The sequence below is a fragment of the Triplophysa rosa genome, linkage group LG19 (assembly GCF_024868665.1).
Source record: "Triplophysa rosa linkage group LG19, Trosa_1v2, whole genome shotgun sequence".
NCBI classification, from domain to species: Eukaryota; Metazoa; Chordata; class Actinopteri; order Cypriniformes; family Nemacheilidae; genus Triplophysa; species Triplophysa rosa.
Window position 1 is genome coordinate 13,353,832 of NC_079908.1, and position 210,018 is coordinate 13,563,849.

The 210,018-nt window shown below is 38.6% G+C and overlaps 21 protein-coding genes and 1 pseudogene across 34 annotated transcripts; 10 read left to right on the forward strand and 12 right to left on the reverse strand.

Moving 5' to 3' along the window:
• Positions 1 to 14,515: 14,515 nt before the first annotated feature.
• On the reverse strand, positions 14,516 to 15,463 carry LOC130569850 (olfactory receptor 52J3-like). Its single transcript, XM_057359747.1, has one exon. It carries the CDS (start codon positions 15,461 to 15,463, stop codon positions 14,516 to 14,518), a length of 948 nt encoding a protein of 315 aa, XP_057215730.1.
• Positions 15,464 to 16,565: 1,102 nt separating this feature from the next.
• On the reverse strand, positions 16,566 to 17,441 carry LOC130569851 (olfactory receptor 2A12-like; annotated as a pseudogene).
• A 14,437-nt stretch (positions 17,442 to 31,878) lies between these two features.
• LOC130570334 (olfactory receptor 52D1-like) lies at positions 31,879 to 32,845 on the reverse strand. Its single transcript, XM_057360595.1, has one exon. The coding sequence runs from the start codon at positions 32,804 to 32,806 to the stop codon at positions 31,883 to 31,885; it is 924 nt and encodes a 307-aa protein (XP_057216578.1). The 5' UTR covers positions 32,807 to 32,845; the 3' UTR covers positions 31,879 to 31,882.
• A 4,789-nt stretch (positions 32,846 to 37,634) lies between these two features.
• On the forward strand, positions 37,635 to 38,564 carry LOC130570679 (olfactory receptor 49-like). The gene has a single exon (XM_057361060.1). The coding sequence runs from the start codon at positions 37,635 to 37,637 to the stop codon at positions 38,562 to 38,564; it is 930 nt and encodes a 309-aa protein (XP_057217043.1).
• Positions 38,565 to 48,423: 9,859 nt separating this feature from the next.
• On the forward strand, positions 48,424 to 49,371 carry LOC130569852 (olfactory receptor 51I1-like). Its single transcript, XM_057359750.1, has one exon. The coding sequence runs from the start codon at positions 48,424 to 48,426 to the stop codon at positions 49,369 to 49,371; it is 948 nt and encodes a 315-aa protein (XP_057215733.1).
• A 2,257-nt stretch (positions 49,372 to 51,628) lies between these two features.
• On the forward strand, positions 51,629 to 53,541 carry cbr1l (carbonyl reductase 1-like). The gene is made up of 4 exons (XM_057360470.1): positions 51,629 to 52,063; positions 52,177 to 52,357; positions 52,441 to 52,564; positions 52,726 to 53,541. The coding sequence occupies exons 1-4, from the start codon at positions 51,775 to 51,777 to the stop codon at positions 52,963 to 52,965; spliced, it is 834 nt and encodes a 277-aa protein (XP_057216453.1). The 5' UTR covers positions 51,629 to 51,774; the 3' UTR covers positions 52,966 to 53,541.
• A 1,005-nt stretch (positions 53,542 to 54,546) lies between these two features.
• On the reverse strand, positions 54,547 to 60,195 carry tgfb1b (transforming growth factor, beta 1b). Of its 3 annotated transcripts, none has more exons than XM_057360316.1 (8): positions 60,069 to 60,195; positions 58,093 to 58,609; positions 56,755 to 57,024; positions 56,524 to 56,601; positions 56,301 to 56,445; positions 56,049 to 56,199; positions 55,852 to 55,962; positions 54,547 to 55,673 (listed from the first exon to the last, which is right to left on the reverse strand). In XM_057360316.1, the coding sequence occupies exons 2-8, from the start codon at positions 58,433 to 58,435 to the stop codon at positions 55,626 to 55,628; spliced, it is 1,146 nt and encodes a 381-aa protein (XP_057216299.1). In that variant the 5' UTR covers positions 58,436 to 58,609; positions 60,069 to 60,195; the 3' UTR covers positions 54,547 to 55,625. The 3 variants fall into 3 exon arrangements, with proteins under 3 accessions (XP_057216299.1, XP_057216298.1, XP_057216297.1); XM_057360315.1 differs by having other exon boundaries at positions 58,093 to 58,806; XM_057360314.1 differs by lacking the exon at positions 60,069 to 60,195 and having other exon boundaries at positions 58,093 to 58,872.
• A 368-nt stretch (positions 60,196 to 60,563) lies between these two features.
• b9d2 (B9 domain containing 2) lies at positions 60,564 to 62,504 on the reverse strand. The gene is made up of 4 exons (XM_057360805.1): positions 62,421 to 62,504; positions 61,480 to 61,574; positions 61,195 to 61,320; positions 60,564 to 61,104 (listed from the first exon to the last, which is right to left on the reverse strand). Exons 1-4 carry the CDS (start codon positions 62,477 to 62,479, stop codon positions 60,791 to 60,793), a joined length of 594 nt encoding a protein of 197 aa, XP_057216788.1. The 5' UTR covers positions 62,480 to 62,504; the 3' UTR covers positions 60,564 to 60,790.
• Positions 62,505 to 64,345: 1,841 nt separating this feature from the next.
• LOC130569853 (odorant receptor 131-2-like) lies at positions 64,346 to 65,314 on the forward strand. Its single transcript, XM_057359751.1, has one exon. The coding sequence runs from the start codon at positions 64,346 to 64,348 to the stop codon at positions 65,312 to 65,314; it is 969 nt and encodes a 322-aa protein (XP_057215734.1).
• A 5,052-nt stretch (positions 65,315 to 70,366) lies between these two features.
• On the forward strand, positions 70,367 to 71,329 carry LOC130569854 (odorant receptor 131-2-like). The gene has a single exon (XM_057359752.1). It carries the CDS (start codon positions 70,367 to 70,369, stop codon positions 71,327 to 71,329), a length of 963 nt encoding a protein of 320 aa, XP_057215735.1.
• Positions 71,330 to 77,884: 6,555 nt separating this feature from the next.
• Positions 77,885 to 78,844, forward strand: LOC130569855 (odorant receptor 131-2-like). Its single transcript, XM_057359753.1, has one exon. The coding sequence runs from the start codon at positions 77,885 to 77,887 to the stop codon at positions 78,842 to 78,844; it is 960 nt and encodes a 319-aa protein (XP_057215736.1).
• A 2,666-nt stretch (positions 78,845 to 81,510) lies between these two features.
• On the forward strand, positions 81,511 to 82,467 carry LOC130570793 (odorant receptor 131-2-like). Its single transcript, XM_057361275.1, has one exon. It carries the CDS (start codon positions 81,511 to 81,513, stop codon positions 82,465 to 82,467), a length of 957 nt encoding a protein of 318 aa, XP_057217258.1.
• A 3,397-nt stretch (positions 82,468 to 85,864) lies between these two features.
• On the forward strand, positions 85,865 to 89,800 carry diablob (diablo, IAP-binding mitochondrial protein b). The gene is made up of 6 exons (XM_057360569.1): positions 85,865 to 85,934; positions 86,182 to 86,317; positions 86,945 to 87,070; positions 87,163 to 87,273; positions 87,651 to 87,747; positions 89,103 to 89,800. Exons 1-6 carry the CDS (start codon positions 85,894 to 85,896, stop codon positions 89,303 to 89,305), a joined length of 714 nt encoding a protein of 237 aa, XP_057216552.1. The 5' UTR covers positions 85,865 to 85,893; the 3' UTR covers positions 89,306 to 89,800.
• Positions 89,801 to 93,498: 3,698 nt separating this feature from the next.
• On the forward strand, positions 93,499 to 145,448 carry nectin3b (nectin cell adhesion molecule 3b). 2 transcript variants are annotated; one of them, XM_057361186.1, is made up of 8 exons: positions 93,499 to 93,667; positions 115,517 to 115,867; positions 118,883 to 119,182; positions 120,258 to 120,375; positions 121,240 to 121,391; positions 136,717 to 136,861; positions 143,099 to 143,201; positions 144,286 to 145,448. In XM_057361186.1, the coding sequence occupies exons 1-8, from the start codon at positions 93,574 to 93,576 to the stop codon at positions 144,451 to 144,453; spliced, it is 1,431 nt and encodes a 476-aa protein (XP_057217169.1). In that variant the 5' UTR covers positions 93,499 to 93,573; the 3' UTR covers positions 144,454 to 145,448. The 2 variants fall into 2 exon arrangements, with proteins under 2 accessions (XP_057217169.1, XP_057217168.1); XM_057361185.1 differs by lacking the exons at positions 136,717 to 136,861; positions 143,099 to 143,201; positions 144,286 to 145,448 and adding an exon at positions 124,877 to 127,571 and having other exon boundaries at positions 93,501 to 93,667.
• A 9,134-nt stretch (positions 145,449 to 154,582) lies between these two features.
• Positions 154,583 to 158,704, reverse strand: rtn2b (reticulon 2b). The gene is made up of 7 exons (XM_057360799.1): positions 158,593 to 158,704; positions 157,271 to 157,478; positions 156,758 to 156,896; positions 156,223 to 156,292; positions 156,008 to 156,054; positions 155,611 to 155,669; positions 154,583 to 155,395 (listed from the first exon to the last, which is right to left on the reverse strand). Exons 1-7 carry the CDS (start codon positions 158,603 to 158,605, stop codon positions 155,296 to 155,298), a joined length of 636 nt encoding a protein of 211 aa, XP_057216782.1. The 5' UTR covers positions 158,606 to 158,704; the 3' UTR covers positions 154,583 to 155,295.
• A 1,980-nt stretch (positions 158,705 to 160,684) lies between these two features.
• On the forward strand, positions 160,685 to 166,859 carry ppm1nb (protein phosphatase, Mg2+/Mn2+ dependent, 1Nb (putative)). The gene is made up of 6 exons (XM_057361056.1): positions 160,685 to 161,415; positions 162,863 to 163,434; positions 164,948 to 165,065; positions 165,225 to 165,339; positions 165,743 to 165,806; positions 165,982 to 166,859. The coding sequence occupies exons 1-6, from the start codon at positions 161,001 to 161,003 to the stop codon at positions 166,006 to 166,008; spliced, it is 1,311 nt and encodes a 436-aa protein (XP_057217039.1). The 5' UTR covers positions 160,685 to 161,000; the 3' UTR covers positions 166,009 to 166,859.
• Positions 166,860 to 167,016: 157 nt separating this feature from the next.
• kcnk12l (potassium channel, subfamily K, member 12 like) lies at positions 167,017 to 171,902 on the reverse strand. 2 transcript variants are annotated; one of them, XM_057361054.1, is made up of 3 exons: positions 171,768 to 171,902; positions 170,600 to 171,416; positions 167,017 to 170,312 (listed from the first exon to the last, which is right to left on the reverse strand). In XM_057361054.1, exons 2-3 carry the CDS (start codon positions 170,997 to 170,999, stop codon positions 169,303 to 169,305), a joined length of 1,410 nt encoding a protein of 469 aa, XP_057217037.1. In that variant the 5' UTR covers positions 171,000 to 171,416; positions 171,768 to 171,902; the 3' UTR covers positions 167,017 to 169,302. The 2 variants fall into 2 exon arrangements, with proteins under 2 accessions (XP_057217037.1, XP_057217038.1); XM_057361055.1 differs by lacking the exon at positions 171,768 to 171,902 and having other exon boundaries at positions 170,600 to 170,947; positions 171,271 to 171,282.
• A 4,157-nt stretch (positions 171,903 to 176,059) lies between these two features.
• Positions 176,060 to 179,732, reverse strand: qpctlb (glutaminyl-peptide cyclotransferase-like b). Of its 2 annotated transcripts, none has more exons than XM_057361184.1 (8): positions 179,453 to 179,732; positions 178,968 to 179,021; positions 178,490 to 178,636; positions 178,099 to 178,392; positions 177,524 to 177,685; positions 177,320 to 177,419; positions 177,011 to 177,127; positions 176,060 to 176,856 (listed from the first exon to the last, which is right to left on the reverse strand). In XM_057361184.1, the coding sequence occupies exons 1-8, from the start codon at positions 179,558 to 179,560 to the stop codon at positions 176,711 to 176,713; spliced, it is 1,128 nt and encodes a 375-aa protein (XP_057217167.1). In that variant the 5' UTR covers positions 179,561 to 179,732; the 3' UTR covers positions 176,060 to 176,710. The 2 variants fall into 2 exon arrangements, with proteins under 2 accessions (XP_057217167.1, XP_057217166.1); XM_057361183.1 differs by having other exon boundaries at positions 178,968 to 179,196; positions 179,453 to 179,565.
• A 2,447-nt stretch (positions 179,733 to 182,179) lies between these two features.
• Positions 182,180 to 188,722, reverse strand: LOC130570290 (signal-induced proliferation-associated 1-like protein 3). Of its 7 annotated transcripts, XR_008964947.1 has the most exons (14): positions 188,476 to 188,722; positions 188,284 to 188,405; positions 188,081 to 188,190; positions 187,335 to 187,591; positions 186,262 to 186,756; positions 185,947 to 186,109; positions 185,683 to 185,809; positions 185,353 to 185,493; positions 184,892 to 185,012; positions 184,636 to 184,714; positions 184,328 to 184,519; positions 183,571 to 183,707; positions 183,395 to 183,467; positions 182,180 to 183,214 (listed from the first exon to the last, which is right to left on the reverse strand). XR_008964947.1 is itself a non-coding variant. In XM_057360533.1 (12 exons), the coding sequence occupies exons 1-11, from the start codon at positions 188,580 to 188,582 to the stop codon at positions 184,373 to 184,375; spliced, it is 1,851 nt and encodes a 616-aa protein (XP_057216516.1). In that variant the 5' UTR covers positions 188,583 to 188,722; the 3' UTR covers positions 182,180 to 183,707; positions 184,328 to 184,372. The 7 variants fall into 7 exon arrangements, 4 of the variants coding, with proteins under 4 accessions (XP_057216516.1, XP_057216515.1, XP_057216518.1 ...); XR_008964946.1 differs by having other exon boundaries at positions 182,180 to 183,467; XR_008964945.1 differs by having other exon boundaries at positions 183,395 to 183,707.
• Positions 188,723 to 189,993: 1,271 nt separating this feature from the next.
• itpkca (inositol-trisphosphate 3-kinase Ca) lies at positions 189,994 to 196,343 on the reverse strand. The gene is made up of 7 exons (XM_057360299.1): positions 195,650 to 196,343; positions 193,430 to 193,529; positions 192,588 to 192,801; positions 192,081 to 192,285; positions 191,807 to 191,908; positions 191,440 to 191,511; positions 189,994 to 191,330 (listed from the first exon to the last, which is right to left on the reverse strand). Exons 1-7 carry the CDS (start codon positions 196,037 to 196,039, stop codon positions 191,124 to 191,126), a joined length of 1,290 nt encoding a protein of 429 aa, XP_057216282.1. The 5' UTR covers positions 196,040 to 196,343; the 3' UTR covers positions 189,994 to 191,123.
• Positions 196,344 to 196,705: 362 nt separating this feature from the next.
• On the reverse strand, positions 196,706 to 202,155 carry ccdc61 (coiled-coil domain containing 61). Of its 3 annotated transcripts, XM_057361024.1 has the most exons (14): positions 201,774 to 202,155; positions 200,756 to 200,929; positions 200,597 to 200,679; positions 200,255 to 200,415; positions 200,017 to 200,169; positions 199,535 to 199,736; positions 199,360 to 199,442; positions 199,057 to 199,280; positions 198,899 to 198,977; positions 197,844 to 198,050; positions 197,717 to 197,750; positions 197,570 to 197,636; positions 197,353 to 197,467; positions 196,706 to 197,182 (listed from the first exon to the last, which is right to left on the reverse strand). In XM_057361024.1, exons 2-13 carry the CDS (start codon positions 200,901 to 200,903, stop codon positions 197,373 to 197,375), a joined length of 1,536 nt encoding a protein of 511 aa, XP_057217007.1. In that variant the 5' UTR covers positions 200,904 to 200,929; positions 201,774 to 202,155; the 3' UTR covers positions 196,706 to 197,182; positions 197,353 to 197,372. The 3 variants fall into 3 exon arrangements, with proteins under 3 accessions (XP_057217007.1, XP_057217008.1, XP_057217006.1); XM_057361025.1 differs by having other exon boundaries at positions 196,706 to 197,467; positions 201,853 to 202,155; XM_057361023.1 differs by having other exon boundaries at positions 196,706 to 197,467.
• A 119-nt stretch (positions 202,156 to 202,274) lies between these two features.
• On the reverse strand, positions 202,275 to 209,053 carry lifrb (LIF receptor subunit alpha b). The gene is made up of 18 exons (XM_057361022.1): positions 208,903 to 209,053; positions 207,867 to 207,991; positions 207,511 to 207,689; positions 207,268 to 207,418; positions 206,938 to 207,177; positions 206,135 to 206,264; positions 205,926 to 206,044; positions 205,686 to 205,822; positions 205,398 to 205,551; positions 205,226 to 205,287; positions 204,712 to 204,928; positions 204,452 to 204,634; positions 204,256 to 204,357; positions 203,971 to 204,138; positions 203,777 to 203,890; positions 203,466 to 203,559; positions 203,287 to 203,350; positions 202,275 to 202,858 (listed from the first exon to the last, which is right to left on the reverse strand). Exons 2-18 carry the CDS (start codon positions 207,949 to 207,951, stop codon positions 202,463 to 202,465), a joined length of 2,595 nt encoding a protein of 864 aa, XP_057217005.1. The 5' UTR covers positions 207,952 to 207,991; positions 208,903 to 209,053; the 3' UTR covers positions 202,275 to 202,462.
• Positions 209,054 to 210,018: the final 965 nt, after the last annotated feature.

Sequence of the window (210,018 nt, forward strand, 5' to 3'; positions counted from 1 at the left end):
CACACTTGTAAAACGATGATAATTCGCTCTTGTCAACCTTTCCTACAAGTGTTGTCATCTTGCATGTTCACAGTACAATAAAGGCTCTAAAGGCCATTGCTGCTTATAGCTTTTTTGTTGAGGGAAACGTCACTGTGAGCCTCTTGTAATTAATGACCAGCTGATAGTTTGTAAAATTTGTTGTGAGACTTTCTTTTTCTATTAAAATGCAAATGTTGTACCTGTATACGCAGGACCTGAATTTCATCTTTTAAACTGGGGGGAATAACCCCCTTTACAGAACGCCCAGCCCGACCCACGGTGAGTACAATTCAGCCTCCTACGATTCAGCCTCCTACTGCTGTATCTCATCTTTAGCTCACTGATGTTGTGGTAACTTCCTCATCCTCGTCTGTTTCAGCAAAAGCGCTAATTGACTCTGGAGCGGCAGGAAATTTTATTTCACTCGCATTACTCACCACCCTCAGGCTGCCTCGGAGTCGCAATGAACATGTTCTCTGAATCCACAACATACTCGGAAAGCCGTTGGATCGTGGCAGAATCTGCTTTTACTCCCCCACTGTTACAATCCAAGTTGGACCAGCATAAACAAAGGACATCTCGTTCTGGGTTCTGGAGGAATCTACCACAGACATCATCCTGTAATGACCCTGGCACCAACGACACCAACCTAGTATCAACTGGAGAATGGGTGAAGTCCAAGCCTTGGGGTGAGAGCTGTCTCCCGGCATGTTTTCCATCCTCCTGTCAAACGTCTACCACAACCCTTGGATGTGTTTTCCAAGCAACAAAACTTCCTCCTCACCAGCCATGGGACTGCACCATCGAGTTGCTGCCTGGGGCTTCCATACCCAAAGGATGGATATGCCCTATACGGATATACATCCCCTGCCGCATCCAGTTTTTTCTTCGTGGGCAAGATGCCAAATGTCTCAACTCCCGCCAAGCACATTGGGCACTGTTCTTCACCCAGTTCAGTTTTACCATCACCTATCGACTTGGTTCCCAAAATGGCAAAGCAGATGCATTGTCCCGCCAATACAGTGCCAGCCCCGATACTACCACACCATGTCCCATCCTCCCTCCAACCGTCTTTCTCAACCCCATATTACGGACCGTCGATGATGAGATCTCCACCAGCCATCACCCTGCTCTGCCAGGAGGTCCAGAGGGCAAGATTTTTGTTCCAGCAGAGCTCCGCACCGCCGAACCTCCGAACTCAGCTCACTCTGTTCTGTGATCGGGCCACCCAGGCAGCCAGCTGACCCTCTCACTCCTATCCGCTCGCTACTGATGGCCTGGAATGTCTGAGGATATCTCTCAGTTTGTCAAAAGATGAGATCCTACTGTCATGCCCACCAACACAGCTGGCACCGGTTTGACCCCCTTCCAGTGCATACTCGGCTACCAACCCCCTCTGTCCCCCTGGTCAGGGGACCCATCGTCTGTGCCAGCTGTTGACCACTGATTTCGAGAGAGAGGGTCTGGGACTCAGCTCATCACCAACTCCAACAGGCGGTTTGCAGACAAAAAGAACATGATGAAACCCGTCGATTATCCAGTCCACAGTATCAACCTGGTCAGAAGGTCTGGCTTTCCACCCGGGACCTCCGTCTGCGGCAGCCTTGAAGGAAGCTGAGTCGCAAATACATTGGCCCCTTCACCATCCTCAGACAAATCAACCCAGTCAACTACCATCTTCAGTTCCCCTCACACTACCGGTTTTCACCTTCATTCCACGTGTCCCTCCTCAAACCCTTCAGTAATCCTGTTTCTGTTCCTTCTACAGAGCCTGGTGTAGTGGCTGATCCTCCTCCTCTCGACCCCGCCCAGCAGATCTACCGGGTCAAGTCCATCCTCAACTCCAGGCACAGGGCGGCCGCCTTGAATATCTGGTAGACTGCGAGGGTATGGGCCTAAGGAATAGTCTTGGGTCGCTCATGATGACATCTTAGACCCAACACAGACTTTCATGCTGCTCACCCGGATTGCCCAACTCCCCGTGGTTGTCCTCGTCGTCCTGTGAGGTCCGCTGGAGCGGACCATGGAGAGGAGGTACTGTAATGGACTCTGCACCTCAGCAAGGCACACCGTGGGAGAATCAAGACATGAAAGTACGCGTCCTTCAGGTCGATAGCCACGACAGACGTGTCAAAAAAAATACAATCCAAGGTATTACATGATAATCCAACAGGCAACAATACTCGGAAATACAGTGTTAACACTAAACAAGACTTCGCCAAGAATGAATGAAAACAAGGGGTTTAACTAGACCAGGGGTGCCCAATCCTTCTCCTGGAGATCTGTCGGACAGACGTCAGGATGCGCTTCTGCGTCAACATTCTGAAAGGGAGCCTGTGAAGGATCTTATTCAGAGTGCGCAGGTCCAGGATGGGGCGCAGCCCCCAACCTTTCTTGGGGACGATGTAGTAGGGGCTGTAAAACCCCGAAGACATCTCGGCCAGAGGGTGGCGACCTCGGCCCGAAGCACAGGAGCATTCTTGCCTCGCACCGAGGTGAACAGAATTCCATGAAACTTGGGTGGGCGCCTGGTGAACTGGATCGCGTAGGCGAGACGGATCGTCCTTACTAGCCACCGCGACAGGCTGGGGAGCTGTGACCAGGCCCCCAGACACCGCGACAGAGGAACTAGCAGGGATATCTGCAACATCGTCCCCGTGGGGGGAGGTTCTGTGGCTGGCAGAATGGCTGTCTTACAAGGGACAGAGCCCTGGGAAGGCAAGCGGGTTTGCTGACTTACCTGCCTTAAGTCTTGGCATGAGGTGAGGCTGCTGCATGCTGGAAAACCAAGGGAGAAAGGAAGCTCTTTTAGAGACAGAGTGGGCGCCAGGCCCTAAAAAGCCCGGCTTGAAGCGGGATGTGGCAGGGCCGTCCCTGTGCGGCTCGACAGCGGTGTAAACTTACACGCTTTGGGAGGGAGCCTTGGTCGGTCCCTCCAGGTGGCGGCCGTCTCAACGGCGATGGCACGCTCAACCTGGGGTACATCGACGTAGCCCTTAGCCGCTCCGGTGTCGAGGGAAGCCAAGCTCGTTTGCCGTGAACACGCCGAAAGGGAGTATTCCAGGTCTTCGTGAGCTCTTCGTGCACTTCCGGGAAAAAAGGTACCGGGGACTTGCTCCGTATCCAGTTACCGAGAGTTCAGCAGTGAGTGCTGCAGGGAAGGCAGTGCGGTGCACTGCAACCCGAGGCTTGCGGCTGCCCGGACAAGCATGGCTGACATCTCCGCATCAGACTCGTCCTGGGCTCGACCGACCGAAGCCGGGAACTCCAGGGAGACATCAGCGTCTGATGCCAGGAAGTCGCCATCCGATGCTGTGACGGTAACCTCATCCTCTGCACGCTTATGCGTGGACCCGCTATGGGACGGTCTACTGCCGCCCATCGGAGACAGGTTAGGTGACCGTAACGGGCCTGGACTGTCCGTGACATGGGTTAACGTCCATGGGAACCCCCATATCACCGTCACTGCTCGCCGCTGCAGACGGCTTGGCAGCCGCCGCGGAACAGGAAGCAGACGATGTTGTGGCTGTGTCCAAAAAGAACACAGCCAACCGTGACCGCAATACCTTGATAGACCGCAGTGCGGACATGCAGTATCCCCGAACATTACTTCAGCATACTGGTGACCCAGACATGTGATGCAGGTATCGTGCCTGTCAGGCCTGTTGGACGAGGCGGTCACATCCAAGATTACAGCGGTGAGACATGCCTGGCAACAAGTGCCGAAATGCCCAGGGGAAGTCGCACACACCAGGACGAATCCACTGCTCTGTGTCGTAGAATCCAGTAGTAGTCAGGGATAATTCGCTCAGCATTAGCTTCACAGGTTCCGAAGAACAAAAGGTGAATGAATGGGCACGCCATCTTCCTTTTATACCCGTATGTACGGGGCGGAGACTGGCATGCCATGCCATTAGCCAAGTTAATTGGCCTTTTAAAAGTACAATCAGAGATGATAGGTTCTCAAGTTCAAACCCCATTTTGTCGGTTCGACACAACGTCGAGAGACCGACAGAAAGGGAAATACATTCATACATGCATTTTAAAGTTAGACTTTGAATTTTAATGTCAATTCCAGTATTGTATACATTACACAGTATTTAGCTCAATTACATCCAAAGTAACTGTAATTAAGTTACAGAAAAAATAAGATTAATCCCTTACTTTACTTTTTAAGGGAAAAGTAATTAAATTACAGTAACGAATTACTTAGTAACTAGTTACACCAACACTGTTCAGTGGAAATGGGTAAATGTAGAAATTTGTCTTCTCAGTTAAAAAATGCATGAAAGGTCTCAAAACCGCACAACTAATAATATCAAAGTGTAAATATATGTTGTAAATATTTACTTTGTGAATTTAGTTTTTTTTATTTGTCAATTCATTTTTTTCACTTTGAGACAAATTATTTACAGACAGTAAGATGTGACATATTGTTTATTTAAAAATGTAGAGAAAAAAGTTTTGCGAAAGAAATGGCAAAATAAGGGTTATAACTGGAAATCGCTTAGGAGCCCTCAATCACTAAGTCCACCCCTGCAAGGGCCTTTGTCTTTTAAATCAGACCAGTTGAATGTAAGGAGAATTTAGAGCCAATGGTCATTAACAATATGAGTGTGATAATACTCTCGAGACATCAGCTCTGCTTGACCAGTCACAAAAATGAAAAATCAAATGAAAAAAAGATAAAATCAAATGAAAATCAAACTTTTTTAACATTTTAATTTGAATTGTGTCAGTATTATTGTGTGAGCATTAATAAAAAACCTTTGTAAAAATGTGTTTGCAATTTCTTTTTCACATTTGCCTTTTCATTTTCATATTGGCAGTCTTGCCTTGAGATTTTATGGAAAGTGAAATGTCAAATCACCAATTGCATTTTCTTTTTCAATTTGACAGGGACAATACATTGTCAGTGTAAAAATGAAAATAAAATAATTTCATTTTATTTTTCATTTTGCACACATATTGTGTGCGCAGTTGTGTATAATGAAATTGTCAATATGGTTTTCATTTTCATCGTTTAATTTATTTATTTAAATTTGGCAGGATTTACCTTCCATACCAGCGCACCTCTGACTCCGCAGTTTGAAGGACAGATGTACCCTGCGATTGTCCCCGTGTCTCTTGTCTATAACATGCTGCTGATAAAGTGTCAATAAAATCACTGTTCGTCAGCAGATTGTTAACAATCTTCCTAGCCCTCTCAGTCATGACTAATTCTGCCGAAAACTACACAGCTATGTTAAGGGCTGTTGGGGACCTTCTGGCACAGTCTGGCACTATGGACAGCATTTTGTAAAGTAGCTGTTTGTTCCAATAATACATTACTTTTTAATTTAATAGTGCAATATTTGCCCTAATATTGTGCCTACTTTTTCATTAAAGCAAACAAAAACTATGTTAATGTCTGTCTAATGACATGTCATAAACATGTTTATATTGAGATATAATCAATAAATATATATTCAGGATTTACATTTATATATTCAAACTTATAAGTATATATTCAGGATTTACATTTATATATTCAGGATTTACATTTATATATTCAGGATTTACATTTATATATTCAAGCTTATAACTGTATATTCAGACTTATAACTATATATTCGGATTTACATTTATATATTCAGGGTTTACATTTATATACTCAGACTTATAACTATATATTCGGATTTACATTTATTTATTCAGGATTTAGAACTATATATTCAGATTTTATATAATTATTTCCTGTTTGGTATTTCGGTATTGGCAATAACCGTAATATTAAAATACAATAAAAATAAGATTATTGATATAGCGTTCATTCTTCACATATTTTAAAAATCCATTCAAAATGGTTAGAAACTCTGTTTTTGCCTCCCTGCATTTGTATTTTGAATGTGATGCATTGACCAAATAACACAAAACAAAAAAATAAACAATACACAATTAAAGATGCATTTGACTTATACATTTATTTGAAATAAAACTTTCAATAGATATCACAATAATATTGTTACCATAAATTATTTTGGCCATTATAACCATGTAGTGAAAGTCTGATATCGTGACAGGCTTAGGTACATCACTATTCCTAATTAACCATTTCCATTTTTCTTAGAATAATCTTCTACTTGGGGTATTTTAGCTCAGTGGAATAACATGCATTGATTTACAAGTATGCTTTGTTCCCTTTCTGTCGGTCTCTCGACGTTGTGTCGAGCCGACAGATGGGGTTTGTCCCTGAGAACCAATCGCTTCCGACTTCTTAGAAAAGGCCAATGAAATTCGCAAATGAAATTTGCATGCCGGACTCTGCCCCCGGATATCTGGGTATAAAAGGGAGACGGCGTGCCTCATTCATTCACCTTTTGTTCTTCGGAGCCTTCGCTCATGATCAACAGACTTCGCTACAAGATAGCAACTACAAGACTGCCGGATTCTACGACGTGGTGCAGCGGACTGTCCCTTCCTGCGGCGACTTCCCCTGGGCGTCTCGGCGGTTCCAGAAGTCTTCGAGTTTTTTCTCTAAAAGAGCTAATTTCTCCAGTGTGGCATGTCCCGCTGTTCTCCTGGGTGCAATACACTCATCGAGGAGGGGGACGGACACAAGGTCTGCTTCCAGTACGCTGGGGCAGCCCTTGTGGATACGTCCTGCCCGCACTGCGGGCGGTTGACGATTCAGACGTTGCTTCACGGGTGGCTGTGTTCCCACGGGATTCAGCCACCACCTCGTCTGCTTCCCGTTCCGTGACAGCAGTGGCTACGGCCCTGCCGTCCGCTACGGCGAGCAGTGAGGGTGATATGAGGATTACTGTGAGCGCTAATCCGTCAGCCACCGGCTCGCGGACCGTTCGCACCTCGTCATGCTCGTCTGATCGTTCCCCATGAGACGGTCCCACCGTCTTGTTCCTCAACCACATATTCGGAAACGGTGCGTGATAATGAGATGTCCGTTGCAGCATCGGAGGGTGACTTACTGGCATCTGACTCCGACGATTCCTCGGAGCTCCCTCCCTCGGGGGGGGTCGAGCCCAGGAAGAAGCGGACGTCGAAATGTCAGCCATGCTTTCCCGGGCCGGCGGGTTCTCCAAGCCGCACTCACCCCCAGTGCCGTGTCTTTCCGGAAGTGCATGAGGAACTTAGTACGACCTGGAACGCCCCCTTTCGGCGCGTGCACGTCAACTAGTTCCATCGCCCTTTCTTCCCTCGATGGTGGGGCAGCTAGAGGATACGTCGATGTTCCCAGGGGCTCGACCTAGACTCCCGTCCATAGCATGTAGGTTTTTCGGCATCTTAGGTGTTGAGAGCTTACTCTGCTGCGGGTCAAGCTGTCCCCTCTCTCCATGCTTTGGTCATCCTGCAGGTCCATCAGGCCAAGGCGTAGAGAGAGCTCCACGAGGGTAAGACCGACCCAGCACTTATGCAGGAACTCCGCGCCGTCACCGACCTCGCTCTACCGTGAGGTGAGCGCGCGGGCCCTGGGTTGGGCGATGTCCACACTTGTGGTCCAGGAGAGACACCTCTGGCTGAACATGGCACAGATGAGTAATGTTGAGAAAGTCCGCGTCACGGTGAGACCCAATGTCGAGGATAATCAGCAGCCTAAGCACTCTCAATCGATGGTGCGTTGTGCTACATCATCGTCTGGGTATTATCACAGCCACTCTCACCCTCTCTACACGACGATGTTCGGCAACTCAACATTGAGGTGAGACCCAATGTCGAGGATAATCATCAGCCTAAGCACTCTCAATCAATGGTGCGTTGTGCTACATCATCGCCAGGCAGGTAAAACAGCAGAGCCGATCTCCTCTCCGGGGGCCCCCCCACGGCGAGGGATCCGCACTGCCGGCCATCGAACCACCCCCCGGGAGGTCGATGAAGCAGAAAGTACCCCTAGCCTCCCTGTATCTGTCCTTGAGAGCCTGACAAGGCTTCCCAAACCGTCACGGTGACTATGAGATACGATCCGTCTCGGCTACGCGGTCCAACTACCCAGACGCCCGCCCAAGTTTCGGGGCATCCTCTCAAACCTCAGTCAGAGGCAAGGATGCTCCCGTGCTTCGGTCCGAGGTTGCCACCCCTCTGGAGAGGAAGCTATCATGCTCGTCCCTCTAGCCGAGATGTTCAACGGGTTTTACAGCCCGTACTTCATCATCCCAAAAAGGGGGTTGCTAGATCTGCATACCATGAACAGGAACCTACTCAAGCTGCCGTTCAGGATGCTCACGCAGAAGCGCATCCTGGCATCTATCAGATGTCAAGATTGGTTCATGGCAATCGACCTGAAGGACGCTTACTTTCATGTCTCGATTCTCCATCGTCATCGCCCTTTCCTATGGTTCGCTTTCGAGGGTCGGGCATATTAGTACAGAGTCCTCCTTTTCGGTCTGTCCCTGTCCCCACGAGTCTTCACGAAGATCGTGGAAGCCGCCCTCACTCCCTTCAGGGAGAGAGGTGTGCGGGTACTAAACTATCTCGACGACTGGCTCATTTGACACACTCGTGAGATCTGTTATGTACACACAGGGGCCTAGTGCTTTGGCACCTAGATTGGCCACAGGTCAACTGAGAAAAGAGCAAGCTCTTTCTGGTATGGAACTCAACTCTATCTCCATTACAGCGCGACTGTGCTCAGTCAGTGTTGAACTGCCTGGAATATTTCAAGAAGTCAGCGGGCACAAGAGGCTCCTGGGCACATGGCATCCTCGACGGTGGTGATACCCCTCGGGTTGATGCACATGAGACCGCTCCAACACTGGCTACAGAGTTGAGTTCCCTGGAGAGCGTGGCACACTGGCAGCAGGCGGATGGTGATTACGCCTCGCCGACGCACCCTAACCCCTTGGTCTTCAATGACCTTTCTACGGATGGGGGTCCCTCTCGTGCAGGTCACGAGGCACGTCGTGGTGACGACAGATGCCTCCTTGCAGGGTTGGGGTGCCGTGTGCAACAGGCATGCAATGTCGGGGCGATGGATGGGCCCCTGCCTGCGCAGGCATATCAACTGCCTAGAGTTGTTGGATGTGCTACCCGCACTGAAGGGGCTACAACCTCTCGTGCAGGACAAGCACATGCTGGTCCGGTCGGACAGCACAACTGCCGTAGCATATATAAACCGCCAGGGTGGCGTTCGCTCACGGCAGCTAACACGACTCGCCCGACGCCTCCTCCTGTGGAGTCCGCAGGTGAGCAGATCCCTGCGAGCCACACAAATCCCAGGCGACCTGAACCAGACAGCCGATGTGCTCTCTCGTCAGTTGACGCCTCGCGGAGAGTGGCGACTCCACCCCCGCGCAGTCCAGCTCATTGAGTACAGTTCGGGCAGGCTCAGGTAGACCTGTTCGCCTCCCTCGACACCACCCATTGCCCGCTAGGGTACTTCCCGTCCGAGGCCCCCCTCGGCACTGATGCTCTAGCGCACAGCTGGCCGGGGGACAAGCGGAAGTACGCCTTCCACCCAGTGAGCCTCATTGCACAGACCCTGTGCAAGGTCAGGGAAGAGGATCATCAAGTGTACTAGTTGCGCCATACTGGCCCAACTGGACTTGGTTCTCGGAGCTAATGCTCTTGACGACAGCTCCCCCTGGCCGATTCCCCTGACGAAGGACCTGCTTTTCCAGGGGAAGGGCATGTTATGGCATCCCAGGCCAGACCTCTGGAACCTCCATGTCTGGTCCCTGGACGGGACGAGGAGATCCTGACTGGTCTACCCCCTGCAGCGGTTAAGACCATCACTCAGGCTAGGGTCCTGGCCACTAGGCGGCTATACGCCTGTAAGTGGTGCCTCTTCTCATCCTGGTGCTCTTCTCGAAGAGAAGACCCGCGGAGGTGCTCGATCGGGAACGTGCTGTCCTTCTAGAGACTCGAGAGTAATCTCTGCCCTTCCACACTGAACATGTATGTAGCCGCTATTGCCACTCATCACGACCCAGTTGCTGGTAAGTCTCTAGCACAACCTGATCATTTGGTTCCTAAGGGGCGCGGGAAGGCTACCGCCTCCGTACCCTCTTGCGACCTTGATGCGGTCATGGAGCCCCTCGGAGATGCCGCTTTTTCTCACCTCACGATGAAGACGGCACTCCAGGTGGCGCTCAAGAGGGTAGCGGACCTACAAGCAGTCTCCGTGTCCACAGATTGCCTAGAACTCGGGCCCGGTGATTCTCACGCTATCCTGAGACCCCGGCCCAGCTACGTGCCCAAAGTTCCCACCACTCCCCCTAGACACCAGGTGGTGAACTTACAGGCACTCCCCACCGGGGAGGAAGACCCAACCCCATCCGTGTTGTGTCCAGTACGCGCATTGCGCCTCTGCTTGGACCGCACGCAGAGCCGCAGGAGCTCTGAGCAGCTCTTTGTCTGTTTTGGAGATCGGCAGGGACGGCTGTCTCAACAGAGATTGGCGCACTGGATCATGGACGCCGTCACTACGGCGTACCTGTCCTAAGATCGCCTGCGCCCACTGGGTGAGAGCTCTCTCCACACGGAGTATATCCTCCTTGTGGGCACTGGCTCGAGGCGCCTCGAGACATCTGCAGAGCTGCGGGTTGGGCTACACCCATCACCTTCGAGAGGTCCTACAGCCTCCGCGTAAAACCAGTTTCAGCTTGAGTCTTGCAGGGCATCAGGCAAGACCGGCGGCCGGTAGGGTGTACACCTATGACAGTACCTTCCCCCCTTTCTTCTAGGGGGGTCGGCGTACTAAACTAACCTCCCTTCTTCCCCCACTGGGTGAAGAACAGGCACTCCATCCATCACTAAGCAAGCACCTCCTGCGGGCGGGCTGGGCAGCGCAGCCCTGCCCCTTAGGCCAGGTACCAACTGAGTTATCCACAACATAGCTCTAACCGGACCTAGTGCTACCGGATGTAACCTCAGTTCCCTGATGGAGGGAATGAGACGTTGTGTCCTTCTTGCCACAACACGTGCTGCCCACTGCAGCAGTCGTGAGAGGTGACAGAACAAAGGTGAATGAATGAGGCACGCCGTCTTTCTTTTACACCCGGATATCCGGGGGCGGAGTCCGGCATGCAAATTTAATTCGCCAATTTCATTGGCCTTTTCTAAGAAGTCGGAAGCGATTGGTTCTCAGGGACGAACCCCATCTGTCGGCTCGACACAATGTCTCGTTCCCTCCATCAGAGAACTGAGGTTACATCCGTAACCAAGACGTTTTACAATATGGTATCTGCATTATATACTTAAAAGTCCTCAGTTTCAAATTATAGAAGTTTATATTTTGTTCAGACAGAATACAATACACTGCAGCAAACACAGAACAAAATAAAATTCTTTATCATGATTTTTATCATCTTTTAAAGCATGATTTCAAGACTCTTTTGCGAACCTCTGCAAGTTTTAAGCCATAAATTAAAGGATCGAAAATAGGTGGCAATATAATTTGTCATGACTCTGCCTCGTCTTGTCATGGTTTTCTTGGTATTTTGGCAAAGTCATGGCAAAGCCTTAGGTTTTATGTGGAGAGAGAGATTGTTGACCTTTCGGCCTTCCATACTCTCTCTCTCTCCGGTCCGCGTCTCTGTTCCCGCCATCTCATCTCGTTTCCTCGTTAACTTTCCCTGAGTGTTTCATTACCCACACCTGCCCCTTGCTTATCCTTTGTCTGTCTCCCTATATACAGAGGCGGATTAACCATATGGGCAATTGGGCAAGTGCCCAGGGGCACCAAGACTTTAGGGGCACCAAATAAACCCGCAATACAAAATATATATTTTTTATAAATGTACATAAGCACTTGTTTTTTAAGACTTAAGTCACGTATCTGCGCTAAATAGGGGTGGCACCATGTGCGGGAATACCCCCACTTTCAGATAAAAATGGTTCTGTCCTCCGCACTTTTTCGACACACCTCCGCCAAAATTCCCGCCCATGTTATCTGGTTAGTTACATAGATTTGAGTGAATTAACATTCAGCCAATCACAAGTGACTGCTATTAGGCGAGTCGTCTTTCGTGTAGCCTACACTTTAATCTTCAAACAGATGGAAGCGGGAACGATGCAGAGCGCATTGTTGTAGCGGAGACTAAAAATGCGGGGATTAGCACTGATTAATAAAGGTATATATACATGGCATGCGTCAGAAATAAGATGTTATAGTGCCGATAATGTATGCTAATAATAGTACGTGGAGGTAAGGCCACTATTGAAGATCCAAACCTGGGTTTTAAAGTGAAAGTGAAGAACGGTCGGTGTCATCACTATAGCAATCAATTCATATGTGTCCTTTTTAGTGGAGTACACTTTTATCTTAGTACTTATGTGATCGTTTAGTAAGAAGAATATACACATACTGTGCTTAAATAGAGCGTTTGAATAGCTGTATAGCAGTTAAAATAGTAACAATAACGTTTCATGTTATTTTTATGAATAACCTTGTATACATTGTAATCTGGTGAATGCCACTTTGGTGAATTAAAGTCCCAATGTCCTGAAAATCTGTACATTGTTCCATTGTCCCCCTAATGTGAATACATACATGCAAACTATAGTGTGTGTGTGTCCCTGTACCCCCATTTTGTGGCACGCACAACATTTACACCTGTTAAAAAAATGTTAGTGATTTTTTTACTAAAGCAGGTGCCCCTTAACTACAGTAGGCCTAATTGTTAAAAATACTTAATGGAAAAGAGTTGTTTTTGTGTTATATTCTACAAAAGTGTCATGTTAATGTATAATTCTTGTAAAATAGTATATTGTAAATTGCTGAGTTTCATTCTTATAAAATCTTTTAATATATAAATCTTTTAATGAGTGGATTCTTGCGTGTGGGTTGATGGGGGGCACCTCTGGGGCTGTTGCCCAGGGGCACCATGAGGTCTTAATACGCCTCTGCCTATATAATACCCTCATGTGTCATTGTCCTGTGCTCGCTCATTGTATTCAGTCCGTCTGCGTCCAGTGTAACCGTGTTCTTGTGTGTATCCTGTGCTTGCTGGTTTTGCCTGTTCCGATTGTTGCTGTTTCGTGAGTCTAGTAAGTGTCCAGTTTAGTTAACTTTGTCAAGTGTTTGTCAGTCTAGTGTTTAGTTAGTCTTCGTTCTGTGTTTGCATATTATTTTCTTGTTATTGTTCTACACCCCCTCGTGGGTTTTTATTTTGTTTATTTAAAATTAAATCTATGTTAACCCCTTCACCACCACTGCTGCCTGCGCTTGGGTTCTTCCCCCTGAGAATCGTGACAATAATTATTTCCAAAGCCAAAAAATAACGCAGACCCTCTGGGATATTGCTTGAGCCGTATCTGTTGAACAAGGTGTCAAATAGCATTGCAACACTTAAATTTACCAGAGACAACATATGAGGCACACACGTCTGCCAAAACTTCTTTCTGCACTCCAATGAGGCTTTACATGCAATTGCAAGTTTTATATATGAAACCATAATTACAGCAAAAATGCAAAAGTAAAATGAAATGCCTAAAAGTCCATAAATCTTATTGACGACGGTTGATTCACATGAGAGCTTTACCATTGACCAGTTGTCACAATACAGTTTATCAATGTGATATCTACACAAAGCCAACCTATTCGATAACAACAGAGCAATAAGCGTAGTAACAAATGGTACAGTCCAACAGAAGACAAGTAACACGACACATGTAAATCTGTTCAGCTTCGAGTGATAGTTTATAGTGATAGGTTTGCATATTGCCACATTTCTGTCATAAGCCATTACTGCTAATGTACAATATTCACATTTCACTGCACTGTAGATCACAAAAGATTGTAAGGCACACATGTAGGAAGGGATCACATAAGATTCCAGTATTAAATCATGCACAAATTTAGGGTAGAATCATGCAGAGGTGGACGAAGTATACAACTTCCTTACTTGAGTGAAAGTACAGATGCTACTGGTCAAATATTACTCCAGTAAAAGTTGTAAAGACAGATTCTTACTTAAGTAAAAGTACAGAAGTACGTGCTTTTAAAAGTACTCGAGTATTAAAAGTAAATTTACTTTATGTCGGTTGTGCATTGTTTTATTGTCGTATAACTTATGCCTCTGAAGCAACCTACTGAATAGACTGAGTAGCTCACAGTATCAGTTGTTCCCTTATTTAATGCCCTTGTGTCTGACCTGTGCTCGTTCGTTTTGTACCATTTGCTTGTTTCGTTCATTTGCTGATTGCTGCATATGAACAATAATGTACAACATAGCCTATGCATTATAACTCCTTGACACACATATTTCAAACGCATTTTAACATGTACACTGTAACAAGTTTATAATGTAAATCTAAACAAGAAATGTCATCAGTTAGTAAAAAACTGTAATCGTTAGAAAAAATATTTTAGATAGTGTGACCTGCTGTCAAACAAAGAAATGTAACCAGTTTTATGTAATTTTAAATTTTTGACAGTTTGAATATATCAGACCAGAAATATATTTGTGAGAAACACACTCTTTCATGCATATTTTATTGCATATTTATAAAGTCAAATTGACGTACTGTCGATTTCTCAATACATACATATCATGTTTTACAGCTTTTTTGAACTATAAACATTTACTTTTGACATAGGACGTGAGGGAAAAGCTCGTTTGCGCACTGCCTTAATATTTAATCCATAGATTAGAGGATTAACAACAGGAGGAACTATAATCAGTTCTAAAGCCAAAAAATTACGCAGACTCTCTGGAATGTCATTTGCACCATATCTGCTATACATGACATCAAAAAGTAAAGCAAAACTAAAATTTATCAGTGACAGTAAGTGTGGCAAACATGTTTGCCAGAATTTTTTTTTATTTTCTAAAGATGCTTTACAGGCAGTGATGAGTTTAATGTACGACACTATGATAACAACCAAATGAGATACAAATGTGACAATAAGAAAATATCCATAAAGAGTATTGACAAAATTTGAAGCGCACGAAAGTTTTACAACTGACCAGTTGTCACAATACAATTTATCAATGTGATATTTACAAAATGTCCTCAAGTTTGATAGCAGGGCTGCTGGAACTGTGTAGCAGTTAGGTATAATCCAGGACAACAGAATTAATTTCAAACATGTGTTTTTAGTTAATTTGGAATGATAATCCAAAGGTCTGCATATGGCTACATATCTGTCATATGCCATGACTGTTAATATTGTAATCTCAGTAATTAAAGAGCTGTAAATAACAAAGGATTGCAAAGCACACACGTGCGAGGAGATCACATATGAATCCAAGAGCAAATTAGACAAAAATATAGGGTAGAATCCTGATGCTCCATATATCACATTTACACACAGATTACACAAAAACATGAACATGGGTTCATGAAGAGATTTCTCCATGATAATGACAGAAATAAGTCGGATATTAATTGACAATATGAGCAAATAGAGGAAAAGAAAACAAGTAAAATATATATGCCTGTATGATTTTGATTCTCTGGGCACCATAAGAGTCAACATGACAGGATAAGAAGAGTTCTCCATCATTCAAAGTTCAATGGCTCCTGTAAAGAAAGCAGACATTTCATGAAGCTTCAGTTGTCATTGCTTCTAATGGAAAATAAAGTTGTCACAGTCGGAGATGTAAGAGTTACTGTTCGTCACAGTCAGAAAAAGGCAAAAAAATCTAGTCCACAGATCTGGAGCCAGGTGTGTTTGCAGTTAAAGGGACAAGGGTTTGGTTGCTCTTATATGAAGGGTTTTTCATTTGGGAAATTTCCAAGGGATGGCTTATAATATCTTGGGGTTAATTATCCATTTACAAACCAACTCTACCGGAAAAGGCTTTTTATTGACAAATAATAATCCAATATGCTGTAGGCTACTGGACACATTGCTTGGAATACACTCTTAAAAATAAAGGTGCTTCCCAATGCCATAGAAGATTTTTTTTCTGAATGGTTCCATAAAGAACCTTTAACATCTGAATAACCTTTCTATCTCACAAAAGGTTCTTTTGTGGCGAAATTTTTTTTCTGTAGATTATAAAAAAGGTAAGAAAAAGATGGTTCTTTAAAGAACCTTTGACTGAATGGATCTTTGTGGAACCAAAAATGGTTAAAAAGGGCTACAGAAAGGACCCAAAAAATTATTTTAATCCATTCTAGGTGCATATGACTTTCTTTCTTCAGCCGGACACAATTTGGGTAATTCTGAACTACTGTATTCTTTAAACTATCCACCCATAGAAATGCACAAGATAAGTCAGTGCGTTTCTTGTGGGAGGAATACTTGCCTGAGCATTAAACATGTTAAATGGAACAATTGTTGAAGTACATATAAGTATATAGGACAGTGCAATTATCTTAATTCTTTTTTATTCCAATTTTTTCCACATGCATTGGAAACTGTTGCTGTATCACATGGGCCTCAAACAAACAGAGTGATGTTTTGATAGCACTGTCCTACCTTTTGATGAAACAAATAATACACTCATGAATAGACAAAGTGTAAACATCATAACACATATTTTTACTAGTATTCAACATTTGTTTTACCACTGGTCTACAATCTACAATTTACATCTACAATAATTAGTAAACTTAGTGTTACTAAGAATACAATAAATAACAAACAAACCCATTATTCATCCTGACATTTTAATAACATTATTAAAAGGTCTCAAGAGCCTCTTACGAATCTCTTTGAGTTTTAAACCATAAATGAGAGGATTGAAAATAGGTGGCACTATAATTACTTCCAAAGCCAAAAAATTACGCAGACCCTCTGGGATATTATGACAACATATGAGGCACACACGTCTGCCAAAACTTCTTTCTGCACTCCAATGAGGCTTTACATGCAATTGCAAGTTTTATATATGAAACCATAATTACAGCAAAAATGCAAAAGTAAAATGAAATGCCTAAAAGTCCATAAATCTTATTGACGACGGTTGATTCACATGAGAGCTTTACCATTGACCAGTTGTCACAATACAGTTTATCAATGTGATATCTACACAAAGCCAACCTATTCGATAACAACAGAGCAATAAGCGTAGTAACAAATGGTACAGTCCAACAGAAGACAAGTAACACGACACATGTAAATCTGTTCAGCTTCGAGTGATAGTTTATAGTGATAGGTTTGCATATTGCCACATTTCTGTCATAAGCCATCACTGCTAATGTACAATATTCACATTTCACTGCACTGTAGATCACAAAAGATTGTAAGGCACACATGTAGGAAGGGATCACATAAGAGTCCAGTATTAAATCATGCACAAATTTAGGGTAGAATCATGTGGCTCCAAATATCCCATTTATACACAAATTGCACAGAAAAATGTACGTTGGTTCATGAAGACCTCTCTCCAAAACAATAACAAGAGCCAAATGTTCAGCAACAATATCAGACAATAAAATAACAAAAAGAATGAGAAATATACATGCCTGTGTAATTTAGATCCTTCAGGTTGCATCAGAGTATATGTTGCAAAATAGGTTGAATTATCCATTAATTGTACAACAAACTGTAAATTGTTCCTATGCAAAATGAACAACACAAATTCAATTAGATACAATTGTTTAATGTTACAATTAAAAATGACCAAGCTTTAAAATATAATACAAAGAATGGCATACTGTATGTTCTGTACGTTCTGCTATTACCCACTCCTTACCCGAGTCATTGTGCATGTCAACAGTCATGAAACAGAGACTTAAACGTTAACCAAGATGCCTATACATAGTTCTCATAGCTCATAGCAAATTCTCTATGAATCTCTTGCACATAAATCTCAGGGGTTTATTTTAAAGATGTGCTGTTGTGTATTTCTTAAAGAAAACAAGGCCGTTTGTAAATGTGCACTAAACATTCTACAGTCTTTTAACTTAAAATATAATATAATTCAAATGTACAAAGTTAACAAATTGATAATGAAATAGCACTTTTTAGGTTATGTCATTATTTTATTCTTTCAGTTATTGTTCTAGGAATTTGATATTTGGATTTCTAGGTTTGTTTGAAAAAAAAATCTTTCTATGAACTGGGGAAATCCACAATTCTACTTTTTCAGATTTCCCTATACTCTTTGCTTAGCATGCTGCTGCAGTGCTGTATAACAGATTTACCTTGAACTACAGTGAACAATTGTTACAATATACAAAATATTGTAAATGTAGGCCTAAATGATATTCATTTGTCTGTTATGATATACAGTATAAGGAGAAAGTAACTGATTCTTTTAAATGGGCCTTTCACATGGTAGGCCAATGTCAATCCAATGGCAATAACATGATGGCACATGGGCAAGAAGACATTTTTTCTTTTAAATATTGCCAATGAGGAACACTTCGGTATGTTAAGAAAACGCTCAACATAAGCTGTCCTGGTAACATGTTTTAACAAAAAAATGTGACTGATTCACTCTCAGAAAAAATGGTCAAAAATGCTCCCTAAAGTACACATTCACACAAAGAATGTTTAGTTCCTCAGAGGTACATATTGGTACCAAATATATACGTATCTGTAGGGGTACCGTCCCAGTGAGTTTGGGGCCATTTTTGTAGTAAAAAGTACCAAGTACTGTTGTACTTATGTGGCACGTTTATACAGTATATGTCTACATAAGAATAGGTTACATAAAAATGAAACTTGTCATAATTTACCCTCATGCCATTCCAAACCTGTATGACTTACTTGCAAAACACACAAGTAAGAAGATATTTAGAAGAATGTTGTCAACCAAACCAACAAAAGCACTGAGACATTTCCCAAAATACCATATACAGGTTTTAAACAACAGGGTAAATAAATGATTTTATTTTGGGGTGAACTATGAGTTAACTTATGTACCTATACGACACCTTTAATTGTTTATTCTGCATGTATGGGCCTTTATATCATAACATAATTTGTGACGTCAAATGTCATTTAAGTAACTCTGTATAACATCATACAGCATAAAACTGATTCAAATGTACTGTACTGTTAGCTCGTAAACACAAGTATCTGTCTAAATATGATTAGTATTCAAATACTCATTACCAAAAGTTTAATTAACCTGATAAACTTTACTTCTTCATTAACTTCTTGTTTATCTCACTGAGTTAGCCAAGGGACTACAATGAAAATAGCCATATACGAAAATAAAGAGATGGTGCAATAACTTGTACAGGCCCAGAGGTCATTAACCATCAAAAGTGTGGTAATTGCACCCTTGGGACATAATTTGTCCCTTTGACCGGTCTCATGGCTCTTCCCAACAATAACAGTCGGATTACTTTATTTGGTCAATATTGTTTTAATTATTTTAGTAGACTTGATAGTGATCTCAAAGCGAATGGGGGGCATTGCTGTATCGGAAAATAACAGTGTTTGTTTGACTATACATAACAGGAGCTCTAAATCTAAAATTACCAATGTCTACAAAATCATCTTAACAATGAGATGAGATCATATTTACATATATTACTGTATGCTCCATGTAAACATTTTGTATTGACAATAAATAAATAACAGCAAAAACACTATAGAAGACAAAAACATTTGCCAATAATTTTTATCAGGATATTTGTCAAGATGACTCTCTGATTTTAAAATGTTACAGATTACTTGATTGGAAAGCAGGGATTTGCATTATAAACTATTTTTACTTATAAATATCTTCACGTGTCACAAAATTTAACAACAAGAATTATGTGCATAAACCCAATCATGATGCAGGCAAGCAATTAAAGAAAATTATTCAGATGAAGGCCTCTGTTTAACCATTTCAAAATCATCAATTAGTTATAGAAATTTTAACATCCCTTTAAAACATGTTACATTTGGTTGTGACACATAAAATGATCTAAACACAATAGTAATGTCACATATGTATATGTGTGTAGTGTCTATAGGTATTGTCTGCATGTGTGTGTTTATATACAGTAGTTTTGTGCACTGTGTTAAGCTAACTGAGACCAGTTCTGTAGCACTTATGCATTGCTGCCCTATTGTTGCATGCTAGTGTCTGCTAAATGACTAAATGTAAATAAGTAATGTCATAATGCTTGTTTATCCAGCAAACTCTGCCTAAAGCATGGTCATCGGTTGTGCAAATATTGTGCAATACACAATACTTTAAGAGCACATACAACAATTACTGTTTTTTGATGTTAACACATGATTTCAATAACCTTTTACGGACCTCTTTGAGTTTGAAGCCGTAGACTACTGGATTGAAAAGAGGCGGCACGATGAACATCTCCAAGGCCAAAAAGTCCCACAAATTCGGTGAGATATTGCTTGAGCCATATCTACTGTACATGATGTCAAAAAATCAGCAACAGCAAAATTTATCATCGCAATAATATGAGGGACACACCTGAAAGCTGAATAAACATAAACATATATTGATGTATGGTTTGTTAGGATAGGACAATATCTGGCGGAGACACAACGAAAACTCTGGAATCTGAGGGTGCAATAAAATCAAAATATTGAGAAAATTGCCTTTGAAGTTGTTAATCAGAGGGACTGTAGCAGGCCATCCACTCACAAAAATAAAAATTTTATATATTTAGGGTAGGAAATTTACAAAATATCTTCACGGAAAATGATCTTTACTTAATATCCTAATGATTTTTGGCATAAAAGAAAAATCAATCATTTTGACCCATACAATGTAAAATGTTCCCGTGCTAATTAAGACCAGATCCAGGGTCACAAATGTGAAAGCCCTTTAAACAGTCTTTAAAACTATACCATTGGAAAGGAATGTTGAACTGTGATAGAATGTGTTAAGTGGTGTAAACAATATAGCTATTTAGTTTCTATATGAGGTGATGCAAAACAGCCAGCCACAGTACTGTAATTTAATTTACAGGCATTTACTGTAATCGCAGAATACATGAAATGTACTTTTTGATAACAACAGTATAATGCTGTATATTTACAGCAAATTGCTTGATTAGTGATGCTTTGAAAAAACATAACTATTGTTATTCGAACACACACTTCTTATAATTATTCTTGTTCCGCCAAAAGTTTGGCACGCTACTTGTTCCGCAGCTTTTGACGTAGACCCACACTGTTAGACATTTCTGTAATTTTTAGAGTTATTTATTTTATATCACCCAGTATGATACAGCAATTTCTCTATGCAGTAAATAACTGTAATTTCCATTGCATTGTGGGAATTTTGTGTGAGGTCAAACACTAAATACAGTGATTTACTGTATTTTTAAAAATTGATGTATTTTACTGTATTTCCCCTAACGGTCTTTAAACAGAAAGTAATTATTTTGCTCATTTCTGAGGGATAGCATATAGGCTTTTCCCTGCGTTTTGAAAAAGCAACCCCACAGCAGCACAGAGAAGGTTTTTTACCGGGGAAGTATATTTGAGAGACACAGTTCTGGAAAACACCTGACCTGAGCTGAACATGTAACAGTGTGTTTTCGGCGGAGCTGAGAGGGACATTGCCATTTCAGCGAATATTTTATACCTGAGAGAACCGCACGTTTCCGACGGGGCTGAGAGAACTTTCCCGACGGAGCCAAAAGAACCGCGCTTTCCCGACGGAGCTGAGAGAACCGCACATTGATTTTTATTCCCATGAGAGCAAAAAGCAAGGTAAAGTATTATTTCTAAGTTACTTTGTATAAGCATTTTCCGTGAAAGACTGCTAGCAATATGTATTTCTGTAAGGTTTGCAACCACCATACTGCCCGTTTTAAAACTTTTAAAAATTACAGATGTTCATGTGGCATAGAACATTGTTTTCTGCATTGAAGTCTCACATGTTCAGATATCACACACCTGCTCTGTCACAGAAACCAAACACATTTCAGTGTAGTGGTAAGCACAAATGCAGTGTTCAAGGATGTCATTATGTGGCTGATAATGTTCACCCAAAAATGAACCTTCTGTCATCATTTACTCACCCTCTTGTCAATTCAAACCTGCATGACTTTGTTTCTTCCACAGAACACGAAAGAAGATATTTTGAAGACTGTTGGTAACTGGCACCCGTTCATTGCACTGATTTTGTGTTCATACAATAGAAGTAAATGGGTGCCGCTGCTGTTACCAACATTCTTCAGAATATCTTCATTTGTGTTCTGCAGAAGAAAGAAAGTCATGCAGGTCTGAAATGACAAGAGGCTGAGTAATGTATGAAACGTATGGATGCTTATTACTTATTTTCCTATTTTTTCAAGTATTTCCCTATTAATTTAAGATTTTTAGTGAGGATAAATCCAGAGGATGGAACAAAGTGCACCGCAAAGACTGGAGTGAGTCGAAAGACCGGCGAAATTGTGAAGAGAAAAACAACAGCTATTAACACCAGGGTATCATCCTTCCTTACCTCACCGAATTTGAGTGGAAGAACTTGGATTAGGTGAGACACTGCTCAATTCTCAATAGGATATGTACAGTATACAGATAGTTTTCAGTTTACCGGGGATTTATCAGTACAACTAATGCATAGGTTTAGCTAGATCTACCTAATAAACTGGCAATTTAATACATAACATACTGATATACCAACTCTCTCATAAGGCATACAACCTTTTTTTTAAAGTTTCATTTCAGCCAATAACCTCTGTCTAGTCAATTATGATTTTTTTTCTTTTCCTACAGGACCTCATCGAACATGGAAGTTTACTCTGTGAACACAGCAGGCTTGAGCGTGAGATGTGATAGCTAGATATACTCTGAGAACAAGGTAAAGCAACGTGGTCGTATTTGATGTACAGGGTTTGCCTGATAACACAGCATCAGAAAGAGACTTGTAACCTTCTGCAACCCACACCCCTCCTGCGTCCTTCTGCTCACCATCCATCCTTTATCTCCAAAGTCCCTTCCAAGGAAACAGAAATTCATCGCTTAATAAAATGCTTTGTTTTACTTATGTAGATGTTGGCTCTTGATTGCCCTTAAATTGAATTTACACCAACTTACACCAACTGAGTACACCAACTTAGAATTGTCATTAAACAAAATGCCACTTTGATTTTATACCAAAAATACAGTATGTTTACTGTTATTTATATTTATTTTCTTCACATTTGTTGCTGTTAACTGCTGTTGATTAACTGCTGTTTGATGCAGTTAATGGTGAATTCCATTTAAAATCAGTTCTGTATGCAGTCCATAGACAATTCTATACAATCATTTATTTCTTTACATTTCGTATTGTAAGTTAATGGTAAATTCCATTTAAAATCAGTTCTGTACTTTTTCTTTACCTTTGATATGACGGTTTGAATGACAGAAGGGTTCATGCATTGCTGCAAATAACATGAATTGTTTTAAATAGATTTAAGTGCTTTAAGCATTTGTAATGTAACAGCTTTCCTGTGGCTCAGTGGTTAGAGTATAGCACTAGCAATGCCAAGGTCATGGGTTTGCACAGCTGTGCAAAATAATCGCACAGCTGTATCTGTCTTTTGTAAATTTGATCAAACTAAACACTCTTCGAAGATACGACGTATGCAATATTACTGTATAGGCATTCAAGATTAATATGAGATTGGCAGAAACTGAGTGTGTTGCCCTTATGATCTGCATAAAGTACAAAAGTCTGCAGTTACTGACAATCGCATTAAGACTACTCTTTTTAACAAGGAATTATGAAAGCTCACACTTGTCATACAGTACAGTAGAACTGGCTAGCAGAGACATCCCTAACAATATCATTTTGAATGTACATGAAATGAATTAAGAATTCTCATTGTGGAAATGTCTTTTGTGTCTTTAACACCAACATTTTAGCTTTTCTTGTGCTTCCATGGCGCATTCCTTATTTCAATTTTTATAGCACAGCTTTAAATACAATTATCTTACTAACCAACTATCAGATTCACAATATGTGAGTCGATCAGCAAAAATGGCTATAGAATAAAAATAGATATTAAAAAAACTGCAATATAATTTTTTTTTTTTGGTAATTTAGTATAGAATATAAACTACATGTAACCTAAAACGTTACTTTATTAAATGTGACCCTGGACTAACTAGTCTTATGGGTCAATTTGAGGTTTACATCACCTGAAAGCTGAATAAACATAAACATCTATTGATGTATGGTTTGTTAGGAAAGGACAATATCTGGCGGAGATACAACTCAAATCTGAGGGTGCAACAAAATCTAAATATTGAGAAAATTGCCTTTGAAGTTGTTAATCAGAGGGACTGTAGCAGGCCATCTACTCACAAAAATAAAGTTTTTATATATTTAGGGTAGGAAATTTACAAAATATCTTCATGGAAAATGATCTTTACTTAATATCCTAATGATTTTTGGCATAAAAGAAAAATCGATAATTTTACCCATACAATGTAAAATGTTCCCCTGCTAATTAAAACTATACCATTGGAAAGGAATGTTGAACTGTGATAGAATATGTTAAGTGGAGTAGACAATATAGCTATTTCGTTTTTATACATGAGGTGATGCAAAACAGCCAGCCACAGTACTGTAATTTAATTTACAGGCATTTACTGTAATCGCAGAATACAGGAAAAACTGTACATTTTAATAACAACAGTATAATGCTGTATTTTTCACAGCAAATTGCTTAATTTTAATTTACTGTATTTAGAAGAAATACATAAATTACTGTATATCCAGTATGTTTTGCATATTATTACTGTTAGCTAAAATTTAAATTTAATCCATCGGAGTTGTATAATGCATATAACTTAAGCTTTTACTTCATAAAATACATTAAAATAATTGTTTGCAAAATCCTTGTATCTTAAAAAAATGAATAAAATTGATACAACTTTAAAAATACATTACAGACGAATTTTGTACCTTGTTGTACATGAAATATTTTTATTCAGTTACAACTTCATAGCAGCCAACATGGCTTTTTAAACAATGATTGTTTAAGCATTCATGTTTAAACAACATGTTAACCAACATATCCATCATGTAACAACATCGCAAAACAAGGCCCAAGTGAGTCTGTAAAACGGTCCACATCTTGATCCATCAGAGCACAACAAGTAGTTAGAACTATGGAAAAGAATAAAGAGAATAATGATAGATGTTCAATTCAATTTATATTTTATATAATTGTATTTTTACTTCATAATTTTATCTTTACTTTAGAGACAGATGAAGATCACTGATGCAGAGGGACGACATACAGGTGCATCTAAAAAATGTAGAATATGAACAAGTCATTTTTCTTTTGTAATTTAATTCCAAAAAGGAAACTTTCTTACATTCTAGATTCATAAAGCATAAAGTGAAATATTTCAAGAGTTTTGTTTTAATTCTGATGGCTACGACTATCAGCTAAAAAAAATCCAGTTTCTCAAAAAATGTAGATGTCTTAAGGAAATAGGCAACAGCTCTCACATTCCTAAAACCAAGTTCCTTCCGAACCAGAAACAGCGTCAGCAGCGTCTCACCTGGGCTAAAAATTCCAATTTATTTTTTGCTGTAAGTCGTAGCCACCAGAATAAAAACAAAAAAAAACTATTCAAATATTTCACTTTGTGCATAGTGAATGTAGAATATAAGAAAGTTTGCTTTTTGTAACTAAATTACAAAAGAAAAAGAACTTGTTCATGATATTCTAATTTGAAATGCACCTGTATACAGTCAGAGACAGAGAATAATAAAATGATGTAATTCAATGGTGAGATCTGTGTGCGTGTGTGTGCGTGCGTGCGTGCGTGCGTGCGTGCGTGCGTGCGTGCGTGCGTGCGTGTGTGTGTGTACATCGATTACACTGAAAATTCCTCATTGTGCTTATAGAAGAGCGGCAACATGCGGGTTCACTGTAACCTGTTTCTTCTGTATCCTGTCATTTTAGATGACGCTTCTCCTTGTTCCACTCTCTGGATTAATATCAAAGGGTCAGGAAAAACAAAATGTTTAGCCTATATAAAAAATGTATCAACATTAAAAAAACAACCGTCATCTTACTAATACAATGGACTGTAGCTCGTCACATACCGCCTTCGCTCCTGGTGTGGACAAAAACTCTAAATAACATAAAAAGCTTTTGTCCTCAGGTGCTATAGTGATGGAGAATGTTTGAAATCTTACCGCGACCGCGCTGCTGAAACCCCGCGCAAGACTCCTTTGTTCCCCGCGGATGGAGGATGCGTGAATCCGGGGTTATATGAACCGCGAATGTAGATACCTCTATATACCAGTATCATAGATACCAAATATGGAAAAAAAAAACTTAATAAGTCACTTACCACAGATGTGAATCACTCATCTTGCGCACTACCCGAATCTCAACTGTTGAAGATCATCCCGCCATTGTAGATTTAAAATTTACAGCAATATTCTGTACATTTGAGTTAATCCGTCACGTGACCCCAGAATGCATTGCACGTTACAGCAATATTCTGTATTATTTAAAGAACAGGCAGCTTCTGTGAAATAACGCTGTAGTTTTTACAGCAATTTGTTACAGTGCAGCACTGAGATAATACCAGAACTGATATTTTGCCTGAATCAGAATTCAATCGAATATAATTTATTATCTTTATGAGCACTGTCTCTGTGCTGTGATGCTGACGGAAACCAGGCTCATAATTGTCCAGGTAGCGATTTGAGTTTATTTGGTCAGCTGATTGAAGACAACCGTTTCAATGATCTTGCCTATGAACGGAAGATTTGATATTGGTCTGTAGTTAGACAGTAAGGTTTTGTCTAGATTGCTCCTTTTTAGTAGAGGTTTGACAACTGCAGTTTTTAGGGACTCTGGGAAAGTTCCTGAAAGCAGTGAAGTATTTACTATTTTTAGGAGATCTGCTTCCAAACAGTAAAACACTTTTGAAAAAGGATGTGGGAAGTGTGTCAAGGCTGCAAGTTGACGCTTTAAGATGCTGTACCGTTTCCTCCAAGGTTTTGTGATCAATTGTCTGAAATTCAGACAGAGTTACTAATTTCTGACGGTGTTGTACTGAAGTCAGACTGACCTGACTGCCGCATGGAGCTTTGCTGATTTCCATTCTGATATTATTGATCTTCTCAAGGAAAAAAGTTGCAAACTCATTGCATTTTTCATCAGACAGCATTTATGGGAACTTGACTCGGGGGATTTGTAAGTCTCTCTACAGTTGCAAAAAGAGTGCGAGTGATATTTATGTTGCAGTTTATAATGTTAGAGAAAAAGTTCTGTCTAGCTTTGCCCAAGTCAACATTGAAGGCATGCAGACTGTCTTTATAGATGTTATAGTAAACCTCAAGCTTTGTTTTTCGCCACATACGCTCAGCTTTTCTGTATGTTCTTTTCATGCTTTGTACTGCTGGTGTGTTTCTCCAGGGTGCTTTACGCCTGCCAGTTATCGCCTTGACCTTTACTGGAGCACCGGCATCGATAGCATTTTTAACTTTTGCATTAAAGCTATCGAGGAGAACATCCATAGAGTCTGCAGATATATTTGGTGACAAAAACATAACATTCATAAATAGCTCACTGGTGTTCTCATTTATGAATCTCTTTTTGCGCGGGCGATCTTAGGACAGGTACGCCGTAGTGACGGCATCCATGATCCATGTGCGCCAATCTCTGTTTGAGACAGCCCTCCCTGCTGATCTCCAAAACAGACAAAGAGCTGCTCAGAGCTCCTGTGGCTCTGCGTGCGGTACCAAGCAGAGGTGCAATGCGCGTACGGACACAACACGGATGGGGTTGGGTCTTCCTCCCCGGTGGGGAGCGCCTGTAAGTTCACCACCTGGTGTAGGGGGAGTGGTGGGAACTTTGGGCACGTAGCCGGGCCGGGGTCTCAGGATAGCGTGAGAAATCACCGGGCCCGAGTTCTAGGCAATCTGTGGACAGGAGAATGCTTTTAGGTCCGCTACCCTCTTGAGCGCCATCCGAGAGCCGTCTTCATCAGAGGTGAGAAAGAGCGGCATCTCCGAGGGGCTCCAGGACGCATCAAGGTCGCAAGAGGGTACGGAGCGCGGGTGAGGCAGTGCCTTCCCGCACCCCTTAGGAACCAATTGATCAGGTTGTGCTGTCCTAGAGACTTACCAGCAACTGGGTCTGATGAGCGGCAATAGCGGCTACATACACGTTCAGTGTGGAAGGGGAGAGATTACTCTGGAGTCTCTGGAAGGACAGCACGTTTCCAATCGAGCAACTCTGCGGGTCTTCTCTCGAGAAGAGCACCAGGATGAGAAGAGGCACCACTTACAGGCGTATAGCCGCCTAGTGGCCAGGGCCCTAGCCTGAGTGAATGGTCCTTAACCTGCCGCAGGGGGAAGGCCACTCAGAATCTCCTCATCCCGTCCAGGGGCAGATGGAGGTTCCAGAGGTCTGGCCTGGGATGCCATAATCGTGCACTTCCCCTGGGAAAGCAGTCCTTCGATCAGGGGAATCAGCCAGGGGGGAGCTGTCGTCAAGAGCATTAGCTCCGAGAACCAAGTCCAGTTGGGCCAGTATGGCGCAACTAGTACACTTGATGCTCCTCTTCCCTGACCTTGCACAGAGTCTGTGCAATGAGGCTCACTGGGGGGAAGGCGTACTTCCACTTGTCCTCACTGGCCAGCTGTGCGCTAGAGCATCCTTGCCGAGGGGGTCCTCGGACGGGAGCACCCTAGCGGGCAATGGGTGGTGTCCAGGGAGGCGAACAGGACTACCTCGAGCCACGCCCGAACTGGTACGCAATGAGCTGACTGCGCGGGGGTGGAGTCGCCACTCTCCGCGAGGCGTCAAGCTGACAAGAGAGCGCATCGGTGTCTGGTTCAGGTCGCNCCACTGGGTGAGAGCTCTCTCCACACGGAGTACAGCCTCCTCGTGGGCACTGGCTCGAGGCGCCTCTCTGGCAGACATCTGCAGAGCTGCGGGTTGGGCTACACCCATCACCTTCGTGAGGTCCTACAGCCTCCGCATAAAACCGGTATCAGCTCGAGTCTTGCAGGCATCAGGCAAGACTGGCGGCCGGTAGGGTGTACGCCTACGACAGTACCTTCCCTCCTTTCTCCTAAGGGGGTCAGCGTACTAAACTAGCCTCCCTTCTTCCCCCACTGGGTGAAGAACAGGCACTCCATCCATCACTAAGCAAGCACCTCCTGCGGGCGGGCTGGGCAGAGCAGCCCTGCCCCTTAGGCCGGGTACCAACTGAGTTATCCACAACATAGCTCTAACCGGACCTAGTGCTACCAGACGTTGTAACCCCCCAGCAGGTCGGTTCCATCTGATGTATACTCATGATTGGTTCCCACCTTGGTAACCCATGACCTTCCCTAGGTGGACCTCCACCTCGCGATTAACTCCTTCAGTCCGCACATTCTTTCCATGAATTCTCCCCCATCGGTGAGACCATGTTGGTATCTCCACTAAACTCCTCCCTCCGGTAGGAAGTGGTCTCTTGAGGAAGTAGCGCTTACCCAGTGGCCTTACAGTACCAGGCGGCTTCTCGCTGTTAGTGAAACAAGGTCGCCGCCTGTGAGGCCTAAGGCAGGGGCCTTCCCACCTTTCAAGTAAAGCTCTGGGACCCCCTACCTACCTACTGGTAGGTTACAATTTTGCTGTAGCGCTCACAGCTGACACGCCCAGGCTAGTCACCGTCGCTTCACTAGAGTTTGTGACAGGGCACAGTGTTGTGGCGTTTTCTATAGGAACCCCCATCTGTCGGCTCGACACAACGTCGAGAGACCGACAGAAAGGGAACGTCTTGGTTACGGATGTAACCTCAGTTCCCTGATGGAGGGAACGAGACGTTGTATCCTTCTTGCCACAACACGTGCTGCCCACTGCAGCAGTTGTGAGAGGTCTCAGGCTCCTCAGAACTAAGGTGAATGAATGAGCACGCCGTCTCCCTTTTATACCTGGATATCCGGGGGCGGAGTCCGGCATGCAAATTTCATTCGCCAATTTCATTGGCCTTTTCTAAGAAGTAGGAAGCGATTGGTTCTCAGGGACGAACCCCATCTGTCGGCTCGATACAACATCTCGTTCCCTCCATCGGGGAACTGAGGTTACATCCGTAACCAAGACGTTCTCATTTATGAATCTCTTTTTTACAGAGATGGGTCTATCTTCAGTGGCAGGACTGATTGATATATCAAAGAAAATACAGAAATGATCAGACAGCGCCACATCTCTAATAGTAGTGGATAAATCGTTAGACCTTTGCTAATGAGCAGATCCAGAGTGTGTCCAGGATTGTGTGTGGGACCGTGCACATGATGGATCAGATCAAAAGTGTTTAAAACATTTAAGAGTTCATTTGCAGTGTTGTTTTCTGTCTTGTCTACATGAATATTAAAATCTCCAGCAATAACAAAGCAGTCAAATTCTGAGGAAATAGCTGATAGCAGTTCTGAAAAGTCATCAACAAAGACTGGGGAGTATTTGGGAGGTCTGTAAATAATTGTAAACCGAATGCGTGGTCCACCTTTTAAAGCAATAATCAAGTATTCAAAGGCCAGGTAGTCATCAAGTAACACTTGCTTGCGTTGAAAGAGATCTTTAGAGCAGCTATTCCTCCACCTCTCCTAATAGCTCTGCAAACATTTACAAAAGTAAAGTATGGGGGGCAGATTCATTGAGGATTGTAGCACTACAACTATCATCTAACCAAGTTTCATTTAGAAACATGAAGTCCATTGTAACTGGTGATGAGGTCATTAACCAAAAAGGATTTGTGTTTTAGTGAACGGGTGTTCAAAAGGTCTAATTTCATAGTAACCGGTTTTTTGTTTTTTTGTTTTTACCCCTGTCATTCTCAGAGTGACATCTAATAGGCAGTAGATTAGATAGGTTTGCCATACGACTGGAAAGGGCCTTAGTTTTTTGCTTACTTATCAGTACAGATACAGGGAAAACTAAAGGAACTCTGGGTTCCCACTTGTTCTGTAAATATTTGAGATTGTTGCTGTTATCATAGCAGGGACCCAATTCATTTCAGTTACCAGTGCTCTTTGCAGTCTTGTTTAGTCCACCTCCAGCAGATGGGGGTTGGTGTGATTAAACAAGATCACACAAGATTACATTTACCCAGGGTTAAGAATGACAAAAAAAATTAAATTGTGTAAACACTGCACAGAGACAGCATAAATATAGTTATTGTACTGTAAAAACGAACCACAGTGTGTCATTTAGTGTATCGCACAATTTAAAAGGATAGTTCTGTCACGGTTCTGCCTTCTTGTTTTGAACTTCTAGTCGTGTGGCAGGATCGGGACAGAGCCCTTAGGTTTTATGTGAGAAAGCACATGAGATGTGAAAACATAAACAACTCATGGCTTTCTCACATAAAACCTAAGGGCTCTGTCCCGATCCTGCCACACGACTAGAAGTTCAAAACAAGAAGGCAGAACCATGACAGAGATTCGTGACAAGTTCACCCAAAAATAAATATTCTGTCATCATTTACTTACCCTCATATTGTTCCAAACCTTTTAAAATGTCTTTGTTCTGCTAAACACAAAGGCAGATATTTGGAAGAATGTCAGTAACCAAACAGATCACATCCCCCATTGACTCCCACAGTATTTATTTTTCCTATGGCAGTAAATGGGGGATGAGAACCGTCTGGTTATTGAAATTCTTCCAGATATCTTCCTTTGTGTTCATCGGATCTAAGAAATACAGGTTTGGAACAAACTGAGGGTGAGTAAATGATGACAGAATTTTCATTTTTGGGTGAACTATCCCTTTAAGTGATTGTTTGATTTATATGCACAGAAAACGAGATAAAAAAACAAGAACAAAATTAAAAGGAAGGTTTTCCCTGAAGTTTTAAAATGTGTTTTCAGAGAATCAGCTGAGGGCAGGTTCCAAATGTTCACAATACAATTTATTTCAATTGTTTTATGTTGTAAAAACCCAATAAATAGCCTATCTGATGACACATTACTTAAGATTGATTGACAAGCAATTTTGAAGAAATAAACTTGTGACCATAAAATCATTTAAATAAATCTGATATAAACAAAGACTGTTGTATTTTATTTACACAGAATACCACACAGAAAAGACACTATAGCACACATAACTTTAAGACTCTTTTGCGAACCTCTTTGAGTTTTAAACCGTAGATTACAGGATTGAAAAGAGGTGGCACTATAATGATCTCTAAAGCCAAAAAATGACGGAGATCCTCTGGGAAATCACTTGAGCCGTATCTGCTGTACATCACATCAAAAAGGATTGCAACATTGAAATTAACCAATGAAAACAGATGAGGCACACACGTCTGCCAAAACTTCCTTCTGCACTCTAATGATGCTTTACATGCAACCACAAGTTTTATATAGGACACCAAAATTACAACAAAAAGGCCTAAATAAAATATAATTAAAACAAATCCATAAATGTTATTAATAACAGTTGATTCACATGATAGTTTTACTACAGACCAGTTGTCACAATACAATTTATCAATATGATATTTACACAATGCCAACCTGCTTGATAAGGAAACACCAATAAGCGAAGTAACAAATGGCACAGTCCAACAGAAAGCAAGTAATATCAAACAAGAAAATCTGTTCAGCTTTGTTTGATAGTTCAAAGGTTTGCATATGGCCACATGTCTGTCATATGCCATTACTGTTAATGTACAATATTCACACATATCTGAACTGTAAATCACATAAGTTTGTATAACACACATGTAAGGAGGAATCACATATGAATCCAGTATTAAATCATGCAGAAATTTAGGATAGAAACCCATGGCTCTATATATTCCATTTATACATAAATTGCACAGAAAAATGTACATTGGTTCATGAAGAGCTCTCTCCAAAGCAATAACAACACAGAGCCAAATGTTCAGAAACAGTATCATGATATAGAGAGCCAGAAAGCAAGTGAAATATACATGCCTGTATGATTTAGAGTTTTTGGGTTCCATCAGAGTGAATTTTACAGAGCTTATATTATCCATTATGTAATGCATAACAAGTTACATATGTCCTTTTGTAAAATACATGGACATTTGTTTCTTTAATATGATCAGAATACAGTGATTTAAATGAGCAAATATATCCTAAATAAATTGTAAATTCATGACTTTTTCCACAGCTTGGATTTAACAAATTGAACAGAATATAACAAGCATAACTGTAAAACAAGCGGTAATCCCAAACAAGAGCTGCATGAAATGGAGGCTCCAAGGTCATTGACATGCTTATAAATAACTTTTCTATTCCCTCCTAGAAAAGTTTCTGTGCAGCTTTAATTAAACCCCAAGGGTGCTTTTCACTCACTCTCCTTTAATCTACTTATCTGATTCTTTAAAAGAAAAAAGGTTTGCACAGAAAATCAAAGGGGAAATAAAAAGGAATAAAATAAGAAAACATTGTTTTATGATGCTACTATCTTACATGGCAAATGTTTTTATCAGTACAGATTGAAGAAAAGAATGACATCAAAATTTCAGACTTTGATAGAACAAAAGTATGAGCACAAATACAATCAATCATTACTGTTGCAGAGCTGTGAACCTGGATGCACTCATTAATGCAGTGGCGTATGGTTTTTGTCGCAGGCACAATAATCTAAAAATTACACCGTCAGTAATGTGGGACTGAATGTAATTGTGAATGTAATTTGATAGGTAATATAACCATTTATTATCACCTCTAAGCTAAAACTGACACATTCAACCATTCAAACAATCAAAGCATGTACTTATAGCATTTATAAATTAATTTAAATTTAATGTGGATTTATTACAGTAATAAAGTGCCAGTTCACATGAAAAATACAGTAGTATACAGTATTACTTACTAAAGTAAACTGTAGTAAAATTAGATGCTAGTGTTGATGTAGAGGGCGACGAGGTAATAGATTAAATAAATTATAATCATGATGATCTGTCCAATATAAGTGCACAGACAACGTATAAATCGTGTCCTCTATCACTTCAATAGTGTCACAGAATGAGGGGGTGGAGCTTTCGTTCTTAGACGAAGTCGCGCCACCTAGAGTCTTGGAGTGTGATTTGCTATTGTTACACGCGAAAACGTCTTATTCTTAAATAAGGCTGCTTTTCAGGTCTTACATGTGTGAGTTATAATAATACATTAAGGTATGGTACAAAAAGCCATTTAAAACATCAATCTTGTGTAGAATTATTGTATAATGAATGTGTTTCATTGTATTAGCTTATTGTGTTCCTGTTGATGGTGTTAGAAATAATGTTTCAAACTTGAGTGCATTTTGTATGATTGTATTCGTTTTATTGTTTTATGGTTAAAAAAACTGCAGCATTATTTTAAACGAAACATCATTTAAATCAAACATGCATACTGTAAAACAAATTATAAAAATTACAATTTTTAATTTGACCAGTTTGGCTGGCTTAAACACACTGGCCGAGCAAAAAGGACAGTGGCAATTCCTGCAACAGTTGGTACATTGCTGCAACTCAGGTAAAGAATTACCTTGCTGAATCGTTGGATGTCTCTACAAGAGATAAATGCAAAACACAATTATATCAGCAGTGATATGAAATCCGATTAAAAACCTCGACGATAAGTAAAATCAACTCACAAGCAATGCATATAACAAAGGGAAGTGGAATAAACTATTTATGGGTAGTTGATAGACTAAAACGCTAATTTTTAAAATAACTATGAGTACATAAAGATAAATCTGCCATATGCTATTATATACAATAAATAAAGCCATTATTAAAACAATGCAATGTTAACATCTTGTTTTCTAAATTTTGCTTTGTCACACCATAGGACACATGTACGATTAATCCGCCAACTACCCTTATATTTCTTAAAATAAAGGTAATGCCCAAATACATGTGCTCTGAAAAGTAATCGAACCGTCTACAGAAAAAAATGTTCTGTACAATAAAACATGGCAACAACTTTAAGCTTCAGGAAGTTGATACAGTCATGCACAAATTCAATATTTAACAAATAACGTCATATACGATCGTTATTTAATACAAAATTCAAAAGACATTGTACAAAACTCACAGTTTTCTCCGCCATCACTTCCGTTCTGTAGCCGTGGTTCTGAAAATGTTGCTGTGGTTCCGCAGCTGGACATGTCTCTATCACTTTACTTATGCTATGAATTTGTCAATCACATCGATCTGGTCAGCTCAGCTCAGAATGAAAAATAAAAAATGTTTTATATAAAAAAAATACCTGAAACCTTGTAGTTCTGTCTTAATGTCATAATCTTTCACTATACCGGGGGTCGAGAGTTGTCCAATCGTTTCAAGTTAAGTTTGGGTGTGATGACGAAAGCATGTTAAGGGCTAGCCCGGTACTCTTCAGAATGTGACCTGATGCTGCTTGGGCTACACTTTAGAAAGGTGGCAGCAAGCGTAACACTGTTGGGGGTACACTGTGGTAAATGTGCAACATGACAGAAAAAAATCACTTGTTTTCGCAATTTGGTGGTGTATCGCCCTAATGGACCAGCCGCCCTTGCATTCATGCAATGAATGTTTATGCTGTTATGAATCCTGGAAATTCTTTGTCTCTGGTTTGTTCTTGTTCTTGTTCTGTTTGGTTTTGTTTTGCAGGACGGAGTTTGGCTGGTGATGTGATTAGTGAGAGTGGTTCCACCTGTGATGAGGCTGCTGCCAGCGTTCTTTTAAGCAGCCTTCATTCATTGCTCTTGGTTTCCGGCTCTCTCTGGGCCTTTGTTATTTTTCTGTTGATTTTATTTTATTATAGTTTATTTTAGTTTATTCTTATGTTAATAAAATGCATTATTTTTTTAGCGCCATCCGAATTGTGGCTTCCTTCTTTGTCGCGGCTTAGAGATGGCTGTGACACTGCAATGAACTCTACAGGTTCATTTTACTAAATTGTATAGTATAACATTTAATAAATGTATTATAAAATCATTCTAAAATATTAGTTTTGTTTAATTATGTGGAATTGGAAAAATAGACAGATCAGATAAACTGCTGTTTGACACTGTTGTGGAAGGGGATAGCGAGATTACTTCTGTCTTTCATCCAGCTAAAAACACAACTAGCATGTGATTTTGCCCAATCCCACTGATATGCTTAATAATTCACTATGAACTTCTAGCAAATGTACTTCTATCAAAAAAACTTAATGGAATCGTAAAATACCAGTGGTCATAAAATACATGTTTTAAAAGCACTTCAATTAGAGATGTTCATTTTTCAACAACTTTGTTTTCAGCTCCCTGTTGAAAAAACCAGCATTTGCTGGGTTAGGTATGTTTTGATGCTGGTTTGACCATCTTAAACCAGTTATGGACCAGCACATGACCAGCTAAGGACCATCTTAAACCAGCACATGTCCAGCTTAAACCAGCACAAACCAGCATCAAAACATACCAAACCAGCATTATGCTGTTTTTTTCAACAGGGCTAATAAAACAAAACTTGTATTATTGATTAATTTAAAGATTTACTTTTACTAAACATTAAAGTCCTCGTGAACCGGAAGTTGCGATCGTTTTTACTTCCATATTCGGACACATTTTATAATGAAAAGGAATTTCAAAGGAGAAAATTAGTGGGCGTCGCTTGCGTTTTTGCGAATTGATTGGATGTGTAATGAAGGATGGATGATTTAGAATGAAGCTGGCAGCAGACTGACAGTTGAAGGGGAGGAGTTTACGGATGCTCCAGCCAAGCAGTCTAATTTATGTCATTTGAGATGGATAGTCATTTCAGGGCAGAAATGCATTTTCAGATTTTAACTGAAGATTATGAGGGTACATTAATTTTAAAAAGAAAATGGCCCACATTGATAAGCTATTTACTATAAACGCTGTAATATTTCATGAAAAAAATAAGAATTGTCATTTTTTATTTCACTGGGACTTTAAGATGTCAGATGGACTGCATCCAAAATCACCTATTTCCATACTAAATAGTATGCAACAATCAGCAGCTTCCACTGACATTTCTCAGTATGCATTGGATGGACACTAGGCCATGGGAGCTGAGGAAACACCAAATTCCAAATGTAATAGTTAATCAATTAAAAAAACAATGAAAAACTGTGAGTCGTGGTCCTTTAAATTGTAAGTGATAGAGGCAGCAAGAAATGTATTCCTTGTGGTTAAATTGTATTTGTTACACCTGGGTAAGCTATTTTCCCAGTTACTGTTAGTAGATCAGCATAGAGGGTCACCAGACAATAAACACATAGCGGACATTTATACTAGAACATACTCCTTTAAAGTAGATACTTCATTCAGTAGTGTCACATGCAATGTCATATGTGCTGTGACTAGTTTGTTTTTAAAAGGCTATATTATACAACAAGCTTATATTCCAGTTTTTTTTCTGAAAAGAAAGCCAAGTTGTTAAACGTGAGCAGTATAACCACGAGGAATACATTTCTTGCTATATACATGCTGCCCTCACAATTTCTGGTATTTTCTTTATTTGTAAATTATTTGTGTTTGTTTTCTTCCTGTTTTTTATTTGGCTATTTTTATCCAAGCTTCCACATTGAGTGTAATTAGTCCCAAGATATTTTATAATGTCTGTTATTTCATCTATAAAAAGCAATAATAACCAAGCCTCCAGGCTCCACAAAGCCACGCACATGATTTCTGAGTCTGATATTCTGCCGAGTCTGATCTTCTACTTCACTACTTCAAATTTTATGATTTCTTTCCAACATCAACAGACACATCTGGCACTGATACAATGTATTTAACTTTGTGACAAATATTTGGTAACATTGTCTTGGGTGCTGTTTGTCTTGCAATAATATTGTTGTTATATATTATTTAGGTTATGCATATACATTATCTTGATGGAGAACTCTTCTTATCCTGTGATGTTCACTCTTATGGTGCCCAAAGAATCAAAATCATTTCGACATGCGTATTTCACTTGTTTTCTTTTCCTCTATTTGCTAATATTGTCAATTAATTTCCGACTTGTTTCAGTTATTATCATGGTGAAATCTCTTCATGAACCAATGTTTATATTCTTGGTTCATCTGTGTATGAACGGAGTATATGGAGCCTCAGGATTCTACCCTAAAATTTTATCTGATCTAATCTTGGATTCATATGTGATCTCCTCTTACATGTGTGCTCTGCAAACCTTTGTTATCTACAGCTCTTTACTTTGTGAGTTTACAATATTAACAGTCATGTCATATGACAGATATGTAGCCATATGCAGACCTTTGGATTATCATTCCAAATTAACTAAAAGCACTTGTTGCAAATTAATTTTTGTTTCTTGGATCGTACCCAACTGCTGTGTGATTCCAGCAGTCCTGTTATCAAATCTGAGGACATTTTGTAAAAACCACATAGACAAATTATATTGTGACAACTGGTCAATTGTAAAACTGTCTTGTGCATCATCTTTTGTTAATAATTTTTACGGCTATGTTGTTGCTGTCATATTTGTATGCTGTGCAGTTATTATTATACTGTCCTATGTTAAACTCATCGCTGCATGTAAAGCATCTCTAGAAAATAGAAGAAAATTTTGGCAAACATGTTTGCCACATGTACTATCACTGATAAATTTCACCTTTGCTTTGCTTTTTGATGTCATTTATAGCAGATATGGTGCTAATGACATTCCAGAGAGTCTGCGACATTTTTTGGCTTTAGAACTGGTTATAGTTCCACCTATTTGTAATCCTGTAATCTATGGATTAAATATTAAGACAGTGCGCAAAAGAGCTTTTCCCTCATGTACTGCAGCAAATGTACATATTTAAATTTGTTATAGTCCTCTAAAAATTGCTGATAAAGTCTTATTTTTTGTTCAATTTACTCAATATAAATTGAGGAATCTAATTGCCTTTATTTCATTTCAGTCTGCAAATTCATTTTATGTGTTAACCTTAAAATACTAATGAGTTTGGGGTAACTGTAGCGCTTACATTTTTATGGAATTACTGTAAATTAACAGAACTTAATATGTACTTAATATGTTAAATATGTACACAAAAACACACTGTTATGTTAATTAAACTTTTTATATAAAAAATATTTGGTAGCGTTTTTTTGTTACATGTAACCTATAAATTGAATACTATATTATGAACATGTAATCTGAGACTGATCTACTGGTATTAGCACATTTATTGCTCATAAAATAATGCAACACACATCATGACTGCTCCGTAACCTACCACGGCTTAAGCACCACACTTTTATATGATGGTAAACACAAAACATAAAAATATAACAAACTTTTCAAAATATCCAAGATAAATTAGCATTAAAAACGAATAAGCCTTTATACATAACATAACATAAAATAACAGTTAATTTCAAAGTTTACAGCCGTGACCAAAAGTTTTGAGAATGACACAAATATAAATTTTCTATTAAGTCTACTGCTTCAGTGATTTTTATGTTTTTGTCAGATGTTACTATGGTATACTGAAGTATAATTACAAGCATTTCAAAGTGTCAAAGGCTTTTATTGAATTACATTAAGTTTACGCAAAGACTCAATATTTGCAGTGTTGACCCTTCTTTTATAAGACCTCTGCAATTCGCCCGGGCATGCTGTCAATCAACTTCTGGGCCACATCCTCACTGATGGCAGCCCATTCTTGCATAATCAATGCTTGGAGTTTGCCAGAATTTGTAGGTTTTTGTTTGTCCACCCGCCTCTTGAGGATTGACCACAAGTTCTCAATGGGATAAGGTCTGGGGAGTTTCCTGGCCATGGACCCAAAATGTTGATGTTTTGGTCCCCGAGCCACTTAGTTATTACTTTTGCCTCATGCAAGGTGCTCCATTATGCTGGAAAAGGCATTGTTCATCACCAAACTGTTCTTGGATGGTTGGGAGAAGAGGATGTTTTTGTACCATTCTTTGTTCATGGCTGTGTTCTTAGGCAAAATTGTGAGTGAGCCCACTCCCTTGGTTGAGAAACAACCCCACACATGAATGGTCTCAGGATGCTTTATTTTTGGCAATGACACGGGACTGATTGTAGCGCTCACCTTTTCTTCTCCGGACAATCTTTTTTCCGCATGCCCCAAACAATCGGAAAGGGGATTCATCAGAGAAAAAGACTTAACCCCAGTCCTCAGCAGTCCAATCCCTGTACCCCTTGCAGAATATCAGTCTGTCCCTTATGTTTTTCATAGAGAGAAGTGGCTTCTTTGCTGCCCTTCTTGACACCAGGCCATCCTCAAAAAGTATTCGCCTCACTGCATGTGCATGCAGATGCACTCACACCTGCCTGCTGCCATTCCTGAGCAAGCTCTGCACTGGTGGTGCCCCGATCTCGCAGCTGAATCAACTGTAGAAGATGATCCTGGCGCTTGCTGGACTTTCTTGGGCGCCCTGAAGCCTTCTTCACAACAATAGAACCTCTCTCCTTGAAGTTTCTGATGATCCAATAAATGGTTGATGTAGGTGCAATCTTATTAGCAGCAATAGCCTTGCCTGTGAATCCCTTTTTGTGCAGAGCAATGATGACTGCATGTGTTTCTGTTGTGTTTGCTTAGGCGAGTTATATAAACAACAAGTGAAGGTCACACACACGGCTTGAACGGATCACCACAGTTTACTATCTTGTGCCACTCACTCTCACAACGCATGCGCACATCAGATAACCACATAGCCTAGCGGCAGAACACAGGACATACAGGACATAACATTTCCCCCCCTTTTTAGAACTAAACAAACTCTGTGTACAGGAACTATAAGTAGAAAGAGATGGCTAAGCACCTAAGCATGAAAGTCAGTAACAAAGTCCTTCAGATATGCAGGTTGAGCTCTTGCTCGGACCGGCCGACCCTCCGATGGTACCGACTGTGGCACATCCTGGGCATCCTAAATATCAGCAATCAGTGGCCGAAGGGGACCCTACTGCTGGCGGAGATAGTTGTGGGACCTCCCTGACAGGGGAACCTTGAAACGCCAGGCCTGGCCATGGTTGCATTGCCATTGGTAATGGCTGTGGCGGCGGAAGAGCTCCGCTCTGTGTGGCTCCAACACTAGGCTCCCTCGCCGGTGAGCACGTAGATGGGGAGAAAGGGGTTGCCACCTTCCATAGTCTACTAGCATGCCAGCGGGAGCCATTGCTCAACAAGAATGTAGCTGACGCTAATTGACGAACCACCTGGAGGGGTGTGGACTAAAATGATGACATTTTGTTACTACGGCAGGGCCTCCGGACCCGAACCCAGTCCAGAACTGTTATCTTACTCTGCTTGACCTTATGTCTCTTGTCAAAGTTGTCCTTCATTTGTCTCTGGTTTGAAGTTACAGTAGCTTTGGCTGCTGGCCAGGTGCTGCCTGCCTCTGCTGGTAACAGTTCTTGTGGTCTGAGTCTGTTCAATGGCAATTCCATCTCTCGGCCAAGCATGAGCAAAGCAGGAGAAGCCTGGAGAAGCTTAACGGTCATTGAGGTCCCGAGCATTGTCTCCCCAGCAGCCCTGCCTCCCCATGGCGGCCCCTCCGGCATCGGCGCCCTCCCAGTCGACGGCCTGCCAGAGATGTAGACCCCCCGGAGGAAGGCTTATGCCCCGGCAACAGCCCGCTAAAAAGATAACTAAGTGGCCCTGATGGGATGAGTCCAGAGAGAGTAACATCGGGCCCGACCCCCCCCCGGCCATTCTCGGGGTATGGCCTCCACGTCGACACTAGCCCAGGGTGCCTCTCTGGCAGACATCTGTAGTGCTGTGCGGGTTGGGCTACGCCCAATACCTTCATGAGGTTTTTACAATCTCCGTGTGGAACCAGTGTCAGCCCGTGTCTTACGCAGGTGAGGCCGGTGACTGGGTGGGTGTACGCCTGCGAAAGCGCCTTCTCCCCCCTAGGTGAGTCAGTGCGCTATTGAGCCTCAGGGCGTATAGACATTCCATCCATCACTCATCATTGGCAATATTGGTAGCAGACCAGACGGAGCAGTCTGTTATACCGAGTCCAGTAGTGGTAGAGTCACCCCTATTCAGGTGGACCCCTATATTTGGACTATTGCCCCATACATAGTGACTACCTTGCAGGGTCGTCCCGTATGTTGACTTCCTCATTCTCGGTTCCCCTATTGGTGAACCTGTGACCTCCCTCCCGGTGGGTCAACCCACCTGGGTCGTATGCTCCCTACTCAGGCTCGTGCATCATGTAGTTCTTCCCGCTGGTGAGACCATGCTGGTGTCTCCACATGTAACCTATCCTTGCGGTAGGATGTGGTCTCCATAGTACACTCTTTCAGTAGACAGAGCAGTGCTTCCCAGTGTTCCTTTACGGTACCGGGCAGCTATCTCGCTAAAAAAGAGAACAATGCCACTGCCAGTGACGGCCGTCGGTACGAGCCTCTCAAAGTATGCTACTAGTTACCGATCCCACTGGAAGATTACGTCTCGCGGTAGTGCACACTTGTGACTCGCTAGTCCAGTCGTGTCGCTCCACTTGAGCTCATAATACGGCTCAGCGCCGCGGTGTGTCGTATGTGACCCCAGTCTGTCTCTCAACACAACGTCGAGAGACTGGCTGAAAGGGAACGTCTCGGTTACGACTTTGTGTCTTCCTGCCACAATGCTTCGCCGGCCCGCTGCAGTGACTGGGAGATGTCTCTCAGGTTCCTCAGCCCAAAAGATGAATGAACGAATGGGCGCCGCCATCTCCTTTTATACCTATATGCACGGGGCGGAGACTGGCCAAGTTCATTGGCGTTTTTAAATTCCTCTTGGAGATGATAGGTTCTCAAGATCAAACCCCAGTCTGTCTCTCAACACAACGCCATTCATTCTGATTAGCACGACTGCTGGCACTCCTGTACATGACTGCGTGTTCACCTATCACATCCACAATATATTGTAAATTAATAATAAAAATAGTAAAGCGTCTGAAAAATGACAAAGAGCTTCTAGGTGCACTCTTGTTTACTCGGAACTCAGAACAATGATTAATACATGGCTCGTTGGAATGCTTGATTCTGATTGGCCAGTCGCGACATTTACATGTTCGTTTTTCCCAGATAACAACCTCTCAAAACTAATAACACACAGTAACCCGGATGCAGCAAATCATTTTGACAGGTTTTTTTTACAAATTAAATATAAATATGTCTTTTAATAACATATACGACATTATATTTACAAATGATTAAACCAAATTGCATGTTTGTGACATTTTAACGTTGTTTCTTACCTTAAAACCAAAAGTAAGCGGCTTTTCCTCGTGTAAGGTCTGCATTTGGTAAAAATAAGCTAATAAAATATTTCTAATTCACATTTCATGTCCAGTTTTTTTTCTCATGTGGCAAGTAGCCGTGTAATAAGCGGGATAATGTACAAGCAGCCGGCTGTTATCGTGAAATATCAAATATGTTATCGCTTCGTGTTGGGTCCTGATCACACTGTCGGGGCTTATTTCTGCGATAACAACCGGCTGCCTGTACATTATCCCTTACATAACATAGCCGCACCAGTCTGAACTAACTCCAACTCTATCTGCCCGTTTTCTTTCAGGGGCTCTCAAAACTACCGTCAGCTCTCTATAACTAATGTTCGGTGCAGAAAATGTTTTCATTATAAGAGTGTTAAAGAGGACTATAAAGCGATCTCGAATTCCTGTACAGATTACATAACTATTTTTAGGGGGGCTAAACTAGAACTTTAGCATGGCTAAAGCCCACCTAAAAATGGTCTAGTGACGCCAATGCTTAATAACAAAAAAAATGCTTTATGATGTATAGTGATTCGTTAATATGAATTAGTTGCTTTGTAGGGAAAATGTATAACTTCTTTGCCAAAACTAAGTGCCAAATCCAATTGTTTAAACTATGTTGGTTAAAACAGAAAATGTGTTTAGATCAAACGTAATTTAACACTGTCACTGAAAAAGTGTTTATTGAGAGACAGATACTGAATACACAACAGACTATGAGGTTTAGATGTACTGTGCTCGTAGTTATATATGACAATATATTAGTTATATGAAAAATGTATCTTTAGTATTTTCAGCTTTAGTGATAGGCCTACGTAAAACTTTGGCAAGTTTGCGATGCAGTTTGTGAATGTTCATTTGAACAATGGCATGAATAGCCTAGTGCTTGCTGTACAACTATAAAGCTATACAAATTGCCTAAACTGGATAACATGTCCAACACTTGTTTGTCACATAGCATTAGACCAGGGACTAATCTGTCCTGAGAGTAGAACAAAGAGATGGTCAAGTAATCTCTTGGACCCAGAGGTCATTAACTATAATGAGTTTAATAATTGTCCCCCTTGAGTCATAATTTCTTTGTGATCTCAGGTGTGGGAGCCAAGGACAGATCACTGTGATGACCATCGGACCACTGTTTTGTAACTATTGATATGCTCATTCTAGAAGATTTTATTAATAGTGAGTATTGGCTGGGATTCTATTGAAAGACATGCATACTCAAAAACTCAGATTGCAGAGTTTTGTAGAAATATAAAATTGTCTGAGCATGTGCTTTTCCAGAAAAAAATGGGGGTCTGCCAATCAGGTTTTATAACAACACCAGACTTCTATTGTTTGTATACGCAAAGAGTTATACAGTAAATACTTTAAAAACCAAGATGGTTCACGATGCCAAAAAAGAATCAGTTTTGGCTGTATGGTTCCATAAAGAACCTTTCTGCTTCTGTTGTGGTTTTTCTTGCTTTAATTCTGAAGAACGACTCTTGAGTCTGAGTTTTGATACCAATTGTCTCTTCTTCCAGCCTTAAATACTCGTCTTCTCAGGCACATGCCACTATTATTAATTATCATAGGAAGTAGGAAGAAGGGGTATATTCTCTTATACCTAGCCCAATTTGGTCACAAACACATGTCAGAACAGGAGGCCTATTCTATAGCATCCTGTTCGATTTTCAACATTTGATTATAATCATGTGAGCTGCAGACACTCTCCCATCCTCCATACATGCAGGCATAGAAAACTACATTGCATAGAATAATTCAAATACATAATGGTAGAATAAGTTTATACATATAAGGGATTATTTTGGCTATAAAATCTTCAACACTTCACAACAGGGTCTCTGTAGTAGAAAACTTTTTTTTAGATTATAAACAAAATTGTGATTATGTATTTTGTAGCTACACACACACATTTACATATACATCCAAATTAATTTCCCATTTCTTATTATTGGCTTTTACATGTGAGCTAGGCCTAAACTACGGCCTAAACTGAAAATCCATACCAGGCCTGATGGTTTTAATCAGTGGTTTTCATCATGACTAATGCGGCTGTTTGGTTTCACACAGCTCTTTGTGGCAGAAAAAGGTTCTTTAGGTTATAAAAAAGTAAGAAAGAAATAGTTAGATTACACTTTCCTTAAAGCATATACTGTATGTATAATGCATTATAAAAGTAGTTTTAATGTTTAAATTATGCCTTGTAATGCAGCTTATAATGCATTGTAATGTCTCATGAATAATTGTAACTACAGTTGATACATTATAACACTTATCAATTCATTGTTACACTTTGCCTTTTTAATTTGGTTATAATTCTTAACAACAACATTTAATGTATTACAAAACACATTATGAATAATTATAATGTGTCATAATCTGCAATAACCCTTTATAATGCATTATACATAAAGGCTTCAAGTAAAGTGTTGCCAATACTTCTTATAAAAACCTTTTGTGTGAAATTGTGTAAATTACAGAAGTTACAGAACAATTGTAAGTCTGACGAAATGGCTGGCAACAACTGCTCACAAACATCTGTGGTCATGCTTAATCACTATGCCTCTGAGAAAAGGACACATTTACAACTAGATAAACATCTTAATAACAGGTCATTATTTCTTTAAACACACAAATTCCCAGGATGGCAATTTATAGTAACTGCTGATAAGTCTCAAGTACAAGGTCAACAAACTGAGCCCAATAAACAGTGTCAAGAGGACATAATCACACTCAGACCATAATGACCTCCCTGAAGAGACCTGGATACTGTAGCATGTGAACTGTGTGTAACATGATTGTTTTCACCTTTTATACATTAAAAAATAAAAATACAATTGATAATAAAAGCTGTTTGCAAAGGAATTAAGGCTGCTTCACACTTATTTTATTAATTTAATACATTGAAAAAAGATACTTTAAACTTTAAAAATTACTCTAAAGTCTTTGATTCAAACCCAAAATTTAACACTGATACAAAACTCTCAGAAAGGATGTGTTAATTATTAACACATTGTTTTGTGTCATGTTCAACGCATTATGTGTCAATTTGTATTGGTTTTATGTTAAATAACACAAGTTGTGGTACAACTAACATAACATGTGTTGTCTTTAGACACATCCCTGTGTTATTTTTAACACAACCGTTTTTCGAGTGAAATTAAAATAGTAAAAACTGTCATTTTGTTAGGTTTGAGTTCTTCACAAAAAGAAGAATCATTACCGCTTTTATGTTAAACAAATATAATGTAGTATCCTTACTATTTTGAGTAGATTCACCAAATTAATTTATTTGCATTACATTTACTGTACAAATAGTTGCAAATAGTTAATATATGGGTGGTTTTCCATACAGGGTTTAAGACTAGTCCTAGACTAAACTGAAAAACAGATTGCTCTGACACATCTTAAAATATACTGTACATCAGTGTCATTGTTTTGTTTCAAAATGCACACAAGGTTTTTTTTGTAAGGCATGTTTGTAAAAATGTTAAGGCCTGTTGTCTTACTCTAATCCCTGTCCATGAAACCGCCCCATTAAGTATTAAGGGTAGTTAGCTAACACATGCACACAATATTAAATATTGGCAACCAAATGTAATGTTACAGTAGCTGTGTCTAAATTCGCTCCTATATAGTGCACTATATCGGGGGCCCGCCATTTTGTAGTGTTGTTCGAATTCTGAGTGAACAACTCATACCCTACATTCCTTCACTGCTTTTTACCCACAATGCACTCTGATTTTGAGTGTACATCTGATGAGGCCTGCACTCGCTCACTCACTGCATGATACAACGCGAATCAACCGCTTGATTAACATCACCTGGAGGAGAGTAACCAATGCCTTGAATTTACTTTATGCACTTGTGTTTGTTCTTGTAGACAGTTATTTTCTACCTTTTTAAAAATAAACAGATTAAATTAATGTGACAAAAGACCGTGTCTAAACCGCACGCGACACGACAAAAGACCGCATTAGAACCGCATAATAAGAAACGCATTAGAACCCATTATAATTTAAAATTTTGTCCACACTGGATGCGGCGCGGTGCGGTCATGTCGCTTCGCCCGTCGTGTCCGGTGTAGACACAGTGTTAGACAGTAGTCAGCCTTTTGCACAAGTGTTTAATTTAAAATATACTCAGTATATTCTATTAAACGTAATAAATAAACGATATGGTAAGTAAATGTGACAAACAGTTGGTTTTTATTATAAACTAATACGATAAACGTGACAAATAAGGTGAAAATAAACTTAAAATTTTTACAAAACAATCTATAAAGCCACGCAGGTGTAATATAAGCGTTATGACGAATGTCCGCGACAGCATTACAGATTGTCAGATGCAGGGTGTCTGAAATCACTCATTTCCATTCACTTCTTCCCCATATAGTGGACTATTAAGCATTTGCTATATAGGAAATGAGTAAACGAGTGAGCGAATTCAGACGGAGCTATTGTCACGACCCTCGTGACAAAAAAACTGTGGTTAAACTACTACTAAAGCTAAATTGTTTCTTTTCATTTTGTCATAGTGGAAGTTAATTTGCTTTTAGCCAAACTGAACAAATAAAAAAGGGCATGGCAACCTTGCGTTTATGCAATGAAACACATACTTTGGCCTGTTAATCTCCAAAATATGCACTGATGTATAAGGGGATACAGGGATGCCATGAATCATAGTAATTTGCGAGATTTGCAAGGGATTCCCACCAATACACCAAGGCAAAATTCAGATTTAAATCTTTTCATATGTAAAACTATAGGGTCAACTGATAAAACAATACTTAAATGTAATTCACTACGTAATCAAATTAACCGCAGTATTTGCTGGGAAAAGCAACCAATAAAAATAAGAAACTCAATAAACATTACAAAAAGTGTCTGTGGAAGTCAATGTATGGTTTGTTAAATTGCCATATCATTAAGCATATGCCTTACACCATCAGTGCTATTTAAACATGCAGCTAATAAAGCCATTTGTTTGGAAAATGTAGTTCATTTGACTTTTTGAATTTACAAAAGTTCAGTAATCAATTGCTTTTGTTTAGATATAATACGTTAACATAATATGATTCATACTAGATTTATGAATTTACATAAAAATGATCATGTGATTTGAAACCAGTTGACAATTCTCCAGGGTTACACGCAATACTCTATACAGTATAAACAGCATTATAAAACAGTAAATGGTGTACATTTCTTTAACAGTCACAATGTGTCATCTAGCTGTTATTCAGGTGATCTAAAATTTCTGGAACTGCAGGTATCCTCACTTTACACATGAACTACATAACTGTGGGCAAAGTGTAAAAATATAAAATATGAAATGCTATGTTAATATTACATTATATAATATTACTAATATTTGACAAGAAAGTAATGTACTGCTTATGTTTTCAGCGTGTTGTTCGATCATTCAAAGAAGATGAAAAACTCATCGGTTATGTCATCAGTCATCATACTGGAGGCTTTCTACAGTATGGAGGGTCTTCAATACTTGTACTTCACAATATTTTTCATGTTATACATGCTTGTTGTTTTTGCTAACACCGCTGTCATTTTTATTATAATTATTGACAAAGCTCTTCATAAGCCTATGCACATCTTTCTTTGTAATTTAGCAGTGAATGGCATCTATGGCGGCACAGCTTTGCTGCCCTCCTTCCTTAGTACTTTAATATCTCCATATCATGAGGTATCTCTGGCGTGTTGTAAAGCTCAAACATACTTTCTGCACACATATGCTATGATAGAATTTACTATTCTGTCGGTTATGTGCTATGATCGCTATGTGGCCATCTGCTGTCCACTGCAGTATCACAGTATTATGACCAAGACAAAAGTGTATAAACTGGTTGCCCTCTCTTGGACATATCCATTAGTGGCATTTGCTTTGTTCTTTGTTCTGACTTTGCGGTTAAAGTTCTGTAAAAACATAATAGGGAAAGTGTACTGTATCAATTATTCTCTTGTTAAGCTGTCATGTGATGACACGTATGTTGTGAATATTCTGGGATTGCTTTTTGTTGTTGTATATACTTTTCCTCAGCTTGTAATGACTCTTTACTCATATGGACATATTCTTAAAATATGCCTTACTGCCACTAGAAAGTCTAAAATGAAAGCGCTGAAAACATGCACTCCACACTTATTTGCCATTTTGAACTATAGTGTGGGGTGTTTCTTTGAAATTGTACAAAGTCGCTTTGACACAAGTTTTTTGCCCTTTGAAACTCAAATATTTATGTCACTTTATTTCTTTATATTTCCTCCTATTCTGAACCCAATAATTTATGGGCTTAGTGTTCGTGCTTTAAGAGCCAATATTTCTAGACTGATTTGTACGAAAAATAAGTTACTACCCTTAAAGTAGTACCTTTGTAAAACGTAAAAAAAAACTCTCTACGTTGTAGCTACACAAAAGTGTAGAGTGATCATATGTTAATAAGACACTGTATATAAACCATAAAGCAAGATGTTAAAACTCTGAGTGTGCTTGTCAAACTGCAGATTTGAGAATGTTTCTTAAAGATGCTGTCAGGCTTCTAAGCTCTAAGTGGCCTTGAATTGTTTCATGGTGTTCTATAATGCCAGGGCCATTTGTTCTGTCTGTGTCTGGACTGCTTCCATTTTAACCTAAGACCTAAAAGAAATACACAATGCTCTTCATATTTTTTCTGTTTTCTTGTATGTCAGGATTACACCGAGTATTTGTGCCATATATCACAGGCTTCTGAAAAAACAGGCCTAATATTTTCAGCTGGCATAACTGGAACTGCAAATTAATATTGTAGCAACACACTGTTCCTTAAATAAATAAATAAACTAGCCAATATAGCTCCTCTAACCAGTTCTGAGTTGAGGACTGATTTTTACAGCACACATTCTACTTTTAAAATACTGCTCCCTTTACTTACAAATGTAACAAATCATGTTGAGTCGGACTGTAAACTAATGCCAGAATAAAGTCACAAGAATAAAATTTACAAATTAACATGAAACAGAGTCCACACCAGTAGTCTTTAGAATTAAATGCTCCACCACTCTGTCATGTCACTTACAATATCATAACACCGCGACAACCTTAAGTTACTTTAACAGCAGGTGGCACCAAACACAAACAAAAGACAACATAGCCTACAGATACTTAAAGTGATACTTCAAACAAAAATGAAAATTCTGTCATCGTTTACTCACCTTTGAGTCGTTCCAAATGTGCATACATTTATTTGTTCTGATAAACACAGAGAAAGATATTTGGAATAATGCTTATAACCAAACAGATCTCAACACCCATTGACTACCATAGTTCTGTTGAACACAAAAGAAGACATTTTGAAGAATGTAGGACAGCAAACAGTTCTGGGGAACTTTTGACTACCATTGTTTTTTTTCTACTATGTTTTTTACTCATTAAACAAACAATGATGTTCGTTTTAGACGTGTCATTTGACCCCTTTAAAGCAGCGAGGAATGAGAAAATTGCTTAATTTAGCAGATGCTGTACATTGTGGCACACAGCAGTGGTATATAGAAGTGGCGTTCTACCATATTTATTAACATTTGAATGTTTTAACGACATGTAAACTTATGAAAGTATCATTTCAAATACGGTAGAACAGCACTTCTATACACCACTGCTGTGTACCGCAATGTACATCATCTGCTAAATTTAACTTCTTTCTTACCTTCCCATTTGTCTCTGCTTTAAGTCTCCCCAACCGGAAACTGCCGCGGGTTCTTACTGTGAAACGCGGAAGTAACGCGTGCATATAGCCTGATCGGCGCTGGTGGTCCAGTGGACTGTGCGCTGACATGTTGCGCAGCAGCACTTCGGTCGAACTCTTCATACTGTATATAATGCCCCAAAATAGCCTCTGTTATTTTAATAACATGAAATGAATTACCTTCCCTGCGTTCCATTTCCCCTATTTGTACTATGCCCTATTAGCAAATACTTTTTTGTGTTGGAATAGTAGGTATAGGCTACTTTTGAGTGCATAGCAAGAGAGCATGCACACACTGGGACATACTAACGTGTGACGGAAGTGACATTTTTTCAAACATCAAAATACAACTCCTTTTTGCATTTAAACATTTCAATCAAAATAATTTATTATTTGTGGTATATAGTTTAATTTTTCGATTCAGTTATGCATCATGCATTTAATTTATGAATTCTGTGTAGTGCAACTAAACTGCGCCATCTCGCGGTGAGTTATGGGTAGTGTGCATTTATCTAGGCTACACTTTGAATTTTCACCAAAAACAGTAGACCATCCGGGAACTTTATGGATACTCATTTTTGGGACATACAAATGGAATTTTCGAATAGTATTTAGGACGGATAGTATGCGAATTGGGCCTGTTTTTATTCTGTAATGGTTTTATAGGCGTATTATGGGCCTAATTTGTAGTAACTATGTTTTTGGACAAGTTGATTATATTTGTTTTACAAAAGTTTTACTAAAAATACCATAGTTAATCTGTGGTGTGGTGATTCTATACTATTTTGTGATTACTATAATTTTACAAAAAAAATCTTACCAATTTACTATTGTTAAATTTCTTAAAGGTTAAGAGTGTGTTATACAATGATAACATCAAGTAAGCATGACTTTGCACTTTGATTCTTGTTTGCTCTAAGAGGAGGGGCTGCGTCCCGTGAAAAAGCGGAACAATTTCGGAAACTAGAACTTTATCAAAGTTCTTTTTACACCAGATTGCCTATTCTGTGTCCTTGCTCACCTGCAGACATTGGTCAAAACCTCCCAAAATGTCCAAGAAAGTAGCTGTAGTTACAGGAGCAAACAAAGGCGTCGGACTCGCTATTGTGAAAGGGCTGTGCAAGGCGGGTTTCGCGGGAGACATTCTCCTCACCGCACGCAATGAAAAACTGGGACAGGAGGCTGTTTCTGCACTGCATTCGGAAGGGTGCAAAAAAGTCGTTTTCCATCAGCTCGACATCTGTGACCAGGGAAGCTGTTTAAAACTCCGCAAGTTTCTGGAGGAGAACTACGGCGGCCTGGATGTGCTTATTAACAATGCGGGAATCGCGTTCAAACGTTAGTACCAGAAATCTTTTTTCATTAATGACTGTAATACTATATCTTTAATGTTATTTGTTTGTCAACACGCAGAAAAGTAGTGTCAATATATTGTGTAATTGTATTTGCAGAGGCAGCGACAGAGCCATTTGGAGAGCAGGCTGAGGTGACCATGCGTACCAACTTCTGGGGAACCCTGTGGGTGTGCCATGCCCTCCTGCCAATCCTGCGACCCAGTGCTCGGGTGGTCAGTGTGTCTAGTTTTGTCAGCAAGAGATCACTTGATCAGTGCAGTGCTGAATTACAGGCAAAGTATGAATGAGACATTTTTATTGTATGATTATAATAACTAATAGGTCAAATCAGGTGTTTATTTTTGTTTGTGTTTTGGTCAGATTAAGAAGTTCAGATACTTCAGAAGAGGAGCTGTGCCTGTTGATGGGGGAGTTTGTTAGTGCTGCACAGAAAGGGGACCATCAAGCTCAGGGTTGGCCAAACACCGCTTATGGTACCACCAAGGTAACAAACATCCAGTTGTCTCGCATACAAAAGTTTGTAAAATTCTTTAATACTTGGCTCATTGTTTAATAAACAGACACGCAAGGATCAGGTGATGTGTGGAATGTTGTGAATGTGAAAAGCCAAGCTTTCTGGGCAATGTTTTGTCCTGTCATTTGTAGATCGGTGTGACTGTGCTTTCAAGGATCCAGGCACATGTTCTCACTGAGACGAGGCCGGGAGACGGTATTCTCCTGAATGCTTGCTGTCCAGGGTGGGTGCGGACAGACATGGCTGGACCAAAAGCTCCCAAGAGCCCAGAGGAAGGAGCGGAGACTCCTGTCTATCTGGCCATGCTGCCTGTTGGAGCCAAGGAGCCACATGGACAGTTAGTGTGGGACAAGACTGTACAGGAATGGTAGAAAGAAGAGCCACATTATTAGTTCATTCCATCTGAAAAAACATCATGATTTCCATTTTTGTAAATTGTTCTTGTAACTGGTTTAAAAGAACATTTCATATTTTTTTCTTTCATACCTCTGCCATATGAATATACTTGTATCTCTGTGCAGTTTATTATATGCTCATTAGCTGGATGACTTGAATCCTTATGGACTTGATTTAGCTCCCATAATCAAGCTTTTAGGTAATAAAAAGATAATGGCTTGTAAACTTTAGTAGTATATAGCCTTTAGTGGACTCAATAGAACTATTTGCACTTTATCTACATTTAGCAAAGGTTGTGCCATGCTCTATAAGTGCATATTCATAAATTAAACATGTATCATATCATGCCATTTATTTTTGTCACTAAAAAGTTTAAGCCTGATTGCATTGACATTCTGTTTGATCTCTTATCATAGGATACTTGAATATCTTATTTCACTTTTACATTTGACACACACATTGGAATAAATTGACTGGTCACTGATCTGCCCTTCAGAACGACACCCACCTCACCTCACAATAACTGATGAATAAAATGACCTTGATTTTAGACAAGGTTTTGTCTTATGTTGTCATTTTGAGCTCTTATGAAACCAGCTAAAACCATCACATGTTTTTAAATTAAATTAGCTTTTAGGCCTATGTTGTCAACCAACAAGGAGAGTTGTTTCAACACATGGTTGAATTAAATGTGGACAAACCCACAGTCTGGGTTTAAATGAACCATGCTGGGTTTCCTCACCATGGATTAGACAACCCAGCATAGAGTGTGTGCTGTGGTCAAAACATTAAATTTAATGCTGAGCTGACAGTGTGTATCTCTAAAGAACTTATGGTAGGTTTCTATGATTTCCCCTCTTAGCTTAAAACGTAATGTGTGCAAGGCCCATGCAGTCAGTTTTATCAGCATTCAACATAATGCTGAATTGCAGGGAAAGTGTAGTACTCGTAGAACAGCAGTAGAGGGCACCATAGATTTGTGTAAAATATTATGAAGGCATTACAACACAACCCCTACTAACGTAATTATAACATTTTACATAAGGAGCTTCATGTGGGAAAACTATTGGGAAGATCTTTAATAAACGAACAGAAACGAGTCTGTATATTCATCATAGATGTTTTTTTAGAAAAAAGTCGCAAATAAAATTAAAATGGCTTGGGCTACTTGAGGTTCCATTTAACAATACTTTTAGTTCTGCTATACCCAAATTGGTCCACTAGAGGTCAGCATTGGACTAACAATAATATTCCACCAAACAATTACCTCTCTCCTTTCTCATTTGTGTTAGTACCACTATTTTCAGTCTAACCTTTTATTGATGTATACTGTTGCCATATCTAAAGACTGACTTTCATTGATTCTGTTTTATAATCACAGGATTTTATGTATGTGGTCCTACTGTAAATAGGATGGCTTTATATGTAAAGTCAGGGAGTGTTTAGACAAGGTAGACAAATTGTTCATATTTTGTATGTTTTAAATAGTCCAAGTTTCAATTTATGTATGTTTCCACAACTGTATTAGACACATAAGGATAATTATTTTTTAACAAATTAATTGTACAACTATTATATTTTGAGCAAGAGCATACAATTATATGCATTAATCTACATTTACATTTACATTAATCCTTTAGCAGACGCTTTTATCCAAAGCAATTTACAGAGAGTTCAGGGAGCAATAAAGCGATATGTCATAAAGGAGCAATAATACAATAGGTGCTAATACCAAGTTACTAGTTTCAACAAAAGCCAGAACAATACCTTTTTTTCATTTGTCTGTCAAGTATTCACAGAAGAGATGGGTTTTAAGTAGTTTTTTGAATGTTGTGAGAGATGTGGTTGACCTGACTGAGTTAGGAAGAATGTTCCACCAGGAAGGAGTTGTGTAGACAGTGTAGAATCTAGTGTACAAACATGTACTGTATTTAATCCACTTCCTTCATATCAAGCAACAGAAGATAGACAAAACTGGCCTGCAGGAAATTGTTCAGATTTCCTGAACAGCTGTAACAGATCTGGACAGTGGGAGCTTGGAAAACTCAACAATGAAAAACATTCAAGAGTGATCACAGTTGTGCGTGTGCAACTGAATGTATCATGACGGCTGACTTGAAAAAATTTTGGCAATATGTTTACTAAATATGGGGATATATATGATAAAATTATGGCCGTTTACGTTCTTATAGCATGTATTTGGGAACAAGTTTTTGTCTTTTTCACTGCCAACAGCATTACAAAAAAAAAACAGAGGAACAGAACAACTTGTAAAGGCCTATTGTGCATCAGATTACATATATTTATAACAGTTTTCTTAAAGCACAACTGAATGAAATGTATTTCACCAAAAAAAGTCTGTACAATACAAAATGGACAGTAGTGTGGTGAAAAATTCAGTCACAATTTATTTGAGAGTTACTTAATACTTTCAGTTGGCAACCTTTATATTAAACAATAGATGCTGTATTACCACTTGTATGAAAAACGTACATGTGTGATGTCTGTGAACTAAAAATGATCAAACAAATGAATAGGTAACAATACAGTATACAGAATACAGCAGAAAACAGTACAAACTTAGACCTCATCCACGAGATATTCCTCCCATCAGGACCACAGGAAAATCGTGACCTCAGCAGCACTTGCAGGTTTTCACAATCATATTTGACAACTGTTCTACCTGAGGAAAGTTAACATTTTAATTAGACAACGTTGTGGCACGTGTTTTATACATACAAGATTAGATGGCTTATCCTAATATCATACAATATGTAGGCCACTGACAAAAGTTGTTAAATTCCTTGACACTGTGATAAAATAAAATGAGAATAAAAACATGTAAAAAAAATAAAATGTACCTTATGCTGCCTCCCCACATAGTACAGAATGGGCAATGGATCTAGAACTTGCGGTACACAGCAAGGTTGAGCAGAGGCGCCAGGATTATGATGCTTATATAGTGCAAGTACCTGCGGTAGTCAGATAAACAAATATAAGACATATTTTCTAAATGTCCTAATAATGAAGTGTGTAGAGGCATCCATCATTCTGGTACCTGCGAATACTTATTTTCTGAATTCCAGAAGTAAGAGCAAGAGCCAGTGCAATAGTTGGCATAGTAACCCGAGGGCTTGTGTATCCACTTCCAGCCCAGGTCTTTGCGAAAGTCGATATACAGACTTCTCACACAGCAACCGTCAGACTTTCTGCATTGGTGATGAAAATAACACATTTATGACTTATGATCTTGACACATCATACACACATACTGTATAAACATACAAAGAGTTTATTAAAAAAGACATACTCAGTGCAAACTGCATCTGTTTCTGCTTGCCGCTTGCTGCGAGATTTCAAATGACTGTGGCGATCAGCAGGAAGTGACATCACCAAAATGTGGGGCCTTAACTGTTCAGTTAAGAATGCTGTATCAACTCTTTCTTTAGACAAAGCTGCATACAGAAATAACAATATTAACCTATAAAATGCCAACATCATGCAATCTTAATCTTGAATGACTTAATACAGACCCGTTATGGTGAAGTCAAACTTTGCCTCGGGTTCACCACATTCACAGTGTAGCCTCAGCTGAAATCCTTGTCTCTTTTCTAGGATTAAAATTCTATGAAAGTGATTTACAGCTCTTATAGTGATAATGTTTCAGTTTCAAAAATGAATCTCTAAATGTTGTTAGCAATTCACAATGAACAAACTTGATTCCATGTCAAAACTTTTAAAGGTACAGTGGCGTTATTTCTCACCTGACTTCTGCAGCCAGTTCTTCAAGGTCTGCGTCACGTCAAAAGACAGCCGTTTCTTTTCTAGTTCTTTGGTAATGAAGCGTGAATCCAGGTAACGGGTTTTATTTCCAATGACCTGGTGCAGTTCCAGTCTTTGCTCTGAACCAGGAGCTAAATTAACTTGTTTAACAAGCATACGGAGCTCTGCCTGGTGTATGATGCGCTCTGAACCCAATGTGTGATTCATCTCTGTGATGTTGAACCATACGTACTTGGCTACGTTGTTTTCCACTGGTTATGAGACAGACAGCAAACATGTTATATGTTATGAGAAATATGAAACAAGCCGGGACGTGCATGTATTTACATTTTACAAAGACATTAAGCAGTGTAACTAGACTAAAGAGTGTGTTTAAGAATGAGAAGGTCTTTCTATTGTAGCAACACTCGTAAAAATAAGGGTGCCTAAAAGGGTCTTTACAGCAATGCAATAGAAGAACCATTTTTGGTTCCAGAAAGAACCATTCAGTCAAAGGTTCTTTAAAGAACCATCTCTTTTTACCTTTTTATAATCTGAAGTTTTGGTAAAACAGAAAGGTTCTTCAGATGTTAAGGTTCTTCATGGAACCATTTAGACAAAAATGTTTTTTCATGGCAACTTTACTTTTAAGAGTGTAAGGTAATAAAAACATAACGTTTCATTATGTAAGGTCTTTATACACCTCTGAAGACATAGTTATGTAAATTGCATTTCTGTCAAACGATCTGCCAAAAAACCTTAGCTTGTCGGCAACTTCTTTAAACAGTAAGTCTTAAAAGTAGCTTGAGGCTTAACAAGCTGCAGCTGCAACTCCTTCGCCTGATGTGTGGTTTTGTCTTTTGGCAAACAAACAACACATTTAAGAATTTGGGGTGCTTGTACATCAAACTTCATGTCATGGGATGGCAAACATATAAAATGTGGAAATTAATAAGAAGGGATGGGAATCAGGCAGGCATTGAAAACTAACTGTGGTAATTGTCAGTGGTTTTTCATGTTCATTTTAGAAAACCGACACCATACCATCACCACATAAGCCAAACAAGGGCTTTTGCCATAGTCCAAATACGGAAATGAGATTCATTAACAAACTGAGGGAAATTTAGATCGAAAGCTTTACCAAAACGCTCTTCATCCAGTATGAGTCACTCATATACTAAGTGTTCTCTAAGCAGCTTTCCTGTTTGCAGTCAGATAATTTGAACACACCCTCGGGTCTCTGAGGACATCATCAGGCGCAAGGGTTTCAGCTGCTAAACCTAAGCATGCTTCTGTACTTATCACATTACATCTTTTGCTTGAACCAAAGGGCTACTTACTCAGCTCCATTTGAAACTTGTGAACTTCTTTAGCGTAGTATTCCTCCTTCGCTGTTTCCTCTGCAGGTACAAGTTCAGGGTCCACCGTCTTTTCTTCACTTAACTCCACAGTGCTGTTGTACACTGACAAGAGTTCTAGAGGGATGGTTTGAGATTCTTCTTCTTCATCCATTTCTGGTTCTTTGGGTAATCGCAGCTTGCTGAGAATCTGACCACGAATAGCTTCAACACGCTTTCTCTTTATCAATTCCAAGTCTAAAGGACTGCAAGTTGACAAGGCTCGGCCATAGTGCACAAATCCCAGCAGGCATTGCAGTACCAATAATAATATCTCGGCTCTCATAGTCTTTGAATGTGTTAGTGGATGGTTAAAAACTTGAAGACTGTGTGAGCTGTAGGTGTAGTTTTACTTAAGCATTGCAGAAATGTCCCAAACCCAAAGGCCCTTCATCAAAACCAAAACATCACCGAGAGACTGAAGTCCATGTTACTGACCATCCGGCAGGCACCAAAATCTCTGAAAAGCACAAAACTCACCAATAAAGTCAGATGTCCATCAAACTGGTATGAGATGCCATGCTTCAATTACAGGACATAGTTCCCATTCGATATCTTCAGTAATTTCTTGGTGCTTATTCAAATGTTATCAGCGGTTCAAAGTAATATCAGTGATTTTTTTTGTGTTCTTCCTTTGTTCCGTAAACTCGTGGTGTGCTTTCAAATTTAGGAATGACAAAAGAGGAAAAGGAAGTAGCACAGTTTAAGCAAATGATACAGCACTTCCTCTGCAGTTTCCCCTGCAGATTTAACCCTTACGGCAAATAATATGTGAGCCAGTTTTAGGTTAACTAACATCTACATTCACATGTTTGCATACATTTATATGTATTTGTACAAATCTAGTTCATAATAAAAAACGTAATACATTGAATGATGCAGACAATTTACACAAACTTTACAACAAATAAATGCTGCCATTAAAGGTTTCTCAAAGTTTTGGGCTATGTTAACATGGAAATACGAACTTGCACAACACAGAAAGCATATGCTAGTATTTTAACAGCTAATCTGTTAAAATATCTCCTGTAGTTCATGGTGACAAGATGCAAAAGTAATTCCCAATGAAAGTATCCTAAATTGTAACTTCATTACTCTTACAAATGTTTGTTAGCAGAGGCTTTAAAGGGGTCATGTGGCACGAACACGTGTTTCCCTGTGTCTTTGATGTGTTACAAGTTGCCCATGCATGTATTAGACACGTAAAATTGCAAAAGTGAAAGTGTGGAACAAAAGATGCATTCTATCTAAAAGCGAATGCTCACCCAGACCTGCCTGAAACGCCTCGTGTAACCACACCCCCACAAATCTACGTCAGTTCGTGGTATGATTTGACTAAGACCGCCCAAATGTATACGCAAGTAAGGTGGGTGTACCTGTCAGTACAATTGCGTTGGAACCTGATGTTCCAAATATGGTAAGAGGCGTTACATTTCCGTCACATGCTTGGAGTATTCGACCAATCACTACGCACTGGTTAACTGGTCAATCATAGCACACCTCGCTTTTCAGAGCGAAGAGTTTTGTTAAAAACCTGTACGTTTCAGAGAGGCGGGGCAAAGAGGAGATACAAACATGCACAGTATGTGAAAAATACAGTGCTTTTTAACCTTAAATCGTGTATACACATTGCATTACATCTAAAACAATCGATAATATTCGTTTTAGCCGTGTCATATGACTCTTTTAAAAATTTTGCGAACTGCACACTTGTAAACATGAACCTTTACTTAGATAAGCACTTTACCATCCCTGTCTCCCTCTGTGTCTAAACATAGAAACAAACTGTCCTTTCTCAGTTTAGAGGGGAACATCAAAACAACAGGAAGCAAAACAACACTAAAAATACTCTTACGACCTTCTGAAACCATTACTGAAACAAATTATTGTGAAGTTTTTTTTTTAAAGAGTTTTCTTACCTCTTCAGATAAAAGACTGTGCTGAAGCAGCGAAAGCCTTAAGGTTCCTGTTTTCTACGTTCAAAACAGTCTCAATATGATTTAATATATATTTTAAATCTAAAAACTGTAATATTCTCTTTCTATCGCTTACCATAACTCATCACAGCCTGAGTTAACTTGCTCTTTTTGTCTTTCTTTAGCTGTAGCCTACTTATATGGAAACTCACACAGGAAATGACTAAAAATTGACAATGTTAGGTCTTCGGCAGCATCAGGCTGATTCTCATTATCTCCAAAAGACACATCCTATTACAGCATTTCACAAAACTGTGTGTAAAGTACTGATAAAACTGTGGTTTTATAAACTGTACATAAATAGAAATACAGGCTGTACTGTAATCTGGCAGGCTGGTCTTTTAAATGTTCGAGTCTGATAAGGCGTTGGTGTGCTGTATACTTGGCCGTTGCCTGTATGCTAAACAATACAAAATGTATGATTCAGAAATAACCCTCTTTCAAAACTGCCAAATTTAATTGCATCAAAATGCATTTGTATAAAACAAAGTGTATAAAACATGTACGAAAATGAAATAAAAAAGTTTTATATCCAAAACAGATTCATCATATAACATTCTATATACTACACATTTACATTCTGATAATCACAAATACTTATATGTGCTTCTGTTCTATACAACAAAAGATCTGCACAAAAATATCTAACAATCTCCCATCCATCGTCAGGTCTCCACACCATATCTGTCAAAGTGCCTTAGAATGACACCAAGCTCTAGTTCGACTGTGCCCATGGCAACCGTGTGGAGTCTGTATCTGTCTGCTCCACTGTAAATGAGATCTGGAGTACGCAGCTGTGGGCCACCACCGACAAAAATCTGAGCAAGTTGATCCTGCCAGGATCCCAGCGGTCGCCATGTTGCACATTGCAAGCGATGCTGCCCTGGGCTTGATGGTACATGGCAATAACCGTAACCGTACAGCTGGCATCGCCCAAATGAGTCCTGATGCCACACTTGGAGATGAAGCTTTGGCCATCCTAGAGAGAAAGATGACGCCCCATTCATTACTTCAAAATCACATAAATTACTCCAATATCTGCTGCGAAGATTGAATATAAAACAAATACCCTGTAAGCCTTTAGTTGTGTAGTGCAAATCAATAGGATGGCTCCAGTATGCCATGTCTCCAATCTGAGGCATATCCACTTGGGTCTGGCCTTCCTTTAGACCAGACAGAAGCCTCCATGCTCCACCTGATAGCAGTACAGTGAAATACAAGCAATACAGGATTTTAATGAAGTAATCTTGTTTATACAATTAATTGTTGTCCTAGATGTTTCTTTAAAAAAACAAACTTCGACTTGATAGTAAAATATTAGGAAAGTAAGATTACTATTTAAAAAAATAGACACCTGTGTGTATGCCCCACTTGCAAAAGAGGCTGTTCTGTGGGAAACCAGTGGCCCCAATGATCTGGCCAATTATATGCACTTCTGCCATAAGACTCCTGAAAAATATCACATTCATTAGATAGACATTATGTAGTTTGTAATCAAACAGATCTAAGAATAGTGGCATATTGCACTCTTATGAATTAATATTTATTTGCAAGTCGTTTTGGATAAAAGCGTAAAAATTAAATGCAAATGTATACATACATACACATGTATACATGTTCTGTTCTTTTTTATTGTTATGCATCGATAAATAAACTTTAATGTGACTTTGAAGCACAGTCATCTGTGATAATTTCAGCTAAACAAACACTCACGTTTACTTATCTTTACCAAAATTAACCATGGTTGAACACTGTCGTAAAACCATGGTTTTCCCATTAGTAATCGATACACCAAAAAACATTGTTTCTATACTTTTATCGCATAAACATGGTTCATTTTTGTAAGGGTATCTATCTACATGTGGACACTCTATGGACTTATATTACAACCTAACTCACACTCCAACCCTAAACCTAGTAAAACATAATATAATAAACATAATAATAATAAAACGTAATTTACTGTATTATTTTATTGTTTTTTATTTTGATTTGCTTTTACAAATAAAGACGTCATAATAAAGTTATATGCAGATTCACGTTTTACGTGCAATAACAGATTTTGCAACAGATATCCAAACCCAGCCTGCTAAGTTAACTTAAATCAGAACAGAGAGAACAGCTAACGGTAACTAGCGACCTGGCTAGTCACATTCATTCTCTGCTTTCACCAGAGACAAACCAAACACACTAAATAACACCATCGGTTACAGTAAACACGTGTACAATAAAATAATCAATAAATTCAACAATCATTAAAGCTAATGCTATTTCAATAGGAACAAAAATACAAACCTAGCTGACTGAGCGTTTCTGCACCGTTTACAACACCTCTCTGTCGTTAAGACAGTCATTTCCTTAGAAACACGGTTTCCTCGTGCGCAGTGTTCCAAGTGAGTTCCGTTTTAACAAACCCATTTACTGCCATCTAGCGTCGGGTACGTTACACAGCAGGTAATTTATGTTTAATATAACTGTACAGATGACAAAAGAATCAAACAAAACTTAGCAAAACAAATATTATCCTCTCAGTTAGATTTTAGTGTCGGCATTAACCACACTGACTTTTTTAAAAATCGTTATAGTAAAAGTTATGGTTCAGATTTTTCACAATGAAAAAATAAGTTTGCTATTCTTTACTTGTAAAAGAGGGCCTACTCTACAGTCTGACCTATTTGGAGTTGTATGCTTATTTTTATGCGCTAAACTGTAAAATGTTTACAAAAAATCATTAAAATGTTTACATAGCACACTCAATAACAAGAGCAGCCATAAGGAAAATAACAAGATCCAAACATGTTTTTCTCTTCCCTGTGACCCAGGGTACATCTCACCTTGGATAGAGTTTAACAACACAGATGTATCCTTAGAGAACATGGTTGTACAAACAGACAGACAAATAGTAAATATTTGATGAGATTTTTAATGAAAACGCAAGGGATTTTGTGAAGGGAATTCTGATGTAACCCAAGACTGATATGATAATGTATCATTAAATAAACACAGTGTAAAACATATATACGTACATATGTACACATATACTAAGATGTTTTAATATAATAGTGTCAATGATATTATGATATTATGATTGTATGATTGATATGATATACATTGTACATACGTACAATGTATAATGACTACTCATCATGTGGTGTGACCATTAATAGAATATAGAATATTAATAACAGTTATTAATAGAATATTAATAACTGTATTCAATTAAAAAAACATCTATTTAATTTCTGTCACTGAAATTTGAATCATTGATACAGCATGCTTAAGTGAATGGTATTTTTAAAACATTTTCATCAGTTTTGCAATTTTTAGAAAAAGTTAAAAAAGACAACTTTGAAATTATAGAACAAAACATGAGAACATTACTTACCAAAACTCGAAGAAATGCAAATACTTTGTTTCTAAACACTTTAAATACTGAGAACTTGTAAAAAAGGTTAAGCATGTTAAGGAAATGAATACATTTTAGGATAAATAACACCACATGACATGTTTGGCTATGGCCAATTCATCTAGATGAAAAAACAGTAAAATCACTTAATTAATTTTTTATACCATACCATACTTAATGTTTGAATATTTGAATTTGAATACTTGAATATAATACAATTGAATTGCAATATACATTATTATTTTCTGTATTTTAAAATTGTTGAAAATGTTGTTTGATTTGTATTTGTGTTTTGTTTACCCTTTATGTTTAGTCATATGACACACATAATTTTTGATCAAAATGCAACCAACATTTTTGCACGCACGCACACACACACGCACGCACGCACTCACAAACACACATACGCACGCGCACGCACGCATGCACACACACACACACACACACACACACACGCACACACACACACACACACACACACACACACACACTATTCATTCAATTCAGTTTGTCCCTAAACTATGGCTAAGAACACCCACAAATAACTACTGGGATTCAATACGTACTTTGTGACACAACTCTACAACAAGTGGGCAGATATTTAAATTGTGAAGCCTCATCTTCTCTTTCTTCATTTACTCTTTGTGATTTTAACAACACCAGTGGGAGGAACTATTGAGGATATGCAGTTACAAAGACTTTAGATAACAATATTATAGCGGCAACATAGCGTGCACTTACAAATATTATTCTGTGATATTGTTCTAACAGCAAATGTGTTGAAGGTGCTCTCCTTATTTTCACTCCACTGAATATGTCCAGTCTAAATGGCTCCACATCTAACCTCACTCAGAATCAGAATCCACTTGTGGCGGATCGAGATGTGAGAACAGTTTTGTCTGTGACCCCATGTGTCGTTTTCCTCTATGTCAACGGTGTGATGCTATTCACCTTGAAGAAAAAGGCTGTTTTCCAGGATTCATCTCGCTACATTCTGTTCGGTCACATGCTTTGGCTTGACACATTTAATCTGCTCATGAGTGTAGTGCTGTTTGTTATTGCTGTTAGTAGGATTTCTTTATTGAAAGTTGTCTGTGTTATTCTTTTGGTTGCTGCTACAGTTATCTATCAGGTTTCAATTTTAAATCTGGCTTTAATGTCACTGGAGAGGTATGTGGCCATCTGCTTTCCTCTCAGGCATGCAGATATCACCACGTTCAGAAGAACTCACATGGCCATTGGTGTTGTCTGGATGATAAGTTGGATTAAGCCCATGTCTGAGCTGACTATTTTCTATGCCTTTGATTCAACAAACACACAAGTTAATTTGCTCTGTTCGAAAACAACTTTTTTCAGGCTGCCAATATATAAGAAACTTGATGTAGCCTTTGCTTGTATATATTTTGTGTCTGTGTGTTTTATTGTAATATTTACTTATGCATCTATAGCAATTGTGGCTAAATCAGCCTCCGGTGATAAGATTTCAGCCAAAAAAGCTAATAAGACTGTCCTGTTGCATTTAATACAGTTGGGTCTGGGTGCTGCGTCTATTTTAGTCGGAGTCATCCAAGAGGCCGCATTCATTTATACTGACTATTTTACTGCAATGTCGATAATGTATATTTGTTTTGTAGTATTTCAGATTTCCCCCAGATGTCTTAGTCCTCTTATATATGGCCTGAGAGATCAAGCCTTTAGCTGTTTATTTAAATACTACTTCACATTTGGTCTGAAAAGGCAAAACAGTTGTCATACAGAGACACATTTAGTAGCAGGACACTGATAGTTTTTTTACAGTGACTTTACTGAATATGTTTCTTAACATGATTTAGCTGATATATTTCTTTATCTTTCATTTCAGAAATAAAAAATATAATTTGCCATAATAGCAAAGCTTGATCTAAATGATCTGAATATATTAGGTACACAAGGTTGAAACACACCGTCTGACCGAAATTATTATATATGTATATATATTTTCTTTTTTCACTCATAATAGTTATCTAATAATGGAAGCAGATTGTTTTGTATTTGTCAATTTATACGTTTAAATTGAAAAGATGTAACATCTAGATGTAATTTGATGTTACTGAGGTCACTTCTGCCTCACCATATAAACACAATAAGGTGTCTTCAAATAAAATGTATTTATTTAACACTTAATCAAACTTTTCTTTTTGGTTGACATTATAGTAGGTTTGTTGGGGTAGGGGGATTTTAGTAAACTGGGACACTTTTTTTCCATTAATTTCACTGACTAAAGTGTCTCTTTTTACCATACTGTGTCACCCTAGTACTTGTGTTAAAAAAACGATTAAAAGTCTGGCAGCAGAGTTTCCAGACAAATTCCGTAAAATTATGGGAAAAAACTGTTTCACAAAATTACATGAAATAAACTGTAAAAATACGGAGCTAATTTTACATGTAAAATAAAAACACTCTCTTAAATATCAGTACTTTACTTTGTACCTTCAATGAAACTGAAAAATACATTTTGGGGAAATGCAAAGATATTTATTTTTGAAAATGTTCATCTGACAGTGGGATTACAAGATGAGTATGATTCAGAACATGAAAAATAGCTCTGTACATGCAAGGTATTCAGTAATTATACATCTAGACTTTAATTGAGTAACTGGAGCCATATAGATTACTTATGCTGCCTATAGGTGACTTGGATTGTCAGAGTTTTGGTCCCGCTCACTGTCATTATATGCCTTCCAAAAATCCTGAAGTTATCTGAAGAAAGAAAAACATACATCTAAGATGGCACCAGGTTAAAGGTGCAGTTTGTAACAATTTTGCAGTAGAATATCCAAAAACCACTAGGCTAGTGTTATATATTTTGTTCAGCTGAGTACTTACAATTTCTCAAATGTTTCCAACTACTTGAGGTACCAAAGGTACCAAAAGCTGGTTCAATGACCATGGTGGTTCTGTGCTTGATTGGCCAGCAAACCTGCCTGACCTGAACATGGGGTATTGTCAAGAGGAAGTGGAGAGACACCAGACCCAACAATGCAGATCACCTGAAGGCCGCTATCAAAGCAACCTGGGCTTCCATTACACCTGAGCATTGCTACAGGTTGATTGCCTCCATGCCACACCACATTGATGCAGTAATTCATGCAAAAGGTGGCCCAACCAAATATTGAGTGCATAGAAATGAACATACTTTTCAGAAGCCTGACATTTCTGTTTAAAATATCCTTTTTTATTGATCTTATGTAATATTCTAATTTTCTGAGACACTGAATTTTTGGGTTTTCATTATCTGTAAGCCATAATCATCAAAATTTCAAGAAATAAAGGCTTGAAATAATTCACTCTATGTGTAATGAATCTATATAATATATGGGTTTCACTTTCTGAAATAAGTGACAAAAAATAATGACCTATTTCACGATATTCAAATTTTTTGAGATGTGCAGCGCCTGCCATGCTTCCATAGTAATCCGCTGGAGTTGGAAAACTCCCGCTCTGTCAAAGCACTAGTACCGTCACTCACAGCCGTTACGACGCAAGTGGCGCCAAATTTGAATTTGTGGCGTCTGACTGGATGATGGAAGCCATACACACAACTAAAATATATCCCTAGAATGAGAGTTATAAGTTTGATTGCTATTCAGATAAAATTACAATATTGTTGTTTCAATTAAAAATACGTTCGTACAGTACTATACAACTGACGATGTGTAGCATTGATGAGAACCATACAAAGGGCATTATCAGCAAGACCTCACCAAAAGGCATCTTTCACCCAGGATAATGGATGTGATGAAATTGGGATCGGACACAAAACTCAAGGAAAGGTAATTATACTATGTATTTCTATAATCATTTATCCGCCAAACACAGAGGATGCCTACCCAACGAACCCAGTGAAGCCTCAGACCTACTTTCTTCTCGACCTTGCAGGTATGTGCTCTACAACATCAGGAAAATCAGGCCGTTCCTGTCGGAGCATGCCTCTCAGCTGCTTGTCCAAGCTCTGGTCATATCAAGACTGGACTACTGCAATTCTCTACTGGCCGGCCTTCCAACCAATGCAGTCAAGCCCTTGCAAATGATCCAGAATGCAGCTGCACGTCTAGTTTTCAATCAGCCTAAAAGAACCCATGTAAGACCCCTCCTGATTTCACTTCACTGGCTGCCAGTTGCCATCTGCATCAAGTTTAAATCTCTGATACTGGCCTTCAGCACGATAACGGCAAATTCGCCCATTTACCTTAACTCAGTGCTCCAGGTCTACATCCCCTCCCGTCATCTTCGGTCTGAAAATGAGTGACGCCTGGTTGTTCCATCACAGCGAGGCACCAAATCGCTTGTGAAAACCTTTACGTATTCGGTTCCCCTTTGGTGGAATGAACTACCAGCCTCCATCCGAACTGCAGCATCCTTCACAAGTTTCAAAAAACAGCTCAAAACATACCTGTTCCGCATTTATTTGACTAACCAAAAACTCTGTACTCTGTCAAAAAATATATATATATATATTGTTCATTCTCTCCTTTGCTTACTCCAGCTTTAATCCTCCTAATAGCATGGCCTTGTAAACTAACAGTACTGTTTAGGGTGTTGACAAAATGTTTTTATGCTCTCCTACTTGTAAGTCGCTTTGGATAAAAGCGTCTGCCAAATGAATAAATGTAAATAAATGTATTCATATTCTTGACTTCTCCCCTGTCATGCATAAGGCATGTCACAGTCTCGTCTGTCCCCTTGCCTGTTTTCCAGCGTTTCCCCCTTGGACTACATTTCCCATGATCCTCCATGTTTCCTCACCTGTCTCTCATCAGTCATCACCCTCACCTGCCAGCCATAACCCTCCTCATCATGGACATGTATACTGTATATCCACATTCTGTTCTCCCCTTCTTTGTCTAGTCTTAAATGTTACTGTTGTGTTTGGTCGAAGTTTATGCCTGTTTAATGTGTTCGTAAATAAACTAATCTTTTATGTAGACCTTCTTCTGCTCTCATCTGTGGGTTCCCGTGACACCTATTGGGCAATTCAACTGTGCTGAAATAGTGGGATTATAACACCTAGTCCTATTAAGCCAATGGTCACCAACCCTGTTCCTGGAGATCGACCGTCCTGCAGACTGTAGCTCCAACCCTGCTTCAGCACATCTGTCTGTAATTATCAAGCAAACCTGAACACCTTGATTAGATAGTTCAGGTGTGTTTGATTGGGGTTAGAGCTGAAATCTTCAGGACAGTCGATCTCCAGGAGCAGGGTTGGTGACCACTGTATTAAGCGAATCACTGTAATAGGACACTGTGGGTAGGGATGTGCCGAATGAAGCTTCTGAATCAATGAGGCTTTTTCAAAAAAAAAATGTATCGTGCTTCGAAGCTTTTGACACAGTGCTCTACTTCGCCATCTGGTGGTCAATAAAAATTCCTACACCAACTGTGTCACTCAGATATTTTGTTAATTGAAATGTTATTATATGTTTTATTTGTATATTTAATATATAATTTAATAATATATAGAATTAGAACTCAAAGTAACAAAGAAAAATAAGCACATCCAGTTCTTATGTAACATGAATAATAATTTAATATATATGAAGACTTCCAAAATTAGATTTTTTAAATTTCTGTTTTTCAAAATTTTAACAAATTATGTTTTTTATGGTGCATTCCACTTAATATCAATTAAACTGTAGTTGGTTTAAGCCATAATAACTCGAAAAATGTGGCAATCTAACACAAAAAAAAACATGATAAAAAAAAGTTTGGAAGCAAACTCTTCATATATATACAGTATATATTTGATCCCTGCGTGACGTGTCAGTGAGGTAACGAAGCTTCGTTTCCTCAGGTCACGTGACAGACTCATTTCAAGCAATGCTCCGGAACACTGTTTCGAAGCAGTGTGTCGAAAACTCGATACGTGTGTCGACACGGGGTGTCGAGCAACCCATCCCTAACTGTGGGGTGGTACGTACTGCATCAGTGTCACTTCCATGAAGTAATTTTGTCATTCATGAGCATGTGATTGTGGGTGGAATTTTCAAACATTTTATTTTTTAAAGAGTAAATATTACAATATCCTTAAAATTACATTTCATGCAGTGTGTAATGTTGTTGTGTGTGAATGTAAGCAGTCTGCCAAATTGTAAAGCCTAAAGTGAACAAATAACAAAGTTATTGGCTTGGGGAAAAAATGTGTTGACTCTGAATCACGCAAACGAGTCATCTGTCTTCTAATTTCAGTTTCCGTCACTTTGTGTAATGCCCGCCTACGTTCCACTTGCGACACTGCATGTGGTAGACCATTTCTATTCATCTTGCAACTATGCTTGAACCTCTAATAAAATTAGGGTTCATTCGGCATGTACGGACAGTCTGTGAGTTATTATTGAAATACTGTACACACTTCTGTTGCTATTTTTTAGATGTGTTTAATAACATGTGCATGTGTACTGAAGTTCCTCGTTAATGGGGACATATCATAGACTTAAAAAAAATTAAACTTTCACCCTATACCTCTAAAATAACGTTTTCATGGAAAATACATTATTGACTTAATTTATGCATTGATATTGCAATCGAGGATGTCCCCAAAGGGGGGGGGGGGTGTAAACACACACCCACAAACAACCGCTGGGATTCAATACGTACTTTATGACATAACTATACCATGAATTTACTGATATTTAAAATGTGAAGCTCTGGCAGCTCTCTAATCATTTGCTCTCTGTGACTTCAACAACACCAGTGAAGGTAAACCTACTCTGGATTTGTATGTACAAGGATTTTAAATGACCATGCTATAACAGCAAATGTGTCCGGTTTAGTTTCTGATTTCTTTTTGTATTTAAAGATGTCTAATCTAAGTGACTCCAAATATAACCTCACTCAGACATTACTTCTGGCGGATCGAGATGTGAGAACAGTTTTGTCTGTGACCCCATGTGTCGTTTTCCTCTATGTCAACGGGGTGATGCTATTCACCTTACAGAAAAAGGCTGTTTTCCAGGATTCTTCTCGCTACATTCTGTTCGGTCACATGCTTTGGGTGGACACGCTCAATCTGTTCATGAGTGTAGTGCTGTTTGTTATTGCTGTTAGTAGGATTTCTATTATGAAAGTTGTCTGTCTCATTCTTTTGGTTGCTGCTACAGTTATCTATCAGGTTTCAATCTTAAATCTGTCTTTAATGTCACTGGAGAGGTATGTGGCCATCTGCTTTCCTCTCAGGCATGCAGATTTCACCTCGTATAGAATAACTAACATGGCCATTGGTGTTGTCTGGATGATAAGTTGGTTACAGTCCCTCACTGAGATTATTATTTTCTATGCAATTGATACTACGAACACAGCAGTGAATTTGTTCTGCTCAAGAACTACTCTTTTCAGACTGCAGATATATAAGAATCTTGATATATCCCTTACTTGTATATATTTTGTGTCTGTATGTTTTGTTGTAATCTTTACTTATGCATCCATAGCAGCTGTGGCCAAATCAGCCTCTGGTGATAAGATTTCAGCCAGAAAAGCCAATAAGACTGTCCTATTGCATTTAATACAGTTGGGTCTGGGCGCTGCATCTATTTTAGTCGGAGTCATCCAAGAGGCCATTTATATTTATACCAACTATATGACTTCAATTTATGTAATGTATTTTTGTTTTGTGGTGTTTCAGATTTTCCCAAGATGTCTAAGTCCTCTTATATATGGCCTGAGAGATCAGGCTTTTAGCAGTTTGTTTAAATACTACTTCACATTTGGTCTCAAAAAGCAAAACACTTGTCATTCAGAAACACGTTTAGTAGCAACACACTGAAAAAAATTATACTGTCATTACCTTTGAACCTGTTCAAATGTGTCCTTAAATTATTATTTTTACTCTTGATTATAGGTTTTTATATCCGGGCCAATTCTCCATAATGACAAAGACTGTAACATCATAGCTAACCTCTGGCACAACATGCAAACATGTACTGTATTGTCAAATATATTAAACTAATTTTACAGTGCATATCAGTGTAAACCATTGTGTGTGACCACAAATGTGTAGAAAATATAACGTGTTCATTCCCCCCTTTTTCATTCATTATGGTCATGCTAAAAATAAGGTTGTTTTGTTTCTGTCATCTTATACTGTGTGTTTAATGGAAACAATGTGACATCTAGATTATGTATGTTTTAATGTGAGTTACTGGAGTATTTTCTGCCTCACCAGAAATAAAATGTTGTAATTGATTACTCAATCCAAACTTTCTTGCTGAATGATTTTAGATAGGAGGTCAGTTAAAATGTTTTATGTAATTCTTAATTTCTTAGTGACCAATACATTACTTTTCATTTTATATTCTTCCATCTATTATTTTTATGACACCATAAGTACAATTGCTGAAAGGTTATACTTTAAGCGTTTTTTCAGTCTTACATTTGTTGGAAATCTTTAATATCAATCCAATACATTCACAGCAATTAAAACGCAATGCATACAATGTGCAGCACCTTCAGCAACCTGTTACTGCTTCCTTACAATTCACACAATGATCATTGCTTCTCAGTGTTCTGTAACACTACAGTGTAGCAGTTTTTGGTTTTCATTTTAGAAAATAGGACAATATCATCTTAACTAATCTTAGATCCAAATAAATAGTAAAAATGTCTGATCTGTGTGTACTGTTTGTCTACACAGAAAGTGTGTAGACCACCAGTAACCTTGTAGCAAGAAGCTTGTAAAAATGTGGAACACTTTGTTTAAAAAAACTTTTTTATTCCAATGCTTTTAAATTATAGACTAAGTCTCATTTATAATTCTTTATTTTTACACATCACATTTGCCCATCAAAGTTGCACAAATGCAAATATGGTAGATGTTGTTAAACGTGTGGTAGAACATGCATGCACATTACATTTAGGTTAGTCAATTGAGCAAATTGTACATGGTTGCACTACTTATTTGCATTTCTTCAGTTCACAAAATATTGAAGTATAGCCAAACCTGTGGATGCACACACACACTTATATATGTGGACAATCCATAGACGTCTATTGCAGTAAACTTTCTACGTCTTTACAAAAAAAATCACTCTTTTAGTGTTCTTTAATGTTTGATCGTGTTTTTTACAATCCGAATTCCGGAAATGTTGGGATGTTTTTTAAATTTGAATAAAATAAAATCTAAAAGACTTTCAAATCACTTGAGCCAATATTTTATTCACAATTACATAGAGAACATGACAAATGTTTAAACTGAGAAATTTTTTTTAAAAAATGCACAAAATGAGCTCATTTCAAATTTGATGTCTGCTACAGGTCTCAAAAAAGTTGGCACGGGGGCAACAAAGGGCTGAAAAAAGCAAGACATTTTGAAAAGATTCAGCTGGGAGAACATCTAGCAACTAATTAAGAACATGATTAGCTATAAAAGGGATGTCTTAGAGAGGCAGAGTCTCTCAGATGTAAAGATGGGCAGAGGCTCTCCTAAAGAGTGCCTAAAAAGATTGAAAACAACGTTCCTCAACGTCAAATTGCAAAGGCTTTGCAAATCTCATCATCTACAGTGCATAACATCATCAAAAGATTCAGAGAAACTGGATAAATCTCTGTGCGAAAGGGACAAGGCCGAAGACCTTTGTTGGATACCCGTGGTCTTCGGGCCCTCAGACGACACTGCATCACTCATCGGCATGATTCTGTCATTTACATTACTCCCAGGGCCCAGGATTCCTTCCAGAAACCACTGTCGGTAAACACAATCCGCCATGCCATCTGTAGATGCCAACTAAAGCTCTCATGCAAAAAGGAAGCCATATGTGAAAATGGTCCATGAAGCGTTGTCGTGTCCTGTGGGCAAAGGCTCATTTAAAATGTACTGTTTCAAAGTGGAAAAGTTTTCTATGGTCAGACAAGTCCAAATTTTACATTATTGTTGGAAATCACAGACACCATGTCCTCCGGGCTAAAGAGGAGGGAGACCTTCCAGAGTGTTATCAGCATTCAGTTCAAAAGCCAGCATCTCTGATGGTATGGGGGTGCATAAGTGCATATAGTATGGGCAGCTTACATGTTTTGGAACTATGCATGCTGAAAGGTATATAAAGGTTTTAGACAACATCTATTTCAGGGAAGGCCTTGTGTATTTTAGCAGGACAATACAAAACCACATACTGCAGCTAATACAACAGCATGGCTTCGTTGTAGAAGCGTCGGGTGCTGAATTGGCCTCCCTGCAGTCGATAGAGAACATTGGGTGCATCATTAAACAAAAAAAACATCAAAGACGACCACAAACTTCAGCAGCTGGAAACCTACATCAGGCAAGGGACCAAATTCCAACACCAAAACTCCAGAAACTCATAACCTCGATGCCCAGACGTCTTCAAACTGTCTAGAAAAGATGCTAAACCATGGTAAACATGCCCCCGTCCTAACTTTTTTGAGACCTGTAGCAAGCATCAAATTGTAAAGTTTCTCAGTTTAAGTATTTGTAATGTTCTCTAAATGTATTGTGAATAACATATTGGCTCATGTGATTTGAAAGTCTTTTAGTTTTCATTTTATTCAAATTTAAAAAAAACATCCCAACTTTTCTGGAATTCGGGTTGTAGTTAGTTCATTTCACTGTAAATGTAGATAAAATCACCTTTGCGTTGTGACTCAAGAGAGCAGAAAGACTAGTGCTGAACTCTGCTGAATTTATATTTTCCAGGCACTAGTTGCACAACCGTTGTCCATCCTAGGCATTTTCGCTTCCACATTTCAATTTTATTTGTATTTTTGCTTCACAGCTTTAACAGAATCATGCATTTCAAATGTATTATGTGGGACTCATTCAAAAGATGCAATCAATAAAGCAAATTGGTTTGTTTAAATTGGCCTGTTGTTATGTAATGTGTATTTTTTAATGTTGCTGGTTAATTACTAATAGGGTCAACAAAAAAACTAGTATTATAAAATGTATAATGTAAAATAATATTGTAATTCTGAATTTTAAACAAGATACACAATATTTACTCATAACAAAAAGACCAAATTCAAATAAAATGATTCTAGCACATTTTACAAAATATGCAAAAAATCAATAGCACAGGTATTGCAAATAGACAAAATGTTGTAAATGATGGTAAGATACACTGTATAACAAAATAGGTCATTAAGATGGCAAACTATACACAAAGAATAGCACTATTTCAAACTACATCATTGTTTTCCCTTTCTGGATTCACAGAAAACAAAGTGTGTCATTTGTGACCTTAAAGCTCCAGAGTGTCATGACAAACACACACACTGGAACTTAAAGTACGTGATCACATTAAATATTTATGCTCACTTTTCAGGATGTTTGTCTTTAAGACTGTTTGGGAATAGGCATTAGAAAGACTGACAGAAATGTTTTCCAGCAGAGATCTTACTCTAATCCTCAGGGATTGTGCTCTTTCAGAACAAAACACATTTGTTATTGACAGGGTGATGTAAAAGGATATTTCATGGCCAAATTAAAACAAATTCAATAATTGCATTTTCCCAAAACTATAGATATAGATAGCACGCATTTTTGCAATTTCAGTTTCTCACATTACAACAGCTGGCTACATCCCAACGTTCAAACCAGGCATTGCATAAATATCACAGAAGCTTTCAGAGTGTATGGTTTAATGCCTTCATGAAGTGCAATACAGAGGCTTTTAGCAAAGTTTGTAGGTGAACATTTCTTACTCTGCATCCTAAAACATTTCTTACTTATTTGCATAGTGTCCTGTTTGTTTTTTCTTCAAAAGTGGTTATATTTGACATTGTTCTTGTAATCAAAACAGCTGATGGAGTGCAGTGTGGAGTGTGCTCCGACACGTTGCGTAAAGGTGTTGCTTGAAGGTGATCAGAGTTTGAATCCTGGCTTGTGGTCCTTTCCTGGCTCCTGCACCCCACTCTCTCATCCCATCGTTTTCTGTCTCTCTACACTGTTCTGTCTGCCAAAAAAAACTATAGAAAGGCCAAAAAACTATAGAAAGTCCAAAAAAAGAAGTAATGTAGAAGTGATGCCTTTCCTAACTCAACTCCCAAGAATGTCCTAAACACTCACAAAAATGCTGTATAGACCTATGAGACAGTAGCTCTGCAATTTCAGGGTTCACTCTTGAATTATCACTATAGTGTCACTATATCTGCGAGGACATCTACTTCCATTGTTTTATATAAGGCATATCATGTCCTAACTCAACCTATCATGTCCTAAACCTAACCCTCGCAGAAACTTTTTTACATAAAATTAAAGAAGCAAGGTGGAGATTTTACCGGCATTCAACAGTAAGGTTGCAAATTGCAACCAACTGCTCACTCCACCCCTCCCTTTCGAAGCACTTCAGTGGCTGACACAGAACTAAAATGTAATCACGTTTTCCCTTCTTTGCCGAAGGTAGATAATGTATTTACGAAACGCGATCTTTACGGTAATTTGTCCGTTTAGAGCTATTGTAGAAACAACATAGCAAATTCCATGCAAGGGGACCTGCGGTGTATATAGATAGAAATATGTCATTCAAGGTAATATAACATCAAGGTAATAAAAACATAATGCTTTGTTATGTAAGGTCTTTATACACATCTGAAGACATTGTAATTGTCACGGTACTTGTCTGTGTTTTGTTAAGTTTGTCCTCCATTTTATACTTTGTCTGCCTTTTTGTACTGTTTTATATTGCCCCGCCTTGATTGTGTGCACCTGTATCTTGTTTCCCTGATTAGTTTGTCTATTTAAGCCCTAGTGTTTCTCTTGTCCGTTGTCCGGTGTTGTTTTATGGTAATGTGTTCATTGTGCTATGCTTTGTTGTCCGTGGATGTTACTTTTACCTTAAACCTGCTTGCATTTGGATCCTACCTGACTTCCTCATCATTACCTTCCTGTGGTGGTTACAGCTCTGTGGTGTGTGTGGTGTGTGTGGTGTGTGTGGTCTACGCTCTGTTCCTTAGTCTCCCCAGAGGTTGGTGCAGCCCACGAACCTGAGCCAAGTCAAGTCCAAGAGTCTGTTCCTGAGCCAAGTCAAGTTCAAGAGCCCATTCCTGATTCAAGTCCACTCTATGAACTCATTTCTGAACCTGACCCAGGCCCAATCCAGCCGGATCCACCTAAGCCATCATGTGCTCCATCAGCTCGGCCCAGGCCACCATCTGTTCAGCCGGCTCCGCCCTGGACTTTGTCTCCTGCTTTGCCGGATCTGCCTGGACTCTGCCTCCAGCACCGCCATGGCCTCCGCCTTCAGCTCAGCTGACTCCGCTTCCTGCTTTGCCAGATCCGCCTCCTGCATTGCCGCCAGCCCAGAGACCGCTCGCAAGATGGCTACCAGCCCAGAGTCTCCAGTCATCGTGGCTGCCATGCCGTTGATCCGAAGTCGGGTGGTCCCAGAAGCATCTGAGATATTTCCTCTATCTGCTGTGCTTCCTGTGGTGGCTACAGCTCTGTGGTGTGAGTGTCCAAGTCCAAGGGTCCGTTCCTGAACCCGGTCAAGTCCAAGGGTCCGTTCCTGAACCCGGTCAAGTCCAAGGGTCCGTTCCTGAACCCGGTCAAGTCCAAGGGTCCGTTCCTGAACCCGGTCAAGTCCAAGGGTTTTTGAATGGTAATGTGTTCATTGTGCATTGTTCTCTGCTTTGTTGTCCCTGGATGTTACTTTTACATTTAACCTGCTTGCAATTGGATCCTACATGACTTCCTCATCATTACAGTTATGTATATTACATTGCATTTCTGTCAATAGAGCCTCCAAAAAAATGAAACACTGGACCTTTAAAGACTAACATCATCTGCAACATTTATGAGCAGTTTTAACTAGTGAAGGTTTCACTAAACTAGTGTGAAATCTTTGAAGAGTGAGAACATTTTGGACCTCACAAATAAATCTAAACACACACGTACACGCACACACAAACACACTTACTGTATTTAGCATCTTATGTAGACACGTGTTGAAATGAATTTAATGATTAATGATTATTGTAATGACAAATTCATAACAGTGTACATACTGTATTTTTAATAAAAGGGAATTTCTTTCATCAAAATGGCATTTTTAGAAAAAACAACATTTATTTATTTATGAATCAATCCCATTCAGGATTACCCCCCAAAGGGAGGTTGTATCAGATTTCCTTAAACAGTTTTGTCCTCAAAATTTGACTAAGGAAATCCACACCCATGAGTGTAACAGTATTTAAAATGTGATGCTCTGGCAGCTTTCCTGTGATTTGCTCTCTGTGACTTCAACAACACATGTGAGGGAAGAACTCTGAAGACTTTGTAAATGACTACATTATTCTGAGTCAGTGTTATACTGTATAACAGTAAATGTGTTCAGTTTGTTCTTGAATTTGTTTTTTTATGTTTCTGAGGATGTCTAATAATAAAACTAACCTCACTCAGACTTTATTGCTCTTCGACCGAGATGCACCGGTGAAGACTTTTTTGTCCGTGACCCCGTGTGTTATTTTTCTCTATGTCAATGGGGTCATGCTCTTCACCTTGAGGAAAAAGACTGTTTTCCAGGATTCATCTCGCTACATTCTGTTCGGACACATGCTTTGGGTCGATACGCTCAATCTGTTTATGAGTGTACTGCTGTTTGTTTGTGCTGTTAGTAGGATTTTCATTATGAAAAATGTCTGTCTCATACTTCTTATTGTTGCAACAGCTCTCTTTCACGTCTCAACCCTAAATCTGGCTTTAATGTCACTGGAGAGGTATGTGGCCATCTGCTTTCCTCTCAGGCATGCAGATATCACCACGTACAGAAGAACTAACATTGTCATTGGTGTTGTCTGGATGATAGGGTTGATTCAATGCTTATCTGAGATGACTATTTTCTATGCCTTTGATTCTACAAACACAGCAATGAATTTGTTTTGCTCAAGAACGACTCTTTTCAGACTGCCGATATATAAGATACTTGACATAGCTTTTACTTGTATATATTTTCTGTCTGTGTGTTTCATTATAATCTTTACTTATGCTTCTATAGCAGCCGTGGCTAAAACGGCCTCATGTGATAAGATGTCAGCCAAAAAAGCCAATAAGACTGTCCTGTTGCATTTAATACAGCTGGGTCTGGGCGCTGCATCACTGTTAGTTGGCGTTATCCAAGAGGCCATTTATGTTTATCTTGACTATATGACTACGATACACATCATGTATTTTTGCTTTGTAGTCTTTATAATTTTCCCAAAATGTCTTAGTCCTCTCATATATGGCCTGAGAGATCAATCTTTTAGCTGTTTATTCAAATACTACTTTACATTTGGTTTCAAAAAGCAAAACACTTGTCCTACAGAGACACATTTAGTAGCAGGGATTTGAAAATATCAGTTTGTGCTGACTTTGTACTGAAGTTTCCTAAAATGCTTTTGTAAGTCACAATCTTTAGCTTTCTATTTCTTTAATGAAAAAATATAATTTTCTAATTCTAAAATTAATGTGTGACTAGGTAATGCTGGTGTTTAACAAGACTTAAAAATTACTTCTAACAAGCATGTACCATGCTTAGCAAACATATAAATCATCTGTCACCATGTTTCCCAGATTTTCCTAAATTTCCCAGAATCAGAATATTTTAAATATACAGAAATGCATTGGTTTATTTGTAATATATTATTTTTTACATCTAAGTGTGATCACAAACAGTGGAACAATGTTGTGTATGCATTTCACTTTTGCTTTCATTACATCTACCTATTTTGGTCCTGTTACTTTACTGTACTGTACACATTTTCATAGGTAGCCTTCAGGGTTTTTTTGCATTCATGGCATTTGAATGTGCTCTGAAGTTAAATACTAAGGTAACTGATGTCACAAAATGAATTCAGACAGCTTATTAATACCTTGTAAAATGATTTCCCTTATTAGTTCTCCATAAGTTTGCTCAGGACCTTTTCAAGATACACATTGTTTTAATGAGCTATTTGGTCTATACTGTATATATATTTCAGCAACGTTAATAAACTGTCATTGAAGAAGCAACATATATGTTCTGTGAAGAAGCAACCTAATTCTGCTATCAATTAAAATGCATTATCCATCAATGATTAGTTTGCTTTATTGGTAGAAGAGTTTTCACAATAAGATATGTAGCCAAAACATATCTAAAGTGCACGGGCCACATATAATATGTGGCACAGTCTGTAAAAACCCAGCTAAAATCATTTTTTGTGATTTACTGTTTTCTACATAAAATTAGCCTAAATGTGAAGAACACACTGTAAAAATATAACCTTGATATCTTTAATATTGACTGAGTAAAGCCAAAGATTTAAATAATAGTTAAATTAATGGTTGAAATCAAACTTTGATGCCTGTTATCTCAGAATTAGATTTTGAGACTTCAGCCTCATGGTTTTCACAGACTGGGGTAACATATATTTTAATTGATGTTGGCCGTTTAAATCTATCTCATGGGATGACATTGTACACCCATGTTCTAGCAGCTGTGGCTAAAATAGCTTCCTCTAATAAGACGTCTGCCAAAACCACCTGCTATGTTGCATCTAATACAGCTGGGCCTGGAATCTCCATCTGTTTTAGTAGGTGATATCCAAGTGGCCATTTTTGTTAATACTAATATAAGACTTACATGCATGGCCTAAGAGACCAAGCCTTAAGTTGCCTATTTAAATATACGTTACATGTGCTAATGGCAAAATCAAACAATTTTACATTAATAAAACATGTTTTGGAGCAGAGTTATACAAAATACACTGACACAATGACATTATTAAAATGTTTCTTGTAGCAAAAGCATGTTATTTTTGTCTGGCCATAGGTTGCAACCCAGTATCATGGAAAAAGTCCTTTGTGGGGCTAATAGTTATTAGGTATATGATTTGAGCCCTGCATTCATGTTAAGTTAAATGAACAAATTCAGAAACTGCAAGCTGTGTCAACATAAAAAAATGACACTGAAACAATGAAACTGTGAAACAATTTTTTAACAGTGATTCGCTTACTCAACTTCTCATGTTCACATCCTGCTGTCAGGGTAAGATCTAACAAATTGAGAAATTGAACTGAGTGTCATTTTTGACATCTTGATTAAAATATCCTTTGCTGCAAATATATCAAAAATATTTGATCTCCGGTGCATCAAATCAAACATTAAATCTGTCAACAAAAATGGCAAAATTGATTTTAAAGGGATAGTTCACTCAAAAATAAAAACTCAAACAAAACCACTGAGACATTTCCCAAATTACCTTCTTTTGTCCAAAGCGACTTCCAGTGCATTTAGTCTATACAAGTCTTTTAATTTTACCAGTGTGTGTTCACTGGGAAAAAACCCACAACCTTGCGTTGTTTATTTTTTTTTTTTAATTATCAAAAGTACAAAAAATATTACATTCCACATTCAAAATATAGTATCACAAACATCTGGACAACACACAAAAACAGGATTCAAACATACATATATTCCATCGCTAACCATGTATTTTCCTTAAAAGTTCAAATTTAGCTTTCCTGTATCATCACCTTGCGTTGTTAACACAATGCTCTACCAACTGAGCTAGGTAAATTGGTTACACAGGATTATTTGTAACATTGTCAAAAAAAAGATAGTAGCTCACATAATAATCACAATTAGGTTTTTTTGTCTTGAGTGTCATAGTATCACAAAGTTCACATTTTATGAAGCATATATCACAGTTAATGTCAGTGTTTATCCATGTTTTTTTTATTTCCACATGTTGATTTATACATTGATTATACTTTGAAATTCATACATATATTCATACAAACTCAAAACAAACCATGGGGATTCAAACTGGAAATGATGACATCATTACACCCTGACTTAACTGATATTTAAAGTGAGATGCTTTGGCAATGCCTCTCTGATCGTTCTGCGAGGGAAATCCAATCAGATTGAGGAGCACCTGCGAGCACTTTGTTGACTGCAGTATTATTCAGAGTCAGTGTTCTGAAACATCAGCAGTGGTTACTGTCATCTTCAATTTGTTTATGTTTCTAAAATAATGGCTAACCTCAATGATTCTAAATCCAACTTAACTCAGACTTTACTGAAGATCGATCCTAATGCACCATTGAAGGCTATTTTATTTGTGCCCCCGTGCGTTATTTTTCTTTATGTAAACGGGGTCATGCTTTTTACCTTGAGGAAAAAGACTGCTTTTCTGGAATCGTCCCGCTATATTCTGTTCGGTCACATGCTTTGGGTCGATACGCTCAATCTGTTTATGAGTGTAGTGCTGTATATATTCAGTATTTGTAGGATTCCAATTATGAAAAATGTCTGTGTCATTCTTCTTGCTGCTCCGATGGTTCTCTTTCAGGTCTCAACCCTAAATCTGTCTTTAATGTCACTGGAGAGGTATGTGGCCATCTGCTTTCCTCTCAGGCATGCAGATATCACCACATACAGAAGAACTCACATGGCCATTGGTGTTGTCTGGATGATAGGGTTGATTCAAAGCATATCTGAGATTATTATTTTCTATGCCATTGATTCTACAAACACAGCGATGAATCTATTCTGTTCAAGAACGACTGTTTTTAGACTGCAGGTATACAACAAACTTGATATAGCATTCACTTGTATATATTTTGTGTCTGTGTGTTTTGTTATCATTTTTACTTACATATCAATAGCAGTTGTGGCTAAATCAGCCTCCTCTAATAAGATTTCAGCCAAAAAAGCCAAAAAGACTGTCCTGTTACATTTAATACAGCTGGGTCTGGGTTCTGCATCTATTTTTGTCGGAGTCATCCAAGATGTCATTTTTGTTCGTACAGATGTTATGACTTTTTTAAATGTCATGTATTTTTGCTTTATAACGTTTATAATATTCCCCAAATGTTTAAGTCCTCTTATATATGGCCTAAGAGACCAAGCATTTAGTTCCCTATTTAAATACTACTTTACATGTGCTAAAGGCAAAATCAAACCAGTTTTCATAGAAGGACACATTTAGTAATACTCACGATGTGCTTACATTGAACATTAGATAAAAATCTTTGACTGTTTGACTAGTTGCATTATTTTAAACGAAATCAAATGGCATAGCAAAACAAGTAATGTCTTTCACAAACATGTTTTTTTCTGCCCACAGAAATGGGAAACGCGCTTTTTAAATTCTATTAGCTATTATGTTGTAAAAGGTTATGTTTTTGAGCTTCTGGTCACATGTTAGAACTGTTATCAACATCATTCAGTATGTTTTGCCCTTTTTTTTTAAATGTGTTTGTGAAAAGATGTGACAAATTCTCTGAGCCTGATACTGAGGTACCTTATTTGGTTAAGTTAAAAATGGTTAAGTTAAAAATGAAGTGTCATTACTGTTGCATTACTGACAACTTGACCCATCTTTTCATTTGCTGTGAACATGACAAAAGGTGAATTACAAAGAATTTATCCTATTTTTGTTTGCTGGGTTTTTTCTTAATGATTGACAGATTGTTGTGGAGAGGTTTTTCAAAGTTTGACTAGACCTCCAGAATGAGAAAAATATTGTGTATAAAAGTAGCTTGCTCTGGCTATAGCACTCACTTCACACAAATAACAATGTATCTTGAGAAACAATGTTTACCAAACTTTAAAATAACAAAGGCCAAGTTATTGTAGTATTTAATATAGCTAACAATGGAGAGATAGACAAGTTGGTTGCTCAGAATTCAATATTGTTAAAAACAAGATTTGTGGTCATGTAATATTCATATAGGATTTATTTCTGTTAAAGTCTGATAGTATCACAAAAGTTGTCATTGCTCATGCTCATTGCTCACCTATAGGTAAAATGACATTCAACACAACTTCTACTTGTTTTTAAAAATTAAAAATATAAAAAATGAATAAATCAACCAATATGATATATATCTGATTGAGTTCTTTACTAACACAAAAAACTGCAAATACATATACATCTTGAATGTAGAATGAGTAGAATTCACTCATAAGATTTTTAACTTTTTTATTGAAGTTGCAGCAAAAATCAACCCACTTCTTTTGATCCTACAGACACAAGATAAAGACTATTTATTTTACATTTCAGAAAAAATGAAATAAAGCAATGTTAGTTTCATAAACGGAAACAGACGAGAATAAAGTTGAAGTATTTTATTGTTATCTTAGACTTTTGTGAGATGAGTACAAAAATGAAAAATGTAAATTAAGTGACATGTTTAGTTATATTTTATTATTTGTACTTCTTTTCAGTCACAGAGTTATTCAATGTAAGAGTTGTTTGGGAAAGAGAAGATTCTGTAATTTAATGCAGCTTGGAGAACTGCATTTAGGGAAATTTGGGGAAATTGTAATGTTCAATCATTTATTCAATGAAAATAAAAAAAATGTGTATTGAAGAAAAGTTAATATGGTTTTATATACAGTATCGTCAATTATAGTTTGTGGATAGAAATACGGAATCGGCAGGTTTCACTTGTAATAAAATCGGAATCGGCAAAGAAAATTGCAATCGGTGCATCTCTAATTTATTTAGTTATTTATTCCTGTAATCGAATTTGCAAACATGAACTTTGCACCAAATTATTACTGGAAAATAGTAACATTAACATATTAACAGAACTGAAAAACGATATATTGGCCTACAAAACAATTTCTGGTTATCCCAATACTACTTATATAGCTTAACAAAAAACAAAGTGGACAAAATTATTACTGAAGAACAAAGATTTTAAAACTGCTTTTCCATTTTTGTTCAGTGTTATGTTTAGAAAATAATAGAACAAATGAACATTGTTCCCTTTCATTACACTTTTTTAAGTGAATTTATAAACAAAGTCCACACAAATGAGAAACAAAGGAAATAAAGTGCTTAAATAATAAAGTACTTTCAAACTTTGGCTTTTTACTCTCAAAGGCCCACTGCCATACAACGCAGTTCGCAGTGTTTTTATTCACCGCGGTGATAAAACTCCACACGATGTTCCTCTTCTATTCGCTGGCTGCAGCAGCGTCTGCGTGCTTGCGCTTGGCGCCCTATATGGGGAGTCTGTCACGTGATAGCGGACTACAAAACACAGCAGGGCAGGGAGGAGCAACGTGTGCAAAACTAGGTGTGTGGGAAATTGTTTTTCTTCATTATACAATTATTAGCTACATTAGTAAATACATAAAATCAGTAGTAAAAACTAAAAACATTAGTATCGATATTTTTATGTTAGGATCGATCCTTTTCGATACAACCTCAGTATCGGAAGTATCGATACTTCAAGGATTGATCCGCCCACCCCTAATGTACTGTATATTGCAAATAGCACAGGTAGTGCAAATAGCCAAAATGTTGTGAATTATGGGGCCATTATGATGACATACTATACAAAGAATTTCAAACATCATGGTTATCCCTTCTGGTTTCGTCGAAAACAAATTGTGTCTTTTGTGACCTAAAAGCTCCAGAGAGACATGACAGACACGCAACTACAAGTAGCCTACATGATCACATTAAATATTTATGTTCACTTAGATAGATGTTTGTCTTTAAGACTGTTTGGGAATAGGTGTTAGAAAGACTGACAGAGATGTTTTCCAGCAGAGATCTTACTGTAGTCCTCAGGGATTGTGCTCCTTCAGAATAAACACAAACACATTTGTTATTGACAGGCTAATGGGACTTTTTATGGCCAATACCAATGGCTATAATTTCAGAAATTAGGCATCTGGACATGACTTAGGCCCGTAGAGGCTGTACAATATTGTGAGTCACCAGTACTGTGTGGTTCATAAAACCTGACTTCATATTAAACTTCATATTAATACGTTCACTCTTTTTCTCTGAAGGTAAATCATAGTTTGAAAACAAATTAATCATTGCTGTTTATCTTTCCAAAACTGGATGAATTAATTAACACTGGTTGTATTACCCTATAGTAAAAGTAGAAACCATAGTTTTTTGGGCAGAATGATATTTTATAAAATACTATGTAGTTTTCCACAAATATCACGGTAAAAATGAACTGCAAAAATCACCGTTTAACTTGTGCGTACTGTCGCTTAACTATGAAGAACAATGTAGTTAACCTTTTCCTGTAAGGGTGAATATGTTTTAAGTGTGTAAGACCTGTAAAACAGGATCTATGTATAAACTTATCAACACTGTCGTTTGAATTCCTGAAGATGTGTTTTAAGCAGGCATTGTGACATTTATTGCCACAGAGAAAATACAGAAAATAGTGCTAGATGACATAAGTCAGTAAATCAGTGCTGGGGTTAAAATATGTGCGTTTTAAAAAACGAAGGCTTTCGATTCGAAAAAGACGAGATTTCTTTTTTATAAATCAGGTTTATAGTATGCCTAATGTAAACAGCCAGTGTCTGGTTGTAGTTCTTCCATTCTTCCTGCTGGGGGCGTTTTCATGTTTGACAACTTCCTTGACCAAACATGGCGGCGTACAGAAGGAAATTAATAGCTGCTGGACTAAGGTCGTGTACAATGTATCTATACGTCTTGTGTTATTTTTATTTATCCAAGTTAAGCTGTAGTGTGTATCTAATTTCTGTATAATAATCATAAAAGCGATTATTATTTCATTACACGTGTGTGGTAGTATCCCCCGAACCAGTAATTGCTCTTTCATTTCTTTTATGACGTTAACTAAACTAACTAAAACTGTCTTAGCGTGTTCTTTTTTATACTGCCGTTATAACAATTTTTTCATGTCTTGTGTAGTTGTGCGTCTTCGTTCATGAACAGGAGCGTTTGCTGTCAGAGCCGCCGGAGACTCGCTGTGTTTCCCACAGTCTTGAGAAAACACTGGATGACACTGAGTGTCACAGGAGCTCTGTGTGCTGTTCCTTTCACACAGGTCTGAACCATGACATGCCATTTCTGTACTGTTTAGTTGTTATTACCTCCTAAAATTTAAACGTACAGGTACAGACTTTAAAAGCACACATAATAAGTATTCTGTAATATGCATTCATCAATGTTTCTTAACTAAGGGGCCCTTAAAAGTCAGTCAAGTAATTAAAATGTATTTTATTGCTTTTTACAGTTTTCTTTATACAAGAAAAAAAACACACGTCGAACACACAAAAAATAAAGAAAGAAATAACATTAAAAGTACAACGTACTCATGGTTTTATTGCAAGTCTCACAAAAGATGAGCTAGAAATATCTTTAGATACATTTTCATCATTAAATCAACATATTTCTCAGTGTTTGGTTGATTTTATAATGGATACATGTCATTCTGCTTTGTCAAGCTCTAGAATATTATATTGGATAGAAATCGTGGACAGTTAGGGGGCCTAGAAGTCCAAATGTGGACGTAATGAGCAATGGTTGTGTGAAAAAAGAATGCATAAATGTTTATCATATTTCTTCTTTTGTGTTCAAAGGAAACATGTGTGGGTGTTAAATAACATGGCATGGCAGAATTGTTGTTTTTGGCTGAGCTGTTCCTTTAACCCCCATCTTCTCTCTTATTTAGAAACCAGAAAGTCTATCACATGAAGAGCTGGTACGAAGAGCATTATCTCTGGTTACTGACAGCTCTAATACTTTCCTGTCACAAACCACCTTAGCACTGCTCGATTCCCTCACATGTTATGTTAAGGTAAACACAAAAATTGGAACATGCATTGATGTTTTACATGTTAGAAATGTTACCATTACAAAAAACATTAACTATATACTTGTCTTCTCTAGGCAATAAGCAGTCTTGTTACATTACACAAGCAATATGTGGATTCCATCAGCAAACTTAGCCCTGCAGAAGAGGAGGCTATTTGGCAAGTCATTCTTCGGCAACGTCAAGAGGTAACAATTTGCGTCACATGGTGCAAAGTCATTGCTTTTAAATAAGGGTTGGCATTACTTGAAGTAGTTTTATGTTAATATTACATACAACTGATTAGATTAGGTTCAACAAAGCGGTTAGCATCTGAACAAAAGTTGAAATAGTAATACAGTTATTTACACACACAAAAAATATGTTTTGAAAAATGTAAGTTATTGTGAAGAAGTACAATGGCTTGAGGATTGTTACGTTGATCATTGAGTCAAAGGTTCTGAGAGTGTATATATATGTATAATCACATAAATACATCTCTAATAACACGTTATGTCATAAGTATAATGTTACAACTTTTCTTAAAATAGTTTAAAGTTAAGGTTGTTGTTCCATATTTAATTAGATAATTCAGAGGCAGAAAGACTGTCAAAGATTTGAATCCTTCTGGATGACAGCCATAAATCTCTCAGAGGTGGCAGCAGAGGCAGCCTTCAATGCAGGTAAGTTTAACACTCAGTTTTATACAGTCCAAGGCTGTTCGGCCTTAAAGTGATAGTTCACCCAAAAATGAAAATCTGTCATCATGTAGCCTACGCTCTTGCCATTTCAAACCTGTATGACTTTTTTTCTTCTACAGCACACAAAAAAGATTTTTTGAAAAATGTTGTTAACTGGCACCCATTGACGTGCATTGGTTTTGTGTCCATACAACAGAAGTGAATGGGTGCTGCCACAGTTCGGTTTCCAACATTCTTTGAAATTTCTTCTTTTGTGTTCTGTGGAATAAAGTCGTAGAGGTTTGAAATGATAAGACGGTGAGTAAATGATGACAGAATTTTCATTTTTTCTTGAACTATCTCTTTAAGGTTAAAAGTCAGCTTTCTGCAATCATTTAGTGCAGGGGTCTCCAATCCTGCTCCTGGAAAGCTACTGCCCTGCAGACTGCAGCTCAAACCCTGTTTCAACGCATCTGTTTGTAATTATCAAGCAACTGTGAATATAATGGGTGCTTCTGAATATGCCTCCTCGTTTCCTCGCTCCTCCGTCCTCCATCCTATGACCCAGAAACCAATCAAGCTCAGCCAACTTTAAGGACATCTCAATTCTCTAATTGCACCGGGAGGAGTCGAGGAGAGAAGAGACTTTCTGATGAGTCATGAGCGAGGATACACAGGTGTTTCCTTTGCGGAAGTGTTTTATTTGAAAACCTGACGCGCTAATAAATTCTCCTCACCCTGCACATCGTCACATCTTTAGATCATATTCAAACACGCATAAATGTGATAACTAAGCATTATATTGCAAATGTAGACCTATTTCAGACAGTATAGTTAATATTCATATAGTTAATTTATCAATATAGATGGGAATTTATGTATAACATAACGTTGACATACCTTATATACATTTCTGAGCACTTTAAAGCATGTTTTTTACTTTATTTAATGTAATGGGGATTATGAACTCTGCCTAAAGTATGTATTAAACTTTTTTTCTTTTTTTTTCAATGTGCAATGTGTACAGTCATCATTAACTGATGGCGCTTTGAAGTGAAGGGACACTAGAGAGAGCGAGGATTCACGGTCCTCGCGTCTTTTCCTTGCTCCCTTCCCTTGCATCCTGAATGGGTGGAGCTAAGACGCGAGGAAAGGAAACGAGGATGCACAAATAAGAATTGAGAAGCACCCCTTGATTAGCTGCTTCAGCTGTGTTTGATTGGGGTTGGAGCTGAAATCTTCAGGATGGTAGCTTAAGCTCACCAGGAGCAGGGTGGTTCCTACTGCCACCTGGTGGTCAGCCATTGTATTGCATTTTTGAAAGAATTACGTCATAATTTGACTGTTTTTCCCACTAGGAGCCGATCAAGCTTCTGTAACAGTACAGGCTAATCTACAGATTGCACAGTCCCAGGTAAAACATGCTCAAAAGCTGTCAATAGAGGCGGAGAAAGAACTCAACACCTCTAAAGCTGTTGATAGTAAGAGGCTTCAGAATGCCCTAAGCACCAGAACAGAGGAAGATGAGGACATCCCAGATGCATATCTGCGAGAGGATTAATGACATTTAGTCATTTAGCAGACATGACATTAATTAATGACGTCAAGAACATTTTGAGTAATGTGACAATTTCAAAGTCAAAACCAGCTCTGTTTAACCTGAAACATGACTGTGGTCATGTCTTGAGTAATATTCCTGAAAATGTCCAATAGATGTGGCTCAAGACAAATGCTGTGAAATATTGATTCATTTTAATAATGCCAAATTATGAAGGTAAATATGTCATAAATCAATCAGAATTCAAATGAATAAAAATACATAGTATAATTAAAAACATTTACTTCTAGTTTAAAAAATAATTGTTTTGTGTTTTATGCATTACGGTAAGCAAAATATGTATGAATCTCTGCTTTTATTTTTTCAATAAATTTAAGGGTTGGAATTTCTGTTTTTTTTTCTTGATTTACAATTTTTGTTAACAAGCAATAAAGTGTTCTGAAATCTTATTTTATGCAAGTATGTCTGTTTTTGTAATTATGCCTTTATTTGATAAAAATAAACTTACTAAATGCAGAAAAAACTACTATTATATCATGTTTTTTTTAAGAATGTGTATAGTTAATTATAAATTATGCCATGTATTATTATTAATGATGTTAATAATGTTTTCCTATTTCACTCATTAAATCTTTTTTACATGAGTGCAATTATTCAAAGACAATATGAAAGATCAATTTAGGTCATTCACATCTAGCTTGTCCCTTATTTCTTTCCTGTGTTCTGGGCTGAAGGGCCCATAACCAGTCTATCCATCATGTCAATAGAGATGTAATTCTGTCTGTGTGTAGTCCAGAGTGTTCAATCTTTTCACTAGTCACACATTCATTTTGTTTGCCTACATATTAATATAATCATTTTGTATCCTTACATACTGATATAATCATATTATACTCGTGTTTTGTGGTATGCCTGGTATTCGAAGGAATTGTTTTTATCTTGGTTCTTCAGCCAGCAGAGGGTGCTATAGGATAAATTGTTCACAGTCCGTTTTTTTAGTGTGGCATCTTTGGCTTGAAAAGTCCTTTCTACTTTTTATATTATTCATTAAATTTTACAGCGTTCTTTTACACATGATTTGTTTGTTGTTTCATGCGATAGTGTACTGTCTCTGCCTGCCGTCCTATCTGACCAGTGTGATCAAAATTTAGACCTTTCACATCAATCTTCAGAAAAATGTCTTCTCTGCCTTTTACTTTCCATGTCAATTATTTGCTGCAACTGTTCTGCGCGTAAGTGCAGGTTGCTAGCATGTTATATCATAACATTAGGCACATTATTTATTTTCTGAGGAGACCTGTTCTATGTTACATGTCTAGGTAACATTTAAAACTGCAGTTTGAAGAAATTCTGCAGTGTATGTACTTGAATAAACTATAGTGTGCTCTGCAGTGAGGGAGTTAAGTCAGATCGTGTTGGTACAAAAGACAGCACCAAACCTTCTCATTTAAGGGTTCTTGAGGACTCACGCAACATTCCTTGAGCAGGCAACACCCTCAGTGTGCTTCCGAAATTCTGAGAAATTATGAAAATATCCTTTTTTACGGAGGTAAAATACACTCCCCTTCAAGGGGAGCTAATGGTTTTCTGTGTATTTGGTTGAAAATTATGAAAAGATTCAGCAGAGTTTGAAAGGACAGGTTTGAGCAATTACACCTCAAGTGCTCTAAACTATGTCCATTTGTTATGGCTCCAAGACAACCTCTGAAGCAAGATGAAGACTAGATCAACTGGAGTATCACTTCAGTCTGGGATACATTACCATTTGAATGTAACCATGGCATCGCACCATTAAAGATACAAAACCTCTTTGATGGAAGCTTGCCCAGTATCCAACTTCTTTGTTTTTAGATAACAAAGCTTTATCAAATGATAATGTATTTAAATTAAACACAAAAAAATAAAACAGATGTTACTGTTAATTGATGTCAATGCCATTAAAATACAAATAAAAGTATCAAAAGGCTATAACGTGTTTTCTTTAAAGGGACAGTTCACCCAAAAATGAAATTCTGTCATCATTTACTCACCCTCGTTGTTTCAAACCTGTTTACATTTCTTTGTTTGGTTGAACACAAAGATAGATATTTGGAGGAATGTCAGTAACCAAACAGATCTCATCCCCATTTACTGCCATAGTAGGGAAAATAATGGGGACACAAGGGTGATGAGGTCAATGGGGGAAGAGATCTGTTTGGTTACGGACATTCTTCCAAATATCTTCCTTTGTGTTTAGCAGGACAAAGAAATGTTTACAGGTGTGGAACAATCTGATGATGATTAAATGATGACAGAATTTTCATTTTTTGGTAAACTATCCCTTTAAGAGGACCGTACAGTCACAACCTGCCTTTCTCATCTGAAAGTATCTCTATCTGGTATCAAAAGACATCATCCAGGCAGAAAAAAATGCACTTTATTGATCCCGTATCACACATTAAATAGAACTTTGGGATGTACATTAGAATTAAATTCATAGATCATCATAAAACTGTCATTCACTAAGGCCTTCTTACATTTTTTAATCATTTGGAGTACCTCATAAATATATCCATCTCTCTGCCAGGTGAGAATGTGTGCCCATTTTTCTTTTCCACTGTTTTCCTGTCTTTCAATTTAATAAACGGTGAAAGAACAATTAGCCAAAAAGTTTGCTTTCCAATAAAATATAGAATGATTCCAGACCAAACCCATAAGGTAAAATTAGTGGAAAGCATGGAATATAAGTATATGCATACATCTCCGGAGTCTATTTTGTTCCAATAGGCATGCCTCACATTTAAAAACTGAACTTGAGTCTAACTTGTCCGTCTACTAACCAAAAAAGAGAGAATATATTATTATGTTAATGGATTCAGCAAACAACATATAAAGAGTTTTAGGATTTAGCTAAAAAATGAATGCTGGTGGATGAGTCTTTGTGAGCCTATCTTTTTGGGGGCAGACAGACAAAACCTCTGCTGAGTATAGACTTTCATTGGGCTGTTGATGAGGATATGAAAGAAAGAAACAGATTCTCAACATGCAAAGGGGATTTTGGAGAGTCTAGGGAACCTCTGTCTTTGATGTGCTGTTTAAAAAGTTGTTTTCATGCTAGATACTTTTAGTTTGATCAAAGAAAATAGTTATATTAATTTGATAACTTATTATAGCCCCCTTTTTTGATCTAAAGGTGGCGTTCTTTTACAGGTGCTGCCTGAATTATTTCAAGGACAACTAATAAATTCTGTTCACTTTGTGATTTGTTGTTATTTGTTATATACGTTATTTTCTAGCAGAGATGCACAATCACCCTGGAGATAAACTAGCAGTTTCTCAATTCAAAGGCTGTTTCATTTATGAAACACTGGGGGAAGTTCTTCTTTTCCAGCTATCATTCACGTGAAAAATGTTTCCTTGCTTAATTTAGACACAAATGAAACTCAACAAATTGTCGATTTAACAAAAAGGGGGTTGGAGCTCAAAGCCACCCCCTGCATTTGTTGGTCAGTAGGATTAGTTTGTTAATTTCTTTATGCCCCAATTAGAGTCAGGTCAACAGCAATGGGGTGAGGGGTTTCGTGTGGCTTTGGGTCAAGAAAAGCACAGATTGGACGCTATACATTTGTGAGAAGGGGGCTCTGAGTGGATTAGGGTTACAGAGGATTATTAGGAACGCATGGTTAGTGCCCAGTTTTGGCCCTCACAGATGGGATAAGATAACCCCTCAAACAAGAAATACTAGAAAAAGTGGAAGTTAAATCTGTGACACCTCAAGGATTTTGTACTTCTGTTCTGCCCCCCCACCACCCCTTTCGGTTGTCAACACCAAATAATTTGTAGCCAAAGAGTCACTGTCTTCAAAAACAAGAAATTAAAGTGACAGAATGACTCTAACACATTATTTTATTGTTTGAATGAAAGATTTATTATAATTTTACAGTAACAAAAACAATATAAGTAACTATAAAATAGTACATTTAGAACAAAAACTTAGGTAAACAGATCGCTAACATATTTGTGTAATGTTCCCATAGTTCGTTCCTTGTTTTGTGTAATAAATATACAATGAAATGAAAATCAACTTTCTCAATTAACTTGATTGTTAGCCACTCATTCGTCCACCAATGAGCTTTTTTTTTTCAAATAAATGGGAGTATAAAGATTCAGGTGAGATAACACACCCCCGTAACGAAGTGGCAGAGTGGTACGGTCCAGCCTTTTCCCTATGGAGTTGTTGCTGAGGAGGTTTTAGAGTTACGGGGAGAACGAAAGCGAGGACGGGCGGCGATATGGCGCTGAGAATGACTGCCCGATGTCTCAGGAATAACCCGATTCAAGACGGGCTGAACGTTAGGATCCTATTCGTGCTGTGTTTTGTGTCAGGTATGTTTGCTAGGGTTTCATTTGCTGTGTCGTGAGCGCGCAAAGGTTTGATAAAGTTTGGGGGAATCCAGTGTTCCATGTAGTAAAGTATTGAGCGCATGAGCGTGATTCCGTCCAGGCTTATTCAAACGTCACCGTGCGACGTCGTTTGTGCCGCAAAAGTTTATTAAACTTAAATGCACCCATTTAAATGTTAAATGTCTTTGGAAGATTGCAAAGCCGAATCTCATGCTCCTCGTTTTGCAGTACCGTTATTTTCCCACAAACTACGGGGATTGTGGGAATTCTAAGCACAGGAATCTCGCACGAGGACTGAGATTCAGCTGCCATGGAAACATTCGAGAAAACAGAAATGATCACTGACAGTTTTATGTTTTTAATAGTGTTTTCTTGCCCTCAAATCTTTAAATAATAGTCGCATAGCTTTACTAGTAGACCCTTGACATTTGTGCGCTGGTAGTATAGGTATGTAGGTTATTGTTTGCCTATCTTGTAAACCATGCCAAATGTGACACTCTTTGTTCTGGAAAAATACGCAAAGCTGTATTGTGCACAGGAATTTAGATGTTGTATTTAGTCGATTGTGTTTGCGTTTTTTATGATGTAAAGTTGTACGGTATGCTGATGCAGAACTTTGCGCGACCCACTTCAGATGAGCATTTCCCAGTTTTTTTTTTCAAACGTGATCATCAGGATATTCATGTAATCGAAACTGCCCCTCAGTACTCAGTTCTGACATTTGTATTGTTTTACTGTACACCACTCCGTTTGCTCTTGGACATAACTAAATAAATGTCCCCCAGAATGATATGACAATGCTCGTGCATGGTTAACCCCATTTTGTCCATGACAAGCACACCTGTCACGACCGCAGTTGCCTTCTTTTAGCAACGGGCCAGCAAATCTTTCAGCTGTGGTGTGTATCATTTTGCAGCTGTAGGGGACACACGCAGACAGAGGTCAGACCAAAACACAGCAGCCGGCTCCTGCACTGTGGGGCGGTATCCATAGTGACCGGTTTGTCTCGCGCCTGATCGATCCCTGTTCACACGTCTCAAAACATTTTGGGGGGGGCTCTTAAAAGCGCTTTTGCTGTGGCAGACTTTAAAATGTTATAGGTAAACGACTGAAATAAGATGCTTTGAAGCCGTATTTCTTGTTTCAGATGACATGCTGTATGTGCTTTTTTTAAATGCATTGTTAAAGACAATGAAGTTGCCTTTGTGTCTGAGTAGTCGCCACTATTACTCTTACTTTGGAAGCTTCTACTATTTTGTATTAAGATATTTTGATAAAAACGTTCTTCACTACACCGAAGACTACAATAGCAGGCATCTGCCCCATTACCTTGTGTCCATCGGGTCGGCCACTGCATCTCCTGTCCTCAGGTTGTCCAGATGTAAATTGTTGTTAGCTGCACTGCAGTGAGTGATGGCAGCAGGGGAATGAGGAGGAAAGAATAACAGTTAAAATACCACACAGGAGCTGAGGATTAGTCCTGGCATTCCACTCCGGATAACCCACTCGTCCTCCAAGTTTTCCTTCACCTCTCACTACTGCTCTTCACTTCATCCCATTCATGTTGTCTTAATTGCTCTTTCGCTCTGTCTTTGTCACCATGTTCCATTTTTGTCCCAGATTCAAATTGGTTGGTTAATAATTTGCACTTTGAATTTTCTCCCAGGCCATTTTCTTTGTTAAAGGGAGTTTCTGCACAGCAGTGCAGTGTTTGCTTGCTCACCGGGAGACTGCATTTATTTATTTATTCATTTATTTATTAGATATTATTTATTATAATGATCTTGCTTGGTCTATAAACACCATGCACTGTGCTGTGTTTTACCTTTCTGTGTTTTTCTTATTTTCTCCTGTAAAGCTGCTTTGGAACAATGCACATTGTGAAAAGCGCTATATAAATAAAATTGAATTGAAAAAGTTTCTCTGTGTGCGTTGATATCTGAAGTAGGTGATCTCAGAAATCTGTATATTGACATACCGTACATGTGACAATGAAGAGAAATCTCTCTTGCCGTTTGAAAAAAAATGAATATAAAAATGAATAATATTATTAACAGTTTGATTTCAATTTTTTGCTATTACACCAGGACACATTTACAGCTTATTTGTCAACCCATTTTTTTTTAGGGTAAAAATGGCAGCCAATGCCATATGCTATTTTAACAGTTCGGTGTTATCATTTTGACTTTTGTCCATTAAACTTATTTTATCATATTGTTCTATAAAAAACGCAATGTTTACCTGTGCACTGTTGAAAAACAAAATGTTTGAAGAATTTAGGAAAACAAACAGTTGTGGGGCACATTTGACTACCATTTAATTTTCCTACTATGGTAGTCAATGATGTTCCAGAACTGAAAATTGCTAACATTATTCCAAATATCTATCTTTGTGTTCAACAGAACAAATTAATACATGTATGAAATTACATTTTTAGTTTTAGTCTCTCCGCAAATCCAACGTCGACCTGTGCCTTGTTCATAAAGGAATCCGCGGTAATGTTTTACCCAAGTGAGCTGGAACGTCTTTAAAAATAAACTTCAACCATGCATTACTATTGTCGGAATCCTAAGGAAGGTTATGCTATGACTGTTCTTCTACAACCAGGCACTGCACAGTATTTTGCGATCTTTAATGGTATGTTTATTGCTTGCTCGCTCTATCTGGTTCCGCGCAACTTGTGTTACTTCAGTACTATCATGCACGAACCAGTGGGCGAGGCTAGAGAAGTAGTCGTTGATATCTTCCTGTGGTGGCTGTGTTCAACCTATAGATGGGTGCATTCCAGGACCTGACGTTCGCTGGGCCTGGTGTCAATAACAGTTGTAATTTCAGTAACAAGGGCGTTTTCAGTTCTGACACTTAAAGGATGTTTGCTTGAATACGATTCCCTCTTATATAACAAAAGCACGGGTTAATATTGTTGTCTTAATTCATCGCTAATTTAAGACACAATAAGGCTTTAAAAAGTCACAAGCAGGTTTTATAATTGGTGTGTTTTGTCATAGAATAAAACGTGAAAATATTTAGAGGTTTTGTTTACCACAGACCTTATTTCGGGCGATATACCAAAAACCCCATAGACTTTGGAGCGATGTAACCAGAAGTCCTAAAATGCTAACTCGCTTCTGGGTTTTGCATACAAGAATACGTCATCTCTGAGCCTCCCTATTGATGAAATACCAAAAGGTGATGTGGGAATTCACATTAGTGGTGTTAATTCAATCCTTTCAACACTCAATCTTCTGCTTTTCTCTAGAGCTTCACTGCTTTTCTGTACCTAGAGCACTTGTACATTATCAAGACTAAATTGATGAGGCTGGTGCTGCGTTTGCTGCAGTATTATCAGTCTAAACATTATTTTAACATCGCAATACTTTGTAGATGGAACTCAAACCGTTCCTCTTACTAATTTCACACCGCAAGGCCGTTAAGGAAGCATTATAATGTGCATGTAAAAAAAATTAAGCACCATTTGTTCTTTAATCATTTTTTTGTGTAATAACTTAAACCTCTTTATGAGGTGAAAATCACGTGTGTTGTGCATGGTTGTTGGAACAGAGCTTTCTCCACTTAGAGAGGGGTTAAATAATAAATGGTCTTTTTATAGACCTTTCATCTGTGGAGGAGAGTGAGCTCACACTTTCTGCTGGTCATGATGTGACTTTGGGATATGCCACAAGCTGGATTTGAACTTTCATACTCATGGCATCTGCGCTAACCACCGCACCATGGCTCAGACAGCATAGGGTTCATGACTCCTATTTTGAATGACCAACCATAAAGTCAAGGCTTTCTTTTTGGGCAGCTCATGGAATTTGGTAAGATTGCATTTAAATCATCATGTCTTGGCTAAATGGAAGACATTTAAATGGTTATTCTTAATCTTTTCTTTTAGAACATAAGGTGTTTTTGGTCATTTTAGAATGGTGAAAATTCTTCATTTTCCCTGGCTCTTTTGTGTGTATATTTCTGCTTTCTCGCTGGATTCTCATATTATGGCCTCTCCACATGGATGTTCTTCCATCTCGTTTTCTTGTTGTCCTCTTGTTCTGCCCTGCGGGATGGGCCGTAAGACTTTAAGTGTCCGTTTTCAACTCGCTGAACTGTAACATTGTAAAGTAAGACCATGAACACAATGGCCTTCAGTCTGTTATTGTCGTCTTTCAATTGTCAGTGGACGAGTATAGATGAGCATTTAGCTTTAATGGAATTGTTTTCTGAGATTTTGTGTCAAACTGAGGTATTAACACACATCTACAGTAATGTATGTGCTCTCAAGCCTGTGTGTACAAAAACCGAACCATTGCTATAGAGAATTGAGTGTCATTCATTTCTGTCCCTCTGCAAGTTCTTAAAAAATGAGGATTAAACCAAAGCAATAATTGAGAAGCCAGCTTAGAATCTTGCCATCCAGTATGTGTGTGTGTGTGTTGTAGCTGCTGTTGTTAAAGCAAAAAGAAACAGAAGTCTGGAACTCTGTTTAGTTTATTCCTATATTCAATCTCCGAAATGACCTGCCCGGCTCAGCTCTCTAGACCAGCCATGTTTCTCTGACCTCTATATGTGGCAGCTGTCTCTCTGTGGGTGGGGAGAAGGCCTGTGTGTCTTCTCTGATCCAGCGGTTTTGACATTTCCCATCTTTAGTCCCTAACTTCACTCTGTGGCTTGATTACTTTTTACAGCTGTTCTAGACTGCGACATCACTTGATCTTTGCTGTGATGTTGGTTATGACTAATCCCTAAGGTTTTTTTGGGAGGACCATAGTCTTGTGCGTTTAAGCTTGCCTGTTAGTGTTAACCAGTTGAAACCGGGCTTCCTTAAGACCAATGTGGTATTCTGACTACCCACCAACTATGGTGTTGCCTAATTTATAAAATGTATATACTTGTAAAATATGTAGCACATCCCAAATAAATTCTAGGTGTTTTTGTATGCGTGTTAAAGATTAAATTCGTAACTTCTCAGTTCAAAAGAATGACTTTACACACTCCTATTTTTTGTGAAATTGTACCAGACAGCTCAGTTATACTGATTTTCACAATCGAAGCGACAATCCATATGACATTCTTATTTGTAGCTAAAAGCCAACTAAAGCATTTTATTTAAATGTTTTATAAATGTTTTTTCAAAACCAATGTCGATAAAAACGGGTTGCCATGTCTCGGACCCAAACTGTATGTTAAATTTAACATTACCTTTGAAAATATTTGATTGGAAAAACATGACATATGAGACATTTTGTAATGTGATTCATGAATGAGAGAGCAGAAAAAGTCTGACGACAGTCACGATTCAGTTTTCTTGTTTCTTTGCTTAGGCGCTGTTTTGTTACCATGGTGTCTCTCTCTTACAGTTCCCCCACCTTTACTGCACTTTTCTCCTTCATGCTGTATGATTCCATGTCCAATCACTAATGTTATTGCATAGTGTTTTCAGAACGATGTATACTGGCCCAGTTTATGCATATTTGCTGCATTCAGATATTTCACAGATTGTCCTAGGACGTATGAAAGTCCACGGGGTCCCTCAGGGGCTCTGCAGCAGAGTTACAAAAGACTGTTTGTATGTGGCGTGTTGTCAGTTTCGGCCATCTCTTTGTGAGTGCCCACAGCTCTGGAAGGTTTTAATGAGAAGCTTGTTAAGTTTATGTATGTGTGTTTGATTTACGTCGTTTACATTTCCATTTAGTAACTGTGTATTATGTGGCCGCTGAATTTCTATAATGCCCATATTATGTGTGGGTCAGACTTTAGGTTATAATGTAGCCCTAAGGGACCTGGACAGCACTGTAATTGACCCTGGATTAATCTCTATTTTTAACGTAAACCCAGTCAGGGACTCTCACAAAAGCTGAATTTGCTGACATAGTCCTAATTTTGCTGCTGTTAATGCATTGCAGCATTTGATGTTGGATGTAATGCAATAGAAAGCTTTCTACCTTCTAAAATCCTATCCAGTGAAGTGTTTCCTTTTTAACTTCTATTTTTTGCGATGTCCTAACAGCTGTGAATAACCAACAGTGCTTCAATGTCTGCTAATGTCCGATTTGCGACGTAATGACTCATTTGAACCTATTCATTTTGGTGAAACAACTCGTATGTCAAACACTGAACTCACAATACTCACTGTCTGAACCAATCAAATCAGTCACTCAAAACACCTCAGAACACAAGCGTACTTGGACCATTTAAGTATTTAAAGTTTATTAATGACAATGTGTAGTAAAGTACATGTATAATAATTTGGTTCTGAGTTACTTTGAGTTTTGAGCTAGCTAATTTAATCTGATGTGGTAAAAATGAAGACCAGTGGCAAAATTACAGCTTTTTGCAAAGAGGGCAATAAAGGAGGATTGTGAAGAGTGACAGGTTATATTTGTGTCAGATCATTTTATAGCCAATATATAACTTGAATATAAAACTAAATAGTAACTGTATAAAATAACAAATACAAAGTTTCTTTGCATTTATTTTGGATTTATTGGGCTCGCAAGTGTGTTAAAGCGCAAATATGAAGCGGTCTATTGTCAACTATTTTAAAAGACAGACTGACAAATTAACAGAACGATTCATCAACTGAGGTCGTTATGCAAGGTAATTATGATTACTATAAAAAAGGTGCGACCAAAAATGTAAGTTTGTGCGACCATCTGAGAAAGTGTGTCGCACCAGTGGGAAAAATGAGTCTGGAGCCCTGGCATTTGCAAGCATTTTGGTCGCAGTCTAGAGCCCTGAATCTAACATAATCATTGGCAAGGGACCTGTGTTTTCTTTGGGTATAAGTTTGAACTCTTGAGCTGGTGAAAACCAAAGCTTCTGTTTTGTTTCACTAGTTCTCACAATTGAAGGCAGTTTCCCTGCTTATCAGCGCACACCACTGGTTTTCAGCTCGTCGTCACACGTGAAGTGGTCACGCATTCCTCCCAAAAGCATTGTATAATGTTCATCCTGTTCACTTATCAGCATTTGGGTGTGAACCATGTTTGGCAGTCTTAAGTACCCCTCTTAACTGTGCATCTAGCACTGGACTCTACATATACATGTAAAATAGAGATGTGCTTGATGCTTGGGTGTCTCTTGGCTTCTTTTCCCTGTCAACCATTTCAGGGGCAAGAAAACACTGAAGACAATCTACACATTTTTTTGTTATCCTTTGGTTCAACTATGTCAGTTCGTTTATTCTAGCCACCACTTTCGCCTAAAATCCTTCCACTGTCAGTGCACACATGCTCTATCATTCATGGAAATATCCAGATTGTGGCCCAGATCGTGATCTTAGCTCTGCTTGTTTGGACAACTCAAAGCTCCTCAGCTTCTTAGTATGTTGGCTTCTTTCATTACAGCGTTCCTCCGATGGAACCCTTCCTGGTTTTCTCATTTTGTCACTCTGGAATGCACGCGCTCTGAAATGCAGTTCTGACAGCTACGCCAGAAGAGGATCTCTGTAATTGAGTTTCCCCTCTTTCAAACGCACCAGAACGTTATGCAGTGGCTGTAATTATAAAGGATCTGCAGCTTCTCGCTGATGACGTCACCACTTTCCAGCTCTAAATGGCCTCATTCTGGTGTGGGGTATCATTATCTTAAGTTGTAGCGGCCAAACATGCAACCCTGCATGTGACTTCGCATGCTGTTGTCATCATCTCTATCCTTGCATACAGTGGTTGTCATATACTGCACATGGGGATGTTGAAATTCTTGGAGCTTGTGGTTGAATATTCCCATATGTACTTCCATATTTTTCTGATGTTTCAGTTCTGCATATGAAGCCTCCAGGAGTCGACTCTTGAAGTCTTTTGATTTTTGTAAAGAGCTGATGATTGAAAGATTAGCGGTATAAGCTTTTAATTTAAGTACTCCATTTTAAATCCATCACCATGTGCAGAGAATCCGACTGCTGCATCCCATCCAAATGCTTTCAACTCAGCCTTATATTAGTGATGATAAAACGGAGAGCGCGTATGCATGCGTGCATGTGTGTAAAACGCCTGTAGCCGAATAATGTAATTGTGTACTTTAACACTTAAAGGGAGTATGTCACCCTGTGACTAGAGACTAGAGAGCAGATGCATTTTGCCATCTAACAGAGTAAGATTTCTGCTTTTTCATTTCTGCTGTAGCTTTTGCACTGCAAGCTTTCTCTGGAAATATGTCATTGTGATGCTATAAATATAGTTGGCTCTTGTATGATAAATTGCTTGTGATTGTTGTAGCTTTGAATAAAAGCGTCTGCAAAACAAGCAAGAACTGTTTTGTGCACTTAAATGTTTGTTAAATTAGTTCTTTGTGATGTGTAGTCAAAGACACACATTTGTGACTTTTTTTTTTAAAGGGGTCATATGGCTCGACCATGTGTCTTTGGTGTGTTATAAGTTGCCCATGCATGTATTAGACACGTAAACTTGCAAACATTACAGCGTCAGAACAAAAGATGCATTCTATCTAAAAGCGAATGCTCGCCCAGACCTGCCTGAAACTCCTCGTGTAACCACACCCCCACAAATCTACTTCAGTTCGTGGTATGATTTGACTAAGACCGCCCAAATGTATATGCAAGTAAGGTGGGCGTACCTGTCAGTATAATTGCTTTGGAACCTGATGTTCCAAATATGGTAACATTTCCGTCACACGCTTGCAGTATTCGACCAATCACTACGCACTGGTTAACGGAGCACTTTTCAGAGCGGTGAGCTTTGTAAAAAATCTGCGTGTTTCAGAGAGGCGGGGAAAGAGGAGATACAAAAATGCACGGTAGAAAATACAGCTTTTTTGAACCTTAAATCGTGTATACAGTACAAACCATAATATTCGTTTTAGCCATGTCATATGACTCCTTTAAATTAAAACAAACTCATTTGAATAGCTTGAAAACTGCAAGATGTCGGAGACAAGTATGTCTGTCTCTTTCACCATTTTCTCATACAACTTGATAAAGTATGTCTTCCTCTGAGTCATTTGCTTTTCTTTTGGGTGTCTGAAATGTAGTTCAGAGAGATCACGCTTAACATTTTCCAACATCCTCCACATTGGCAAAGTCTTGAAGTCATGCTGAAATTGTTTGCTTGTACCCGCCTTCTCCTTGTTTTCCAATCTGGCCTGATTCGCAGGGATATTTGGGATGATACGCTGGGCAAATTTCCTAGACCGCAAATCTCCCAAACTCCCATAGCTTTAAACCTCTCTGTTTGTTTAGGAGGTCTTATTGGAGCTCCGCTTCACCTACCACAGTGACAAGCTTGCATCTCCCACGCTTGAACATCTCGAATGTACTCTGCTTCCAAACCACTTATTTCTCATTTCTCCTCATTGTCGCAGCACAAGTTGCCGGGCCGTCCTGAAAGCAGACTGTTTTGAAGCACCTGTGTCCCTTTAGAGACCTGCGGTCAGGACGATCGTCGAGACCCATTTCTTTCTGTGTATTCAAATCTGTCCTCACCAGGCTAATGCGTCCCAGAGCTGGACTTTGTATGGAGATTGGATCCAGCCTCTCTCTATCAGATCTGGATAAACGATGCAGAAACAAATGACCTAACTTGCTTGATCTGAATATCACACATCCAGACATATCGTTTGGCTGGCCATTTAGAAACTTCCTTGTTTAGACTATTTTTCTGTTCCAAACCGCTCGAGCTGCATACAAAGGCATGCGTGGTGAAGTATTTTATCATTGGCATCGCAATGTCAAACTCGATTGAAATCATGAGGTTGACTCTCCCATGCCAGCGCTATTTTTGTGGCAGGCCGAGTTGACGCTATATGTACAGCGTCCCACGCCAGTCGATTTTTAAGGTTGCATGACAGGAGTTAGCTGACTTGTGCTATCTATGTAGGCTGTATGTAGCGAGGCGGCTGCTTGGATGGCTATGTTGTGAGGGAAAATACAGGGAATGAGTAAAGAAATTGGCTGGACACAGGAAGCAGCAGGGACTTTCCTGTAAGAAACGTTTTTTTTTTCTCTAATAGAAGCACACATTAAAGTCACGTTTCATTAATCTTCTGTAGCTGTTGCATGTTGAATGGTGTGCAGAGGGCTCAGCTTCACATTTGGATAGTTGATGGTGTGATTAGCAGCATGTTTTTGAAGTGGAAAAGGAAGGAAATCTGTTCACTGTTCAGAGACTTGCTATGTTATCATGTGGAAAAAATGGGGTCTTGAGGTGGGGTTGACCGCACATGGGACGCTCTATAATTTTCCCCAGGGGAAATGATGGGCTTGTTTTATTCCGACAGTCTCGACTATGATGCGTTTTTTTAAGCGCGCGTGCTGTATAAAGTGTTGTACAGTTTCAATTTCAAGATCTTGGTGGAGTAGGAAAATTATCTGATATTGGAAAACTTGATCAAATCTGAAATTTTACAACTAGAGGTTTTTTACTGAAGGTCTTAACCTAGTTGAAGCATTTGAAGCCTCTTTTCTTCCTCTGTGGGCTGTTTCTTTCGTTTCACCCCTGTATATTGCATTCTGGTCTCATTTTTAACCCAGCATGGAATGATATTAACCTCAGAGGGATGGAAAGACAACCAGGGTAAAATGGAAACATTGGTTTGTTTGCTGGGGGATGTAAGATTAGACGTAGGGGATGAGAAGCAGCAAATTTTCCAGCACTGTTTCAATCATTAGAAAACGTTGACCCATGTGACGTTGAATGATTAGAAGCCTGTGGAATAGAGACACTGTGACTCGGCACTAGAATATGACCTAGGTTGCTGCAATAGCCATTGTGTTGCTACGGTTTTTGCAATCTTCACAAAATCACGCATTCAATTTTTACACATGATTATCGTGGTATCACACACGTTCCTGTGACATCACAACATGGATTAATCGGCTGTGTTGCTTAACAAAATGACAACCGAGCATTTGTTTTTGTCATAATGAGCAGTTAATGAAAGCTGTGGCAGAACAAACTTTTTAATTTAAAAAGCTGCAAACCGAATGTGAAAACTATTAGTTCACTTGATTAAAGCCATCGTAATCATGAAATTCCCGGAGACCACATCTCGTGAAAAATGTTTGTAAAAGAGCTGAATGCCTAAAATGCACATTTGTCTTTTGGGATTGAAAGCACGTGCGTGATTTTTCTGGGGGTTCCTCGTGCCTGGCCTGGACTTTTTTTTACTCTGGAGTGAGCGGCCACCTCCCCCTCACACTGGCTGTTCACACTCGTATCGGAGAGATTCTGGCAGGCTCCCGACCCTTTCTGTGGTCTAGACTGGAGCTAGCGTGCAGCTTTCTGAAGGAGCCCCATGAGTCACTCTTCACAAAACCGCCATCTCTGTGTGAGAGCATCAGCTTCACTGCCCTCAAGACACTGCTGCTCGGACCGTATTACAACTGTCACAACATCTCTTCACACTCTTTCTCTCCATCTCTTAACACGTTCCCTTTGGCTTTTACTCTAGCTCCTGCACTAGGATACAATGAGGGGTACCTCTGTATTCTGTCATCAATTCTTTGCTGCTCTTTGCGAAGCCTGTTTGTCTTCTTGAACAATCTGTTGGCCATGGTTTCAGATTTGTAATCTTGTCTTTAAAAGTGAAATGTATAGTTTTTTTGTGCCTCATCTCCTCTTTCACTGTTTAACCAATAGTCCCAACCCCCAAACTCGAGTCAGATGTTTGTGTTGGCCCACTCAAACACGTTTTGAAAGTTCAACCAAGCTGTGATGTTTACACTCTTCAGGAAGTCAACCTACTAATGGCTTGCTTATAGTTAAAGGGGTCATATGCCGCAAATACGTGTTTTTCTGTGTCTTTGGTGTGTTATAAGTTGCCCATGCATGTATTAGACACGTGAAATTGCACAAATTAAAGTGTTGGAACAAAAGATGCATTCTATCTAAAAGCTAATGCTCACCCAGACCTGCCTGAAACGCCTCGTGTAACCACACCCCCACAAATCTACGTCAGTTCGTGGTATGATTTGGCTAAGACCACCCAAATGTATACACAAGTAAGGTGGGCGTACCTGTCAGTACAATTGCTTTGGAACCTGATGTTCCAAATATGGTGAGAGGCGTTACATTTCCGTCACACTTTGCAGTATTCGACCAATCATTACGCACTGTTTAACTGGCCAATCATAGCACACCTCACTTTTCAGAGCGATGAGCTTTGTAAAAAATTTGCGCGTTTCAGAGAGGCGGGTAAAGAGGAGATACAAACATGCACGGTATGTGGAAAATACAGTGTTTTTTTAACCTTAAATCGTGTATACACAATTACATCTAAAACAATTGATAATATTCGTTTTAGTCGTGTCATATGACTCCTTTAAACATGGAAAATATTTAAAGGAAACCTAACAATTTCCCATAATTTATTCTGCCTCATGTCATTCCAAACCTGTATGACTTTCTTTCTGCATAACACAAAATATATTTTTGCAACCAAACAACAATGGCTCCCATTGACTTACAATGTATGGACACAAAACCACAGAGACATTTCTCAAAATATCTTTTTTGTCTCATTGAAGAAAGTCATATACCGGTTTTGATTGACATGAGGGTGAATAAATGATGACTGAAAACACACATCAGCTTTTAAGCTCCCAGCTTTGTTGCATCAAAACCAACATGAATGATAAATCCCACTATGATATGTATGGAGCAATTGGTCCGACTGTTTGTCATTCAGGCAGGTGGGGACTTACTTGAAGTCTCTGGTACATTCCTGCTGCCTGCTCATGCCGTTTGAGATTCAGTGACCGCATTTATGTGAAACCTGAAGCCGCTGAGCCCGCTGCTATGTGCAGTAATGCCGTAACCCTTAACGTCTTTGCCCGTCAGTGTCTTTAATACACATTCACACAACACAATTTTCATTTAACCTTTAACCTCATCATGGAAGTCTGACATTTTCTTTACATGACCTTGAGCCTCTTCAAGCACCCAGGTTTATTTTCAGTCTGCCTCCCACCCTTTCGTGGCTCTGTGCCTGACGTGTTCAGCCTCACAGGCTGCTCCTGTACAGCTCTCGTTTTGATTATCATTTAGTGTCATGCAGTTTTAAGGGTAGAGTCTCGAAAAGGGTGAGTGGTGAGTGCGACAGCATCGTTTCAAAAGCCAAATCAGGAATTTTTTTGTATGATTGTGGATTATCTAAAAGCATTTGAATAACAGGATGGTAATCCGAGGTGATTGTGTTATTGAGATTTGATCCTGTCATTGCTGGGATGGGTGTGGAGATTCTGATTTTGTTTTGCAGCAAAGTAAAACTACTTTAAAGGTTCAATGTGTAATTTTTTTGTAGCATCTATTGATTTAAATGCAAGATCATATAGATAACTATGTCTTTCAGGGCATATATGTCGCACTAGCTACGGAAAAATAGGTCTGTGCTAAGAATAAATTTAATAGTGTAGCACTGTACACGTGCGATACAGTTTTGCACATGCATTAGACGGATCTGCTTGTTTGTGTGAAGTGCAGTGCGTTTGTCATTGTGCTTGTTCGTGTGTGAGATTAACTAATGGCGCACCACTATTTATTTTCATTTATATTTAGTTTTTGCGATTTGAAACTTGTTTTCTGGCTACATTGAGTCCATTTTATCTAGAGCCCTGATCTGCGCGATGTGGGAAAATGTGGAAGGAATCGCGTAAGCGGAATTCTACTATTTAAATATGTCCTCTGCGTGTGTACGAGCGAATGAGTTGCACAGTTTAACATGTTACAAGCGTTTCACTGTTTAAGTGAAGCCACCGTCAACACGCACTGAACCTCAAGCTCCTTCGCGACGACCCATCAAAATAAAAGTTATTACTTGTAATAAACTTGTCATTTAGCTGCCTATTAATGTAATGAATTGCACTTTTTATACTTGTGCTACAACTATTTGGCCTGCAGTGCTACAAAACTTTAAGCCTCTGTAGCCCTGTCTTCAGAGGTGTATAAAGACCTTAAATAATGAAGTTATGTTTTTATTACCTTAGAATGAGCTATTTCTATCTACATACACCGTGGGTCCCCATACATGGAATACGGCATGTTGTTTTTCCACTATCCCTAAATGGGTAACCTGCTCTACAGAGCGAATTTCGTAAATACGTTATCTCCTTCGACAAAAGCGAAAAGTGACGACAAACTTTAGTACTTCAATGCAAAAGTTTACCCAAATAGGTTTTTAGGTAGCTATTCTCCTCAAGCTGTGCTTTGCCATGACTGTAGTCATTTGATAAGAAAACTGACCGTAGCACAGACAGACAGACTGTTTATATATGTCCATTATCTACCTTATTTTTGGCATAAATGTGGGCGCCGCCATCTTTGAGCTGTTTGTGTTTAGACTTCCGGTGAGCCACTATAGCTAATGACAGTCGTATTGCGAGTGAGACAAGTGTGCTGTTTTGACTGCCAAGTTAATATTTATTATGGAACCCAAAGGTACAAGCGTAATGTGTGCAGTTAGAGGTTGCCATAATAGCTGGTACAAACGCAAAAAATGTCTCTAAACATTTGCTTTGACCATAATACACGCACCAGAGCTGAATTTGGATGTCGTGCACCCTATGATCTGTGTCCATTATTCATTAGCCTACTGGATTCCCTTTCTCCTGGACAATTGACCTACTTGACTACAATTACTAATAAACTATTACTAACGTTTATTAATAAACGTTTAAAGGCAGGAGTTTACGGGGAGAGTTAGCACAACTACACTGCGTTCCAAATTATTATGCAAATTGGATTTAAGTGTCGTAAACATTTAATTTTATATTGTTCAATTAAACTTATGGATGGTATTGTGTCTCAGTGCTCTTTGGATCACTGAAATCAATCTCAGACACCTGTGATAAGTAGTTTGCCAGGTGAGCCCAATTAAAGGAAAACTACTTAAGAAGGACGTTCCACATTATTAAGCAGGCCACAGGTTTCAAGCAATATGGGAAAGAAAAAGGATCTGTCTGCTGCCGAAAAGCGTCAAATAGTGCAATGTCTTGGACAAGGTATGAAAACATTAGATATTTCACGAAAACTTAAGCGAGATCATCGTACTGTGAAGAGATTTGTGGCTGATTCAGAGCACAGAAGGGTTCGTGCAGATAAAGGCAGAATGAGGAAGGTTTCTTCCAGACAAATTCATCGGATTAAGAGAGCAGCTGCAAAAATGCCATTGCAAAGCAGCAAACAGGTATTTGAAGCTGCTGGTGCCTCGGGAGTCCCGAAAACCTCAAGGTGTAGGATCCTCCAGATGCTTGCAGTTGTGCATAAACCTACTATTCGGCCACCCCTAACCAATGCTCACAAGCAGAAACGGTTGCAGTGGGCCCACACATACATGAAGACTAATTTTCAAACAGTCTTGTTTACTGATGAGTGCCGTGCAACCCTGGATGGTCCAGATGGATGGAGTAGTGGATGGCCACCATGTCCCAACAAGGCTGCGACGTCAGCAAGGAGGTGGCGGAGTCATGTTTTGGGCTGGAATCATGGGGAGACAGCTGGTGGGCCCCTTTAGGGTCCCTGAAGGTGTGAAAATGAACTCTGCAAGGTATGTAGAGTTTCTGACTGAGCACTTTCTTCCATGGTACAAAAAGAAGAACCATGCCTTCCGTTGCAAAATCATCTTCATGCATGACAATGCACCATCTCATGCTGCAAAGAATACCTCTGTGTCATTGGCTGCTATGGGCATAAAAGGAGAGAAACTCATGGTGTGGCCACCATCCTCCCCTGACCTCAACCCTATTGAGAACCTTTGGAGCATCCTCAAGCGAAAGATCTATGATGGTGGGAGGCAGTTAGCATCAAAACAGCAGCTCTGGGAGGCTATTCTGACATACTGCAAAGAAATTCAATCAGAAACTATCCAAAAACTCACAAGTTCAATGGATGCAAGAATTGTGAAGGTGATATCAAAGAAGGGGTCCTATGTTAACATGTAACTTGCCCTGTTAGGATGAAAACAGACAGTTATTGGTTAGTATGTTTTGAGTTGTTTTAAAAAGTTGTGATGGATTCTGCAGCTCGGTGGAGACCTGCATTCTCCGTTATTAGTTTGACAGAAATTCGTGGTCCGTCATGTACAAATTTCGACGGACTTTCCCACTGTGCATGTAACGTTACTGGTACGTCTGTGCTTGTATGCTTGCGCATCGAAGACCCATCAACTCCGAGAGAAAATGCGAAGTAATTGAATAAATCCTCATAAGATATATCAGGCCACTTCATCCTCTCACTGTGTAATACATCGCGGTGTGAAAAATATTCATCATAGCAGTTTTAAAAGCGTTTTTGAGCGTGCTCCCGCAGCAACATACACTTCCATTGTTTTCCGCCGGCTAATAATATGGAAATCTTAACACAAAACGGAAGTACGTCACGTCGTTTACTTCCGCGTTCAAAAATAAGGTGGATAGTGCCTGTACAGCAGCTCTAAGAATGCAGCTTGTGCATGTTGCATTAGGAGTTGAACGCTGGCACTATTCAGGACACAACATGTGGAATCAAACTTGTGTGTTTGCATTCACATACTTGTGTATTTAAAGGCTAATTCACACTGTTCCGACAAACGCCAAAAAAACACAGACGTTTGTTGGAGTTTGTCAAATCTGTGTGAATTAGCCTTTAGACTTCATGTGAAATTATAAATACTGGTTTATAGGGCCTTGACCCCTGCATTCTGTTCCATTTTGTTTAGCTGTTTTTGAACTTGGTGTACAGGGCTTCATTAACACCAGCTAGTCAATGATTTACTCGAACGACTCAACATATTTTTAAAACGTTTTGCTCAAACTTGCTTCTCTTTGTCTCTCTCTTTCCCTCATGCACTGATATTAAGCTCAGGGAAGGAGATGTGGCAAAGTTAAGACCATCTGCTGAGTCATGGCAGAGGTGATAGCTCCATTTTGACCTGCCACAAGCAATGAATACAAACGGTCTTTGAGTGGGAAAATTGAACCCAGTCACCTCACAGATACACAGCCTCTACGCAGACGCCCTCACATGCACCAGCACACCTTGCAGGTAGCCGGCGCGTGTGAAGAATAGCTGACTCTGGCAGAATGGAGCGCAATCCCTTCTGGGATCTCTGTGTCCTTGCTGTCAGGACAGTTGACTTCCTGTGCCGCTATGACCTTTTGTGCTGTATGGATTTACGTTTACAGTACGTGTGAGAGTGTGGCCGTGATGCAGCCACGGATGTGGAGCATTCACAAGTTTAAAGTGTGTTTCTGTGTGTGTACACAATTGAGAAACTTATTTTTGACCAAGGCTATTTGAGTGTTGCTGAATTCTCAGGAAGAGAAGAAATTAAATTGCTTGAATGCATTTGAGTCATCGCCACACTGGGGAACATTTTGTTGGCGCATGGTTTTGTTAATGTTATTTATCTATTAAGAAAGTGGATATGCATGCCGAAACCAATCTAAAAACGTGTGCATGAATGAAAAATGTTTAGCTAAAATGAACTGTAAAAATATATATATATATAACTTTATATATATATATAACTTTATATATATATATAACTATATATATATATAACTATATACGTGATCTCACCTGGCAACGGTTGTGTAACGTCTTTGTCGCTCTCTGAATGATTCTCTGTCTGTCTGTCCAAAGCCGCGGGAATGTATTTTGAGCAGGGGGGTGCTATAATGCTTTTTGCTAGGGCTGAAGTTATGACTGTGCTTTGGGCGAGCCGCTTAAGTTTAATGTTAATAAATAACGGAAGAAAAAAAATAGTTGCTGCCGAGAATAAAGATGAATGCCAATGTGATTATAAGACACAGCGTAAAAACAAACACATAAACGCATGTTATCTGTATGCCTATAGCCAAATAACCATCTGTTGAACGAAACTACAAGCTGCGCGTTAGCAGTTAACTTACCCGGTACATTTAAAACCGACGCGACTTCTCCCCAGCTCTTTTCCTTATCTGTGCGGTTGTGGTATGTTTTGGAGGATACATTATATAGACAATCATGCTGTTGCCACAAGTTGTTCTTCCATCTCCGCTGTCCAACGTAGGAGCTTTCGCGGTCGACATTTTTAAAGGTCTGTCAGTCACCTCCGTCACCTTGCAGATGTGCCTCTCATTGGCTGTTGCGAAAGTACCAACGTCATCTCCCCGATTTAAAATCCTAAATATCAAACATGTTTGATATGATCGGGGCGGCCCCGATTTCTCTCGGAGCAGATCGGGAGGTGTAAGATTCGATCTGTGAACGCCTCACATTACGTGATAATCTGGGCCGAATCTCGGACCCGATCGAGGTTCTAGACCCGATTTTTTCAAAGATTCTCGGGAGGGGAAATCGGGGTAAATTCTGGCCGAGAATCCTGTAATCTGAGCCAGGTTTAAAGGGCGGTTTCCCGGACCAGGATTATCTTAAACCAGGACTATGCCTAAAACATGCTTCATAAAAAAACATTACTGGTGTGCCTTGAGACAAAACAATCGCACTGATATATTTTCGATCAAGACACCTCCAACATTTAAATTAGTCTGGGACTAGCCTTAAACCCTGTCCGGGAAACCGCCCCTTAATATTTTCACGTTTTAATCTGACAAAACACACCAGTTATAACCCCCTTGTTATTTTTTTAAAGCTTTATTGTGTCTTAGAAACTGTAGTTGCTTGGGGATGTTAGATGTCATTGCGACTATAAATCTCACAAATAATGCAACATGGGCACAAATCTCTAAAAATGTGGACTGGGATTAATTCACAGAGTAATTTTTTACAGAGAACGCATTTTAATAAAGTTTGAAAGATTTGTCAAAGGCTTGGTGATGGTGACGTTGATCGAGCGACCGTAGTCTGTTTACAGCCTCATGTTAGCTTTTTACTTCTGGTGACTGTATTTAGGCTTCAAAAGTATCAAGTGTTAATTTGTAAAGATTATCTTGATGGACAAAACGTTTAAATTTCATTATCACAGATCTGTGAGAAAAGTCCATAGGCTTTTGTCGAGGGAACCTGTGTGGTGTTAACTTCCGGGTTTTCCTACAAAAATACGTCATCCCTGCAGCACTCTTTTGGGGTGACTATCATGATTTAGGGGAAAAAAGTCATTAAAATATGGAGATACAAGGTTTTAGAAGGACAGCAGATATGGAAATGTATTTTTTAATATTTTCTAGCATATTCCCATATACAGTATTTTGGTTTCATAAATGTGACATGAACTTTGTTTATTACTTTTATCTATAGGTACTACTGTATATAATGAGTAAATGCAGAGGATTTTTTAACAGAGCAGATTACTAAAGGAATGTGCTTGAGGAAAACACTGCTGTTTGGCAACCACTGTAATTATTACCTTCTTGATTTCCAAATATTCTTCCCATCTGCCATTGTTCATCTTAACAGGTAGTCCTGCGTTACTAATGGCTAATGTTGCGATCATACAACAAATAAATGGCTTTAATTAAAGTTGTCTTGGCACAATTTCCCTTGCATTTTCTTAACAATTAGGCTAAGTTCAATGCAAGGTTGCTCGACATCCACATAAGTTAATGTGTTTGGTCAGAGCAGGAGCCATGTGGCTTGTTTATGAACCCGAGTGTCTTGGGGACAGCGGAGTCTCCATTTGGGCATTCCCCGTCTGCTAGAGGTGAGTCAGTGGCCTAAAATGCCTTTGTTTAAATGCCAATGACATAACGCTGCTCAACGTTTACAGCTCCAAATCCTTCTGTTCCTTTCCTCCCTCATTTATCCATTGCTGTGAAGGGTTGGCATTGTAACCTACTTACACTAAGAATTCTAAACCTCAAAATGTGGAGTCTTCACAATTGTGATTTTATTCCCTTTTCTTCCGCTCATAGCTAGCATGTATGCCGTAGAGACGAAAGAAGGGAGGGTTCTCGTTGGCAAGACAAACGGCAGAATGTTTGGAGTCTGTTGCCAAGCAATGCGGCGGGTTCTGATTTACGATTACATCTTCCGACCAGCAGCTTGTTGCAATTAGCATTGTCATTCTAGAGAGCAAGCGGGTGGGTGTGTGCTCGCACAGCATTACTGTTTATTCAACTGCATATGCTCCAGCGTTTCTTCACAAGATCATCACTGATTGACTTCCTAAATTTTTCACAATGCCTGTTGCTTTTAACAACATCTAACCGTTGTCTGTTTTTAATCTTTTCTTTTCCTTTCTGGCTGTTGTTCTTTGTTATGGATCCCACGTTTTTCTCTGAGCCTGACATGGCTATATGACTTGGACTTTTAGGGATTGTGTTTAAGGGGATGGTGAAGGCTGGAGATTAATTCCAGATCTTTTGTTGTTTGAAGTGTTACTCAGACTGGACCAAAATGACGCTGTTCTGTGAAGGGCTGGTTTTAATTCAGATTCGGGTCAGCAATCGGACAGCCATCATACATGAGCATATTCTATACATGAGCATATTCTATACATGAGCATATTCATGTATAGAAGCTCATACTTAACCACCACCTCAAAGATGTTTTTCAGTGTTGATTTTTGGGTTGTTCTGAGCTATTATGACTGATCATTTCATGTAGATTATGTTATATCACTGAATATTTGCAGGATTCCATTTTCAAAATCAAGTCCTAGATCTGTTGTTGTACACAGAAAATTTGAGACTTGTAGATATGACCATCACATCAAGATTCGAAGTCAGACAGCTGTTGTCTTGAAACTTCATATGTGTGAATATTAAAAAAAATGTTGCTTTGTTTGTAACATCGTGTCATATTACACTTTACTGATGTTTTTCCCAACAAGATGCCCTAAAACTACTAATCGACTAGTTGTTTGCTTTGAGACCGGTTCACCATCTTGACCCATCTGTACTTGCTGGGCATCCCTACAGAGTGCAGATCTGAGATCATTGTGTGTGCTCATTCATTGGAAACTCCTGCACATGATTGATGTGGGAATCCATCGTAGCTCTTACCAGATGATCCAAATTCCATCATCTCCCCTCAGAAGACATTTATTTGCTTCAGCCGCCACATGTTAGAGGCCGCGTATGTCTGCGCTGCGTGTTTGCCCATGTTTGCATGTCGTGTACTTGGATGGGGAGAGCGCGGCTGTCTGGGTGTAATAAGACACACGGGTTGTCCTCATGTGGCCTCCGTTGTTTCTTGGGCATCCTGACCACTCGTGAGTGTGTGTGTGTGTGTGTGTGTGTGTGTGTGTGTGTGTGTGTGTGTGTGTGTCTCCGTCTGGTCTCGTCTCTCGCTCTTCTCTGCTTGTTTTGCACACACCCTCTCTCAGACATAATTAAGCTTTTGTTCGGCAAATGGAAAGGGGGGAAAAAATGATGATGAAGGGCTGAGTGCAGGAAGGCAGGTTAACGGAAAGGGAGAGGAGAACGGGGGGAGGTTTTGTGGTGAATGCCCATGTTGTTCTTATTTTAAAGCCCTATGGGCCTAATGGCCCGGGCAGACTGGTGTAACAGTTGTCCTGCTCGCAGTCTGATCAGCCTGTCTTTAGTTATGTTCTTTCTCCGGTCTGCCATGACTCTATTGTTCCTGACCCATTTTCAGACTTTTTATTTTAAAAATCACTTGTACAGGGTTTCTGCAGTGCGTCGAAGGTTTGGGCTAATTTTAGTCTCCCTGCAGCCCAATGAAAGTTATTTCCTTTGCTACTTTATAATGAAAAAAATGACAGCAGCTAACCAATGTGGTGTTCTTGGTTAAAAAAAAACACGTAGACGTCTCTAGTAAAAGAATTAGGAGTAGCGCAAAGAGACCTTGGCACCTGATTGATCGGCGCTTGAAAGGGATGAAGCGATTTGTCAGTTGAGATGGTGTTCAAGAACTCGCTCTTTTCAAAAAGCCAACAGCAGCTGCTCAAGTGTCCTGACTAATGATGTCTCTTTCTCGCTCTGTGTGTCTCTCTCAGGTGTTGTATATGGCAGTCAGGTGATCGTCCCCCCTAAGGTGAATGCAGTGCTGGGCAAGAACGTCACCCTCAGCTGCAGGGTGAAGGTGGACACGAATCTCAGCTTGACCCAGAGCTCTTGGGAGAGGAAGCTGCCCACCGGCTGGGTGACCCTGGCTGTATATAACCCCATGTTCGGCATCTCCATTCCTCCCGAATACAAACGACGCCTGTCCTTCCGCTCACCGTCCATGCACGACGCCACCATTGTGCTGGAAGACGTGGGATTCGCAGACATCGGCATCTATACCTGCAAGGTGGCCACATTTCCACTGGGTAACACGCAGGCCTCCATGACCATCAGTGTGCTAGGTAATGCGAACTAACTTGACAACACTAAGTTGTATTTTTTTTTAGTTGTGGTGTGTATTTATTGTAAAAGAAACCCAATGACCATAATTTAGATGGGTTTATATATGCAAGTAAAGCTTGACAGTAGGTCAACTAAATTATAAGAAAGCTTGCAGCTGGAGTTTCAAAGTAGCTTCCTCAACACTGTTTTTGGCAGTCTGATTAACTTGGATGAAAAATATGCACTCAGTTCGTCTGAGCGTGGTTCTCGCATATTAATGCTAAAGTGGCATGACGAACCTCTCTCAAATGTGTGGCCCCTAAACAAAGTAAGCATGCGAGTGGATGCACATCACAGCTGGTGAATAGAGCAACGCTTATTTGTTTAAGTGGGCAAGTATGCAGCGGGTGTGCGGGAGAGGAAGAACATTAAGAGCAGCCCGGGGCAGGAATGAAACTGTGTTTTGGGAGACGGTCCATCTCTAACAGAGAACACTGATGTTTAAACTCTTGTCCCTCAACAAACCCCCATAGCCATCTGCTCTGCTGAAGACAGATAGAGCTGAATAAAGCAGCATGCTATGGTGAACTGGGTTAACATGAGACAACAAGAGGAAGTTTGCAGTCTCAATGCATTCTGTTAAGTGTATAAATTATGAATTTTGCAGAGTTGTTTTTATGCAGTGAGTTTAAGATGAAAGTTGTAAGAACAAAAATGCAGATGCACTAGTATTGTATTTTTAGGTTGATACTTGTCCGAGGCATAGTGGTAACTAATAACTATGCCTTTTAGACAAACATCAGTGTACACATCACAGAAATTAGAAACCCATGGTATTGTTATAAAGGTTTTAACATACTGTAATCCCTTCCCTTTTAAACTCACTATACCTTGACTGAAACAAATATGATTATGAATTATGACTTGCACTTGGAAAGGGTCGTTCACACAGGACCCATTTGATAACGACTAGACTGAACGCAGTAGAATGGTAAATGCTTCTTGTGCTTTCATGTGTACGCATAAAAATAAACACAATGGTACAAGCAAATGCTTCAATGCAAATGATTGGTTATTGAATTATGGATTTAGGGATAATGTAACTTTCCCTGATTGTCAGTAAATAATAAATTGGGTGTAAGATTTAGAACGCAGAGAAAGATGTATGATCAGAGATGACGTCATAGATAAATCTGCCTGTGCTGTGATATTACAGGCAGATTTGGAACATGCACAAGCACAGAGATGAGTGAGAACAGGGGGATTAATAAAAGGGGAAATTGGGGGGGGGTGGGGGAGTACAAAAAGATGGAAAGTGGTGAAGTGAGACAGTACTGAAATCAAGGAGGGGAGAGCACGCGCTGGAGCTATAATTAGCTTAGGAGGAATGTGCAGCGTTTGTGGGAAAGATGCCCTCTGCTTTTGGGATCCACTGCTCTGTGGGGTCAAGGATGTTGTTACAAGGTCTTGAATATGTTGTTTAAAGTGACAGAATGTTGGCACACGTACGCGCGCACACACACACACACACACACACACAGCCATGCACACACGGTCACACGAGTGTCGAGCACATACATATGTCACGAGTGTCTGCGAGTATGTCATACACACCACATGCAAGCTGTAGATCTAGATTGCTGAAGGTACGAGGGCCACAGCTGCTTCTGTTCCCTCTGAAGGTCAGCTGCCAATATTAATACTTTGTTTTTCTTTTTTTCAAAAGTTGCATTTAGTAACTGTAATTGATGCAAGGAGTTTAGGTCGTTTTTAAAGTATGAAATAATTCATGTTTATCAAATGAATAAAGAGGGGTATCTTCATCTATTTGATGTGCATATAGTATAGTTTCCCCCCAAAAAGACTTAAAAAGTAATTTAAGCCAAACCTAAAGGGATACTTCACCCAAAAAATGAAAATTCGCTCATTTACTCACCCTCAAGTTGTTTCAAACCTGTATAAATTCCTTTGTTCTGTTGAACACCAAGAAAGATATTTGGTAAAATGTTAGCAGCTGACATTTCTGGGACATCATTGACTACCATAATACGAAAAAAATTTTAACACAAAGTGAGATTTCGAAAAAAGAAACCAGTTCTAGATCACCTTTGACTATCATTTACATCTTTCCAATTATGGTAGTCAGTAATGTCCCATAAACCTGGGGGAGTAATTCATGACAGAATTTTCAATTTTGGGTGTATTCCTTTATGTGCTTGTGCTACACTTCCTGTTTATCCATTACAGAACTTTAGAATCCAGTTTTTCCGCACAGAAATGCCTGTTTCAGAGTTTCCACTTATAAACTGGTGGAAATATGCACACATTAATAATATCTAAAGTATCAATGCTGTATTGTGAGCAGAGACAAAAGCGTTATTAATTATTGGCACGGCCCTAAATGTATCATTTTTGCTTGACTGGTTGTCTTGTCTGGGCCACTTTGTCAGAGCCTCGGACAACGTCTCCTTTTGTCCACCACCTGTCAAAGACCCTGAATGGAGAAACAGGAGGTGCACCGCACGTGTTGAGTTTCTGTCAACCAAGGCAGGGGCAAAGCTCTGCTTTCCAGAACAGTGCATGATTCATAACGTTTGCACACCCAAACCCCGCCCCTTCTACAGTAGGCTACCATGTTAACTGGATAAGCCATTAAAACAAATAATTGAATCTTTTCTGGAAAAGCACTTAGTGCTCTGATGAGAAATCGAGGCCATCCTTAACCGATAGTTATTTTTTTAGTCTTTTTTTTTTTTCAAGGAAAATCGAATTACTCTCCCAGTCATTCTTATCAATTTATGAATTTATTGGATGTGGTACGAGAGTCTTAATGCTGTTGGGATTAGCCTTTATTTGTATTGTAGTCTCATCCGAATGGATTTCCTTTAGCTGGCTTCATTATCTTGATGCATCTTTGTTTTAATAGGATGAGCACGTCTCTTCCCATTTCAATCTCTGAATGAAACACTAGAGGAACTGTTTTGTACATTAACTTCAAAATATCTCTCTCTATCGCTCTGTCTCCTTTTTCTCAGTGGAGCCAAAGGTGTACATCTCGGCCGGATCTTCTGCTCTGATCGATGGTGGAAACGAAACTACGGTGGCGACGTGTATCGCCGAGAGAGGCCGGCCTCCTGCGGACGTCTCTTGGGAGACAGATCTGTACGGCACGCCCAAGGCCCACATGCAGGACGATGCCAACGGCACCACTACGACGCAAGTGCACTACACCTGGCAACCCAGCCGCCACGCCCAGGGTCACACTTTAACATGTGTGGTAAAACACCCTGCCCTCCAGAATGACTTCAGGATCCCGTACACTGTCAACGTGCAGTGTGAGTATTTTATGCACTGCATTTAACTTCTGTTTGACACAAAACATACATTTTATTGTAATATTACCAGATGTTGATATATTTTATCACCAAGTCCCTGCTTATTTCCTACCCCACATGTGGACTTTGTTTTTGTAAATGTAAGCTTGTTTGTGTTTTGCTTTATCCAGCACTCAAAGTTTTTTTTTTGTCTTTACACGTCAAAGTGATCATCAAATTTATGTCCATAGCCCACATCTGTTTTCCATATTACTCTAGTGCGGTAACTAAACTCATGACATGATGTCTTGATGCTGTCTTGTGAGTGAACAGCAGGCCCTTATACTGAGTAAGAGTATTATTATTTCAGACAAATGATTTATCGACATCGTTTGACACTTTCCTTCTCCTACATTTGTATGAGTCTCAACAGAGTATTGTTGAGTAGCAAGAGAGCCATGCACGCACGTGTGTGTGTGTGTGCGCACGCATCAGCGATGGTGGCGTGTGCGTAAGCGCAGATGGCTGCTGTATGAAATATAGATGTAGCTGTGTGGGGCGGCCACAGGAAACTGCCGTGATAGGGAGTATTGGGAAGGCGAGGTCACATCAGTCACGAGACGACGCTCCTGCACTTAACCAGGGGCTGTAGTCACGAAAGCTTCCATCTCCATCTTGCTATCCATCTCCATCCCTTTGGATGCCTCATGTCTTAATTCAGCTCTTTCACTTAAAGAGATTTTGTAAAGGCACAAATCAATACAGTTAGCGTCCATTGTCTCTATAAGTGGCCTTGTACTTAGCTGGTCGAACACGCACTCAAGATATCTAATGAATGGTTGTATGAGATTGTTCTTAGTAGACATTGCATTAATAATGTTGCGTTATAGATGCATGCAGATAATACTTGTTGTACTAGTTGTTATGGATAGCACCAACTCGCAGTATCTGAAGAAGACGTCTTTGAACGCAATGTCTTTGTACTCAAAAGCAATTGTCTTAAAAGTTTAGCCAATGCTCAACTTGAGACATTAAGGACTTACTTTTCATACTTTACATTGAATGATCCCATTGTGTTGTTTGTATGTGTGTGTAGTTGCTCCAGACATCCAGGTGCTGGGCTATGACGGCAACTGGTATGTTGGCAGGGAGAACGTACAACTGCAGTGTCAAGCCAAAGCCAACCCACCCGCCCAGCACTTCAGATGGATCAGGTGTGTAAGCACTACTCTCACAATACTCTGGAACGGGTTCAAGAGCTGTTGCCAAGCCCTGCATCCGGAAGCCATCTCAAACAGCAGATGCTCACTACAACTCTACACCAATCACTGTGTGTTGAACTGTCAGGTTAACTATGCAAATGAACCCGTTGCTTGTCATTTCACGAGTGAATGCTCAAGGTAGCAAACATTGTACGAGTTCAAAGCAAGTCTGTTCTCTGGGAGTAATTCTTTTGAAATTTCATCATGATTGGTCGCTCATTTGGAAGATTGCACATCATGTGAGATTGAACATTATTCATTGTGGTTGGATCTGTCTCAAGCAATAATATACTATCAGTCAAAAATTTGGATGCATCTACTCATTTTGTTAGAATAACGGAGAAGCCATGAAAACAATGAAGTTACACCCATGAAGTTACAGTATTGAATTTGTTGAATTCAGACGTTAAGGTCATAAGAATCACATTTTGGAAAAGACTTCTCTTTTACAAGGAACTTCCTTTAGGAACTGCGATTAATCATTTGACAGCCCTAATTGTATCGACTCGTAAGCTGAATATATAGATCTTCTCCACAAAAAGGTCTACATTTTGTGCACGCTTTCTTCCGCTCTAGTTCCTTGAACTACTCTAGCATACTTTTGAAATTTGGCAGTGTGATAATGCAGCTATTGTTAGCTCTTGTATGGCAAATTTCTTACAACATTCCTTATTGGTAAGAAGCTTTTGATAAAGGTTTCTTCTAATAACTACATTTAAAACTAAATTGAGTCTGGTGTCCAAACCTTTCACTGCCACTTTAGGTTAGATTCGAATATTTTAATGCTGTATAATTTGTTAATTGTGTGTGTTTTAGGTTGGATGGAGACATGCCAGAGGGAGCAGGGGTGCTCAATAACTCGTTGGTCTTTACAAAACCCCTGCAGAAAAACGATTCGGGGGTTTACAGGTGCGAGGTTGCAAACGACATCGGTCTCCAAAGTCGAGACATCAGAATACGAATTCAGGGTGAGTGAAACTCAACCATCTTAACTCTTCGGGTGTGTTTGTCATGTTAAGATGGAGAAATCAGACGTTCCTGAGGTGAATTTTCTCTGGAATCCACTCGACTCATTACTCTTAAGAGCTCATCAGCGCTCTGATCATTTCTCAGCAGCAGACATCAACCCTCCATTATAACATTTCACTTTCACATCCTAAAAGTTTTATAGTTCCATAAACTGATCATTGAGTTTCACTGTCCGCAATCACACTTCATGGTATTTACCTCCAATCACTTTCATGTGAACATTAAACATCAAATCCTTAAATTAGTTTTTTTGGAGCCTCTCTCTCTCTCTCTCTCTCTCTCTCTCACTCACTCACTCTCACTCTCACTCTCACACACCATCAGACTGTCACACAATTATACAAGGGCTAGAAAAGCAAGCAAAAGCAACCTTGACTCAGAGATGTCCTAGATTCATGAAACATTCACCAGCTCTTTTCAGCCACCATTAATTATGTATTTCTCTCTTTATGCTCGCCCACCTCCAAAGATTTGACATCTGCGTGCATGAAGCTGTGTGTCTCTTCAATATAAAATTCCCTTTGCGTCATCCGTTAGAATCGTGAGCTTTCTACTAGAATGCCTATTGTGAAATTTTTTGCGTTCTGATGAACTGACTGTGCCTTTGTGTTGGTTTGTGGGCGTTCAAGTGTGTGCGTGTCTTTATGCTGTGTTGTCTCTGAACTTTATGCATGACTATAGATAGGCTGCACCTGTACTGCATGTTAAACGTGTCACCACTACCTTTGTGGTCGCAATTCAATGCACAAACTGATCAACCGCTTTTCACTTTGCATGTTTGGTACAGTGTATGAGCGCACATGGGATACACACAGTTTGTACTGTACGTATACAGAAGAACTGCGTCATGTTTTAGACTAAAGTCCTGTTTACACTGACAGCAATAGCGACCAAGTCCATCACTAGTTGAATTGCCCTTTGTTTTAACAGCATTACTGGACTATCTGTTCTGCAGCCAATAAAATGTTTGGTTCCGCTAGTGTAGAAATTACAATATTAACATAGCCTATATCTTCTGTAACTTAAAAGAGGAGATTAAAATGTCTGACTGTGTGATATTGTAAGCGAACTAAGGCAAGATTTAGAATTACTTTGAGCTATTTTCAATGTATGATTTGTCTATGCACACATACGGCATGTAATAAAAAAACATGTACTACTACTGTAGAATCAATGTCAGAAATTGAAGTTCATCTTCTGCGTGATGTGATGAATTACGCCTTGCAGGGAATTTTTTTTACTGTATATAAATCACAGCGAGTTGTTATTTTTAGCAGCAGGAAAACTGTTAGTAAAAACATGTCATTCTATTTCGACAAGTAATCAATCTCATTTGTTTTAAGATTTTTTTTAAGCTAAAGGCCCATTACACATCCCACAATTTACATCATCACATACAATGGCATGGACGTCTACTGTTGACCTGACGACCTCAAGCGACTTTAAAATTGCTGTCAGTGTGAATGGGTCTTAAGGGAGTAGCAGAGAGAAAGAACATGGCCGTGAAGGTCAGAAAACCTCTACGTCTTGTTCTCTTCCACTCTGGACATTGACATGCAGAGGCTGGAAGCTCTACAGTTTATTGATTGAAATAAATCATTCTTTAACCCGCCAAGCTGAATTGAATAAATTAAAATAAATTGTCGTAATGCATGTCCTTGTGCTTTTAATAAAATGTAATCTGGATTTCACACATGCGGTTTAACATGTAACACAAGCGTTATAATATAGTAATGGGAATATCGTGGGAGCACAGACAAGATTTCTAAGAACCTTTTCTGTATCGCACATGCTGCCAAAGTAATGAATGGGAAGTTTACTTTTTCATCAGCTATGACTATTCTTTCTCACATACATAAACATTCTCACCAGATACAGATTCATCCAAATTACCTTTGGTCAAAATACTGTCCAGGAATGCAAAACATGCTACATTATTCATTCCAGCGAGGATGAGCAAATGAGTCCCTACTTTAACCGGAGCGCTTGAACCGCGCGACCCCTTAAAGAGCCTGATCTCACGCACTGCACTCAAAACATGCACACACATCACAGCAAGCCAAATAGCTCACCATGAACAGGACACACGGTAATGGGATAATTTGACTTTCAGCCACCAAGCCTCCTCTCGTGAGAACACTGCTTGCATAGTCGAGATGCATGCCCCAGAATGCACTGCAACACCACGCTCTGCTCCCTAACACAATCGAGAGATCAATGCATGATAATGCTGTTAAAGCTGGTGTAAAATCTTTGAGCACCAATGGAAGTCATTGTAACAGTTAAGATGTAGTAGTCACCCAATCTTCAGGTATTATTGATATCTGTTCCCTCCCCTCCCCTGGTAGCATGGAACCTTTCCCTGACCTCTCTCCTCCATTTTTGTTCATTCTCATCACTTTGCTGTTTGGTCATCCGTACTCCTCTCTCAGCTAACACTAGGTTGCTCCCTAGCTTTCATTGTTGAAGTATATTTTAATGTTGGAATGTGTGGTGTTAGCTGGAGATGTTAGTATGTAGGTTCTTTTGAATCCCTTATCATGAAGCTCGTGGAAGCGAAACATCTCACCCAACTCTTATTTCCATGTTTTGTGTTTTAGTCGACTTTTGCTCTGGACAACAGTTTCAGGTTTTTACTCATTTACAAACAAGGTTTACAGGTAGCTACACTAAATGGCCAAATGTATGTTGACACTCAAGCAGCACACTTAATACATGCTTTTTTAATATTGGCATCTACTTAAAACAACTGGCATTAATGGGCCGTTGTTCCTAGAGCACCTTTGCTGCCATAACAGACTTTCCACCTGAAGTTGGAATGTGGCCGCAAAGGTTTGCTTCCATTTACTGTAGACTTTAACATCAGTGAATGTCGGGCAATGGGGCCCTGCTCAATTCATCCCAGTAGACTTTGGGTCTGGGTTATGTGGCCGTCAGTCACCAGACTCTGTAGCCATTTCTTTATGGCCCTGACGGCCATTTTCTACTCCAGCATGACTCCCCCTGTGCATGTTCATGCTGGAACAAAAACAGGGTCCTATTCTACTGTTAATGTTTGTCTAAGGAGATTTCATGGCTGTATGCTTGGTTTTATGCACCTATGAGTAATGGGCGACGCTGAAATAACCAAACCCGTTAATTAGAACAAGGTGTCCATATTCTTTGACCATATAGTGTATATTGTTGCAAAAGAAAATTGTAAAACCTAAGCAAAAACTTGGAACTGTCTAATCCACAGCAATAGAAATATAGTCCAGTTATTTGTGCTAGCTGTCATGCTAGCAAATATTACAACTTTTGAAGCAAAATCATGACCATTAATGATATACTGATGTAGTTGGCATTGACATTATCTACTTTTCTTTGTGTGTTCATTCCTTCCTCCTGCCCCTCCCTCTTGCCTTTCCTTCCTTCCCTCCATTAGATCCTCCCTCAACCACAACCATGCCCCCCACCACCCCTGTCCGCCTCCTAACCGCAGACATCTCTGCCACTGGGCCCGGTAATAAGCAACGAGCGCTCATCACCTCTCCGACCTTGGCACCTCTGCCGGAGGGGAGCCTGGGCACCATTGTGGGTGGGGCAGTGGGTGGAGCCCTCTTCCTCCTGTTGCTGCTAGTTCTGGCCGGAGTTTATTACCAGCGCCAGCGGCGGACATTCCGCGGCGACTACTACACGAAGCAGTATCACGGGCCCTCCGACATGCAGAAGGCTCCCCAGCCGCATGAGCTACAGCAAGTCTACAACAAAGGCAGTCCGGATACAAAGCCCAAATCCAATCAGGATAATGGCACCATCTACCCAGACAAGGATCGAGAAGAATGGGGGGATTTCGACCGAGAGAGATCGCCTAATGGACGCAGCAGAGCACTAAGGGAAGCGGGCACTCATCTCAACCATCAAAACCATCACGAGCGTGAGCACAACAGCCATCAGCAAAGTTTCAGTCCCTCTTACCACAACCAGAGGAGCTTGCTGCAGCCGGAGCCCCGCAGGTATCCCGCGCCGCAAGTCATGAGCAACGGCTCACCCTACCTGCCGGAGGACTGCTACGACAACGATTACGTGTCACACACGGACGGCTCCATGATCTCACGCAGAGAGTGGTATGTCTAACCAGAATGAGCAGGAAAAGACTGCGTATACACTTAGGAAATGCTTCAAACTGCAAAAACAACGCAAAGACTGCAAAGTTACAGTATGTAAGAAAACAAATAGGAAATGTACTCTCGCACCTTTTCTAGTAGGTTACGAGCCCGATTCGTAGTGGGTTTTTTTGTACATTAGCCTAATCCTTAGTTAACTGTTTGTAGTTTGTTCAAAGGATGTTTTGGGACCAAGAGGCTGTGTATTCCTTTGTTACGAAGGAGATGGTCAGTCAACAAGATCTGACTTATGTATAACATGTAAACCTGTGCAGGTTTGAGTTCAGGTGCGATTTAAGTTGGGTTGCCAAATCATTAACAAATAAATCTCCTCTATTGAGGTGCACAGTAAAGGTGCACTGTGATCTTTAAAAAAAAAGATGATTTAATAAAAATATATATTATTTAATAAAAAAATGTTATTATTGACAAAATGTAAAAGTGTTCACATGTCGATAAGTGTTTTAGCTTAGCGCTAAGAGTTTCTGTGAGTCACGTGAACTTTCACCAATGCTGTCACTCCAAGAGGCAGAAATTAGCTCCTGTCAACAGCCAGGCGGTTTCCATGGCAACCTTTAATTCTCTACTGGCATTCGGAGTTTGAGTGCTGTTGGGTGGAGCCAGACAGTGAGACAGCGCAGGGTTTGATAAAACCCGGTGGGAGAGCGAGAAAACCGACAGAATCATTACCGAAAAGGGACGACTGTAATTGTCAATTCAGTACCATTTGCATAAATGCATCACTGTATTAAGTCTGAATTTCTGGTGCACGTCTGCTAATAGAGATGGTTGAAAAACATCCTGCAAATTCAAAACTACTGCCATTGTTTCTCAGATTATATATTTAAAGCTTGTCCCATATAAATGTAGCTCTCTATCTGGCTTCACCTCGCAGACCATCACTGCCCAGTGTTCAGACCCTCCTGTATTCAGCAGCTGTTGATTTATTGGTCCAGTACGCATTACGTCACAGATAAGCTTCTGTGCCTGTCTCTTGTGGTTTTGTGTGTATATTAGCGTGAGAGTTTTCTATGTGCCTGTTTATCTGTGCCTGTATGCAATCCACTCCTGTAAATGCAGCCTGCTGCTGTTAACCTACAGTGTTTCGAATCAGCCCGTGAAATCTGAGGTCTGATATCGTTGCTTCAGAACACACTCCGACGATAGCCAAACACAACTTGTTTTTGATCATAAAGTTTATAGTGTTGGCTGGATCATAATAAGTTAGTAATATGGTTGGCTTCAGGATAAAGCATCTGGAGATTATATTGTAGTGCCTTACAATGATTGTGCGCTCTGTACGCGTTACAGCGAGCACATAAGTTATGAACGAGCGGGTGATGTTTTCTGAAGTTACGAATGTGTCATTTTCAGAAGTATGTGTGTAGCTCTGAGGCATTGAACGGTCAGGTTGGGTGATCCTGAGGACGTCTTGTATTTTTTTCTCTTGCTTTTACCGCTTTAGAAGGTCTTTTTGTTTTGTTGTATGATATTTTCTCAGAGATTATCAGACAAAAACGAATTGTTTTGCTCTCATATGACGTGTGACACTTGAGTCACAGTGCACATCAAAGAGTTGTAATAAAAGGAAAGTAAAACTATCACTTCAAATATCTATGTGTACAGGTTTGGACATTGTAGAGTTAAATAAACAAGGTTATATGTATATATGCAGGTATTTGGGAGAGCCTTGTTTTTGTTTGAATTTATTGTTCCTACATAAGCCTAAAAGAGATGACTGCTATAGGGAATGTCTGTGGAACGCACTAAAAAATCCCACCACTTCACAGGTCAAGATGAGGCTCAGTTTCTTTGATCACTCTTTGCTTCTTCAGAACGTTTTGTTCACTTTTTTGTTTTACAAAGAGCTACTGTTGAAAAAATGTTCTCAAAGAAATGTATTTGCAATGTATAAATGATTCTGAGCATTATTTTGTAAAATCAACTTTTGGGATACGTTTTGTTTTGAAATAAAGCACCTTTTTTCTGTGACCTGCTTCTGTTTTAGAAGTTTGCTTAAATCAGCTTTGTGTTGGTTGGAAGAGTGTGTCGAAGTCTTGGGTGTGACTGGTTGCTTCAGCTGCAGAACTCTTCCCTGTGGGGGTCTCCTCAGCTTCCCTGGAGGGCTTGAAGGATATATTCCTCACGCCCTCTTTTCCTTTGCTGTGGTTAACATTTCATCTCAGAAGATCTCTCATGCACAGAGGCTCATTTTCATGCATATTTTGTGGGAAAGCCTGTGACTAAAAGCTTCCTGTGGATGGGGGCTAAACTTCCTCTCAGTCTTACCTAGGATAGCCCTAAAGTGCAGGGATTACGGGATGGTTGATCCTTATGTTTGCACTGCTGTTCTGTCGATCAGCATGAGAGGAGATGAGCACAGCAGTGAGAATAAATGGTGTTTGAGCGGGCTTTGTTTCATAGCGTTTGCTAATCTGGTGTCCTGTTCCATCAGCTGGTAGTGGAAAAGGCATCAGAAATCCCCAGGTGCAGGAAACACACAAGGTGATAAAATGTATACATTACATGCACATCTTTTTGATGAAAGTGTCCACCTATAATGTTTTTTTATTCTGATTCTCAGTGTCCATAATGATGTGTTTTTCTCAGACATGCCTATGTTGAAAACAACACAAGAGACTAGAGGTAAAATGGTTACATTAAGGCCTTTAAATTGGATTAATTGTTCATTCATTTTTTGTTTTTTTTACATTTTTATACCAAGTAAATAAAAATATACAATTGCTGAAAATAAATTAAACCATATATTAAATTGGCTTTATTTATTTTTATATTTTAAAGGCGGGTGTCCGATTTCTCTTAGCCGTTGTTGATGTTCAAATCACCAAAACAAACACACCCCTACCCCCATCTTTCGCTTTCGTCAGCGCTCTGCTCGGCTAATGTCCGTCCTGTGCACTGTGCACCTTACTGCTGATTGGCTACATGGTTGTTTTGGTACTCGGCCCGACTCGGTTGTCTAAAGCGTAATTCGGAATCGGTTACCCTGCCTTTAAGGGTTCATGGTTTTGTTTATTTTTAGCAATTGTATATTTTTATTTATTTATATATGTTGCTTAGGTAACATTTCTCATTTTCAGTTTAAACTTTCATAGTTTTGGTTTTAGATAGTAATAATCCTGCCACACACTTTAGGTTATACTTAATATTCAGATTATAAGAGCACAGTCATTTTATTATGGGCAATGACATCATTCTTTATTATCACCATTTCTACAAAATCTCTGAGGAGCAGCATCACCTGTTTTCCCTCCCTATTCTGAAAGCGCCTCTGATTGGTTAAATTAGTCCGGTAGAATGGTTTTGTTTGCCATAGTCCCCTTCCAGGCCATTGATACCGTCCCCATGGCAACAGGCTCTTCTCAGCCTCATGACAGAGCTTGTTCTCATGAGAGATACCTGTGCCTGCTCACAGAGAGAAGGGACGGGGGGGCTAGAGAGTGGATGAAAGAGGGTAATTCAGCAGAAATGGGACAGGAAGAGAATGGGAGGAGCCTGACTGTGGAACAAGGTTAAAAGGAGAGCAATGAAAACGCAAGCTTGATGGTGCCATTGTAAATTCCCGCTATAAAAGATGGTCACTTTAAATGGCTGTGATTTGTCATTGTGACCACAATGTTATTTCTTCTGTCCAGAGAGAATCTGTCATTGTGATCATTGGATTTTTCTGTTGAAAATTTTGTCATTGGTGTCTCTGCACTTTCTCACCCAGATATCAGTCTTTTATGAGATATTTTTCCAGTAATACATCACGGTGGTCATGAAATCATTCCCTCAATGGTAGGTTGTTATTAAATGTGCAGTGTTCCATTTTACAGAGTCTCGCATTCATCAAAAATGTATAGGAGTTCTGGTAAGTGTGTGTGTGCTTTATTATATCACAAGACACGGTTACACTCGGTGGGGTGCATAAATATGTAACCACATACTGTACACTTGAGATATTAATGGGCCTCTAGTTGGTTCTGAATATATCATGTTAACTATGTGATCTTCCCTAAAAGACTAATCTTCTCTCAAAGACTGTTTTCTACATTTCCTCGCTCCATGGACTCGCTTTTATTCCAAAAATCCCAGATTACCCGTGGATAAATGTAGTTTCGTCATCCTTACCTCTAAAGGGAAATCTGCAACCGTGCCACACTTAAATGTTTATGATCTCATAATGTTTTTGTATGTTAACCATTTTTTTTCCAGTGTGTTGTTTTTTTCTCTCTGCAATTTATTTATTTAGATTAGAATGTGAATTGGAGATGTCAATCAAATGCTCTTTGTAATGTTTTTTTTTTTTACAATAGAGTATTTTGGGTTTCCGCCAAACACAGATGAATTATAGGACACTAGACCACCCAGATTCAGATTCCTCTCTCCAAATGTGCACACGACCCTTCATAAAAATTGGTCACTTTAAACAAAGTAATCCACAACAGAAGATGACCTCTGACACTTGACCTACCTATCTCCCCTCTGTCACTAGGATAATCCTCTGTGGTCTTTCTCTTATCTGGTGACCTCAAAAGAGACATGTTCTATTGAACGACCTTGCCTTCATCACTGAGGCATCATAAACCTTTGACCTTTAAAAGGACAATTCTTAGTCTTACAATCTGTAATTGTGTTTCACAGTAATCAAGACTCATGGGTAGAAAATAGACCGCAGCAACCCTTTCCGCTCCAAGAGAGATAGCCATATTGGAGTGCAGGTAGGGATCTATCAGATGTCAGCCAGCTAAATCAGGCCAGTTTTCCACATGTAACGCTTTCCAGAATGCATTGTGGCACTTCTCCCGCCACCCATCTCCTGTGTTAACAAATGCAGGTTCTCATATGTTAACCCGCCGTGAGTGCTGAATGATGTTACAAGGTGTCCATGTCCATACTGACAAAACAATGATACGGGGGTCAAAGAGAGATACCTAATCCCTAATCATGTTTAAAAATGCTCAAACACCTGAACCAGCTTTTGTGTCAACAACTAAATGTGAACCTTACTTAATCCTCCATTGCTCTGGGATCATCCGTGCATTTCTCCAAAAAACTTTAAATCTGCTCAACAAACATTGCGAGAACTGTTGGCAGTCTTCAATGAATATGCTTCACCTCTGGGGTCACCTGTGAAAGGTCTTAATTCCTGTGAGGTTAAATTGAGCTTCTAAAAGCCTCTTGAATAATGACGGTTTTAAAAAAGTGCACTTTAGCAGGACTAAACCCATACACAATTTAAATCCTTTCTGCCGAAGAGCAAACAACACCTTTTAGAAGATGTTTGTGATGGTCCATAAGAAGACTTGGCTCAAAACTAAACTCTACTCAGAGAACCTTTAAGTTTGTTGACATCAAATTCACCTTGTAATGTTTGTAATCTCTTCATGACATATAAAGTACCAGACAATTAATCATAGAAATTGTGACATGAAAATTCACAGTAAATAAAGCAAAATGCTTATGGCTTTTTTAAGTATGTGCTCTGTTATGAATGTTGTACTGGCGAGTGATCAGTTTTAACTAGGGATGTAACGGTATTGTAAATATCGAAGTATCGAGAAAGCAAATCTTGTCGATATTATCGTGGTCGCATGACGATAGATCTTTCAGGCAAAGTGTAGTTTTTTCAACCGAATGGAGCGAGTTGAGGGTAGCGGGAACTACAATTCCCATCAACCCATGCGTGCCCATCATCCTCTGCGCTCTGCTGCCGCCCGCTATCAAGTTGAGCGAAAATGGCGGATGCCGCTAGTGGCATAGAAACGGATTTACAAATTGTTGAAGCTAAAGCGAATTATAAATCGGATGTGTGGAAGCATTTCGGTTTTCCCGTGACAAGAAACGAGAAAGGATAAAAGGTGACGGACAGACAAAAAACAATAATTATTATGCAGACACTGCCAGACTGGGTGAAGTACAATTCGGGGAATACGACTAATATGAAGAGCCATTTGTTACATCATCACCCCGAAAAGTTTCATGAAGATACGAGGAGCAAAAAAATATATAGCTAGCAGTGAGTGAAGCATTGAATGAGGTGAGTACCTGACTGTGAGTTGTTAAAAGTTGACAAACAACTCAAACTTTTTTCATGTTAATTTTTTCATGTTTCATGTTCTCAACATTTTTATGTTATTAATTTTTATGTTATTATGTTAGTTCCTGTTTCTTACTGACTTTACTGTTCTTTGCACTTTAAAATTACCTAATCTAAAAATAATAAATGTGATCTTTGTTCAGTCATTGTTTAATAAACACTTATGCCACATTTTTCCAAGTCTTCATTTGTTTTTGTTTTTTTCCCGCAGAAAATAAAATAAATACCGTACCGTAGTCTTCATATCGAGGTACTGCCGTATCGTGAAATTCTGATACCGTTACATCCCTAGTTTTAACCCATCCTGAACAGAACTGTAAAGGGGTCTTAAGACTCACTGTGGGGGGAACATCTGTGGTATTAACTGCCAGACGGCAGAATGATGACTTCTCCCCTGCCCCCCTCCAAACCCTGATACCGTCCCTCACCATTGTTCTCGTACACTGAACCACATATAATCCCAAATGAAGTTAAACCTCCAGAAAACATCTACGGTGTGGAGGTAAATAGAGAGAATGGATGGTAAACTGTGATAATAATTGTGGAGTGGAGGGTAGCAAGGGGCTTTATTCAGAAAACATTGAGATTAATTATAAGGAATGTACCCAGTTCTTAAAAGACACCATGTGACCCTGATGTGAACTTGCATTTTGTGCAAAAACTGAAAAGATGTATATGCAAGTGCGCATTGTAAGAAATATGGGGCTTTTTTGTAACGCATTAGCTCTCGAATTCGAATTTACCTCTTATTTTCTACCTTCTGAGGCACCAAAAACAGTATACTATGTAGGAGACTTGAATGACAATATTGTGATGTTACAGTAGCAAATCCCCTTAGAAAAAATAAGTATACTTAAAGAACAATTTAAGTAATTATACTAATATCAGTGTACTATTGCAATAATACTTGGTACCCTAATTCGCCCACTTTTTAGTTTATAAATGTATACTTTAAAGTTAGCATGAAATTAAAATGATCATTCTAATTGTTTTGCACAGTGGTGAAGTATTTATCATAAATTATTTATCCGTGCACATATATTTTTTTTTCATTTGCACTTAGATTAGATTTTAGATTTTAGATTCAATTTTTATTGTCATTGCACATGTACGAAGGTACAAGGCAACGAAATGTGACCTCTGCATTTAACCCATCCAGAGAGTAGTGAACACACGTACCCCCGGAGCAGTGGGCAGCTATCACTGCAGCGCCCGGGGAGCAAGGTGCCTTGCTCAAGGGCACCTCAGTTGTTACCCGCCGGCCCTGGGAATCGAACCGGCAACCTTCTGGTCACGAGTCCGACTCTCTAACCATTAGGCCACAACTGCCCCTATTTTTACTTTTAAATGTTTTTAGATTTTTTAGATTCATTTAGATCATCACTTGTATTCTTTAATCAAAAACGTTAACCTCCTCACCCTCTTGAAACGACCTGTCTTCACCTCTGGTCACGAGGAATGGCGCGAGGGCGGGGCGTTCAAATCTTTTTTTTTCATTTCAGAAGTCGTTTACTTCCACAATAGCTACTTCCGTTTCATGCGGACTTTAAGTTTAACAGTTGTAAACTTTGACTACACAACTATATTTCTTGTTTCTAATGCAACACGTGAAATAAATTAATATTTACTAGATCAATACAGTTGTGACATATTTTTAGTTGATGAAAGTGCCCTTTGAATGTACTCTCAGTGAACTACTTCATATTTGTAAGCTTACTTTTAAGTGAATTTAACATCATACTTATGCAGGCGGATTCCTGAACAGGGATTAATACTAGTTCCAGACTAAAATAAATGTTAGAGCTGTCCAAACTGAAAACAACTTGCACTGACATATCTTAAAATACATAAATGCTGTTGTTTTGTCTCAAAATGCACACAAGTAATGGCATGTTTGTAAAAACAACTTAAATGTCCTAATTTAACTATGGCCTAGTCCTGGTTTAAGTATATTCCTGTCCGGGAAACCACCCCATACTAGTTTACTCTTTATATTATATTGTTAGCATATCAATTTTAACATACTGTTTAAAATACCGTATGCAAAACTATGTGAAAAAACTTGAATACTCTACCCAGTTCAGGCTACAGAAACAAGTATACTCTACTTTTGAGTACATCTCAATGAAAAGAACTCTGTACAGTACAGACCAAATATAGCCTACTGTCACTCAAGTATATTTAAGTGTTATTTTAACTATATTACTGAGAAGTACATTAAAAGCAGATTGAAGGTATACAATAATAGTGTGCTATACTAACAGTAAACTACTTTTTTGTAAGGGCCCCTGGGCCTAAATGGTCAAATATAGCTAACTGACTAGTGCTTTATGCCGTATGGACTTGCTGTGCAAAGATCTGCCTCAAACTGGTTGAATCGCCACTGTGCCAAACCGTTTCAGTTCCACGCCAAACCCTTTGCCAATGTTTTCCATCCCATCTCCCATTTATCCACAATCCCCTTCCTGATCTTCAGACATCTTATGATCTTAACCTCATGCTCTCACTGTCTTTATTCCTCCACCGCCAGCTTTCCTCTGCCCTCTCATGAGCCGGACGTGCACTCAGCAGGGCAAATATTTACCGCTTGCTACCCTGTAACGATCACAATTGAGTGACTTTTGAGTGAACATCCTGTTCCGTTCTGCAGAGAGGGCAGAGGTGAGGCAACAGCAACAGCATTGTAGTAATGATTGGGTTCACGGTCATTAAACCTCAGAGAAAACACTCAATAATACCTTTAATTGATTTCTGTAAAACTAAAAATGGGAACTTGAAGGAGGTACAAAATGCTGATTAACAAATAAGGATTTACTGTTTACAGAACTGTAAACGCCGTCATTAGCTACTGAAAATGTATGGTTAAATTACAATTAATGATGCTTTTGTAATTCAGAAATTTAAAACACGTTCTCAATTCAGTTCTGAATGGAGCACAACCCTGTTACAGAGTCATTGTACCACCCTCTTGGCCCAAACGTTTGTTGATCCTCCAAAGGGCAGCACTGTTTGAGCTTAATTCGTTTTAATTAATGAATGTAATCCCATTTCAGAAGACCCGTTGTGTGGATAACAAGCTTGCGATCTCCCAAACCTCTGCTATAGATTCTGGTGAACTTACTAAATTAAGCTGTAAGAGCGTTAAACTCACCGTAAACACCTACGAGAGGAGCCGGTAATGAGAGAGAGAGCAAATGAAAGGGAAAGTTGGAAGAAGTGCAGTAAAGCATAAGAGCACTGCGGGGTAGTAGAGACAGTAACAGCAGGCTTTAAAGCAGGACAGCATGAGGTCCTAATTACAGAGCCTTAGAACCAGCTGACTACAGCTCATCCCTGCCAACTACTGCACAACCCACCCATCCACCTGACCCTCCAAAACAACAAACATCTAGTTCCCATTCAGTATGACTCCTGATTAACAGTTACTCCAGCATTATTTCTGCCAGAACAGAGGATGTACTCGAAAGCGCGCATTGAATCATTACCATTAGTCCAACGTACTGTATGCTGCACGTTTGTATCAAGTTTGCTCGTCACTTCATATAACAACGTCTGGTAGCTAAATAAATAGGTGTAAATGTTTACACAAATGTGAAACAGTCTTGTTTTCGTAAAAAATCTATAAACGTCCTCCTTAAAACAAGATAAATTGGTAACACTTTAGGTAAGGTTGATTTTTTTGTTAGCATTGTTAGCATGTTAGCATTAGCTAACATTAACAATGAGCAATAATGTTTTTTCTATGTCAATACAATTGTTCTTGTTAGTTTTCTGTGAATTAACGGATGTTACAACTTTTGATTTAAAAATTATTCGTAAATGCTGAAATGTAGTAAGATTATTATTAAATGTTTTGTTCATTGCTAAAGTATTGACTTGTGTTTACAAATGCAAACTTTTTATAAAGTGTCATTGATGAGAAGCAAACCGTGTAGGATAACAAGGATTGTTTTGAAAAAAACTGTATATCATCTTATTATACAGTATAATGTTTCTTGTTAAGCATAAATCTAACAAAGTTTAGTATGTAAACAAATCAACCGTATTCAGAGAATATTGAATTAATATTTAATCTTATTATTGCATACTCATTTTATATTGTTTTATTAGTAAGGTTTTTTATTATGAAAAACTGTGGGGGGGCAATTCCAGTGTTATGGATGTGACATTTTTAGTCAAAACTTGAAAAAAAAATCTCAGAGAATGGATTTATAACCAATGTATTGAATCTTCTGTTTAATTATTTTACTAAACCACTGATGATAGAATGCAGACATCAGAAAAATATCAGTATACACAAGTTTTCAATTTTAAAAGACATTCATGTGTTGTGAATGAGACTGATGCAAGTTTTTGAAAGACAACATTTGTGGGATTTCTGTGAATTAAAATGTACAAACCAGAAGCAATCATACCCAACAAATGGAGAAGGGATGGCTCTATAAAGACCACAAAATAGTTATTTTATTTACATCATGTGCTCATTAAGAATATGGACTGTTATGGTTGTGACAATAACACCGAACATGGAAAACGATGCTTTAAAAACACCCAAAAAATGCTTCAAAAACTTTAAGAGACTTCAATTTAAACCAGCAAATATTTGACATCTGATCTGTCTGTATTATGAAAACCTTTGGTAAAAACTAGTTTTTCATCTTAAGGTTGACATTTGCATTTTCCTGAGGTTCTTTTTTACTCTACCCACTATGGTTAAATTGGATCTTTAGTCATTTTAACTGGTCTGTTTGCTTTTCTGTTTTCGTCTTCTGCAATTTGCATTGCTGTCACATGCTATAATGTATATGCACATAATTGCTAGTTACTGTGATTTGCTGTTTTATACCCTTGATTATAATTTATTGCATTTAGTCTCTTTTTGCCAAGATGAGCAGTGTTTCTCCTGACAGGCTGAAAATAATTATGGTGGAACTTGATGTACCTCCAATATCACTGGCTATGTTTATATATTAATTAGCTCTCATATTTCTTGCCTTACTGTGTTGTACCTTTCAGAAATGTCTCAAAAGCAGATGACCTCCTCCATGGCGATCGCTGGGGCTGTGATGGGGGCGGTGCTGGCACTCTTCCTCATCACTGTTTTCACCATCGTCCTCCTCACAGCACGCAAGGCCCCCCCACCCACATACACGGATAAAGTGTGAGTAATGCGGCATCTTCACCTACTGTACTGTAGATTTGTATGCATATCTAACAACGTGCAGAATGTGTTACTTTAACATAAATTAAAGCAGCATTTTTCACAGTATTCTGATTTTGATATTATGAAACATGGAAAAAAACAACAGATTATTTTTAATCTTTGAGCAGATGAGCAGACATTTGATTGATTTAGGCAACGTTTTACTGATACATGTGATGCTGCAGTAGGCATTTGAGATATTTCCCTCTCCGTGTCACCTGCTTTTCAACACGTAGACCTTCAGTGTGTTGGACAGCTGGGGCAGGACATGAGCACTTACCTGGTGAATTATTGAATCATTAACTTGCTTCTTCAGCAACTTCCTGACTGTCCTTTGGACCCAGACTGACAGAATAAAACATTACCATTACTACCCTTGGTTTAGTGACCTTACAAAACCATTTCCAGTCAAAGTTTGTAAGGTCACAGAAGGCCTAACACATCAAACATTACATCAAACTAATTTTGTACTTATCAATAGCTTTATGTGAACGGCTGGCAAAGAGAGAACCAGAACGTTGCTTTGAACTTACATGACGATACAGGCTGGTTAGTGCTGTTTGGTGCAGAAAGTCAGCATGGTGATGATGTTTGACATGGCGAATGTGATTTTTTTTCATATTGTGATGTATTGTGAAGAAAAATAGCTTTTAGAATTAGCGAAAATGTAGGTTTGGACTTTTTGTCCTTTGAGAGGTGATTAGATCATTGAGACATTGTAAGCCTGGCCATTGGACAGTCAAAATAGTCCCGCCCCTACGCCGAGACAGAAAAGAGATTGAGGTTATTGTTTTTGATTATGAGGGCATATGAATAAAGCAAAAAGAAGTTTTGACTTCATGGTGACTTTAAAATAATTCAGAAACATGGTAGGGATGCATCAGACATGCCACAATTTCTTGCTAAAGATCAGCAGCCAAAACACAACATGAAACATTAAAAAAAAGAAATTGAGCAAGGAGTCAATCTTTACAACAGTCTTCTGAGGAAATATAGTAAACTACACATTTACCTACCTAAAGTATAAGGATATCATGACGTACATTACAATGCTCTTCAGCTCTGCCCGGGTCACCTGTTGCCCCATCAGAATGAGGCATTTCACACTACAGCGCGTCTTTATGACTTAATATTTGATAAACTGCCCTAGCTGTAATAGATGTTGTCTGGTCAATGATTACCGAGTGCAGATGTGAATGTTCCACATTATCAGGAGCCACATCAGATAATGTGCTTTTGTTTTTCAGGTCTCTAGAAAGGCAACTGAATGTCAACAGAGACAGAGTCTTGCCACAGCTGTGTGTTTGCTTGTACAGTACACAGAAACTATCACATTGTTTCAAAAAGTTGTGCGCAAAGGAGATCTGGCTTTGTTTCCAAGCATGTTGATTTTCAGATCTTTTTATCTCTTGGTGTCATAGTTGCTTTGTTTTCCTGTCAGTCCGAGAACTTCTCTATGAGAACGTCTCATTTCAAGCATCCCGAAGGCCTCTGTTTTCTCACAGCCATCAACAGACAGGTCACAGGGCTTCATACAATACTCGGCTCCTACACTCCATAAGGCTCCATAAGGGCATACAGTTTTGATTCTGTGAGGGATGAATAAGATTGATTGTGTGTCATAGGTTATTTGTGTTGGACAACCAAAATTTGGGACATTCTGCCTCCTGCTTCTTTACAAAAGACCTACACGTAGTATAAAAATACAAGAATGTAAATAGTTAAACTAACATAGCCAAAAAATTTGTTTCTTGGTGACAGATGTAGTTCTCATGAGGATGAGGTCACAATTCAGCCTTGCATGTTCACAGGGGAAATTGAATTGAGAAACAAGGGAAATGCAGCACACAAATGACGCTTAACGTTTGGCTGCTCTCAAACCAAATGTCTGGCCTCCATATGAGTTGTGGACCTTGAAATTTGGCTCCAAATTTTCTCATAATTTACATCATGCAGTGTCTTCTGTAATATGAGATGAGCTAGTTACACAGTAACAGTCTAGCTCACTATGAAAACATTATCTTACAAAGATTTGTTTTCCTAAACATCCTCAAAATAGGATAAGTTTGCTTAAGAAGATTAAACTTGTTTTCAGAGAATATGTTGAGGTTAGTTTTCTTTTTTTTCAAATAGGGTAGGAAGAATCTTATACAGTATTTCTTCTGAAGTAAATTTTTCTTGTTTTAAGGATGCTTGGATATTGACAGAACATTGCAGATTTGTTGACTGCTATTTATTGCTTGTGTTCTGCTGTGCCATCTTTATCAACATCATCTGTCTTAAAATGAACAATTTCGTCTCCATCCCTCAAATTTCTTGACAGAGCCGCCAGAAGCATCTCGTTCAGAATAAGTGTGAGAGACGCTCTTATCTCTTATCTGTTTCGACTGATCCCAGTTCAGCCTTCTTGCTCTTGGCTTGGCTTATACCGTGGCATACTGAATGCAGATCAGTGAGGCAGGACAGCTGGGTTTGAGCTGATGGATGAAGCTGCCACTGCGCTAGATACAGCGGGGACTGTGAAAGAGATAAGCAGCATTGAGACACTGACACACTAGGCTGACACAGAAATGAAAGAAAAAAGTCTTGATGTTTGGATTTCATGAGAGGTGCTCTGGTTGTCAGGATTAAAAGAGAAAATGCTGCTTCTTTGAATGCCTCAGTATGCTTGTGAAGAAAGGTTTAGCCATTTGGCAGATTTAAAAGCTCCCATCTTTCCACAATTTTCCCGAACCAGGGTGATTTTGTGTCGTGATTGTGTGGCATTATCATCTGCCCTTGAATTTAACCTTCACAGCATTTAAAATGCATTATTATAGCTCAAGGTCTTCGCTAAAAATCGTTTAGACGATCGGAAAATGTTCAAGGATGGGTGAGGAGGAAAAAACTATCCTTCAGGTTCACATGACTGCATTTAATAAGAGGAAATCATTTTGTTGCATTTTGTTGCGTGCAGTTCACTTAAAACGTTAAAAATATACGTTTATCTAAGCCATCTGTGTAGGGACTATTTATGTTGGCATTCACTAAAACTGGGCTCAGCATGTTTGCACGAGACTGGTTGGGGAGAGTAAATGTTGAAATTAAAATTGTGCTGCTTAGATGCATAATGGTTACGTTATGAATACAACGTTTATTTAATGAGTAATTAAAGGAGCACTGTGAGGATTTTAGCAGCATCTAGCGGTAGAGGTTGTAAATTGCAACCAGTGGCTCACTCCACCCCCCATCCTCCTCCCTTTCGAAGCACTACGGCGGCTCTCACAGGACAAAGATGTCGTCTCGTTTTTTGCTTCTTTGACAAAGGAGATAACGTATGTATGAAACACGCACTGTAGAGCAGTTTGTACTTTTAGGGCTAGTACCTACTAATGCATGTAGTTGAGACAACAATTGTGTTTAAAAAAAAACTAATTTTAAACATATGGAACCACTGATCACAATGTGATTCAGTCAAAGAGTTATTTCTCATTCATATTCCTACATTTATGTAAAGTCCAAAATGTTGGCCCTTCTTCAGTCATTTTGGACATCCAGGTGGATCCATTGAGAGTACCCAGGCCTGTCTGTGACCTCATTCCACAAATGCACTTGCCGTTTCCTCTCCAGACCATTGATAAAATGTATTGCTTTCAATCCTTTATTTCAACCATAACTTTTCATGGGAAATGCTAATGTTAGTCCATATAGACTTAATGAGTCATAAAGCACTGTTGTACACTTTTCCATCTCCGCCCTGTTTAGACCATGTAGGAAGAGCAGGGGACACATTAGACAGACTAATAGTCCATTGAAAATCAATTACACAAAACATTGGACTACTAATGTTTAGATATTAACGTCCTCAGGAAGTGGAAAAACAAAAGTCACAAAGCTGATGGCTTTAAGAACCGAGAGCTGTGGGAGCTTTCGGATGAAAATGCAAACCAAGCCTAAAAGATGAGTCCAAATCAACTTTATTTTAACAGCTTGCACCCATTTGGTCACTGACCCTTAAGGCACTTTCTGGACTAGCATCTTAGCACACACAGCAGTATCTAAATCCAGGGAGCAGGGAGATGTATCTTGTCACTCTAAGCATTCTGGGAATTCAAGGTCAGGGTAGGGCAAACCTTGGGATCTGTCAAAGCCTGGGGCTAGCAAATAGAAGCTCAATAGGTATTAGCACCAGGGGCCAATGCATTAGAAATGTGAGACCACCCCTCTTAAATGTACTCGCGTCAAAACTCATTCATCTCAAAGTAGAAAGTGCAGAGCCATCTAAATAAAATAGTTGGAGCAAAGAAGAGAGTATGTAGAGATGGATTTAAAGAGGAGGATTACACTGTGACATGATGGATCAAGGATGACTGAATCAGAAGACATTAAGAGCTAAGTTAAAAGAGGCAGTTTAGTTGCACCTCATTTTAATAGGCTGCTGGGAGATGAGCTTGGGGTATTAGATTCTACACTGTAAAAAAATAGGAACTGTATATTGTATTAATATGATGGAACTTTCCGTATTGAGTTTTTACAGTTGTTTTATCTGTATTTTAACTTTTTTACCGCATTACGTTGTGTTTTTAAATTACCGGAAATGTCCGTTAAATAAATTGATAAAGTACTGGTGAGAATGTTCTGTTTTATCAAGAATTTTTTAAATGTGTTAAAAATGTCAAAGTACAGAAATATACTGAAATTATTTTTCTCTCTGTAACAATAAAAAGTTGATCACATAAAAAAAGAAATATACTGAAAATGTACAAGTCTGCTGTAAAATAACATGAAAACGTGTAATTTTACTTTACGAAAATTTTTATTTGACATTTTTCATGCGCCCCAGTTGTTGCAATATTACTGTTTTTTAATGGGTTTTGGTGTATTACACTTGAAATTATACTACAGTAAATAAGTTTTACCTTAGCCAACTAAATTGTGTTGACCCAACTAAACTAATTTATTTTTATTCAAATTCATTGTGTGTAAAAGCTTTCTTCAATTAAATTTAAATTTCTAACCATACATTTTTGAGTGAAGAAATGGAACAAATTCCATAAAATACAATTTTAGTTTTACTTTTTAAATTTTGCTTTGCATCAATGTCAATTTTTGATTAATATTAAATAAAAGGTGAAGGTCTGACTCTGAAACAAAGTATAAATATAATTTTACAAAAACTAATCAAATTTGAACAGATGACAGTATATTATTAAGTTTGTCCAAAGTATAATATTTTCAGTGTGGAGATCCAGTGTGCTTCCATTTAAGGAGTTAAAAGCAGGTCACACATGAGCTTAACCTCTTTGCACTTATGCAAACGCCATAAATAATTGGTTTTTAATGATAGTAGTTTCATTTATTTATTTATTTATTTATTCATTTATTTATTAGATATTATTTATTATAATGATCTTGCTTGGTCTATAAACACCATGCACTGTGCTGTGTTTTACCTTTCTGTGTTTTTCTTATTTGCTCCTGTAAAGCTGCTTTGGAACAATGCACATTGTGAAAAGCGCTATATAAATAAAATTGAATTGAATTGAATTAATAATAGTTGGTGCTCAATATCAGATTAGAGCTCATTTTATAAGCTTGTATGGTTTTAGCTTGTGATTTATTGAATGCTCGCTGTAAAATGACTCAAAGTAAATATCCTAAAGAGCTGTTGTACATCAATCTCCAGGGAATTGTTAGATTACTATGGATGTGTTTTTAGTGCCTGGTATTAACTCCAGCAATGTACAAACTGAACAATATGATGAAAAGGTCAGTTGTTCATTTTATTTCTAATGTGGATGTTTGACATGAGCTGTATTTATGTAATTTTGCAAACATACATCTCCACCCACATACACATGTAAAGAAATTCCAGACAGGGTCCATTGTGGCCCTGCTGGTGTTTGGGTAAAAGGTCCAGAGGGCATGAGAAACTATGTCTCAGTGAGAGTGCAGGGCATGGAGACGTGGAGGCCACTTCACGTCATGAGTGGCTGGTGATTGAGTCCAAGTGACACCTTGAGAAGTGACTTGAGTCTGTGTGGAAGCTCAGAAACAGATTCTCAGATGCGAGATGACTTCCTACAGATTTCAGAGTTAAAAAATGGTGTGGCTGTATTGAAAATAACAAGATTTCTGTGCTCAAGAAAATCATGCCATGTTAATACTGAGCGACACTGTAAATGCCTCCTTGTTCATGATTTTCTCCCTTTACAGGATTGACCTCCCTCCAACTCACAAGCCCCCTCCTCCATACACAGAGAGGCCTCCCGCCATTCCATTGGCCTCTCAGGCCCCTCAGGTGGCATCATTCTCACAGGTAAACCTTACACAGCTCTGTTTACTCTGCGGGGTTCTCCAGTCTGATTTACTTTCCTACACGGGTGCTTTATAATGGAGCCGTATTTGAAAGATGACTGCTGGCATCTGCTTTATTATTCAAGAAGTGATTATATGTTCACTCTGTCTCTTTTAGCTCTTGTTTGCCAGAATCTATCATTCCTTTTTGTCCAACCCACATTAAATACTGCTGCAACTCGTAAAGAAACTAGGGCTGTAAATTTGATGCAGCTATGTGGTGTGATGAATTATTTTTAAATGTATAATAATGTGTTGAGAAAATGTGTCCCCTGATCCATAATGTGGAATTTTCCGACCATCAGATCAGAGCAACTTAAAGACTATATAGATTCCATATCTGTTTACTTTTGAGTCTAGAGTATATGCTGGTGTTCTCCTAAAAATATTACTAAATATTTTATTAATAAAATTAATTCAAATAAAAATTTTTTGTTATACTGTATGCCGTTGCTCTTTGTCTAAATTGACCAAAGTCAAAATATACAGTTTTGCTGTATGTCAGTGAGAGGTTTCTATTAAATAATATATAAAAAACAAAATTTTGATTTCTAAAGCAACTTGTAATGTCTTTTCAATGCTTTTAATCTCGACTAATCTTTGAATTATCTTCACTTGGGGGCTTTCTCAACAAATAGTATTATTAATTTAATAAATTAACCATCATATACAGTATCAACCATCATTAAACAGCTCTACTAAAAGCCAGATTATTTTTTACATCTATTCATATTAAACATAAACTTATCAGCATCTGGGAGTCACTCTTAATAATACTTGAAAATGATTAAGTACTGTGTTGTCAAAGTTGACAATGATTTTTTAATACTTTTTATATGGACAAAAACCAGTGACAAATATGAAGGGTGACTAATAAAAATGAATTATGACAAAAATCATGGAATATGGAGATACAAGGTTCCAGAAGGACAGCAAAGATTTGCTATAAATGCTATACCTGTATCCGCCACATGCATACAAATATACACAACTCTTCCAGAGAGTTGTTCAGTTCTAGTCTGTTGTGTGTCATCTGTGCCTTGTAGGCTCGTCGGATCGAGAGGCGATATGAGCCGGCCGAACGGGTGCCTGGCAGGCAGGCTCGCCGAGACATCCAGAACCCCACCCACCATTCGCTGACCTATCAGGAGTGGATCTGTCATCAGAACGGAGCAGACCGCGTTTACATCAACCATAGAGAACATTATGTGTGATGGTGCCCTTGTGTCAACTGCAGCGCACTGCCAGCTCCAAAGTTAAAACTGTTTACGAGTATGCTGAGAGCGAAAAATCACCTTGTTTAGAGCACCGCTAAACAGTAATTACAACACTGAGCAATTACTGTTATATACAAGCTCTGTATAATGCGCAATGAAAACTCTGGCAACATGTAGATCTTTATTAGTTTGGCCTGGAACACAATACTGTGCAGTGCTTTAATATGTACAGTAGTCCTACTGTAAAATATAGTGACTTAGATTGAATGTAAAAGGTGAAAAGCAATTTTAGTGTAATGAGTTATTGCCTGGGGCCTAGATTTGTTTTTTACTGTAAAATGTATCTTTTGTTTGTTATCTTAGTTGTCATTTTACTGTACACTCGACCTCATGCGACTGAAACATTTGATTTGTTTGCCTATGACAGATAGCAAGGTCATTTGCCATACGTTTTCTCGTTTTACACTGTGATGTACAGTAGATGTGAATTTTCATACAAAGCACACGCTAAATTTATTTTGTCATTGCTTTTGTGTGTAGCTACTGTATACCAGTACTGTGTAGAAATAAAGTGATTATTCATGATGTATTCACACTCGTATCATTTAAAACATGACTCTTTCATGTGTGAAACACAAAAGAAGATATTTTGAAAAATATCACAGTCGTTTTGTGTCCATACAAGGGAAGTCAATGGGGGCCAATGTTGTTCCAAACTTCTTATTTTGTGTTCTGCAGATGAAAGTCATAGAGGTTTGGAATGACACTGTGAATAAATGATGAGTGATCGATGACTGAATTTTCAATTTTTCACTTTATTTCATTCATCTTAAAGGAGTAGTTCACCCAAAAAATGGTCCCCATTGACTTTCCATAGTACGAATAAAAATGATGGTCAAGTCAATGGGGACTGTTTCTGGGTGAAATATTCCTTTAATAGAGAACATTAGCATTTTACTCCAGTTCTGAAACTCATAACCAAAGCAATATTTGCATTACATCATACCATTAATCAAATAAAACAATATAACCAGTAAAGGCTTCTTTGTTGTTATAATTTCTCTGTTGCTTTACTGTAAACACATCTGAAATAACAGACAGGAGTTAAAGACTAGACTAGACAGCGCTTCTCGAACCCTCACACAATCTTATTAGACAACAGACTGCGAGTCAAATATAGGTTGTAAAATCTGATGAATGCATGCTCTTATTTTATGCTGCTCTTATGGTCATCTAAACTGCTGGATGACTTCTCACAGTCGATGATGGAAAATCTCAGACCACAAAATGCTCTCTGGGAAGGAGAGAGAGCCAGGGAATGGGGGAGGTGGGAATGCTAGTCTTTCCGCAGAGACCGCTGTCTGCATGTCAGCTTATGACTTGTGTTGTAGGTAAACAAACCGGTTATCTACTGGGCAACTGGACTGGTAGGGCCATTAAACAGCAAGCTTTTAATGAGGTGCCAGTCACCAGGGAGCAATCTACACTATTTTGGCCCCATCGTTCGGGGAAAAATCAGCCAGTGGACCCCATGCATTCAATGAGAACATTGTTTATTCCATCTGTGAATCACCTCTCTGGAATGCATCCACCTTCGCTATATAAAAATGTGTCAGTCCTACAATAAAGTATCAGCTTGGGCTCAAACCACTAAACTCAAACCACACTTTGATATACGCACTCTTCTGATTCTTCCTGATAAGGGTTGTATATTCTTTCTTATGTTGTGACTTTGGGATTCCCTCTCGCTATCTGTGACCATTACCGGGCCTGATTATTCAACGTATTACGAATCCTTCAGAGGGATTTGAGGTGCTTGTTTCACCACCCATCCATATTTTCACATGAGAGCTCTTGTATTTGTTCTGGATGAGCAGATGCTCTAGTGTTCCAGCGAAGGTTTCGGTTTTGCGAGACTCTAGACACAATGTGGAATGCTGCGTAAATATTTTCACAGTAATATCTATAGAAATTAAACCTTTGGGAGCGTTATAATATGAAGTAGATGTATGAGGAGCTCCTCAACCCTGTCCTGCTAGTTCGAAAAAGTGATCATGGCTTAAGAGATATTCAGGATTAGTAGGGTAAAGCAGAGTCCCTTTATGCAAAGAAAATATATTTTTCTATATATTAACTGTCAATATGTTGAATCATTTAATATATAAAGATGTATAGATTAACACATTGTTTATATATTACAATATTTAATAATAATAGGCCTACACAAGGAATTGCCCATTTGCACATATTGAAATATACCGTTTAAGCACTTTCAAAAGGAAAATGTATTATTTATTATTTTGAATACTATTATACTACACTCCCATTTATTTTTGTTTAGGCACTGGTGTGCATGGTTTAAAAAATAAATTATAAACCATGCACCAATCGGGAGTCTGCTTTACATTACTAATCCTGAATATCTGTGAATTCTAAAAACCAGCAGGGAATGACAGTTAAAACTAATTTGTCACTGGAGATTAACACAGAGCATCTTAAGTACTGCTGTAGTGTTAAATACGGCCATAAAGTAATTTTTATCACCTCTGCTGGAAAATACAGAGTAAACTCTTATCTGCCTTTTGGAACATAGTAGCTAGCTGACCAGTGGATGACCTGCTAACACGTTCCAAAACACAACTACCACCTTAAACTAGATTTTTTCCAAAAGTACAGCAAAGTGGATTCCAGATCCTAAACTGTTATCATGAGACTGGTTAATTTTATTTCAGTTGGAACGATCTGCAATATCCCAAATCCATCCTTCTCAAAACAGTCCTGTCTCTATAAACCACTCATCTTCTGTCTCCCCTCTTCTCGCTCTGACCTCCAACTCTGACACGTAATGGAGATGCACGCCGTGGCAGCCATATTGGACACCTGCAACACTGTACGGCCATTAAAGTTAAACTATCAAGTCAACCTGCCCCAGAGTGACTGTGCAGATTTACAGTCTTGGATTGATTAGGAAAAAGAATGGGAATAGTGGGGGATGGTTAGCATAGTCCAACATTACAGGTTTATTACATGACGGAGCAGAAGGCTGTGGGTCCTTCAGAGCTGAAACTCACCCGTTTGTCTTGAAGAGAGATGATGTAATCAGGATTATCAGAAGCAGAAGCACAGGTTACGACTGATTTCCCCGCTGACAGAGTCACTTCTTCATTGTGGTAGTAATGTTTCTCCATTGACGGCCATTCAAATGTAATTTGTTTATGTAAAATATAGTGCACTTTTATTAGGCTTTCACAAAATTATACTAAATCTACATTAAATATTTGTTTTAATGTATTGCTTGTAAACAAATCAAAACGATTTGTACAGAATATGTTGAGAAAGATGCTAAATGCATGGGCGTGATATAGTTTAACTGGGTCCTCATGCTAACCATTGTTTTCTTTTTTTTTTCTTTTATTGTAATTTATAACATTATACAAAATAAATATATGCTAACCAATTTAAATAGAGTGGTGCAGAGATGACGTATTTTTTCGATGCAAACGCCGGAAGCGAGTTAGCATTTTAGCACTTCCGGTTCCATCGCCCCAAAGTTTTTTGAATGGGTTTTTCTTAAATTTCCTGAAATAAGATCTGTGGTTAACAAAACTGCTAAATATTTTCACATTTTAATCTATGACATAAAAGACACCAGTAATAACCCGCTTGTGATTTTTTAAAAATGTCGGGTGCTAACAAGTTGCTAAAAGCGACTTCCTTTGGCGGGGACATTAGACATCAGACATCATTGCGCATATAAATCTCACAAATAATTGACATGGACACAAATCTGCAAAAACGTGGATGGATATTCATTCACAAAGTAATTACTTAACGTTGCCAGGGAACATGTTTGTAATAAAGTTTGAAAAAGTTGTCGGAGGCCTGGTGGTGGTGACGTTGATATCGATCGACCGTTTAGTCTTTTTGTAGCATCATGTTAGCTTTTTACTTCTGGCTATTGTATTTAGGCTACAAAAGTAACAAATTGTGCGTTAATTTTTAAAGATGATCTGGATAGACAAAACGTGTAAACATCATAAATCTTTGTTAATCATCACAGAGCTTATTTTTTGTGATTGTTTAAAAGTCTATGGGAAAAATGTATGGGCTTTCGGTCGAGGGAACCAGTGCGGCGTTAACCTCCGGGTTGGCCTACAAAAATACGTCATTTCTGAGGTACTGTAAAGCAGTTCCAAACAAGAATGGTTAGTCATGTGACATCTAAAGCTCAGGTGATTGACCCTCAGTTCCATTAACATACTTTTAACCAATTATGCAAAAATGAGGTGCAATTTTCCACGGCTACATGCACTAGCCAAACAGCTATTGGTCAGAATGTGCAGGCAAACAATTCAGTGTGATAAAGAATTCATCCATCACAGACCCATTTCAGTCAAGAGAGAAAATGGCTCAAGCTAGCCGAGTCATACTTTCTGTTGTCTAATACATCAGATGAAGATAGATGAAAAGATATGCAGAGTCATTCATTCACCTATTGATTTCTGTCAGTATAGGGAACGCAGCGCTTCATGAAAACTTCCTAAAAAGATTATAAAGAGAAGACAGCCTGCTAAATCACAAATTTAAATAGGCCACATTTATCTAGATAAAAGACATTTTTGATTAAAATAGACTTTGTCACTGCTTGTAGAAAGTGCCTGTTGTCTTATTATTGTAAAACTCAGGGTACGTTTACACAATGAAAAACGGAAAAGTTGTTCCTTTGCGTTTTTGAAAAGTTTCATATACACACGACAGCATTATCAAAACGATCTGCATTTACATGGATCTGGGAAAACTCGCTGTTTTATGCATGCCAGTGGATGACGCTGTTGCGCTATAAAGAAACCCTACGTGCCTGCGCACATACGTCTACCCTTTTTTAAGCACATTTAATACACTTTGTCGGCGTATATGTGCGTTTATTGTTTGTGTATAAATACTATGTCTCCGCTGGTTAGTGTTGCAGTAAATATACTTTTTGCTGGAGAAATGATAATGAATATGTCACGCAGCACAACCAAGCAGCGTGAGGCCGCCATTATTGTTTGGGGAATACTCGCTCATTGGCAGACAATGGCCGATCGCATTAATTTTGTTTTTAATATAACATCCACATAGCAATAGAAACTAGAAAAATCAGATTACATATCATTCTAGGGGAAGATACAAACAATTTTATTGGAATACTCATGCCTACAGACTGAACGCGTAATACGTATGCGTATGATGTCATCGTTTTTGGAAATCACGGCCTTCAGAGTTTGCACGGAAACGATAATGCCGTCGTTTTCAAAAACTTGCATTTTTGAGACCCGTTTTCAAAAGTTTGCATTTCAGTCCCCCTAAACGCCGTTTAAATGAACAGCCAAAAGCCTGAAAACGGTCTCGTGTAAATGGCCTCTTAATTTTACTCTGTTGCCACTTCATGCATCGTGGTCCTAAAGCCAAACCATTTTAAAACCACTGCTTAATGATCTGTAAGCAGGTGCTTTAAGAATTTGCCATACAAAATACTGGGTTTACTATCTAGTCTAAAAAAAATTCTTCTGGCTTTTCTAGACAGAATTCTCTGCCTAAACCGAGCCATTGCTGGCACTCCCCTTATTGGTATGAGAGACTCTGAGACTGTTTTACCCAACTTATCTTCCTTTCTAATCATTATTTATGATTTTTTTCCTGGTTCCGTTCTGGCCTTTAAGAGAGAGGGGGCTTTTTTACACAGAAGCCCAAAATAGCACACATTTTTCTTTGTTAGTGGATGTCTAGGCAATTCAGCCTCGGACATACAGTCAGCGGAGGATACATCTGCTGTTTTTTGAGGAAGAAATTGTGTATGCAAGTGTTTTGTTAACACCGGGGGGATCAAGGTGCCCTGCTGTGGGGGATGGTCACTGTGAACGATTGATTCTGCTCCATGTCTCCATCTCTCTGTCTCTTTCTCTCTCTCTCTCTCTCTCTCTCTCTCTCTCTCTCTCTCTGTCTCTCTCTCTCGCTATTTTGGCTGCTTTTTCTCCAATTGTCTTTCCATTCCCTGAAGATTTCTATGACACAGAAGTCTCTAATTTTCCTTTCTCAACAATCTGTTGGAACTGGGACATATAGCGGCCCTACAACTACAATAGTAAAAATCGTTTTATATTGCATCTAAATGTTTATAAAGACTAACATATTATTTCTCAATTAACACTAACTAAATCTATATAAATTGCTTTTGCTGTAATGACAAATTTACTCAGGGCATGTGTCTTCCTTGTCTCAGCATGAATTAAGATATTTCCAAAGTGCATCTTGTGTTCTTCAATGGATCCAAAGAGATTTGACCTTTCGTACAAAGGAGTTAACATGATCAATGTCACAAATCTGCTTTGATCAGTGAACTCGAAGCACTGCAGAATCACATCATATTATTTCTTTGTTTTCTCTGTTTGAGAATTAAAAAACTGTCTGTTTCTTACAGGTTTAAATGTTTTAAAAATGTTAAATTCCAGCTTTCTTAATGTGGTCTCAGCCATTCACTGAATATCTCTGATAGTGTTTCAGTTGACCTTCAGCGCAAAGAAAATGACATCAAACACAAAGAACATCATGATCAAATCATTTTACAGTAAAGATGGATGTGCCTGTGTGCCACAGAAATGACAGCAAGTAAACAAAGGATCTGTTTTCTGTGTCGGCCATGACAATGAAAAATGACATTGTGGGTAAATGCAGTATGAACAGCAGCTGCCCCACAGAGCCACACTATGATTGAGACATTTGTGAGTCTGTTCCCGTTGATGGCTACATAATCTCAACTCTATTCAGCAGTGCTGCGGGTGAACAGAGAGAGGGATGTTTCCTCAGGGACAGCTGGGATATTCGCAGACTCCTCTAGTGTACAAAGCTTCATTTCTCTCTCACACTTTTTTATTCCTCTTTTCCTATTGCCCAATCGTCGTGTTGTATTGTCTCAGCCTTAGATGTCACTCCAATGGACAAAAAGGCAAAAAGGGTCAGTTTAAAAACAAAGTTACAGATACAACCGTTTTTTTCAAGGCAGTGTTTTCCAATACAATCTTACAGTAATTTGTAACTATTTTATGAGGTAGCTAATTTATACGATCTCATTTGTACTGTTGTACTATTTGCTTTCGTACCAGTGATGGTTAGGTTTAGGGGTGGGGTCAGGGGAGGGGCTTTAGTATGGCTTTTTTAAAGTCCCATTGAAATTATTTTTTCATGAAATTGCAGCGTTTATAGTAAATACTTTATCAATGTGTGTCGTTCTCTTTAAAATTCATGTGCCCTCATAATCTTTAGTTAAAATCTGAAAATGCACTTCCTTCCTGTAGTGACTATCCATCTAGAATGACATATGTTAGACGGCTTGGGCGGAGCATCCGTTAACTCCTCCCCTTCAACTGTCAGTCTGCTGCCTGTTCCATTTCAAAATGCAACGGCTGTTTTTATACATCCAATCAAATCGCAAATCCAATCAAAACCCACCATTTTTCTCATTAGAAATCCCATTTCACTCGGAAAAGCATCAAAATCCAGAAGTAAAAACGATCGCAATTTCCGGTTCACGGGGACTTTAATAATTGTCAATTGTCGATCTCGTAAAATAGTTGTTCTGACTCTTTAAAGGGATAGTTTGCTCAAAAATGAAAATTCTGTCATCATTTATACTCACCCTCTTATCATTTCAAACCTGTATGACTTTGTCAAGATATTTTGAAGAATGTTGGTAACCGAACCACAGCAGTACCCATTTTCCTGCATTGGTTTTGTGTCTATACAATATAAGTGAATGGGTAGGCCTACTGCGGTTACCAACGTTCTTCAAAATATCTTCTTTTGTGTTCTGCAGACGAAAGAAAGTCATACTGGTTTGAAATGACAACAGGGTGAGTAAATGATGACAGAATTATCATTTTTGGGTGAAATATCCCTTTAAATATCGTTCAGATTCTTCCTGTCGAAGTAGGCAGTTCTTGGTCAGAATAAGCTGCAACAAGTTACAAAGCCGTCAGTCCTGTCACAGGCTTGCAAAAGTTTCCTTGAATATTTTCCCTATCTCTATCTTTTAAACAAAATATATTCTCTCTCCCAGCGATTATCCATTGTGCCGTTTCTTTGAGTTGAATGAGATCATTCAAGTGACCTGCACAAAGGCAATGAACTTAGAGAAAAGATTGAACCCTTAACCATTTGAAGCTGCTCGCTATAAACCTAGAAGTCAAGAGGGTCAGCAGTTTGCTTATGGCCTGCTCCGAGAAAACCTCTGACCATTCAGACAATTTCACATCTCAGTCTGAGTAAGATGGCCACTGTAAATGTGAAAGAGCTCTTAGCACAAGAGTGCACATCAATACAGAGGGAAAAAAACAGTGGATTGTTAGATCAATGGACAGACATTTGTAGCAGAGCTAAGATCCATTAGTCGATCAATAATATTAAACCCGTCAAATGAATGATTGTTATTCTTATGAAATGGTTTAGTAAACTCATGTCACTCATTTCATCAGCCATATTGTGACAAGTGTGTCCAATTAAGAGTTCTTCTGACCTTTCCTAACCTGTAAAGCGAGATATCTGGAACTCACCTTGCAATGATCTCACGCACGCTGCATTTCTTGCTGTGAAAGCACTTTCTAAAACTCAATTAGCGTGACTCGGCCAGGCAGCCTCATGCTGGTTTCATAGTGAAAATGACCAGCACTCAATTTTAGTGCACTACTTCCTCTTCTTTCCCATAATGATGTTGGGCAATTTCTAATTTGACATCAGGTTCTGTGTATTAAGAAAATCTTAGACCGAACGTTAGCTCAAGGTGCTATTGTTATGAAAACCTGCAGGTGTGATACAGCTGAAATCTTTCCGTAGGTTTGTTTGTGTCAGTAATTGACAAGCTGCTTAAAATGCATGGCAATGCTTCTTCATTTGATGTCGCTTTGAGGTGTTTTTGAGTTATTTTTAGTTTATTTCATTTCATTGCAGATGTTTGTGGTCGAGGGAAAGAAGCAGAGCTCTTTCTGACGTACTCCAGTTAGTATTTCCCTCTGCTGCTTGTATAGAACCACAATCTCTATGTGTTGGCAGAATTATCTATGAGGATTTCATCAGGCGAAATTACATCTTTTCATCCTCCTGAATCTTTTCTTTTGGGTTTTGAATTAATGGGGTTGAGAAAGTTTGACTGAAAAAGTTTTTGCACACTTTCAGTTCAATAACATTAACCTTTTTTTTACTTTTGATTACATGGGGTTCAATTTCTTGTTATAATGTGTAATTAAAAACTTGATTAATTTTTTTCTTTTTTCTCTCTCCATTGTTTTTCTCTTTATGATATGTCACGTATCTTGACAAAAGTGCATTCAGGAGCCGTTCAACCCAGATCAGCAAATATTTAGGAAAGACTAAAGTTAGTGGTTAAACAATTCCACCTTGACAACATCCAGTCAGGCAGGACATAACAGAATTCCCCCACATCCCACTTTAATTATACTGTAGCCTACTAACAGTAATGTGGTGAAAATTAATAAACTAAGTCATACTTAATTCACAATTTTCTTTATAACCTTAGAGATTTCTCACTACTACCTTGTGTCAAACAATAGACAAGGCAGTTTGAAGCTAAACTTAGCTTGACACAAGATGTTTAAAATTCCAGTGAATACAAAATGTTCTGTTAAGTGCAATTGTTCTTGTCAGTGGAATTTTAAGGTGTTCATTCTGTACACATGGAAATAGTCTTCGTGTACGGTGCAAAATGTTTTCTAAACAGTTCCTTCCAAAAATTTGGAAACATTCATATCATTTTATGGATAATCCTGATACTTTCCTAAAAAGCCTGTGGTGACAATTATCAGATTTTGTTTATCATCATCTAAGCATAGAAGTATGTGAACATCAGAAGATCAGTCATGTTTTTGTATCTGTTTAGCATTAGAACATCATCTGCAATCAGTACTTTTCGCTTGGACGTCTGAATGTTTTGAAATGGGGTTTGACTTTTCAAAGTTTTCTGTCTTCAACAGCTGCTTATTTGCCACACAAAAAAGAATTTTAGAAAAATGTATGTAATGTTTTACATGTCGTCAGATGCAAAGAAAGGACAGAAAAACATTGAAAACATGTGTTTACTAAGGGGGTTGTATTGCACAAATAAATAATGACAGGAAAGCAAAACTTGTTTTAAAGATACTCCTAAAAAGTAAAAAAATCTGTTCCTCAACTACTATTTAATTGTTCTCTCATATGAAACATTAAGTAGACATTACATTGCATTAATGCACATCATGAGTATTAAAACCATGATTATGAAAACAATCCTATCTGAACTGTTGTTCGTAACTGGTCAATTCCTAAAAACTAAACAATAATCATTTAGATGACATTATTTTTGGAACACCGTGCCTGTCCCAGAAGTGCTGATTGTGTGAGCACATTGCGCCATCTAGTGGAGAAAGATATACTTGCATATATTACTCGCTTCCTTTGTTGTGAAAATCAGTTAAAAATGAATGAGCCAGTAATTATAAATATTACACAGCTGTTTAATTGTCAGGAGTTATAAAAGACATTTCAGTTTAAATGATGGAGCACAACAACATAAAGTATTGGCATACATCATCGCTCCCTTTGCACTATGCTGCTACAATCTTTTTTAAAGAAGACACATTGAACAATCCCCGAGCACCACCATAAGAAACAAACTGTAAAACAAAGGCCGCTCATGGGTTGGCTCATAAGCCCCAAACCTGCCTAACAAACCCAAGTTACACGCCAGGTCACAGCTCCACTGTAAGACTTTGTTCATCTTGTTCCACATTCACATTTCTCTCTTCATCCTTTTCATTTTGTCTTTTGTTTCTGTCTTAATGCGACAGCAGAGGTAGGTGCTGGAGCCGGAGCAGGTGGTGGAGGTTTGACCAGAGAGACCACAAGATCAACCCTAACAGCAGAGAATTGAATATGTTAAAAAGAGCCAAGATATAGCCAAGAGGTGGATTTTAATACTTGATTTATTTGTTTTAAAAGTACGAAAATGCACGCATTTGTGTCTTTGCCAGGAGAAACAGAACATTTTGGTTCAAATTAAGATGAAGAGTATTTTTTCTCTTTGAGTTTGTATTTCTTAAGTCATGTGTCGGAAAGCTGAAAACGTACATTTCAGTAATTTTCGTAACAAGTTTTTGGACAGCTTTGACAATCTTCTCAATCCTTTGCTGCAAAAACAAACAAAGATAGTGTAAAGACAAAAATATCCTATAAAAGAAAATGTGCATGTAGATTTAAATTTGTGAAAACTGTTATTTGAGTCAATAATCTTTTTCCTATTAGCATTTTGCCATGGATCCCTGAGGGAATTTTTCCTGCCTTAAGTTTTTAAGTATAATCAATTTGGCTTAACAAGTTGTTTTTTCAACATACTATTTTAAATTTTGTCAGTGAGTGGAAGTAGTGTAAAGATATTCACAACATTTAACAAGTGAGTTGAAATGATAACTGTACTTAAAAACTTAGGGCAGCAAATAAAAAACATTTACACCGTACACAATCTTACCTGCTGAAGTTTGTACAGCAGTGGCAGAGAGAAAGCACATATGACACCTGTGCAGATTTGAGATTTAATTAACATAACAGAACGAAATTATGTTTTATACTGTTGTCACTTCCAGCTGTTGTTTAGTAAAACTAGTGAAAGTGGATTATTATAATGTCAGTCTTGGTCTGTGATGTATAAATAAGCGTAAACAAATTATAACAAGACATCCTTACCAGTCATTATTAGAGTAAGACCATTGGTTTGGACCCCCACGAAGGTCAACAAATACAGCAAGGCAATGAACTACAACAAATAATTACAGTTTAAGTCAACAAAACAAATAAACATAATTATTTAGATAAATATTTTTTTCAAACTTTGCACTAACGATATGTATTTGAACTTTAATTAACAAAATGTTATTTTTTTACATTAAAAACTTATTTTTTTAAGCAGGAGTACATTACATTTTTATCATGTGTTCTCTGCGGGGGTCATGGTGTTGCTAGCGTTATGATACCAGGTGTGCACTGTGCAGCAAGAACATAGTGTTTCTAAGATTCTGTTTCTTGTGATTTTGTGTTCCCTTCACAAAGCGAAGCGTTATTTCCTCTGGGACTGAAAGCACATGGTAATAGTTCAATTCGAGACTAATTACATAAGTAAGCTGTTTCTCCCCTGCTGTGGTGAAAGTAGGTCATGAATTACTGTAGCGTGCAAAAAAAGTGCTCAGCACAGCTGAGGTGAGACAGTTAAGACCTGTCAGACCTTCAATGAGTCCATGATGCTATTGATGAAGAAAAGCCTCTTCAGGTCAGTGACAGCCGTAGCGATCAGCAGAACGATATGTTCAGCCATGCGGATCGTGTCCTCATCCGTCAGCGTATGGTCCTCTTCCAAATATGATCTTTTTTAATAAAGAAAAGTGGACTGGTTAAGAAAGATGACATATTACATATATTGAGTTGTGTTTTTATCCATCACATCTCAAAATATTAATATCAGCACATTTACACATTTAAAAATTTATATTTTGATCATATGTCAATGTTCTTCAAAAGAAGGCAACTATATAAACATCAGCTCTGTATAGCAGCAAAGATGATGTCATATCAGAGGGAATCACTAGGGTTTAATTAACTCGGGTGAAATAACATTCAGTGCAACCATACAGTACACTTCACAAGAGACTTCACATCTATTCCAAGAGCCGAACAGCAGTGTCAGTTACACCTTCACGGTTACGGCTGCCTGACAGTGTTTATTTTAACCCAAACTCACTGGAAGGGGTGAGAGCCATCACTGAGGCGCACCAGGTCCAGGGCTTTGTAAAGAAACCGTGCGGGAAGGGTGAAGGCCATGATCCACAAGCCGAGGTTGGACAGGACCGTGATGGAGCTGAGCTGGAACAAACAAGCCAAACCCACAACCAAACCCGTAAACACCAGCGCGGTGGTCCCAACATCTCGCCAGTACAGCAGATCCGACACTAGAGAGAGCAAAAAATAAATATAGCAGCGTATACAGAAAGACAGAGAGAACAGAGACGAATATGCCCAACTGCTTTGAAGTTGATCTCAGAGGAGATGTGGTGTAGTATTTGGGTGGTCAAATGTAATTTGTGTTCTAAAACAGACTATCAAATTTCAAAAAGAGATTTTTATTTGTTTATTTTGGACCTCTTTCATCTCAGATTCAGGCCCTAAAGTTGTCTGGGACATGTCATCATTTAATTGGACTTGTCGTGGTATTCAGACCTATGCAATCATCAAAGCTTACACTGCCAAAACCTCTTTATGAAACCATTTAACTGTCCAACTAAGACGTGCCAGTGATGTGAAGTCTGTTAACACATTCCATCTTTTCTACGTATGAACGAATTCCTAACAGGCCGATCTGAATCCAGACCTAAAGGCCATGTCCAGGTGTCCGTCCGCAACATCCCTCACATAATTTTCTCCATATGTTGTTCATTCTCAAACACATGGTTTTAGTGGTTAAAATTAGACTGGAATCAGACAGAGGCGAGCCGGTAATGGCAGAGTACAAGTACACGCCTCTACCCCAGCAAAAGCCAATAGACCCCAACGGCTGTTGATTCTGATTATCCTCCAAACGCAGGTGCAAAGCTGATCTCAGATCAATCCAAACCCTCTGGATGGACAAACAGATCTTCCAGATCTCTGCTAATAGTTTACCGCAGCTTAACATGGCCTTGTCGAATTAAATTGCTCCTGGGTGACACCTGCCAGCACCGCCAAAATAAGGCAAAGATCTCACCTCCTTGATTCAATCATCATACGTCTTTTTCTCCTCAAAATGTATATCATGCGTCAGTCCATAAGGTTAATCCATCCATCACTTTTCCATCAGCCTGCCACGCTCCCAATGGACGTCTTTTGTGTGGTGTTTTGACTTCTCAATGGCAATACCAAACCTCTAGTGTAACACCACTCAACCTGATCTGCAGTCACTCCCACGCCCCCACCTCCCACCGGGTTACTGCCAACAGGTTACTCGCGTACCAGCAAAACACATTTGTGAATACCATAGCTAAGGAGAGCTCGGTTCCAGCGCTATTCGGGCCAATGGAAGACTCTCACCTTTGCTGGCCATATCTACCGCTTCCAGACCACCCTCTCCTCCCTGCGCTTCACCGACCCTCTGGGCTTTTTTTGGCTATCTGAGCTTTGTCAGCAGGAAGGGGATGGCCTGACCTAATAATATCTCAAGCACTTGGACACCCCATCTTTATACACACACATACAGTCGGGCGCAGCTATCCTCCGTCACCCTGCCCCCTTCATGGGCCGCTCTGTGCTTAAGGAACTCGAGACGTCAGCATGTGTCAGCTCATAGACAATTCTTCATCTCGAGGGTCACAGCTAATCTTACATACAAGCAAATTACTCGGACGCTACTTGAAGGGTGGTGTGGAGTACTCTCACACGCCTGGAAAAGTGTGTTTAAACACAGAAAATGAGAATCAATGCGAAATAGTTAGCTTTTTCATGGACGTAGTTGCACTGTGAGGATCATATTTATAGCCTATGCACATATAAATATGCATGATGTTGTTCTATTTTGAAAATCTGAAGACAGATATGTGATCTTCACATTGTCAATTATTTTCTTTTCATGCAGGAATAACATTGATCATCTGGTTTAGCACAAAAAGTCACTGAAAGGTCATACCAAACCTAGTGTACTTGTATACCAAACAAAGTGTACATGCAAAATATAAAATATAAATTATACAAAGAATTTCTTAGAAAAGACACAAAAAATTCATAACAAAATCTTTTCATCAAGGAATAACATTGATCATTTGGTTTAGCACAAAATTACTGCCGGCTGTCAATAAGGCAAAAGGGTGAAATGAAGAAATTCTGGTTTATTAATTTCTTCATTTATTTAATTTAACATTTCAATTTCAAATATATGGTTCAATTAGTATTATTATATGAATTTGTATGAATCTTCACTGGTGGTCTTACACCTTTGGACCCCATTATAAATACATATACACATATACAAACATATATACAGTAGTGGGCAAATACTGTATGATGTCCTCAGGGCATTTTTCTTCAATATTAGCTTTTAACACCGCTTTAGGTTAGGAAAGCCATGAAATTAAGACGTGCATGGTACAAATTGGGCAAAACACTACTTTAAAGGTATTTATTACACACAATTATTTGGCAAAAGGGCAAATTAGGGAATATGTTTTTTATTCAAACAGGCCTATAGAAAACTGCATAGAAAAACAAAAAACCAACAGGACATAAAGCATACTTTGAGTACAATTTTATCAGTTGTTAATATTTTGTTGATCTTCTTGTGTAGTAATATTTCATATCCATTCTTCTGAGCCTCGACTAGATACGCTTTGCATACTGTATGTGCCTTCTTTTATTCTCAAAGATGACCTTGTCCTTTAGTTTACACTCCAAGCACAACTATTCAACATGCATTCAACATTTTTAATGCATCTTTAATTATACGAATATTTAAGTAAAGAGCAAAGATTTTGTAAAGTTAGACATCACTTTTGGCCACTACACCCTCACTACCTATATTGGTACATTAAAATAAAGCCCTAAACGGACCAAAGTGATTTAGCTATATTCACATCTGACTAAATTGTATGAATTGTTATTAATTATTATGTAGAATAATGTCATGACTTTGTATTCGTGTCATTGCACACACACAAGACTACGAAGACAAAAATAGTCTATTATGTGATGACGTATTCATGAATACATTCTTGTTTTACATAATCCACTTATCTGTCTGAATCAACCCTTGTTAGAGTCTCGCAAGATCATATTTAAATACGTGATTCATGAATTCAGCTCTTTTTAAAAGAGTGCCTTAAAATAAAAATTCAAGAAGCAATAGAGTGCTACTGTATGTGCCATCTCTCTCGTTCTCACTAGGCATAACCATAAAAATCAGTTCATTAAGATGTGCATGTTAGGTAATCCACAATTCTCAAACGTTCAGGTGCACAGATGATTAACAGAGTTCAAGAGGAGAGGGAGGAAAGAGAGAGAGAAACTGAGAAACGTGTAATGGAGAGCGAGCCACTCTGCAAAAGGATTGCATCGGTGTGTACAACAAGAGGGAGGACACTGAGATATGATTGGTGCACAGAAATAGCTCAGCCAATCGGACGGATGACAGGAAAATATCGGCTCAGATGGTGAGAAAGCTGTAGGGAGAGAGAATATCACTGATATATAGAAGAGATAAGAGAAAGTACTGGCTCAATTTGAAAAGAATAACCATGATCACAGGTAGATCGGATCTCAATGAAACGCAAAGCCAAGGCTAGACTTACAGGAGAGGAAATCAGCTGTTCTGGATTGGATCGTTTGAGGATGCTCGAAGGAGCAGTCTCTCGGGATATAATGCTGTAAGGCCCTGAGCACCAAAGCCAGTGAGCTAAAGCACAAGGTGGAGGCCGTGACAGGATTCACACAATCGGAAACAAAAAGACACCATGAGAACATCCAGGAAGGGGAGCGTGGAAATGCCCGCTTTTGTACGGCAGCTGGTGAAGGAGACAGAAAAAAGGGTCACCTCCTTTTTTAAAGGGGGGCGGGGGGGAGGAGGCGCAGGGGAGCTGGGTGAAGGCGAGGAGGGGGGAGAGGAAGAAGGGGTCATCCCTAGCCCCTACCTGGAACGGCCGGTTCTGGATAAGCATATGCAGGAGGGATGTGCCTCCTGGGGACTTACCTATGCCCTGGCCAGCATGCAGGGTTGGAGAGCCCACATGGAAGATTTCCACAACTGCTTCCCTCAGTTGGGGGGTGAACTCTCTCATTGGGGGTTCTTCTCAGTGTATGATGGGCACGCAGGCAGCATGGTGGCCCAACACTGCTCTCGAAATCTGCTGGAACACATCTTGGGCACAGGTAATGGATGATCTTTCTTACAAGGTGCAAGAGATGTTTCATCAGTGATGCATGGTACATGTAGTAGACATTTTTTAATGTTGTGTCAGACCGCACGGAAGCAATAGGGATGGCTTACACAGAGTCATAGAAATCATAATTACAGTGGATTACATCATCACATCACATGCTGTTGAGCTCTTTAGATAAAGGGATTCTTTTGCCACATCACCCAAGCCACAGTAATGCTATTTAACAGTCATCTGACAAGTTAATTGTGGAGTGTGGCACGTTTCTAATTGTCCTATAGGAAAAGCAATTACACTCTTCAGCAGTGAAGCATCTGGGAAATTGTGTTTTTCCTAAGAGATAACTTAAATGTGTTTAGGTCATATGAATGTTAAAATCTTAAATACTCTCTTATTTGAAAGGCGCTAAATGAAAATGTACATAAATGTATGCAAATGTCATTTTATTATTTGAAATGTATGATTGGAAAAAGTTCGTATTTATATTTACAATATGCTTATATCCAAAGGGACTTGCAAAAGTGACACTAATTCATATTATTGTAATCCATTTATTCATTTAATGCATAATATTTATATAAATAATACAAATATAAACTTAGAAAAGTCACTGAAAGGTCATACCAAACCTAGTGTAATTGTATACTAAACAAAGTGTACGTGCAAAGTAAACTAAACTGTGTTGGTTCTTTAGTACAATAAACACTGTTGGGAAATAGTGTTTTTCTAATGGGTAATAGGTTACATAAATATACACGTTTATATTCATGAATGTATACAAAAGTTTAAGAAAAACCTTAATTATTCCCTCATTTATAAGTCACTAAAAAGTGTGCTAAATGAATACATGTAAATGTGCATGAATAAAACATAAAAATATATGTATATAAAAACAAATTTCATATTTGTTTACAATTATATCCAAAGCAACTTGCAAAAGGGACATTAATCCATATAATTGTAATAAATCTATCAATCTAATTACATTCTTTATAAAATATAAACGATACAAAGACTTTCTTAGAAAAGACACTAAAAAGTCATAACAAAAGGTCTGTACATAAAAAATCTTAAATACTCCCTTCACTAAAAAGTGTCTGCTAAATTAATAAATGTAAATGTTCATACAAAATATGTATAAAGAAAATGTTTCAAATATAGGTTTAAAAATGTACAAAAAATAGATTTTTTTTCAAACATTTACATTTAAAATATGCTTATATCCAAAGTAACATGCAAAAGTGACATTAATACACATTATTGTAATCCATCTATTCATCTAATTAAGATTATATTTTATATAAAATATACATTTATAATATAAATGATACAAAGATAAACTTTCGTGGGAAAGTCACCAATAGGTCATACAAAAGGTCTACTGGCACAGTATTGCAATAAGTTGGTTATTTAGTGCAATAAGCCCTATTCTTTCTCAGGCAAGATCCGAGCAGAAGACGATGTGGAAAGGGTCACTGAGGGCATCAAGGAGGGTTTCTTCCTCATGGACAAGCACCTTCATGCCCTGGCCTGCCACGAGGGTTGGGAACGGGGAGGCACCACTGTAGTCGCCACAGCTATCACCCCTCACCACATCTACTTTGTGAACTGCGGGGACTCTCGGGCCGTCCTGTGCCGTGCAGGTCGGGTGGCTTTCTCAACTGAGGACCACAAGCCCTTCAGCCCGGGTGAGAGAGAGAGAATAGAGAGCGCGGGGGGATCGGTCACTCTACAACGTGTGAATGGATCACTGGCTGTGTCTCGGGCCTTGGGAGACTTCAGTTACAAGACAGCCAAGTGGAGGCCGGTCACGGAGCAAATGGTGTCACCTGAACCGGAGGTGTCTGTCGTGAAGCGCTCACCAGCAGATGAGTTTCTGGTTCTGGCCTGTGATGGTGTGTGGGACACTGTTAGTAATGAAGAGCTGTGTGCCTTCATACACAGTCGACTGCGTGTCTGCACAGATCTGAGAGAGGTCTGTTCTCAAGTCATTGACCTTTGCCTCTATAAGGTAAGAGACTTTGAATGTCAATATAAAATCTATTTAGACTTTTATTACTTTCTGGTGTTATTATACACTAAATAATTCATCAGCGCACATTTTTTATCTTAATAATCTTCAAAATAGCTATAAAATAGCAAAACAGCCATTTTCATAATACTTCTATGCAGTGGTCACTTTCACAATATAATTGTTTCCCCTAATACATTTTCCCAAATTTATTCATGAAAAACGATAAAAGTAATTGCTAAAATGTTTAACTCTAGACGCACAGTAATTTATTCAGGTTATTATTTAACCTTTTTGAGCTAAATTGTTTAATTTAAGTAGGCCTACCACCTGCGGTTTTAAGTAAATTTTTTGACTTCAAAAACATTTCTTTTCTATTTGTTTTAAAGTTTACATCAATAGTATTTTACATAACTATTGTTATTATAAAACCTGTAATATTTCTTTGCAATTCAAGTAATAGAAACAACTGGAAGATATTCCAGTATACCACTCACAAATTGCCTGCAATTCGCGAAACCGTTTTGGAAACCCTGCACTGGGGCAAGCTGGATAATATTCGGCTAAACAATTTACAGATTCTCATCGTTCTTAGTGTCTTTTGTTTGTAAGAAAATCTCAGTAAATCAACTTAAAGTTCTTATATTTCTTTTTAGGGAAAGAAAACGATTATTTTACAGGAAACTTTTCGTTTTTTCCACCTTTAATATCTTGCAAATGTGTCACATTACAGATGAGTTGCTAACATAAATTCACATAATTGTCAAAACCGAAACGTTGATTCGACTCACAAAACAACTGTGGTAAATTTGAGATAAAGACTGGTGAATGATCTCACCCTCAATCATTTTTAACAGGCTTAAGTGTCACATTGATAGATCAGTGCTCAAATATAACTGAATAGAGACAGAATGTCTCTACGCTTTGTGTTGTCAAAGGTGTATGAAGCATCCCATGAGTACAGCTTCATCAACCTGTTCAGAACACCACTCGGGCTACCATAACCCCGATTTTAGCCTGGCTTTTATATTACATAAGAGAAACACTGGCTGGCCTTCAAGCTTTAAAGATGGATGTGTGCTGACCTGAAAATGTCAACATCTTTCTCGCTGCAGTAAGCTCTCTATTTTGTCATGATTGCACTTTCGACCACCATCTCAAAGTGCATTCAGCCGCTAAACTGCATAAGGATGAACTACATTTAGCCCTGGCTTGAAGGGATTACTACTGTCTGGTATAGCATCGTGTCGCGTAGGGTCAGATAACGAACAGTTTTCTTGAGAAATTAAGGATAAGGTCTGTGTTTGAACCCCCGAATTAAATGTACTGATTTGTCAACCTGAGGCATAATTTGCAGACTACCTGATAACATCACATTATTGCCTGCATGCAGAAACATCCGAAGAAAAACAAGATTTAGTGATGAAATTGTGTACCAGGCTCATTAATTGCATACCAAACATTATTGTTTCTTGTTTTGGGTGATGCAACAACCTCTCGTTTTTGCTAACAGGGGAGTCTTGATAACATCAGCATCATTCTAGTCTGTTTCCCCGGCGCCCCCCAGCTGTCACGTGAGGCATTGCATCAAGAAGCTGAGCTGGAGGACTTTCTAGAGTCTAAAGTAGCTGGTAAACCATCAGATTAAATCTGAGTTTTGATTCATTTCGTTACATATGAACCACTCTTAATGTTTGTATGGCTTTTTGTCACAGATGGCAATCAGCTCAATCTCTTACATTTAAAAGTAGCCTGCTTGGGAATTAAGTCTTTTCGTGTGTCTTCGGCAGAGATATTTGAAGAGCTGAGTGCAAGAGGTGATGAGCCTGATCTCCTGTCAGTTCTGACCGTTCTGGCTTCAACAGTGATACCAGGGCTACCACCAGGGGGCGGACTTCAGAGCAAGTGAGTATGAATGGCTGTGAAATAGCGTGTTAACACTCTTAGTATTTTTAAGGTTTATAGTATTTATAATTTGTACCGAATACCATCTATCATCTACCAAAACTCCTTTTTACAAACAGTGTTTAGCTCTTTTGTGATTGACAGATAATTGATTATGCAGGTTTCTAAATTTGTAAATGTACTCCAACAACCTTGGACACAGAGAAAAATACGTGTAAGTAGCTCTGAGTATTTAAAACGACACTGATGAAATACATATGGTAATAAATCCTCAGATTAAGATGTTCTTTGATTCAAGCTGCACTGAGAACAGACACTTTTTCTACGGTAATAACCAAGTGTGACGTATAAGTGTGATGACTTTATTTCAGAGAATTCAATTGTCATTTTTTAACATTTGCAGACGGAACTGTATCATCTCAGCCTACTATCAGCAGAAAGAAGCACAACGCTCTAGACTAGCACAGGTATGACACTAAACTCTTTAATGCTAAGTGAAAAATGTATTACATTTTACATTAGATTTTTAGCACACTGTAGGTGTAGTAAATGCCAACAATTTTATACTACTAATGCGCAGATCAATACCCTGTTGTGTTAATGTACAATTATTTTTAATATGAGTTGTTTATATCTTTACAGGAGCTCAGTCCTACAGATGCCAATTAAAAACCATCTTCTGAAAGATGTTAAATGGACATTAAAAAAATAGTGACCAGGTTTATTTTTTGGACAGCAATGAACATAAATACATTTTACTTTCTTCTTTTTGCAAGTTTTCTGAATGATACAACAGACAAAAAGCAATGTTGTGCCGAAATCAAGGACAATACTGACTCTATAGCCTATACATTTGACTCTCTTTAGATTGTGATACTTACAGTATTTTCCTTACCAAACGTTTTAAATCCGTCTTAAAAGTCAACAACTCAGGAAATTTGTTGAACAGGTGGAAACCAATTTTTGAGGTTCTTCGCAGTCTTGAATATTATATGACGTGGGTTTACATTTTTAAAAACTGATCACAAAAGACGACAATATTTGTTGACAGCCTCTGGCCTTTAGGGAACCGTAAATTAGCAACAAGCCAACTTTTTTTAGTTGTCTTGCACATTTAAGTAATGAACTAACATATTAAAAGTCACAAATATGCTAAGAAATTTAAGAAATAAATTTAGTTAGATACAAGTACTTTGAATTTTTTTTTAATATACAGGTACACAACATGGAGCTCAACTTTTCCTATTCTTCAATTGTTGTTTCCTGTCATTTTCTCTAATCTGTTTGCATGGTCTGTATTGTACTGTACTGTGTTGCCTTACTGACCTCTTTGAAATTATGCCAACAACATATAAACAGTGTTAATATTACTAAGATACTTCCTAATGACTATCAAATGAAGTGATGCTTTGCTGTATCATGTTGTGTAATCTTCGTGCACATTTAGGAGATATTGTACAGTGGCGATATTTGTGCTATCATAAAGGTCAAAAGTTGAGTAATAAAGATGATAATAAACAGACCAGGCATTTCATACGGTTTCTGTTTATTTCAATGCTTGTCCTGCTACATAGAGAGACGTGTGGTAACTGCAGTGCCAGTCATACATTTTGTGTGCAGCTTAGATCAGTGGTTCTCAAACTAGGGACCATGACCCCCTAAGGGGCCCTAAGATGGATCCAAGGGGGCACAGTTTTGTGACATTTTATGAAATATAGAAATTTATGATAGATTTTGTGCAATCGAACGTCCGAAAAATAAGCCCACCAACCAAAATACCTGATGTTCCAGAATTGTATAAATAAATGTTTTTGGTTTAGTTAAAATCCTATGTTTAAGATCGTAAGTCTTTATTTGGGGGACACAAAGCGATACACCCTATACAAATGGGGCCTTATAACGAAAAAGTTTGTGAACCACTGGCTTAGATTTCAGTTAAATTAAAACACCAGCCGTTAGTATGCGATACCAGTATCAGCCTCCGGGGGGCGGCAAAAAGATACGTCCGGTTTAACACCCCTCTAATTTGCAGTCCGACCCGCCAGTAGACAACTCGTATTTTGAATATTTACCACCTTCAAACCGGAAACAACGTATGGAGCTCAAGCGCCATTTGCCATTGAAGACGTTATTTCCGGGTTTAAGATGGGAAATATTCCAAAGCATAATTACTGACATCTGCAAGCAAGCACAACGTTTGTGCGTCACTCAACCATGACAACAAGCTTTCAGAGGAAGTGTGTCAAATGACTACTCTGCATGAACACACGTAAAATGAAATCCACTGGTTTCAATCTGTGTAAAGCTTTTGTGGCACACTCAGTTCTATAACAGAATAAATAACATATTAATAGTAGCTATTACGTTTGAAACACAAATATTAAATAGCAAAATAAATATTCAACAAGTAAAATTTGTGTGTACAATATACAGTACAGTATCTACAGAATCTATACAATCTATCTATACATACTAGGGCTGTGCAAAAATATCGATACATGTAACTATCGCAATTTTTTTTTCAATAGTGTATCGATAGTGATACCTCTAATATCGATAATTTTTTAAAAATCATGTCAAATACATACGGTCAAAAGTAAGTGGAAGCGAGCATGGCGTAAAATATAAGAACGCTTGGAGCTCTCAGAGCTGATGTGTGGGTGTGCTTTGGTCTTCAAAATAAGTCATGGAGTAATGAGTTATATAAAATAATGCTGTTTGTAGGCTTCGCAAGTCATGACACAAGTCACTTGGCTGCTGCAGTGCATTAGACAAAAAGTTTATTAAGAAAAGTAACAATGACATTTATTGTGCTTTCATGGATGTGACACCAGCGCATTTACAGCACGGATGAACCAGAGGTTTTATACTGCCCATGTTCAATGTTTTAACTGTAATGCACCACAACAGCCAAGTGACTTGCGTGAGCCACCTTATTCCCCTGTGCTACCCACTTGAGGGGCGCAATCCAGTTTGGGAACCCAAACCTCAGATCTAAAGGTCCATGCATCGCACATCATGGCCACTCTGCAGAGGTAAGGGATGTTTTTACACTTATCCTCACAGAAAACCCCCGGTGGTGCACAGCATGTTGTATTTCTAGCTCTACTCTTTACATTTTCTATTTAAAGTATTGCAATATATGGCAAATGTGTATCGTATCAAAATACATAGCAATATATTGTATCGTGACCCATCTATCGTGATATGTATCGTATCGGGAGGCACTTGCCAATACACAACCCTAATACATACGTTGTGTGATTATTACTGTAGACTCGACTGTTCTTGCTTTGTGTTAATTGTCTGTCCCTTTAAATATGTCACTTTTGCTAAAAGCCTATTTACACATATTTGTGTTCATTTTAGATGATTTACTCCTTAGGACAATCAACAGCAGTGCGATAAACGATTATGCAATGAAAAATACTGACCATCTCCTTTCGATTTGACACTTGTTATTTTTTCACGCGGGACTGTCTAAGTGCTGTGGCTACATCTGCCCTGCTCTTGAAAATCAGTCTGTTTTTGTGAAGAGCTGCTAAAGGATCTCTTTAGAGGCGCAGTGTGATTGCTCACCACACCGGCCAATCACTTCAGCATGGAAGTGACTTCGAGAAGCGATGTCACTATTAAAATCCTGTGGTCTGTTGAAAAATTGAGAGAGGTCTCCTTGTAAGAATGAAGCCATTGATGAATGCTCAGCATCATCTTAATATAACACGACATGGAAATAAATCAGCTATTTTAATTTGATCTGATTTGTTCTGTCCTGTATAAGTGACCCTGTCTATGAAAACCTGGTTAAAGCCTCATAATACGAGCACTACAGGTTAGTCAAAATGATATACAGATTTCACAGACAATTTTCATCTTTGATTGCGTGCAATAATCAATCATAAAAAATGAATGATATCTTCATATAGAAATAATGTACAATATCACCATCTTTGTATAAGCGAGCTACCTGTCAACACTCGTCTCCTGTAGGCGATTATTCATGATAGCAAAGGCGCCCACTCCACCTGAAAAGCCGTTCTGGCGAACATGGCTTTGTCTTGGATTACCGTGAGCGGTTTCTGAGAGTTGCTTCTGTAGAATGGCCAGAGAAACCTTGTTGGCCATAAAGTCATTGACGGAGATCATTTCTCCAGACAGTCTGCGCCCTGTCAGATAACCTCCATCTGGTCCTAAGCCAGCATCCGTCTCACTATCACAAACTGTTTCCACTGATGCATTAGTGAAGCGTTTTCCCGCCGTTTCAGTCGCGGCGGCAGGGTGCACGGCATTGCGTTTTTGCCCCCTCAGCCGAGAATTGCCGGGTGGAGGGTGGTGATTGTTTCGCTGGTTGGGAAGACGCGGGAAGCAGCAGCAACAGCAGGTCCGACCCCGCCTCCTGTACGGCCGGCCGCGGCACGTACATTGGGACCTGCTGCGGTCCAGTTTCGCCAAGATCCAGTTAAGCGTCTGCTTGATGATGATGGAAATAACATTAAATAGGGAATAGATACAACACACACCCATGAGAATGAAGAGGCAGTTGCCGAGCCGGTAGGCCTCCTGAGCTTTATAGCTTTCCCTCTGGCTGCTCACCAGATCTCCAAACCCAATGGTGCTGAAGGCCACGAAGCAGAAGTACAAGGATTCAAAGTAGTCCCAGTCTTCCATGGCAGAGTAGAGAGCGGAAGCGCTGCAGGCGATCAACAGGGCAGCTATGCCCAGAATGAGCATTACGTAGTAGACCGATGGTTTCCAACCCTCCAGACTGTCATCCTCACTCCTGGATTCCACTCCTCCCACACCAGAGCGGCGCAGTTGGCGCTCGTGACACCAGCGCATGATGTAGGCCAGCATCGTGATGATGCGCTCCAGGAAGAGGTTGAAGAAGAGGATTGTTGCTGCACAACCGAGGAGTCCGTAGAATATTAGAAAGATCTTTCCTGCAATGGTGACGGGAGTGGTCATGCCAAAGCCTGGAGAGAAATAAGACGCATTTCATGTTTTTAAGTTATTATTTTCAGCTAATACAATGAAGAGTGTTGGTAGAATGACAGAAGAATGTTGATAACCGAATAACAGCGTTACCCATTCAAAAAAACTATGCAAGTCAATGAGCACAACCATTGTTCGATTACCTACATTTTTCAAAATACTTTTTCTGTGTGTTCTACCGAAGAAAGTCATACAGGTTTAAAATGACAAGAGGGTGAGTAAATGATGACAGAACTATGCAAAGACCTTAAATTTTCACAGAACTCACCAATAGTAGAAACCACAGTGCCGACAAAATAAAATGCCCCAGAAAAATCCCATCTAGGCCTAAGTTTGTCTACGCGGATACCAGCCACGAATGCTTCCTCATATTGTCTTAGAAGGTCCTGTAGCGAGTTCAGGTTGATGCTGTTTTGCTCTGTGAAGTTGGCCAGCTGTTCCTCCCATCGCTTATGGGCCTGCAGCTCAGAGGGATGCTCCAGAGCGGAAAACACCAACGCCCCACACAGCAGGTAGAGCAAGATGAAAGCTGCCAACAAGCCAAAACGGGCATTGTCCTCTTTTAGGTGCAGTGGGAGGCAACAGTTGTTGCTGACATCTCTTCCACGTGGCATGACTTGATAACCAGCAGGAATTGACAGGACAAGTGAACATGCACAGAGACACATATACACACATTCAGAACACACACGCACATAAATACACCGCAATGGAGTCTAGAACAGGTATGCAGTCACATGAAAACTGTATTGCTGCTACAGTTCATTAGAGTACATGACTGCACTGAAGAAAAATATTTTGCAGATGGGTTTATTTCTATCCGTTGTGATTCATAACCACATAACTTACTTCAGTAGTGTTGGGACAGAAATGGTCGTAAAAAGAAAGGTTATCTGGTAAAATGACACACAGTCTGGGAAATAAGACATCAAGATACACCTTTTGGGGTAGCAGGTAACAGTAGGCAGGCAAGCGCAAGATTTTTATCTTTTCCAAGGACTCTGTCCAGCTATAGCAGGTTACACACCAAGAGTGAGTAATAGGCTTGTGGTCTTGAAGTAGAATCATCTTTAATCCAAATCTGTCTGCAAATAAAAATAATACTTTAGTTAAGGGGCGACAACAAACATTTGAATTGTATTATTTATCACCCAAAGACCCTGATGTCAAAATACAGTGGATCGAATAGAGCAATATTATAAACACACTGGCACCATGTTTTATTTCTGTACGTGTGTAGTTTTAAATGTAATAATTAGAAACATTTTTTTTCAGCAATATACGGGCGTGAGTTAGAAGGTTGCGTGACTTGTCCTGTATTACAATTAACATGGATTTTAAGATTGTTATAAAAAATAAATCCTATGCAAATTCAGGATCTGATCATTAATGACTCGCTAGAAACTTTAAAAGTTGATAGATAAAGTGTTGCCTACCTGATTTTTTCTTTAATTTTTATGAAGAGCGCAGCTGATATTGGCATATCCCCCAAACAATGTCCTAATGTTTCGAGAAAACGAGAGGAGACAGCGTATTTTATTCGTAACAAGTGTCAATCCTCGGCGGCAGTGCGTGATTGAATGATACAGCAGCGCTATGGTGTCAAAAAGAGAGCGAGCGAGGGAGAGAGGGAGAGAGAGAGAGAGAGAGAGAGAGAGAGAGAGAGAGAGAGCGAGAGAGAGAGTCTGTCGCAAACTGAACTGAGCTGCCTACCTAGACGGCAATTTGGGTAATCTGAACGAGTTTAAGCCCTAAAATGCAGTCCAGGGCTATTTGCAAAGATTTCGACCTTTAACTAAGTAATCTTACAAAGCGTCAGAGACACGAGAAGGTGGACTTAATTTACATTTATTTACATTGATGCACTCAACAATCAACAACTGCTTACAAAAAGCAGAGTCTGCGCTATATATAGCGCGAGCTGAATGTCTGAACGAGTTTCACAACTGTGAATCTGCAAGATAATACTAATAATGATAAAGAAACCCATTTTCCTTTTGCATTTAGATTTGACATCTTTAACTTTCAGGTTTGAAGTGCATAAATTGTTACTACACGACTTACAGTGCTAACTGAAGCAATGCTATTCTAGCGGAAACTACCTCGGTCATTTTTGTAACGGGCTGTAAATGCCTTAACACTCACAGATATTACAAGAATCCCCCTGAGAATGCAACTTCAAAGACATTCAACAAGTACAATTTAAAATCCTTAAACGGCTGACAGCTACCACCATTTGCCTGTTGCTTTACTGACATTAAAATATTGCCTTGTTTGATGTTGACAGACAAAAATATAGCATGGTACTCTCTCTCTCTCTCTATTGTGAGATGCGCTTAGATGGAGACTATTGCTTTGTTCTCTCTGACCAGCCCACCCTTGCCTTTCATCTTGGTTGCCAGCTCACAAGACTGTATCCCCCATCATTAAAGTACTTGCCTGTAAGTGCCCAGGTGCAGTTGAGACACACAAGCGCTGTATCAAAAGAGTGTGAGGTAATATTATTATTCATAAACTTTGTCTTCATCAGAAGACAAGTGTTTTGGCAACTGTCTTTGCAAAAGGGAAGAAACCCAGAGCTGCGTCTGGCGTTGATATTATTCCAAAAATCACAGGTTTGTGTAAGTGTGCTACACTGTCTTTAAAGTCATCAGATCTGAGACGTGTGATCTGCATAATGCAATTCAACACAGGTGCCGTTTGATGAATGCTAAGCTCATTATGGAGTCTCTTTCCTCTAATTTTCCCACTCCCCCTTTCGCTTCATCCACCTGCCCTGTGTCTTTGTCTTTCTTTGTTGTCTATGTGTTAAATCAGTGCTCTCAATATTGACCTTCACGCTGGTGTAAATGAATAAATAAATCATTGTTAGGGCTCAGCTACATGTATGACGCACAATGAAGTCATTCTTACTGTGATGTAACACAAACACAAAAAATAAGATATCAGTAAGAGGTTTATTTTCAGAGGTTTGACATTTACAATCACATTTATTTTGAAAAATCTTGTAATTAATTAAAAAATCTTGTGGTCTACTAATATCTGCACATTAAAACAAGTTCTTTGTAAGTGATTAATAATAATACAAACCACAGCTGTATATCACAATAATAGTCTAAAAACCATATAAAAACAAACCAGAGATATTCAGCATATTCAAGTTCTGAAAATCACACATTTAAAAAACGTGTGAAACGTGTTCCCAACCTCAGCCCGAAAATAGCTGGGTAGGCTCTCAGGTATAGAGGTATAGACGGATGTCCGAGAAGAGAAAAAGTAATTCTCTAATTATTTTTATATAGTATGGTTATTTTAATGCCCATTGCTTTGGCCATACAATATAACCAACCAATAAAGCATATAAATATTTGAGCAAACAATTTAAAAAAAGTAAGTGAGAAAGACACATAAGTAGAGATATTTGGTTGCCTAAGGACAGTGAAGGGCACTGCTAAAATAAGCTGTTCAAAGGCTAGAATCCAGGGCTTGCACCCTAGCGGCAAAGAGCAGCACGTTCTTCTCAACCTCTGCATTTAACTCCCGCTGGGAAGCCCTGGGATTCCTCTTGACAAAGTCAGCAATGGTCTGGATGCATTCCGTCTGTGGAAGCAGAACGTTACAGGTGACTTTACCAAAACTTAACATACGTTTTACCTTTAGCGTGGTACATCTGGTATACCACAGGGTCCTGGTATGGTATAGCCAGAGTACTCTTCTGTAATGATTTTAAGAAAGCTCTTTACATACAAAGGACATCAAAATAGCATAGATGCATCTTACCTTGTAAGCATCTATTTGTTTTTGTCCAGACAGCCTGTCCAGAACTTCACGAGCCACCTGCATCCCTGTGACCGCAGTCAGCAGTTCTTTACACTGAACACTATCAGTCTTCAACCAGCCCAGCAGAGCCAGCTGAAAGAAACGCAAACAGATGATCACACTGTCCATTATTTAAACTTTTAGATAACAAACTAAATACTGTAACTATAATGAAATACATTTTCAATTCATAATTATCAAATGTATTCAAAACGTAAACTTCAGAGTTTCAATAAAATTCGGACAAGACAATAAAATACAGCGATCGCAAAGGATTGAGATGAATCTAAAGTTGCATTTGACCAGATTTTACGTTTCACCAACCTGCTGAATTAACTGGGCGTCGACCAAATCGCTTAACCCCTTTGATTCCGCCATACTGTCGTTGAAATTTAATACGTATTTCTATTTTAAAAGAAAAGCCGATGTCTCTGATCAATAAACATTAATATATCTATGTAAATTTACCGTTTGTTACTTTTATAACACCACTGGCACGACCTTCCTGTTTACAGTTTCTTCTTCCTGTGTGCCAGTGTTTTTACTCAACAAACGTTATAGCGCCCACCTTTGGACGTGTCAAGTAAATCATGTCTTTTCACCTTTATTTACATTATCATTATTGCAGCGTGCAAGTATTTAGACACAGGCAAAAGTCACAAGCAAGTGTTGTTCTGAAGTGTATCCATTGCTGTCCGATGCTGAATCACAGATATGCGCCACAACGTGTAACATCGTTTTAATGACACACTTCGTTTATCGACTCTTAAACACACATTTACACATATATAACTACAGAAAATAGTACAAATATTGATAAGGCAGCAAACAATCTGTTTATTTTGCCAGTTAAATACTACAATACAACACAATATGTGTCCTGACTTTATTCAGTTTCTATAATAAAACAAATATTTCATGTTGTTTGTTTGTTGAGTCTCGCCGGTCCTTTATTTGCTAAATTACAGTATGCGAAATTTAGTATTTGTGCACTTCTGATTCAAGTTGCAATATATAAAAATTTATAAAATATTTTATTATATGGCCATCATAGATTGCTTAATCAACTTTCTTTTCCAGACTTGCTGAAGGATCCGAGTTTTTTAGTGTTTACATCTTTAAGCAGTTCAAGCTGGCGTTGGGCTCGACGATACAGATACTCAATGTGCATGACATCAGTCTTCTTGATTTGAGCGTTGGCGTGGAATTCATCGCGTATTCTCGGAATAAAACCCGGTTTGTCCTGTGCAGCACGCAGAAACTGACGATACAGGGACAGGACCTGTTTCTGTAGCTTACTGTGCCGCATCATTGTGTGTGGGATGATAAAAACACAGCAAGAAAATGGTCGGACAGTACGGGGGCTGTCAAGGCAGATTGACGATGACGTCTTCAGCCTGCAATGGGAAACATGGTCAATACAGTGTTGGAAAATTAAGTGAGATATTTAATGACTGTAAAATCTGTAAAATGTGATTACAAATAGTGAAAAGGACCAAAAACATACACTTTACACATTTTATTTTTCACATTTATTTAACACAAACCTTTCCATGTAATTTGTCTAATCTAACGTTAGTCCTGTTGTATAATCAAAGCTGGTAACTCAAACAGCACATACTATATATAAACAGACAGGAAATGCTTTACCTTGTCAGTTAGTTACACGACTCGACTTCATTACTGAAGTCTCGGTTACTGGCAAAAACACACATGCTGTGACTGCTGTTTTCATTTGCTAAGTTATAAAATATACAGAAAATGACAGCATAGCTGAAACAACACTAAAAATGTAGATTTGACCTTACGTTTTCTCACTGACGCCGTGACGTTGAGAAATGCGGTAGCTAGAAAACACACTGCCACCTAGTGGCCAGGGTGTATACGGACTTCACTACACCAAGGTATGGATGGTCCTCACAGTTTATTCTTTATTTAGGCATAGATTATAATATCAAGGTACACATCTCTGTTGTAACTCGATCTGCAAGTGCAAAATATTTAATATTACATAACAAAATTATAGAATTATATGTGGTTTAACATTTAGCTACTAAAGATTACAGATTGCCATGTCAATACTATTTGAGAAAAATATTGCATGATTTAATGCAGTATAAATGAAGTAGATTAAAATTCGTAGAGCATTATAAACTTCATTTTAAGTGCATAGTGTAATATGAGGTTTACATTCATTCCTGAGCTCTAAATATCTACATTGCATTCTATTGATTTTATTGCACAATTATTGAATAGACAAGCACACTTCTGTAAACCTCTTGTTTTGGCACAGATAATATTATTTTGTTAAAGTTGTTATACAGTGCAATAATACATAGCAAATCTACCCTGAAGGCACAGTACTGATTGACTAACATGACGGAAAATCCAAAGCACATGTCAGGTTATATAGGGCGGCAGTACAATACTGTACAATACAGTACAGTGTGCATACAATACATTCCTCAGAATAGTCACTGATATGAGATATCCAAAAGCACTGAAGCCGAGGCATAAGATGATCCATTATGCATGTGGAGGGCTGTAATGTTATAGCATCCTAGAGCCTAAGATATTCCGCCAGAAAAACCACAAGGATTTTGGTAAGATTCTCCACAGTGTGACTGTGAATCTTGTCTGCCGTGTCTTCCATTGTGTGCATGAAAGAAGGGAAAGGTGTAGCGATCATGTGCAGCACTGGAACTCCTGTGGTAAAAAACAACAACAAGAGGCAATGTACATCTAATCAATGTCTTGCAATGACATTCAATGTTGAAGAAAATTGAACAGTATTTTATACAATAAGAAAACAACCGTGTACTACATTTGGGAAGAATCCTGCATGGATGCTTTGCCTTACCTCTCTGAAGGAAGGGAACATGATCATCTTCCACCAGCCCCATGTTTACATCCTTCCTGAAATAGCTCTCCTCGTTGGGATGGGAGGACAGGAGGCCCAAACTGTGAAGTTTCTTCTCTAAGCACAGAATGTGAAATATAATAAGATGGACCAAAGAATAAAGTTAAATAGAGGGTAGAAGCACAAGATGTGCATAAAAAGATAGTTGATACTTAAAAACTTTTGCAAAGTCAAACATTAGTTGTACAGCTTTTAAGCCATTAATGATTAACCAGTCCTTGTTTTAATGGAAAGTCAAATCAGTGCTACCTGCAGCGATAAGGCGATCAAACCAGCGAGCCGTGTTCTCAAAGTGATTCACAAACAAGGGTTCTGGGGCACCAATAAGGTCCAAAAGAACAAGGAGATCCTGCAAATTAAAGTTACAACATGTAAGTCCAATGTATAGATGAATTCATAGATTTATGTGTTTATGAGTGTAACATACACATATACACAATCGTCCTATCTCACCACAGCATTTAGCAACGTAGTGTGTTCAGAACCTGGAGGGTGAGGAATGCGGGACATCTGATCTGCGAGGTGGCGTGAACCATATAGTGAGTCTGTCGGAGTCCACTGCTCAAAAGCTTCTCCTCCATCAAAAAAGACCAACTGCAAGGTCACCCGAGACATCTTGACAGAGAAAACAATCTGATATGTTAACCTGTGCATCTAATCAAAAGCCATGAAGTACATTCCTGTGAGATTCTGTTAAATATAAAGAATTTAGATGTTATAGTCCTGACCAAAAAAATGCAGTGTTCTGCAACTTCTGGCTCTGTTACAAGTTAAACAGGAGAACTGACTATATATTCTATACTACAACACTGCGGCTATTCACTACCTGTGCAGAGTGACCTCCTCAGAGACATACAGCATTGCACAGTTTGTCTCAGGACATGCTTTGGATTTAATAGCTGGTTCATTTTTTATTAAATGACCCGTATAAAGGTGGGCAGTGTTCATCTGAAATAAAATGTGTTTAATTTTAATGTATGTTCTCAGACTTCCTCCAGTCGTATCACAACCTGTTTCTGCCAGCTCACCATCTGCTTTTGTATTTTGAGGTGTGGGTCCAAAGCCGTGACAAGCTCCAGCATCATAGCACAGGGTACCGCTGAATCACTCGCACCCACAAACACCTTCTGTGGGTCACCTGGATCTGTAGGTATGGACTTTGAGTCGCAGTGGCAAGCCAACAGCAATCTGCGAGGAGCTGTGGGGTCTAACACAGCCAGAACATTAGAGAAACTGACAGGGCCACGAGGTGTCACGGCGATGAAGGAATCAACTTCTACAGACCAGCCTGCGGATAATGAATCCAGCTGAGAAAAGATGTGCTAGGATAGCAGGAAATCAGATTAGAACATGTTTATCTGATATTTACTTTCAATAAAAATAAGGCTGATGCTTTTAAATAGTTTTTAAATATCTCACTTTTCGGAAAACCCGGCTCCCACGACTTCCTGGTTTTCGCTCAATAAGAAGGGGCCGCAGAAGAGAGTACCACAGTCTTCCCCAGCTCACCTGGGACACGAGACGCTTCACCTGAGACACTGTGGGTTTACCTGGCTGGTGACTGAGCTAAGGTTAAAGACAGCAGTAGACACATTTTATAATAATGCAGGCAAATGATCTTGTATAATGAATTAGTAAAAAAAATGTATAATACATAAAGGCAAAAAATATGTTTAAAAAAATATAAAAGGCAAATGTCTGCCCTTCTGAGTCTTATTCCAGTAGGATTTAATATGTCCTTGATTCCCATCTACCAGATAACATCCCACTAATAGAAAGTAACACATTACCACTAGAGACTATTAAGGTTTCCATTCAAAACAGTACAATTCCCATTATAACCATTTATTCCATTAGCCTAGTTTATTATTTTTACAGCACGGTATATTTTTCTTACTTTGTCTTTGAATAGATCAGGAGGTCTGGGAGGTAAGTCCAAATCGGTTGTTTGCTGGTTAGATAATAATAACGCCAGGGTTAATGTCATGGCCACGAGCACGCACAAGCACAGCAGCATTAATCTCACGCGGCACATTCGCGGCTGGTCACAGAGTCTGACAGTCGTTGCTTTATACCTCATGCTCCTCATCTTGTGTTCATGCGAGATGCCAAAATAACAATAAAAACTGCAGGGTAGAGGAACAGGGAATACGCAGGTCAAAATGCAACATTTACTTTTTTTATAGCGATACAAACTAAACTGTGATTGCCAACAGTTTTTCATTAACATGATAAGACTCAACCTGCGCATTAAGACTCATCCTGAACTTGAGGCATAAAAGGATTGAACAAATTTTGACTGTGCAACGCATTCATAAATTTACGCTATTCATGCCTATTGTTATTATAATTATTATAAAGTCCTCGAACACGGGCACTTACCAGTAGTCCAGAATGATTGGCACACATTAAAGAATCCGATGCGGTCGCTTGAAATGAACAGCACATAGTGCTGAACGACGAGAGGAGCGAGTCTGGGGAACATTTCATCACCAATGTCAGTCTGATTCGCCCTTGATATGCATCTTGACGATGCTGGTTAAAAATGATCGTGTGTTTGCAGTTTTGCAGTCGATGTTTGTAAAACAGGATAAGGAAGGATGTGCGCAGCTCCCCATCCCACGCCGGACTACCTTCCCTCACTCAATGCAGTCAGTTTTGGCAGTGACACACAGACGTGGCCTTTGTGAATATTTAATATTTTGCCCCTTAAAAGTACAAAAAGGATTTTAAAATATGGTAGCATACAAAAGGAAATTGCTCATTTAAATATACCATTATTAAAATCCAGAAAATGTTAGAGTAACGTTATGTTAACAGAGCTGTCTTTGATGTACCGATAAAATAATCCATTCAATCATCATACATTCGCTGTTTTCTTTCTTTATTCAAAATGCATTATTGGATACCCTTTACGTCTGTCTGTAGGTTTTGCAGATATTTAACCAATGAAACGTATTAACATGAGTTTGTGACTCAACCTCGTAACTCCATTGGATCCTCAAACTGTCGGAAAAATAACTCCACCCCCGCATATCTTCATTTTAAAACGACGGCGCCTACTGTCTATCAACTCAAGTGACCATCCGAAGAATACTCTGAAAAATGTGTGCAAAAGAAGAGTTAAAATTCATATTTTTTGTGGGATTCTGTATTTATTTTTGTCAAAGCCCAGCACATTATCTGTTATTTACTTTTAGCAATCGCTTTTTATCCAAAGCAACTGACAAAAACGAGAAATTCGATTCCTTCATCCAACGAGAAGTGGAGTCAATCAAATAAAGTGATCATTCATCATGTTCCCGTCAAGTGTTCGTGGAATTGTAAATTCTCCAGCAAGGCTAGTGTAATGCGATTGAACAACACGTGGATTTCATTCTAATCTGTAGTTAAGATAATGCTACACTGCAACGATACGGCACCGAAAGCTTAATTAATACTGAATTTCAGTTTTAGTGTGGAAAATGGCGAAAAACTTCATGCAATGTTCACAAGAAAGCGCTAAGCAACAACATGGCAACCACATATCCAATAAATTCATGAGGTCTGTGTGAACTGGGGAAAGGATCAGTATGAGCCAATCAGTGCAGGTGCTGAAGCAGATTGGCTCTGTTCGTCCAATCACAACGCAGAAGCTCTGCGCTTCTGGAGATTTAATCACAGTATCATTAAATCTACAGAAAACTCTACAATAACTAACGAGAACGAATAATTATTCAGGTAAGTGATCTACAAATGCAGAACAAAATGTTTATGAATTAACAAAGAATTTTTCAAAGATCTAAAAAGTTTAACGTCAGATCAAGAGTATAATTCTTCTTTACTGTAGCTGTCAAAACCTGTCAAACTTATACTTGGAAAATATTTAAATATTATAATCATTCATTTTTTTCTAACATAGTGTCATGACTGTATAAAACATTTTTAAAACAAAACTATGTGACTGATGAGTTTTGTGACCACAGAAGACCCTGATCAAAATGTTGCAATGCTTTGACTTTGTCCAGAGTCACATTCAAAGTCTGAAGAGCCACCTTCCACAACACTGCCTATATGAAATCAGTATGAAACGTCTGTTTTATTGATGCGTTTGTTTTGAAAAGCAGAATCCATGTGATAAACTGAAGTTTTTATAATCTATGTTTGTCTAGATCAGAGTGGGACACTGAGATGCCAGAATGTAATACACCACCACAGTTCCTTAAAGTCAAGCGCAAACACACCTATAGTCGTCTAAACAAAACTACAGGTGATGCTTTAAAATACAAATGCTCTATTTTAAAGCGTGTGTTTATTTTCCTACATAAAATGCCTAAAATGTGTCATTAAAGTTACACTAAATATATTTATAAACAGCATGGCTAAATGACAAAAAGAGGAACACTCAGAACAGCAACTTTCAAGCATTTTTCATAAATGCTGCTGAGGAGCCAGAAAACAATTCAGAAGTTCAAACAGCAGAAAATAAAAAGGCGTTGCCTGTCGAGGACAGTGAACCATCGCAAGGATCTCTAGACTCCAACTCCACAACTACCTCTTTCAACACAGGTAAAGCATGTTTTTGTTAGACAAAATAATAATAGAGTTACACCATACACTACTGTGAGTTAAAGAAAACTGGATATTTGTTATCAGGGAGCTCTGTGGATAATGAATCTCCTTGCAGTGTTTGTGAAGATCAAACAGGAAATGAGGATGGAAGTCCACCCTCATCAGGGTTTGTGCATTTGACTGTATAACAGCATCGTGGTTAATTTATTGACATTACAGTAAGAGTAGAAGAAGCATTTATTTGGTTAAAGCAATTTTTTTATTCATACGTTTATCATCTCATTTAACATAACCCCTCTGTTCTGGCTCCTGATGGGACCTTTCAATCAACTTTTTTTAAGGATCCTTTTAAGAGACCCCATGCTTGGAGCCTTTCCCGCAGCATGGAAGAAGCGGGTTTTGATCCGCCCCATGCCACCAGAAACACCAACACTGCCTCGGCACTCACTTGTGAGGAAAGCCGACACCCTGATCCTCAGCCCATCTCTGCTCACATTACCATCTCAGGGCCTGAACCATCCGTTCCTTCCTGAAGGACGAGAGACTCTACAAAGTAAAGATTCACAGGCTAACACAAATAAGATATGCATTCAGATTCGTTGCTAAATGAATATAAGTTAATAAATGATTATTAGGCTTTAAAAATGTTGAGATAATAGCAGAAGAACAGAGAAAGCTGCTTTAATCTAAATGTGCACATTACTGACAGTGTGAAATCACAAACAAGACAGCTTTGCTGTAATGCTGACCGTGCAATATATTTTCACCACAACAGCATTATTTGAGGACGTGTGGGTCACCCCGGAATCTACCACCTTGAAAACTCCCAGGTTGCCATACAGAATTGCAAATGAATCAGTAAGCTAAACTTTGTGATGTTTTATTCCCTGATTATAAAGTAGGGTCCAAAAGTCTAAGTATAAACTGTATATAAACATTTGAACAATGTTAAACAATAGAAATGACATCACAAGGCATTTTTAAGATTTCTATAGCAAACAGCAAATTTGTGATAGTGATTATGCTACTTGTAAAATCTAAGATGTTATTGTTCCACTAAGACACACAAGATGCTCAAGCTTGGAACATTCAAAGATCAGGGTGAGACAACATCATCAGATCAGCATGTTTGTATAAACCTCTGGAGTCCATGCCAGCTCAAGTGCAGGCTAAAGCAAAAATATCCATTCAATGTTTTAGTCAATTTATTTTGATGACAATACAATAAAATAAAAACATTTGTGTAATAAAAGTTCATTCAATTAGAAAAATGCAAAATAGGAGTATTTTTCGCTGCCAGACTTTTGGACCATACTGTATCTTAATTCAAAGAGAAATTGTTATACAGTGAGCCTCCGATTCATGTTATCTTTTCTGAATTTTACTGGTGAAGAGTGCCGGCAGTGGCTGTCAGTCCTCAGAAAATAAGGAAGGGAATAAAGCTCCAGAGGATACGACCTCAACCCCAGAACAATTTGTTCCTTTGAAGAAAGAAAGAAAAGCACATGCTCACAGACGCACTGAAGGAAGAAGGCGTGTTGAAATCCAAGCCCCGAGCTCCAAGAAGAAATGTGTGAATGGATTTATTATGTTCTGCCGGATGAACAGAAAAGTATATCTCAGGTGTGCATTTGATCTAATTTACTGTAATAATACAGGTACCATTAGACCTTTTTATATTTATTCAATGTTAAATGTAAAGTGTAATTTTCACCAAAAAGAACGGCAAAAATAGTCCCCAAACTCAAAAAGGGAAAATATATTATAACTCACAGTGCTGACATTATTTTGGAACAGATCCCATCCTGGAACACCTTCCACCACAGTCACCAAAGAGTTAGCCAATCTATGGCATGTCATGCCCAAGCAGGAGAAAAGACTGTACTGGTAAACACTCTATGTTCTCCAAATCCTTCATAGGCTGTGATGTAGTGTAATATTATACAAACCTCTCTTTTTTGTTTTTAGCCTGAAAGCTTGGAAGTTCAGCTGTCAAAACAACCGAAATGTGCGTGTTTCAGTACAGGAAGCAGAAATGGAGGTAGCCGACCCCAGTCCACTACACAGGTTACTGGCTCACAGAGACCTGTATTGTGGTATCAAACGACGGCCCTCACAATTAATTTAGTTACTTCACTGCAAGCATATATTTGATTTGCGTTTTATCTTTTTTGTTAGCAATAGTTATCAATGTTCATAGCCAAACTATAAGTCATTTCAGGGAAATTAGTTCTATATATTTTAATTTATAATAATCACTGTTGTGATTTTTGTGACACATATAACTAGTCGTTTTATACAGCATTCTACAATTACTAAATTATTGTGTTTTTACAGTTTTTATATTGTTCTACTGTAATTATCACAGAACATATTTGTATTTTTAGTGTTTTTAATACTGTTTTTCATCATTCATTCATCATTCACATTTCCCAAAGTTCCATTGTGACGTTACATTTTTTGATTAAAAAAAGTTATTTTAATTATTTATAATACAAGAATATGGTTAAGTATGTATCTATATTTATTTATATATTTATTATAATGTTTTATATCATTTTTATAGTCTTAATTATTCAATAAGAAAAATAGATATAACCTGTTTTCTAACAGAGTTGCCAACCCTGTTCCGGTTTGTACATGCTATGCTCTTCTTTAATCTTGATTAAAAGTTGCTTGTTGTGACATCACAATTACACTACATACGTTTACATATTCAGATTTGTAGTCTTGTAGTCCTCCAGCTCAGGATTACTCAACCCCTCCAGGTGTTGCATTTAAAATGTTGCTGATCTTGTGTAGTTGTTCAACCGCACAGAGGGACTCCTCTCTCAGATGCTGGTTGCTAATACGAAGCTTTAGCACTTGCGCCAGCAGAGCCACCTTGTCCCTCTTCTCCTGTGGACAGAAGGACACATGATAATTAACCTTTTTTGTCCTCTGTCAGATGATATGAGCATGCTTGTCCTCTATCAGCGGACATTCTCATTTTTTAACTGCTAAATGTATCTCACCTTCAGTAGATCACTGCTCAGTCTCTTAAGCATCGCTTCCAGGTGAGACAGTTGGTCGGGAAAGTCAATGAAAACATCACTTAAAAATATCCAATAAAATATCAAGTGCATTATTAATAAAAGGACATTACTTACATGAAAATTATGTAATGCAACTTAGAATTAGCTATAACAGGAATTTTCTCTTAACTTAAAGAAGCACAACCATCTTGCATCACATGACAATGATTAACAGAAAAACAAATGTTCAGCTTACTCTGCATCTTCTCCGGTGTAATAGGCAGTGGAATGATGGGACTTGTAAGTCCCTTGGGATGGTGTTGCTGGCCTGCTTGATAGAGGACTCATTTCTGACAGAAGGGTTGCCATCCTTTGTGCTGTACAAAAATACATTGCAATCAATAAGCCATTTATTTTAATACACATAGAACTTACAGTGGACCCAAATATTACTGTACAGTTTAAATTTGAGTGTATCACTGCATTAGATGGCAAAAATGAAAACATTTAGGATTTCATATTAATTTATATAAAGATTTCACTAAAGCAATTTAGTATTAAATTATAAAACAACTCGTGCTAAACATTTAGATAAAACATATTTTGGAAACTGGTTGTCAAATGGATCATGTCCATCTATTGCAATGAAATACATGCATTTGTAAGTGTGGCGTATGTGCTAGATTATGCATGAACAACCTTTGCTTCTTTACTTACTCTCATAGGCTTGGGCTGCTTGAACTAGACTATCCCAGTCAAGATGACAGGCAGTATTTGGCAGGGGCATGAGTTCAGAATAATGGTCTTGGTCTCTTTCCCATTTGTCTGTTTCCGCCTGCTCAGGCATTGGCCAGCATTCTAGTTATAAAAACAACTTGTCCTTTACCCATTTAATGCTAGCTGATGAACTATTTATACCATGGCCAGAATATAAAATGACACAATATTTAAGGCGTGTTCATGCTTTAAAGATACATACTTTAAATGTTAACATTTTTGGGTAAGCTATTCATTTAACGCACCACAACAGATACAAATTATGCTTGCCTGTGGGACGCGTTTGCATGGAGAGATGGCTGGGTGTGAGTGCTGGGGACTCTGGGTACGACTGGGTAGCATGACTGGATGACAAAGGACTCGCGCAAAGCTCCACCTCTTTTTGTTGAAGAGGTGACTAGAAAGAGACAGTTAACACAACACTGCATGTTAGCAACACTGCCCACCAATTCTTAGCAAAACAATACTGCTTTTTCCATGTTATTGTCCTAGTCTGTCAGGTTGTTTACTGCTGAGTGTAAATTGAAAACATACTGAATCATCCCGAGGGTCGTCCTCTGTGTCATCCATCACAATGAGTTTTTTCAAGTCTTCCAGCACTGTGCTCTTGCGAACGGACCGCGGGGAACACGCCGCTCGCAGTGATGCCATGATTCGAGGCTGACCAAACACATTCTTTGAATTCGTGGCCACCTGACTAAAAAATGAGCACAGCAACACAAACTCTTTTAAACCCATTCCTGAACAACGGAATCAGCAGAGATGATTTTTTATTTCTATGGATTTTTTACGATAACATTTGAATGCATTGTGTAAAATGTGTACTAAGTGTTGTTGGCAACTACTCACCTTACACCGTTTCTAACATCACTATGTTCTTGATGTAGTGTTAAAATTTCTTTTTGGCTGCAGTCTGGTAGGTTTAAGCTGCCGTGAGGTTGGCAGGGATTGGGCTGGTTGGGGTCACCCTGACTGTCAACACTCATGCTAAATCTCTCCTGAATCGCCTTTTGCACATTTTGACTAAGCGTTGCAGACTGGCGTTCAGGGAACAGATGGGTGTTAATAGAAAGATGATCCTTGGTAGACAATAAGTCCTGATATCGACCGGGTGACGATGGTTGACTGCGACTCCACACAAATGGATCATTTCCAAAATGTTTTATATTGGGCTCCTGTAGCTTGGACAAACTCTGGTCCTCGTTCTTGGCGTGATGATCCTCTCTTTGCTGTTTGCTGACATGCTTCTTGCTGGGTTGATTTGAGTTTGGTGAAGTATGAGCTATTACAGCTCTCATCAAAGGAGGCGTTTCCACCACAAACGTTTTAACCTTTTGCGGCTTGCTAACAGAAACAAAACACAAAAACCATAGACACACACATAATGTGGACACGCACATGCATATGAATAGATAAGCAGTGCACACGTTGCAAAAAGATGCACACTGCGGACACAAAGATAGACCCATGTTTTCATTCCACTTCAGAAAATCCATCCAATTCAATTGTTAGGATCCTTTTTCTGTGTCATTTCTAGAAATGTTAGTAACCAGAGCATCAGTGACAGATACTGACTGACTGGAAAGTGCTGGTCAAATGTCTTTAGTTAACTGGTCATGGAACAACTCAGCGATGAGAATGTCCTACTTTTTAATAACTGTCCCACCCCTCCCCGTGGGATCCCAGAGGCAGGAGGGGTCTTTGTATTAATAGTGCAGATACTGTGAGGCACAAGAATACTGAGAGTCCATTCATACTAGAATACACATATAATTGCATCCGAAAATATTTACAGTGCATTTGAAATAAACCTTTTATTTTTCCAAATATCCCTGGAATCTAATCAAATTTTCATTCATTTACATGAGCGTAGAAAATGATTTGTACTGTTGTTCCTCTGGTATCATTTTAACACAACTTACCTGAGTTTAAGAAGACCAGTCTTGGAGCATGGAAGGGGCAACGTGTGAGCATTGAATTCTTTCATGTTGCTTGTTGAAGATCCTTTTAAAGCATTTTTTGTGGATTGTGTGGCATCACTGTAGAATCCAGGTTGTGTACGTGGGTGCAGTTTAGGACTGCTCCTGGGAGACCCAGTGATGTTTTGGGCATCTAACCAAATGTCCTTGGTGTAGGGTAAAAATGCACTTGATTCTCTATTTGGCTGGAGAAAATGTGCCTATATGAGACAAAAATGTGACACTGTGAAATCCGACTAATGTAGTTACAGCTGAAAATGACAAATATAGATAATGTATGTTATACATGAACGTTTATGTATCTGAAATTATAAATAATATGACAGATTTCAAGATGCTGGATGCACATTTTATTTAAAATACTGAAACTTAATGGTTTTATTGACATTACGTTTTATTGTTTTGCACAAAAAAAATGAAAGTTGGCATTCCTTTCGATCTTTGACATGGCCTTACTCAGTCAAAAAATTAAAGATATCAAGGTCATATTTTGACAGAATGTTGTATGATTATATGTAGAAAGCAGTGAATCACAAAAAATGACTTGAGCTGGGTTTTCACAGGCTGTCACAATAATATAAATTTACAGTATACAGTATACTTAAATACCATAGATGCACAGATTTCGCCTCTCATATGCATAAGTAGCTGTTATTCTCTTAAAAATCATATGTAGAACACTAACTCACTCTTGGCAAACTGTTGTAAGATAAGTTCCCTTGAGACTGCAGACTTTCCCTCTGGCCTCCTCTTTCGCTGCCAAGTAGCGAGCGTGTGGCTGTAACCATATGCCACTCTCCTTTTGAAAAAAAAAGATTAAAGCAGTCATGTACAGTATTTATCAACATATTGTGTCATATCACTGACAGAAAAACAAAGCTTGCCTTCAGACCTGTACTGTCTCTTGTTCTTGAGGGGTTTAATCTTGTGAATTCTACTTGCTCATTTGAAGTCCAGTCTAAGTTGTTATGGTTGTCTTGAATGGGTGAACTACATTGTGACTGATCATAAAAACTGATAAAAGAGAACAAAAGTTATTTTGTTATAAAGTTAAGTTATAATCGGTAATATGCTTACATCTCACCTCATACTGCTGGTGTACCTGAAATCAGACCTGGCAAAGTGTATAGGTGGTGTCCTTGAAGGACTTGTAGACATCGAGTAATTCAGGTCCCAGAACGACGCAGACATCTTGGACACGTTTCTCTCCCTAACCTGTTCTTAATAAGAAAAAGACAGTAAGCAAGATGAATTTAAGACTCCATCCTGATGTGTTCAAGTCTTTGTGGAGAGATCCAAATGATGGTACAGACAGCTCCAATTCGCCAGAGCAGGCGGAGAGAGAGCAGAGGAAGATCTGTGTGGGCTTCACAGCAGCTGAATGAACAGAGGATGGGATTGTGTCGTCTGGTCTGGTGGCTGTTGTTAGCGCTGTGCTTGTTTGCTCCAGGCAACATAATGCTGTTGTGTGCCTCACAATAAGTTAAAGAACTTAAAAAATATTACATTAATACTTAGTATGCAGCTCCCGGTATATTTTGGTCCTTAGATTTTTTTTTAAATAAAATTTAGCCTAAATTGTTGTTGGTGGCAGACAATTCAGGAGCATTAGCCTGAGATTTCTTTTTTAATTTAAAGAGAAAGATTAAACATTATTTGATACATAGGTTAATGCTTTAGCTAACATGCATAATGCATTAGCCAACAATAAACGTACTTCTACGGCTTTTAGTAATCTAGTTCTTGTAAATTTCAGCTTTACGAAAACATTTTTATCAATCAAAACGGTATAGCTGTTAACATTACATAGATGTGCTTTGTGTAATTTTTTTGTAGGATCTATTGACAGAAAAGCAACGTAATAACATAATATGTCTTCAGAGGTGAAAAAATACTTTGCTGTAGTTTTGCAGCAGGTTTGCCAGTAACTTACTGTAGATTTAATAACTACATATTACTACTTTCCTATTAGTACCGTTTTCAATTTGAGTTAAACTTTACTTTAATCAAAATTAAAAAACTTTTGAGATTTAAAATGACTGGTCTTATAACTGGCATTAGCACAACAACACTGCAAAAAATGACATTCTAAGCATTTTTGTCTTGTTTTCTAGTAAAAAAAACTACAAGAACTAAGTAAGTTTATGTTTAAAACAAAATTGTAAATTAAATCCACAGTAAGTCAATGGCAAACCTGCTGAAAAACTACAGCAAAGTTTTACAGTAATGAAGCGTTATGTTTTTATTACATTAGAATGACCTTTAATGCACAACGAACTAACATTAACAAAGATGAATAAATGCTGAAAAACTATACTGCTTATTGTTCATGTTAGCTAAATAATTACAAAATACAACCTCATTGTAAAGTGTTAGCAATTCTTCATCTCTATTGTCCAATAGATCAAAGATTAAATCCTTCAAATGAATCCTTTTCTAAGGTAAAAAAATCCAATAGGATTTACAAAGAAATAAATTGCATTATAAAGCGAGATCACATTTTTCACTGTTAGCAAAAGTGCAGAGCAAGAATCAACTCAACTCAATTCCTTGAGATACTAATTCCTGTATGTCATTAAAAAATAAACACACTGCATGTTAACAAAATGTTCATGTTTATTGTGCTGACAGTCAGTTATACCACTACAAAAAAATCCAGAACAAATCACCATCGATGATTATCAGCGATCCAGTTACCAAACTTCAAAACAAGCCAAAAAGACAAAGCTCCCAACATAATGATCACAGTCAGGTAGAAATTAAGAAGGAGTTACACAATTAATATACAGTACAAAACATCAATACAGTGAGAATTAACTGTGCAACTTTTTTATACACACAAGTACTGGCTCAATAACTGAATATCATTCTGATGTTAAACGTGTCATTCACAGTAAAATTTAATTTGCCATCAACGGGCTGTTCAGCAGTTTAAAGAATGGCAATTTTTATACAGTACCTTGAGCAGGTCATGCTTGCATGCAAATCCCACAACATAGGAATGTGAAGCATAACATCGGTTTAACTCCCTGTGCAGTGTGGATTCAAACAGTGTTTGAGGAAATTCACAGACAAAACAGAACTCAAAACATTAAATATTTTCATTAGTATGGGAGCTATACATATAAGCATTAAAACAGCCCTGGAACACATTGTGCATGAGGTGTGTTTGTTCTTCAAATGAATATTTCTTTCGATTCAGCTACAGATTATTGGGCTATTAGAGTGTAAACGCTCAATTCTCAGTTCATCCTCATCATTGTCAAATCATTTGGTCACAAAATTAAAATAAAATGTAGGGAAAATACCTGGCAACTATCACAACTAAGACCATCCAGATTTTCATTAGTATTATTAATCTTAAGTGACAAGTCAATACACCTGTCAAAATGACTTCAATGATTTTCATGTGCATGGCTAATGTTTATAAAGTTACGCAAATCATTTACTCATCAAACCATGACACATAAAAGCACATCGCTTTGAGAGTCTTAAATAAAACCTATTTACAGTGTAAAACACAAGTCTAAAGTATAGTGAAAACAAGTATTTAGTAAAGGGAATACAACATCTATTCACAGGTTTAGATGATCCTCAGTGGGACTTGTTATATATGTTCATGTCATTCTGTGCATTTCATCTGGACTTTCTCTCCTACCTTCCGTCACAGATGTGGTCTCCCAAAATGAGATGCAGAAACATCAATTTTGAAGATTATATCCATAATGCTCTTCATTTCTCTGGGAGCATGCTGGTCAAAATGTCAATAAAATTGTCCAGGCCCCAGAGGTACCCATCTTCTCTGTTGCCCTCCGCCCACGGGCTGCGATGGTCCAGGCTGAGAGGAGATGGCAGGGGCACAGTCTTTCCAAAATCTATCATCCAGATTCCAGCCTTGCCAGTCTGGTCATGGACAAATAATAAGGAGCTGCCCACCACCTGTTAACAAAATAACTCTGATTACCTGTTTTTATTTCCACATAAGAACTTTGTTGATGAAGAACGAAGTGGAATTTGATTATTCAACAGAAAGGCAGATGAATCTCACCTCATGTGCTTTGAAGAAATCGGAATTTCCTAAGACGATCCGCAGTTCCTTTAACCGTTGTTGGTAGTTTTTCTGTGAACAGAAGGGACGAAACTTGTTAACTTGTTTATATAATAGTTTATAAATGGAAAAATATTTCAGACTGTTTCCGATATACAGATCTATAAAATATCTATATTGATTATGATCATATTATCATTAATAATAATAATGACAATATCTATATAATATAATAGCTCTCATACTTGCCAGCTTTGAGACTGCATTTAAAGCACTGTAATGTTCTTTGTTAGTTTTGCAATTTTATATTAGCAACAAAAGAGTCTGTATTTTAAAAATATAGCACAGCTGTAACACAAATTCATACCAAGATTAGCATATTATTGTCCACAAAGTCCTCCAGGGCCTGGACCACCTCATCTTTGTACTTTGTTCTCTTAAAGTTGGTGTTACAAGTGCCGTCTGTTTTCTAAAGACATCAATATTTAGACATCAATATACTGGCACAACAAACCATCAATTACTATCAATTTTATCAGTTACTTATCAAGTACCATGTACTATTCAACATCAACAATCACTATATTGGCTTGAGTCTTTTATTAATAGGGTATCCTATAGCATACATTCACATCTTTTACCTTGATACCCTCAATGCGAAAGCCCAGTGTGGCCGTTGAGCTCAGAGTTTCTCTCCACTGCATGTATCTGGTTTTGAGGACTGCCTGTTGTGCCTGCTCTTCAGCAGTTGGGGCGTGTGGGTCAACGGCTATCATTTTTTCATACATGTCCTTGCGTGGCTGAGGACATTCCCTTGCCTTCTTCAATTCCTCCTCCAGGTATGTCCTGTAAAAACAGTAAACATAACAAAAGGGTTAAATGTTTGCTATGAAAATCTTACGTATTTTGTCTGTGAGAACTGGTATAACAGGACTGGTATTGTTGAAATATAAATAGAGCTGTCCTCTACCAGCGATCGAATTTCCTTTACAAATGTTTGTTAAACTCCAGACACCCTCATCCGATGTACTTTTTTGTAAAACGGCACACCCCTGAACCAACCAGAAACTTATAGAATCAGGTGCTCAGATGCTGCATTACAGTTCAGTTAAAGCCTGAAAATTCCCAAAAGTCATGACGTTCCTCACCGGCTTCCCATTTTGCAGTCCATGATGCAGGGAGAGTCAAAGTCAGCAAGCAGGTCGTCCATGAGGTTGTAATCCTGCTCTTCGCGCTGAGTCACGCCGTAATATGCAGGAACGAAGGGCCGCAGCCGATCGCTCATGAGCTGCAGAAAACACAGCTGCTCGCATTCGCAGTACTTCTTCAGCAGTCGTCCATCACTGTCTGTCTGAAAGTTTCCTATTGCCAAACAAAATCGTGCTGAGTCACATGAAAGGGACTTACCAAACAGCAATAAAACAACTAGAATAGAATCATTAGCTTGATGCAATACACACTGCCAAGCCAACATAATAAAAAAATTAGGGCTGTCAAGCGATTAATCGCGATTAATCGCATCCAGAATAAAAGTTTGTGTTTACATAATATATGTCTGTGTACTGTCCATATTAACATTGTGTTTATAATCACATACACGCATATATTTAAGAAAAATTTTTAATATAAAAATTAATAAACGTTTATATGTCATTTAAGTTATTGGTAAATATAAATAATACATCTCAAAATTGTATTAAATATACTGTATATATACATTCATGTATATGTTTTTGTATTTATAAATACAAATTAATATGCACAATACACGGACACATTATGTAAACACAAACTTTTATTCTGGATGCGATTAATCGTTTGACAGCCCTAAAAAAAATCTTTGCTTTTAGGATTGTTGCTCCAAGTACAAGTATCCTTCTTAATAATAAACAGACCGTTGAAAATGGAAAAGAAGCACTAAAATATAGTAAACCGTAAAAAAGTGAAATTGCTGCTGCCAAAATAATAAAAAAGCGACGAATAAACAAACCTGCATGGCCGACCACCTGCACCCAAGGCGAGCGTTTTCTCACTGGCACTGAAGGGGGTGACCAGTTCACCATAGCCTTTGACTTCTTCCACAGATCAGTCTGGGAGATATAAAAGAAAAATGCTAATGTGATAAACTGCACAAGATACACTGAATCTGTACAAGGCTCACTTGGTTGGTGGAGTCGTCTGTTTTTGTATTCTCAAACAATAAAGCGCACTAGGCCATTGAGTGCATTCTCTCGACCTCTGACTTTAACGGGCAACTCCCTCTCCTCTATTAACCGTGGGTCAAGTTTTTCCTTATGTGGCAAATCATTGACGGCAATCTCATACTAAAAGTCGTCGTGCAACACCAAGAGGCTGCGCTTAAGAAACATCTAATCTTAGATGGAAGTTAATAAAATATTTACAAGGCGCTTATTTTGCTCAGTGATAAAAAGCCGGTAGAGAGATTACTCACCCGAAAATAAAAAATGTGTCATTCATTTGTCATTCAAAACCTGACTCTTTCTTCTGTGGAACACAAAAGATGATATTTTGAAAAATGTCTTAGTGGTTTTGTGTCTATATATTGGAAGTCAAAGAGCGAGGTTTGGTTGCAAACATTCATCGAAATATCTTTTGGGTTCTGCAGAAGAAAGTCTTACAGGTTTGTAATGACATGCGGGTGTACAATAATAAATTAGTGATTTTTATTTTTGGGTGAACCATGTCTTTAAATTCATGACGTCAACATTCTTGACAAGCCCTTTATCAATACATTTCTGCAGTTCACCCACACCTTCTAAACTAACTTGACTGTTGTGTTGACTCTTATATCGTCTACACGTCTAATCTCAACCTTTGAGCAGACATACCATAAAATCTGTGTCATGAAAGTCTTTCATTCCACTGTATAGAATACCAGGGACATCCTCAGGGGTTGGAAAACCAGGAAAATTGTCCATGTTTACCTACTCATTGGGCTCAGGGGTCCACACAAACATTTTGTCCCAAGCCCCATGACATTTAGTGACAGGACAGCCTTGTACAAGAACCTATATGGCCATTGTAACATATCAACACAATCTGTGGTAATGTAACAATGGGAACTTAGCAAACTACAATCAAAGTTGCAGTGAAACTATGGTAAATTATTCAGCAAAACACAAATCTACCCAGTTCTCTTTGCTTTCTGTGCTAAAATGCTCACTTGTGGACAATGGAAAACCAGTCAGACAAGAATGACTGAAGAAACAGTCCCTCCACACAAGGCTGGAGGTTCATCCATTTGTTGACCTTGTAAGTTAAGCAATAAAACTTTGATTTAACATGATGACTTTCTCAAATGTTATTCCATTCAACATCTTCAGCAATAGAAGTGCTTGAGAAGATTTGTACATACAGATTTATAGACCCAACATCTTTATATTTATGATTCTATAAAGCATAGTTCTTGTATGCTTTGTGTAATGGAAATATACAGTGTTTACTTTAGTCATTATGGGATCATAAAGATAAATAGCGTTTGCTATTAGCGTTAACTTCTCAAGAACCATTGGTGTACACCAGAATAATCACAACCAGAGAAAGAAGTTCAGAAATACGTAAGGAATGCACCCCTATCTAGATGACTCAAAAGTACAATAATGTGACTTAAAGATTCATCAATGTTAATCAGTTATCATGACAATGTTACTCAACAGCATATTTTTTGCTCGCAGCATACTACATTCCATTTGGGAGAAAATAGAATCAAAAACAGTATCATCAACAGAGAGCATCACGTAAATTGAAATGGATTTAATGGTTATAATAGGAATTGTATTTGTTTTAATGGGAAGTGTATAAGTGGGTAATGTGTTGGGTTCTATTGGTGAGATGGCTGATGGGAACCAATAAAACACCATTCCATTTTATTGGAATTAGGCCCAAACAAACTAGGCTATATGAGGAACTTTTGTCAAGATTTTAATGGGAAACAGCTGATGGTTCATAATGGTGTATGTAAAGTAAACCATTAGAATTTGTATTGTGTTTTTCAGTAGAGATCACCCCACCACGGTAGAGCCACAGTAGTACTAAGGACCTCAAATTCAAGCAGATTAACAGTATAGCAAAAATTTATGTGGTACCTGTTTTGAAGTTTTGTCAAACCTTTGTAAGTGTGCTAAAATCAGTGTGCGAAATCCGTGCACACAAAAATGCAAACGTGTCCAACACTAGATTTCATTCTTACCGTGACAGGTTCACCTGGAAACAGTCCACCGTCCTGCGTCAGCGTCTGGCTATTACACTCGCCGTAACCCATCAAATCCTCCTCACATTCCTCGAAAGACGAAGCAGGCGAAAGGCCGGCGGAGGACGCGTTGGACAGCTTCCGCAGCTCAAGAGACGAGGCGGGAGAGCCGCTGAGCCCGCTGTCCGAGCAGATGGACTCTTCGTCGGGATGATGAGGGCCCGTTGTGGGTCCGTGGGGGCTTTGATCGCACTGTGTTACACAGGGCTCACACGTTACCACCAGCTCAGGCACGCGTCTGGGGAGCTGCTCCACGGGTTCCTCAGGGTTGTTGTGGTGTATATCACCCATACCCGGGCAGGGTGCTGGGGTATCGGGCGTTTTTGTCATCACGCTTTCGAGCTATAAAATCATCTGGACTGCCGCTGGGTTTGTCCAGATTAGTGCCAACCCAAATGCTTCACTGGTTTACGATGGGTATCGACGCACCTTGCCGAGTCAAAACAATACTCTCTTTGTTGCCGAGATCACATCGTTTTTGTCGCAAATAAATAAATAAAACGATCGTAATGAGTTATAAACAACAGTAGTCTTTTCACGATAGCGTTAAAGCGTAACCTTTGCTCTGTGCTTTTCTGATACAGCGTTGTGTTAAAGCACGCAAAGCATTGGCCCCGCCCACTTTTCATTAAAGCGACAGAGCTTTAAATGTGCTTCTAAAAACCAATTTAATTGGACTTTAAGCGACACCCAAAGGTGGCAAGTGTCTCTGCATGTAGTAAGAAAATCTTAAAAGCCTTTCATTCGCCTGTTTTGGAATACGTGAATTTTTTTTCTGGATAAAGCACTTAAATCTTGAAATAGTTTTAATTCCACCTTGGCGCATTTGTTAATCTAAAATCATAATTTACGTATTACCTAATTTCTTCACTTAAATATCTAGTCTTTCTGGTTTCATTATAAAAATGTTGTTGTACAAAAATACAGACTTTTGCAAATTAAACAATTATATACTCATGTACTCTTATGCAGTTGGCAGACAACTTTATCTAAACAAACTTACAGTGTGTTAAGAAACATTTGATCAGATCTTCGTAGTCTTGGTGTCATATTTTGCTACAGAAATTATATGATAAAAGTTAAGAAACAACATAATTATAAATCATTAAATAAATGAATCATATTCAGGCATATCATATTCACTTATGCTCGACTATGAGATATTCCAGAAGGTGAAATTGTCATCAAGAAAAGGCATGAAGAGCAAAATTGTTTTATATATAAAAACCTTGTTTTTCAGAATATCACAAAACAGAGAATCAGCTACAGCAGACAAAACAAACAATAATCATTTAAAAAATACACATGGCAACAGTCAACAAACACTAATTCATAAATGTACACAGGAATGTATAAAACAAACAAACAAACAAACAAAAGTATATCCTGAGGTCATGCTTTTGGACACTTCTGGTTTACTTCAAGTCTGATATGGCAACAGTCTAAAGAACTTCGTCTTCAAAGCCAATGTCACTGCATTTTATAAGTCAAACGTTACATTAGGGATAAAGAAAAAAATTGGCATTAGAGCGTTATCCGTTTGATTAAAGTAAAAGACTACAAAACATCTGTACACAGTGTTTGAATTGTGCTGTAATGATTGTCCATCTTATTCAGTCACAGTTTTAGCTTGTGCAAAATACCTAGACATCCATTGGGAGAACTAGTGACCTGTATCAAGGTCACGCATGTAGTCCTGCAGAGCCTGCAGTCGAGCATCGATCTCTGACAGGTCAGCACCTGTGTCAATAGATGTGTCTTTGGAAGAAAAAATATCTAGCATTCATTTTAATGAATAATTCTCACAAACAATATAGGATATTATGTGTATACAGAAATATAAAATTCATCATAGCATACCTGCTGCTCTCATCCGTTGTGCAGGAGTGCTACACATTGGCTTTTTGTTTAAGTGTCTTCCTCTGGTCTAAAAAAGAAAATATATGATATGACATATGTTTTTCTCCAAATCATAATTTTTACCTTATGCCTAAACAACCTACTCACCACAGCTGGACCATTAAACCCTAGTTTCCTTCCTCTGCAAAACAACAATGACATCAGCACATTAACATACAAATTAACTTATTATAAGTGGATTTCACAGAAAATGTAAAATGTTTTATTAACTTGCCTGCTATTTAGAGGCTTAGCAAGCTCATCAAACTCGGCTACAGATCCGTCAGAGGAGCATCGACTCCTCCTGCTCTCCGCAGACACACTCCTTCCCCTTCCAGCACTTCCTCGTCTCATCAGCTGAGGAACGGGCTCTCTGGACCGTGAACGCCCTCTTTCCATCAGAGATGGTGAAGCCAACATGTCTCTTCTAATCTTCCTCTGACTGTTGTAAATCAAAGCGAACCTCATGTACTCTGTGATGGTACACAACACACAAGTCCAGCTGCCTCCAAAAAAATGCTACTAGATAACTTATCTGTGTAATCAGTCAGCATGTCTTATCAGACTCCTATTTAGAATCCTTATTAGTTATTAAAATGTCTTATTTATAAATTCTTTATTAATGATTTATTAATAATCCCAATTAATAATACATTTCCTTATCAATCTACATCATTATTTTTAAATTCCCCAAAACATGCAGATCTTAAACAAAGGTATAGCAGTGATGTGCTAAATTCTTAACTGATGAATGACTTGGAAAACAGACTCATGCGAATGGCAAAGAAATAACTCGCACCTTTCAAAGTAGGGCTGCTCGATTATGACAAAAATCATAATCACGATTATTTTGGCCAATATTGAGATCACGATTATTTAACATGATTACTCACTAAGTTTTAAAACAACATAGAAAAATAAAAAAAATGGCTTTTAAACTGTGAATTCAACTGAAAAATAAATGTAAAGAAATAGCACAGCTGAACAACTGTAAACGAAGGGGGTGCGCTGTGGATTTATACCACAAGAAAAGAGAGGATCCTTGCAAAATGGAATGCGGCACAATAATCGTTTTACGTCGATTATTTTGTTTTTGTAATCGTTGAAGGCCAAAATTGACGATTACAATTATTTTCGATTAATTGCACAGCCCTATTTCAAAGTAAACAATATTTCTGCTCACAGAGAGGGCAATGCTTGTAGGGAAAAAACACAATGATAAAAACAACAACGAAAAAACCAGAAGGCTCTTAACATGCACTAGGAAAAAGAAAAGTCAAAGATTCATACTTTTTCATATCTGCCTCTTTTTGCCTTCTTTGCCTGTCATGGATGTACGCTGTAGGGTCGAACCGAGATGCCTGTGACCCTGTTATGCGAGAAAAAAATCATTTAAATCAAATTCATTTAAAACCAGGACCCCTATCTTTTTCTGAATGTCACTTTACCTGTCGGAGAAGGTGAGGGTCTTGAGATGCAGTTCCGGGACCCCGAAGAATCTGCTCTCCTAACTCTCTCCTCTGACCTCCTGGTCCTGTCCTCCATCCTCTCCCTTGAGCCTGAGCGTGCCCTTACCCCCAAACGGGTCAGACTACGCTCTCTTGATAAAGACCGTTGAACCTCCCCATCACTTCTGAGCCCGCTGCGGTTAGACGTGACTGGAGTCGCCCGGCTGCCAAATTTAGGAAAAGGAAAAAATGAAGGTTTGCAAACTCACACACACACAAACAAAAAACAAGATGGCAACTCACCCACGTCGCAACAAAGCCAACTCAGTGGTTAGACTTTTAACACGTATCCGAAGAGCCCGCTCGGACGCCCTGAGTTCCTCCAACTAGCAAAAAAAATGGTACAATGATACAGTACATTGCCAGTGGTTAGATCAATTTTTCTTACAATCACACAAAATCACCTGCTTGTACACACCTGTTCTAGCAGGAAGCGCTGTTCCTGGCCCCTCTTGCTTGCCGAGCGCTGATTTTTCGCCCTCTCCTTCAGCAGCTGCTCTTCCAAGCTGTGTACAGCCTCTCTGAGCCCACGAACTCCAGGGGTAGAACCAGCCCCTACCATCTGTAGACGGTCCAGAGCCTTGGCCAAGGCCTCTTTTTCATCTCTTACCAAAACCAATCTGGTTGAAACATGTAGCATTTAACATTTCAAAGGCGCAATGTAGATTTTGTTACCATACCAAATATTGCACACCCAAGAACATTAAAATGGTCCTATTTTGCATTTTTCTAACTGAATATACATTTTAACAGTATTCTTTCTTAGTATTTGGTTTGACATTCTTTTGCTTTAAAGACAACAGCCACTCAAGACGCTTAATCAGATTTTGAATCCCAGTTCTTTTTTATATGGACTCAATGTCTGGTCTGAACATGCCACGTAAAGACAGAAGAACTTACTCAGCGCGTAGCCTCCGCGTCTCTTGGTCTGAAACTTTGTGTTCTCCTTTCGGTCCCATTGCTTTCAGCTCGGCTTTCAGAGCTCTGATCTCCTTCTGCAGTTCTGCTGGATCAGGCTTTCCAAGATATGGAAGTGGAAGAGGATAGTGAATCCTACACAGAAAAAAACATAACTCTTTGAAAACAGCCTTTCTTTTAAGAGTAATTGAAAGAAAATGAGTGATCAGAGCACACAGACCTGTCAAATTCCACAGTGTAGATGAGAATGAGGTATCGCTTAGCACTAAGAGCAGGGGACTGTGGCTGAGCACGAGGTCGGCCGACGACACCAGCCTTTCTGTTCCGAAGAAGCTCAAGGTCTGAATAGGTCAGGAGGTCAAGGGTCACTGACTCACTAGTCTGCAAAAGACAATAGAAACAATAGAAATATGATTTTTTTACAGACAATTACTTTAACAGCTATTAACATTTCATTAACAAATTGGTTGTTTAATCAATAAATGGCTAAAGGCATGTACTTGACATGCTTCCGTGACCCATAACATTTCTTTAAAGAGAGTTGCAAGCCCTATGGACCTACCTTGTTGACTGCAGACTCCAGCATGCTGCAAAACACTGGAAACTGCTTAAAATTGCCAGTTTTTCGTGTCAAGTCTTCAATATCTAAAACACAAAGGAAGTTTAGAGCAAAATAACATTCAAAGCAAGAGCACTAAACATTGTAAAAAAAAACACTTACAAGCAGGGTCAAACTCTCCTCTCCATTGGTCTGCTGTCACAACATCTGAAATCTCTACAATCAGCAACCGCTGGGACAGCTCGACCTTGACAGCAAATTCAGCTCCTCGAAATTTCATGTCGTCCTGCACAACTGTGCCAAATTCCATTGCTGGCCACAGTCAAGGTTGATAGTCTATAGGGAATCATTGCAATAGGGTAAATAACATATGGCCACAGTAGTTTATATTGGCTGATATGCTTGTTTATTTAATCAAATGTAATAAGTTTCTAAATAAAAGCGGTTAACACCCAAGACAGATATGTCTTTATTATAGGCACATTCGGTCAATAGATAATAGTGATTTAACAGATGTATATATTGCGTAGGATTTTTTTTCTTTTATAAAGAAGAGTTTTACCGAAATGCCCATAATGGGAAACTCCAGTGGGAGTGCGTGACCGTAACTACATTTCTTAGTTCCATATAGAAAGTTTATTTAGGCAAAACCATGCATTACATTAAACTAGACATGATTTGTTAAGAAGGCCTGGCTTTATGCAACAATTACAAAATCATCGTGTTGTAGTCAAATACACATATAGATGTCGGTTACAAATGACAACTAAACTACTGGCATGACAGGCAGAATTTGGGTCATGAACCATTGCAAAGGATGACACTGATGTGATTTTTCTTTAGACTTCATTAAAATGTCTTTATATTAAAGCTGAACATAAAATGTAACCCCATTTATTCATGACTCAGTATCTAACGTTAATACATCGTAGACTAACAAACTCAGTTTGTAGGCTAACAAACTGATGCATGACTTTTGTTCTCTTGCTAACCTAAAGATTTGCAGATGACTGAAACAAGGCATGTCTAGTTGCAAAATGACACCATAAAATCAAAAGCAGGAATAGTAGTCAAAGTTTTCAAAGCCACATAGAAATAAACTACAGAGGATGACACTATGCCAGTTAACGTTTTGCAAACATATCTTAGTCCACACAAAACTAGCACGCTAGCAACATACCCGTTATTGGTAGATGTGCGTTAAGCAGCCACGAGCTGTACGATTAAAACCTACATTTAAAACGTCGAGCAAAACTTACAAATAAAAACACAGAAAATGTCTTCTGTCCTGATTTATGGGGCACATGTTCAACAAACCGGTACGAAACTCGAACAACCAAAAACAGCGGCTCGTTGACCGGGAATTTAAAACTCCTGCCCCCATCTGGTAACATTGGTCAACTCGTGTGAACTCGTGTGAATATGGCGATACGATTGGCTCCTCTGTTAATCAATCAAAAGGAGAGCTTTCAAGTCAAGGAACGCCCTTGGTCAACCCGTAAACGTGTTTCACAACACAAAACTTTGAAGTAGTCTTTATTCCACAAGATGGAACTGTTGCGCTATTCTTTTCCATACAGTAAATATGGTTTACATATAAAGTATTGATAAACAGGATCTTGAAAGTTATTTTAGGTAAAAAGCACCTATCAAAACATACAAGTAAAGAAATAGTATGCGATTGAAATATAAAAATCACCACTAGTCGCAGCTTTATTTCATCATAGTATTTAAAAGAAATAGTGTTGAGATATCATACTATACATAACATTCACAGCATAGTTTATACTGGCAAAGTTCACATACACATCAAGTTTACATTATTTACAAACACACTATTTAGGACATTGGTGTATGGGTCTTGTAATCCTAAAAGTCTTTGTCATGAAAATGATTATGAACATTGTTAGGAGTCGGAAGGTAAGAATCGTCCATTTCCAGTGCGGGTTCAGATAAAAGGGACATATTACCTGATTCTTGTGAGATTATATTATATGTGGGGTTTTCGATAGCTGATGTAAGCTTTTGAACACAGGGCCGTGATGAAATGGGATCCAAGGTGATAAAAGAGGTTACATGACTAAAGGATGAAACAACTGGGAATTTAGAATTATTCTGGTGGAGATTATTAGTTGGAAGTAATATGGAATTAGATCTGATGAGGAGAATGCCATCTGCGGCGTCTAGTGCAGGACGTTCTATACTGTGAACCTCCTGGATTTCACACTTCATATATCTTTCAGTCATCTCGGAGCAATAAATACCCTGCAAAAAAAACAGACCAAAGTTTAATGTCAAGCATGAGACTTGGTTTTATTGTCTAGCAGAAGAACATAATACAGAGATTTACATTTTGAATTATCTTTAAAGCTGCAATCCGAAACTTTTGCATCTATGGCACCATCTCAACTGCAGGCTTTTCAGAATTTGTCTTTACATGTGTTGAAGTCAAACCATGATCATTTAGTTGCTATTTATTATATTTAAATAATATGTTTCACTATTGTGGTTGTCTCACTTATACAATAAATAGATTATATAGATAAATGATTTATAAAGAATTTTGTGTGTGTGCGTGTGTGTTTAATTTATGTGTTAGCTTTGACACCTCATTCTTCACGCTGTTTAGTTTTATTATACCTGTTAGAAAAATATAACAAACTATGAAAGCAGAAAAAGCACTAATGACTCACCTTTTTAGTCCATTGCCCAGAAAGTTTTGGTTTAGGTATATCTGGATACAACATTTTCTTTAACCTGGTGGATTTAATGGAGTTACAGTACATTTTAATACAAATCTATAGAAAAATATTTTTAAATATTTCATAAACTGAATAATAAACTAGTATTAAATAACAGTTGAGAATCTTACCACTTTCTCCTTCTGTAGCAAAGGAATGTAATGATGATAAACATAAGAGCTGCTACGCTGGAACCCAAAACAGTGGCCAGAATCATTTCGAGAACTGTATGGAGATATTGTCATATATCATGTGAGGGTCACATAGTATGAAATATATTAATCAATACTATTCATAATTGTTAATTAAATATAAGACAATTATTTACAACAAACTATAGTTTACTGCAGTGGACAAATACTGTTACCATATATTGTGAACTGTCCCTGAACAAACAAAGAATCAATGAACCCAATAACAATATGAAAATCTTTACACATACGGTCTTTCTCTATTCTTCCGTGGAATGTGGCATTATCACCTTCCCCTACAGATGTAAATGCAGAAACGTTGATAGCGTAGGATCCAGGATCTAATGTTAAATTAACTGTAGTTTCTAAAAAGATAAATACACAAAGTTTAGCTATAATGTGTCCTCTTCTTTTAAGAAAAAAGTCAGTTAGGAACTGAACTCACCTTCTGTTATCATTGGTTTCATAGTTGTATTGGAATCAGAATGGAAAATCGTGACTTTGTAACCCAGCATGAAGCCTCCATGCTTGTCTAAGGGCAATTTTTCCCAGGAGAGCACAAGATGTCTTCCATTCGGCTTACCTTTGACATTCCGAACCTTTTCGAATGGCTCTGTGAACATAGAAGATAAGGAATGGACAATAAGACAATGCAAAAGCAAACATGAAACAAATGTGAGCAGGTTGAAGTTGCTGGGTGGAGTTATATCTGAAATGGTGACTTGCTTACTTTTCTCTATAGCATAACCCTCTCCTCTCTGCAGAAGCTGTGGAGCACCAGCAGTGCAGCTGTAGACTGAAACATTATATCTGACTCCTTGCTTTAAAAACTCTGACATAGAATTATAAAGCAATTAGTTAAATAATGAGTATTTTTTAGAGCATTTCAATTTTAAATAGTCCAATAGTCTTTATTTCCAACTAACTTGACTCAATCCTTGTGCTTAAGTGACCAGCTGGGATCCTCTTCCATTGTACAGCACATTTTTCCTTACTGTAGGTTGGAAACCAGTCAACAACATAGCCACAAGTGGAACTGGAGCTTTCCAACCAAACTATATCAAATCCACCATTACTGCCATTGATACGCTTTAAATTGACACTACTGCCTGTGAAGAATATTGTGAGATTATTAAAAAGTTTGAAAAATGACCCATTTAAACAAAAAATGTGCCAGTGACCTCACCAGGATAACGTGTGATGATGATGCTGGCAGGAGGAGACAGACCAGCTGAGTTTTTGGCTGAGACTGAGATCATGTGATCTCCTGTTTCATTTTCAGCGCTGTCGCTGTAGTATGTGGTATTCGGTCCTGCGTGGTTACTGCTTGTCTTGTTTTTAGTGTCAGTGATGGTAACTTCGTAGCCCGTAAGAACCCCATGACTTTGCTCTTTTGTTAATTGCTTTAAAATATTTGTTATACGGTGCATTAGTTAAATAACAGTGGAATGTTTAGTTGCTTGGCTTTACACAAAGTGCATTAAAAATCTACTTGGTCATGTCACTGCAAACCCACGTGACTTTCCCCCCAGAGGAACACAGGGAACACTTATTTTATAAGAATACTGACATTTTGAATGACAATGAATAATGAACAGAAATGTCATATGAGTTCGAAACAACATAAGAATGAATAAATGAGGACATAATTAGAATTTTATGTGTCTTTAAGGGCTTTAGTGCCAACTAACTGCTCTTACCTTCCATATAACATATGTACTTTCTTCTAAATATTGCATCCAAACATCTACTGGTTCTGGAACTGAAGAAATATTATCACTTCATAAGTATTCACATACCTTTATTTATTAAACGCTGTCATATAAATGATTCATCACAATATTAAAAACAATAAGTGTATACTGTACTCACTGTCCTCTTTGGTTCTGAAAAGGGTCATTTCACTCCATTCACTCCACGTGTAGAAGTGCTCAGAAGACCCACAGTGCACTTTAGCGCTGTAACCAGTGAAAGGCTGTAGATCTTCAAGGACGAATGATTTGAGTCCCGTTCCGCTGAAGGTTTTCTTTGTGAGAATTAAAGACATGGTATTACAGTATATTAGTGCCCTTTCAAATGCATAGTTCAAAATGCGTTGTATTTAGGTTGTATTCATAAAATGATTATTAATTTTAAGGTAAGATAATTGATGACACCAACATTGTAAATGTGTCCATTGAGTTCCACTTGACATATCATTGAAAAGGAATTGTATTTTTGCAGGTCCCAGCTCCACTGAAGAGTGGCATTTCTTTCATTAGCATTGGATAGTATGTTCTTAGGTGCTCTCAACCATACTGTGCAAAAAAAACAATTGTTAATGCCCTTGCACTTGTAAGGCACTTTGGGTAAAATCGTCTGCTAAATGAATAAATGTATGAGAAATGTATTTATCTCAACCTCTATGTAGGGGGTCTGCTGTATCATTGATTATCTTCACGCCAAGTGGATTTTGGGCAGTCAGGGTCCAACTGGTCTCCGTGTTTTCAGGTAGGACACACGGACTAAACTGACAGTGTCTAACAAATCAAATCAATTAGCATGAAGGCCTATTCATCACATGTTAGTTACATGAATTTCAAAGCACAAAGTTTTTTTTTTAGGGGTACCTTCCATTAAGTGTGTACTTTGTCTCTCCTTTTAGTCCCTCAATTAGAGTCTCTCGACCATGGTTCCAGGAACATTGCATAGAGCTGAGATCCCGAGTGACACACGTGAGATTCTGGTCATCAGGGGGATCTATGGCAGCCATTGGAAGGAACATTTTAAGTCGATTCATAAACATAAGCAGCGAATCTGAAGAATGCTGAGATCAACATGTGGAATGTATGTCTGTCAAATACAAGCACATATAAGGATGAAGGACCATTCCATATGCAAGCAAAACATGCAAATAAAGTCAAACTTACACCCAACGTAAATACAAACTCTTCCTGGTACTCTAAATATACAGCTGTGGAAAAAATGAAGAGACCACTCCAAAATTATTTTCAGTTTTTCTGAGTTAACTAATTCGAGGTACGTGTTTGAGTAAAATTGTCATTTTTGTTTCCTGATGAAAAATTGTATTGAATAGTTTTTAATTGCATGTATTTGCAGCAAATTTAAACGGGACAAACAGTCATGTTTGCAGATCTTGAATACTGCAAATAAAAAGTCCATATTCATGTTTAACACAGCACAATACTAATGTTTATTTGATGGTATAAGCCAGATTTTTCACAACTTTTATGCGTCTTCGCTTTCTCAGTCTTTCACGTTGCTTTTGGGTGACTATGTCATTCCTGAGGTTTGCAGAAATGCTGATTAAAGGCAAAACAGGAGTGATCTTGGTTTTTTCTATGGCTGTACACTGTACAGTATATCCTTTACATAAAATAATTTTGAGTGAACAGGATGTGTATATACTTACAGCCTATGAAAACAGTGGTCCCTGCATCATCACAATCTAAGATTATTGGTCTGCTTGTGCTGTAAAGTTGAACTGGTTTTGTGATGATGGTCCTGTTGCTGATGCGAATTTTAAACATATGGGAACTGAATGATGGAACATTCTCTGCCTTCAAGATGCAACACAAAGTGATGCTGCTCCCAACCAGGAAATATTGGTCTTGTGGATAGACAGTTGTTTTTGAGGCATTTAGATCTTGTCCTGTTATTTAAAGGTTTTAACAATATTAATAGCAATCATTTTTGAGTAACCTGTTTATATGATGCGTACAGTGGGCTCAGATGTATATACCTTCGTAAGTGTATAATGCTGACCAGTTGCCAGTCTGATGTTGATCTCGGCGTCTCAGTCTGACCGAATGGGAGGTGCACTGCAAAGGTAGAGGTGATGTCCATTTCCATTGATGGCGGGTTGTTGGGTCTGCCTTCACCTGTATTGTCTCCTAACAAAGTTATTTTACATGGCAAAATTACTATATAAATATTATTTCTTACATTGCACTTATGGAAAAACAAAAGATCAACTGTCACTTACATGGTGAACCCTCATCATTTGCTCAGTGCGAAGTACTTCTATATCATACATAAGTTTCTCAGATTCAGTATTTTCAACAAATTCATCTCTCCATGCAACGTTCAACACCCATGCACCGCTCTTAAATATGTCATTTTCTTCTGCATACACTGTAACATATTTAACAGGAGGTAGATGCCCTGTGGACACATACAGTTTTTAAAACAGCTTATCATACTTTAGCAAAGGTCGCTAAAAATGGCAATGCAATATTTGAAACAATAAGTGGTTTATTATTTAGAGTTTAATCGTGGCTTAACAGTTAAAAGTTTTGTTAAAGTAAAAGTGAAACTATAAGTTCACACCAAACGACTCACCATCCTGCTCTGTTTGATGAATCAGAGATGTAAGCAAAACACACAAAACCCAAACTGGCATGACTGAGCTATGACAATTTTGCATGAGTATGGTTTTCCAATGTCTCCATCAGCAATTGGATCTGCTAAGGAAATAAATTAAAATGAATCTAATTAATTAATCATGGCTGAATAAGAGCCTCCAACCAGGTTAAAGCAGTCACTGTCAATAGCTTCAAAAATATCTTTCTAAATAAAATTACTGTTTTTCATGTAGCTTTCCAACAACTCATTTGTGATTAAGGCAGAATTAGTTTTTATGTTTATTTGAACGAAAATGCAATGGAATTTTTTTGTATTAAGTAGTCACAACATGGAGTTGAAATAAAAAAAAAACATGAAAAACAAAGTCATGAAAATTCTCAATGCAATAAAGGAAATTATAAACGCTTTAGAAAATTTCTACAAGGCATATTTTTTATATTTGATTAGCTAATCTTATAGAAAGAGATCATTGTGCTGTGGTGTTGTGGAGAAATATGCAGCATGGGAAAAAACAGGATGATGAAATAATGTAAGAGACCCCCAGGGTGCTGTTAAACTTTTTTGTTTTTTTATTAGTATTCCCACACAACCTCAAAATAAAATCTCACTCAAGCCAGGAAGCCAACGTTTTTACTAACAACTGACACCACAATAACCATACTAAGTATCACTAACAACCTATGGCCATATAAAAATGAGCTGGTAAACACACCACCACACATTGTAAAGTGATATTTAAATGTCTATAAAGATCTAATAGATTAAACATATTTTAGGATATTGTTTTAAAATAAATAGGGCCTATTCAATCCAATGCAGCACCGCACCGAAATAAACGCATCATAAACTTAACGTTAGCCTACTCTTAAACAAAGCTTTAATCTAATCTCGAATCCTGCAATCATTACAGTACAGTAGCCTACATGCTACATTACAATCTTCAAACAACAAAGTTTCTCCCAGAAAAACTTTCGCCATTAAGTAAGCAGTTAAAATAAAGACAGGCAACCACCTAAATTAAGAAGTAGGCTATTCACCGGACACCGAGAAGGCAAATGAACCAACTCTTCTGATTATTCCCGAACACCATAATTGTACAAAATATAAATCCCAGGAGTTGTAGAGTGCAGTGAGTTTACGTGTGGACTGTAGCTCAAGCTGGAGTGAGAGAGCAGGAAACTGAGGGCTGATGGTGGGAGGATCTGACTCGAAGCGTGTGGGAAATTGCGATCTTTTTTGGAAAACGCCTCGAGAGATCAGCCGTCTTTATTATTAGGCTTTACTACTGCGTTCCACACACGTTGGATTTAGGATAGCCTCTTGCACCTTAAACCTAACAGAACAGACAACAACCCATGGCTTTACTTACATTTATACATTACGAGTTTTTATTATAAAAACAAATTCTGTCACCATTTACTCACCTTCGAGTTGTTCCAAATATTTGTTCTGATGAACACAGAAACATATTTGGAAGAGTGCTTATAACCAAATAAGGTCCCTGTCCCTGGCTAGTTTATTTTTTTTGTTCTGTTGAACACAAAAGGAGATATTTTGAAGAATTTAGGACAGCAAACAGTTCTGGGGCACTTTTGATTACCATTGTCATATTCCTATGGTAGTCAATGGGGTCCAAGAACTGTTTGGTTACAAGCATTCGTCCAAATATCTTTCTCTGTGTTCAGCCAAACAAAGCTATTTATACAGATTTGGAACAACTAGAGAGTATGTAATTCATGACAGAATTTTCGTTTTGGGCAGAACTATCCCTTAAGAAATGTCCGGGTTGGGGAAATATCCTAAATCCGATGTGTATTTAACTTCAACATGAAGTTTCTTTCCTCAGGTCATCTACTATGAACAGTTAAAACTACAAGCTTCCCGAGATAATCATGTACAATAAACATTACAAACTACATAATATATTTATATTTACCACGACTTTGGCACACAATTCCAGTATGTATATATCACATTTCGTATATCTGATTCTTCTTGTACTAGTACTAGTCAAACGTTTAAAAACGCATGACTGAAATGTTTCTAATGATCTGAATACGCTTAAATGTCTAAAATGACCTTTTTTAGACAAATATAACTTGCCTTTATAATAAACAAATATTAAAGA

Excerpts from the sequence above, each read along its gene's own strand:
- LOC130569850 (XM_057359747.1), bottom strand. The coding sequence starts at position 15,463 with ATGGAGAACTCTTCTTATCCTGTCATGTTGACTCTTATGGTGCCCAGA.
- LOC130570334 (XM_057360595.1), bottom strand. The coding sequence starts at position 32,806 with ATGCATTACATAATGGATAATATAAGCTCTGTAAAATTCACTCTGATG.
- LOC130570679 (XM_057361060.1), top strand. The coding sequence starts at position 37,635 with ATGGAGAACTCTTCTTATCCTGTGATGTTCACTCTTATGGTGCCCAAA.
- LOC130569852 (XM_057359750.1), top strand. The coding sequence starts at position 48,424 with ATGAAAAACTCATCGGTTATGTCATCAGTCATCATACTGGAGGCTTTC.
- cbr1l (XM_057360470.1), top strand. The coding sequence starts at position 51,775 with ATGTCCAAGAAAGTAGCTGTAGTTACAGGAGCAAACAAAGGCGTCGGA. Across the intron at positions 52,358-52,440 it reads AGTGCTGAATTACAGGCAAA|ATTAAGAAGTTCAGATACTT; the intron begins GTATGAATGAGA and ends TGTTTTGGTCAG. Across the intron at positions 52,565-52,725 it reads CCGCTTATGGTACCACCAAG|ATCGGTGTGACTGTGCTTTC; the intron begins GTAACAAACATC and ends TGTCATTTGTAG.
- tgfb1b (XM_057360316.1), bottom strand. The coding sequence starts at position 58,435 with ATGAGAGCCGAGATATTATTATTGGTACTGCAATGCCTGCTGGGATTT. Across the intron at positions 56,446-56,523 it reads GTTTGACTTCACCATAACGG|CTTTGTCTAAAGAAAGAGTT; the intron begins GTCTGTATTAAG and ends TTCTGTATGCAG. Across the intron at positions 55,963-56,048 it reads CAGAAAATAAGTATTCGCAG|GTACTTGCACTATATAAGCA; the intron begins GTACCAGAATGA and ends TGACTACCGCAG.
- b9d2 (XM_057360805.1), bottom strand. The coding sequence starts at position 62,479 with ATGACTGTCTTAACGACAGAGAGGTGTTGTAAACGGTGCAGAAACGCT. Across the intron at positions 61,321-61,479 it reads CAAGTGGGGCATACACACAG|GTGGAGCATGGAGGCTTCTG; the intron begins GTGTCTATTTTT and ends TACTGCTATCAG. Across the intron at positions 61,105-61,194 it reads CACAACTAAAGGCTTACAGG|GATGGCCAAAGCTTCATCTC; the intron begins GTATTTGTTTTA and ends CTTTCTCTCTAG.
- LOC130569853 (XM_057359751.1), top strand. The coding sequence starts at position 64,346 with ATGTCCAGTCTAAATGGCTCCACATCTAACCTCACTCAGAATCAGAAT.
- LOC130569854 (XM_057359752.1), top strand. The coding sequence starts at position 70,367 with ATGTCTAATCTAAGTGACTCCAAATATAACCTCACTCAGACATTACTT.
- LOC130569855 (XM_057359753.1), top strand. The coding sequence starts at position 77,885 with ATGTCTAATAATAAAACTAACCTCACTCAGACTTTATTGCTCTTCGAC.
- LOC130570793 (XM_057361275.1), top strand. The coding sequence starts at position 81,511 with ATGGCTAACCTCAATGATTCTAAATCCAACTTAACTCAGACTTTACTG.
- diablob (XM_057360569.1), top strand. The coding sequence starts at position 85,894 with ATGGCGGCGTACAGAAGGAAATTAATAGCTGCTGGACTAAG. Across the intron at positions 86,318-86,944 it reads GTGCTGTTCCTTTCACACAG|AAACCAGAAAGTCTATCACA; the intron begins GTCTGAACCATG and ends TCTCTTATTTAG. Across the intron at positions 87,071-87,162 it reads CCCTCACATGTTATGTTAAG|GCAATAAGCAGTCTTGTTAC; the intron begins GTAAACACAAAA and ends TGTCTTCTCTAG.
- nectin3b (XM_057361185.1), top strand. The coding sequence starts at position 93,574 with ATGGCGCTGAGAATGACTGCCCGATGTCTCAGGAATAACCCGATTCAA. Across the intron at positions 115,868-118,882 it reads CATGACCATCAGTGTGCTAG|TGGAGCCAAAGGTGTACATC; the intron begins GTAATGCGAACT and ends CCTTTTTCTCAG. Across the intron at positions 120,376-121,239 it reads CAGCACTTCAGATGGATCAG|GTTGGATGGAGACATGCCAG; the intron begins GTGTGTAAGCAC and ends TGTGTGTTTTAG.
- rtn2b (XM_057360799.1), bottom strand. Across the intron at positions 156,293-156,757 it reads GCATCATGGACTCATTGAAG|TTCATTGCCTTGCTGTATTT; the intron begins GTCTGACAGGTC and ends TATTTGTTGTAG. Across the intron at positions 155,396-155,610 it reads GTTACGAAAATTACTGAAAT|GGTTGATCTTGTGGTCTCTC; the intron begins GTACGTTTTCAG and ends CTCTGCTGTTAG.
- ppm1nb (XM_057361056.1), top strand. The coding sequence starts at position 161,001 with ATGAGAACATCCAGGAAGGGGAGCGTGGAAATGCCCGCTTTTGTACGG. Across the intron at positions 161,416-162,862 it reads GGAACACATCTTGGGCACAG|GCAAGATCCGAGCAGAAGAC; the intron begins GTAATGGATGAT and ends ATTCTTTCTCAG. Across the intron at positions 165,066-165,224 it reads TCTAGAGTCTAAAGTAGCTG|AGATATTTGAAGAGCTGAGT; the intron begins GTAAACCATCAG and ends TGTCTTCGGCAG.
- kcnk12l (XM_057361054.1), bottom strand. The coding sequence starts at position 170,999 with ATGTGTCTCTGTGCATGTTCACTTGTCCTGTCAATTCCTGCTGGTTAT. Across the intron at positions 170,313-170,599 it reads CACTGTGGTTTCTACTATTG|GCTTTGGCATGACCACTCCC; the intron begins GTGAGTTCTGTG and ends ATTTCTCTCCAG.
- qpctlb (XM_057361183.1), bottom strand. The coding sequence starts at position 179,159 with ATGAGGAGCATGAGGTATAAAGCAACGACTGTCAGACTCTGTGACCAG. Across the intron at positions 177,686-178,098 it reads TCAAAATACAAAAGCAGATG|ATGTCTCGGGTGACCTTGCA; the intron begins GTGAGCTGGCAG and ends TTCTCTGTCAAG. Across the intron at positions 177,420-177,523 it reads CTACGTTGCTAAATGCTGTG|GATCTCCTTGTTCTTTTGGA; the intron begins GTGAGATAGGAC and ends TTTAATTTGCAG.
- LOC130570290 (XM_057360532.1), bottom strand. The coding sequence starts at position 188,582 with ATGTCTGCGTCGTTCTGGGACCTGAATTACTCGATGTCTACAAGTCCT. Across the intron at positions 186,757-187,334 it reads ACTGGTCTTCTTAAACTCAG|CAAGCCGCAAAAGGTTAAAA; the intron begins GTAAGTTGTGTT and ends TGTTTCTGTTAG. Across the intron at positions 185,013-185,352 it reads AGCAGCCCAAGCCTATGAGA|CACAAAGGATGGCAACCCTT; the intron begins GTAAGTAAAGAA and ends ATTTTTGTACAG.
- itpkca (XM_057360299.1), bottom strand. The coding sequence starts at position 196,039 with ATGACAAAAACGCCCGATACCCCAGCACCCTGCCCGGGTATGGGTGAT. Across the intron at positions 193,530-195,649 it reads TTCCAGGTGAACCTGTCACG|ACTGATCTGTGGAAGAAGTC; the intron begins GTAAGAATGAAA and ends TATATCTCCCAG. Across the intron at positions 192,286-192,587 it reads GACTGCAAAATGGGAAGCCG|GACATACCTGGAGGAGGAAT; the intron begins GTGAGGAACGTC and ends CTGTTTTTACAG.
- ccdc61 (XM_057361025.1), bottom strand. The coding sequence starts at position 200,903 with ATGGAATTTGGCACAGTTGTGCAGGACGACATGAAATTTCGAGGAGCT. Across the intron at positions 199,443-199,534 it reads AGCGCTTCCTGCTAGAACAG|TTGGAGGAACTCAGGGCGTC; the intron begins GTGTGTACAAGC and ends TTTTTTTGCTAG. Across the intron at positions 197,751-197,843 it reads GCTAAGCCTCTAAATAGCAG|AGGAAGGAAACTAGGGTTTA; the intron begins GCAAGTTAATAA and ends GTTGTTTTGCAG.
- lifrb (XM_057361022.1), bottom strand. The coding sequence starts at position 207,951 with ATGCAAAATTGTCATAGCTCAGTCATGCCAGTTTGGGTTTTGTGTGTT. Across the intron at positions 207,178-207,267 it reads AGCATTATACACTTACGAAG|GACAAGATCTAAATGCCTCA; the intron begins GTATATACATCT and ends TTTAAATAACAG. Across the intron at positions 204,139-204,255 it reads GGGTTATGCTATAGAGAAAA|AGCCATTCGAAAAGGTTCGG; the intron begins GTAAGCAAGTCA and ends CTATGTTCACAG.